Consider the following 253,190-nt stretch of genomic DNA (forward strand, 5'->3'; position numbering starts at 1 on the left):
CACCTCAACAAACATTCCCCTCTCTCTGGCAGGCAGCCCTGACATACAGACGCATGGAGTCCTCAGGGCCTGAAAGCCGCTGTGTCTCCAGTTGCCAGAGGGACTCCACATTGGCCTTCAGGGCTGCACCACACAGGAAACCTGAAGAGAGGGGCCAGGTCTGGGGCAGGAGGACAGTCTCCCGCCTACTCGCCTCCTAGAAGACCTCTCCCCCATCTTCCTTCCGCTGTCCTCCACCCCACCCCGTGGCAGTGCCTATCGCCCTCCTGTAGGCGAGGCCAGTCCTGCAGCCTGGCCACCAGGATCCCGGGCTGCCCTCCCCCTCCTGCACCCACATGTACCCTCCTTCCAGAGCCCTGGGCGCGGCTGTCCCACAGGTGTCATGTCTGCGCCACGGCCCATGCTCACTGCTCCCAACTGGCCTGCCTCCGACCTCGGCGCCCTCCTTTTATCTCTGAATATTTCCTAAAGTATTTTAAAATACCATATTCTGTGGATAAAAAAAATGCCTTTAACAAGATGCCTTTGTTAGGTATAAAACATAAAGTAGTTAACACCTCTAACCCTGCCGCCCAACGAGAGGGACGAAATGTCACTCAGTAACTTGTGTCGTCTTCTCCACCACTCCCTCCTGTCTGCCCCATCAAGAGGTAAGCCTGTCCTAAATTTCATGTTTTCCCTTGCTTTTACTGTTTCACTTCTTTTTATCCAAAGTTTTTATTGTGGTAAAATACGCACAACATGAAACTTGCCGCATTACCGACTCTAGGTGCCCGGCCCAGCGCCAGGCACGCTCAGCGCGGCGCAGCCAGCACCGCCGTCCAGCCGCCCATCCCCAGACTCTGCGCCTCTTGTGAGCCGAAACGCTGTGCCCACTCAAACACTCTTCTTAAAAGAGAAGCTCAGGTACAGTTACGTTTTTAAAGAGTTTCTCCGAGCAAAAATCGATTTAAATTGGGCAGCTTTCTAGCAAACAGGAAGGGGCGGTGAGGAGCTGTACAAAATGAGAGGCTTTTACAGGCAGAAGGGAGTGGGAATAGGAAGCTATAGTGGCAGAAAGGCTGGTTGTTGCGAAGTCCCTTAGAGGATGGCAGGGAACTCGCAGGCAGGTCACCTCACTAGTGCTAATCCAGGTGATTCCTGACGGACTGATTTAATATCCCATTTCTGGAACAGCCAAAACTATCATTAAGTCTCAGTATGGTGACTGACATGGAGTGTTGTTAGCAACAGGCCCATTTTGGGTCTGTTGTCTTATTTTTAACACTTTTCCTTCCCACCTTCCTTTAGCCCCTGGCAATCACCATTCTACTTTCCATCTCTATGAATCTGACTACACTAAGTATTTTTTTTAAAGATTTTATTTATCTATTTTTAGAGAGAGGGGAAGGGAGGGAGAGCGAGAGAAACACTGATGATCAATTGGTTGCATCTAATCCACGCCCAACTGGGGACCTGGCCTGAAGCCTAGGCATGTGCCCTGACAAGGAATTGAACCAGCGAACTTTAGGTTCACAGGTTGGCATTCAATCCACTGAGCAACATCAGCCAAGGCTAAGTATTTTAAATAAATGGAATCATACAGTGTTTGTCTTTTTGTGATTGCTTATTTCACTTAGCATAATGTCCTCAAGGTTTGCCTGCATTGTATATATGTCAGAATTTCCTTTCTTATTTGGGCTGAATAATACTCCATTATATATGCACTACATAAGTGCTTACCAATTCACCCATCAATGGATACCAGACTGATTCTGCATTTTAGCTACTATTAATAATGCTGCTATGAACATGGGTGTAAATATCTCTTTCAGACCCTGCTTTCAATTCTTTGAGGTATATACCCAAAAGTGAACCTGCTGGATCATACAGCAATTCAATTTTTAACTTTTGAGAAACCACCATACTGTTTTCTACAGCAGCTCTATAATTTTTTTATTCCCACTCCCAGTGTACAAAAGTTCTATTATTTCCATACCCTTATCAACATTGTTATTTTCTTGTTTTTTGATAATGGCCATCCTAATGGTTGTGACGTGTTATCTCATTGTGGTTCTGCTTTGTATTTCCCTACTGACTAATGATATCGAGCACTTTTTCACATTATTGGCCATTTGTCTCTCTACTTAGGAGAAATGTCTTTTGCGCATTTTTGAAACAGGTTGTTTTTTATTGTTGAATTTTAGGAGTTCTCTATATAGTCTAGTAATTTCTTTTCAATTATATGATTTGCAAATATTTCTCCTATTCTGGGGGTTGCCTTTTTACTGTGTCTTTTCATACACAAAATTTTTAAATTTTCATGAAGTCCAATTTGTCTATTTTTTCTTTTGTTACTGTGCCTTTGGTGACGTACGCAATAAATCATTGCCAAATCCAATGTCATGAAGCTTTTATCCTATGCTTTCTTCTAAGCATTTTATTGTTTTAGTTCTTACATTTAGACATTTAGGTCCTTGATCCATTTGAGCTAATTTTTGTTTTTTATTTCATTTACCTCTGCTCTAATCTTTATTATTTCTTTGCTTGTGTTAACTTTGGGTTCAGTTTGTTTGCATTTTTCTAGTTCCTTAAGGTGTAAAGTTAGGTTGTTGATCTAAAATCATTCTTATTTCTTATTTTTTCATTCTTATTTTTTAATGTAGATGTTTGCAGCTATACATTTCCCCATTAGCACCATACCTGCTGCATCCCATAAGTTTTGCATGTTGTGGTTTCACTTTTATTCATCTCTAAGTATTTTCTAATTTCCATTGTGATTTCTCGATCCACTGGTTTAATAGTATGTTGTTTAATTTCTACAATTTTGTAAAGTTTACAAGTTTTTCTTATGTTGTTGATTTCTAACTTCATCCCACTGTGACTGAAGAAAATACTTCGCATATATCTGCCTTGTAAATCTATGGAGACTGAGTCTGTGGCCTAACATACGGTCTCTCCTGGAAAATGTCCCATGTGTGCTTGAGAATAATGTGTATGCTGTTCGGTAGAGTGTTCTGTACACGTTAGATCTAGTTTTTCTATTGTGTTGTTCAAGTTTTCTATTCCTTAATTATTTTCTGTCTGGTTGTTCTATCCATTAATGAGAGTAGGGTATTGAAATCTCCATCTATTATTACAGAACTTTCTATTTCTCCCTTCAATTCTGACAGTTCTTGCTTCATATATTTTCTTGGTCTATCTTCTTGCTCTAGTAAACCTTTTATTAATATGTAATATCCTTCTTTGCTTCTTGTTACCTTTTTTGATTTAAAGTCTATTTTGTATGATATTAGTATAAGCACCCCTGATTACTATTTGCATGGAATATCTTTTTCCATCCTTTCACTTTCAATCTATTTGTGTCTTGGCTTTAAAATGAGTCTCTTCTAGACAACATATAGTTGAAACACAGGTTTTTATCCATTCTGCCAATCTCTGTCTTTAATTGAAGAGTCTAATCCATTTGCATTTCAAGTAATTTCTGATAAAAGGGGACTTCTGTCATTTGACTGGAGGCCTCAGTTTCTCACAACAAGGGCTGCCCAAGTATTCTCAAGACAGGGCAGCAGGCTTTCTTCCCCAGACTGAGAATCCGAATCTGAGCACGACCAAGGTGGAAGCCACACGACTGCTTTATGACCTTGTCTGCCTGCCTCTCTTCCTCTCCCTCCCTGGGCGTGCGCACACGCCCTGCCCCATCCCCCACCCGTCACTTCTCCTTTATCTTGCTTTTCAGAAGTGAGTCACTAAATTCCACCCACATTCACGGGAGTAGAATAAGACTCTACCTCTTGAACACAGGAGTATCAAAGAATTATGTGAACAAATTTTTAAAAATCACCGCAGGTCTTTCATAAGCCTCCTCTCCCACGAGCCTCCTCCCCCACCTCAACCCCTCCTCCCCAGGGCCCTGTGAGGTAGGCAGGTCAATTAATGAGACTCAGGGAGGCTGAATGGCCTGGCTGTACTCACATGTTGGGAACTCACATGCCGGGTATGAGGCTAGAACCCAGAACCTCATGAACCTTGTCCCCCACCCTACCCGCCAGACAGGAACACCCTCAACTCTGGCATGTCTCACTTTTTGTACCACTTTCTCTTCCACCTCTGGTCCTGTGATATCCCTGTGAAGAATATCAGAAGCCAAGTGAAATCTGGGATCTGGTCATAGCTTTGACACAGCTAAACTGTGTGATCTTGGGAAAGTTCCATCTCCTCTCTGGGCCTCCTTATCCTTCTCAGTAGGATGTTAAAGGATTAATACTGTGAAAATTAATAAGCAGAAAGTAAAAAAAGGAAGCCACAATGGGGAGCCTTCACACCCTATGTCAATCACAAAGCAAGCAGGGGGTTTCCCTTTGTTCGCAGCTCCTCTTAACTTCCTCTCCTCACCTCTGTAAAACAGCCTCCCTCCTTTGGTGGAGTTGCAAGGGCACACCGTGGCTGCCTGTTTCGGATGGCAATTTCTTCTTGTTCCCAAATAAATCCATTTTGCTGTACAATCAACAATATTCAAGAGGATACAATGACAACTCTTACACTGATAGAAGATGTACAGGAATAACAAAGAGTTTAAATCATCAATTAATGAGGAAGCCCTGAGATAACAACCAATTCTGAAGCAAACAAAGATCTACACATTTCATAGTCAGATAAGAAATGCTGAAGTAAATTTACAAATAGTTGCAAAGCTGGAGCTGCCAAAATTGGTCAATATCCATAGAAATCAATTGTATTCCAGTTGTGGAATAGTCACAATTAGTGTTTCTTAAAAAGGAATAAATTGCTTTACTATGTTTTTTACAAGTTAACTTCTATCTCTATGGAGTTGTAAAATAGCCTAATCAAAGACAAACAAGGCAGAGATAACCTGATGGACGAGCTATCCAGGTTAGGACACCCACTTAATTTCAAAGTCTTGCAATTTTTCCTTACAAGGATAAAAACGTGAGTGTTGATCTCTGATTCCTTCTAGCGCTGAAATTCTCTGGACCTAAGACTCAATTAGCAGAATAAAAAAACAAACTGAGGCTCAGCTTCCAAGTGGCAGTATGGGAGTCGCCTCCTCCCAGCTGCCTCCACCAGGGCCTGCCTCCTGCTTTTCCCCTTCCCTCCATTTAGCCGAGAGACAGGACAGGCACCCTCTGTCTTCTCTGGACACCAGCTATTCCTTTCTGAAAAGAACTGAGTTTTCTTCCTCCTTTTCCTGTCCTGGCCCAGAAGTAGAACCCTTATCACATTGACTTGGTAGGAATTCAGAGCAAGTCACTCCAAGATGTGCACCTCAATGGTGTGCAGATTATTGAGCTAAATGCAACCAGGACCCTGCAGGCTCGAGAAACTTCTGCTCCCCGCTTAACTACGTAGAAGAATTTAAGCTAGGAGCCTGGCCCAACATAAGAGTTGACCAGAAAGGACTTTTTACCTATGTATAGGAATACATGTAAAGGTAAACTACTAATTACTGAACATGTTATCTCCGCAGCTGCCTTCTGAAGCCCCCACGGTGCATTACTTCATCTCTAGCTCAGGATGTCTTTTATACCTCAATCCCCTTTTCTGTCTCTGAGCCTCTCGTGCCTGTGGGGTCTGATGCTTTTGTGTATGTGGGGATCCCATACATAGGCATGTAATTAAATTTGGTCATTTTCTCTTGTTAACCTGTTTCATCTCTGATTAGAGCCATGAGGGTAGAAAAAAGGCTACCCACCCCAACCTGAAGTATGTAATAAATAGGCTGGTAAGTCCAACCAGCCTAATTAAAGGCACTTGAGTGAATAAGCGCTTTCCAATCCATGCAGGGAGCTAAAACACTCAGAATAACAAAGGAAGAAGAACTATTACCTTGAAATGTCTGGGCTGCTATGTGGGCTTAGCTCTGTGAAGTCATTTTGGGTATTATGGGTTATAGAATCTATCATCCCAGCAACTCAACCAGCCCCAATTGTTTCAGTTAATCCATGGGCAGCCCATGGCCCCTCTGAAGCAGGGATGTTAAGGGTAATTTCCTGGATTGTTATTGTTCTTTCACTTTTAAGATTTAGTCTTAGCAACTTTCAAATATACAACATAGTATTATTAACCATAGTCGGTTTTTATTTTAAAAATTTATTTATTGATTTTAGAGAGGGAGGACGGGGGAGAGAGAAGCTTCGATTTTGCTATTCCACTTATTTTCACACCCATTAGTGGATTCTTGTATGTGCCCTGACCAGGGACTGACTGAACCCACACCCTCGGTGTATCAGGACAATGCTCTAACCAACTGAGCTATCAAGCCAGGGCCAGTAACTTTCTGTTTTCAGTTCCCTTCCATCCCACTCCTTGTGAGTGCCTCCCACCAAGCTCCTCTACTCCATCATCAGTTTTCACCCCAACAGATTTGGTATTTATTCTTTTGTGACTGGCAAATCCAAGAAGCCTCAAAGAGCTTTCCTAATTCTCCAGTCAACTCACTCTGAGCTGGCTTCTCCTTCCCAGAGGGAAAGCTGAAGATGCCTAGAGGGCATGAAATGGGGAGAAGAAGGGGTATGTGAGTTGGGAGGGCCAGAGAGGAAAAGTGACATGCCCAGGATGACACAGGTTGGCTGTGGCTGAGCTGAGGAGCAGAGGGTGGCGAGGAGATAAAGGCAGAGACGCTGGGAGCTCACTGAGAACCTCTGAGGCTCTGTCAGATGTCCTTCTAAAGGGAGCAGGTTGGTAGCTGGGGCAGGAGGTATATGGCTCCTTCAAGACTCCAGTTCCGTAAGACAAAGGGTACTTTCCCTTCACCTACCCAATATTCCAATTAAACTCTGTGGCAGACTGAAGATGACTACAAATTCTGTCTCTCCCCTCAGAGGCAGAACCCACTTCCCCTGTCTTTGAGTCTGGCCTGCTCTTGTGAATTGCAAAAGGGATATTGCATGAATCTGGAGCTTAGGTCTCAGGATGCTTGTGGCTTCTTTCTTGTAGAACGCAGCCTGCAGGCTGCCAAATAAAAAAGCAAGTCCAGCCTCCTGGAGGGCAAGGGGCGCTGGGACCCATTGGGACTGTCAGAGTTAGAAAAGTAAAAAAATTTGAGCTATGGACAACACATTAAAAAAATCTTATCTGAGATTCCCTTATCTGACTAAAGCAGTGACTCCTGCAAATGCCATTACGCCCGCCTTCTGGGGCGTTTCTTGTAAATTCATAAGCCATAGAGGAGGAATGCCCATGTTTCCGTTAGCACCCAGTAGAACCTTCCATACCCACCACAACCCTAATAATGACCCCCCCTTTCGTTAACTATGTATCTATATATCTATATCTGTATCTATAGTTTATTACCGGGAGCTCCTATGCACAAGTAAATAAACCTTGTCTATTCTCCTGTTAACCTGTATAGTGTTAGTTAATTTTTAGGCCCTCACTTACTAGACCCAAGCTGGAAGAGAAAGAGCTTTCCTCCTGACAGAGATTATAGGTTATGTGGAAGAGGACAGAGAAGCCCACCATACAACCAGCTTCAAAGCTCCAGACATGTGGACCTTCCAGCTCAGGTAAGACAGGCCCAGCCTAGCCAGAGGCTTGAATGTATCCACATGAGAGCCAGGCAGGACCAGCAGAACTGCCCAGGCAATACACAGAACTGTGCGAACTAAGAAGTGTTCCGAGTTTTAAGCCAGTAAGTGTTGCAGTGGTTTGTTACATAGCATTAGGTAACTAATAAACTCATAGTTTCCATTTCCTATACATGCTCTGTACGTTTTTCATTCTGTTTCCTGTTCCGAATGCCCCACCCCAGCCCTGTCTTTCTGACTAAGAGTCTTTCCTTGACTAAACTTTACTCAGGCTCCCGGACCTTCTCCTAGGCCCAACTGTGCATATCTTTGTAAAATCCAGTTTTAAAAAGAATCCTAAGTGAGTTTAGCAAGAAGCCCCCCACCACTGATATCTGTTCATCCTTCATATCTGATAGGGTCCCTTATCCTCCACCATCCCCCAGGTGATGTCTGATCACCCTGGCCTGTCTTCAACAAGAATCCTTTAAACCAGTTTAGACAGAAGCCCCCTTTCCCCTGATGTTTCCTCTTAGTGACTTTCCGCCACTGACGCTGACCCTGCTCCCTGGCTATAAATTCCCACCCACTTGCCCACGCTGTATTCAGAGTTGAGCCCAACTGCAAAACACACTGTAGTCGTCCCCATACTTATCATGATGGTCCTGAATGAAGTCTGCCTTACCATGCTTTTTTATTTTTAAGATTTTATTTATTTTTAGAGAGAGAAGAAGGGCGGAAGAGAGAGAACATCAATGTGTGGTTGCCTCTCGTGCGCCCCCACCTGGGATCTCAGCCTGCAACCCAGTCATGTGCCCAGACGGAATCGAATGTGTGACCCTTTGGTTCGCAGACCAGCACACTCAATCCACTGAGCCACACCAGCCAGGGCTGCCTTACCATGCTTTACCAAATGTCATTGAGTAAGTTTTTAACATTCCACATCTTCAACCATACTTATACCCCAAAGCCTAGACCAAAGAACCCCACCTCCAGGAGGCAATCCCCAACTCTCCAGTCAAAAGAGACATCGTGCCCTGGTTGGGTAGTCCAGGTGGTTAGAGTATTGTCCCAATACACCAAGGTTGAGGGTTCAATCCCCAGTAAGGGGCCATATAAGAAGCAACCAAGGAGTACATCAATAAATGAAAGAACAAATTGATTCTCTCTCTCTCTCTCTAAATAAGTAAATGTTTTTAAAAATTAAAAATAAGAGATATTTTCCTTCCTCTGCATTTTCACAGGCCCTCATCTTTATCACCCTTATCATGTCAATGCCTTTCTATCTTGTATTACAGGGACTACTGGTCATCTGATTTCCTCACTGGATGGTCCACTCCTTGAGGGTAGGGTCTCTGTTCATTCATGAGCACCAACAATGTGCCAGGCAGGGTTCTAGTCACTGCCTATACAGCAATAAACAATTCACCGGAGTCCCTGCCACCACACAGTGACATTTTCCTTTGGGAAAACAGATAATAGGTAAATGAACAAGAAAGACTCAAGTAAAATCAAATACTATGCCAAACCTTAGAATAGAGTGTTGTTATTTCAAGTGATTAGGTAGATTCTTAAACTGGATGCTCAGTGAAGACATCCCTGAGCAGGTGACCTTTAAGCTGAATTCAAAGTTGAAGAAATACCAGGATGCAAATTCAGAGAGAGAGCATTCCAGGCAAAGTGAACAGCTAGGAGAAAGGAGCAGAGAAAAGTAACGGGAATCTATCACAAACTTACACAAATTTAATGGTGTATGTCAAATATATTTCAATTAAAAAAGAAAAGGAGGAGAGTCTGGAAAAGAAGAGGGCTGACCCTGAAGCTAATGAAGTATAAGCTTCCAGAGATCCTCCTTGGAGATGCTTCTAAAACCTTGTACAGATTCGTCATTTTCTAATTTTTTTCTACTCCCCCATGGCCCACAACTTGTGTAAACTTCAGGTCCCCGCAAACTGGGTCTGCCTGTGGGAGCATAGGGGAGGACAGAGGTAGATAACGTGTTTAGAGACGAATGCAGGGATCAGGCCTGAGTACTTTGTGATGAAGGCTGAAGAGCTTGGATTTTATTCTAAGTATAATTTGAATCCACTAGAGAGTTTATAGCTGAAGTGAGATACAAACTGATTACAAATTTTCCAATTTGACTCTGGCTGCCCTGTGGAGAATGGATCATAGGGAGGCAAAAGTATAAGCAGGGAGACTTACACCTTAGGAGGTGACAGGACTAGGGGGAAGCCTTGAAAATACTGAAAAATGGTCAGACATGAATACAAAGGCTTTCACATGAATGGTTATAAGGACTTTATTTGTAATTGTCAAAACTGGAAACAACCAAATATCCCTCAGCTGGGAAATGGGTAAACAGGTGGTATATCCACACAATGAAATTCCACTATGCAATAAAAAGGAACGAATTATTAGCATTTGCAATAGCATGGATGAGTCCCAAATGCATTATCTAAGTAAAAGTAGCCAAACTCAAAAGGCTTTCTAGTTTATGATTCCATTTACATGACATCCTTGCAAAAGTAAAACTATATGGAAAGAAAGCAAGCAGCAGCTAAGAGAGCCGCCATATTAGAGAAAGTGGACCCAACCATTAGCTCCGAGGTCAGAATGGAGCAGCCTGGCACTTACAGGGAAAGGAACCCACAGAGAAAGCAAGGGAGTGGCCTAGGCTGATGAAAGGGTGGGAGGAGGGGTGGTCAGGATTCCCGAAGAGTCAGGATGAGAAACCATTTAGGTGTCCACTCAGCTAGACCCAGACTCAGGGAGTGGAAATGAGGGCGACGTGTCCAGCAAAGACATCACTCTCCCCATGTCCATCTTCAATCCAGGCAGGGAAGAGAACAGGGAGGTCTTAATGAAACCGACGCCCCATTCCTTTCACCTTTCATCTACGATTAGACTCATGGTATTGTACCAGGGTGGGCCGCGAGGGAAACGTCAGAGATCTGGGAAATAGGAGAAGAGGATGCGGGGACATGAGAGACTGGGGGAGCCGAGGCAACTGATTTGTTTAGAGGGCTTCCTACCAGGACCAGGACTACCGTGAGGGAAGGAGGCATGACACTGGCACCACCTCGAGATCATACAAATGCAGAGTCGGTCCCTGAGAGTGAGTGCCTCCCAGCCTGGTACCCGAGGTGCCGCACTTGCCACACTCTAGTCCCAACGAGGACCCCACACCAATTCCCCTTTAGCTCTAACCGCGCCCTAAAAATAAACAAGAAGAGAGAGGGAAGCCACAAGGTCTGGTCTCCCTTGCTGGGCTGCTGTTTGACTCGCACTGAGTTTCTGACACGGCTCTCTCTGATCTGTGCTCTCAAACCCTTCGTTGGGATCCCAGTACGAAACAAATCCCTCCCCACATTCTAAGCAGAAAGGTTCACTCACTTCTATCAACTCACCCTTCAGACTCATCCCACACTCGCCCCCTGCCAATCAGCACTGCAGCTCCTCAGACAAGCTTTATTACGCATGTCAACCAGCTCTATATTGACAGGATATGAGTTGAGCCTTCTCAAACCTCCAGTTATCCACTTTCCAGTGCAGGACTGAATGGTAATTTGAGCCCCACTCCCAGCTATATTCATATAGATTCCTCCATTCTCTCATGCCCTAATGTGATCTCAAAAGCCTGGAAGTGTCTTTAATGCTTAAAATCAAGGATTGGGGAATACATCCTGAAACGCCCTGATCTGGCTTCCCATGACTATATGAGTCCCTCATATAGCCAGTGTCACACTAGGGACAGGGTGCAGAAGTCCTAGACCTGAAATGAGGGCTCTTGCCACCCCTCCCCTCCTGTTCCTGTACCACACAGATCCCCAGCTTTGGCGTCGGGAGGGCCAGTTGGTGTCTTTCCTGGAACTCTCAGTTGGCTCCACATCTAACCTGTGCAAAAATATGATGAAACCTGAACCCACGACTGAATTAGACTAAAGCCACTGCTTTAGCCTGGTGACTATTTAAACTGAAATGCATTTTTAGCTCTAAATATTTCATGACAGGTGAGCTGAGTAGAACCAGCATGATTTATTAATGGCTGGTCACCTATCGTGGGTATTAATATATTTTTGCTGCACAGTTTCAGCAGAAGGATATTAGCTTCAAGGGACAAATCTAATGCGGGCCATGGGTATTATCCAAACTCACTTTAACTTTTGACAAAACTTCTTCGAGGAACTTATAAGGAGAGCCTTTCAGTCAGCATCCATGGGGGGTGGGGGGTGGGGGGTGGGGCATGAGGCACAGTCATGTGCCAAGCAAAAGCAGGCCGGGCTAAGATGTAGCTCTCTTTAGCAGAGACATTAATTTCTGACATCTGAATTGTAGCTCAACATGTGTTGTTATTCAACAAGGGATTGAAAAGAAGTAAATAGGCTTAGTTATATGCTTAGTTGTCATTAGGGGGGATTTAGGCTGCCATGAGAGAGGCTCACAGTAATCAACAGTTCTAGTTTCTCTCGGTGGATGCTGTTTTCATCCTGTGACTGCCTCTCTTACACTGCTCCTTTGGGCTACCCTGCCAAACCTATTCAATGGCTGGGGCTCAGAAGGAGGAACCAAAACCCCTCTAGGTGTCCTAAGGATTTTAACCAGAAAGGGATTTGCTATAGCACATTCAAAACTGTTGGAAGGGCTGGAACAGAGGGATAACTGGACTCCATAGATCTAATGACCTTTGAGGCTGTCAGCCCAACCTTGACCTTCCCGTAGTTTGTTGTCACGTACACGTTAACTGACTATTAAGGGAATTAAGAAACTATTAAACAATATTCTAAAAATATAAAACCTACTCTATCCTGCATTATATTTTTCATAAAATTCTGGCTTCTCCAGAATATTTTGTATTGGCCCTGGCTGGGGAGTTCCATTGGTTAGAGCATCGTCCTGATTCACCAAGGTTGCAGGTTCGATCTCCAGTCAGGGCACATACAAGCAGCAACTAAAGAATACATATAAATAAGTGTAACAACATGTCGATGTTTCTCTCTCCCCCACTTACTCTCATATTGATAAATTTTTTTAAAAAAGAATATTTTATATCAACTTGAGCTGCTGCAGCCCTAGATGAATGTGCGTTTTTCATCCAACCTTTATCAGAATTGGGTATTTTCATTAAACATTTTTCCTGACATTTTTATACTGAGACATTTTCATTATTAAAAATATTTTTAAATCTTCTTAGAAGATTTCCTACCATACAAGAACAGACACTTGTGTAGTAGGCTACTCTTCATTTTCTGTTTGTGAGTTGTCTCTTCACATTCATTGCCCATCTATTGAGGGCCTATTTTAAGCATAACTGTAAATGCAGTATTTCTGTGGTGTAGATTTTAACCCTTTTAGACTTGTTAATAATACAAGTATTACTTCATGTTTTCCAAACAGGTTCTTTCTTTTTATGTCATTCACTAGTATAGGACACCCACTAGTACCTATACATACATATAACTGCTATATAAATAACATGATATTAACAGTTATATTGTATTAAGCCCCTATTCTGTGCTAGACAGCAGGTTGTTGATATACAATCTCTCCTATAATTTTCCAAACAATTCATTTTACAAAAGAAGTCTGAAAAGCTAAGGAACTTGCACAAGAGGTTTTATGACATGGACATGATTTACATGCAGGTCTTTCTGACTCTCTATGTTCAATTCACTCATGCTTCAGTCTTTCTAACTGAATAATCCTTTAGTTACATTTTTTGATCAATATTTTTCTGCAGTTATTGAGCTGGGCATGTGATTTCTCTCCTATATCCTGTTGACTGGTAAACTACATTGATCTCTAAGATAATTTATCTTTATATTAATATTTTTAAATGTTTATAGTACATATGAATATAATAAAGAGAATGAAAACTACAAAATTAAATTAAAATACTCCATTATGACTTAATCAGCATAAATGGACTATGCTGCAGGAGAAAATATACAACAAAAGTTTAATGACTTATAAAACAAAGTTTAAGTTCTCTGATGTGGGTTAGTAGGGGCTCTTCTCCATCTAGTAATTCAAAGTGTTCTTTACCTCAGTATGTCGCTACCATACTTTTAATCTTTCTGTTTGTTCTTCCTTGTTGATGTTCTAAGATTTCTTATTAAATCGTTTTTTGTTTTCTTTTTTATTTAGAGTATTCCCTTTAGCCATCCTTCTGGGGTAGGGCTGCTGGACAAATACTTTTTAATTTTCCTCCTCTGAAAACATCTTGACTTCTCCTTCATTCCTGATGGATATTTTTGCTGCATATAGAATTCTGGGTTGACGATTCTTTTGTTTCAGCGCTTAAAATGTGTGCCACCTCCTTCTGGCCTCCATGGTTTTTGATGAGAAAACCTGCTGCCATTCAAATTGTTTATCCCCCTGTAGATAATGCATCTTTCATCTTTTGCTGATTTCAATATTTTTTCTTAGCTCTTAGTTTTCAGAAGTTTGACTATGTGTCTTGGCATGGATTTCTTTGGGTTTATGCTATTTGCGGTTTATTCATTTTCTTGAATCCGTAGGTTTATGTCTTTTGCCAAATGTAGTTTATCTTCGGCCATTTTTAAAAATACGTTTTCCTCTCTGCCTCTTTCTTATTCAAGACTATGGTGACACAACTGTTAGATCTTTTGTTAGCAGTTCCACAAGTCCCTGAGACCATGTTCATTTTGTTTCTGTCCATTTTCTCTCTGTTGTTCACACTGGTTTATTTCTTTTCTATCTTAAAGCTCATAGATTCTTTCTTCTGTTTTCAATTCTGTTGAGCCCATTCACTGAGTTTTAACTTAAAGATATAACTAGGTTATATCCTTTAAGTTCTAACATTTCCATTCAGCTCTTTCTTACCTTCTACTTCTTCACTGAGACTTTCTGTTTTCATTGGCTTCAAGTGTTTCATTGCTCACTGAAACATTACTATGTTGGCTGCGTTAGAACCCTTTGTCAGATAATATTAACATCTGTGTCACTTAAGTGCGGGATATCTAAATTAGTATCTTTTCTCATTCACGTTGAAAGGTTTTTCTGGTTTTTGATACGAGTGATTTTTAAATTTTTTTTTTTATTTTATTAATGTTTAGACAGGGGGAGAGAAATGTAAATGTGTGGGTGCCTCTTGAGCACCCCCTGCTGGGGACCTAGCCCACAACCCCGGCATGTGCCCTGACTGGGAATCAAACTGGCAACCCTTTGGTTCACAGGCCGGCACTCAATCCACTGAGCCACACCAGCCAGGGCTGATTTTTTTACTGACACAAGAACATTGGGGGTACAATGTTGTAAGACCTGGATTTTATCTAAATTTTCTGTTTTAGCAGGCCTTCTCTGACACAGCTATGCTGGGTGTCACCTTGTTACTCTTCACAGAGCAGGCTTTGCTTGGTGTCTGGGATTTCCAGTATGGTTTGCAATGCCCTTAGTGATTTTTCAAAGTATTACTGCGTGCAACAATAAAACCACTGGTGGAGAGGGTGGTGGGGAAGCCCAAGTAAATCAGTCCAGGTATGCCTACCTTGGTGACTCATTTAAGAGAGAATTAGTTGTTAGTAAGAACAGGCTCTGCTACGGTCTGAATGTTCATGAGCCCTTAACATTTTTATGTTGAAATGCTAACCCCAAAAGTGATGATATCAGAGGGTGGGCCTTTCAGAGGTGCTTAAGTCACCAGGGGGAATTTTCATGAATGGGATTAGTGCCTTATAATAAAAAAGTCTCCAGAGAGATCCCTAGGAAAGGTTCTTGAAATGAGTCTTGATAAATACATTATTAGATAAGCAAGCTGTTTGGCCAGATAACCAAACTGTTTACTCCCACCAGTTATTCTTCAGCCTGAACTGCAGGCTAGACCATCACATCTGGAATTAATATCATTTCAGAGCTGTACTGTTTGAGGTACTGTAATTGCATATCAAGATCCTAAGGTGATCGTTTTGACCTCTATACATGTCAGGTTTCTTTAAAAATTTATTAATTTATTTGCTAAAAAACTTAGCTCCCCTGTAACCAACAATCAGTATTGAGCGGATTATGGTAAGAGTTAACACTTTACTTGTAAGCCAGAAGTGAAATGTGTCCAAATTAAACCAAGAGAATAAATACCATCCCTAATCTGAAGAACCCACAGGGCCAGATATGGGAATATTAACTAATCCCATCATTTCTTTGTTTCCTGGATCTTTCCAGTAATATTAAGGATCCTAGAAAAATCTGTAGGGATGTTAAAATATTCTTCCCCCACAACAGCACATGTTCCAGCTCCAGAAGTCTACATCAAACCCGAAGCAACTTTGTTTCATGTCTTAATTTCATTAACCTATTGGATGAAATGTTGCATGGCTTTAGTGTCACTGTCTAGTTCTCCTGCTATTCTCTGCCATAAAATGTAGCATTCTCTGCACTTCTCAGGTCTTTTATAAACTATATTAGCCAAATCACAAGTAAAGTATACCCAGGAATTGGTTTCATACTAAGTGGTCAAAGATGCAAAAACTGGTATTAAGCATAGGAACATTACAAGTATAGTTAAGAGGCAATGAGTGTCTGTAAACAATCCAGAACCTTATCCTAGCAAAGAAAAATATAAAATAAAACTAGGAAAATAAAGAACAAAAGTGTAGATTAAAGCAGGACAGTCTGTGACTCTGCTCATCTACATCTTGCTGCATGAGTCCTGGGTGAAAACTATCTTCTACTAATGCTCTGCTTCAGGAGATTTTATAACCACTCTCAGTTTTAAATCTGATGACAGAAAAGTGATCCAACAGTTTAAGGGTGACACTTAAGGTCTTTCTGGAGAGGAGACACAAATCTAGGGATTTATACCCTGGAGCTATAATGCTCAAAGTACCTGCCTGACAGTGTCTTTTCCAATAAGAGTGTGAGATGTGTGCCATCTTTTCCAGAAGACAAAGCCTCCAAGTATCAGGTCATGTAGAGAATACCTGGGAAAATATGCAGGAAGGCAGTTTGTACCTGTTGGCCATAAAACAGTATATATCATGAGTCCTTTGCAACTCTCCACCATATGTACGTAGAGTAAGACAGAGCCCAAAACTGGAGAATAAATACAACCTCATAAAACAACTTGTGAAAAATTCACATGGTAATAGTTGAAGGGTACCAAAGATAGTGGAAATCATGGGTATGGGGCCCAGAGGTGACACACGTTGGCCAAACAAGTGCCATGTCAAATACAGTTAGACCATTTCAGTTTTAAACTTCCACTGGCTTGCTATGCTTTTCCTAAGGATTGAGGATCATGGGGACATGAAGTTTCTCAGCAAAAAGCAATTTCTTTAAATTGTGGTAAACACACATAACTTGAAATCTACCCAGTAAACAGAAAAACGAGCCTGCTGGGCACCAGCTTCAGTCTGTATGCCAGATGACAGCATGGCATAGTGAGGAGGTCACGGGCCTGACAGATGGGTTTACAAGCTGGTGGTGACATTCATCAACTGTTTGACTTTAAGCCAGTTACTTATCATCCTGAACCTGGTCTTGATCCATACAAAAGAAAGGAGAGTGGGGTTAATAACTCTTGTTTTGAAAAATTTGAAGAACAATTAGGAAAAACATCCCTGCGGTCTTCCTCTGCAGCAGGCATGCAGTGAATAGCTGTCGCTGCCGTGTGTCTGCTTTGTGGGCTGAGTGTGAGCACAGACCTATATGTGAGGGTCTGGAGCAGAACGCATGGCGTGCAGGAGGGTGAGTGTGTGGAGTGCGGCTGTGTGTCACTGGAGCTCTGAGCGTCTGTGAGGCCGTGGTCTCTCCGTGGGTTAAGTAGCTCGCATTCTCCATCCTCCTTGCAGAGGCCTGCAGGCAAGCATGGGAGGAGTCTCAGCGGGGATACCTCGAGAGTCGTCTGGGAATGTGGGGGTGCAGAGAAATTTTATCAGAGATGCCTTCACCTACCATCAACAGGGAACTTGACAAGATGGAGTTCATGCTCCTTACATAAAAAATTGTGCTCTGCACAGTAGCTACTGATGAGTCAATGAACTGACATCTTGGAAAATTCTTTGGCCTTTTCTTCATTATTGCAAGATGGCCGCTGCAGTTCTAAAAAATAAATCACATCTAGGTTCTAGGCAGGAAAAAGGATATCATGGACCACAAATCTCCCTTTCTGAGAAAAGCAAAAGCTTTCCCAAAGGTACCCAGCGGACTTCTGCTCACAAGTCACTGGCCATAACTGGGTCACAAGGCTACATCTACCTTCAAGGGAGGCTGGGCAGCCAAGTATTTTGCTCCTTTATACTCTCCAGTTGAGTGAGGCTGGGAAGAGGGGCTTGGGAATGGGAACTGGGTTAGCCAGTCTAAAGGGTCTGCCACTAATGTAATGCTTTGATTGGCCAGAACTGGTTCGAATCCACTTCTGAAGCTGGGGTGGACTTTTTTCCGCCAGGACCAATGAACTGAGCATGACAGAGGAAAAGTGGGAAATAGAAACATGAAACAAGGGATGAACACTAGTTGAGAACGAAAACTGTTCGTTATTATATATGTTCAAGGCAAGTTATGATCTGGCCTCCCCAGGACAGTATAGAATCTATAACTACATATAAGAAAGCAAAAGTTACATGTATTTACCTCAGCATTATCTTAGGTGATGTTTCAGGTCCCGCTGAACCGTAAGAGGTGAAGTAATAATAGCTACAACTACAGGAACACCTCCAATTTATTGGATGATAATCCACTTGAAAACTCCTCTCCTTCTTCCCTTCCTTACTCAAAAGCATCTGCTGGTGTGTTAAGGAATGTCTGTTTCTTTTTTAGGTGACTGTTTTCAGATTAGCAATATATACTGAGAATCATGTTAGGTGCTTCTGCATAGGTTATTCTATGAAGCCCTTACCATTGCAATCCATTTACTGAGGAGAAATTAAGATTAGGTGACTTGTTCAAGGTCACTTAACCAATATGTATGAAGCTACAAGTCTCCTTACTCAGGAAATAGTATTCTTTTCATTACCTCAACTGCAGTACAACTTCTCAGAACAGACTGGGCCCATTCCAATGAAATCAGGTCACTGGGGACAGTTTCTGAATATTCCAGAAACTTTCCTTTTCTCCTTACAAAAGTGAATGAAGTGCCAATCACTCCTAGGTTGACGGCTCTGAGTCTCTTCAAGGAGCAACCCTCTGCCTTACTAAGTGTGGTTATTTAGGACACTTTGCATGGGTTTTGTGACTTTTTCCATCTGGATTTTCCAAAGGGTTCCAACTAGCCTAGTACCCTGAAGCAAAGCAAGTGCCTGGTGGCCAGAGCACTGGCTCCCAGGAGTCTGACAATCCTCTGGGAGGTGGTGTCCTCTGTTATGTGCAGGGCAGAGGGAGCTGGCTTCCTGCCACCACAGCAGAGAGCAACTGAGCACAGTGTTCCTAGGAAGGAATTAGAAAAACTAATCTGTCAAGTTGGCTGAGCCTGGCTGCCAGGAGCCTCCTCAACTTCTTAAGTGTGGGGCTGTAGGATGGGGGTAGGAGCATAAATGCCTAGGGTCATTTGAGTGCATTTTTCCAACTCCTCCCATGGCAGAAATACAGGTCTCTAATTAGAGCTTCTCCTGCCATTGCTGTACACTCAATGTGAACTTCTTTTTAATGTGTGGTTGACCAGCAATGTGTTAACTCCTTTTTAAAAACCCAGGTTGTAAACCTATTGGTGAGTAGGTAACAATAATGCTCAATAAAATGTACAACAAGGTTCATCTATTTAGAGCAAATTTTCTTCACACTACATTGTATTGATCAGTTGTACAATAACCAGTGAATACGCAGACACTTTCAGAATTTATTGTTTGCTGGGGTAGGCTATGTCAAACTATTACATATATGAAAAAGAATCTGAACTCTTACCGTATTCTATTTGGTACCCATTTAAAAAGAAAAGTCCCCACTACATTTCTTTCAAGCTTTGGAATTAATTTAAGTGAATAATGACCTAAGTTACAATGTAACGTATTTAAAAATCTGCTACCATTTGTTGACTACTTATTTTGATCACTCCGCATTCATTTCAATACCATGCAAACAAAATAAAATGTAGAAGTAATTATGCAACATTCTAATTTTAAAATGTTCTTTTTATAGTAATAAAAACTTTGCTCTGATAAAGTTGCTGGCCTTAATATTAATAAGTTAATATTATAAATAATAACATAAAATGTTCATTCAAATTTTCCTGAAAAGAAAATATTTTACCAACAAATACTGAACTCTAGTTAATGATATGTATGCTAAAGTATTTACAGGGAAATGTATTAATGTTTGCAAGTTTCTCTGAAACTCATCAATAAAACAAGATGTTTTAATAAACAGATGAAAAGACAGACCTGACAAAGCTAGTAAAATGTTAATGGTAGAATCTAGGTGGAGAATATATAGGTGTTCAAAGTAAAATTCTTTCATCCTGGCCATTTAGCTCAGTTGGTTAGAGCATTGTCCTAATACACCAAGGTTGTGGGTTTGATCCCCAGTCAAGACACATGCAAGAATTAACTAATGAATGCAAAAATAAGTGGAACAAATCAGCATTTTCCTCTCTCTCTCTAAAATCAATAAATTAAAATAAAACTCTTTCAACTTTGCTGTATGTTAGGAATTTTTCATAATAATTTTAAAAATGCAAAAACTAATAGACAAGACAAACTTGGAAAAGTGTTAACACATATCTAATAAGGAACTTACATGCAAAATACATAAAGAACTATAAATCATGACCTTATTTATTTTAATGGGTAAAAGACACTTCACATAAGAATATATATAAATGTCAGGTAAGCACATGTTAAAAAAGATACTAAACATCAGTCATCAACCAAATGTAAATTAAAACACAATTAAAACACTTCCTACTTATCAGAGTGGCCCAAGTAAAACAGTCTAATGATATTAATGTTTGTAAGAATACAGAACTCTCATATTGTTGATAAAAGAACACAACCACTCTGGAGAACTTAGTAGTTTCTAATGAACTTAATCATACCTTTATGCTATGACCTAACAATTCCACTTTTAGGTACTTATCTACCAAAAGGAACTAAAAGCATGTATCTGCATGAAGATTGTCTCACAAATAGTCATACCTGTGTTAATTATAAAAACCCCAAATTGGAAGCAATCTAAAAGTCCAGAAGAATGGGTTTTAAAAATGTGGTATGAGCCATAAAGAAAATAACTGATAGGCTGAAATTCTTTAAAATTAAAAAAACCTGTGCTCTGCAAAAGGCAGTATAAAGAGAATTAGCCATAGATTAGGAGAAAATAATTGCAAAAGACGTATTTGACAAAGGACTGCTATCCAAAATGTACAAAGAAATATGAAGACTCAACAATAAGAAAACAATCTGATTAAAAAATGGGCCAAAGACCTGAACATTCATGTCACCCAGGAAGATACACAGGTGGGGGGAGATAGGAGAGGGTAAAGAGGAGATTAATGGTGATGGATGGAAATTTGATTTGGGGTGATAAACACACAACATATAGATAATGTATCACAGAATTGTACCTCTGAAACGTATATAATGTTATTAACCAACATCACCCCCATAAATGCAATAAAAATAAATAAGTAAAAAGAAGACATATAGATGGCAAATAGGCATATGAAAAAATGTTCCACATCATGTCATATGGTAAAATAGGGTTAAGAACACCTTCTTATTTCTTACCTAAGAGATGTTGACAAAATAATTAAATATGGGAATGCAGGTGAGGCACCTGAATCTGCCAGTGAAAATCCAACAGAAATTTATATTTCTTATTTTCTAGATAAAAGTATGTATTCAGTATAAGTAATAAATTTCCAATTTTGCATTTGCAAAATCCCCCCTCTTCTCTAATGGTGTTTCTCATCCATGTTCCTAATTTCTGAAATTAAAACTTTCTTGAAATCTTCCTGAGTTTGCAAATAACTCTAAGGCTATATTGAAGTTAGCCTATCTTGTACCATATCCAATTGTTCTCCATGTTTAAAACAGAAATGTGAAGGGGATTTGTAAGACAAAATGAAAAAAACACACTAGAGGGGACTGTATGCCCTTTGGTTTGCAGTAAAGATTTCGGTGTAGAAATTATTTTTTATCTTAGAGATTACAGTTTATACAGTGAGGCCCAGAGAGCTGTTTCAAACCATTTGTTAGCTGGGTGGTTTTAGGTAAGTCTTTCCAGCCTCTCTGGGTTTCAGCTTCCACACCTGTAAAATGTAGTGGGCTGGCTATGTAATTTCCAAGTTCCTGTCAACTCTTAAGCACCCTTTATTGACAGTTTATAAAAACACGGTAAGTAAACAGTCACAGAGCACTTTTTGAGTCTTACCAATCATTTTCTCTTTGGATTCTCACAACACCCTGGGCTTGTAGGTAGTACCACTTGGTAAGGAAACTGAGGCCTGGGAGAGTTTGATGACTTGAACAGAGTAACATAGCCAGTAGGTGATAGGACCTGGCCTTCCAACCCCAAAGCATATACTCTTCATAATAATAATATTCCCTGTCAGTGAGAGGATACAGCTTTTACGGGGCCTGAAGTATCCATATTTATGCTGGCAGTATTAGTTTGCCATCACTGTTCTTATTTCTGTCACTGTTCTTATAAACTACTACAACATAGGCCTCACCAGGTTAAAATCAAGGTGTCAAAAGGGCTGTGTTCCCTTCTGGAGGGTCTGGGTGAGAATCTGTTTCCTTGACTTTCACAGCTTCTAAAGGTCACTTGCACTCCTTGGCTGGTGTCCCCTTTCCTCCAACTTCAAAGCCAGCAACAGCACGTCAAATCCTTCTCACACTTCACTCTGACCTCTGCCTCTTCCACTTCTGAGGACCTTTTTAATTACATTGGGCCCAGACAATCCAAGATAATCTCCTTATTTTAAGGTCAATTGACTAGCAAATTTAATTCCACTTGCAACTTTAATTCCCCTTTGTCATGTAATATAATATATTCACAGGTTCAAAGGATTAAGGCATGAACATGAAATGGGGGCTTATTCTGACTACTATACCTCTAAGAAAAGTATGCAATATAATCCTGCTCAGTCCTGCAGCGCTCAGGAAGCGCCCACTGGCCAGGAGCCATGACTGGCCTCTTAGGGTGTTTAGGGCTGCTGTGGCTGTTGTGGGGTTTGTGGACCCTCGTCTCCAGTCTGCTAGTGCACCACAGCTCTGGCACCAGAGAGTGTCCTTGCTGAGCATTATCACGACCTTCAGAGGAAGCCCTTCTACCTAGCCCTAATCAGCTACATGAACCCTGGCCCCATGGTGGCCATGGTCTGGGAAGGCCCCAATGTGGTCTGCACCTCAAGGGCCATGATAGGACACACTGACTCAGCTGAGGCTGCCCCCGGCACCATTAGAGGAGACTTCAACTTCCGCATTAGCAGGAACGTCATCCATGCCAGCGACTCCATGGAAGAGGCCCAGAGGGAGATCCAGCTGTGGTTCCAGAGCAATGAGCTGGTGGACTGGGCAGATGAAGGCCACTGCAGCAGCCTCTATCTACCCAGCCTGAGCCTCAGGATGTCCTCAGCTGCGCCGTCCACTCAGGACCAACTACCACAAGGACTTAAGCACAGAGCCCAGCCCTGTGCTCTGCCCACCAGTCCCAGATCACTTCTCTATTCACCTTCTGCCCCAGCCCAGGTCAGCTGAGCCAACTTTATGTGCCTTTTGTATTCTAAGCCAGCAAGAGATTGGATCAAATCCTTTCCATGCCAAAATGCCAGACCACCTTTGGAGTGTCTCCAAAAATGGGTAGTGTAACCTACCCCTACAAAGGGGAGACATTAAAATCCACTGTGTTGTGCAAAAAAAAAAAAAAGAAAATACAAAGTTATAATTACAAAATTAGGTATGATCCTATGAACATATAAACTTCATTAAGTTCACAGAAAATGCATTTATCCATATTTATTTGGTTTATTTATTGAGCTAAATTCATATAACATATAGTTAACAATTTTAAAGTATACTTTTCAGTGACATTTAGTACATTCATACTGTTGGTATAGACTACTACCTATATCAAGTTCCAAATCATTTTCATTGCTCCAAAAGAAAACCCTACACCTATTAAGCAGTCTACTCCCTTCACCCTAGGTCACAAGCCCCTGGAAACTAGTAGTAATCTTCCTCTATGGAATTTACCAATTTGGGATATTTCATGAAATGAAGTCACATAATTTGTGGCATTTTGTGTCTAGCTACTTTCACTTAACAAAATATTTTCAACATATACTCATCCACGTATCTGTGTGCCATTCTTTTTATGGCTAAATAATATTCCATTGTATGGATATAACACATTTGTTTGTCCGTGTATCCAGTGATGAATACTGGAGTGTTTACAACTTTCGCTATTGTGAATACTACTATCAATATTCCTGTACAAGTATTTGTTTGAATGCCTGTTTTCAATTCTTTGGGTATACACTTAGCAGTAGAATTGCTGGGTAACATTGCAATTCTATATTTAACTTTTAGAGAAATGCCCAACTATTTTCCATAGTGGTTATACCATTTTTATAGCCTCACCAGCAATATACAAAGTTTCAAATTTCTCCACTTTCTTGCCAATAATTATTTTCATTTAAAAAAATATTATTATAGCCACCTTAGTGGGGGTGAAGGAGCATCCTGTGGGTTTTTTAAAAATTTTATTTATTTACTTTTAGAGCAAGGGGAAGGGAGGGAGAAAGATCAATGTATAAGAGAGACATCCATCAGTTGCCTCCTGCACACCCTCAACCCTGCAGGACCAGCTCCACACCCAGGCATGTGCCCTGAATGGAAACCGAACCAGCAACCTTTCTGTTTGCAGACCTGCCTTAAATCCACTGAGCCACACTAGCCAGGGCTCATCTTGTGGTTTTGATTTGCATTTCATTAGTAACTGATAATGTTGAGTATCTTGTCACATGCTTGTTGGCCATTTACATATTGTCTTTGAGAAATATTTATTCAACTCTTTTACTCATTTTTTAAATTGGGCTCTTTTTGTTGTGTTGTAAGAGTTCTTCATGTATTCCAAACATGACTTGCAAATATTTTATCCCATTTTATAGGTTGTCTTTTCACTTTCTCAATAATATCCTTTGATGCCCAAAAGCTTTTAATTTTAGTGGAATCCAATTTATTTACTTTTCATTTGTTGCTCCTCTGTTGGTATACTGTATCTAAGAATTTACTGCCAGATCCAAGGTCATTAAGATTTAGTCTTATGTTTTCTTCTAAGAATTTTATAGTTTAACTCATATTTAGATTGTTGGTTAATCCATTTTGAGTTAATTTTTGTATACAGTGTGAGGTCAGAGTGCAACTTCATTTTTTTGCATATGGATATCCAGTTGTCCCAGCACCATTTGTTGAAAACTTTTTCCATCGAATGGTCTTGGCACCCTTTTCAAAAAAATCAATGTGTCTTGGATTTATGAGTTTATTTCTGTATTCTCAAATCTATTCAATGTGTCTATATACCAGTAACATACTGTTTTGATCACTGTAGCTTTGTAAGTTTTGTAATAAGGAAGTATGAACCCTGGCTGATATGGCTCAGTGGATTGAGAGCTGGACTGCAAACCAAAAGGTCACCTGTTTGACTCCCAGTCAGAGCACATGCCTGTGCTGCAGGCCAGGTCCCCAGTTGGAGGCATGCAAGAGGCAACAGGTTGATGTATCTCTCGTACATCGATGTTTCTCTCCCTCTCTTCCTCCCTTCTCCTTTCTCTAAAAATAAATCAACTCTTTAAAGAAAAAAAAAAGAAAGTATGAGTTCTCCAACTTTGCTCTTTATCAATATTATTTTGATTATTTGGGGTCCCATGAAATTCCCTAAGAATTTGAAGGTCAGCTTTTCCACTTTTTTCAAAAAGGGTCATTGGAATTTAGATGAGTATTGCATTGAATCTGTAGATCATGAAGGGCAGTTCTGCCATCGTAACAATATTAAGTCTTCTAATCCATGAACATGGATGTTTGTTTAAGTCTTCTTAATTTCTTTCAGCAATGTTTCGTAGTTTTCATTGTAAAGTCTTTCACCTTTGTACAGTAAGGAATTTGGTCTCATCTAAAGTGAAATCTGACCTTAGTGCTCCCCACTCCCAACCCCTTCCCCGAAGGTAACCTCTAAACCCTTGTGATTTCCCAATAGAGTGTCTTTGTAATTCACAGTGGGTCCCTGAGACCAATCCTGATTTGTGGCTAATGTGGCATTTCATGGTGGGTCCTCTCATAGTCTATGCTAACAATATTGCACTGACTCAGGGTGGGGGCTGGCAATGCCAGAAAGACCAACGTGGTGATTGCACAATGAGGACTTTGGACACTTGGTAACAGCTCAACCTCCAGGTGGTGCTGAATATTTGAGTTCAGTCACATGGGTGATGATTCGTGCCAAGGAGTGAAGGCTCAAAAAATGCTGGACATCAGGGCTTAAGTGAGCTTCTGTGTTTGGCAATACTTTGAGCATTTGCTGGAAGGAGGTAATACGATCCAGGAATTCATGGAGAGAGGACAGCCAGAGCTTTACTTTTGGACTCCTCCAAGATTCTGCCCTATGTCTCTCTTCCCTTGGCTTATTTCAATGTAGCATTTTCATGTATGAAACGTGGCCATGAGTGTAATAGCTTTCGGTGAGTTCTGAGTCTTTCTAGCAAATTATTTAGCCTGATGGCGGCTGTGGGAAATCCCAAATTTGTGACCAACTGGTCTGAAGTGAAGGTAGCTCTGGGGATCCTCGAACTTGCAGCTGGTGTTTGTGGGCACTGCTTCTTCAGACTGCACAGTTGCCTAAACTCCTTGAGTCTCCTTGGTTAAATATATCCATAGGTATTTTATTTTCTTAGATGCTGTTGTAAATGGAATTATTCTCTTAATTCCCTGAAATACTGCTGTTCTAAGTCCTAGCCACTCCAATGATCTGAAGTACCTTCCCCTTGTCAGCATTTATCAAAGGTAAAAAGCAGTTATTGCTCATAAGCAGTATTTGGCTGTAGATTTGCACTGTCTTCTACTAGCAAGTTGAACTGTTACCGAAAACTGCTGTGACACAGAGGCAGACTGCGTGAAAGTACAGGGGAGCCCTGCGGCTCTGCTCCCCCACGCCCAACGCCTTCTCACTCTCAGGCTGTTCACTCACAAAACATTAAACTTTAAGGTCAACCTCACAGGGTTGTTGTGAGAATTAAAAGAGGGGGCGAAGCGGGAGCATGGCTGGGTCCTGACCTGCGGCAAATGCTCAACCAACGCTGGCTGATTTTCACCGCCAATCTCCCCCAAAGAACGTGTAGTTCTTCAAAGGCAGGGGCTTTGCCTTATACTTTTTCAAATTTCTTAAACATGAAGATCATTTCATCACTTTAACACGTACACTTTGGTATCTGGACTTGTTGAAGAACCTGCAATGGCTCTCATGACACAATCAGACCCTGGAGTCTGACTTCCAGTGTTGGCTACTGACAGCTCCGTGCCCTCTACAAAGTTGCTCAACCTGAGCCTCAGGTTCCTTGTTAAGAGAACCTACTTCACAGGATCAGGAGGATTCAGGTGAAGTGCTTAGCACACAATCGGTCCCCTCCCCTCCCCCAAAACCTACTAACTATAATTATATCCTGTCCAAAACATTCAATATTCAGAAAAATTTGGCCCCCTCTGTAGGCTCATTTCTCCGCGTGTCCGCTAGACACACCCTCGCCCTTCAGATCACTGTTGCCACCTTCTGACTTGCCCTTCCTTCCCGCCTAGTGTTTGATTCGCACCATTCATCAAAGACCACAGGCCAGCTCCCTCAAAGCGCCCCTGAGATCGGCTCTACTGCTGCTGCCGGCTTCGAGAACAGGAAACAGGCCCTGAGGGTTTCGGTGGCTTCCCCGGGGTCAGGGAGCTCCAGGGCCGACACCGCAGCCCGCGCTCTTAACCGCCGGCCCCTCCGCTGCTCCTCGAGGTGCACCCGGGTCCACGCTAACCCGGCCCGGTCCCTCCGCTTCCCGGCGCCCGCCCGCTCCTCCGCGTGCGCATCGCCCCCACACCTGCGTCAGACGCCCCCGGGCGCGCCGCGTCTGGCCTTGGCACCTTTTCCCTTTTCTCCGACAGACACTCGCGGCGAGGCCGACGTCGGGGTGCCGCACGCGGGTAGGGCGCCGCCAGGATGCAGCGCTGCACGTGGCTAGAACGGGAGTCGGCGTGCTCGGCCGCGTGGAGGCCAGACTCACGTGAGCTGTCGGCTGAGGAAAAGGGACGGCGGCCGCGAGAGCCGACTCCGCCCGCTGTGCGCATGCTCCGCCCCCAAGGGCCACAGGGCTGCGGCGCCGACCCCCCGGGAGAACGTCTGGAGAAAGCTCGCTCGCGGCGGGGTGCCGGCGGGAGTGCCGACGGGAGCTCCGCCGCGCGCCGCCGCGTCACGCACACGCTCGACGCCGGAGCCGTACGTAACAGTTAGTTGTGAAACGGAGGGGCGACGTCTTGGCTGCCTTGGTGGCCGGAGGCAGCCTCCCGGGAGCTGAGAGCTTGGTGACCCGAGGAAAGAAGCAGCCGGCTGTGGCCTCTTGGCCGCGGAGCAGGGACCGGCTGGTGAAGAAGGTGCGGGCAGGTGTCCCGGCCGTGGCTTGGGGAGAGGAACGAAGTCGTGCTGACCTCGCGTCGTTCCCACCGGGGATGCTTTCGTTCCGGAAGAAGAATGGCCTGGGCTGTAAAGTCAGGTAGGGTTGATGAACCTCAAGCCTCCTGCCTCCCTCGGCCAGGTAGTGGCTCGGCGCGAGGTGATTTGTGGCGGGGCTGTTTGGTTTCGCCGCGGTGGAGTGCCACCTGTGACCTTCTAGTCTTTAAACCGCATTTCTTCCCCTTGAACTCATCCGGACAGACTGAATTCTGCCCCATTCTCGATTCTCCATGACTTTGATCAGCCCATAGAAATTCATTCCCCTTTCTCCTTCTCAAATCTTACCCGACCTTGCTCTCCATTGAATTTTCCTATTATGTGAACCTTTACTGGAGTTGTATTGCTTTTGTTTTTCTCTTCTTTTACAGATGGTAAGTTTCCTTAACGTAGTGATTATTTTTTGTCGTTCTCATAACAGTTAAATGGAACAGTGTGTCTTGAGCAACTTGGGTAAATGGCCGTGACCCGTGGAGGACTCTTGTTGGGAAGCCAGTCACATCAGGTTGTTCGCACAGTTGAAAGAAAGGTTTGGATCCGACTGTAATGAGGAATTGAGCACCAGCTTTGGTTGATTTAACTAGAGGAGGTTCAGCAAGCTGTCCACCCGCCATGCGCCTCCTCGGGGCTGGGTCCTGAGCTGGGGGTCGGCACCTGCGTTGTTGGGGAGAGGGCTGGGGAGGAGGGAGCCCGGGGGCCTCCCCCATCTTCCCTGCACACACGGACACACGCGCACGCACGCGCTATGCACGCAAACTCCCCTCCCCTCCCTCCAGTTCTCTCTCACTTCCTAGTCTGATTCTCGCGCTGCGAGTAGTAGGCTGTACAAATGATGTCACCTAAGATTGTGCTTCCCAGAACGTATCCCAGTTGTTAAGAGACACCTGACTGTGGTACTTAAATTAGCCCCAAACTTTGTCTTCAGTGACTCATTCTTAGATGCAGGGCTTTGTCCTGCCGATTGTAGTGACCCTCTAGAGGTCAATGATTCTCAGATTGGGGATGCCAGCTCTTCACATTAGCAAAGCACATTGCCCTCCCTGTGCTGTGGGTCGCACCATGCTGATGTTTGTCGTTAGTCAGATAGAAAACAGGCGGGGGCATACACTATTTTTTTTTTTTAAGGAAAGTGAAATAAATTGTTGAAATTGTTACATGTACAATAAAGGAGGTGATTTTAATCTTAATGACAATATATTTTAAGATTTATATTGTCAGCATTTAAAAACTTTTAGGTTTAGCCCTGATCAGTGTGACTCAGTTGGTTGGCAAAGCCAAAGATCGCCAGTTTGATTCCTGGACAGGACACATGCATGGGTTGCAGGTTTTGTCCCCATTTGGCACGCGTAAAGGAGGCAACTCATAGATGTTTTTCTCCTTCCCTTCCTTCCTCCCTTCCCTTCTCTCTCAAAATAAAATAAAATAAAATAAATCTCAAAAAAAAGTATGTTTATCCTGTAAGTGTATCTTGTGGTAACAAAATTTCCTTTTTGATATTTCATTAGTGTTTTAAAATGTCCTCTAAAATAACATTGCAACTTAAATAATCATTTATGTGTGCTTAGTATAAATAATGCTTATGCCTACCAAATAATGCTCTATTGTTTTTTTTGTGGATTATCAAGTACTCTACAAAAACAAATAGCTTTATTCCTTTGAAGTAATGGGTTCAGATATAGTAGTAATGATGTTCAGACTCATTCACAGAATGTTATATGTACAAGAGAGAACTTGGAGACATTCAAACATCTCAAATTTGGGATGAAAACTTCCAGGATGATGAATAAATCTTTGAAATAAAAAATCTTTGAGATATTTTACATAAAATTTTATATAAAACTATTTTTATAACTTAATTACAGTGTTAAATATTTGTGAGTAGGTCATACTTTTGGAAAGGAAAAATAACTTTTCTCTGCTGGCTGCTTCCTTGTGACTGATTTTCCCAATTTGCCCTCAAAGATCTGTATGTGAAATGGATACCAGTGGTATATTAGCATTTCTACTCAAAGAGAGTAATGGAGGTGACTATAACCCTAACTCCATACTTGTTTGTTATTCTGAAGGGGGCAATACATTTCTGTTTCAAACTCTGGGACAAAAGTCAGTCATATACTAAAATAGCACATACAGGTTTTAATATAGAGAGTCTACTTTGCTGCAGAAAAGTGTTTATAGATGATACACTAGGTTATAATCTGAAATTCTACCAAGCAAACTCCCCTGTACAGTATAAAGGACAGAGTCTCTAACTTGTTTCTCTACTTGAGATTTTTATGTTCTTTTTAAAATGTGGGAAAAAAGGGTCTATATTTAGAAAGCATGCCAAAGTAAATTTCAAATAACGAAGAATTTGATAATTTGGCAGAATTGTCTTAAGTATATCCCTGGGTTTTGAATTTTTTTTAATCCATAATTTTTCTTTTGGGTGTTCATTTTATTCACTTTTTCTTTCTGAGCTTGTTTTAAGACAGTTTTAAATATAATTTTGACACTGTAAAATAACATTTTTAATACAAGACAATGTTACTATTAATACTGACTAACAAGCTCTTGATGACCAAAAAATTGTGACTTTTTAAAAACAAATTGTGAGGAATCATAACTGGCAACTAAGCTCAAAGTTTAATCACATCCAGCATGTATTGTACATGAAAATTTAAGGGTATCTATAAGATGAATAAATCTTGTTTTTTGACTTTTAATTCAGGAAAAAAAACTTGTAAAATCCATGCCCTGGTGCATTTCTATTTTATATTATTTTGTTAAATTACATGTTATTGGTTTTTTGTCTGACATCTCAGGTAACAGTAAGAGCAAGGGCTCCTCTAGTCTCACTATGCTGCCCAAGGACGACAAGAAGATAGATTCTGGAAAATCAGCCAAGAAAGACAAAGACCCAGTGAACAAATCTGGGGGCCAGGCCAAATGAAGAAGTGGTCCAAAGGCAAAGTTGGGGACAAACTCAATCACGTAGTCTTGTTTGACAAAGCAACATATGATAAACTCTGTAAGGAAGTTCCCAACGACAAGCTTACAACCCCAGCTGTTGTCTCTGAGCGACTGAAGGTTCGCGGTTCCTTGGCCAGGGCAGCCCTTCAGGAGTTCCTCAGTAAAGGACTTACTAAACTAGTTTCAAAGCACAGAGCTCAAGTAATTTCCACTGGAAACACCAAAGGTGGGGATGCCCCAGCTGTTGGTGAAGATGCATAATCAACAGGTCTCACCAGCTGTACATTTTGAAAAATAAAACTTTATTAAATCAAAAAATATGTATTTTATTGATTGTGCTATTACAATTGTTCTGATTTTTTTCCCCATTGCCTCCCTCTGCCCAGCGCCCCCCACTCCCTCAGGCAATCCTCCCACCATTGTTCATGTCCGTGGGTCATGCATGTAAGTTCTTTGGCTCCTCTATTTCCTATACTATATTTCACATGCCCATGGCTATTCTGTAACTGCCTGTTTGTAGTTCTTAATCCCTTTCCTTTCCCCGCTCCCATCTGGCAACCAACTTCTTTTCTCTTGCTGCTTTTAAGAGTCTCTATCTTTAACCTTTGGCATTTTAATAATGGTGTGTCTTGGAGTAGGCCTCTTTGCACCCATTATAACTGGGACTCTCCATTTCCTGGACTTGCGTGTCTATTCACCAAATTAGGGAAGTTTTCTTTCACTTTTTTTTTTTTAAGATAGATTTCCAATTTCTTGCTCTTCTGGCACCCCTATGATGAGAATGTTGGACCTCTTGAATTTGTCCTAGAGGCTGCTTATACTATCCTCATTTTTTTGGATTCTTTTTTCTTTTTCTGCACGGTGGTTTTTTGCTGCTTTATATTCCAAATCATTGATTTGATTCTCAGCTTCGTCCACTCTACTTTTATTTCCCTGTAAATTACTCTTTATTTCAATTAGTGTATCCTTTGTTACTGACTGGGTCTTTTTTATGCTGCTGAGGTTCTCACTAAATTCCTTGAGCATCCAACTCTGCATCTGATAGATTGGTTATCTCCATTGCATTGAGTGTTTTTCCTGGAGTTTTTATCCTGGAGTTTTTATCTGTTCTTTCATTTGCGCCATGTTTCTTTGTGTCCTTGTTTTGGCAGCCTCCCTGTGTTTGTTTCTATGTATTAGAGCTGCTTTGACTCTGTGTCTTGGTAGTGTGGCCTAATACAGTAGGTCTCCTGTAGCGTCCAGTGGCACAGCCTCCCCTAATGGGATACTTGGCGGTGCGCCTTTTGTGTGGGCTGAGTGCACCCTCCTCTTGTAGTTGAGCCTTGGTTACTGTTGGCAGGTTAATGGGAGGGGCTGCAAGGACTGGCTGTGACCACTGACCACCAACCTCCACCCCCCACGGAGGATCAGCTGTGCAGGGGCAGGGTGGTGGTGCTCCAGTGTGGTCTGTAGCTGTCCACTGGGTGTGTTGGCCCTGGGGTTTCCCAGGTGGTGCCGGCCAAGGTCAGCCCCTACCTGTGTTCTGCCCGGGACGCCCTACATGAGCTGTAAAGCAGTCTGAGATGGCTGCTACTTGTGCTGGGCTTAGAAATTCCCAGGTGAAGCCAAGCTGTGGCTCTAATCTAGCTGCTGCTAGTGCCAGGCTTGGGGCTCCCTGAAGCGTTGCTTGTTTGGTAGGATTTAGGAGCCAAGACCAGCCATTCATATGGAAAAGCAGCTTGGGTGGTCCCCTAAATTGAATGGGGCAGAGCCCCTGTGGATCTCCATGGCAGGTCAAACAGTGTTAGCCAGGTTAATGGCTCTGGGGGGATTTTAGAAAAGGGACAATGGCCACTGCTTGCCTTGATGCCAGACACTTCAGCCTCTTCCTGAATACCACTGGTTGCCTTTCAAGCTGCTACCCCAGTGATGGCGCTCAGAGGGAATGGGTTTTTTAAGAGGAACTACTAGAAGTTCCAGAAGTTTCTTCCATCCACTCAATCCTTGCTGGGTTTTGCCATCAGAAGTTGTGGGGACTTATCTTCTTGGCACTGAAATCCTGGGCTGGAGAGTCTGGTGTGGTTCTTAGATTCCTCACTCCTGATATACCTCCCAAATTTTTATGTGGGTGTGGGGCCAGCCCATTCCGCATCTGCACCCCTGCTACTGAAACCAGAAAAGCCGGTGTTCATGCTGCCTGTCACCTGCCAGACCCAATAAACAGACAGGGATTGATTCTTTATGGGCGCTTTATTCAGGTGGTCTGTGGTCTGAAGGCGGCTGGTTTGTACCCTAACAGACAATCTTAAATTCCATTTTAAACCAACTCTTTTTATAAGGAGAAGAAAAGTGTAGGTGAGGGGTTTGGAATTCAGGGGAAAAGTTAATCAGATAAAAGCTGCAGCATTCTTTCATCTGTGCCCTGGGTGGTGGGTGTCTCACCCTGGAGCACAGTGGCTCAGTTACCATTTTGATGGCTTGCAGTCCCCCTGGGGCACAAAGGTGGAACTGCTTATGGTCTCCTGGCGTCAAGGTGGGTCATACCTTCAGTTCCTGAAACAACAGCTTTTTACAGACATTGATTGCTAAGCTTATTAGCTATTACCTGAAACCAAAATTTTTCCAATATTTGAGTCACCCATCACTACCAATATGGATGGATGTGGTTTCTTCAATTCCATAGTTGTCAGACTTCCATTCAGCTCGATTTCTGACATTCTTGAGTGATGGCTGTTCTGTATTTTAGTTGTAATTTTGATGTGGTTGTGCGAAGAGGTGAGCCATGTCTGCCTAAGTTGCCATCTTCCCTGGAAGCTGTGCTCAAGAAAAAGCTTTTATTTGAAGTAATATATATTAAGGTTTACTTTATATCTGGTACAAATCATTTTCTAAGAGTAAAGTGTGATGAATTTGAACTAAGGTATTGAGTGAAGTAACTACCACCCCCATATAGAGTGTTGGGGACAGCCAAAACAGTCCCCTCCGGCTCCTTTGCAGTCACTCCCCTTCTCTTCAGTTCAGCCCCTGGCAGCCACTGGTCTGATTTCCACCTCCTATCATTTTGCTTTTTCCAGAATGGGATAAATGGAATCACAGAATGTGCAAATGTGGCATAATAAGAAATATAAGTATATATTTGGTCTTTGTCCTCTGTTCCTGGTACACAGTTCCTAAAACCCTTAGAATCTCTGAAATGTTAAAGAGTGTCTTTTGCATACTAATGAGAAGACTGGAGGCCCTAGGTAGCTCCCAGAAGACAGAGGCTTGTAGATGGCTCAAACTTTCTGCCCCACCCCTGACCTGGGTGCAGAGGTGGAGGCGGAGGAGGGGGTGGAAGTTTAGTCCAATCATTAATGGCCAGTGATTTAATCAATCACACCTGCGTAATGAAACCTCCATTAAAGACCCCTGGACTACAGGGAGCACCCTGGCTGGCAAATACACTGAGGTGCTGGGAGGGTGGTGTGCTCGGGAGGGCATGGGCGTTCCACGCCACTCCTTCCCATTGCGCTTTGCTCTGGGCATCCCACGCATGTCTTCCCACTAGCTGTTCCTGATACATATCCTTTGTAATAAGTCAGCAAACATAAGCAAACTGTTTCCCTGAGTTCTGTGATTCACTCTAGCAAATTACCAGACCTGAGGAAGGAGTCATGGGTACTCTGAATTTATAACTGATTGGTCAGGGGTATTGGGGCAGTCTTGGGACTCAGCCTTCAAGCCTGGTAACTCTGACCCTCACCCTGGGTACTTAATGCTAGAATGGAATTGAATTGTAGGACACCCAGTTGGTGCCTGGCGAGGTGGAGAAGTGGTTGTTGGTGTGGAAAAACCCCACATATTTGGTGTCAGAAGTGTTGTGTGTAAAAACAGTTGGGAGCAGCCTTCTATGTCTGCCTTCTTTCATAGGGCATAATGTGTTGACTCACCCACGTTGTTGCATTAATCAGTAGTTCATTTTTCTTTGTGTAGATGTGCCATGATCTGTATTTCCATCTACCAGTTGGACATTTGGGTTGTTTCCACTTTTTGACTATGAAGAACAAAGCTCCTATGAACATCCACGTAGACCTCTGCTTTCATTTCTCTTGGGTAAATGCCTGGGACTGGGATTGCTGGGTCATATGGCATGCTTAACTTTGGAAGAAGCTATCAAACTATTTTTTAAGTGGCTCTACCACTGTGTAATCAATCCCACTAGCAATGCAGGAGAATTGTAGTTGTTTTGCAGCCTTGTCAGTACAGGCAGTCCCAGACTAACTGTGGTTTGACATTACAACAGTGCAAATTTATACCTACTCAGCAGATCCCACGCTTTACATTTTGAATTTTGACCTTTCTTGTGATGCTGGGCAGCAGCAGCAAGATGATTTTGCCCAATCAGGCTACTATAAGTGTCCTAAGCACGTTTACGGTGGGCTCAGCTAAGCTCTCCTGTTCAGCAGGTTATGTGCATTAAATACGTCTTCAACTTGCATTGGGTTTAGCAGGACATAAGCCAATCAAAAGCTGAGGAGTATCTGTACTTGGCATTGTTTTAATCTTTTTAACTTTCCTTTTCTAGTAGTGTTGTGTGTGACATCTCCCTGAACACTAGTGACGTTGACCATTCTTTCATGTGTTTGTCACCTGTATATTTTTAGTGAAGCTGTATTTTTTAATCCTGACATTTAATCCTGAGATTCAATCTTAAAAATATTTAAGTGCCTTGAGGTTTTGTCTTCTAAACTCTTCAGTTGACTTTTCCTGGCATATCTGAGCGAAATGAATGATATATTTGAAACTCCTTCAATGTGTGGCCATGTGTTTAAGCAGGTGGTTATGAAGTCTCATGCATGGCAAGGTCCTCACATTAACGACACAATGTTAACAGAAAAAGGCTGAACACAGACTAGTTAGATTAGTATATATTACCCTCTGGGGAAAAAAAGGGAGAAAGAAATACACATAAAATTCCAACCATACCTGTGTTGGGATGGTGACTTTTTCCCTATACATTTTTATTCATTTTCCTTAATGTAAATGTGATTGTTACCTTTTCACCAATAACAAAGGAAAAATGAAAAGATTTGAAATATAAGAGTTGTGATGAGAGGAACTTGTCTTCTAAGAAAATAAAGCTGATGATGATTATAAGCAGATATTTATTTAGCTCCATAAGTGTTTATTTTTGTTCCTTCCAGAGTTGCATTCTGGTGGAAGGGAGGTGAGTGTGACCTGGAAGAGCAGAGCCCAGGTGGACTCAGTTGCGATTTTGCTGGTACTGGACGAAAGCTGTGGCGCAGAGAGAGGCCCATGGGCTGCCGGCCGCCCGGGCCTCCTTCCTGGAGCGAAGTGTCCCGCGTAGGGACAGCATTCCCCCGGGTTCCCTTCTGATCATCGTTCAGATGCAAATAAATGTTTAACTCAAGAAGCCAGAGTGTTCAGCAGTTACCCACATCCCACTGTTACATTCGTTCTCCACCACTATCTACTCAGGCAGCATCCAAAGAAAACACGATGATGTCACAAAAGGCAGGGTGGGGCTGGCCAAAGGAGGAAGTCTATCCTCCCGTCCACACATGCACTCAACATATTACTGACCCTTCCCTGTGCCAGTTCTAAGCACTGACGATTCACTAAGGAGCAGAACGCAGCTGTGTTTCCTGCATCCTATAATCTGGTTGGTAGGGGAAGGCAGCAGCCAGTTACAAGGAAAACAGGGGTTTTCAGGACAGAGCAATGGGTGTAAAACGAGCCGTCATTCATTCATTCATCTAAATAGTGTTTTGTTTTGTTTTGTTTTGTTTTGTTTTTAGCCGTTCCAATTTGCTGATTTGCTGGATAGAGGGGACGTAGCAGTGAACAAGCCTGCTTTCTGGCACAACAGCTTTGGGTCTAATGAAGAAGAAGATTCCAGTAAGTGTTGCAAGGGGCGGCACATAAAGAGGCTGCTAACTCAGCATCCGGGGCCTTACAAAGCTTTAAAGTCTATTCTTGAGCAAGTTAGTTGTTAACCTCTCTGAGTCTCATAAAAGCGTAATCAAATTGTTGTCAAGATTGAAAGTGAAGGTGCATAGCATATTGTTTTATTTTAATAACAAAGTTGTAATCTATCCCATTGCAGTGATGGAAGATACGTTTATCATTAACCAGAAAAACAATGAAAAAGGACTGCTGGTAATAAGTGGTGTCCAACCTTTCGGTGTCTCTGGGCCACACATTAAATACATCGCAACACATAATCACAAAAAAATCTCATAATGTTTTAAGTAAATTTACAATTTTGTGATGGGCCGCATTCACAGCCACCCTGAGCAGCACGTGGCCCATGAGCCGCAGGTTGGGCACCCCTGACACAGTTCACGGTCTAAAAGCCCTTTACATGCAGTTTATCACCCAACCCACGCAAAACCCCAGGGAGCTGTAAGTAAAAACAATGACCCCTTTAATGCCCCACCGTATCCAAGATTAGTCTTGGCATTAATTGAAAAATCAGTATGTGGATTAGTTGATAAATTGTCCAATGGTTACTTCTTAGTTTTGACAAACGCACTGTGATTATGAAAGAGATTAACTTCAGAGGAAGCTGGATGGTGAGGACCCCTCTATACTAACTTTTTTGTAAATCTAAATTTCCAAAACAAAAAGTAAACAAACAAACCACAACACTGACCCCTTAACTGGGCCTTCATCCTAGCAGGTCATTTATCAGAAGAGCACAAAACGAGCATCGTTGCTCAGCAGCTAACGCCGAAGGTGGGGCTGGATGGAGGCTCTGGAAACAGACCCAAGGATGGGAGAGGCCAAACCCTGAGTCACCCTGCATGAAAAAGAGTAAGATGATTCCTGGTCCCCACCGAATGCAGTCCTTGCCCCCAGCACTGGAATTCCTCATGTGATCTCTTCACTTGCAGATTTCCTTTCCTAATATACTTTTCTGTTTCCAGAATTAGAAGAACGCACATGCACCGAGCTCATGCTCTGGTCCCCAGAGGAGGTAGCCTGCTGCCACGGAGAAGGCAGGCTGGGAAGTGGTGGGTTTAAGTCACTGGGTGTGCTGCCCATCTGCATAGTTAAATTCAGCCTGGGGTTTTTGTTTGTTTGGTCTGGTTGCTGTGTTTTATTCTCAGTGCCTTTCCACTCCCACTTTTTTTTTTTTTTAAGAAAAAAAAGAAAAGGGTTTGCGTGCTTTTCTGACTCTAATTCTGAGCGCTTTTCACATTTGAGGCTATCAAGACATTCAGTAACAACTGTGGCCCCAGCATAAGCCCAGGCAAATTCTAAGCAGTATCTACTGTCTTTCTCTGATGTTAAGTAAGGGTAAGCACAGCCAGGGAAACACTGGGCCCGCAGGGCTTATGCTCTGAGCCAGAAGCCTCACATGCTCCTAAACTCTGAGCCCTTCACAGTCCTCATCATGACCTGAAGCTGTCGTGCCTCCCGCCTCCCCGGCACCCCCCTCCCCTGACCTGGCTCCCCAACGCAGCTGGGGTCCGGCTCTCACACCACCTCCTCAGAATTCCCCAAAGCCTTCCAAGGACCCCCCAGCCTTGGGTCTCACGCATCAATTCCAATCCGTGCTCGCCACTGCCACTGTCCAAGTACAGCCATTGAAGTTAAAATAGGACGGACATATAATGAGCATGTCACAGAGATGAATATAATCCATTAATGAAGAAATGAGCTGAAGGTAAATCTACTTCAAAGAAACTAAATATATTCAACAAAAAATAGATTGTAAACATGGTTAAAACAAAGCCAACATTCGCTCTTTCTGGACACCTGGGCTGTCTCAGCTGCCTCCCTGCCCCACACGTCCCATCTGGGCCAGCCCCCAGCCCAGCCCAGGGGACAGCTGCCAGGAGCCTGGGCTGCCTGTGCTTCAGGAAGGGGCAGACACCCTGGGAACCTCCTCAGGCCGTGCCCTGAATCAGCCCGCCCACTGCCCGAGAGCCCGCCGGGCCTCCTCCCACACCCAGCACACCCAGCACACGGGCCCCAGAGCGAGAGGGGGGGCGGGGGGCTCTGGCCTCAGAAAGGCCCGGCCTCACAGCCTGGCCCGACCACTCGCTCGTGGGCTCTGTGGCTCTGTGCCTCGCTTTGCTCGTCTGTAATGTAGGGAGAATCACAGTGGCACCGGCCAGAGCTCAGCGCAGGAAACAGTGATGTCATACAGAGGCTTAGGTGCTTGTGGGATGGTTGGAGTAACGGGACGGGGGAGGGGAGGCGGGGGAGGCCGAGTCTCTGTAAGACCTGCTCCCTCGGCCTGGGCAGGAAAGGAAGCTGCCCACCTGGAGGTCGCCACAGGCGCTGCTGGGCTCCGTGGTGCCAGCGCTGACAGGGCTGTGATGTGGGGAGCGGCCAGGGGCGGGGGTGCACGCTGGGCACGCTGCACACGCTGCAGGAAAAGACGCACGACGGTGTGACCCTGCTTGCCAGGAGGGAGCAGCCGAAGCAGGAGGAAGGGGCCACTGGCTCCTTCCACCTTCCAAATCCCACGGGAGGGTCTAAGCCTTGAGTCTCAGTGTGCACCCAGCCCCCTAGGAGTCCGTCTGGAAAATGCCGCCTTAGCTTCCTGCCTCCAAAGGACAGGACGTGGCTGGGAAAGGGCCCTGGGTGCCCCTCAGCCGCAGGAGGGTCCCTGGCGCTGCTGCCCGGAGGGCACTGCCACAGTCCCTGGCTCACAGCCCCTGCGCGGTGAGGGGGGGGGCTCCGCGAGCACTGCAGTGGTCAGGGCTCCGTGCCTGCCCCGTGCCAGCACCGGGCCGGCCCTGGACACGGAACAGCGAGCAAGGCAGGGCCGTCCCCTGGACAAGTGGGGAGACTCTGGGGAGCATCGCGTGGAATCACAGGGAAGCGGTCAGTGTGAAAGGGCGTCATACAAGCCCGGGCGCTCAGAGAGCTGGGAGGGCAGAGAGGGGCAGAGAAGAGGGGGGTTCGGGGGGGTGGCACACACCTGGTAGGGTGGGAACAACTGTTATCTCTGGGCACTCCATCCTGGGGTGGTACCCGCCCAGTCTCCCTGCCCCTCAACAGAGTTGAGCCCTTCCCTTCCAGCAACTGTATGGCCTGCATGTAATTCAATTCTTCAATATTTATAAGCATTTACAATGTACCAGAAGCCAGGGAGACATCTTCTGGTCGCAGCTGCTGGAGACATTTTCCTCTGGAGGAGAGCAGAAGCTCTGCAGCTGGGACAGAAGATGGGGTGTGGGGGAGGGGCAGATGGGAAAAGCTTCGGACAATCTGTCTGCATCCTGGCCGTCTCTCCTCCCCGGAGCAAGAGGGGCCAGCCCGCCACAGGCAAGACCCGTCACTCTCAGCTTAGGGAGAGACCCCCGAGGACCCTGACCCCGCACTCCCACCCTGGCCTCCGCTCCCCAAACACACAAGAACCACTCCAGGCAGGCAGCCCTGACATACAGACGCATGGAGTCCTCAGGGCCTGAATGCCGGCTGTGTCTCCAGTTGCCAGAGGGACTCCACACTGGCCTTCAGGGCTGCACCACACAGGAAACCTGGAGAGAGGGGCCAGTGTCTGCGGGCAGGGAGGGCACTCGCGTCCTTTCTCTTCCCCCAGAAGGCCCCTCCCGCGTCTCGCCTCCAATCCTGCCCGCACCCCACCCCCGCCTGGATGTGGCGGTGTGGCGCGCCCTCGTGTGGGCGCGGCCAGCACTACAGCCCCGCCGGAAGGCGGCCCCGGGGAAGCTCTCTACACCACCTTTCCTTTCTTCCCCCTGCCGCCTCCCCCATTGAAGCCACCCGTTTTGGAAAGTAGAAGAAAATAAAAGAAACAAACTCCGAAGCAAATCAAAGCGCTCTGACCGTCATCATTATTAAGAAAGCGTTAATTAACTGCTTACCCACAGAAAGGAAGTTAATGACCTACCATGGACATTTAAAAAAGACAAAAGGAAACAGGAGTTTAAATTTTCATTAGGGCCCCTGCATGTGGGAATGGGAATGAGCTGGTTTCTCTCAGATCTAATTGTTGGCCCTAAAGCGAGGGCCTCTGACCTCTGGCGGCCCCCTGCTCCCCATACCAGCCCCCTGGGAAGAGGAGCACAAAGGGGCAGACGCCCCCCTCCAAACACAGGACCCTGGCAGTGGCCCCTTGGGGAGCTGCTCCGGTGCAGACATCCTGAAACAGGACAGGGACCCCGGCCCCAAATTCATCTTTCTTGCCTGGTTCACTGATGCCTGAAATGTTACCACAGGGCTAGAAGTAGACACTGTGACGTGCTGCGGCCCAGACCCTCCCCAGCAGAGCAGGGCACACTGCCCCGCCCCTGGGATTGCTGCTGGCAGACGGCCTCGGCTACGCTGCTGCCGGCTACGGCCACCGGCCACCGGCCGGCCCCTTCCGGACTGCCGCGGGGGCCCGCCTCCCCGGGCCAGCCCGCACCCAGTGAGGCTCCGCTTCGTGTGTAAAGGCCTCTCACACCACTTTGGGTCAACTCGGAGGTCGTTCCAGGCTCTGCTCCCCGAGCGCTGGCCAGCCTGCTGTTCAGGCCATAGTGAAGCTCGCCTTCTCCCCTGGCCCATCCTGCTGCCACCTCGTTTTTCCACAGGTGACAGTTCCAAGAGGACTTCCTGGCACATGCCCGGCATGCCTATCTCCACTTCAGTTTGCCTTTGAGGCATCCCAATTCGTGGCAGAGATTTAAATTAAGCAGTGCTAAAAATACGCATTTTATAAAATTAAGAAATTAATGGACGCTCAGAAGGCCTCTAGACCAGCCTCCCTCCAACCCAGCAAAATGGTTAGCACCTGACCCAGGTAACGGGGCCCCAGCAGGGACACTGCCGGTGGCGGTGACGGGGCTCGTCATCTCACAGGGCGGGCCTCTGGGTGCCGGACAGCTTGGGCTGCTAACAGGCTCTCCTCATGCTAGTCGGCTCCTGCCGGGCAGAGTCGCCAGCGGTGGGTCTCAGTGGGTGCAAGTCCGGCGCCAGGCTGTGAGGACCGCAGGACGGGACAGACCCTGTCCCAGCCCCCGGGACAGACCAGGTCCAGAGCAACACTGTGGGCAGGGGCCTGGCTCTCAGCCCCCGCAGCTGAACTGAGGACCCACACTTGACCCACATCTGAAGTCCGGAACACAGACTCATAGCGGGACAGTCACTGGATGGTCCGGTCACTGGATGCTCATGCCGCACATTTTTAGGGGCTTTGATAAGCTCCCTTACAGCAGCATGGGTCTCCAAGCTGGAGACCAGTTCAGCTGAGGTGGTGTCACCCCCTGAATGGCAGGAAAGGCCACTGGTCTGCTAAACAATTAGCCAGTGTGCAAGGGCTCCCTTGGATTACGCCCCTTTGTCCAAACTGGCTCTAGGGCTCTGTTCTTGCTCTGACCCCAGGGGCAGCTAGATGGCGCTGTCTCCTCAAGTCCTCACCTGCAGGGGCCTGTCCAGCGGGCTCAGCGGGCACTGACCCACGTGACTGCACAGATGCACAGGGGACCACACTGGGTCCCTGGACCTCAGCGCTAGGCTTTACTAAGGCAACGCCCTCAGCCCATACGTGACACTGCGTTGGCACGGCAAAGCTGTGTGATTTCGGGGAAGTTCCGCCCCCTCTCTGGGACTCCATAACTTATCTTCTCCGTAGAATAGAAGTGTAGGCATCAGCATCTGGGGTCCCTTCCAGCTCTGACAGTCTCTGGTTCTAAGCCCCAAATACCATAAGGAAATCGAGGCTCAGCTTGTGTGCGGCACGAATAGCAGAAAACCCTCTTCCAGCTGCCCCCCGGGTCCTGCCTCCTGTCCCCGCTTTCCTCAGCTCAACCCAGGAGCACGGGAGGGAGGAACCCCTTGCCCTCCTTGCATCCCAGAGACTCGTTTAAAGAACGAAGAACCCAGGTTTGTGGCCCCTTTTCTCGTTTGGACCCAGAAGCAGGAAGCTTGTCAGTGTTTAATGAAACCAGAACCAACCTAATTATCAAAGGCACTTGTGTTAATAAGTGCCTTTCCATCCATGCAGGGAGCTAACGCGCTCAGAATGAAAAGGGAAAAGCCATTATCCTGGAATGTCTGGGCTCCTACCTGGGCTGAGCCCCGTGAAGTCATTATGGGTAATTAATTCCGAGCTGCCCCGCCGCACAGCACACAGTCCCAGTTAGGCCCAGGTGAGGAGGGGGCATGCGGCCCTCGCAACGCAGAGAGGCTGTGGCCGTCAGAAAGGGAAGCTTGCCCTTCTCCACTCCCCTCCTTCTGTCCCTTCGGAGTGTCCCCACCCCCACTCCTCAATTTCCTAGTTCTGGTTTCGTCCCCAACAGAGTTGTGATCCCAAGTTTCCTTTTGTTCGGGGAGAAAAGTTACTCTGTTCTGAGATTCTATATCTGAACATTGCAGAAGCCTTCCGTAAAGAGCTTTCCTCATTTCCCTCCCCGCTCACTGAGCTGATGATCGCCCAGGCTGGGGCGAAGCCGTGAAAATGTGAGAGGTGGTCAGGCTAGACTTGCTGATGGACTGGCTGGGAAAGGGGGAGGTGTGAGGGCCGAAGAGGAGCCTAAGACGCCTGGGGACTTGGGGCTTGCGCAGCTGGCTGGATGGCGGTAGCACTTGTTGAGGTGAAGAAGACAAAAAAAAAGTGTGGAAGAGGAGAAATAAACAATTATGCTTAGCCATGTTAAACAGAAGATGCCTATTACAGACCCAAATGTCTAACATTTCAAATATGGAGCACAGGGAGGGGTCAGGACTAGAGAGAAAGATTTGAGAGTCATGGGAATACATGGCACAGAAATCCATGAACTGGCTGAACCATGTAGGGGGAATGTGCCCACAGAGAAGGGAGGGGCACTGCAGCTGGACCCTGGCTCTGGAGCACTGATGTTCCAAGGTGAGCAGGGGTTTTCAGAGTTCTTGCCCCAGCATCACAAGGCAGTGTGGGGAAGGACAGGTTTGAAGCTGAGAGACAGCAGCTGCGTAACTGCTCGCCCAGTGCCCAAGGCCAGATGAGACACCGAGGGCTGTCTCCCACGCTTACCTCCTGGCCCGTGAGAGGCAGGAGTGGCTGAGACAGCCCCCACACCGTGGAAAGTCACTCAGTCTATTAGCAGGGAGAACGGAGCTGCTGGGGACTGAGTGACCCAAGCTGGTGGCAGGATGGGAGGAGGGGCAAGAGTGAGGGAGGTCAGCACTCCCTAGGAATAGGGAGGAGAAAGTAGTCTTTCCGGTGAGATTCAGGGATAGGACTCAGAGAACTGACCTCATCTCCGACAGCCTCCTCTGCCCCCATCCCCCTGCGGTCCCTTGGGTGGTCAGGCAGGGAGGAGACAGGAAACCTCAGGAGAACTGAGAAACCCTGCCCTTCCTGGCAGGTCCCTTTGGATTAGGTTCCTAATGGCCTCCACCTGGGGCGGAGCAGGATGGGACACTCTGAGAAGGGTGCGGGAACGCTGGTCATGTGGGAGCCTACGCCCTGCTCACGTGGGAGCATCTGGCGCGATCCATGCACCAACAATTCTTTACCTTTTAATTTAATGGCCTAAAGATGAACAAAAGGCACTGGAAGTATGGCTGCCCCACTAGGTCCACACTGACTCACTTCTGTCAGCTCACCTTTCAGATTCTTCTCACGCTCACCACCTGCCAATCAGGACCGCAGCGCCCGAGCGAACGTGATTCCCTCTCCACTGACAGGCTATCTGAGCTTGGCCTTCTTAAATCTCCAGCTGTCCTGAGTGTCGTCCTCCCACTCCCAGGGCATCCGGTCATACAGGTCCCCCACTCTCCCACAAAGCCTCAAGAGACTGGGTGCAGCTTAAATGCCTACCGTCCAGGACTGGGGAAGACATCCCATAATGCTCCGACCTGGCTTCCCATGGCCAGTTGAACCCTTTGGTGTAGCCACCGCCAGGCTAGAGACAGGAGTCCTGGACCCACGTGAGGACCCTGCTACTCCCCCACTGCACCTTCCTGCATCGCCTGGCTCCCCGCCTTCTGCACAGGGTCAGTTCTGGTGCCTTTCCCCAGAACTCTCCACCTGAACCCCACGTCTGGCCTGTGCAATAAAAGATGGTAGAACCTGAGCTCACCACTGATTTGGACAGAAGCCCTGATGACTACTCAAACAGAAACACATTAACAGCTCTGACTATGTCATGCCAGGTACATTAGAACAACCAGCATGGTTTACGGAAGGCTGATCACCCGTCATGGGCTTGACTTGTTTGCTTCAGCACCAGCCAAAAGGAAATTAGCTTCACAGAACAAGGCGGGCTTTTGGTGCTTTTGCCTTAGGGGGTAAATCTTGCACGGCTGGAAGGTGTGGCCTGGTGCTGTCATCCAACCTTACTCTGGCTTCTGTCAAGACTTCCGGAAGGCTTCTCAGGAGGGCCTTTAAACCACCGGCGAGTGGGCGTCCCACAGTCACATCCCAGACACAGCCAGAGACTGAGATGCCTCTCCCTCCAGCAGATGGTAACTCCCCAGTGTCCAGCCCTCCTGGGCTTCTACATCATAAAGGGAGGGAACAGGCTTCACCGATCAGAGAGGGATTTGACTGAGGGGAGACAGAGACTCAGCAACGCGCAGCTCCAGGCTCTCCTGCCCGACGGCGGTTTCCGCCACCTCGGTCTCTGACACCGCTCCCTTTGGCCTATGCTCTCAAACTCATTCGTCAACCAGGGTCTGCCCAAGAAACAAACGGCTCTAGCTATTGGATTTTAAGCTGCAAGAAATGTAATGTGAAGAATTAGGTGCTTGCAAAGTTGTTGGAAGGGTTGGAGGAGTGGGGCCCATGCTGGCCTCCAGGGGTAGCTCAGGAAACTCACCCAGCTGACCCACCAGAAGTGTGAGTCTGTCCTCGTCTTTTCCTGATTTTATGGTCATGCTGACGTTAATCTACTGTTACAAGATTTAAGAAACTACCAGGAAAACATATTTCGATGCAAAAGCAATGTAAAACACCTGTTGTATTTTAAATATTATATCATAAATACATGGCTCTTCAAGCCGATGGGTTGGGGGGAGTCAATTAGAAAAATTTTCCTTGGAGCACTGTATGGGCTTCTGAACCCACGGGACACTTTCACTTGCCCGTCCCATCCTGCCTGGTACCCTCCGTGCCTGGCCCCTCCGTCTGGCCCAGCCTGTTACCATCAACAAGGGTGGGGCCCTTGATCGAAAAGCAAGGGAAAAGGGCCATTAAAGGGGCTAAAAGATAAACCCTTTCCTTTCTTCTGCACCTCCCCTCTTGGCTTGTTATGGTGTTCCTTTGCTACTTAATGTCAGTCTAAGTTTTAAAAGTTAAAATTTGGAATTAACATAGATTTTACTGTTCATTTTTATTTCATACAACTCCAATTTTAAATGCAAATAAAAGGTCACTTAGCTCCTATGCAGAATCACCAAAAATACATAATTTATACTTCCTAGTTTGTACATCTATGTGCATTTTGTTCTTACCAGAATTGTGGGAATACACAAAACTAACCCAGCAGTTTCTACTTTACGTCCTGATACGTGCAACACTCTACTTACAGCCAGGGTTGTCCTTTCTTCCCTTCCCTTCTGCGTCCTCATTTTCAGTGCGAGTGGCTGACTGCTGCAAGAGGGTAACGGGTGAGAAAGGAAACAATCAGGTGCCTTGGTTGCTCATGTTTCTTAGGACTTTATTGCCTCCCTCTGGCCTGAAGAGAACGTATAGCCTCTACGGGTCCTCAGTGTCCTGCCACCCCTTCCTCAGGCTCCAGTGGGACATGCTTACTGTGCATACCTCCCGCACCTGTGGGCCAGTGCTCACTGGGCACCACGGGAGCCACATGCAAACGGGGCAGCAAGGAACCACAAACATGCAGGTTCCCGTATCTCTTCTGCTCCTGTACTTAATCCATTGTCCCACTGGATTTCACAAAAACAAGTTCCAAGGCAAAAGTGTTAAGAATTTCAAGCAGACAGCATTAAAACAAACACATTGGCAGGGTGTAGGGAAACCAGGAGAGAGAACACGCTATCTTGCCTGGAACCAGCAGCACACTTAGTTAGCCTCTTGGGAGTAGCACCCCAGAAGGAGAGGGTGAGGTTGAAAGGGCAGCCTTCAAAGAAGCCGAGACCTTGGGTTGAGGGGCAAGGCCAACTCCAGGCAACCCCATGGGGAAGGAACTCATGGAATAAGTCCCCCAGACTCCTTCCTCCCGTCCTCCCCGCTCCTCCGGGGCTCCCCTCTGCCAAACCCAATGGGGAGCCGGAGGGCAAGTGAACCCCTCCATGTAGGTCAGCCTCCTGGAGCAGAGAGTAGGGTACAAAGGGGCAGATCATGGATCTGGGGGGAAACAGAGCATATCCCTGGGCCAGGGGCAGAAACAAGCCCTCAGCTGGGCCATTTAGACTCTTTCCCCCCCGAACCTGAATTTTGAGCGAAGCAACACAAGGATGGAAGGTGATGGGAGTTGATTCACTTTAACTGCTGTGTTGTGACAAAAACCGTTAGTTCTCGCTCCCTAGATCCCTGCAGTTGCCTAAGCTCCTGTCCTTTCTGAGGCTTGCTTATTCAATTGTTGCTACTATGCTATCGGAGGCCCCACACTCCTGCAGTAAATTCTCCTCCCGCTTTAGTTAGCAAGAGTTCATTATCGTTGTTTGATATAAACACCTAGACATGGGAAGAAGCCCTCCCACTGGCAGCTGGGTGCATTTTGTGGATTTAACGGGGCAGAGCCGGGAAGCAGCAAGACCAACTAGGAGGCTACTGCAATAGTCCATGTGAGAAACAATAAGGGTTTGAACCAGGAACAAGAGTATCTAGCCAGTCTCCGCCTCACATTCCTCCTTGACATAACATCTTGTCAGACCATGTCCTAATTTGGGGTTTGGAAAATGTGGTCAACATATGTGTTGACTTCTGATCATGAGCCAGGCATGGGGAAATTTGGGGGAGCGACAAAGAGATGAGTAAAACGCCCCATGAACCTGAGCCCTTTGCCTTCCTTGGGCGATCCCAGCTTCACCCTCCGGTGCTCGTTGTCAAAGTGCTGCCTCCTCCAGCTTTGTCTTGTCCTGTCCTCTCAAGAGAAGGAGAGGTAAGACAGAAAAACACTTCCTTCAATCAATCAGTCCACCCCCCAATTTCCGTTCGTAAGGGGCAATTTTCCTTTGGGCCCCCCACATTTTCCCCAGGGCCGGCTCCTCCTGCGTATGTCTCTCTCTGTCTCTTGCACACACACACACACACGTACGTACGCACACACATACTCACACACACAGAGCCAGCTGGCTCCATAGGTCCCCGTTCCGCTCTTCTCTCTTCTCTACTTCCCCCCATGTACTCCACTCCTTTCTCCTAAATGCATTTGGGAATGTGGAGTAAGAATGAGAAAGCTAAAAATGGCAAAGACCCAAAGCTAATTTGTTTAAATATGCTAATGAGCATGCACGGAAATGTATTATTTTTGCATACATTACTTTGAAATGCAAATTGCAAGAACTGTCTGTAACTATCTCCCTAATCTCCTGGGGTTAAAGGACAGAGGGGAGAAAATTACTTGAAAATTCATTTGCCAACTCTTTTCTAGCAGAAAAACCTCTCCCATTCCCCAGGGCTGGCTCCTGTTCCCACCAAACAGTGAAGACCTGGAGTCCTCTTCACATGTAGGTGAATGTGGCACTTCCACAGGTAGTGGCCTTGCAGATTGCCACCAGCCTGGAGGACAAGCCTGATGTCATAATGGAAACACAGCTGCCTTGCTTTTGTTTTATTTTCCTCTGTATAACACCAACCGGGACACCAAATGAAAAAGAGACAGGGAAGAGTCAGAGAAACAAAGCCACCTGGAACGCCTAAGTTCGGAGCCCAGGCTAACTCATTCACAGCTCATAGCTTCTGTCCCTGCCCTGACCGTCATTGGTTTGGCCTTGTAGGTCACAGAAACATTGCTGGTCTGACATTCTTATATCATGTACTTTATGAGGAGTCTGACACGTGGTTGAGAACCTGCGAGATTTTTCAGGCTTGACCTCAGGCCAGTGATTTTCAACCGGTGTGCCACAAGAATTTTTAAAACATGCACTATCTGGCTATTTAGCCAAGGGCATTGACCTCTTTCCCCTTAGATTGTCAAATTAAAAACTGACAATAGCCCACACAACAACAGCTGCCCTGTATGAATGAATCAAAATTATATCTATGTTTTTTGTCAGATCAGCAAAAAATATAACATATCTTTTTGGTGTGCTGCAGAATTTTAGTAACCACTTTATGTGTGCCTTGAGATGAAAAAGGCTGAAAATGATGCCTTGGGCAATTACTGATTCAATCTTTTTACTAATAATTGATCTGTTCAGATGTTCAATTTCATAATGATTCAGCCTCAGTAGGTTGTATATCTCTAAGAATTTATCCATTGCTTCTAGATTGTCCAATTTGCTGGCACATAATTGTGCACAGTAGTCTTTTAAGATGCTTTAATCAGCTACTCAGACACCTGATAGCTCAGCTTGTTCCTATCTGTTCTCTCTCCTCTCTCCCTCTCTCTGACTTTTGACTCACATGAGCTCCTAACATCTTCTCTTGCAGTTTCCATAGTCCTTGGACTAGGAGATTCCTAAGATCGAAGGGACTTTTTCCTGATAAAAACAGGCAACATTTTTTTTAGCATTTCCTGTATGCCAAGCACAATGCTATATACTTACATGCATTATCTGGGCTAACACTCACGAGAATTTCCTTTGTTATTGATAATTACATGTCAGATACACTCATTCCCTTTCTTAAGATGGGAGAACTGTGGTTTAAAAGCATTAAATGACTTGCCCGAGGTCTCACAGGCAGGATGTAGCAAAGTAGGAGCCAAGCGGCAGATCTGAGCTATCTTTCTGACTGCGCTCCCAGGCACCTCTCCACCTGGCATTGTCTAAACTCCTGGTGTGCAGCCGGGGCTCCAGAAATGTTTCTTACGTGACTGATTCTCAAGTCTCGGTCTTCTGACTGAGTGATTAGTGATCGCCAATCACTAATGCAGGACATATCAGCTAGTTGCCCCACAGCTACTTCTATTCAACACGTCCAACACTGAATTTATCTTCCTAATCCACCTAAATGTCCCTTTTCTCAATGGTTCCATTTTTCCTCATAATTCCACCATTTTCCAGTCCCTGACCTAACAGTCTTACAGTCAGTTCATACATATCACGGCCCAACGCCCCAACCGCGTACCTATTCTGGCATCAAGCCTGACGGAGGGCCACATGAATTGCATTTTATGATGAAACAATATGTTCGTTTAGGCTTGAGTTCGATCGGAGGTAGGGTCCGTGTTTTGTTGGTATGGAGAAGAGACTCGTAGTTTTCTGTCATCGTAAATAAATTAAAAATCCATGCCCTCCAGACCTTGTCATGCTGCACACTGCCCCGCTGCCCCCCACATCACCGTGGTCAGCCTCTTACCTCTGACCTCCCACCACTTGCTCCAAGAATCCCGTTCCTACTGTTAAAAGGCCAGATAAACGAAGCAAATGAACCCTGCTGTTTCTGTATATTATACTTATTATATTTATTATAGTTGTTATTTATGGTAAGTTTTCTAGGCATAAGAAATTGCATAGAGCCCTTCCAACGATTTCCAAGGTGCGTGGAGACAAAGAAATATGGCCCAAATGAAAGAACAGATTAAAGCTCCAAAAATAGAACTAAGTGATGAACAGATAGCCAACCTATCAGATGCACAGTTCAATACACAGGTAATCTGGATGCTCACTGAATTGGTTGAGTTTGGTTGCAAAATGGAGAAAAAAAGTGAAGGCTATGCAAAGTGAAATAAAGAAAAATAAAGAGGGAACAAACAGTAAAGGGAAGGAAACCGAGACTCAAATCAATGATTGGGAGCAGAAGGAAGAGATAAACATTCAGCCAGAACAGAATGAAGAAACAAGAATTCAAAAAAAATGAGGAGAGGCTGAGGAACCTCTGGGACAACTTTAAATGATCCAACATCCAAATTATAGGGGTGCCAGAAAGGGAAGAGGAAGAGCAAGAAATTGAAAACTTATTTGAAAGAATAATGAAGGAGAACTTCCCCAATCTGGCGAAGGAAATAGATTTTCAGGAGATCCAGGAAGCTTAGAGAGTCCCCAAGAAGTTGGACCCAAGGAAGCACACACCAAGGCACATCATAATTAAGTTACCCAAGATTAAAGATAAGGAGAGAATCTTAAAAGCAGCAAGAGAAAAGGAGACAGTTACCTCCAAAGGAGTTCCCATAAGACCATCAGCTGATTTCTCAAAAGAAATCTTGCAGACAAGAAGGGGCTGGAAAGAAGTTTTCAAAGTCATGAAAGGCAAGGACCTACATCCAGCTATCCAGCAAAGCTGTCATTTAGAATGGAAGGTCAGATAAAGTGCTTCCCAGATAAGGTGAAGTTAAAGTTCATCATCACCAAGCCCTTATTATATGAAATGTTCAAGGAACATATCTAAGAAAAAGAAGATCAAAAACTATGAACAGTAAAACTGAGGGGAGGGGTGGGGGAAGAATGGGGGAAAAGGTACAGGGAATAAGCAGCATAAATAGTAGGTACAAAATAGGCAGGGGGAGGTTAAGAATAGTATAGGAAATGGAGAAGCCAAAGAACTTATATGTACAACCCATGGACATGAACTAAGGGGAGAGGGGAATGCTGGGGGGGTGGAGTGGCGTACAGTGGAGGGGAATAAAGGGGGGAGAAGAAAATGGGACAACTGTAATAGCATAATAAATAAAATAAAATGGCCAAAAAAAGGTAAAAATATGAATGAACTAAAAACACAAAAAGATGCTTAACCTCACTAATAATAAAATAACTAACTGCTAATTAAAACTACAATGTATGTAAAAAAAATTGCATAGAATAAATATTTCTCTGGCTTTAAAATATAAGCAGAAATAATTCTATTAGTAATTAAAAATTATAAACATACTGGTAAGAATCAAGTTTGCTGCTACAGAAACTAAATAACAAAGGTTTTGAAAGATAATACTTTTGGCTTATTGGATGAGGAATTACTGGACAATTAGACTTGGGGAAGTGGGGAGTAACCACCCCCTTGTCCCTAAGACATTGTTACCTACCAACCCAGGGGGTCTGTATCGGCTTTGGAGCCAAGCCGCAAGGAGAAGGTGAGGGAAGGTCTTTGAGTAGGGGCCAGAGAAGAAAGTAGGTCTGTGCATCTCTTAGGGCCCTGAAGCCACTGGTCCCCACTAGCCCTCAGTCCCTCATCTTCTGTCCCAACATCAGAGCACAGGCGTTTTAAAGACCCTATCTGTCAAGATATATGAAGCCTTGGCAGACCATTATGAAAGTTTACACAAATCTGATTATCTCCCCCAGTGAACCAAATTACAGTAAGTTCTTCCAACAAGATTAGCGTCAAATAGATTTGCTGAATTTACTGCCAGCAGCCTTGGCCATTAATAGGAAAAGAGCAGGATGAACAGAGACCTCTGTCTGTTTCTTGGCCCTTGCCCTCATTCCCCGTTCCCCTCGCCACTCTCCAAACTGTCTCTTCAAAGGTGAAAGCTTGTCAATCGCGCATGCCATTCATTCAACGACCTGCACCCGCAGACCTGCGCCCTGTTTCACCTGATCCGGACCACATCCTGCCCTGTGCTTCCCTCCGACCACGAAGTAAACAGCCCTCCATTATCTCCGCAGCTTGTCTCTCTTCCCTGCAGCTCCTGCTCACTGGGGAGTAATAATTGCACCAAGGTTGGAGCTGAGATGAAAGTGATTTTTCCTCCCAGAGGCCTGGGCGTGGGTCGAGGAGAACGGACCAGTAATCTGGCGCAGCCTGGGGAGGGCCTGCCTCCATCATCACCCAACTCAGGAATTCCATCAAGATCTAAGCCGAAAGCCATCCCCCCGGGAGTCACCTGCCCAGCATTTTCTTTGGCTTCGGATTTCTAAGCCTCCCTTGAATGTACCAGGAGGACGGGGCTCGTCACTGGTCATAACTGTCAACTGCCATCATCCTCCTCCACCTTGCCAGGCGGTGCCGCGTCCCTTCACCTCCTCCACCCTCACGACAGCCCAGCGTGGGGGTGGGGGGGCAGACTGCTGCCTCTTTCAGAGAAGGTGAGGATGAAGCTCAAATGACACTGAGCCCGGCTGGAGCCCCGCGCTGATGAGACCTCAGTCGGCCCGGCCCAGGCCCACGCGCCGCCGTGCCCTTGGCATTCACCTCCACACATCCAGGGCTGCCACTGAGGACATCTGTGTGCCTGGAAAACCTGGGCACCAGAGAGCTGAAGGCCCCGGGAGCAGTCCTCAGCAAATGACAACGGGGTAGGGTACAAGCACCGAGCTTCCTCGCCCTCAGCTGCGGTGGCCACACCCCACACACACCCCCTAAAGTCTGGCCCGCGGTGGTAACTGGCTTAGTGCGCGGCTAGCCTCATGGGAGGGCAGCGGAGAGAAGACAGCCCTGGGAGCCGGGGCGCCTGACGTGAGGCACTGGAAAATACTTAGAGAAAACCTCAGTTCATAGTGCATTTATTCAACCTTTTAAAAAGGCTTGCTTTTACATTTATTATCCCAGCTGAGTGACCTTGAGCAAACCACCTACCCACTCCAGGCATTGTTCACCCACCCAGTCATTTGTTAGGCATTTCTAAAGCCGTGTGCTAGGTACACAGGTACAGGGGTGGTCCTTCCCTCTGGGAGCTCCCAGCCTAGAGGGGCTCCCCATCCAGATCCCACCCCAGACCTGGGCTAGAAGAGAAGTCAACTCAAGATGCAGGGAGAGGAGTGCACGGAGACGTTGGACCCAGGCTGAGAAAGCCAAGGAGCCACCACCGGAGGGGAGTCCTGCAGCAGCAGTTAACACAGGGACAGCATCTGCAGTGGGGGACGGTGTGTGAAAAACATGGAGGGCAGCGACCCAGAGAGAGGTGGGGGGCCTGAGCCATTTCTCTGTGGTGTGTACCTGAGACAGTCACTTCACCGGGGTGGACCCTGGCTTCCCCATTGACCTGCTCTCTTCAACAACTGGTGTAAGATTAAATATGATAATGAATGTGAAAGTTTTTTTTCATTCTTTTTTAAAAAAGATTTTATTTATTTTTAGGAAGGGGGACGAAGGGGAAAAAGAGAGGGAGAGAAACATCAATGTGTGACAGAAACAGCAATTGGTCGCCTCTCGTTTCCCCTAACTGGGGACCTGGCCCTCAGCCTAGGTGTGTGTCCTGACCAGGAATCAAACCTGGCAACCCTTTGGTTTGCAGGACGATGCCCAATTAACTGAGCCACACCAGCGGGGGCTGAATGTGAAAGTTTACACTTCCATAGAAATCGGAAAGACTGAAGTGTGGGCCTCACAGGACACGTCCACACCGCTGATGGGAAGACAGCGGCGGGGGAGCAGCCCGGGCCTCCAGCTCCTTCCTCTCCCCCGCTCAGCCGTCAATCAGCCCGAGCCACAGTAAACACAATCCTGTGCGGGGTACTTGACAGCTGAGGAGACACTTTTACAACGATTTATCCCGTACATTTTATTGAGCTGCTGTGCCAGGGACTCCTCCAGGTGCAGAGAACACAATGATGAACAGGAGACACAGTGCTGCCCCACGGAGCGTGGAGTGGGAGGATCAGACAAGCAAACAGCCCATTTCCACAAGCACGCTTCAGCCTCACAGCAGCCATGTGAGGGAGACGGGGCTGAGGTTCTGCTTCCTGGTTTATCAATTAGGAAACTGAGGCCCGGAAAAGAGTGATGACTTGCCTGAAGTCACAGCTGGATCACGGTGGTGCCAGGGCCCACATGAAGGCCCCACCGGGACTGCAAGCTGTCGTCTTTCCACGGAGACCCGCCCCTGGGGCCAGAGTCGGAGCCCGCGGAGGCAGCTGGGTCTGAGAAGGTAGGAGGTAAATGCTGGCCCTGATCGCCTAGCAATAGCCCCGGAGCAGCAGAGATGGAGAGGACAGACAACTGAGGCTGGAGTGTTTAGTCCTCAATCCAGGAGGGCTTTCATTGTTCACGTTAAATCTTTCCCCTGCCTCCAGCCCCTCCCGCACAGCTTGGCTCAGACTTTCTCAGACGTTAATTAATTTGTTCTGAGAGGAAAGAATGAATTCTTGGACTCGATTTGTCATCCTGCCTCCCTCCATGGGTTCCCATCTGCTTCCTCCATGCCTGCAAGTAAGGAGACCGAGGGGTAAAAACAAGCCTGCAGACAGGTTGCTGCTGATCTGAATGCCCCATATTGAAATCCCCTCTCCATGGCTTTGGGGGCCGCGAAGAAAGGGCACCAAAGCTTCTGATAAAATACAAACTGCTGTGGGGGAGGCTTTAACTGCAAAGCTGAATGAGAGTCATTAGTAATCTGGCCCTTCATCAGGCACAGCCAGATGCTGGGGCTGGTGGGGGGTGCGGCCTGCTGGGGAGCAGGAATGACTCTTCCCAGGAGCGGCACACATTCCCAGGTGCAGCGGGGACACCCCAGGCCAGGGTCAGGGGAGCGACTTTGCGTACCCTCTGTCCAGACAGCCAAAGTCCTTGGCCAGAGAAGCTCAATACCCTGTTCCTTCTTTCATCCACTGGCCCAATGTTTACTGAGTACAGGAACCAGGCACTGTACTCTGTTCTAAGAAATAAGATCAATGAGACGCAGTCCTTGTAACCAAGGGCCTTTCGGTTCAGAAGGGGGACAGATGGGTTAACTAATGAATGAACAGAATGTTGTAAGTCTGGGCACAGTAGGGACACACAGAGACAACGGCCAATTCTACTGAGGATGTTCAAAAAGATTTTACGGTGGGAGAGTGAGTCTTGAAAGGTGAGTAGAGTTTGCTAGACAAAGAGGGAAGAAAGGCATCTCAACATTAATAACATTAATATCAACAACGTTTATTGGATATGGGAACATTCCACATGGGTTTCTAAGAGCTTTACATATATAATCTTCCATGTAATGCTCACAATGGCTCCATGCGCTGGTTTCGTTATCTCCATCTTGCAAACGAGGCCCACTGTGGTTAAAAAAACTTGTCCAGTGTCAGTTTGGGGATCTGAGGTGATTTAGTGGGATGGGACCCACTCAAGTTTGGAGGCGGGATGTGCCTTAAATGATGAGGCCAGAAAGGCAGGCCGGGCTCAGGCCACGAAAATCCCCAATGGCTATGCTGGGCAGAGTGGGTTTCATGCTGCTGGACAGACAGAAGCGTGACCTGGTTACCACTTTCCAAGGTCACTTTGGCAGAAGAATGGAAGCCGAACTGGAGGCAGCAGGGCAAGGAGGCCAATTAGGAGGATGTTTCAACGGTCCAGGTGAGACACAGTGAACTTATGACTAAGTGGCATTGGCAATGAAGACCTCAACACCAGAAGACAAAACGGGCAGGAATTTCTAGCCACCCAAAGGAGAAAAAAATATGCTTGTGGAGTCACACAGACCTGAATGTGAGTCCTAGTCATGCCACACAGCAGTTTGGGCAAGCTGCCTTCGCAGACTCTCTGCGTATAAAATGGACCCAGTAAAGGGAGTGATGAACCGCTGGATGCTAATGACTCCAGAGTCTACTCTTCCCTTGACTGCGAGCTCCTGGGGGCAGGCACCCAGCCAGGGTCTTCGCTGTATCGCCAGCACCTAGCACTGTGCCCGGGACACAGCAAATGCATTGGAGGCGGTCATTCCCAGAAGTGTGAACCAGAATCTAACTGTTTTGGGCTATGTGTAACCCTAGAGGTGGATCCTGAGGCTAGGATTCACTTTAAGTGGTTTATTTCAAAGGTGATCCCAGAAACTCCCAAGAGGGCATGGAAAAGTGAGACAGGCACACAGTGGGCAGAGCAGCTCCACCTCGCTGAAGACTGTGGGCGGTGTAGGACAAATGTCAGAGTCACCCCAACTGAGGCAGGAGGAGGCGGGGCCTTTGTCCACTGGTTGAGGGTCGCCTCTGTGGACACCGATTCTCCTACATTCCCGACCTGCCCAGAGCCCAGGTGAGTGCGCTTCGCAGTGAGACAAACAGTCCTTAGGCAGCCAGAGGCCAACGCTGGCAGGCAGAAACGCGTGCCCAGGGCAACAGGGAAGCACCAGTAGTGTCTCTACATTAACCATCACGGCAGATCTAAACACCAGTTTACAGCAAAGTGACACATTAACCACATCATGAAAGGAGCATCAGTCAAATCCAGGACGTGAGAAGACTGCGTTTCTTCTACAAGTTAATGGCTTGAGAGAAAAAAAAAAGGAAAGTGTGTGTGTGTGTGTGTGAGTGTGTGTGTGTGATGGATTAAAAGAGGCTTAAGAGATATGTCAACCAAGTGTAATACGTAAACTTTGGATCCTTATTTGCATAAAAGAACTGTAAAAAACATTTTTGATATAATCAGAACAAATTGAACATGGATGGGGTAGTAGATCATATGAAGAAATAACTGTAAATTTAGTTGAGTGTGATTATGCTATTGTGGCAATGTTATTTCTTAAAGTCCTTACGTATGAGAGATTTTACAAAACAGATGAAGCAAATATGGCTAAATATTAACAGCAATAAAATCTGGGTAATGAGTGTATGGGAATTCATCATACATTTCTGCCAGTTTGGAACTTTATAAGAGAGGAGGAGTGAGGGGGAGGGGAACCCAGACTACCTGGGTTGGAACCCTGGTTCTGCTGCTTTCTACCTGAGTAAACTTAAACTTGTTCCTTAAACTCCACCTGTCTCTTCATCTGCGAATTAGGCCAGTAACAGTGTTTAATTCCTAAGACTGGGCCAAGGATTAAGTGAGTTAACATCAGCAAAGCGCTCAGAACAGTGCTCAGTAAATGTTAGCTGTCATTAGCCTATCAGGAGTAAATGCCAGCATATGACATCTCCCCAAAGCATGCGGGTGGCAGTGGAAGGGACGCAGCGTCCTGGGGATGGTGATCCCCAGAGAAGGGCAGTCTAGTACGGGACAGACAAAACATTCAAAGGGAGGGTGGCACTTCCTAGCGCATTTCATGGCCAGGAAGGAGGAAGCCCTAAACTGAGGGAATGTGGTACCGGAGGGAGGGTGAGGCAGAGCTCCAAGGTTACAGCCGGTCCCTGGGACAACACGGGGAGTCGGGAGGGAGGGCGGGCGGCTGCGGGCGGGCCTCTGCCTCCAGCTGCCACAGGGGACCCGCCGGTCTGGAATGGGAAGCATCAGGTGCGTGTACCCACTAGCGGGGCCGGCGGGGGACTGACGAGGGCAGTAAGGGAGCCTCGACGTGCCTCTAATGACTCGCATTCTGCAAATTTCAAAGAGCTGTTTCAAGGGCCCAAATTACAGCTTTCGGCATCAACTCAAGTCTCTAAAACCCAAGGAAGCATTAAGCCCCACCCTGGAGAAGAGGGTTATGTTTTAGCTCCTTTCCCGTGGCCTTAGCCAGAGGGACAAGCGAACGCATTTGCAGAACGGCTTTAGAGAACCTGGGCTCCTCTCCCCGCCGCCGAGCTCCTGCCCATGGAAACCCCCGGGTCATCCCTCCTTACTCCTGGATGGGGTATTCGGTTGGCTCAGTTCTGGGGACAAAACTTGCCAACACACCCCAAACAGCCTTCTGGCTGCTGGGGAGAATCCTCAGGCAGAAGGAAGCAACTGCTGCTCTCTCCTGCCCGCCACTCAGACTGGCATCGTCCGCCTGTCCCAGGCTTGAGCGCCCTCCTGGCGAGCACACCTTCCCAGGGGCTTGGGGATGAGTGGAGAGAACAGTGCAGGACAATGTGAGACAGTGGCGAGGAGTCTGCACTCGCACTTGGGAGAACTGGGTTCAAGTCCCAGCTCTGCCTCTTACTTGTGTATTTATTTCCCTTGGGAAGTCAGTTAATCTCTCCAAGCTTCTGTTTCCTTATTTGTAAAATAGGAATAATAATAAAACCTTGGCCCGTGGCTTTTGGGAGATCAAGCAAGATAATGGGAAAGCAAAGAAACTCTTTTCAAAATTCAATTTCATGCAAAGCACCACCAATACCTAAAACAGACTAATGTTTATATACGTAGGTTCTCATTGATATAATTTATATAGTTATAATTGTATAAGAATAAATGTGTCTTATAAGTTAAGAATTATAATATTAATTTATTAAAGGCAATAACCATAACAATCAAGAGTCCACTTTGATGAATAGAAAAACTGAAATTGAAATATTGGATGATTGTTGCAGACTCATGTGTCCTGTTTCTTTCTCCACTTTACTTCAGTTGCACAGAACAAAAGTCCTGATTCACACAAATTAGTAGCTATAAATAGCAGCAGTGTTTTAAGCCTTGTGATCTTAGGATCCTCTCTAATGTTCTTAATTCCAGAAGCTTCACAAAAGAATAGTGGGGATTTTCCCTCAAACAGAGTCAATATGACAATTTCCAAGAGCAGCTCAAATTCCTTACTTTAATATTGAAGTTAAACAAGTTAACCCTCACTGACAATAAGTGCTCACTGTCCAGAAAGACAGTATCATCACAACGCACCAGGTGTTTGTTTATTATGGTACAGCAACAGCTATGAGCAAAAATGTGCTCTAAACAGAGGAGCCTCATCTCCCATTTCACTGCCCCCTCTCAATGATTTTAATTATTTTTAGAGAGAGGGGAACAGAGGGAGAGAAACATCAATGTGTGATTGCCTCTCGCGCACTCCCTGCTGGGGACCTGGCCCGCAACCCAGGCATGTGCCCTGACTGAGAATCGAACCGGCGACCCTTTGGTTCTCAGGCTGGCATTCAATCTACTGAGCCACACCAGCCAGGGCCCATTTAACTGTTTTCTGATTGTGCTATTGTTGTGTACTCACCAGGGCAACAGGTCCCCCAGTAAGGTCCTCTTGTTCAACATCCTTTTGTTACAGCACTGAAGAGATGCAGTAGGACCTTCACTCCTGCCTGTATCAATTAGCCTGTGGTAAGGTGGGTTTGGTTAGTTGTTTTGCTTGAAGTCACAAAACCTACTAAGTGAAGAGTTACTCTATAATCACAAGTAGACACAGGCAGGCCTGGATTTTTAAAATGACAGTTACCACCTTCCTAGTCAATCATGCTTCAAGTTCTGACTGAGTTTATAGCAATGGCAAGAAAAGCTTTATGGAGATCTTTCTCCCAAAGGGGAGTTGGGGAAATATTGCCCCCTGTCCCATGCCAGGAGGATGAAGGCAGTTATTCCCCTGCCCACGGGGCCACCCTGGAGCTCCCAGGGATGCGGCAGGAGGCCCACCCTCACCCTGCAGTGGTCTCTCTAATCCCTCCCTAGCAGTGACTTGTCAGCTGCTGCCAGCTGTGGACGGCAGGCAGTCCCTGTGGCCCACCAGGTTGAGGCCGCTGCTGCTCTGCCCTTGTAAGTGGGGCACCAGCACCTCAAGGGACGTCAGAGATGCCGGCAGCCTGAGCCCCAGCCACCTGACAGAACTGTTTACTTCAGAGGACAATGTTGGTTGCAGTCTGTTGGGGAATTTAACTGGAAAACACAAGTCACAGAACCACGAATAATCATCATAATTATCATGAATAATCACAGTTAAGACAAAGCGTTGTCTTTTGAGGGCATCTGTGATCCTTAGTTCAAGAGTTGCTGGCACTTCATTTACTTTTCCAGGGAGAAAAGGAGTTTCCAGTGACTTCTGCAGCGATCTGACTGCATGGGGACGACCCCAGGCTGTTTGTCTACTGTAGGCCCAGGGGACAGCTGCGGGGTGGAGACAGGAGCACCATGCTTGGAATGAAGAGACCCTTAGCTCGGAATTACTAGCTAAGGGACCTTTGGCCACCTAACCTCTTAGAGCCCAGTCTCTTCATCTGTAAATGGATGCAGTGCCTTACAAGGTTCCTGTGAGGATTCTACAAAACCACGTGTGTGAAGCACCCAGTGCTGGACCTCAAGAATGATTACTTAGGATGCAGATCCTCTAAAATATGCTAACAGATACCAGGAGTAGGGAAAGAAGGAAAGTGTGAGGAAGTATATAAGTAGACTAATGCCACTATCTAAGGAATAGTAGGTACCCATTCAATAGTAGCTTTATTTACAATAATTATCAAAGCCATGAAGAAAATATAAAGAGAGATCACTCTGAATTAGAAATTATTTTTATGTTCTTTGTAAATCTCAGTGTCTTTAAAATGCCTTTTAGTGAGCATGTATTTACATGGTAATCAAGAAGAAAAATGAAAATTCAAACAATTCAGTAACAGCAGACTGTGACCAACATGGAAGCGGCTTGATCCATCCTCAGGAGACAGACCCCGATGTATCCTTTTGATGTTCAATTTTCTTATCTATAAAGTGGAGATATTTTCTAAGTATTTACTTCCTATGGATCTTGTTAGAATTAAATAATATCTATAAATATACCTGGTGCCAAATAAAGATTCATTTTTTTGTGCTCCCTGTTAAGGTAGGAATTCAGACAGAAGTGGCTGGGGTTAGTGGATTCAGGGAAGATTGGGGAGCTGGGAGCCGAGGCGACCACCCTTAGGTCACACCCCATACCTCCAGTGCCTATTGCACCCCTTCTTGGTCTCTGCCACCCTCGTCCAGGGAGCAGCCCAGCCCACTGTCCCTCTCTTCTATCCCCTTCCTTCTGGCTCTCAAGAGGCTAATTATCATTCACAGGCATGTTCTGTATGGTTACATCTTCAATGTTAACAATGCGAATGGTAAGCGAGGTATCTAGTCGGAAGTTTCTCCTTTGAAGTCTTTTAACAAGTCACCAGGGACTGATGAAGGCATGGAAGCAACGTCTAGAATATAGAGTCAGGACCTGAGAGAGCTGTGGCTGCTGCCTGGGAAGGGGTGCCACGCCCCCACATTCTCAGACGACTCTCGAGGCATCCCCTCTGAGGCTCCTCCCACGCTTGTCTGCAGGCCTCTGCAAGGAGGATGGAGAATGCGAGCTACTTAACCCACGGAGAGACCACGGCCTCACAGACGCTCAGAGCTCCAGTGACACACAGCCGCGCTCCACACGCTCACCCTCCTGCACGCCATGCGTTCTGCTCCAGACCCTCACATACAGGTCTGTGCTCACACTCAGCCCACAAAGCAGACACACGGCAGCGACAGTTACTCACTGCGCTGCATAGGAAGAGGTTACACACATTGTTCTCAATCCATTACACAAATCTGTAAAGTAGGAGTTACTAACTACCTTTTCATGGACGAGAATACTGACTCCAAAATGGGAAGGCAGTTGCCGAGGGCCACAGAGCTGGCAAGTGGCAGAACCCAATTCGGATCCCCAATCAGCCTGCTCCGCCTGCTGTGCCAGCGGCCTTCCGGCCCCAGCCGGGCCCCACCGTGCGACTAGTGTAGAGAACACCCACCTGCTGGATCTCGAATGGGAGGAAGCGAGTTTTCCTCTGCCGGCGATTTGATTTTCTGCAGAAAGGAAACTTCGTACTTACAAGATCTTCATTAATGTTTTACTGCCTCTCCCTCTCCCTTTCCTATTTCTTAGATTTGAGTTTTGATCAAAAAGTACTTTAACCGTTCGCTTCATTAGTCACTGAAAGCTACTGCAGCCACATGGCAGAGAAAGGCGGAGCTGAGCCGCTTCTTTCGGCCCCTGGGCCGGCTCCTCCACGCTCCACGGCCCGCACCTCGGCACCACAGGGGCGGCGCAGCTCCCACCGGCCTGCCGGCAGCACTTACATTAGACTTGTCTGCGCAAAGGGAGTTTCACCCAAACTCCAAGCTTCGGAAAGCCACGTTGCAGAGGCGAAGGAGCAGACGTGATTCTTTGATTCATTTTGTAACAAAACGGAGTTTATAACCGGAAGCTGGAGAAAGGAGAAGCGCTTCCAACGTGATACTAACACCCGGCCTTCCTCAGCTGCTCTCCGTGAATCCTGCGACGGAAGAAATAGAAAGGCCCCTAGAAGGGTGGGCTGCGTTAGGGGAAGGTCTCCTGTGGCTCTGAACACCCGCCTCACCTGCACGCACGCACGCACGCACGCACGCAAGCACGCATGCGCACGCGCACCCTGGACGCTTTGAGGGCTGCTTCGGCCAGAGCTGGAGTCAACCTGGTCCCAAACCTCTGCTTCTCGTCTGACCTTGGACAAGTGCCCTAGCCTCTCTTTGCCGTAGCGTCCTCTCCTGGGCGGCGGGAACAGAAGTCCTGCTTCTCAGGCTTAGAGTTATGGTGGAGATTAAATAGTTACTACAAGTAAAGTGCCTAGAACAGTGCCTGACTAGTCACTCTGCAAGGGTCACCTTTGTTACTGTTGTCTGTCTTATCCTCCCAGACTGGGCCTGCTAGGGACCGCTCTTTCTGAGAATCAAAGAGTCCACTGGGAAGGATCAAGTAAGAGACAGGAGGGAGGTCGCTATGGCCAGAGTGCTCACCAAGCTCCACCCTCCCATCCCATCTGCCCTGAATCTATTTTTCCTTCTTTCTCCCTGCCCCGGTGTCCTGCCAATCCACTTCACTGTTCCTTCCCCTCCCTCCGAGTTAGGAATCAGGCCTGGGAAAGGGGCAGGAGGAGGTAGTGACAGAAGGAGAAAGAAAGGAGGAGAAATGAAGGTGTATTTTCCTTTTCTTTCCTCTCTAGGAAAAGAAAAGATGCATCAATCTTGATTTTTTGGGGGGTTTTTTGAGGGGTGGGGTGGGGGGAGGGAGTGGTCAGACTTCCAGAAAAGGGCCTAGATCCCAGCCCTGTGCTTTAGTACAAAAAAGTTCCTGCATTGTAATTATCAGGTATCAGGCAGGCTCCTTGTGCCCAAGGTCACACTGCCAGACGCCAGCCCAGGTCAGCCTCACTCTGAAGCCGACGCTCTCTCTACCTCCCTGCACCTGGGAGTGGCTGGGCATGTCCACCCCCACGGAGCTCCCTCACCAAGCAGGGAGCCCTCCCCACTCTCCCCCTACCCTCTGCCCCAGCAGCCTGACACCCCTGCCCCAGCTAAAGCGGTCTGGCTTGCTCCACTCCCCCACCCCCCTGTTTCTGTCAACTTCTCTGCATCCAATGTTTGACATTCTCTGATGTTTTCTGACCTTAAGATGAGAATTAAATTTTTAATCAGCAAATTACAATGTTCATTGAGTTCATGATTTCGGTAAATGTCACCAGTGGAGTGCACAGCCCCCAACCCCCACTTCCAGTCCGTACTCCGCACAAATGAAGCTGCATCACTGAGGAGCAGAAGGACTGGGTGGGGCTTCCCATTAGCTTGAGAGGTTGCCTGCTCCAAGTGCCTTCCTCAGAGCCCAGGGCGGGGTGCGGCTCGCAGGGAGCAGGGGCACTTGGGCCTCTGTGGGTCCCCTCTTACCTATAGTTACAGGCACAGAGACATTTCGGAGGCAGAGCCTGCCTGTGGGCCTGCTTCAGTTTTAATGGTTTCTACATCTCTCTACTGGGGCTCATGTGCTCTTCTCTACTCTCCTGCCAGGTCTGGATGCTATAATGTCTGTCTGTCTGTCTGTCTGTCTGTCACACACACACACACACACACACACACACGGCTCCTCAGACCCAGGGAGGACCAGCACACAGAAGCCCAGAACAGGGAGGAGAGTGGGAAAGCTGAGAAATAATGGAGAAGATTCCTACGTGACCACAAGCCACCCCTCTCGTGCTGTGAGAATGGCCTTGGCGAGGGAAGAAGAGGCTGTTCTTCCTCCCAGGGTCTCAGGGTCTAACAGGTGACAAATTCCCAGCTCCAAGTACACATCTAATGACCCAGAGGTCACACAGAACTCGTACAATAGATACTGGGCTACTGCATATTGGATGGTAGTGTCAACACAGGACATTGGCCTGGTGGTGGGGGTGGGGGAGTTGCTTCAGAGGAGACTCTTGGGGTAACACGGGGCCCAGGGAGGGACGAGGTGGCTTAAGATGGGATCAGCTGGCGACCCTGCAGCATCTGCATCTCCCATAATGAAATTTTAGCCAGAGACCAGTTTCTCCTTAAAGGAAGCTCACTCTTAGACCCTTTATCTCTGTATCAATTTCAGAGCAATTTAGTTTTCTCTGAACCAAGGACAGGAAGAAATACTGCAACACACAACCCAAAAGTGGTATTTCTTCTTTGCTGGGACAGTACGCTCCCTTCAGCCCACACCCCTGACCCTCCCCTCTCCCATCCTTCGAGATGAGAACAGCAAATGCTTATTGCATGCCAGTGCTCTACACAGACTTGTGACATCCCTGTGAACATACTATTATTAACTCTACTTTAACAATGAAGAGACTGGCCCTGGCTGGTATGGCTCAGTGGATTGAGTCCATACCTTGGCAGGTTGGGGCCAGCCTGCGAACCAAAAGGTCACTGGTTCAATTCCCAGTCAGGGCATATGCCTCGGTTGCAGGCTGATTCTCTGGCTGGGGACATGCGAGAGGCAACTGATCGATGTATCTTGAGCATCGATGTTTCTCTTCTTCTCTTTCTCCCTTCCTTCCACCTTCTCAAAAATAAATAAATTAAATCTTTAAAAAAAGTTTTTAAAAAAAATGAAGAGACTGAGACACAGTGAGGTTAAATAACTTGCATAAAGACACTCAACCAATAGGTGGTGGGACCTGGTTCAGAGCCCAGTGGCCTCCGAACCACTGTGCATCCCTGCCTCTGGGATGAGCTGCAAGTCTCCTTCCTCGACACGGAGAGGTCAAGCAAAGCCCTCCTCGGAAGCTGTGGCAGTTCCGGGAGCCCTTGTCAGGGGCTGAGGGAGGCCAGGACTTAGAAAGAAGTCAAATCATCTTTATTTATAGGTGGCATCATTGTCTATGTAGAAAATCCAAGGGAGTCTTTTTTTTAAAGATTTACTTTCTTTTTTAGAAAGAGGAAAAGTAGGGGAGGGGGAGAGAAACAGAGGGAGAGAAACATCCATCGACTGCATCTCACACATGTCGCGACAGGGGACGGAACGGAGCCCACAACCCAGGCATGGGCCTTGACCATGAATCGAACAGGAGACGGTTCGCTTTGCAAAATGATGTCCAACCAGCTGAGCCACACTGGTCAGGGAACATAGGGAACTTTGGGGCAGATGGAAATGTTCTGTATCTTGATCACGGTAGTGGTATACAAATGTGCCATATGTCACCAAAATGTCCTTACAAAACGGGTGCTCTTTATTGCATATAAACTATCCCTCACAAAAGGTGATTTTTAAAAAGGAGGCCCAACATTCAATAGGGCTTCCATTTGGACAGATATATATCTGCACTTTTTGCACATCCAAATCAGCACCCACAGGGCCCGGGCCTTCCTGCCTGCAGACCTTCCCTGGTGCCACGGGGCCGCCACGGAGAGGAGCCCGCGTTAACAGCGTCCGCAGCTCCGGGGACTCTGGAGCAGGCGGTGGCAGGAGCTTGGTCACGAAGGCAAGTCGGAGGAGGCGGAGGCGGCGAGGCCCTTCGCTGCCGCATCCTCGCAGGATGTGTCAGTGCAGGGCTGAGACCCACGCCGTCGCGACAGGGTGTTGCGCGTGCAGACGGCGGAGATCAAAGCCACTCAACTGAAGCGCGTCTTCGCCACCTGCTCCGGTGACTGCGCGCGGAGGCGGGGTGGGCCCAGAGGACTCCTATTCTGCGTCCACGCCACCGGGCCCGGCCCTTGTCTCTCCGAATCTCGGAATGGCAGCGTCGGGTCTCGAGCCTGGATTAACCGGACTTCGCGGGACTGTCGAGGGCGCGGCCCACGGAGGGCCTCCGGGCACTGGGGGCAGGCAGGGACTGGGCGGGCGAGAGAGCCGCCGCGGAGCGTGGGGTGCAGCCTCCCGGAACGCGTGTTAGAGAAGAGAAGCTTCAGCGGTGTCGGGGGCATCTGGTGGAAGCACCGCGCGAGCCCCGGGCGCCCCGTTCCGACCGTCAAGTGCTTCTAATCCGCGCGGGGACTCAGGCCGCCCTCAGCGATGCCGTAGCCTTTCCGCGCGCCGCCAACCTGGGACCCTCCCTTGCAACCCGACCTTCTGCCCGGAATCGCCACTAGCCCACCGCGCAACTTTGACCTGTCCCCGAGGCGCCTCCGGTGGACACCGGGCCCCCCACCCCCGGCGCAGGGAGCTCGCCGCCCTCAATCTCCCGCGGGCGCGAGGGCTCCGGGGGGGGCACGGCCTGACCCTCCCGGTCCTGGGGCCGCCGCCCGAACGGCCACCGCAGACGCGCCCCTCCCTCCTCAAATCATACACGCGTCCCCCAGCCCACGCGCACACACCGCGCACGGCCCCCACGCCGCCTCCCTCTCCCTCCCTCTCGTATTCTGACAGCCTACAATTGCAACCAGTTGTTCCTATGTAAACTTAATTAAAAGATTTCTCTGAAAAGATTGCTGATGTTCAAGAGGCTTGCTAAGCAGTTTAGTCTTTAAAAATCAGCAACGAAAGCAAACAACGTTTGCACGTCTCATTGACTGGTGGCCAGCTCGCTACCGGGCAGGCAGGCGACCCAGGTCCTCCAGCCTTGAGCTCTGCCCCAGGTACCGCTCCCGACGAGGGAAATTCAACGTTCCTGTCCCGTGGGCCAGTGATGCCCCTTGGCTCAGTCCTTAAAGAGGGAGCGCTTAGACACCGTGCAAGGTGGGATGGAGCAGCTCGTGCTGCTCCTGAAATTTGGGGGAGCTCTGAGGAGCCCAGGGCTGCCTCGACCAGGAGAAGCTTGGCCAGCTGCCAACAGCTTTTCAGCATCCACCTCCCAACCCTCGTGGAAAACCCATCCAAGGAGATGTTCCATTACAGGCCTCCTCTGCTGCCCCCCGGCTCTGGTCGGAAAACGTGAAGGTGGCTCTGGGAATCCAACCGCAGAAAGGGAAGCGAAAGAGAAACTTGACCTTCGCCAGAGTGAAAGGGAAGACCAGCGCCCCAAACCTGCTGGGAAACAAGGGCAGGGATTATTTAGGGCGGGACTCCCCGACTAATCCCAGCAGCCCTTCTCCTAGGCATGTGGCCTCCTCTCTCCCAGGAATTCCTGGGCATCTGGTCCCCTGGAATTGCCACGTTCAGTATCCAAACTCGTTTCCCAGGCTTTCCTTGAAATTAGCTAAGTTTTTGAATGGCGGCCCCTTACAACAGCATTAACCAAGAGCACCAGCAAGTGCTCAGGAAATGTTTGCTTTTGTGTGAGTATTGCCAACAAAGGGAACCCAGGGGAGAGAGTTAAGGACCCCGGAGAAGGTAGCACGTTTGGACGCTGGGCTTTTAGTGCCTTTGGAACAGCGCAGAGGCAGTCATCCCCGAGTGCATGGAGGGGTCAGCGCTGGCACGCAAACTTCTGTGATCGTGGGAGAGGAAAAAGTAGCATCTATGAGGGAATGGAGACATCTCAGAGCTTGAAAATACCATCTTCCTTCCTCTGCATTCTGCACCCTCAGGCAACCATTGCTTTTGGTTTAAGGTTTTATTATTTCTTACCTGGACCATTGCCAAAATTTCTAACTGGTTTTCCTGTCTGCAAATCCATCCTGTCACCTGGCCTTACAGCTGTCAACAAAAAGGTCGCTGCCACCAATCTAATGCCAACAGGGACCCCAGTCTGGGGTGTGGTAAAAGGAGACACTTTATTCAGGTAAACAATTTGCAAACTTTGGAAATGCAGGGTCCAGAGGACCCTGAAAGTGTACGTCCTCAGGTGAAGAGCAGGTCTGCTTATAGAGAGAAAGTGCCTGCTCTGGTCCCTGATTGGTCCCTTTCTATGCAAATAAGGAATACAAATATGCACTGTTTGGTCCAAATTGTACTATCCTGATTGGTTAGAATCACATGTTCTAATTGGTCACTAAATATGCAAATGAGAATATAGCTGTGCTGCTCTTATCAGATTTCTGCCCATTGGTGAAAATATGATTCCAGGAACTCCTTAATAAGGTTAGGTTCAGCAGGCAGGAGCACCGGGCAGGAGGAGGTTTGGCAGCTCTGCCTGTGGGTCGTCAACCCCTGCCCCCTCCCCCACTGAAATGCAGTTTATGTGAGTGAGAGGTCCCTGCGGCTGCCAGACTCTCCATTATTTGGGCCCAGTTAATCACAAGGAGTTCTTAGTAGGTATTTTGTTTCTTGGGGTCAACACCACCCTGTCTCTAATGCCACAACCAGCCCCGGTGGTTAGCCTCTGCAAGGTTCTCCTTTGTCTTGAGGTAGAACTCAAACCACATGGCGTCCAGCTTCTTTCTTAGCTCACCATTGACCAACTTTCAGCCTCATCTCTTACCATCTGTCCTTACCTCTTGTATTCCAGCCACAGCTAACTGCTTCCTTGAATTTATCACAAGCCTTCCCCCTTCGCAAATGTTTTTTTCCTACTCAGACTTTACTCTCAGTTTCTCCCAACACACACACACACACACACACGCACACTTTAAAAAAAAAGATTTCATTTGTTTATTTTTAGAGAGAGGGGAAGGGAGGGAGAAAGAGAAACATCAGTGTGTGGTTGCCTCTCATGTGCCCCCTGTCAGGGACCTGGCCTATAACCCAGGCATGTGCCCTGACTGGGAATCCAACCAGAGACCCTGTGGTTTGCAGGCCAGCACTCAATCCACTGAGCCACGCCAGCTGGGGCCCCACACACACTTTACCTGGCTGATTCCCACTCGATGCTAAAGACTTGGACTCAGGATGGTTTTCCCATGCTGGATTCCATTTCTTTTCTAAATAGGTTCTCCTGTAGCACAGAGGATGTACCTTTATCACTGCACTTATTACCAGGCCACCCTCTTGCCCATCCCAACTTCCCTAAGCACTAGTTATAAAGTATTTGGACTCTGGGAAGCTCAGTCCCGGAGGAGATGGCCAAGATACAGCCCCTGTGTGTGGTGAAGGGTATCAGCTTTTGAGCTGAGCAGGCCTGAATTCAAACTCCGGTTCATCTGCTTTTTTTGCTGTGTGATCTTTGGCAAATTACCTAACCTCTCTGAGTCTTTGATTCCTTGTCTGTAAAATCAGAAGAGTAATACTTACCTTATGGAATTGTTATGAAAAGGAAACATTTTACATTAAAAATGTCTGCTTCTTATTTCTTCCTTCCTATGTGCTTTCTCCTGGTCCTGAACCAGTGAGACAGCTTTTGAAGGCCCTGACTTTTTTTTTCCTTTCTGAGTATCTGCATAAACTGCTGTTAATAATACTTATCTCACTGGGTCTTGAGGAGAATAAATAATTCAAGATATGTGAAACCAACTTACTGAATTAAAATAAGATGGTAGACCTCATGCAGGAAACACTTGTATTCTTTATCATACCTTTCTTTACCTTGGACCTCAACATGTGGACAATTTTTTGTGGTTCAGGGTAAAAAATTTACAGCTTCTCCATATTTTTCTGATTGCTTTCAGATAATTAATAGTTCTGGTCACTTTCATGGTGGAAAAAGGGAAGAAAATAATTATTTAATATGTAAATTAATATATTCATATTAATATAAGGAAGAAATACTACAGTGTTCACTTCTATAACTGGTCAAGCTAGTATTTTCAACTTCCTTCTCTATTATTCATTCCATATTCCCTTTGTTTTCAGCAAATACCTCACCTAAGGCAGTCACTGAAAGATATCTATATTAACATATTTTACCAACACAGAATTAACCTAGGCAGATAAATTGTTTTCTGAAACAGAAGAGCCCGAAGTCATGGGTCTGGGAAGCAAGCATTCCCTTAGTGGGTCAGGAGGAGAAACAAGGAGCAGAGCCAGCCCCATTCCAACCCCCGATTTTCCTGCCCGTGAACCTGAGCTACGGGAGAAACAGCGCTATACATTGGTCACTGATTTGGAAGATGACCTGTTGCTGGGACTCTCCGACTTCAGAGGTCCCGTGATATGGGTGATCTCTCCTTCCACTGGCCCCTTATGATGGCCTCTTATCAGCAATGGCTTCCGGCAGGCTTTCCCCACCTGGGGTCACCCATCCAGGCAGCCCTCTTGGACAGTCCACATCTGGCCCTTGGAAAACGTACAAACATCCACATTCTGCTAAGCTCTGCAGCTGTAGCTTGCTCCCAAGAAGGTTCTCAAGACTCACTCTCCAGGCCTGCAAGCCAACCACAGCCACTTGCCTTCTGACCCTGCTTTACAATCAAGTCAAGCTGTTAGAGTTCTTCTCTGCAATTCCCCTCGTAAGTGGTTTAGAGTAAGAAAGAATCAACACCTACACCTTGACTTTGGCTGAGGGAGGAAAAAGAGGGGCCTTCAGACAGCTCTTCAATATCACCTGCTTTTCAGCCTGAATTCTCAGGCCTACCTTACACAGTCTAGAGGTGGGCATTGACTATTACCGACCATTCCTTTTTACAAATCTGTAGAAATAGTCTAGCATCTCAACTCAGTATACGGGAATAGTTGAGAATAGTTGATACCTATCTTTCTTCTCCTGACCTTTGGGGGCCTCTCTCCAAAGTTTGAGATGGGAAGACTCCCATTTAACCTACTGTCACCTGTATAGAGTCTAGTATGGTGCTTGACACATGGTAGACGTTCACTAATAGAAGTGATGGTACTATTGCCAATCACCTAGCATGTAGGTCAATACAGCCTTTGAAAATGGCCGGGCCCTCTTCCCCTAAGCTAGACGGAAGGGCAGTTTGTAACCTTATGCAAGGCTTGAGAGGATGTTGCCCCATGCTCCTTATGCCCAGTCTATGTGCCTTTTCCAAACACAAAGTTTGCAGCCATCTGAGTCCAGTAGCTTCTGTGCCCATGCACGTACCCAGGCCCACACTCAGTGACAACTCACAAGCCCAGGAAAGTCAGGAACAAGAAACTCCGAAGCACTCAGAGAAGGGGAAAATGGGTTTCCTTCGCCTGCCCTGGAGTGACTCTCAGCCACAGCGGGTGGGCAGGAACGTGCTGGGCTTTGTGCAGCCAGGGTGCCCTGGTCTGCGTACGGGCTGGCATCTGTCTTGATTAGTCAGTCACTGTACTGAACTAGTCATGTAGTTTTAACATCAGCCTTGCTTATGGGCGTGCAGATACTCGAACCCCCCCGATGCACAGAAATGCCAGCAGCATACGAGCGCCCATCAGTACCTCCCCACACGTGGGCGCACACGCAGGTACTTTAAGTTTAAAAGTCACAGTTATATGAACTTGGGAAATAAAACCTGGGCTGACCTGGGGTGTAACAACATATCAGGGAAGCACTCATCTGCGAGTCTTCCTCTTGGCCTCGCCTTGATCGTTATGTCTTCATTTCTTTGGTTGTGAGAGCTCACAAAGGGCACTGGAAGGGACTAAAGGGGACACAGGCAGAGCCTAAAAAACAAAACAAAACAAACAAACAAACAAAAAAAACCCCCAAACTGAGAAATAGAAGAGTCATCATTTTCCAGGCTATATGGATGTACTGAGAAAGATTCAATTAAAATGCCAGGGCAGAGGTTGGCCAAAGTTTTCTATAAATGGTCCAGTGATAAATATTTTAGGCCTTGTGGGCCACGGGGTCTCTTTGCAATGAGTCAGCTCTGCTCTTCTAACAGGAAAGTGGTCATAGAGAATAATAAACAGATGAGCACAGTAATGTTCCAATAAAACTTTATTTACAAAGCCATGTGTTGGATTTGGTCCATGGGTCTTAGTTTGCAGACCTCCACACTAGGGTCTAAAGAACCCAGAAGCCATTGAGGCTGGCTTCCCAGGTCTTCCAAAGGTTGGTAGGGGCTCTCTTCTGTCTCCTCCAAAAGGACAAAAATCGACCACTTTGGATGTGGCATCAATTTTGTCCTAATTATTTTGTGCTATGCTTTTGTGTTTGATGTTCTGAATGAGTGATCTCAATCTCTTCTTTTTGTCCCCACTGCCCTCTTTCTGTGTCTGTATCTGTAAATCCTTTCCATTCTTCTTGTTCTGTCCCCTTGCACTCAGAGTTGAGTAGTTTGGGAATGAGACTCTCACACCCATCCTTGCTGAAATCCTGGCTTCTTTCAGCCTCCTCATCGGCACTGGAGAGAGGAGGTAACGTGTGGTCGTACAAAGAGCACGTGTCTGGATCACTGGGCAGGAAATGCCACCAGCTTGCTGTGTGACTTTGAGCAGATCATCTAACCTCTCTGAGCCTCCCTCTCCTCGTCTGTCTAATGAGGGAGTTGGCTAACTGATCTCTAACATCCCCTCTATCTCTAAGCTTCTGATCTGAGGAAATTGCAGCCTCAACTTTAGGCAACTGCCTGGGCCATTAATTAGGATGTCACTCACAGACTAATGAGACTGCCAGGAGGTCACAGAAATTAGCCACATGATCGCCTATAGTTGGCAACCTTCCTAAGGAGCGGGTGGGGACACAAGCTAACTCTGGGGAACCTGAGATCCCATCCCACTAAGGGGAGAAGACAGAAGACTCCAGGACGCCTGTGCTCAGAAAATTAATTAGCATTCCTAAACCGCCATTGAAGTAGCTATAAAATGTGCACAAATATTGACTTAGTTGGAAACAGGACCGTAGGGAGCTACGGTTGGGAGATGGGGTGTTTTCCCTTCTCCACCAGACCCTGCTATGTGGGGCTCACTCTCCTGGCCACGTAAAGAACGCCCCTCAAAGCCCACCAGGGTAGGTCAGGAGGAAATGGAGGTTTTGAGAGGTTAAAAAATGAACTGGCAAATTTCAGCATTTGCCAAAGGAAAGTGGTCTCTGTAAGCAGGGATGAGAGAAGGGCAGAGGTGAGGGAGCTTGGACTTCGATCAGGCAGGGGCTGGCAGTGGTTGGCAGCGCAGGGGCGTGGAGCTGGTACAGCAGCATCCCCATCCTCAGGCTCTTCCCCCAGCTCAGAGCCCCGCAGCTGGTGGGCACAGTGGGCGGGCAGGGGGCTGGAGCCCTCTCTGTCCCTCCCAGCCCAGTCTCCAGGGGCAGGGAAGGGGAGAAGCCCGTATCCTGGCCTCCAGGAGGGCGGGCTCTTATTCTATGACTCTGCTAAAGCTGCCTCATTAGTAGCCTAAATAATTCACTCACCGATCTCTCAAGGAGCATTAGGAGAAAAACAAAACCTGACCCAGACCTCACACTCAGGTTCCCACTGCATGGGAGGCGGGCCAGGAGGCCGGGAAGCAGCCCTAAGCTGCTGACATGAGGGATGGCTGCCTTCAAAGGTTCACTGGGGTTGGCAACCTTCCCAAAGCAGCTTGGGGCCTGGTTGTGTATAGCCCTTGAGCTAAGAATAGCTTTTACATTTTTAAAAGTTTAAAAAAAAAAAAAACAACAACAACAACAACAGACAACACCAAAGGAAAATACACCAAAGAGACGGTATGTGTCCTGTGAAGCCTAAAATATTTACCATCTGGCCCTTTCTAGAAAGTATGCTAACCCCATAAACCACCCCCCAGCCTTGAGGGTGATGAGAACATTTGACCTGCTCCTTGACCATCCCACCCACTATGTTGATTCCCAGTTGTCAGAGGTCTGACAGCTACAGTCCAGTGAGAGGCCGGCGTCTTTGTTCATCTTATTATGCCAAACAAAACAAACCGAAAACTAGAAGAGAAGCCTTGGAGGGGGGTGAACAGTTTTGGTTCTACTGAACGGGGTGGGAGGGAGGGAGGGAAGTAGGCAGGGCCTGAGACTCAGCCCCCAGCCCTTAGACTGAGGGTTAGAATTCAGCGTTGTCCAGACTAAACTCACAGACACCCTTCCCGCAGGCCCCCCGCCCCCACTCTGCAGTCCTGGCCATCCCAGCTGATCCCAGCTGTCACTGAGGCTGCGGTTCTCTTACTGATGAGATACCCTGACTGGGCCACCCCTCAACCCCGGCCAGAGGTTCCACCCAGCCCAGCAGGACCTTTGAGGACCTCTGAAGGGCTGACCAGCCCGGACCCCACCCAGACCCTCTCTTAGCGCCAGGGTCTCTGAGAGTTACAGCCACAGGATTCTGCAAGGGATGGGTCAGGGCAGGCAATGGGGCTGCCAGCTCAGAGTGTCCCGGCTGTCACTGGGCTGGGTGGCCTCTGGGCTGCCATGGGGCCTGTCTGGAGTTTTTGGACCTGAGGGCAGAATGGAGATCCAGTGTCCCCACATCCTGGTGTGTAGGCATTCAGGATTACTTCAGATAGGAGAACGGGGACCTTGGGAAAAGGTTCGGGAAAAGTTCCTGCCACAGGATCTCCCGAGAAAAATGTTGCGGCTATCCAGCCCGTTATCTAGAGGTTCCTGTTCTTGAGATAAAAGCAACGTGGAAGACCCAGGTTGGGCTCCCACTTCCTGGCCAAACTGGAAGATCAGTAGTCTTAGAGAGATGGAGGCCCAAGCTGTGAAGCCTTGGGCAAGTCACCTCTTCTCTCTGGGACTTGTCCCCGTCTGTTCAAACAAGCAAACAAAAATTCAAGGTGCTTGGATGGCAGTGATTTTAAGGTCCTGTCCATCCTCTACCCAACAAACCACCCAAACCAGCAGACATCTCTGCAGAAGCTTCCCTGGCGAATTTGGCTCCCTCTCTGCCTTCTTTCCCCAAGTCCAGCCAAAGGATGTACAGCCTGTCTGGCATGGGGGTAAGTGTCTTCCTTCAACATACTGCGGCTTGCTGGGGATCTGGACTTACGTGAGGGAGGCAAGTGGTGGGGGTGAATGCGACCTCTTGTTTCTGTGCCCCGTGGCCAGGGGGTGGCTGAAAGAGCTGTGGGGGTTTCATCCCCAAACCTCCAACATGCCCACAGCCCATGGCCCAGAAGCCACAGTCTGGTACCACACACTTTAATCTAAATTATCTAAATTGCCTTTTGTCAGCTCTTCAGCTTGACGGGCCATTCCTTGAGGGCAGGTATTGTATCTTGACCTCCTTCCGTGTCCCCCGGAAGAGCCCAGCACAACACTAGGTATGTGGCTGGGGAGCCGTTCACATCCGTTCAGTAGCTCAACCGAAATGCCCCTGGAAAAAGTGACACTGCATGTGGCACGGGGCGTGTGTCCAGGTAAGTGAACCTCCAAATTTGCTGGCTGATAACTGGATACCGTGCTTCAGTCCACAGATCGGTCAAGCTGTCCTGCCCATGCCGTGACCCCAAGAGCTATCGTGTCACCTAGAGAACAAGCAGGGGCGGGTGGGGAGGAGGTTAAAGAAGGGAACGGATACCCCAAAGATGCGCAGGTCATGTAGAGGTCATTGCCACCATCCCTTCCCCCTGTAAAGTCCAGGCGGGGAACACATGGCCAGGTGGCCCGCGCAAACATAAATCAGGCACGTCTCGCCGCGACATGCTTCAGGTTAGCTACCAAAATTGCAAGCGCAGTGATCAGCAGCCTACAAACCCAAACCTATAAAATAGTGACAAATGTCACCATCTCTGTGTTGCTCTCTTCAGAACCCCGAAGGCGGCCTTTCTGTCTTTTTGTTTGTTTGTTTGCTCAGCTGCTGTGTGTGGCAGTGGCCAGGGAAGGCAGAAGCAGAGCTCTGGCTTGCCCCACGGTAACATCATTTGTACAAATGGCCATGACAGAGCTATGCAACTAATTATCCGTGACACACATGGACTTGCTGACAAATTTGATAAAATTTTAATTACCCCTTGTTCTGCGGGGCAGGCAGCAAACCATGAATTCTCCCGGGACAGGCAGTTTGGTTAGAGGAAGGCATGTGTGAGGTGCAGGGAGCTGGGAATCCTGGGAGTGTGGGGCGGGGTCTGTGGCAGGCGTGCGTAGGCAGAGTGGCTACTAGAGTCCCCTCTGAACTATCTAGATAATTGCCTCAATTCTCTACTTTGTTCTATTGGACATGATATTTTCCAGGAGGCAAACTCACTCCAGGCAGGGGAGGAAACTCAGGCATCTGAAGCATCAGGAAATTTGCCCGGAAGGACACACCGCATTTCAAATCCAGGGGCCCCAGCTCCAGTCCCCAGAGCCAAGACAGGCTTGGGGGCGCTGCCCAGAGATGTACCCACACGGTTCGCAGGTCTCCCCTCAGGACACTGACACCACCCAGGGCTCCTGAGCGCCCTTTTCTATCCCAGGTGAAGGGGGAGCAGGAGGGAGATGAAGTGTCCCCCCTCCGGGTACCTTGGTGGTTTTGACCCTGTGTCCACGGCTGCAGCTCCATCCCGACAGGTCCGGGAGCACCTTGCACTCCTCCCCGGGCAGGCAGGGCTCCATCTGGCACCACCACCTCTGCAGGACGATGGAGGCTGTGGGGGCAGATGGCAATGAGGGCGGCGCCAAGCTCTCTGGGAGCACAGCGAGCAGCCAAGGCACGGTCTGTGCCGAATTAAGTGCACGTTTCCACACATCCCTAGCGTCTCAAAGCCCTGCATTGCCCTGTCTTTCCCCTGCTCAGGCTGCCCCAAAAGGCCTGGGTACCCAGCCATATCCACCTCAATCCCACTGACCCCTGAGTCTCACCAACGACAGCATAGGGTGAAGGCCGGGGACAGCGTGTCTACAACAACCCTCGAGTTGAGTTGCCATGTCATTGGCAGAGAGGCACGGTCCCAACAGACCCTTGGGTGTATGTGAGCAAGTGTGCGAGCCACTTGGAGGGGGGTCCACAGAGCAGGAGCGCGCACGGACACAGGTCGCTTACAGCGCCGTCACATGAGCGTGAGAAAAGGAGTCGGGGTGCCGTGAGAAAGTGCGTGGAGGTGGAGTGAGGCACGGACCAGGGACTCACACGTGCCCTGTGACGGGGGGCAGAGGCCGGCCTGAGGACGAGAGGAGGGCTCGTGGAGGAGGCCTGGGAAGGAGGGTAAGAGCAGAAGGCCAGGTCTGCAGGAGCAACTGTGACAAGCGGTATGACAGGTTCTGTGTAAGGGACACCCCCGTGTGCCTGCCAGGCAGGGGGTGCTGCTAGAGGGCGGCCGAGTGCTTCCCTCCTCTATGAGATGCGGTGGTCACGCCTGCCCTCCCCCAGAGGTTGCCCCATTATTTGAGACCGGACACGGAGGCCCTGAGATGGTAGGAAATTGTATCCTCAGCAGATGGCAAGGCCGAGACAGACCTTCTTATCTCTCTGATCAGGCCCTCCCCGCCGGGTCCCGGCCTCCCACTCACCATCCACACAGGAGGGCTTTGCCCGGGTGGTGCCAGCCACCTGGCCGGAGGAGCAGGAGCACTTGACAGTCTGGGAGCGTTCCTCAACGCGGTTCCGGTTGCAGCAGCGATGGGAAGCTGTCACCTCGCAGGTGCCCTGCTTCACGGGGACTGCAGGGGCCAGCACAGAATCAGGCACCTGCTGGGGCCTGCGACCCTGCTCCCCCCCCCCCCACCTCCCGGCCCAGCTTTCCTCCAGCCCCTCCTCCCAGCTTAGGGGAGGAGAAAACAGGAAATCCTGCTGCTTCAGTGAAAGGCCACACTGTTCCCTAGCGAGGCCACACTCAGCGCCCTTTGGCAGAGCCTGGTCCTGGGGCAGGAGCAAGATGAAGTCCCACGCCAACCCACACCTCCCAGCCTCCTCCTCCAGGAGGGCAAGGGCCCTGGGGCTTACAGTGCGTGGGAAAGATCATCCGCTTACACAGGCTTCAGCCAACCCAGAAGGAAAACCGCAGAATTAGGCCGGGAGGCTAGACTTAAGCCTGCTGGGCGGGTGGTGGGGGGAGGAGGAACTCGCCCCTTGCAGAACACCTTCTAGGGCCAAAAGGGAAGGTGAGAAGGTGCCCACCCCTTCTCAGGGCTGGGAGGGCAGAGGGGGAAGAGTTTCCCAGGTGACGAAGAGAGGAGCAGCCAGAACCCCTGGGATCTAGGGGTCTGACTCCGCCTTGGGGATCTGCCTGCTGTGGAATGGGATGGGGGTGTCCAGCTCCCCAGGCCCCGCCACCTCCTGCAAACCTGTGGGGGTCGGAGGCTGCAAGGAAGCCGAGGCCAGGAGGGTCCACAGCCAGGCGAGGCAGAGCGCCAGCAGCCAGCCGCTCGTGCTCCAGTTCCACGCGGCGCTCTCACGCATCCTGCAGAGAGGCGCACCCCTTGCTCGAAGCCACACAGGAGCCCCCTCAGGGCCCAGCCCCAGTGCCTCTCTGCCATGTGCCTGCGAGGCACAGAGTGGGGAAGGGCACACACTTTGCCCCCAGGCAGCTCTCAGCCTGGCCCAAACTCACTGCAGAAAGTAGTGAGTGCTTTGCTAGCAGGAAAGAAAGCAGGAACGGAGACCTTCACACCGTAAGACTTTGTGGAGATGACACTTAGGAGGGGTCTTGAAGAAGGAACCAGGCACAGTCCCATGGATGGCTGTGACATAGGAGGGACAATAATGCTGACTCCCATTTTTGGAGCACTTGACTCAGGCAGTTTGCAAACAAGGCCTTGAATCCTTCATGGCTATCCTACAAAGTAGAATTATTTGTACCTATTGTACAGATGAGCAAAGTGATACTTAAGGAGCCCGGCCACAACCTAAGGAACCATTAATCAAGGACTTGCTAAATATATTGGGAGCATCCGTACAAATGTGATACCATCCAAACATCTGTAAGAAAGAATGAGGAGACACTTTACGTGCCAAGGCATGCAATGATCTCCGACAATGACCCATGATTACGTGGGTGGGGAGCAAAGTGCAGGATGATATTTAAAAAATGCATAGCCCTGGCCCTGGCCAGGTGGCTCAGTTGGTTGAAGCATCATCCTGTACACAAAAGGTTCTGGGTTCGGTCCTGGGTCAGGGCACATACCTATGTTGCAGGTTTGATCCTCAGTCGGGAGTGCATACAGGAGACAACTGATCCATGTTCCTCTCTCACATCAATGTTTCTTTCTCCCTGCCCCCTCCCTTCCTCTCTCTCTAAAATCAATTTCAAAATATATTCTTGGTGGTGGTTGCACAACTCTCTGAATATACAAAACATTTCGTTGTATACTTAAAATGAATCAACTGTAGAGTATGTAAATTGTATCTTCATAAAGCTGTTATTTTAAAAATAAAAAAAAATACCCTCGGGTGAGGGTCAAAGAAAAAAGATCATAAAATGTGTAAAAGGGAGGGATTATATGTGTTGTTCAAATATGTATAAGCTCGCTCTGGAAGGGTACAAAAATATCCTAATAACATAGGTTGCCACCAAGAAGGGGAAATGGTTGGCTGGGAGATAAAAAGGTAGAGAGAGAATTATTTTTGTCCCTGTTGCTCTTTTCCATTTTGGGTTTTGAGCCGTGGGAATGTCCTACCAATTCAATTTAAACAAATTTAAATTTAAAAGGGAAGAAATGAAACCGAGGCTAACAGAAGTCAAACGACCTGCCCAAGGCCAGGCAGCGTGTGGGTGGCAGAGTTCCAAAGTCGGCCCCATTCCCGATGCCCTCCCCCGCTTCTCCTGCTCCATCCTCAGTGGTTCGGCTCTCCCAGAGCTCTCCCAGAGAATGGGGTAGAGATGGAGGGACCCCTGGAGCAGAGGCACAGAGCAGCGGGGAGCTGCCCTGGGGCATCGCTGGGCTCCCCCAGGTGCCAGCACAGCGCTGGGCACCCCAGTGGCCAAGCCAAATGCCAGGACCTGGCTGTTCCCTTGGGTAGGTGCAGGGTCTCTGGCCACTCCCCTTCTCCCCATCTTCAACGGTCTCCTCACTCACCTCTTGGGGGATCTTTCAGCTTCTGTCTGTTCATCCACCGGCCTCAGACTCACTCTACCTAGACAAGTAGGAAAGATTCGTGGGGGGCTGCAAGGGACAGAGGGAGCAGGGCATACAGGGGGGTTAGGGTGAGGGCAAAGGGGTGGGCTGAGCGCTGACGCAGAGCCCAACTTGGAGGCTGTTCTCCAAGGTCCAGGGCGGGGGACAGTCTCTGCTCTGCCCTGGGAACTTGCAGGGGTCCTTGCAGGGGTCCCTGCAGACGCTGGGAACATGCAGGGCGGTGAGCCTGGAAGGAGCAGCTGAGGGAGTTTCTCTGTCCCTGATGGTAGGAGGCATCTAAGAACCAACACCGTCTGTCACCCATCTGGCCTTGGGAGGGAGCCGAAGGCCAGGGATCCTGAGCAGAGCCTGTCAGGATGGGCACCTGGGACAGACCCCTGAGGCCCGAATCCTCTTTGCCTCCACCCACCTGCTACGCGCTTAACACCTGCTTCCTGGACTTGCGTAAAGAAGGCTCAACTCGGCCATCCTCACCCCGATTCCACCCCGGGGGGGCTAGGACGGGGCGGGGGGGGGGCGGGTGCTCCAGCTCACTGAGCTCCATAGGTGCCAGGCCTAACAGCTTCTCCATTTCTTTCTAAGACCTCTCCTACCTCAGCCTCCCCAAGCAGGTAGACCAGAACGGGTAGGATGATGCGGCCCGAGAAGAGCCCAGACCTCGTGTCCTAGGTCCCTGGAGTAGGAAGCCAGAAAAAACCAAGGGGGCGGAGGGCGGAAGCGGGGCGCTGCCCCTGGAAGCGGTGGCTCTGTGGGCAGACAGCTCGCCACCCTTGCAGCCGGACCTCTCCTCTGCCTGGGCACCTCCTCTTCCCTCCGAGAACCTTCAGTTTCATCAGCATAAATGCAGCTTCGTCTCCCCCATCTCATTGCTCTCTGAGAGCCACGCCCTCCAACTCAACTTTCCCATGAACCCCAAGACCCAAAAGACCTGTGGGGGACATTTAGGCTGGGTTTTCTAGCATTCTGTTCCCTCCGTCAGAGAGAGCTGCGGAAAGAAGCTTTTGGGATTTGTTCTCCAGCTTCCACACTCCTGCCTCCGTTTCCCAACCTGTTTTCCCCCAACCAACCCAGGCTACAGTGAGGCTAAGTAGTAGTAGGAGCCTCTGGGGCTCAGAGAGCTGTAGGGCCCCCAATACGGGGCTGAGGATGTGAACCACAAGAACCTTTAACCTGTACCCTGCCTTCCCCCGCTTCCACTCCAAATTCTGAGCACGCCCCCGCTCCCCCCGCCCCGGGACCTACCTGTCCTACGGCGTTTCCACACGTCCCACCCGCCGGCCTGGGGTCGTCCTCGCCCCTGGGCCGGACCAAGGCTCCGACAGGCGACCTCTGGCGGGAGCGGCCAGCACAGGGGCAATCTAGTCCGCAGCTCTGTGCCCCTCACCAAGTTACTGCGTCCCCGAGGCGGCGGGGCTCTGGCCAAATTGGCATCGCGGTCATGTCGGGCCCCGCTCTGCGCAGCGGGGCAGCTCCGGGCCCGCCTGGCTAGCTCGGCAGAGCTCAGCCGGGGTCCCTCCGAGGCTCCCGCCCGCAGGCCCGGGAGCGCGCAGTCGCTGCCGCCGTCCGCCAGCCCCGCGCGAGCGCCACCGCCTCCTCCGGACAGCGCGGGACACCGTGCGCAGCGCTCGGTCCGGCGGGCGCAGCCGGACACAGCGGCCCCTGGCGGTCGAGGAGGGGCGAGGGACGGGAGGCTCTCTGGCGCCAGCGACGGGGTAAGGATGAACGTCTCACTGCGGGTCCGGGTCATTCAGCGAGGCGAGAGGTCCCTCAAAACTCAGCAGGTATTGGGGCTTCCGGGGGTGGGGACAGAGTGTGACAAGTGACTGCGCAGACCTTCAGGGGCTTTGAGTCTTGAAAATTCTAGAAGTGCACTGTCTAATATGGTAGTCACTAACCGTTATGTGGTTGTAAAATGTAAATAGACATAAAATAAAATGTGAAAGTTGAGGTTCTCCTTCGCACTCACCGCATTTCAAGGGCTCAGTAGCCACATGTAGCGAGAGACTCCTGTACTGGACACAAAAGACGGAGAATATTCCCACCATTGCATAAAACTCTTCTCCACAAACGCTCTTCCCTGTTGCTCTGTGAGCCCTCCACTGTCAAAATGTCACAACCCAGGAGGGAGCAGCAGATGATCTCCACCCTAGGAGTGGTGTCCTCAGGGGTGGGAAGGCCTAGGGGACCAATGGGGGCAGGCAGGAAGGCTGCAATAGGCTGGTCCCCATGGATGAGGGATGTGAACACCAGCTTGGGAACCAAACTCTGAGACAGGGTTCCTTCATCATAAAAATTGAAAAAACCTACTTGCAATTGTATAATTCTCTATAGGGTGAAATTTTGGATGTGCAAGCATTAGACATATGGGAGAAGGAGGTGGTCTGTGAATTTGTCTCTGAAGAGGGACAAATTAGGTTAAGAGGGCTGGGGGTGGGGTAGTGGGGAGGAGACTGGCAAGGGGAAGCAGCCCAGCTCTGAGGGCTGAGCCTGGATAAAGGGGCCCATCTTGAGGATGCCCCATCCTCTCCCTACCTGAGGCCCTGGCACCGAGTCTCCTTTCTCAGCAGAGGAGAATATCTCACAAGTCTGCTTCTTCCTACTGCCCCGCCCCCTTCACTTTTTCACTTCTCATTCTCTGCTGCCTCCCGGAGGAGCAGAGATGATGGTCTTCTCACCAGGTTCTGGGGCAGTTGGAGGGTGAGGTGAGGATGCCAAGAACAGAAGGTGAGAAATTCAGGGAGGAGAGAGCCAGCAGGCTGTTCTGGAGCCTGAGAGAGGTGTTGACATCCCCGCTGACCATCTGGTGCTGGAACTGGGTGTCCGGGCCCTGGCTCTGTGGCCCACTTGCAGCCACACCCTGCTGGGTGCTGCAAAGAGCAGGGATTAGGGAGCTGGGCGACACAGAGAAGTGGTAAGCAAACTGTCCCAGAAACACTGAATAATAAAAATAGCCAGGTTGTTATATATATATTTTTCTTAAGTCTTTGGCTTGCTGCTGCTGTTTATGCCATTAATCTGTGCGTTGGTTCTAGTTTTTCTCAAGCAGGAAGGAAATACCCATAACAGTAGCACGTTCTTTATTCGCCTGTCTCCCTGTGCCACTACGTGCCTTTGGAATGATTTCGTGTGTGTGTGCAACTTCTTTTCCTTTGGCTCTCTCTGCCCAGAGGGCAGGCATAATTACAAAAAGTGTAGAAAATGGAATGATCATTATGAGATTTTTATTTGGAAGCTTCCAGGAAATCCACCCTTCTGGGGGCACTGTTGTTTAGCCTCTGAACAGAGTTTTATTGTCAGGAACCACACTGCCCACAGAGTCTAGAGGTGGAGTCCCAGCCATGAACTGGGTGCTATCACTGACTTGCATTAGGAGCACTATGCCCTTGTCCGACTGTGGGAGGGGTAGTAAGTGTCTTTGGAGGCCCAGCGATTAACTTCCATACGACGGTCCCTTTCCCGGCAGGAAGCTTAACCTGGTCTCTGCCTCCCCCTGGCGGCGGACACAGAACTTGTTCAGCATCCCCAGACTGCAGCCTCTGCCTGAAGAGGCTTGAAGAGCGAGGGTAGGGGAGGAGGAACCCCCGCTCTTCTCTCTACCATCCACCACCTTCTTAACCCTTCCTCCCTGATCTCGACAAATCAGCTTGGTTCTCAAGACAGAGTTGGGTTTGGGCGTCCAAGGACTAACATGGGTGTGAATTTTAAATTGGCTGTGTGACCTCTTCGGGGAAGTCATATAAAATGAAAGGAGCGCCATCGGTAAAAAGAAATAAAGTAAAACCCACTTTGAAGGCTTGGTGTGTGGTATAAATAAATGGCCTAATCTTTGGAAAATACTTTGCAGAGGGCATACTAAGTAGTATAAGTCCTAAATATGGTATTGTTATCATTACTAACGAGTACTTCTGTGGTCAGGGAAGGTCTAAATGTGGGGGAAATAGGGTCCTGAGAAAGTAAGTGGGGCAGGAATGACAACCGCTCTTCCAGACCGAGGTGGTCTTCACGGGGCCCGGGAACTTGCAGCTCCCTAGCTCAGGGTGATCGGCTCCGGACAACATCACACCCAGCTCGCTCGCCCTCACTCTCACTCCAGCTGCCCCAGCCAGAGGTGTTGTCACACCAGGTGATTCACACCCGTGGTCCCGAAGCGGCTGGCTTCGCTCGAGGTCATCAGCCCCATCACTCTTCGGATAGGCAGGCCAACAGCGAACCGAGGGCAAGGAAACACCACCCTCCCGTCACAATGGGAAGGTTCTACCTGATGTCTAATCTAGAGAACAGCTGAAATAGGCTTTCCTCCCCTCCTTCCCCTTCTCACAACATCAGTTCGAGCGTTCCCGAAAGAAACGGAGGCGGGGCGAAGGCGGAACGGGGCGGGAAAAGGCTTTGAGCCGGGGAGGCGGTTCCGGGGTGGCCCACAGCAAGAGGAAGCTTAGCCGGGGACCCGCCCCGCCCGTCGGGAGCCAATGGCCGGAGAGAGCGGGCGGGAGCGAGCACCGCCCACTGCGAGCCCTAGGGGGCGGGGCCACGGCCGAGGGCGGGGCAGGGAGGCAGCATGCTAAACCGGGTGCGCTCAGCCGTGGCGCACCTGGTGAGCTCCGGGGGCGCCCCGCCCCCGCGCCCCAAGTCTCCCGACCAGCCCAACGCGACATCGGCGCTGCCCGCCGCCCCTCCAGAAGCGCCCATGAGCCCTACGGCGAAGGCTGGAAGCGGGAGCGCGGCGCCCGCAAAGACAGCAGAGGCTCGAGCGAGCTTCTCCCGACCGACCTTTCTGCAGCTGAGCCCGGGGGGGCTGCGTCGCGCCGATGACCACGCCGGCCGGGCTGTGCAAAGTCCCCCGGACACCGGCCGTCGCCTGCCCTGGAGCACGGGCTACGCCGAGTGAGCGTCCCTGGGGGCACCCTAATTAGGATGGGAGTCCCACCCCCACCCCCCTCCCCACCTAGGCATCCCGGGAGCTGAGGTGCGTCCCCCTCGCTGCGCTCGGTGCCAGGAGCTCTCTTTTCCCAGATCTCTCTCTACCCTCTGGGCTGCGGGCCGCACCTCCTCCCAGCCCTTTCTCAGGTCGGTGCAGCCTTCTTCAGGACCTCCCAGGTCGTTGACTACCCTCACCCGCGCCGCCTCAGGGACCTCGTTCCCTCCCAGAGCCCGGAGGGTGTAAGGCCCCCCATAGGATGAGTTGGCCCGTTCTCAGTCGCGGCCCGGCAGTTTAATGGCTAAGGTTGGAAGGGTTTCAAGGAGCGGGAGGTCTCTTTTAATAGAGGAGATGGCTGTTTGGAAGACTCGGTCCCGGACTTCCCGACCACCGCGCCCCAGTTCCCTGTCCCTCTTATCGTTCCCCTCCCCCTCCACACCCAGAAATAGCCCGCGACACCCGGCGGCCGCTGGCTTCCCCTGGGGCGGGGGCGGGGGCCGTCCCGGGAAGCAGAGGGTCCCCTTTGAACGCCCGTCCGTGGGTGGACTTGCGCTGGCCAGGCAAGGAAGTGGACCCCCGGTGGGAGCAGCCCGCTTGCTCTCTGGCGAAGTGTATTTTTAATACCTGTGCTGGGAAAACGGAGCACTGAGAGAGATGGGGGTGCTGATGTCGCCGAGGGTGGTGGCTGATGGACCCGTGGCCCCACCACCATCTCTTTAGCTTCCTGTTTTGGAAGAGTTGGTGGTTACAGGACTCCTGCGCAGTCCAGGTGGGCTCCACTCCTACCCTATTTCAATTCCTCTTTCCGGAACTGGGCTGGAGCACTTCCTCATTTCCAAAGCAGCAGAAACTTTCACTGGGTGGTTTTAGGATAAGGGTGGGTGTGCCTATGAGGGTGCTATGCTGTGGACTAGGCACTGGGAGAATTGATTGGGTTTCCGGGTGGGAGGTGGGGAGTGGGTAGCAAGGAAGTAGCACCTCATGCCGCCGGCAGGCCGCTTCCCCGCAACACCATTAGGGAGGCCCACTTAGCCAGGGATCGGACTGGCGGCAGGCAAGTGCTGTTGCCGGCCTTCCGATTCGGCGGTGGGGCCTGACACCCCGACAGAACTCCCTGTGCCTTGCCCTGTCTCCCTCCTCCTCCTCCCTCTGGCCTGGATCCCAGGTGGCTATGACCTTTCTCAGCTTGGCCAGCAGGCCAGAGAGAGTGTGTATGTCTAAGATGGGGGTTATTCCAGGGCCTGGTCTGGTGTCCAACCTGATGTGGTCACTCTGGCCTGGCAGGGTCATCAACGCTGGCAAGAGCCGGCACAATGAGGACCAGGCTTGCTGTGAAGTCGTGTATGTGGAAGGTCGGAGGAGCGTCGCAGGGGCACCCAGGGAGCCTAGCCCCGGCCAGGTAAGCCCCCAGTTCCCTTCCTGGCCTCCAGGGACAGGGTGATCCCCCTGCCCAGGGATTCTAGGCACCCAGTTTTAAATCTGAAACATGTGGAAGACCCATCTCCTCACTTGCCAGCTTCCTATTGCTGTCACAGAGTGCCTTTATCTGGCATTGATCCGTCAGACTCTACCACATCAGTGTGAATTTAGCTTCCACTTAAAATGTAGATGCTCGCATATATATGGATGCTTTAATTAATTGCCTGCACTGGCAATTAATTAAAGCATCTATAAATACGTGAGCATCCTCTGTGTTTGGCGTTTTTGATGCTTTACTTTCTGATACAAAGTAGGCCCTTGGTAAATCAGTGAATGAATCTAATTTGCCTTTATTATGAAGCTCTGACCTCTCTGATGTGTGCATGCGTGCTCAAAGGCTTGGTCTTCTCCCTGTATAACACACACACACACACACACACACACACACAATCACTCAGCTCTACTTCTCCTCCTCCAGGGACTCTGCTTCTACTACTGGGGCCTGTTTGATGGGCATGCAGGGGGTGGAGCTGCAGAGATGGCCTCCAGGCTCCTGCATCGCCACATTCGGGAGCAGCTAAAGGACCTAGTAGAGATACTCCAGGACCCCTCGCCACCCCCCCTCTGCCTCCCATCCACCCCAGGGACCCCAGGTTCCTCGGATCCCTCTCACTTGGTTGGTCCCCAGTCTTGCTCGTCTTCGCAGAAGGAAGTGACCCATGAGAGCCTGGTAGTAGGGGCCATTGAGAATGCCTTCCAGCTCATGGTGAGTGGGTGGCCCGGGCCCAGAGCCTGCTAGGTAGATAGATGCTCCGGTCACTTCTGTGTGGGAGTCAGGTGGCCTGAGGGGGTGACCCTGAGAATCTAAATCACCTTTGAGAGCCTGAGCTTGGTTCACAGGGGAAGAAGGAGGGGGGCATTACACCCATGTCTCCCCTCGTCCCTTCCTGCTTGGCTGGGCTGGTTTACTTCTGCAGATGAGGGGGTGGCTGTATGCCTGGAACCTCCTCCTCATCCACCCCCTTTGACCCTTCCTCACATGGCAGGATGAGCAAATGGCCCGGGAGCGGCGTGGCCACCAAGTGGAGGGGGGATGCTGTGCACTGGTTGTGGTCTACTTGCTAGGCAAGGTGTATGTGGCCAATGCAGGTGACAGCAGGTATGGCAGGGGGCAGGGGGAGCTTTGAAAATGACTAGAGGGGGTCACATTCTGTGGGACAGAGAAACAGAAGAGAGTGAGGCGGTGGATTTTAAAACCAAAGACAAGTGGGGCGGGAGGGATCACAGACATTAGGAAGGGTCTGGAATAGCCACCTGGGGAGGAAAGATGGCAGTCTGGGTATGGGATTCTAAGGGTCATTATGGGGAAGGCCTGGTCTTTCTAGAATTCTCCACAAGGGGGCCAAGGAGAGCTAAGCCCCAACCTCTTCTTTCTCTGGGCAGAGCCATCATTGTCCGGAATGGTGAAATCATTCCAATGTCTCGGGAATTCACCCCGGAGACCGAGCGCCAGCGTCTTCAACTGCTCGTAAGTAGGAACTAAACTCCTGATTCCTATTCTTTGTTGAGTCTTGTGCCTGTACCCTAGGTCCCGAGGACTCCCTCACCCGCACCGCACAGTCAGACAGACAGCTCCTTACTTCAAGGAGTGGGAGGAGTGCGGGGCTGAGCTGGTGGAAGACTCAGCAGGAAGAAGCGTGGGCTGCTCCTGGTCTCCCACCGTGGCCCCAGCTAAGAAAGGAAGCGGAGGCAGAGGTGGGGAGGGAACAGCAAACGGCCCCTGAGAGGCAGTGTGGTTTAGAGCTCTAAGCCCTGGCCCTGGATGGAGCTGGGCTGTCTCGGATTGAATCCTCGTTTGAATACTTTGCTAATTGTGTGACTTTGGACAGTTCCCCTAACTTGCATCAGTAGTTCTGGCCTTAGGGGTTGTTGTGAGCAGTAAATGAGTTAGTGTCTGTGAATGCTAGGCCGTGTGTGGCACCTAGTAAACTCCATTTACTAGAAAGGTCTGCCATAATTAAGATCATTTAGACGCCAGGCCGAGCTGTAAGCCTAATAACCCCTGGCCCTCTGCTCTGTCTGGCCACTCCCAACCCTAGGGCTTCCTGAAACCGGAGTTGCTGGGTGGTGAATTCACCCACCTCGAGTTCCCCCGCAGGGTTCAGCCCAAGGAGCTGGGCCAGAGGATGCTATACCGGGACCAGAACATGACCGGCTGGTAACACGTCCCTCAAAGCTGGGCCCATTCCCATGGCAACGCAACCAGTCCCTGGCCAGCAGCAAGGTGGAATCTGGAGGCTTGGCCAGGCTGGGAGCTGGGGGGATGTGGCCCTTCTTAGGGGTTTATGTGAGGGGCGTGGCTCTTAGGGGAGAGGGGCTTTGATGCCTCGGTGATGCCTCCTCTACTCCCCCTTCCCCAGGGCCTACAAAAAGATCGAGCTGGAGGATCTCAGGTTTCCTCTGGTCTGTGGGGAGGGCAAAAAGGTAAACTCCATGATAGAGGTGGGAGAGGGCAGGAGGGCCCTTCCCGAGTTGTCTAGGGAGGTGGAGGTTCCCCAGGGCAGGGTTGGGGGGCGTGGTTTCAGAGCCTGGGAGAGGGTTTTATTTAGCAGCACTGCGGCCTCCTTTTCTTTAGGCTCGCGTGATGGCCACCATTGGGGTGACCCGGGGCTTAGGAGACCACAACCTCAAGGTCTGCAGTTCCAGCCTGCCCATCAAGCCCTTCCTCTCCTGCTTCCCGGAGGTGAGCGACGGGGGCGCCTCCTTAGCCTCACCTTCCCTCCTCCGGGGCTCTGGCCAGCTCCAGCCCCAGGTCCCTTTATCTTCACGCTCCTATCCACCCCCTCTCCCTGCCAGGTGCGAGTGTACGACCTGACGCAGTATGAGCACTGCCCTGATGACGTGCTAGTCCTGGGAACAGATGGGCTGTGGGATGTCACCAGTGATTGTGAGGTAGCTGCTACTGTGGACAGGGTGCTGTCGACCTATGAGCCCAATGACCCCAGCAGGTAGGGGCTGTATGGCAGCAAAGGGGCGACAGTGGGGAAGGAAGGGGCAAAGGGAAGCAATGAGGGCCTGTGTATCTGTCTTCCCACGTACTTGTCGGTACATGAATGTGCACGTGTGCTCCTGGCAGGTACACAGCTCTGGCCCAAGCTCTGGTCCTGGGGGCCCGGGGCACCCCCCGGGACCGTGGCTGGCGTCTCCCCAACAACAAGCTGGGTTCCGGGGATGACATCTCAGTCTTCATCATCCCCCTGGGAGGGCCAGGCAGTTACTCCTGAGGGGCTCAGCCCCTGGCCTTCCCACGAGCCTCCTGACCTCTCCCTGCTTAACCTTTTCCCAGCCCAAATTCTGAAGTTGTCCCCCGACCTTCTTTAGTGACAATTTAGCTAAAGAAGGGGTGTCAGTCAGACCCAAAATGACAGCTACTGACAAATAAACCAGATGGATAAAAATGTGTCTCTTTTTACTTTGACTAGAAACCGAAAGGTAACGAGTTCTTTGGGGTGGTAGAAAGTACACCAGAACGGTCCTAAAACTGTAGCGTTCCCAGGTTCTCTGTTCTGCCCTCTGCCCTTTCCACTCCACATACTGTTGTCCATTCTGTGCCTTCATCCACCTGCTGGATTGTCCACATCAGTACTTCCAGCCCGGGCCTCTCTCGAGCTCTAGACCCACATGGCCATTGTGTCCGGGACATCAGGGCAGCCCTCGAGCACTTCTGCCCAACATACCTCAAACCGAAGTCGCCACTTTCCCGGCAAACCTCTGCCTCTGGTTTGTCATCTCAGTGGGCACCAGCCCAGCTACTTGCGTTGGAAGCTGGTCTCGAAATTGGCCACCTTTGGCTCTTCCGCATCAAGTTAATCACTAAGGATTTTTTAATAGATATTTTAAAAATATTTCATGTTTGTCCACTTATTTCCACCCCTACTGCCGTCACTGCGTTAGCTTCCTAACTCGTCTCCTCGCTCTGTCTCCAGACCACTCCCCTGCTTCCCCCAGCATACCGGAGACATCCCAGGCAGAGTGTCCCTTCTGCGGTGTGAATTGGAGCTGGCTATTCCCCTGCGAGAACATTTTAGTGGCTCCTTCCTGCCACTCAGAAGAACACTCTTGAATGTGGTGTGCAAGGACCTTCCTGTTCTGGCCACTGTTTCCTCCTGCAGCCTCGTCTCTCACCACCACCTTTCTCCTGGGGTTTCCTTTCCATAATCAGGCCTGTGGTAGCTCCAACCCATTTAAAATCTTCATATCACTCCCAACACTTCACCTGTCCTTTGGGGCTGGGTATCCCACAGCCCATGCATGTGCCCGGTACAGCAACTGCCTCCTATATTATTGCTGTCTGTAGTAGGGACTGGTATGGAGTAGCAGTTAAGAGCTGGGGTTCTAGAGTCCTGCTGTTTGGGTTCTGGTGCCAGACCCAACACTAGCCCTGTAACCTCTCTGAGCCTCAAGTGGCTTCTCACTAAAATGGAGAGAACAGTACATAAGGTTGTTGTAAGGACCGAAGTAGATCATGTATATAGAGCCAGGCCCATGCAGTAAGGGTTCAGTTAACTGTTAGTTATCTTTACGTTGTCTGAATTTAAACAGTAAGTTCTTTGAAGGCTCTCGGTTCACACTCAAGGTCTGGGGACCAAAGTGCTCTGGACCTTGGTCCTTGGTTTTCTGATTTATCAAGTGTGTGCGTTGCACTTCAGATCTTAAAAGTCTACAGGACTTCTAACATTCATTCATTCAGCAAATATTTGGTGACAACCTACAATGTGCCACACACGGCTAGACAGCGGGAAGGGACAGGTGGAGTAGCAGAGGGGGCAGCAGGGAGAGAGCACCAGCTTTAGGGCCAAACAAACCCTAATATCTGATATGATTTTATTATTTTTAGAGAGAGGGGAAGGGAGGGAGAAGGAGAAATATCAATGTGAGAGAGAAACATCAATTGGCTGCCTTCTGTACTGGTCCCAGCTGGGGACTGAACCCGAAACCCAGGCATGTGCCCTGACCGGGAATCGAACCAGCAACCTTTCACTTTGCAGGACAATGCCCAACCAACTGAGCCACACTGGTCAGGGCAATATCTGAATGCTTGTTGTATCACATAGAAATTGCGAAAACTGGGGCAAGCCACTTAACTTCTCTGAGCTTCAGTGTCTTGCAGGCAAAGTGGTATGGGTATACTTAACCCAAAGACCTGTAGTGTACCCAGCACAGGCTAATGAAAAGTTGGTAGACTTCCTCATCCTCCATCCACCTCCTCGGCCACCTTACAGGGAAGGTGATACACGTGTAGGTAAATACCCAAAGCGTTAATTCAGACCAGACGAAGTGTCCCTAGCGGCACAGAAATACTGTTTGCGAGGGAACTGAATTCCCAGCTGGGGATCTAGATTTCCAGGAGCGCCCTTTGAGGGGTAAGTAGGAATTGGACTCGGGGAAATTCCAGGTAGAGGGAAGGAAGGAAATTGTGAAGGGGAACGGTGGCCTGGGTCTCAAAGTTTCTGTAAAGGTCTCCCGGCTGGGGAATGATACTGGGCTGTACTTTCTCTGCAACGATTCCAGGAGCAGAGGGTGGGCCTCTCCGCAGGCCCCTCTTCGGGCGTTCGGAGGCCGCCCTTTGCCAGTCCTGCCTCCCGGGAGGTCCCGGGTGGTGGAGGCGAAGGTGGCTAGGCGGCCACGGGAGGGCAGCAGCGGCCCTTCCCAGACCCCACCCGGGCGCCTCTCAACTTTCCCGACGCCGGTCCGCCCCTAGGGCCTGGGAAGCGGCGCAGAGGGAGAGCCCTCGGGGGGGGGGGGCCGTCTAGCCCCGCAGCCCACTCCCCCCAGCTCCAAGCATCTCTCCCAACCCCGGGCCACCAGCGGGGTCGACCTTCGGTGGCCCCGTGCCTGGCTGTGGACGGGAGGAGCCCGGACTCGCCCCTCCTTTGCCGGGCCCGCCCCTCCCCTCCGCGGCGCTGGAAGAGGGCGGGGCGCGGCCCTCGGGTCAGTCTCTGCCTCCGGCACCGGCCGCGCAGCTGAAGGCGGCCGAGCGGAAGGTACCCTGGGCCCGGGGCTGCGGGAGCGGGGCGTCCCGGGAGCGCGTTCCCGGGAGGACACTTTCCCCCTCTCCGCTTGGCCGGAGGTCGGAGCGCCGCTGGGGAGGGGGCTGGGGCCCGAGTGTCGGCCGCCTCCCCGCCGCTAGGACGCGGCGTCTGGGCTGCGCGGGGGTCCGGCCGGCCCGGCCCTGCCTGGGCTGCAGCCAGGGTCCCCGGGAACTGCCCCACTCGGCCCGGCCCTCCCGGGGTCCGAGTCGGAGTCCTTCCCCTTCCCCTCCCGGCTTCCCGGAACCTGCTCCGCCGGGAAGGGGACAACTTGGGGCTCCGCGAGAGAGCCCCAGCCCAGGCTGGGCGGTTCCGGGATCGGGCGGCCGGAGGTGGACCTGGAGTGGGGTGCGGGTCCGGGCCGAGGCTGGGTGGACGTAGAATTTTCCCCAGGCGGGGCCGGGGGAATGGCGGGAATAGGGGCGGGGTGTGACCGGTGGGGGCTGCCACTGCTCGGCTGGGTCTGGACACCGCCCTAGACGGTTCCTGGAGCCAGCCTGGGGTGGGAGGTAGGGCAGAGTCGCCAGGATCCAGCTCCTTTGTGTGTTTGTGTGTAAGGTGTTAGGGCCTCCTTCCTTCCAGCCCCTCCCTCACACTCCCCAACCCAGGTTTGGCCTGGGAGCCCCGAGGCTGAGTTCTGGTTTTCAAGTTGAGGAGGAGGTACCTGGTCCGTCGAGGTGGTTTGCAGGGAACAGCAGGGCCCCGGGGTCATCTGGAAATGAAGAGAATACTCGAGGAGAGAGTGACGTCTGTCTCGTCTCAGGGAAGGCCCCAGGAGTCCCAGGCTCCATTCCAGGGGCAGGGTGGGGTTTGACTGCCCCTCTTAGGGTCTGCGCGGCCATTTCTCTGGGGCCGCCTCTCTCAGGGAGCTGTTGTCATTGCCGCCTTGGCTGTGGGCCTGAGAGCCCTGGCCTGGGCCGGCTGCTCTTCTGGCCCAACCGAGGGCCTGAAAGGAAAGGCTTCCGATTGAGCTGGGGCTCCAGGCCACCTCATCTATGCCCTGGTCCCGCTGCCTGCTGCCACCTGAACTGCCTTGCTAGGGGAGGGCAGTGGCACACGGAAGCCTAAGCAGCTGGTGATTGCGCCCCGTCTGCACTGAGCATCCCATGTTGGGGCTGTTCCCCCAGCCTGTCTGCACACAGCTGGACTGGACGAAGGAGTAGGGGGAGGGGGAGTTGTCAGCTGGGCTGAATTTCCAGGAACCCCCTTGTTCCTGGATGGTTTCCATTTTTGGAGGGGATCTGCCGGCATGGCGAATGCCTTCTTTGCCTGTCTTTTGAGGTATCAGGGAGAGCCCCTTTCCAGTTGGAGAGAATGTGGCTGTGTACTTTCAACTCCTATAAATTCTCTCTGACTCATATCTACTTCCCCTCATTCCAGTGTGTGTGTGTGGGGGTGGGGGGAGGCCACCCAGACCCCACTGTTGTTATAAGAGAACGGGCCTTGGGCTGGAAGATTGGCTTCCTACAGGGCAGACCAAGAGAGGGGTGTGAGGTTGTGGTGGTATGTGGGGAGAAAAGGAGTTCAGCCCAGTTTGACAGGATGTGGGACCAAGAGAAAAAGCCAGGTTTTGGGCAGAGATCAGATTACCATCCCCTTCTTTCTTAACTACTCCCTGCCTGTTCGGTCCTGGGGCTGGCTCTCATTTGTCTCCTTTTGGGGGGGCTCCTCCCAGCAGCCTTCCCAACAGTCTCAACTTCATCTGCCGCCCCCCACCCCCCACCAGCCTCCTCTCTCTTCCTCCAGGCCTGGAGTCTGGGCACTCCGGCCGGCTGGAGGTCGGCTCCGGTCCCCTGGGAGGGCGGAAGTGAGGCTTAGCTCAGGGGCAGGGAGGCTGGGCAGGTGTGATGAGCTGTGCAGACGCGAGCTGGTGGTGTTGGGGGGGGGGGCCGTAGAAACCCCGGGAAGCTGACTCCTTGCCCTGAGTCACAGGGAGGGGTGCGCAGGGCCCTGGGTGAGCTAGCTGGACCGAGGGGAGGAAGGGGCTGTTCCACAGAATGGGTGGAGGTGACTCCCTAGTGGGTTATTCGGTCGCTCTGCTCTGGTGGATGTGTGGCTCCCTACAGTGTGGTCATTGTCCCCTGCCTGAGGCTGAGTGACCCAGTGTTGCTGCCAGGCCCAGGAGGAAAGGGGCGGGGGGAGGCAGGCTGCCCGAATGTGGGCTGCGGGCAGTGCGGGGACTGAGCCTCCTTTGTGTGACTTGGGGCTTTGGGAGCCGGGCCGGGGTGGGCCAGGGAGGCCCGCTGGCTGCTGCCGCTGCCCTCTGTCTGGGCTTCCCTCCCTCTGCTCTTTCCCACCTCTGGGATGAGACGCAGAAAAGGCAACAGGCTCTAGAGGCACATAGCCCTGCTTTGAATGTGCTCCCGGCCATGACTGCCGAAAACGTGTGTGAGCCTCCCTTTCCTAATTTGTCCGAATAGGAAGCTCTCCATTTCCTTTCTAGGCCTCTGGGGACCGAGGGAGAGGATTTTTGTCAAGATGCCCAACAGTTTCTCTTACCCACCTACCACCTGGTAGCTCGTTCTTCTGGCCTGTGGCCTTGAAGAGGGACTTGTCATCTGTGACAGGGCAGGCATGACTTATGCTGAGTGAGGGACAGGACAGTGTGTTCTAAACTGGACCTTAACGATTATTAAATTTTAGAAGTATCAAAATCCTGGTGACAAATGAAGTCTGACTCAAAACCCTGATATGTAGAGCACATAAAGGCTGGCTCCTCTGGACATGTCCCCAAACACCCCTCCAGGTGTTCAGGGTCCCACGGTTGATGAGTGGATGAGGTCAGAACTCAGGTTGTCTGGCTCCCAAGTGGCTGGTTTTTCCACCTCCACTCCGTTATTCTAACCCATTGGGGGAGACCTGACCCAGAGATAAGGAATTTCAAGCTCAGTTGCCTGAACAATTGGTTCTTGGCAAGAACATGTCTCAACAAGCCCCTTTCCATCCCTTTGCTGGATGCCTCGGTTTCGAGGGAGGCCTTGGGGGGCCCAGAGAAGTGTTTTTGGACTTCCTAGTCTTCTCCCCAAATCCCCACTGCCTCTTCCCTGCCAGCCCCAGCCATGGCTGCGATCCGAAAGAAGCTGGTGATTGTGGGGGATGGGGCCTGCGGGAAGACCTGCCTCCTCATCGTCTTCAGCAAGGACCAGTTCCCAGAGGTCTACGTCCCTACTGTCTTTGAGAACTACATTGCAGACATAGAGGTGGACGGCAAGCAGGTGAAGGCATAGCCCCTTCCCCCGTCACCCGGAAACCCGCCCTGACACTGTGGACCCAGGACGCCCTCCTTCACTACCCATGTCCTTGCTCCGCTCTCCCTGCTGTTACCAGTGAAACTTAGGAAGTAAAACCCACCAGGAAATCTAGAGACTACACCTGGTTCTCGCCTCTGAGCTTAAGCTCCCCCAACTGCAAAGCGGGGGTAATGATAAGGCCCCCTTCAACGGGTTTCTATGAGGATTAAGTAAGGTAGCAGTGCTCACAATGGCAGTTCATAAACTTCCTGAAGATCAAGCACTGATGTCTCAGGATTTTAAAAAACTCCCGATTTGTGTTGGGCAACAGTGATTAGCACCACTCCTGGCACGCGGCAGGTGCTCTGTAGCTGTTCAGTGAGCCTCGAGGAGCAGCGGCCTCAGTGAGGACCTCTAGGTAGAAGGGCGGGGCGGGGGGGCGGGTTGCCTGGGCCCTCAGGCCAGCCACTCACTGGCCCTGCGTGTCAGGTGGAGCTGGCCCTGTGGGACACAGCAGGGCAGGAAGACTACGATCGCCTCCGGCCTCTCTCCTACCCGGACACTGACGTCATCCTCATGTGCTTCTCCATCGACAGCCCGGACAGCCTGGGTGAGGGCGCTGGAGGGAGGGGACCCGAACCCCTTGGCATCAACCAACCCGAGGTAGCTCTAGCCTTGGCTCATTTCAGCCTTCCTCGGAGGCCGAGGCTGTGGGGAGGGGCGCCGGGGCTCTTGGCTTCCGTCCCCATGGGTACTCTGGCCCCGGGCAGGGCTCAGGGGAGGGGTTCTGAGCTCTGTAGGGGACTGCCATGCTGCGTACCCTCTAAGACTGCAGTGGGGAGACCAGGGGCCTGGTAGCGGGTGCTCTCTGGCCTAAGTGGAGGCACCAGCACCTGTTGGGACTTGTCTGTGCAGAAAACATTCCTGAGAAGTGGACTCCGGAGGTGAAGCACTTCTGCCCCAACGTGCCCATCATCCTCGTGGGCAACAAGAAGGACCTGAGGCAAGACGAGCACACCCGGAGGGAGCTGGCCAAGATGAAGCAGGTGGGTGGGGCGGCGGGGCGGGCAGGGCAGGGCAGGGCCTCGCCTCTCCAGAGGCCGGCCTGCTGGAGGGGATGCTGTCGTCCACCGCCCACCCTGGTGAGGGAGAACCAGAGGGGCCCTTAGGGTCCATGTCGCCATCAGAGAATCAAGTGACTTGTCTGAGGTCATTTGGCATTTTAATTTATTCGTCTGTGTTTGGGGTTGAAGCTATTAAGATGAAGAAAAGCCCAGAGTGAGGGAGCTGGCTTAGCAGGGGACCTGGTAATTGGTTCTCTAGCCAGAGGATTAGTTTATTAGAGAAAGCTGCCAAAATAAGGAGTAGGAACTCTCCTGAGGATAATTAAGCCAAGGTTTTAAACTGGGGACAGATGTGGTCAAATCTGTGTTAGAAATATTATTCTGGCAGCCATCCAGCATGGCTGTAAGAGAGTGAGAATGGAGCCCTGGCCGAGTGGCTCAGCTGGTTCGAGCAGTGCCCCGTACACCAAAAGACTGCGGGTTCAATCCCTGGTCAGGACACGTGTGGGAGGCAACAGATTGATGTTTCTCTTTCTAAAATCAATAAACACATCCTTGGGTGAGGATAAAAAAGAGAGAATGGAGGCAGGGAGGTCAGTTAGGAAGTGCTAGGTACCTATTCAGGTGAGAAGGGTTAACCGTGGGTATGGGGCTCATGGAGAGAATTTTGATGTAAACATGAGTGTTGGGTCCCTGGCCCTCAAGCTGCCCTGGGGGGCTGAGGCTTGGGTGCTTGGTGGGGGTCAGGGCTGGAGAGATTTCTTCTGGTCACCGCCCTTCTGGGGGTGGCAGTGAGACGCCCCTCCCTGCAAGCCCCCTTTGTCCTCTCCACCCCTCTGCCCCCAACAGGAGCCCGTTCGGTCGGAGGAAGGCCGGGACATGGCAAACAGGATCAGTGCCTTTGGCTACCTCGAGTGCTCGGCCAAGACGAAGGAGGGGGTGCGGGAGGTCTTCGAGATGGCCACCCGGGCTGGCCTCCAGGTCCGCAAGAATAAGCGCCGGAGGGGATGCCCCATTCTCTGAGACCCCCAAGGCCTCCCCTCCTTCCCCACCTGAGTCCCTTCACGGGGGTGCAGTAACACCCCCGGCCCACCCTCTTAGGGGCCCCGTGCTGAAGGCCCCCTTTTCCAGTTCCCTCTAGCCCAGGACTGCAGCGGTTTCCGAGGCCCCGGCCTGCCCTGGTGGTGGGGGCTGGCGGTGGCGGGAGCCCCCTCCTACCCACCGGCTCTCTGGGAGCCTAGGGCTATGCTGGGCCCTCCCAGAGCAGAGTTCTGTGCTGCCTGGGTCCAGGGGTGGGGCTCTCGATCCCTTTGGCCTTTCCCAGAGGATCATAACACACCAGCACTTTAAGCGCTTCTGGCTCACAGGAGGAGGAGCGTGTCTGGGGTAGGGGACTTGGAGAGTGGAGCCCAGAGTCCTGGGTCCCTACTGTTTCTGCTCTGGGCAGGGGCCTTGTCTCTGGCTGTACCTGGTGGGGGGCATGAATAAAAAGGCCACAGGCTTCAACATGTGTATGGCAGCTTCCTTTCTCTCCTGGTCCGTCTTGGCCTGGAGCCTTACTCCCATCTCTCCTCTTTCCCAAGTCACTTAGCAGGCGGGCCCCCCATCCCACTTGCAAAGGAAGGACTCTGGGCAGGCAGGGTGGAGTCTGGCAGCAAAGCATGAGGTCATGCCTGGCTCTGGGCCTCGGAGGCGGGCGAGGGGAGTGGTCTGGAGCCGGGGCTAAACTTAGAAGCCTGTGGGTGGCTTCCCTGCCACCTCCCACTGGGTTTCCTCTCCTGGTTGTGGGGGCTGGGTTCCTCGCTAGGGGGAGGGGTATGGCTCTCAGTAGTGTCCCCTCTTCTTCTGTGGGGTTGGCTTGGGGGCTCTGGAAGCAGGTGCCAGGCCAAGAAGACATGGATGCTTTTATATAGAAAGACATTTTCAGTTTTTCCTCTCTGCCTCCAGTCGGTATCTTGATTTTTCATTTTCTCCTGGGGTGGGGTTCTGCTAAGCTGGGGTCTGAAGCAGGGCGGGGGCGGCGAGGAGGAGAGGTAACGCTGCATCTCTTCAGAGCTCGTTCCTCCACTGTGGCTCCACTTGCAGGGGCAGGTTGCCTTCACCCTCCAGGTCCTGGGAGAGGCAGTTGTGACTTTGGGGCCCTAGAGAGACAGGAAGGGAGCTGTCTTCCTTACCTGCACCCCCAGCACTGGCCCGACCCTGGCCCTCCCAGGCCGAGCCATACCTGAGGTAGAGGAGCTGAGCTTGCTCAGATCTTTCAGTAAGTTCTGTCCTTGCTCCATTTCCAGTGTGGCAGGGAAGGGGCACCCGGTATAGCCCCCCTTTTCTTTACAGAAGTCCAGGAATCTGCGGGGGACAGGGACACTCACAGTGTGCCCGGCCGAGGCACACCAGCGGAGGCTGGGGCCAAGTCTTGTTCTGGTCACATCGGCCGGTGCCTCTGGGCGAGTTGCTTAACCTCTGAGCGTCAGGTCATTTAAGTGGGGTACTGTGAAGACGGGCAGGTCTGAGGGTGACCCAAGCCCCGCGGAGGTGCCTACAAAGGTACAGCAGCGCTAGGCTGGGGGCTGTGGCCGCCAAGAGGGGTTGTGGGGTGGGAATGCTCACGCCTTCCAGTCGGGGTCGTGGCCCAGGAGGAGCGGGTTGCCCACCACGATGAGCAAAGCCTTGGCCCGGGTCACAGCCACGTTGAACCTCTGGAAGGGAGAAGCAGTGCCGTCACGGGAGAGAAGAGCCCTAGGGAAGGGGGGATTCCTTTCCTGGCCAGCACACAGACCTTGGGGTTCTTGAGGAAGCCCAGGCTGAAGTCCAGATCTAGCTGCACAAAGCTCTGGCTGCTCCGCACGGTGGAGATGATGATGACGCTGCGCTCTTGGCCTTGGAACTCTTCCACGGAGCCCACCTGCGGGGAGGGCAGTGCTGGGACCGCGGCCGGGGCCCAGAGGACAAGCCCTGCCTGGGGAGCTTTAGCACTAAGGCGGGAGTGGAGAAGTCCCTGGGCAGTTGTCGCAGGGGAGTGAGCGTGTCCTGAAGGGCAGGGGAAGGGCCAGGAGGGCAGCCTGGAAGCTGTTCCAGTGCAAGGGATTGGGCGGGGGCTGGCGAGTGTTCTAAGTAAAGAAAACACTCAGGAGTGTTTTTCAAACTTTCCTGAAGACGGTCACTAAGTACTTGTTAAAAATGTGCTGTACAGCCCAGACCACCTGAATCAGAATTCCCAGGGGAGAGGCCCCGCAACCGTAAAGCGCAGGTTTCCAGCCCCGGCTGCACATGAGGTCACCTGAGGAGCTGGCAGTGACCTGGGTGCCCTGGCTCTGCCCCCAGATTGCTGTATTAATGGGCTGGGTGGGGCCCTGGCACAGGCAGTACCAGAAGCTGTCCAAGTGATTCTTATCTGCAGCCAATGTTGAGAAACACCACCTGAGAGTGAAGCTACTGTCCCAGAGGGCAGGAGAGGGCAGGAGAGGGCAGCGGGGCGCTGTCACATGACGGGTCAGGCAGGCCAGGGAGTTTGGACTTTATCCTTAGGGCACAGGCCTCAAACCAGCCAGATCATAAGAACGGCGTGGGGCTGCTTGCTCAACACGCAGGCATCCTGGTCCCACCCTGAATGGCCAGTCAGGATCTTCAGACTGAGAGGCTTGGGGAGGATCCCAGCCAGGGTGGGGGGCAGGGCAGGGTGGCCTGGAACACCAGGGCTGGAGCCCGCGGAGGTCCCTGCAAGTGGGGAAGCATGGGGCACAGAAGGCAGGGAATGAATCTGCAACAGTGGTCGGTGTCACCTTCAAGTCCTTGATGTCATTCAGTCCCCGAAGCTTCTTGTCATGTTTGGTGATGCACTCCCGGATTTTTTCCACCTGGAAGATGGGGACAGGTACCTTTCTCTCATCCCATTACCCCAGTGCAGGAGGGAGCCAGGAAGGCAGAAGGCCAGGGAGCTGGGAGGCAAAGGGGGAGGGACAGCAGACCCCAGAGTGTCCCAGACTGAGAGCCAGCACAGGCCCGAGCTCCTGGAACCTGTGCCTAGTGATCTGGCTATGACTGTGGTACCCTCCAGGAGGCAGGGGGCGGGAAGGAGTCCACCCTCAATGTGAACTGAGGACCTAACCTGCTTCCTGTAGGGGGAGATGACGCCCACGTGTCGGGGGCTCAGGTGGCTTTTGCCTTTCTTGGATGGGGAGGTCAGGAGCTGCTCCAGGTAGTCAGTCACTGTGGCAGCCTCTTCAGGGTTGAAGAAGGATGGGCTGTTGCCCTCACGCTCATCCTTGCCCATTACGCCGTGAAAGATGATGGGAAAGCCCTGGACACAGGTAGGGGAAACCCTCAGCCAGACCTCCCTGCTGCCTTCCCTCTCACCCTCAAACTCTTCCAGGCAACATGGGCTCCCAGGCCAAGGCGATGAGGACACAGGCCCATGGCTTCCACTCAGAGCCTCCTCCTCCCTTGCACTGTCAACAGGAGGGAAGGCGAGGTGCAGGGGTGGGAGCCCCTCACCAGCTGAGGCAGACCGTCCCAGTCGCAGAAGCGCTCCCGCTGCATAACGTTGGCACAGGCCAGCAGCTCCCCTTCGTAATAGAGCCGGTTAGGAACGTCCAGGATGGTGGGGTGAGACCTGGGAGGCAGGAGGAGGAAGGGAGAGCAAGACCAGGGGCTGGACGACTTTGGCCTCGCCCTCAAGGACCCTGTGCTGCATGCTCTGGGCCCTTGCACATCATCCCCCTGTCCCCCAGATAGTGGGCTCATTCATCTACAGTGTCTGCTGCTCGAACTGGAAACCACAGCAAACAGCCACGTGTGGTTCTGGAGAGGATCCAGTCCATGGATTTCAGATCAGCCAAATTTAAAAGAAGAAAACAAGACATCAGAAACCCATTCTCAGGTTTCAATTTTGAGAAAAGAATAATACAAACACAGGGATCATCTACTATCACCAGTAATTTGATGGGCTAACGTGTAAAACCCAAAAACATAAAAGTACTAATACAACAGCTGACATTTACTGAACTCTTGGTGAACTTCCCCAAGGAATTAAGGACTTTGGAGCTCACCTGAGCACTCTAGATGCATGAACTTGCTGAAGAAAGTGAGGATAACTCTTTAAACAACAATGAGGCTAATGAAAAACTACATTGTCCCCATTTTTCTCACTTCTCCTTGGATTGCCCCAAAATTCATCAGGGACCCACACCAGACACATCCCAGTGTCTGGGCGTCAGTGACCAGGCCCTTATACACAAGCTAAGCAAACTGTTCTAAAGGAAAGCCACTTGCTAAGCCACAGCCACGGAGTAGCCGTCATGGGGCTGGAGAGGAGACCTCCGACCTGGCGACCTGCCTTACAGCCTTCCTGTGACGCATAGCCCCTGAGCCCCAGGACTGCAGGAGGGAGCCCCGCCCAGCGGGCCTGCACGGGGTGTGAAGGCACGGGGTTGCAGGAGGCGGGAGGGGGCGGGATACCTGTAGTTGCGCAGCAGCTTGATTATGAACTGGGGGTTATAGCCCTTGGTGCCCTTCTTGTACAAGGAGTTGTGGGTCAGCAGCCGCTCCAGCAGTGAGTGCCCCAGGCCATGCTTCTGGGCCAGTGGGGAACGCAGCACAGGCCCCAGCTGCCGCGGGTCTCCTGCCAGCACCAGCTGTCCTCCTGGATCGCCTGATTCCTTGACTTCCATCAGCCCTGGGAAGCAAGGGAGCGTGGGGAGAGCGGCAAGTGGTGGGGCCTCCCCAACCCCCGCAGGGTGGCGCACCCGCAGCCCACCCTGAGCCCTCACCTGCGATGGCCACCAGGCTCTCGGGCTCCATGCAGTGGCCAGCCTCATCGATGAAGATGTGTGTGAAGTGACCGATGGGAAACTGGGCCGAGACCAATCTGGGAGGTGTCAGGCCAGGCAGAGGTCAGACCTGGGCACCGGACCGCCAAACCCAAATGCTCACCCAGGCTGGCCCCTCACCCCCCTCCCCAGCCTGCGACTTCTTATACACGCACGCTTATGACACACACATGCACGCGCACACACCCCACCTGCTGGCAGTGATGAGGGTGGTAATTAGGACTCGATACTCCTGCAGCTTCTTCTTAGAGGGAAACACGTACTCCCCTTTACCTGCATCCCAATTGCAGCAGGGCTGTGCATGTGAAGGGAGAGGGGAGTCAGCTCGGCGCCCCCTCCCCTTGCTCTGGCTCTCGGTCCCCAGGCGATTTTACCCTCCTCTCACTTCACACACGGTGGGGGGTGGCACTGAAGGCCGAAGGGGGTCCTGACCCAGGCAAGGTCACCCAGTGGCTGCCAGAACCCAGGTGTCCGCGTTTCCCTGCCTCAGGTCCATCCCGGGGGGTACCTCCCGGCACCCTCTATCTCCCGGCCGCCTGCACTTCCCCACGCACCTTGATGTCTTCAGGCACCATGCGGATGTCCCTGCTCGGGGCCAGGAGGCGATAGATGGAGCTGGGCAGGTGGGTCTGGAGCCGCTGACAGAGGAGGTCAGCCCCTGAGTTGGATGGGGCGCAGGCCAGGATGTGGGCCTTGGGCAAGTGCTTCACCACCTGCCGGGGAGGGGATAAGCCGGTGTGGGAAGCGGCTTCCAGGCAGAGTGGGGAGACTCAGTGGTGATCATGCCTCAGGCCAGTGCAGTGTGACATTTGCCTCCCAAAGCTGAAGGAGGCAGTGAGGCAAAAGGCAAGTTCTGACCCCCGGGGCTCCTGCTAGTCCCGACCGCCCTTTATTGCTGGGCTGAAACGTGAATGGCGACTCCATGAGTTGCATAGTGTAGCACCGACGCCACAACGCTCAGCTGCCACGCTGACCCGTGATGCCAGCTTCGGGGCGTTCGGGCAGCTGGAAGGAGCCAGACTCTGGAGACAACTCCTTGGCCCTGGGGGAGTCCGCGTGTATGCAGGCCCCAGGTCTTTACTCGGGCCCCACCTGCTTGATGGCTTCCACTAAAGTGACAGTCTTGCCGGTGCCTGGAGGCCCAAAGATGATGTAGGGGGCCGGACGGGTGGTGCCCGCAACAATAGACTTCACGGCCTGGAGCTGCTCTGGGTTTGACTCCAGATTCCGATCATATAGCCTGCAGAAGGGCCGGGAACATGAAGTCACCAGTGTCCCAGAGGCCACCCAGACTCCAGTCCCGAGGCCCGCACTCCAAGTAGCCCAGAGCCCCCTGCCCACAGTCTCACGTGAGCTTCACATTTGAGGACAGCGGAACCCCACGGGAAGCCTTCGGAAAGAGCGTGGGCCACAGCGGATGGCTACTCGTCAGCTCCAAGGCACGATGTTGCGCCTGCAGGGGCTGGCGGTTGAAGGTGAAATTCACCTTGAAGGTCAGCCCATCCACAAAGCGGTCCAGGAGGCTGTGGGAAGGGAGAGAGACGGGGAAAGAGTTCCAGCTAGGAGGGGGGGCAATAAAAGGCCAGGACTCTCCATCTACCTCGACTGCACTCTCACTTTCCAAGACCTCCATGCAATCCATCGAGAAGAGGGAGCTGCTGAGGCATCTCAGGGTCCCCCTGAAGTCCCACTCATCTCAGGGAGCAGCACCCCTTCTTCCCTGGCCTCAAAGAGATGTCTGTAGACCCTTCCGGCAGCTCAGGTTTTCCCCACACCCACCTCGTGGGAAAGCTCAGCTTGACACGTTCCAGTTCCACCCGGTGCACAAAGCCCTTGTAGGTGACAGCATCATTCTGATGAGCCTCAGAGGACAAGAGGGCAAACAGGTGGTCTCCCCGGAGCACCGAAGGGCGGCTCTCGGCCACCCCAGGAACCTGTGGGGTTTGAACACAAGCCAGATTCTATCTCAGGGAGGCCCGCAGAGGGCCCCCTTCCATCCCAAGGCTCAGGCAGTTTTGCCTCTTTCCTCTCCAAACAAAAAGTGGAGTCAGGGGACAAGGGAAGGAACAAGTCTGTCTGTCCAAGCTCTTCAGAGACGCTAAGCACAGCGATCTTGGAAACCCTCCAAAGCATGATTCCAGCACTTGGGAGCAGCTTTCCAAACTGTCCGGTTGCCCTCTCGGGCCAGCTCAGTTTCTACTGTGCCTTTAAAATCTCATTAAAAACTCAGTCCCTGCTTCTCACCAGGTCCCTTCCTCAGGACTCGGGTGCAGGAATGCCCCGATCTCACGTAATTCTGGACTGCTATGGACACATTGAACACCTGAGAGTGGGAAAAGGCTCTGAGATCTAGTGCAGCTCTGCGCTTTCAGATAAGGGAATAAAGGCCCCGAGAGAGCAACGGACTCGCCCAAGGCCCCACAGCTGGTGGCAGCTAAGTCTGGACTGAAACCCGGGTCCTCCCTCTGCCCTCCTCTGACACTCTTTTTGGGCACAGGATGCCCACCCTGCCCCTTGCTGCACCCTCCGGGGCACAAACAGCTTCCCCCTTCCTCTCATCCTGCCCGCCGCCAGGAGCCGTGTGCTGCCTGTGGCCTGTGGGTTGAGCCCACATCCCAGCCCCCAATTCCAGCCCCAACCTCCAGCGTGAGCAGCTTGGGGCTCAGGGCGACGGGGTCCAAAGTCATGGGCACCGACTCCAGGTCATAGTGCCGGATGTCGTGCTCCATCTGCAGCTCCTCCAGGTGCAGTAGTAGCCGGAATTTCATCTCGTAGTTTGTGTGCTTCAGGGCTGTCTCTAGCTGGGCCCTAGCAGCGGCGGTGTGGGGGGAGGGGGGAGCGGCAGGAGGAGGGTGGGTCAGGCAGCCCCTATGCCCAGGGGTATCTGCCCTCTCCCGACTGCAGCGCCAGGACTATGAAAGCATCCGGAACCAGAAGAGACTAGGGAGCCTCAAAGAAGGGAGCCCTGACACTCCCTCCCTCCAACGCCCCTGCCCCCTACCTAAGACCCGAGTGGGCATCGGATCCTAGGGCGTGGCACATACGCCTCCCAAGGTCCCCCTACAGCCCCCACCTTCACCTCAGTCCCACGTCATCCCCTGCTCAAAGGTCACCCTCTCCAAGACGCCAGGACTTACTGCCCTCTGCAGAACAGCACAACCCACCCCTGACCCTGCATGAGTTTCAGCTGGGCTCTAGTTCAGTTCTTCACAGCACTCAGCACTCCGTTAAATTATCAGGTAAATGTTCTTTGTAAGAAATTTTAAGATAAACTGTTTTTGAGTAATTTCAAGGTGAGTCTCCATTTGTCTGCACTAGCAGGGGCCAGGCCCTCACAAGACTAATTCACCGGGAACAGTGCCCGGGCTCCCAAGTGTACGCGAAGATCATGAATGAATGGAGCGTGGGAGGCTGCGGACAGAGTTGTGAGGCGTGGGCAGGAGCCAGCGGGGCACCGACACAGAGCGCGGAGGGCACGAGGGGTGCAGGGGCTGGCACTCACTTGATTTCGGCAATCTTCTTTGGGGCAGTGAAGATATTTGTTCCTTGAAGTTGGGGGAGCAGCTGCCGGAGGTGGGAGGGTGGGTTGTACTTCTTCAGCGGCAAAGTTAGTTCCAGATCATAGCTCTTAGAGCTGCAGGAGTGGGGGAAGAAGAGCTGTCACTACACAAAGACCCCTCACTTCAGAGACTTGCGGAGGGCCCCCGCCCTGGGGAATGCGGGCACCCTGCCCAATGCTGGGGCTGAAGGCAGTCAGCGGCCTTCGACCAAGGAGGCAGAACTCACCGCCCCTCAGGCTGCTCACCCCAAGGGCGGACCGTTCACTTTCAGCTCTTGGAAAGGCACGATACTTGGAAGCGTTTAAAAATGTATATAATACACATATATGTATATAGCAATACATACTCATTAGAGAAAAAGCAGAAAATCGGTAATAAAACAATAAAACAACATTCTCACCATAACCCACATTCACTTTGGCATATGTAGCCATCTAGACTTTTCTCTTTGTTAATTTGTATTATACACATGTATTTGTACTAAAAAGAACACAGAGGTCTGCAGTTTGCTTTTACAGCTCGGCATTTTGTGAACACCCAGCCATGTCAAGAAGAGGTGTCTACACAAATTCCATTCAAACGAAATGTTCCGAAAAGGGAAACGTGCAGACGGAGAGCAGCGCAGTGGCTGCTCACGGCTGGGAGGGGTCGGGGAAGGCGGGGCGATGGGCGACGGGGGCGTGCTCCTTTTCGGGGTAATGAAACATCCTAAAACTGGGGGTTGCTGGGTCACACACCTGTGAGTACACTAAAAACCACTGACTCATGCACTTTAAAATGGGTGAACTGCGCACTTTAAAATGAGTGACATGTATGTATTATGAATAAAGCTGTTAAAAAAGAGAGAGAGATGCCTACATGGGGGCAGCCTGATGATCCACCATATGGTGGAAAAGCCTTGAATGTTCCCCCACTGTCCTCATATCTGCAACCTTCTCCCTGGACACAAACAGGAAAGCGGGCCTGGGCTTCCTCCAGCTTTGTGCTCTTCCCACGGGCCCACACTGCTGTGTCGCGGCCCCCCCCCCCGACCCCCCACCTGGACAGGGCTGGAGGGAGAAGTTACCGGTCAGGTCTCTCTCCCTCCTCGATCCGAGTGGTCATGACAGGGTTGCCAGTGATCCGGGTCTGCCTGTAGGGCGTCGTGGGCCTCAGCTGAGCGGCCAGGGGACTGTGGGCGACCGCAGCCAAGAAGCGAGCAATGTAGAAAGTGCCAGCTTTTTTGGAACCTGGCTCCTCGGGTCCCAGCAGCTCCCAGAGCACCGTGGCGGGGAAGTAGCCCACAAAGGTGGTGTGACAGTGGACGCGGAGCTCATAGCACTCACCTGGGGTGGGGGGGCTCAGTGAGTGGGAGTGTGGTGGGAGGGGGCCCCCCACCAGTACCCTTGTCCTGGACCCTCCCCCAGAGAGCCCCATCCTCAGCAGGGGCCCAGGGCACAGCAACAGCATGGTTCCCGACGCACCAGCCCTCCCTCCCTCGGGCGAGCGCCTGCCCACACAGGCTCCTTCCTCTGGAGACCCACTCACCGGGGCCCAGTGAGCAAGGCAGCGCCTGGTGTCCATAGTAGAAGGTAAACTGGGGGCTCCGGAAGAGCGGAAAGACGTGGGTGAGGGTGACAGGCTGGGTTCCTCCATTCTGAAGCCGCAAGGTCAGCACCACCTCGCGGTCCAAATCCAGGTAGATAAGGAGCTGCCCATCCCGGTCTTCATGGGGCCCCTGGATTTCCACATCTACACCGTGTTTCCCGTGGAGATACTCAGCCCTGCGGAGAGTGGGAGTCAAGGGGGCGCTGGAACAGGAGGGTCCTGGCGGGATGTTGCCCTCGGGCAAGTTTCAGGCTGCAGGCGCCCCCTCCCCCGGACCAAGGAGCTCCTTCCCTACCCTTGCCCCATTCCTTAAAGGAGGGAGCCTTACCCCAACACTTTCTCAACCAGGCAGCACCCCCCCGCCCCACACACACATACCTGTCATGAAAGATCTTGGCGAGCAGTGACTTGTGTTCCATGCTGATATCGGACACCTTGGCCCACCGGCCAAGTTTGAAGAACCTGACCCGAGTCTTGGTGACGTAGGCCAGATTGGCAGTCTTCATTCCATACAGCATGGAGGAGAAGCCAGGGGTGGATTTCCCGAAGCTGCCGGAAGCAGAGAAGACTGGGGAGTGAGGCGGGGCAGCGGGGCCAGGGGGACACAGGCAGCATGCGGGGGAGGTTGGAGGTGGCTCTGGGAGGACACACCGGGCCCTGCTGAGGAAGAGCCCCCGGGCCAGGGACAGAGACTCAGGCTGAGGATCTAAGGGATTTTTAATGTTTTAAGAAAAAGCAATGGGACTTCCCAAGGCCAAATTTGATTGTTTTAAACAGCAGGTTGTGGACATGCATTTCTGAGGAGAAAAGCCTAATTCGTGGGCTGTCGATGAAGAGGACTAAGAGGGAGAAAGAAATGAAGTTTTTGGGGAGAAACTACCGGGGACAGAAAAAGACAAAGACACCCCAGCAGGAAGAACTAAGGCTGAGGAGAGTGAATGAGGGTGGACCTGGGTCCAGGCTGATGGGCGGTGAGAGAGGTCAGAGCGAGAACAGGTGTCTGGGCATGTGGGCAAGGTGGCTGGCAGACAGCACTTTCCACCCTAAGCCAAAGCGTGCAGGTAGGACCCCAGCAGGAAGAGAAAGGATCCTTGTCCAGAGATCAAAGGCAGTTAGGCTTTACGCACCTAGAAAGGTAAAGACAGGGAAAACTGGTCAGAAGGACAAGAGCTCAATGTCCCGTGCCTGAAATTTGGTTTAGTTGACTCAACAAATGCTTATTACAGAGGCCTGTTATGTGCCAGACACTACATGCTGGGGATTCAGAGGGGCAAGAGCTGCAGCTCTGCCTCGGGATCAGGGGCTGAACACATCAGTCCCAGCCCCCACCGCATGGGGAGCAGCAAGGGGGGCTTCTGGGACCACACTGAGCCCGGGGGGGGGGGCGGCAGAAGCTAGTGTCAGGTGCAAGAGTGCGTGTAAAGTGTGGACCAGGTGGAGGGGTAGGCGAGAACAAGTGCTGAGGGGCTAGGGGACCATCGTTCGCCACCAGCTGGGTCACTTCAGGTTGTTTCGCCTCTCAGAGCCTCGCTTTCCCCGTCTATAAAACAGGGACAATGACACGTACCTGGCAGGGTTGTGAGGATTACCCGAGAGGACAGGGCTGTGACCCACACCACCCAGTGCTGGGCACATAAAGAGGCCTCCGTAAGGGGCGCTACGATTAGTAAGTATCGCACACAGTCTAGTTGTACTAGAGAGAAAAGCGCGAGGAAAGGAGGGGCAGGAGGCAGCAGAGGTGGGCAGGCACCAGGTCACGCATAGGTCTGCACGCCAGGCCGTCGAGCCTGGACTTGACCTTGAAGGCCAGCGGTCCTCCTCCTTTACTGGCACCCAGGAGCCAGAAGGCATCTCCACATGTGACATATTACATGGGCATATTCATGATCTGGACTGCTGACCACCCTCCTTCAATGCTTTCCAGGGAATAAAAGCAAATCCTAGTTCCTAAGAACCACGGTAATCACTACGGAACTATTAAGGCTAAATCAGCACGGTCACTCACGAGTGTACAGGAGGAGATATTTACAGTTACAGATATTTCCCTGGTGACCCCTGCCTGGAACTCTGACCCTTCCCTTCATCCCAAACAAATGAGAGCCACACTATGCAGAAAACTTTGTATCGGCTCTGATTTGTTTTAAAAAGGGTAAGGAATCATTTGAAAAGACAAAAGAAAAAAATGCTCAGTAAATGTTAGCTACTATTATGAGCATTCGTATTAGTAGTAATAGGAGTACTAATAGTAGCAGTAGTACTATGAGCAGCGACAACTTACTTTCAGCCCGAGCCAGAGGCTACACTGTGGTTACAGAACCACCCGGTTGGTGGGCTTTAAGCAGGGGTGTGGCAAGACCACATTTGCATTTCAGATCATTCTGGCGTCAGGACTGGAGGGTGGATGTGCTGGCGGCAAGACTGTAGGCAGGAGACCAGTTAGAAGAAGGCCATAGCAACTGTCCATCTGAACGATGGCAAGGGCCTGAACGAGGCAGTGGTAAGGACAGAAAAGGGGCCAGGGGTCATAATAAGTAGAATGTAAAATGAGCAGGATTTGGTGATTGTCAGGAGGGGGAGTGGAGAGGGGAAGAAGGAGGAATCTAGGACAACACCCAAATCAATGGCTTGGCTTTGAAGGCCATTCCTGAGATAGGAGGCAAGGACAGGAGGAGGAGGCTGGAGGGACTGACCACCCCATCTGGATTTGGACATGCTCAGTTGGAGACTACTGTGGTCCAGAGGCAGGTGGCTCTGTGAGTCAGAGGCTGAGAATTCGGGCCAGAGGCAAAGCCTAACATTAGGGAACCCTCAGGTAGCACTTAAAATCACAGCAAGTGTTTAGAATCTCCCCAGGTGGTGGGAGTACTCAGAGAGCGGAGGAGGCCGGAACAACCCAGGAACAAGAGGAAAAAGAGAAGAATCCCCCTCCCCCAGAGAGGGAGGAGGAAGCATCAGGAGGAAGTCTTAAAATCAGTTGTCAGCCTTGCTTGCTGCTGAGTCACAAAGGGACAAATCAGGAGAGTATCAGAAACTTGCATCTGGGCTCCTCGGTCAGTGAGTCATTCAATTTCACAGGTTGAGCAAACTCAAATGCAGACAGAAGCCAGGCTCCGGAAGTATTTCTGATACTTTCAGTGCTTTCAGGAACCTATTCTGCCTCGCTGTTGAGTCATTAGTGTAGGAAGGATGACACCCCGATTCCCTCATCTGGGGGACAGACGTTGGCTTGCGGACAATGTTGGCCCAAGATGTCCAGATCTGGCTTTTGAGAGAAGCCCAGATCAAAATATGAAGGTACAATCACCTATTTCTGAAAACTTCTGTGTAGGCACAGGGGCAAGAGGAACTGAACCTTTGCAAATTTTACAATTTCTACTGTGGGTGCTACCACCACAGTATTTCTCAAATCATTCCCCACATCTGATACTATACACCAGTTCACCTCTCCCTGCCTGGTCTAAGGTGAGAGCCGTAAAAAAACTTTTTTTAAGATCACAAACTTAGTACATACTGGTTAAAAAAAACAACACCACAACAAACACTCAATTCTTGTATTATACATGTAGTCACTTGGATTTCTAGGGGGAGAAAAGATGAATAATTCAATAGAAAAACTGAATATTCAACCTGAACAAATCCAGATGACCCCAAAAAAGTTTAAAAGATGCTTCAAAAGTAGAGACAGAAATTAAAGTAAAAGCAAGATACCATTTTTTTCCGTTAGACAGACAAAAATGGAAAACAGCCATAACATGTTTTGCTTAGTATATATAGAAAAGTGAAGTGGAAAGGGGAAGTACAACCCCTGAGAAAACAATGTGACAATATCTCATGACACTTGAAATACAGGTATTCTTTCACTTAGGAATCTCATGAAAAGAAAAATACAAGTGTATAACGACATATATGCAAGGATGCTTACTGCAGAGTCATCCACAGTGGCCAATAGCCAGAAACGGAACACATGCCCGTTAACAGGGAGACAGCCAAGTAAACTGTAAACACCCATTCCATGGAATACTATGCAGTCATGAAAAAGAATGTGCCACACACTCAAATGACTAAAACTTAAAAGGCTGACAATACTAAATATTGATAACAATATGGGAACACCAGAACACTCATGCATTGTAGGTCGGAGTATAAATGGTACAACCATGTTGGAAAAAGGTCTTAATAGTTTCTTATAAAACTAAACATACATCACAATGTTCTGATTTTTAATGAAAACCATACATTATTATATTATGTTGTACAATAAAAATTCATTTAAAAAATAATACAGTTGTAGCACTTAGCACTGATATTTATTCGACAAGTTCTTGCTGAAAGGATGAGTAAAAGGATTATCAAATTATTACAGACTTGTTCATAGATGAAACATGCGACAATGCACACATCAAGCGCACCGCTGGCTGGCACGCAGCACTGCTGTGCAATGGCCTGCGATGTTAGGTGCCAGGTATACAGATTGTCCATAAAGGAAGAAAGGTAATGAAAGGGAATTAAATATATGAAGACGTGGTCACACTGCTTTTATCTTTTTTTTAAATTTTAAATTATTTTTATTATTATTTTTTTAATGGTCACACTACTTTTAGATGGCTGTGTACATTTGGAGTCATTAATTGTAAGCAACAGGAAAAATGATGGCTGACTTAAGTGATAAAAGAGTTTTATTAAAATTGCTGGGAAGTTGGGTCCTGGCTAGCGTGGCTCAGTGGATGGAGCGCCAGCCTGTGAACCAAAAGGTCACTGGTTTGATTCCCTGTCAGGGCACGTGCCTGGGCTGCAGGCCAGGTTCCCAGTTGGGGGCATGAGAGAAGGAACTAGATGATGTTTCTCCTGCACACTGATGTTTCTCCCTTTCTTTCTCCCTTCCTTTCCCTCTTTCTGAAAGTAAATTTAAATAAATAAAATTTTAAAAAATTGTTGGGAAATTGGAAAAAGCAGGCTCAGGAAATGGGCAGGAACTAGCAAGGGAAGGCCGAGCAGCCTACCCCCACACAAGGTCAAAGAGCATGAATCTTCACCACTGTGGGAAGTTCTGCAAAACTGTCCTTTAAACAAGTGGTACAAACTTACATCTTCACTCACAAGAATTTGAGAATACCCTTTTCCCAGACCCCAGTGGAAATCTTCAATCCTTTAAATTTTTGACAACCGGATAGGCAACAATGGTATCCTGTTTCAATTTGCATTTCCCTGATCAATATATAGTTGGAGGATCTTGCTTTCTGCTTAATTAGTCATTTACATTTCTTTGTGAACTACCTGATCATAGGCTTTCCCAAGCTCTAGCTGCTGGCTCCTCCTTCACACTCTTCTCCTGGTCCATCATTAACTCAAATCAGACCCAGTCCCCCAGTTTGTGACTCCAGAGTCGACAGGAGTAAGTCTACAGCTTAACACGGTACGTTCACATCCTCCACAGTAATGATGATAATGCAATTAACATCAACACAGAAAACATTTATTGAGCACTCACTGTGTGGTGTTCTAAGAGCCTACACCCATTATTTCATTTAACCCTCACAACGACTGTGATCATTCCATTTTAGAGAAGAAACTAAGGCGCAGGTCCTCCCCCAACAAAGGCCTCTGGACAGTCCATTCTTAATGGCACCTCAGTCAGTCACTACTTGGACCGCGTTCAGAGCTCCCCTCCAGACCTTGTTATCGCTGTCAACATCCCTGGTCTGTAGTGCCCTGCCCCTGCCCTCTGTTGTTTGTTGGGTGACCGATAAGGAATTTTTTAGACCTGGTTCAGGAAAGAGCCACAGCTAGAGGAGCCGTATTTCAGAACATAGTATCAGAGTTGGAAGTGGTCTTAAAAGGACATCTAATTCCATGTTTTTCAAACTCTGGGTTGCAACTCTCACTAGTGGGTCAAGACCAGGATTTTTATAAAATTGAAATAGAACGGAATTTAAAATGTCTGAGGGCAGGGAGGAAGGCCACACATTGTTTTAAAGACACATGTATTGTTCTGTGGAAACAGTACATACCGGGCCCTGAAGTAAAAGGCGTGTTCTTCTGTGGACGGAGGTTCAACCACCAACCCACTTTCCCCGCCATAAGCCCCGCTCATCTTTCTGAAACCTGATCCTGTCGGTCTCCTCCTTTGACACTTTTTGTGCTTTGCTATTTCTGTTAAGATTAAAAAGAAAACAAACGCCGCAATGCCTCTCCACGGGCCCACAGGACCTGGGCCACCCAGCCTGCCTCCTCCCTCTGGCCTCTCATGTCACCGGGTTCTCCCAAGTTCACCCCAAGACTTTGAAGGTGCTACTCAGTCTGCAATGCTCTCCCCTGCCCCTTACATCTGCCACCTTCTGCTTATCTTTCACGATTCCATTCAAACAACACTTTTTCTCAGGAACTTCAAATTCCTAGACTAGGTCAGGTCTGCAAGGTATACACTCTCAACGCATACTAGACTTTTCCTCACAAGTGCTTGTCACAAGTCATTAAATAATTTTCTAAATTGCCACATCCTTCCTTAGACAGTTAGGTTCTTTCCGTGTATCTCTAGTGACTCATGCAAGCGGTACTTTGCTCTCAGGAGGTATCTGGCCAATATTTGTTGATAACAGACTGAGTCTGCTGCCCAAGGAAAGAAACTTCACAGCTCACCCCTCTCCATACAAGGGACTCCTAACCATCACTGTGCTGAAATGACAGCCACTAGTCCCAAAGCCGAGAAGTACGCCACACATGATAAAGGCCTTACTGTACATGATAGCTCATATTGGCCTCACCAACCCTGAGAGAAAGGCGTTATTTTACATCAGTTTAGGAAAACAGAGACATTAAGAAAAAGAAACAACAAACAACAGAGTCAAGGTGGAGTCCCCTGCCCTCAGGACTATAAAGTTAGACTTGATAGCAGTTTTGGTCTCTATGTGACTGCAAATCAGTCTGGCACTTCCTTATCAACACTGGTGAGGTAATGTGCCCTACAAGACCTCTGCTGCCAGCCCTTCCCACTCGCTGGCCCAAAGGTGTCCCAGCCAGAAACACCCTTTCTTTTCTTTTGTTACTCTTTCTTGCCTTGCCTTATTTTGGCCCTGGCCAGGTAGCTCAGTTGGTTAGAGCATCATCCTGATACACCAAGCTTAAGGGTTCAATTCCTGGTCAGGGCAGATACAAGAAGCATCAATGAAGACACAAATTAGTGGAACAACAAATCAATGTCTCCCTCTCTATGATCAATATATAAAATTTAAAAATCCTTCCATTTTGTACTTCTTGGAGGGTCTATGTTTTATTAGACAGGATGCTGCCTGATTCATGAATCCTTCAATAAAGCCAATTACATCTTTAAAATGTACTCGGTGGAATTCTTGTTCTTCAACAGCTAGTTATTCAAAATCTAATGCAACTAGTGAAGGGCAGAACCAGGATTTGAACTCCATCTATCTAAACACTAGTGCAGTACAGTACCTCTGTTGGTCTACACATCTTCCACTCCCTACCATACTCTGTAGAGGCAGGAACGAAGGCACAGGCACAGAGCAGAGTCTCCTTATGTAGGTTTTATTCATGAATGGAGATGGGATAGTGAAAAGAGCCGGGAGAAGAGCAGTTTGTAACATCTGAGGATAACCGGGTTGGAAAAGGCTTATCCCTTCCAGTGTAGGAATCTCCCTAGAATTCCTGGCAGTGCAGGCGGGCGGATGGGGGGTAGGGCTGGCCACACATCCCCTACAGCCTACTGTCTTGTAGATCAACTCTTCTTATTAATTCAGTTAGGTTCCACGAGCTTTGAATGAGCACCTACTATACACACAAGGCTCTCTGTGTCTTCCGAGGATCTGACAGTCTGGTGGCTTAAGACAGTCCCTACCAGCTCGAACACAGGCAGAGTGTAATCCAGCTATAAAACCAGGTGTGAAGAGGGAGCTGAGAGCCCAGGGGAAGAGGCAATGAATCCCCACTGGGAGGATGAGGGCTGATGTCACAGCATTCCAGCCTGGGTTTCAAACATGCGTAACAAAGTCCAATTAGACTAGAAATCTCCACCCGGAGTAGAGAGCGTCAGGTGGGTATGTTGAGTGAACCTAGATTCACCTTATGGAATGACACGGAAATATAATTCTCTCCATCATGACAGTCTCTCTCTCTCTCTCTCTCTCTCTTTTTTTTCCTTTCCTTTTTTAAATATCCAAAGTCAATTTTTCCTCTTTTCAAGGCAGGCATTTTTCGCTTTCTTTCAACCGAGTCTCACAGCTGACTATGAAGCAACTTAGAAGCCTTTCCTCCACCTCCTCCAAATACAAAAACTCTATCTATCCTTCAAAGCCAAGGTCAATGCCATCTTCTCCACTGAGTTGCCTTGTATACTACACGCATAGCATTGCTTCTATCGCTTCCCTGGGATGGTGTAATTTTCATCATATATTCCCACAGTGCCCAGCAGTGTGGGAGCACAAACAGGTCTCATCTTAGCTCCTTCTTCAGATGTTTGCTCAAGCCTCTAAATGTCCCTCTTAAAAATGTCCCACTCGTTATTGAAAACAATATTCCAGATGTAATCTGGTCAATATGGAGAGTCACGCCCTCTAATACACACTTCTGTTAACACGGTCCCACACTTCTTTCGCCCTTTCTACAGCCACGCTGGCCTTCAGTTTGCTAAAACCCAGTCTTTTTCAAGTCTCTTATTAAGCCTAACCCCGTATTTGTGTAAGTCTTTGCGTTTATCCCTGTTGTTTCTTGGTTTTCTGTAGCCTGTTGATAGAAGCGTTTTTGAAGCACAATTCTATGGTTGGACACAGAAAAGTCTCTGATTTTCACTTGGATGGTACCAGGCCAAGGGGACCAAACAGCCCTTCAGCCACAGGGTAGAAGGGACTCCCGGGAGAGTGGCCCTGGCCCTGGGTCTTTAGGGAGAAGCCACAGGTGCTAACGGGGGTTCGGCACGTATACAGATGGTGCCTTTTCTTCTTTCCAAGCTTCCTGAGACTCCCTCCCACTCTGGGACTCTCCAGCTTTTTGGGATAGTGGATCTCGGAAGAAACAGCCCCTCAGCGAGGGAGCGGGGGTGACAGTGAAGCCTGTGCCTCCGCTCGCCACCGCCAAGAAGCACCTTCCCCGCGCTTGCGCGACGCCGGGGTTCCCCACCCAACGCCCTCCTCCCCCGGCCCAGCGCGGTCCTCCTCGGCCCCCTAGACCGGCTGGTCGCCGCGGGACCCCGCCCGTGCCCGGGGCGCCGGGGAAGCGGGCTGCGCGGGAGGCTCTCCGTAGGGACTTGGGCGCAGGGACCCGGACCGGGTAGAGCTGGCGGGCTGGCTCGAGAGGAGCGGGAGGGGCGTGGGCACCAAGCGGGAGGGGACGTCCGCGCCGCCCCGGGACTGGCCAGAGCCACTGCAGGAGCTGCCGTTCCTGCGCGCTCGCGCGGGAAGGGTGGCCCCGCCGCGGGGGTCGTGGCCGCGCGCCGGGCCCGCGATTCTGGGCCGGGGAGGGGGTCGGCCCGTACCTGGTCTTGAAGTTTTGGTTATAGATGGTGCGCAGCTGCTCGCGATTTGTCTCCATGTCCAGTCCCTGAACGTGAAGGAAATTCTCGAAGCACTGGCCGATCTCACGGAGCTGCCGGAGACTGTACTTGTGGGGCATAGCGGCGGCAGTACGGCCCCAGCGAGAGGGTAGGTGGAAGTGAAACTGAAACTCGGCGCCGCGGCAGGAAGTTAGGATGAAGGTGCAGCTGCGGGGAGAACCCTAACTCTGACTCCTGACCCTGTAGGGTCACCTCTCCCCAAGCGACTTCCCTTCGCTGTGCTCTTCCTACCTGAGCCTTCCCTCCGGTCTCCGTCCTATCCCCTCCCCCTCGCCCCATTAACTCTTTCCTCAGGAGTCTGACCCCTCCCTCAGGGCCCTCCCCTTGCCCCAGTCTCCCTCCCCTGGATCCCAGCCAAGCGAGGAGCGCGGGTACCGCCTGGGGCCCGGGATCAGTTCGGGAGCAGCCCTGGCCCGGCTGCTCCCACGCCCACCCGCCAGAGCCCTGGGGTTCACAGCGAAGCCGGACAGCAAAGGACAGGGGCTGGGACCGGGGTCGGCGGCTGCAGGACTGGGGCAGCTCGGGCAGCACCTCCCCCAGACTGCCGGGGGCATAACCAGTGCGGAAGCGAGCGGCACGCCTCCCTCCCCCATTTTCCCTCCTCGGGCTTTCAGACAGGGAGGAAGGCAAAAGAGCCAGAGAAGTTTGAGGGAAAGAACCAAGTGTCTCCGAGAGAAAGGTGTGTACGTGTGGGAGGGAGGGACGAGGGGCTCCGCCAGCACAAATCATTATTTTCTCTGCTACAGAGGCTTCGTTATTTGGAAAGGCTGACTGACAATCCTACCCTTGAGCCATATCTTTGGACTTTTAATTGCACTCCAGTTTGCATTGCTTTGTTATTTTTATAGAAGGGTTGGCCCCATCATCAAAAAATACTAGCTTTTTGAGAGCAAGAGCCCAGGGCATCAGTACCCGGAAGAGAAGACCAGCGTGCTTCAAAAAACCCCAGACTATTAAGACAAATAAAGGGGGCGGGGCTACCACAGCAAACCGAAAACAACGAGCCTGGGCATCTCTGCATCTTCTGGCATAACAAAAACACATTAGAATGGGGCAAAGATAATAAAAGTTATACAAAAAGAATTTTAAAACAAATATAGCAGGGTTCCAAATACATCAAAAGTAGTGTTGCTCTCCAAAGTAATTCGCTGCAGGAGGTCACGCAGTCTGACCTCCTCCGGAGAGTCCAGACCCGAGGTCGTGCTCCAGCTGGGCTACCCTTGTACCTTTTCCCAGGCCAACAACCATCTAAAGCCAGGAACAACAGTCTTTAGCAACAGGAAATGCAAAGTCAGTGGGAACCAAAGCTACAGGGATGGGGAAAGCAGAGCTGAGGAGAATTTGTCTTAAAAATTGATTATGCAAAGTAGAGGAAAAACACTGGGAAAATAACCAGGGATTTTACCTTTTTCTCCCCCAAATACCTGGTGAGGCCTGAAACTGAAAAAGAGAGTGAACTCTGACATGTGCTGTTACCATTTCAAAAACCTACCACCTACTTTACCCAAATCGAATATCTGGTTCCATTTTGATCAGCAAATCAATGATGTCCCCATTATTCTTGGATGCATAACCTCGTCCACCTGTGGTAAGGCCTATTTCTTGAATGTTCTCAAAACATAAGCAACCATAGTACAGTCAAAATTAAGGTAAAAATATGATGTTATGTGTCTTTGCTTACCGTGAAACCTCTGTAAACCAGTTTCATCTAGAAAAAAATATACACTTCATATGCAGTTGTATCTATTTTCAAACATACTGGCTAGAATGGCCTTCCCTTCTGAGGCTGGAGACAGCATAGGAAGAACTCAGTCCAGCATCCTGGCTGCCAGGAAACGCCCTTTATCACTTGAGTTAGAATGAATAGTAAACCCAGGCAGGGAGGAGGAGGGAGACATGTCTCACTCACTCCGCAGGCCTGAGCCTGGAACGATAATATTGCCAGGTGTTCCAGTATCACCAGAGACACTATGTTAGCACAGGAGGAGGGAAGTCCTTGAAATTCTATGTGGCGTTTCTACTATCTGGGAAAGAAGGCCTTGAAACTGCTTTCATCCCAAGGCCTGAAATGCGGGAGAGGGTCCGCAGTGCCCAAAGGAGCAGCCCATAAATAACTTGGGGTAATTGCCCCAGCTTTAATTAACTGCCTCCTGTCACGTATCTGTTTCACGACAAGATGAACAAATGGAGTCTGGAGCAAGTTAGGGATTCGGGCTAACAGACCCCCACACATACTTAAGTTTGGGTAGTCACATCCTCCCCGCCCCCAAAGCTGGCACCACACTTACCCATTAATCAATATAACATTTTACTCGCGTCCCACCAACTATGTAAGTCCTCAGAACAAGGAACTTGCTGTCTTGGCACGCTGGGCAGTCTTGGCGCTCTGGCTGCCCGTCCTCAGGCCTCCTGGGGGCTTGCCACCCTGGCCTTCAGCTGTTCTTGCTTTTGCTGCCCCGCTTCGCCCTAAACCTCTGCCTTTCTGCCCCCGCCTCCCCCCTGCCCCCCCCCCGTCATCTCAGCTAGGCCCATTCTCTTCCATGGGAACGGACCACTAATAAACTCTGATTGTATGCTAATAGATTTGCTGATATATAATTCTTTACGTGAGTCAGCAAGAAGAACCAGGTCTCTCCCGTCAACACTTCCATCTTTAATATCCAGCTTAGGTTTCATTCTCTCTCTCTTTTTAAAGTTTTTATTTATTTTTAGAGAGATGGGGAGGGAGGGAGGGAGAGAAACATTGATCGCAGGCCCCCAGCTGGGGACCTGGCTCGCAACCCAGTCAAGTGCCTTGGCTGGGAATTGAAGCAGGCAACCTTTCCGTTTGCGGTTTGTGGGACACCACCCAATCCACTGAGCAACACCATCAGAGCTCATTCACTCTCTTGAAGTCATCCCCAATCCTCCTCCATTTACAAGCAGCTGATTTTAAAGCAGTAAGGTTGATTTTACTGTGGGTCCACATAACACTGAAGGCCATCTAAAACTGAGCTTTGGCCAGTGATGGTACTGAAATAAATTTATAGCTTCACAAGGTATCTACTTTGAAGATTAAAAGCTCTGTATTTTTTCAGTACTCCATAGTTAACTTGGGTTCAGCAATTCATCGACTGTTCTCTAACTTGGTGTGTTCCAACTGGACCATAATCCCAAAGGCAACTGGAAAGCAGCTCTTATATATTGAAATGCTGAAATTAGTCTAATATAGATCAAAGGAGAGGCTGTGGCCAGTATTATGAAATCTGTATTTACAAACACCTACTAAAACTTAATCTCAGAATCAGTACTTGCAGTACTTTTGCAGTCATTCATGGACCTATCCAGAGCAGGAAAAAAAAAAAAAAGTTGCCCAGTGTGTCTGTTCCCAGCTGACGAACAAAGGTGATGTTCTTTCTTGTTTCAGCTCATGTGATAAACAAATATCCTCTTTGTGATGTATTTTGTGGTCACATTTTTTGCATTTTTGTCCTTTTTTTGACTTCATTGCTTAAAATGGCCCCCAAGCCTACAGTGCTGAAGTGCTTGCCATTTCTAAGCATGAGAAGGCTGTGATGTTCCCTATAGAGAAAATTCCTTTAGATAAACCTCAGGCATGAGTTATAGTCTATGGTGCTGGCCATGAGTTTAACACCAGTGAATAAGCAATGGATGTTCGATAATTGTGCATTGGCCAGTTGATAAAAATGTGACCAGAACCTCACAGGAATCTCATCTTTTATTTCCCCTAGGAGCAATCTGCTAATTCATTGTTTGCTGGTAACCTTATAGAACATAACTACTGCGAATGAGAACTGTACATTCATATACATATCAGAATGCTTTTTGAGATACTGGATTTGAAGTAGTATGACATTGATTTCTGCCCTCAGGTGGCTTAGATCCTTTTTATGTAGATGTTGTCTGTTCGAGGGAGAATTTGTTAGCTTATCTTGATGAACCATCCATTTTTGTTCTGTATTTACCGATCTTCCTTTCTTTCTGACTTTTCATGTAGTAGGTGCTTGATAGTTCTATATAAAATGATAAAATCATAAATTGGCACTCGGGTATGTACCAGTCTTTAGTGGGTCTGGAGAGAATGTGCCCAGGTTTGCCACCTACCTCATGAACCTCTGTTAGTCTGGCATCGAAGTTCCAGTTTGTAAAAGAGAGAGCGGGCACTGGACTAGGCACTTACAGCACAGCCGCCCAGGCTCGAATGAGTCTTCAGCAGTGTAATTTCAAACCCAAATACAGGAGTGAGGCCTCACAGAAAAGCGCTTTTTCATCTGGGTTGATTTCAGTAGTGTATGATAAAATACACATAATTCAAGCACATACTCTAAAGAAGGAGGTTGAGGACTTGGCAAGGAGGGCTGACTTTCTCCCAATTACGTAACTGAGGGCTCTGATGGCCAAAAGAGTTAAATTCTTAGAAAAATCTGTAGGGGATAAGGGAATCCATGGAATCGCCTGGGGGCACCCTGACTAGTAAGTTAAAGGCAAAGGCCAGAATGTTTGCGTCTGCTCTAAGAGTACAGAGTGTAATGCAGTGAAACGTCCCTCAGAAAAGAGGGGAATCTGAACTGACCTTAGATGGAGTACTGAAACTCCTCTGGCTCTCTGTTGAAGACCAGGATAAAAGCCTTTCCCACATGTCTAGCTAAGTCAGACTTGTGTGGAAGGAAAGCAGTACTTAAAGTCAATGTGAAATAGTACCCAAGTTGGAGGCATGAGGGATTCTTCCATTTCTGTTTCCTGCTTAGTGACAACCACCACACTGGGGCCCTGCTTTTTTTTTTTTAACTTTATTTTTTTTTTTTAGAGAAAGCGGGAAACCTTGATTTTTTTGTTCCACTTATTTATACATTCATTGGTTGATTCTTGTATGTGCCTCCACTGGGGGGAATCAAACCCGCAACCTTTGGCACATCAAGACGACACTCTACCAACTGAACTACCTGGCCAGGGCTGAGTGAAGGAAGAGCAGTATGATCCATAGAAACCTATTCTTTGCAAGTCTTTGTATATTCACTATATCTAGAAGAGTGAAGGTAGGACTCAGTTTCAGAAACCCTCAACATTCTCTTCAAATAGAGTTCCACTTCTTAACTTGAGAACAAGGCTGAAGGGATGGATCAAAAAGAAGAGACTCAGACCATTTAAGAACAAAACAGGTATATTTCTATTGGACTATCTGATACAGAGGATAGTGTGGTATGGATGGATAGTATGAATGACAAATAATACAAATATATTTTATTTGAAATAAACAAAAATGCTTACACAGCTCAACAGGTCACTTGGAAACAAACTCTTCCTTGACTATATTACTGAGCAAAAACAAAGCTGAAGCACGAACACCCTTCTTCTTTGACATGTATATGGAGACAGGTAGGAAGACACTACTTGGTTTTTAAAAAACTGACCTTCCCTTAAGGCCTGGTCATAGAAGTGTAAACAATGTAAATGAATCCACCATTTCAGTTGTCATATCATATCTATGTCACCTGTGTATTCTGAGATCACACATACACCTGCCAATATACCTGGGAAGGAAGGGTGGCTACATCACAGTTAAGTTCTTGGCAGGCAGGACTGAGGAAAAGTAATTTGGAACAAGTTTTACATCCTATTGAGAACAAATCACTAGTATTCCCTTAAATAACAGGTTACAATAGAAAGATACTGCCTGGAAGTTATCCTTTTCACTTTGGTTCATTTTTAGGTTTTGTTTGTGATTTACATAGCTGTTTGATTCATTTGCTTATAGTACAATCCTGCCACAATGTATTAAAGCATAAGATACCTATTATTTCTTCATCTGCATTTTTCAAGTCCCTCATATGTCAGCAGTTCTTGAATATTAAAAAATAATAATAAATGGGTAAAACTCTGCTAAAAATGCAGATGTCTACAACTATAATGGTACTAGATGGGAAAGAGACAATGAGAGAAGGAAGAAAAAGCAAACACGTTTCATGTGCAGGGAATGTGGTTCAAGTCTTTGGATTTAAAAACAACTTCCCCAGAGAAGCTGGCTATAATGGAATTTCCAGAAAACTTCCTTTCTCCAACAAAAGGACCTGAAAAGCCCCAATCCAAACTTTTGAAAACTAGTTATGCAGTGCTATAAATGATGATCAAAGCAGTTGGAGGGAGAGGATGAATGTGCCTTCCATTTGGCTACAGCTGGTAGCACAGCCTCTTTAGCTGTTGGTGGATCAGTATAAACCATGGAAGTATCAGGAGTGTTTTGAAGGATGGAGTAGAAAAGCACTGAACTTATTACCTGTCTGTATCAGTAACAGGGCTTCACGGCTAGGAAAATTTTCTAAACAGTAAAATGACTCCAGGAGAGATCCCTTCCTCCATCATTAAAAGTGGCAGAATTAAAAAAAAAAAAAAAAAGATTTATAAGTAGATATAATGAAAACAGAAAATTACAAAGCAGAGAACACAAAAGTATCGAGACAATGCTATAGGTTCAACAGTATTCCATGAGGCTAGAAAACCTGTTAACTTTGAAAGCCCTAGCAAAATATCACTCTTGTTTATAAATCACTTATTTATCATATGACCATACACTGAAACCTTTCTTTCCACATACTGAAGAATCCTACATTCAGCCTTTAAGCATTCTGCATTTCTTTGCCAATCTTGTAGCTGAGGATCTTGTTCCAGTCGATTTTGGTGCGGGTAACTGGAAGCTGCCGGCGCAAGGCCTTGAATGTGGTGTCTGACATTGTCTGATAATTTTCACTAATTGCTGTCTGCAATAGATAATTAAGGATAAGTTACTTGAACAGAAATGGGATGACTGTGAATAAGAAAGTAACTGAGGTCAAAGGACATGCATGAGTCCCCTAAGAAGGACAGACAGGATATACTACTTCTACTAAGTTCCTCTCCAATCTCTGAGGTGGGTTAAGAAACCCACCTATATTTATAATTTCTTAAATTAGGGCTACAGTCCCTTTCAATGTCAAAACCTTGATTGTAAGCTCAATGCCAAACTGCAAGGTCTGCAAATTCTCCAAACTTAGTAACAATGAACACATATATTTATGTTAAAAGGACACAGAGGAGTCTAACAAAATATGTTAACAGCAAAATAATTAGGCAGTGGACCTAAAAAATTAGTTCCAAATCTTCTTACCTGATACTCATTTTCTGCATGCTCTATGATTTTAATAAACTCCTTGGCAGTTTGGACTTCATTCTAGTGGAGGGAAAAATATGAATTTTGAAAAATGTGGAGGCAGTGAATCAAAATAGTGAAAAGTCCACCTTAACTAACATTTGTATAATCTACAGTTTATTAAGTGTTCCGCGCGCATTATCTTCTTTCAGTCTCACAACCCTGGGAGGATCTGTTATCATTTCCATTCTGCAGAGAAGAAAACAGAATCCTCTCAAGTGACTTGAGAAAAATTATACAACTTCTGAATGATAAAGATGGGTTCTGAATCCAGGTTTTTGCCCCCAAATCCCACGCTTTTTTCAGTCTATCACAGCATGTCCAAAAGACATCATCATGATGCCTTGAGAGTATCTCTGGTTTAAGAGGATATAAAATATGCCTTTGGACATACCAGTCATGTATGTGTTAGGATGCACATACTCCTTCTGATGCGAAACCAACCACTCACATTTGCTTTACATGACACAGGTACAAAATGAACTGAATCTCTCTTTTCCTTTCACCACTAAGTACAACAGAATTAAAGGTAGGAGGGTAAGATTTAATAGATAAAGCAGCAGTCTCAAGATTCTTTCCAAGAGTCAAAACTACTTCCTATTTCTATAATCATAGAAGAGTTAACGACAGAGAGTGACTTGTCTTTTTCACTCTCACTCTTGTGTATACACAATGCGGGTTTGCAGAAGCTACAGGTGTGTGATGGCCCGATCTCTCCAAGGCCAACGCGATGTGTGGAGCACATGAGGGTGCAGTTATTTTATTGAGCCACAGTGTACAATTGGTGAAAATGCAAATCAATGCCATTCTTTTCATTATTTTTTTTTTGGTTTGAAAAATATAGTTGTTTCTCATGAAAACGTTATTTAGATTAATAACTAATGAGTTTATTACTGTTACTTTTAATATATTTTTAACTTTTCTCAGTATTAATTTCTTTTTTTGCGTTAAAATTTTTTTATTTTAAAAATATTTTCAATTACATTTGACATACAATATTGTATTAGTTTCAGGGGCACAACATAGGGATTGGTCACCTTACAAAGTGATCATCCTGATAAATCTAGCACCATACATAGTTTTTAATTTCTACTAAGGTAACTATTGACAGATATAAAACACAAACAAAAGCTGTATGAGAGTGCCTGCCCAGTAACTTTTAGAAATATAAAGTAGTACTGAGAATACAAGAAAATTATGTCCCTTCTTTCCAGGTATAGAACACAAATAACTCCTAAATGTTTTGACTGAATACTCCTAAAAGTGTTTCTCTAATGATATGAATGCAGTCCGACAGGATTTAGTTTGGCAATCTTTCCTTCCTCCTGGTCATTACTGACTGACAGTGTTGCTGTCCTTGAGCAAATCTCACAATTGAGAAACAGAAAGAAAAAAGTCTAAATTCTCTAAGGCCACTTACTTTGAGTCAAAGACTTTGAATTAATATAGCTGGTTGTTTATATATATACTCTTATAAGTTATCAAAATCAAAGCATTGAAGATGAACTGAACTTCTAATGGCAAAATCAGTCCTCAGGATCAAAACTAATTTTTTAAAGAGAAACAAGACACAAATGAGACAACATCAAATATTTAACACTCACCGAAACAGTTACTGAATCCTGTACATCTTTATGACTAACCAACTGAACATTGCCATCTTCATAATAGTGTACCTGTGTGAGACAATGTTGGAGCAAGTTTATGTGTAGTTCATACAGAAACCTATTGCTTAGGGCTCAAATCCATGCCTCAAGCCATTCCCAATCTTTACCAACTGAACAAGTAATTAATATGACCAGTGGTTATTTATAGTGGTAGTTAAAATGCACAGAACACTCAAAGTTAAGAATTCCCTCTTTACTTAGCAGGAAAACTGATTTTTTGAAAAATTTATTTTAGGGAGGAAGAGAAATGTTGATCTGTTGCTCCACTTGTTCATGTATTCATTGGTTGCTTCTTGTACGTGCCCTGACCGAGGACTGAACCCGCAACCTTGGTGTATTGGAATGACACTCTAACCAACTGAGCTACCCGGCCAGGGCCAGGGCCAGGGAAAACTGATTATTAAATTCAGCAAACATTTATTACATCTTATTGCATTTCAGGCACTGTACTGGGCACTGCGATGCAAAGATCTTAAGAGTGCACTTTTTAATCCTCACTTGAGGACATGCTTATTGATTTTAGAGAGAGGAGGAAGGAGGGGGAAAGAGAGAGAGGGAGAGAGATACACATGTGAGAGAGAAACATTGACCGGTTGCCTTTCATATGTGCCCTGACTGGGGGCCAAACCTGCAACCTAGGCATGTGCTTGGCCAGAAATTGAACACGTGACCTTTCGGTTTATGGGACAACACTCCAACCAACTGAGCCACACTGGCCAGGGCTATGATTCCACTCCTAACAGTATTAAGATAAAATCATTAGCTCTTGGCAGCTGTGAAGCTCGGGAGATCCTGGCTGGGCTGAGCAAATCAGATCTTGTCTTCCCGGCCCTTTGACCCTCAATAAACTGGCTTGACACCCACTCTCTGACCAATAAAAAAAATAGAATCACTAAACATTCATTTTACTCTATGAAACCCAAGGAATTTTAATGGATCCTAATCCCTTACACATCTTTCCATATACACTATCATCAATACTGGTAAGTAGATTTGACCAAGTACAGGAAAATCTTAATTGATGGGTAAAGACAGGATTGAAAAACAAATATTCTTTTGGTAATTAGGCTACCAAATAAGTAGAACAAAAGCAGTTCTGAGGATTTAAGGTAAAGTGAGGTGCTACAATTATGAAAACAATTAGCAAGAAGGGGGGTATATAAGAGAGACTAACCAATCAATGACATGTAAGGCTCAGGATGTTTTGGCAACTTACAAGATAGCTTCAGCCATTTTAAAATGGCTACAGACTGGCCATATAGAATAAGATGATAATATCCTTTTGTTAAATGCACTGTCACCTAAGTGGACAAGGGAGAGAAGGGTATCTAGCAAGGGGATAAAAAAGTGCAAGAGAATGGAGCACAACCGGTCTAGAAAAGGGAAGAACAAAGAACTGGCTGCAGATGAGGATGTGTGGAGAGGGGAGTGTGACAGGAGACATTGCTATGAGGTAGGCTGGGGACAGACTGTGAAGAGCAAAGCATCTTAGAAACCCTGTTAGAGAATTCAGACTTTATCCTCTTACAGGTGATGGGGACCCAGGGAAAGGGAATGTTTTAGAAAGAGCGTATGTGTGCTATGAGCGGAATAAAGCAGAGGGGACTGAAGCTGGAGGCGTAATGCCAGAACAGCAGTTCAGGTGATGCCTATTCCCTTCATCTAGTCTGCACTGCCAGGGGATATTTGGTGGTGGTGGTGGGGGAGGGGGCGGAATGTTTTCAGAGATAAAACAGAAAAGGAGAAGACAGGAACGGTAACTACAGTTATTATTCATTGAGTCATTACTACGCATTGGCCCTATGCAATACATTTTACTTATATTATCGCATGCAATCTTCACAGAAATTCTGAGATAGGGACCACTATGAGTCCTATTTTACTGATGAGGAAACTAAGGCTCGAAGCAGTCTAATAACTCACTCATGTTCACATAACCTAGTAGGAAGAGGAGCTAGAATCTGAATTAGGACAAATTCCAGAACTGAAACAATATCCAACATGCATAATACCTCCCAATGCTACGTTTTGTCAGAAGTTAGAAATTCCCCGATCCACGAAGAAGTAAAGCGTCTCATGAGGGACTTGCTTTTCTAAGGTATCATTAGAAGGGGATAAAAAGAGTCAAACCATGTCTAGGCAAAACCATGATCCTATTAGATATAAAAGGACTTCCCTGGGCAACATGAGCCCACTATATAGCATATTTAAGGGCCAAAAATAGATGCCTTCCTTAATGGGGACAAATAATGGACTCTGTCCAGAAGGGCAAGAGAAGCTTTCCAAACCCTATCAAACCCTTAAAATTTCATCTTTTGGCTTTCTAAAAGAGGTTAAAGAGGAAAAGACAATTTAAGAATACACTGGAAGAGCAGGGAGCTGATAAATGCCTGTAATAACTTACATGCAAAAATCAGCACACCCAAGGGTTGGGCAAGAAAGACTGGGCTAAATAATGATGGCATGTAAAGGCTAAAATGCCATTAGACAAGAACAAGGATATTAAAAACACAGGTGGGTCACACCCAAACACTAGTTTTGTCCGATTATGTTTGAGACATACATCAGAACCCATCTGAAGGAAGGAGGTATGGAGGAAACATTTTTTTATCCAAGAATAAAGATTATGCAGTTGGTCTGAACTTCGATCATGTTTCTAAAGAGCCAGGACATGGACAGGAATATAGGGAAAGGACAGTAAGTCCCCATTTATGAACTCAATTGAAAAATTCTAAAAATATTGATTTCATTACCTAATACACTAATGATAAATTTAACTTAAATTCTACCTGTTTCAAAACAAAAAGCTTTTTCTTTTTTATGAAGGGGATTGTCAAACCATTTTACTGAGGGGCTTGGGAGAGCTTCAGAGGGGCTGGGAAGGCATGAGACCGGCTCTCCACAGCTTGGCTGGGACCTCCCCGGCTGCAGTTGCCAAAATCGACAAAACCTTTTCTAGGTCTCATCTGTTAAATAAAAATTTCAGCTTGCCTATCATCAACATAATTCCTCAGAAATTGTGGTCTTCGTAGAACTACCCTTTTGCTTATGGAAAAACCAAAAGGCTAAACATCTTAATGACTTTTCCACACAATTCTCACATTGATTTTTTAAAAATATGTAAATGAAGTAAGCCTTTTCTGAAAGTATAATCAGAGAATCTGTGGTTAAAAGGCTTAAATGAGGTGTGGGTTCTGGGCCCTGTTATAAACGTCGTATCAGAAACTATCATCCTTTGCAATGTATGCCTCTAATTTATAGGTTTGCATTGGCAAAGCTGAAACACAAGTAACTATACCTTTCTAGAAGGAAGATAAATCTACTTACATAAATTCATAGTAAGCTGCCAGGTTAACGCTGATGCCATAGTTACAAGATGTCTAGAGCTATTAGGCTACTCATAGGTAATGGTTAACAGAAACAGAAGGCTATGTTGTCCTGGGTTGGACTCCCCCAGAAACAAACCCTGAGATAAAAATTTGACAGGAAGTAGTTTATTTGTGAGGTAACCTCAGGAAGCACTAGCAAGGACTGAGGAAGTGAGACGCAGAAGGGAAGAGAGTGTGTCAGGCGCAGTAACGCGCAGGTTACAACTGTGGCCACTTGACTCTGGAAGACTAAAGAGAATACGCTTCAGAGCTATTCCACCTGCGGGGTGAGGAAGCTGGCATATTTTTTTATCTACTCTCTCTTGTATGGCACTAAGGACTGCTCTGGAACTGTGAACGTAGCACCTCCAGCTTGCCTCATCAAAGACGGGCATGTTCCGGTGGGCAGAGGCTCCCTGGCAGAGAGTTGCAGCCACTTGTACAGCACAAAGCTATTGGTATGCATGGAAAGAGCACAGACGACATCTACTACATGATTTCATTAAATTATACCATTTAAAAAGATCGCTGTTCCTAACTGTTATTGAAGCAAGACAAAACAATACAGAAGAGATGTAATTGGGAACTGATCTTCTCAGTTATCAGTAACTATTTAATCTGATATTAAGATTTAGTTGGGCGTAAGCATTAAATCACCCTGAATTTTCAAAGTCAAACCTCTGCTAGGAAACCAGACATCAATCCAGATGGGCATCGAATAAGTGAAAAAGCTCCTCTTTCACCTGCCTGTCTGTCCTGACACCAGCATGAGACATCTTACTCTGCTTGGGTGCTTGCATTTCATAATGTGAGGACACTTGGCTGTTCTCTCTAGTCTGTTTTATTTACCTGATTTTAAAACTTTCTACTATTATAAAATAAACAAAACAAACTCATTCATGTAGCTTTCTTCAGACCCAGGAGTTGAGTTTTAAATATACGTATATGTATACAACTAATGAGATAATATACATGAAAGACTGTAAGTTACAGTAGCTGTCACATAGTTACTTCTTAATAATTATTTATTTCCTAGAACGGTTACTTGGTCATTCCCGGGAAGATCTTAGGTTATCTTTGAAAGAGGAAAACAGTAGCACAGTCCGCGTGACTGCCTTTATCAAGCCAGAAGGGCTCTGTTTACTTCCCCAGGAAGGAGGCTTCGATTTCTATTCACTACCACTGATCTCTCTTTGCATCTACATAGAGCCATTCCTTATGTCTATAACAGAACAAATTCCAACTTGCATGTTTCTTTGCAAGATGTGATGCTATAACATGGCCTATTAACATGTTGGAATCTTACCTGAATCTTAAGTACTCCAACCACCTGGGCTGTAGGTGGTGTGAGGGTGAATTTCCATTCGGATCTCCAGCGACCATTCCTAGTAAAAGACACACACACATGTCACTGTAGAATGGCAACAAGCACAAGGAAGAGGTGATTTCCTACTGAGCCAGGTAAGTTGGGAAAGAGAAACAAGTCATTTCAGTTTAACAAATCCAATGCTCTGTCCACTGAAATATAAGTTTGTATACAAGTGGCCTAATCATAAGCCTTTTCCAAGTTATTTTGACTTCCATTTTTTTATACTGGAATAGGAACTCATGCCTGTTCTGTTCATGGGAGGCTCTTCAATGGATAAGCTGCTGAGTTATGCAATTAACTAAAGTATTATAAACCAAATCGAAGTAAAACTCAGTTTCAACAGTGTACTTTATTAATCACTTATTCTCGCTCAATATAAGAGCACTTTTAAAAAAGATTATAAAATTTCAGTAGTGGAAGGAATCTAAATGATCACGTCTAAATCCTTCACTCTGGAGACAGGGAGCTGACTCCTCTAAGTCGAATCGCTTACCCCAGACCAGGTCGATTAAAAATCTCTCCTCTAGTGCTCGTTTGGTTCTTTCCCAACATAAACTACATACAAAGAGAAAGAGAACATCTACTTTCTTACCAGAAGTTTTTAGGCTGAAATTGGTGGCTTTCAATACACGCAATAATGGTCTGTTGTCCATCTATAGTTTTAGCATAAACCTATTATTAAAAAAAGAAAGTTAGACTCTGAAAACATATTTGATCTAAATAACAAATGTTTTATTAAAAACAGTGTGCTAAGTCACTAAATCTTTTGGGGAGACAAAGAACCAGATAGGATGAGCTGAAAACTCAAAGAATTCATGGGATATGAACACAAAGCAGAACATATTAAGTTCTAGAGGAGAGAGTGATACAACAAATACCAATGGAAATACTGCTCCTGGTTTAGGGTACATGGGAGGTGCTGGGCCTTGTAAGACAGGTGGGATTCTGACAAACACCGACTGGGAATGAAGATGAGTAAACAGCCCTGGTGGGGTAGCTCAAGTGGTTAGAGGGTCATCTCAGTACCCCATGGTTGTGGGTTCCATCCCCAGTAAGGATTCACACAAGAAGCAACCAATTAGTGCATAAATAAGTGAGGCAACAAATCGATGTTTCTCTCTCTCTCAAAATCAATCAATCAATAAACAAACAAAAAACAACACTTTACAGTTCACAAAGTATTTTTACATGTATTTTCCCTTGCTCTAATATATCTGATAGAATGCACTGTTATGGTCTACAGATGATAAAACTGAAGTTCATAGAGCTTCTTTTTGCCCAAGGTCATTCAGAAAGTAAGTAGTAAAGGTAGAGCCCAAACTCAATGCTTTCCTGACACCAAATTCTGTTCCTTTCCTTACATTAAGTAAACTGAGTTTTCAAGAGTGAGAAATACAGTGATGGGATGTATCTACAATTACAAAAATAGAAGAGAACAAGTAAGTAGGAACAGAGTAAGAATAATTAGAGGGTGCTGAGACAGCAGTCTAAGCAAAAGATAATTCCTAGAAATAGCTGGTTGGCCTTGGTGTGAAATGCCATACAGAAGTCAAGGACCATAAAAAGGGACACTGGATCCGGCAATTCAGGAACCATCTGTAACCTCAGAGAGCAGTTTCTGTAGAATAGAGACTAAAGCCAAAACCCCCAGGGTTAAGGAGGAGATAGGCAATGAGGAAATGATACTAGCAGAAGCAGAATGCTCCCTAGTTGGGTGGTATGCGTGTGAAGGGGGGCGGGCAAGGTAGAATGAAGTTACTTACAGGAGTTATTATGACTGAGGGGAAGTTTTTTTTTCCCTTTAAAGACAGGAGAAATAAAAATATTTCTAAGAGAAATACATTAGAAAAGAAAAAGTCACAAAAAGGCATCTTGAGGGAGACAGGATAGTATGAAATCAAGAATAAGAAAAACAAACAAAAGAAATCAAGAATAAGGATCCTTTTTCCTCAGATTCAATGGAAGAAAAGAAAAATTTGAGTGTAGGAAAAAGAGAAAAAGATTTCATGTCAACCCCATCCTATTTAAAATGTGGGAGATTCGATGCCTGTTTAAGGACAAGGGGAAAGATTTGAAACACATAAGAAATATCATAGAGAATACTGAGATGAAATTAGTAACTGCTAAATCCAACAGCTGAGGATGTAAGACATCTGGGTACAGCAGGCACCGCTGTAACAATTCAATGACTCTCTGCCGCTCACTTATTAGCTAAGAGGAGAAATGAGGGTTATTCGGTGTGAAAGCTCTCCAAGTTAAGAAGGGGTAATGACAAACTGAATAGGGAATAGGTTAGTAAGTGGTAAGTTAAAACAAAACAAATATATAATAATGATATCCGACATTTATGCAGAGCTTACTTGTGCCAGGCACTTTCCAAGTACTTTATATGCGTTACTAACTTATTCAATTCTCACAATTCTACAAGGTAAGAACTATTATCTCCATTTTACAGATTTCACAGATGAAGCAATTAAGGCACAGTGATGTTAAATAATTTGCACAAGGTCACACAACTGGTTAGGCGGCTGGGCTAGGATTCAAACTAGTTAGTATAGCTTCAAAGTCAGCCTTTGTAAACAGTATTCTTTTTTTTATAAAGTATTTGTTTCATTTTTTAAAAAAACAATATTCTATACTGCCACTGAACTCATTATCATTACATATTTAATATATTCTGACATTTTTCTTAATATGCCAAAATTTCACAAAGGAAATATGATATAGCCTTATTTATTTATATCTAAGAGGTAGTAAAGAAAGTCAAATTACTCTTGATTTTTCAGAAAAATGGTTTAGTTCAAGTAGTTTTGATTGCCCAATGAAGCATCTATGTACAAGTAGCTTTGTGTAAAGATACCTGTAACAAAAAGCGATAAATGTGGCCAACAGCTCTCCTGACATTCTTAATTTAATTTTTTCCACATCTAGGCTAAAATACCTTTAGTGGCTTTTTTTTTTAAATGGTAGTAAGGTAATTTCTGATGAAATGTGAAATAGGATAGGCTGAGATTTAAAGTTTTTATGCATTGGGATTTAACAAAAGAATTTGCCATATAAAATTTTCCATTTATACCCCTTTCAGAAATTATTCAGGGAATAAAATGCAGAGGAGACTGTAACTAAGAAGAAAGAAGTGATGTTTGGCTGGCCAAAGGATAGGAAAATGAGAGAAATAAAACGCGATACTTAACAGTACAGAAGCCGTTAGAGTAATGATCTTTCACATAGGCCCTCAAAGCGCTGTCGCAGGACTCTCTCCAGGACTTCAGACCCCCATCTACATCCTCCGGCTGTGGGTCGCTTGCTTCTTTCCGTAAGTGATCGAACTTAAAGGAAATTTTGTTTCTTGGATCTAAAAATCTGCTATTACCCAGGTCACCGTGTTCTGTAATTAAGACCTTCCAAAGAATAAATTACAAATATGAGTAACTCTAAAAAAGACATTTTTGACATGTTATAAAGCAAATAAAAATTGACAGTTAGCTTTTAATTAGATTTCTTTCATATCAATATTTCAATCAAATCATTTTTATTTTTATAAAAGTATTATGCTAATGGGCTAGTCACCTCTAAACTTCAGTATTTCCCCCACTGTAACAATACCCACCATTTCTTGGTGTCTAATATATTATCCATGTTTATATTTTATACATAGCTGTAATAACTTATGTGTACACTTTTGTATTCTATTGTAAGTATTTCACGGAACTTTTCTAGTAATTATACTTAGCATTTAAAATAGGTAATACATACACATAGATCAGAAATGAAAGCTATATATAAAGTGAAGACTTTTTTCTTCCATCCACCAAATTCTTAACAGATTTCCCCTTCCCCACAAGGTAACTGATTTTTATTTAGAGCAACAGTTGGCAAGCTATGATGAGGTGCCCACGTGCTTTTGTAAATAAAGTTTTTTGGAACATAGTCTAGCTTATTTTTGTACTGCCTATGGCCACTTTCCTGTTACAATGGCAGAGTCAAGTGGTTAAGACTAACTTCCGCAAGGTGAAAATATTTACTATCTGGCCGTTTACAGGAAAAAAAAGCAGAGGGGGGCAATTCCTGATTTAGAGCATTCTTCCAGCATTCTCTTCTATAAATACAAGCAAATACAAGTTGTACTCTAGTTCTCCACTCATTTGTTTTATACAAAAACTGGCACACTAGACTGTCCTGTGATTTTTCTTTTTTAACTTAATGTATCTAAATGATCTTTCTCTATTAGTATTTAGAGAACTTCCTTATTTGTTATTACAGCATTGTACACAACCACACTGTAGAGTACAAAAATTTATTCAACCAGTCCCTTATTAATGGATAGCCAGGTTGTTTCCAATCTTTTGCTGTTATGAACACCGCAATGGACGTCTTTCTATGTTCATTATGTACAAATTATGAATGTGTGCGAAGTACAACTGTGGGATAAATTCCCTGAAGCAGGACAACTGGGTCAAATGGTAAATGCCTTCATGATTTTGACAGAGGCTGACAAACTGTCCTCTATCAAACAGGGCACTACACCAAGTTACAGTCCATCATCAGTAGAAATTTTAATTGGCATTTCTTTTCACCTTTTACAGAGTCATCTATATTTCCTCTTCTGTGAAATGTCTGTTCAGATATTTTGCCCACTGAGTTTTCGGTCTTTTCCCTGTTTAACTTTTTATTAATTAGAGACTAACCCTTTGCATGTCTTTTGAGTTCCACAAATCAATACTTTTCCGTAACTTATTTGTCTTTTGAATAATCTACCATGAATAATTATATAAAATTTCACAATACTGACATACCACAGCATACATAATCATTTCTGAACGGAAGGAGATTTAAGCTATTCTCATTTTAATCAAGAAGTCACTATGTGAAATAAAAACTAAACAACAACAAGAAAGAGGTCACTATATATTCTACCATAAGTAAAGTTTTCTCCTAAAAAATTTTCTTTGAAAGACTTTGTAGTTTTGAGATTCCTGTTCTTATCAGCAGATTACACTTAAATAGCTTGGTTATGAGGACAGTAGGCATAATACATGTAACTATTCCCTAGTCTAACCGTACAGCTCTCTCTTAAGTTTGCCACTTTTGTAACTAAAAGGTAAATGTATATTAAAATTTTAACCTACACTTCTTTAATATACTATTACTAGACAATCTAAAACTTTTCCAAGTTTGCTTTGTATTTCCCCATTGCGTGCAAGTGGTTCATGTCTGCTGCTTATTTCTTCACTGACCTCTTGGAATCATCCTCGGGTATTTGAATAACCTTTTTATTTCTTATGTCTGCGGTGCATATTTTCTGCTTTTTAAATCTTAGTTGTAACACGTTTTATTACACAGAAGTCACTTTCTTCTTTGTCATTTCAAAAAAATTTTATTTTTATTTTACGGTTGTTCCAATTATTTCCCCCTTTGCCCACCTCCACCCAGCCTGCCACCCACTCCCATAATCAGTCCCCACAGTCCTGTCCATGCCCATGGACCCCTCGCGTATGTTCCTTCACTAGTCCCTTCTCCTTTCAGACACTCCCTCCAATCTTCCTCCCCTCTTGACACTGTCAGTCTAGTCCACGATTCCACGCCTCTGGTTCTATTTTGCTGATTAGTTTATCTTGTTCATTAGATTCCTCTTATAAGTGAGATCACATGGTATTTGTTTTTCACTGACTGGCTTATTTCACTTAGCATGAGAGTCTCCAGTTCCATCCATGCTGTCGCAAAAGGTAAGAGTTCCTTCTTTCTTTCTGCTGCATAGTATTCCACTGTGTAAATGTACTACTGTTTTTTAATCCACTCATCTACTGAGAAGTCATTTTCTTTTATAAATTTTCTAATGTTTCATTATTACTCAAGTTATGATTCACTTTCCATTTCTTATTTTTATTTTTTTGTTTTAAAAAAGTTAACCTTTAAACCCAACCTAGAAATAATCTAGATACGTAGTTGGCACTGAAAATCAAAGTTAGATTAATCTCATAAACTTTATCAGTTGTTCCCTTTCCCTTCTGTTTTATGACACTTAGGTTTAAGGGCTCTATGACCACTGCTCTGTCTTTACGTTTGCTAGCATTCGTCTTCCTTCACTGCTGTTCTTCAGCGGAATAATCCTGTATGGTTGGTTACAATTTCCATAGGAATTATATGAAATCTATTTGAAAAACAAAGGTTCCTATGTCATTTATTTCCTATTCAATAAGCTTTCTACATTATTTATATTTCTCATTCAGAAATGTGGCATTTAAATCTATTTAGTTTTCCGTTTCATTCTGATTAAAATGTACGTGTGAGTGTATATGAACTGTGTGGCAGTCTCTTGCTAGTTTCCTATCCAGTATCCACATTCTCCTCTTTACTTAACAGAATCTCAAAGGTTTTCAAGAAGGTAATGTGTTCAATACAAAAAAAAAAAAACACTTCCTAGCTAAGAATGGAATGCATTCTGGCAATCACTTTGCCATGAAAGGTGCTTCTGGAATGGCCAATAGTACCCTCCGCACCCACCTCCGTTTTTGTTCCTGGAACAAAGAGTCCAGAAACGGAGCAGCTGTCTTGAGAGCATAATGAAAACCATACCTAAGGATGGCAGAATAGAGCTAGAGACAATCTGAGTCTCGGATGACATCACAGAGCCGCTACATCAGCCCTAAATATTACCTTCGGACTCCTACATGACAAAAATAAGATCTCCATTTAGTTCCCCCACTGTGGTTGATTCTTTGTTATATGCAGTGATGACATCTAATAACTCATACATCTTTCTTTTAGTGTCCAATATCTTTTTTGTTGTTGCTGCCGTTATGGCTAAGAATCTGATCTCCTTTTTGACTACATTTTTAAGTTGGTTACTACTTATATGAAAATGTTGACAGTTATTTTTTATATCACGTATCTATCTGGACACAGACCTTATTATTCCAATAATTCCTCTGTATTTTAAAAATAGACAATATCACCTTTAAGCAATATTTGTCATTTATTTTTCAGTATTCTTTCATGCTTGTAATTAATCTAATTTCATTGAGAAAATTAAGCAAAAATATAAACCCAAACAAACAAAAACAAGTTCTAGTAATGCTGTGATCCCAACACATAGAGAGGTAACATTTTGGTGTATATTTTCCCACATTTCCTTTTCTGCGCCTATCCATGTACTTTATTTGCTTGATTCTTAAGATGCATACATTCCCCTCATAACCTAATATCTCATATCTCATAAAATGGGGTGCAGTTCATACTGGACAGCACTTAGGACTGTGTCATAGTTTAACTGGCAGTGTTTTTTCTTTCTCAGTAGTACATGAAATAATAGTGCCCCTTTCAAGAATTTAAGACACATTGATTCTAATACAGTATAATCTGTTCACTTAAATATCTATAAAAATAAACTAGCATAATTTTACATATGCTATTTTACATTTTAGATGAATATATCATGAAAATCTTCCCCAGATCAACATTTATATCAGTTTTCAATGATTACGGAGTATTTTGGTCTACAGTTAGTGAATATTGGACATTTAGACTGTTCCAATTTTTCCCTACTATAACTTTGCTTCAAATAATCCTTTCCAAGGATTTTTTCCTGTGGACTTGTGGGTTCAAAGGGGATTCAGACATTTAAAAGGCTTTTGGTGTTTAGTGCCATATTGCTTTTGAAGTGTATGTTAATAAATCTGCAAAGCTCTGTTGTGCAATGTTAATAACTGTGCTAACAGTGGGAATATTTACTTTGTTTCTATATTTTAATAGGAAAGCCTGTTTTCCCACTAAATTTAATGTCTCCTGTTATTCTTACCGAGAACTAGAGATGGGCAGAAAACCTGTGTAAAACAAACTCCCTCCTTTGGTTTCCTTGTTAGGGGCAGCTCTCTTTTCCTGTCAAAGAAACTGCTAGTATCATCAGAGAGAGGGAGAATTTCCTAATATGCACATATTTACAAAGCCATGAAAACTAAGACATGAATTCATTCAGCATCTTTTTAGACATCCGCTTTAGTTTATTGGACTTCTATTACCTTTCATGCACAGCCCATATAATAGGAACAATTACCTGATCTTCATATCCTTCTATCTTCACAGGTGTGAACTGATCCATGTTATACTGGGCAAATGCACTGTTTTTAAAAAGTTAAAAAAACAGGGTGGGGAGAGACAGGGAGATAAAGAATTATATATAAGTAAACATAAGAGGTGTTTCACGCGACAGTGAGGGAGAATGTGAAAACAGTCCCTGTCCCGTCCCGTCCCACCTGCTCCCCGCAGACAACCGGTGACCCCACAGTGCCAGCGGCTTTGTGCAGGAACCCTTCTCCTCTGCGCCTCAGGACGGCCCTGGGTTCTGAAACGTCCTTCTCCTCCCCACTCCTCAGGTCCCGCTTTGATCACTCCTAAGCTTTAAGCAACCTGATTATTGTGAATTACCAACAGTTTCAATCGTTTAGATAGAAACTTCTGGTAATTCAAAAAAAACTTCCATTTATGCACTATTCTGAGAATGTCATTGTCTTTCTTCAGGGCTCTGAGGCAGGACAGGGTCAGAGGGACCACCGTCAAATGTACCACTAGAAGGCACATCTGACACAGGGAGAGGTGAGGTCAGAGCTGAGCATAAGTCAAGTCTCAGGGGAGAACCCATCAGGGGAGAACCCAAAGCAGAATAGAGGGTATGGGAAAAAAACAAAAAAAAGAATATGAATAAATATTCAAAGTACATGCCTGATATTGTTTATTTTTTAGTGCTAGATTTAGAAAACTGCATTTTCAATGGCTTCCTAGTATATCTTACAAAGTAAGCTAAAGTAAAAGATTAGGCAAAACAAAGATGGAAATAAGCTTCAGTATAAGAAAGTACAATACACTTCTATTCTTATGAGGTGTCAGTCCTCTCACAGAATTCACTTGCCAAGGGTAGAGTGAAACATCTCTCAGCCTACTATGAACCTGCGTCAACACCTGCTAGACCACTGTTTTTTAAAAAAAGCATTGAACTTGCCCTCCTAGATCTGTCAAGAGAAACCAAAGTAACCAATATTTAAACTTCGAATATTTAAGGATAATCTTCAATCTTCTCATCTTAAGTTATTGTTATGCCTTTTTTGAATCATTTCGTTATAATACCACATCCCTACGTAACAAAATAAGTCCTACATACACTGGCTCTTTAGAAAGGATTACATTCGTGGAAAGTAGATCAAATATTTATTTATGTTTGTTTGTTTGTTTTAAAAGCTTAAGAAGTACGGAGTAAACAAGTACTTCATTCTAGGATATGTCCTAAGACTACAGATTACAAATACCAACACCAAAATTTGTTCACATGGGCTCATCCTCGATTCTTTCCTCTCTCACTCTCCACAGCCAATCCATCAGCAAATCCTGCAGGTTCTGCCTTGAGTACCTATTAGAGTCTGACTCCTTCCCCAAAATGCTACCACTACCACTCTAGATCACTCTAGCTATAATTTTGATTTAAAAAAATATATATATTACCTACCCTTTTTGCTTCAAAGTGACTTAAAAAAAAATCCTATACTTGTAATATAAGGATTTTTAGTACCAAGAATTAACCAATCAAATGTAACTTTATTATGTGATGTGACCAATAAGATGCAACTCTCTTATATGACCTATGTATTTATGGTTCAGGACAGGACGTTTATGCCATATGGCTATTGTGTTGTTTTTTAATTTGACAATCTAAGGCAGTGATTTTCAATCTTTTTCATTTCATGGCACACATAAACTAATTACTAAAATTCTGTGGCACACCAAAAAATATATTTTTTGCGGATCTAACAAAAAAAGGGGAACAATGTTCAATCATTCACACCACATAGCTTTTGCTGTGTTGGCTGCTGTCATTTTTAAAATTTGACAATCTAAGAGAAAAGAAGTCAGTGCCTCTGACTAAATAATCAGGTATTTCATGTTTTAATAATTCTTGCAGCACATGGGTTGAAAAGCACTTCTCTAGTCCAGACTACCACCATTTGTCTCTGAACCACTCTGTCTCCTAAGCTCTCACTTTACTTCAGTCTTTGCCCCTGCTGCACAGCAGCCAGTGATGATTCCGGTACGTGTATCTCTCCATGTTGTCCCCCTGCACAGCAGCCAGTGATGATTCTAAAATGTCTCATCGTGTCATTCTCTGCTCAAAATATTCTAATAATTTCCTCTCTCTCTCTGCACAAAACCCATTCTTTAACATCGTCTATAACACAGTGCAGAAGTGCTCAGAATGATCAGAGAATGGTTCTGGCGAGAACCCAGGAAAGAGGGTAAGTGCTAGTTTGTTCAGGTCTTCCTCATTTTACACATAAGGCAATAATGATGAGGGCGACGGTCACTCAAACAACCTCTCCTGAGTGCCAGCTATGAGGACTAGGGCCAGAAGGCCAGAGGACCTCATTATGGAAGTAAAACTGAACTCTTCATTTGTATGGAAAATCAATTATTTGGGCACAAGACAATTAATTGTCTTTTAGCAAGGGGTTCTCCAAGAATCTAGAGTCCACGAGAACCAGTTTATAAATACAAAGCTTTATTGTCAGTGTAATTAAAACAATTGAAGCATCTGAACTACACATCAAATTCTATTGTCACTCCTAACTGGAAATGGGACAAAAAGCTAAGGATTCACTCACCCTTGGGTCTTGACATTTATTCCCATCCCCTGCTTGGCAACACCTTATCAGGTATAGAGTAGATTTATTTTGGATAGCTCTCAAGGGAAAAACTAAGACCAATGTGGCTGGCAAATTGAAGAACTTGCCTTGTGAGATAGCCAATTCCTTATTATTAGATGCATTCAGATTGGATAATCATCTGTTGAGAAAATGTAGATGAGATTCTTTCAATGAAAGAGCAGAGGGTCAGCAGGGGCTGGACTAGCTAATCATTAATGTCTTTTTCTATGGCAGAGTCTATGCATATAAGAAGAATAAGAATTAAAATGTATTTTTAGTGTGTGTTTATATCAATGTATAATTAGGATATCTTTCATGATGTTAACGACAGTGAAGGAGTGTATACTTCAGGTGTATAATATCTGGCCCCAAAGTGAGTTCCAAAAAGCAGTATGGACAGGGCAGGAGAAGATGACTGTCTTCCAGACAGCAGCACTTAAAACTGTTTTCTACAGTTAACACCTAAACCAATTATATTTCACACCAAATGCATTCATAATTACTTGGGGCTCTGCATCAAAATCCTTATCCCATCTCTTCACCTTATCCTTTACCAGACATTATCCAATTCTGTTTTACAAAGGAACTCTGGGCCAGTTGGATACACAGTAACTGAAATAAAACTTTTTGTACTGAACAGTAAAGGACAGTAGTGATAAAGCCAGGTAACAGGGGGCCTTGAAAGCTAGACAGTGTTTAGACCTGAAAAAGCATAACAAAAACAAAACAAAACAAAACAAATAAAAAACCCCGACATCACTATAATTTTTTAAGGACAAAGACAAAATGAAAATGAAATTTTATAAAGCTTAATTAGCTTGACAGTGATAAGAAGTCAATGACTAGGTAAAATAATCATGCTGTTATTCTATAGTTAATCCTTATCATAAAGTCCCTTTGTGAATTATCTGCTTTTCTTTGGCAACTTGAGAAACATTTTCATTTCTCAATAGCAGCCTAATCGTTATATAACTAGCAGTTAAAAAAAAAATTCAACAGGAGCTAAAAGAACTATAAAGGAAAACCTAACAGCTAACATTCAACTCTGCTCTAACGGGGCTATTTGCACCAAAATAAAAAATAAATAAAATCATATAATAAGCTTTAAGGAAGTAAACATTTTGGAGGAACATATTTTCTATAAGAAAAAAAAAACAACTAAAACTGTTAAAACCAACTGCTTTAAAGTGTTTTTAAACTTAGTTTTCAGGATATGAGTTTGCTATCAACATAGTTTATCCAATATTAGAATAACCTTGTAAGTAGATTTTAAAAGATACTTACTGTGCTGCCCCTTCCCTGAGGAGATTGTCATTATTAAGTAGTAGCCGGACATCTGAGGAAGAAAAAAATGTGAAAAGATGTTAAAAGTTACAGCCTTGGCTGGTGTGGCTCAGTGGACTGAGCGGCGGCCTGCGAACCAAAAGGCTGCTGTTTCGAATCCTGGTTGGGGCACATGCCTGGGTTAGGGGCCAGGTCCTCAGTGAGGGGCATGCTTGGAGTCAACAGAGCAAGGTCTTTTGTGCACTGATGTTTCTTCCCTTCTCTTTCTCCCTCCCTTCTCTTCTCTTTAAAAATACATAAATAAGATCTTTTAAAAAAAGGTGTTAAAATTAGAATGTTCAATAGAGGACGAATGAGAGATTTTAGCAGATTTCTAAATTAGATTTTTAAAACTCAGACTTTGAAAGGTTAGTCTTTGGATGTATTGTATCTAAAAATACAAATGAATAGATGTTGATGTTCACAGATTTACATATAATTATTTATGGTGTAATAAGTAATCCAACAATAAATTCTCAAGGAATTTCATAGCAAATTAAAAACATGGTTTACAGAAGGTTAAAGTTAGGGGTGTTAATTTTATATTTAAAGAAGCCTTTAAAATGAGATTAAAAATTGCAGACTTATCTAACATTAGACCAAGAAAGCTCGACACAATTCAGTCAGTGGCAGTGAAATTGCTGAATGTATTCTTCTTTGAAAAATCTAACGTGGGGGCCTGCAATCTTTTTAAAAAGCTGTGTGTCAAGAGTCTACAGTCACTCTTTTTTCGGAAGAGTAGGGTCCTTGTTTCTAGAAACTACCAACAATTAACTATAAGAAGGAAGGCTAATTATAAACCAAAGGCCATTGACTCTTAGAGATTCTAAAAGAAGGTGTTGGCAGAGGCCAATGTATATAGCAAGCCAAGAAAAACCAGCCCTCACGCCACAAGTAGCTTGCCAATTCTTAATCTAATGATTCAGTATCAGTTATTTCCCTGATATTACTATACAGTACATTCAGCTGTCAAAAATAAAACAAGGAACTTCTAACTATGAAGACCATTAATATCATTAAGACTATCTGAGCTAATTAGCTGGATAAAGTTCAAATCAAAGAAGAATTTTCCAAAAGCTGAGATGTTGAAAATTTTGGTCAATGTGGAAGACAGACTAGGGAAAGCAAGGCTGCATTTGTTTTTCTTTGCTGTTAGCACTCCAAATCTACAAACAAGTCTGTAAAAAAGAATGTCTTCATTTTTTCTATTGCATTATTTACTCCTTATAGTAAATGTTTATATGTTTCCCATGTTACTCTTTTTTGGCATCATTAATTTTATCAATGGAGATTATTGATTCCTCTATGATGTGTAAGGCTCTTGGTCAGATACAGATAAATATCACACAGTCCCTCTCAGGTAGGTAACTGTCTCAGAGCCACACCAGCCAGGGCTATGATGATTACTTTTATCATGAAGTTCAAGATGCCTCATCTATGTTTTTCATCCTAGAAGCTGTGTTAAGAGAGTGAATAATATGGAAGGTTGTAAATGTCCCGGAATAGTGTTTCCCAAATTGGCTGTGACTCAGAATCACTGGCGAGAACCTGATGAAACAGACTCCACCCCAGGTTTAATGAATAAGAATCTTTAGAGAATGATAATGCTGAATTGGGTACATTTAACAAGCTTCCCAGACGTAGTCGGTTCAGCCCCAATGGCTCTCGAAAGTCTCCTACACTATGGCAACTTTCTGAGTGAAAGCACTAAGGAAATTTAAGCTATGATTTATAATAACATATATTAAACTACTTTAAATCTTTTTTTACATGAGACAGGTATCCTAATTTATGAGTTAAGACTATGCTTTTGACTGAGACCTGGGTTTGCTATGACTTAGTAGCTGGATGACACTGGATATGTTAAAACCTCTTGGAATATTGATTTCCTTAATTATAGCTATATGTTGTAAGGATTAAAAGAGCAAGTGCTAACTAAGTGCTTATATGTTATTTAGGAGGGCTTAAATAACTAAATACTAATCTTTACTCACCATTGAATACTTCATTAAATTCCCCTGGGGGTGCATGAGTGATGAATTTAGCAGCTATGCGTACCTAGAGAAATAAAATTTATAGTAAGAAAATTATGAAGAGTAACAGATAAAAGAGCAATTAGCAGATTATAAAATTTTCATTACACTCCTTGTTTAAACCTTTAGGTCCCAGTCAGCTTATACTCTCCGTTATTACAATATTCATCAATAACTACAAATAATAGCAACTTTTTTACTGACCAAAAAGGTTTTCCAAAATGTGTCTGTTCTACTTACTAAGAAATAACACATCTTTCAAAGTTAATGTAATGTTTTCAACTTAGTTATATTTAAAAAAAAATATAGTAGTAAATTGTGCTTTTGTAACTTTTTTAACTTTTTAAATTTTACATTATTCCAGAAGTATTCAAGGATAAATAGCTGCACTTCTCTCAGAAGGATATTCTTATCCTGGTTAGAAAGTAAGTTCTACTTGTACAGAATTCAATGGGAGTTTTTTCCTATTTGAAGATTTCAGGATGTTGTTATTATTATTATTTTGTATTTTAAGACTTTTTTTTTAAGAACAGTTTTAGGTTCACAGCAAAATTCATAGAAAGGTACAGAGATTTACCCTATACTTCCTGTTCCCTGCATGCATAGCTTCTGTTAAAAATAACACCCACACCAGAATGGTACACTTCTTATAATCTATGAACTTACATTTATACATCATTATCACCCAAATGTATTACATGCATTCACCATTATATTATCATATAGAGTATTTTCACTGCCCTAAAAAGCCTGTGTGTTCTGCCTATTCAACACTTTTTACCTCTAGGAATTGATTTTGGTAAGGTGAAAAAATGAATTTATTTTAAAACACACCCTGTTTAAGTGTTGTTCATTCTCATCTGATTCTAAGACTTTCAAACTATCAACAATAAACTGGTCAATAATTTAATAGGTGTGGCATGTATATATTTCAGTATCAAATGAGCTCTAAAATTCCAATTTCACTGCCCTTATCAAATAAACAAAACCTGTGTTCGCTGAGGGTTCTCAGAGGCAAGTAAACTTTTAATTAGGGGCTGTAAATTCTATAAGAAATATATTCTCAGTGATCTCTAGGACAGAATGGAATATTAGTTTCACTGAATAAAACTTACTGATAGCTATGTTTGTTTTTAAATTTCCATTAAAATAAATATTATTTTCCTAGGTTAACCCTGGAAACACCAACAAGACTCAGAATGCACTAAGAAATAAAATTCAGGTGTATGTAGTGCACTTTATATTGATTTATTATCAGTAAAGACTAAGGTTTAAAAAGCATAAAGATATCTTAAATTAGGATCAATGTTGTAAAAAATGGATGGTGACTTTCCAAATAATTTGCTTTATGTTTATTCTTTTAAAGGTCATTTTAAGTAGTTCTTTAGGAACTGTGTTCTCATTAGTAACCAATTATGTTTTGTCAGATACAGACAAACAGGGAAGGCAGGCAAGTTTGTTTTACGTAAAGCAATTTCATTTCTAAAAATTCTATCAACTCTAAGGAACAGCTGCTTTTCTGGGGTGTCTTAAACACCTGAAGATTTACTGAAGCCATTATGTAACACACATGGAATACCAAAGACTCTCTCCTCCACCAAGCTTTTAGTCAGGTTCCTCTGAACTTTCCTCCCAACTAGACCTTTTTTTTGGCCCCATCCTGCCTGCCTGCGAGTCTGTCTTGGCAAGAATCCTGCTCCCCGTTTAGCGGGAATTTCCCCACTCTTGGCATTTGATTACCCTTGACATCTGATCAAGTTCTTTATCTTTACCTTCGACGTAAAGGCAAGTCCTCCACCTGCCTTTAGCGAGAATTCCTCTGCCCTTAATGTGTCCTCTCAATAATTTCCATCCACTGACTCCCTCACTCTGTTTGTCAGCTATAAATCCCCAGTTGTCTTTGCTTTATTTGGAACTGAGCTGGATAGATCTTATTATTTTAACAAGTGCCAGAATAATTTTTTTTAACAGGGGTCATCACTATCTTATGCCACCTAGTGTAATAGTATAAAAATGACATACTTAAGCATAAAATTTACAACATACAAGAAAGGACAAGAACAAAAGAAGTCAACAAATTCTTTTTAGCCTTAAGCCAGTGGTTCTGTACCCTGGCTACACATTAGAACCACCTAAAATACTGATATTTAGAATCACTAAAAGTATTGATGTCTGAGTTCCACCCACAAAGAGTTTGATGTAATAGACCTGGGGTAGGGCTTGGACATCCCTGTTTTTAAAAGCGTCCTAGGTAATTCTAACGTGCTGCCAAGGTCAAGAACTGCTACCTTAAGGTACTAGGAAGTGTACATCTTCAGGATGGATACAAATAACATAAGCATACAGTCGGCACCTTAGCTTTTTAAGTCTTTGTATATTCTCCCACTGTTAGCAAAACAATCTAATACAAATTACTGTCTTTAGTAAATACCTGCCAATAATTTAAAAATAACTATAATTCAAAGGAGCAAAACTGCCAAATCAGAAATACAGGTAACACACAGCACAGGACTTCAGAGGAAGGAGATGGAAATGGGCTGCGTTGGTCCAAGGCAGCCCTATGGCAGAGGGAACTGAGATCGGAGCTGAGCTCTGCAGAGTGCTCCAGACAGCAGAGGGGAGGAGAGGGAGGGCCTAAGAAGGAGGGAGTAATAAGGACAAAAATGATGGGGGAAAAGCAGCTTGTTGTAAACAGACTAGTCTGGCAGGTACCGAGGATTTGAAGATAAAAGAGAAGGGGAGTGGAGGATGAGTCAGAGGGCATTAGTTATGCTAATATCAAGTCTGGTTTTATTCTGCAGGTAATGAAGAACTGCTTTCTGAGTGGGAAGCTCCCTCAGTAAAAATTAACCTAGTTGTAATATGGGAGTCCTGGAGTCATAAGTACAGCTTCACAAATCCCAGAAATCAGAAATCTCCCCTAAGAGCTAACTATGAAATCAGGACAGATGCAACTAAAACCACCTTCGTCACTCATTCAACAAGCAGCGGAAGGCCTGCTTGTTAGACACGGGTTTAGGCCGCGGTGGTTCAACTGCATATGGTCCTTATGGAGCTTACATTCTCGTGAGTAAAGAGACAATAACAGACAAAAATAAGTAACTAAATTACATGGTCTGCTAGCCAGTGAGGAACACTGAGGAGTAAAAAAATTAAAACAGGTTCAGAGGATACGAAATGTTAAGATTTGGAATTGGACAGGGTGACCAAAGAAGGCTTCATGGAGAAGATGACTTCTGATTACATATCTGGAGTACGTAAGGGATGCAGAACAGGGCAATTGCAAAGACCCTTTAGGCAAGAAAGTATGTCTGGGACAGAGGGCCAGGGGAGTACAGGGAAGAGATTAAGGCCATAGAGGTAAGTGGTAAAGAGGTAAAAGCCCAGATCATGTGGGGACTTGTAGTCAGAATGAGAGCTTTTATTCTGAGGAAGATAGGATTCAAAATCCACTGGAGGATTTTGCACACAAGAGTGACATGTTCTGACTTAAAATTTTTTTTAAAGATTTTATTCATTTTTAGACAGAGAGGATGGGAGGGAGAAAGAGAGGAGAGAAACATCAATGTGTGGTTTACTCTTGCACGTCCCCTACTGGGGACCTGGCCTGCAACCCAGGCACGTGCTCTGACTGGGAATCCAACCCTCGACCCCTTGTTTTGCAGGCCGGTGCTTGATCCACTGAGCCACACCAGCCAGGGCCTGACTTAAATTCTTAAACCAGATCTGGGGGCTGCTTTGAGGACAGACTGCTAGAGGTGTGGGGGAGGGCAGTAACAGCAAAGCAGGGAGACCAGAGAAGAGGCTGATGCAATGACGCAGGTGGGAAACCCCAGTGTGCCCCCATACCCCCCACCCCCAGAGTGTTTAGAATAAAGATGTGTGAAAATTAGTCAAAATCTGGATATTTGAAGGCAGGGTCTACAGGATTTGCTGATGGATTATATGTGGATTGTGAGAAAGATGAGTCAAAGATGACACTAAACTTTGAAGTGAGCAACTAACAAATGAAGGTGTCATTAACTAAGATGGGGAAAGGATGCAAAAGAAGCTGTGATACACACATTTTTGATACATCTGGGCTTCCATCTAGCCCAGTAAAATCTGGGAACAAAAATCTACAGAAACAAAGTCCTCTCCCAGAGGTGCCCAACATGTAGACTGTGGGCCGCATGCAGCCCAGGACGGCTGTGAATGCGGCCCAACACAAAATCGTAAATTCACTTAAAACATTATGAGATTTTTTTTGTGATTATCTGTCGCAATGTATTTAATGTGTGGTCCAAGACAACACTTATTCCAATGTGTCCCAAAGATGCCCAAAGGTTGAACACCCTTGAGGGTACCCTACCTAAAGACCTGACTTGGTTTTGGTGTTGGGTATATATCCTTATTATGGAAGAAAATGCCATTCAAATGTTAGGCTATACAGTTAACTTTCATGGTCCTGATACCATGCTGTAAAAAAAATATTCAATTTCATACTTACCTGGCTCACTTGAAAAAAGAATCTAGTCCTTCCGTATTTATTAAATTAGTTATTATTGTACTTTTATACATTAGTTTCAGCAACCTAGCTAATATGAGTTTGTCCCCGAGAGTTCTAGTCTTAGTATTCTGATGGAGGAAGCTTCTGGGCTTAACAGGCAGAGGACTAAGATTTGGAGAGTGGTTCTTGAGTTGCATGAGAATCGTTAGGAAGCTTATTAAAAAGAGATTCCTGAGCACTGGTCCCCCCAAATTTTGATCCAGTCGTGGTCTAAGGTACTATCATACCAGAAGGTTCTTAAGACAGTTCCATTGGCCTTGTCCAAAGGACTTTTATGTTCTTTAAATTCCTGAAGTCATGTTTCTCAACACTGAGTTTATAACACATTTTGAATACTAACATTTTTAGTGGCACTAAGGTAATTTAACAGTAACTATAATGCAGTCATGGCCAGAAAACGATAATGTGTCAGTGTCTATAGAAATATCCATATTACTACACCATTAAACTAGATTGCTGTCTAGGCCTATGTCAGTATTTCAGTATAACTGTTTGCTATCTTAACTCTTTACTTACTATCTTCTCAAAGCAATCAGAGCGGGTAAGAGCACAGGTCTAGAAACAGCTTGCCATGGTGTATCTGCTCTACTATTAGTAGTTCTGGACATTTGGTCATGTTTTTAATCTCAAATATGCCTGTTCACTCAACTGTAAAATGAGGATAACATAAGAGTCTACCCCATGGTGATGTTTTGAGATGAACACATGTGAATGCATAAAGTACTGGGTTGGCCAAAAAGTCCATTTAGTTTTTTCCATAAAATAAAAGACACATTTTTAATTTTCACCAATAACTTTATTGACTTGCCTATTTTGAGTATGTTGCTCTCTCTCGCTATTGGCTCCTAGTGGGCAGAGGCCAGGGGTGCTGCTAACATTTTCCAATGCCTAAGATCACCCCATAGCAACAAATTACTTGGTCAAATTGTCAATAGCACCAAGGAACTCAGCAAACCACTTTTGACACATTGGATCAGTTAGCACCTTCTCTATACACTGCACACGTTTTTTTGCATGTGTGTTTCAGTTGTGGTTTTATCTTTCTTGAAATAATAAAGCATAACTGGCTGACAATGCTGCATCTTTTTCCATCTTCAATATTAAAATGGCTGCACAAAAATTCACCAATTTTGATAAGTTTTAAAAAAATGCATGCTGATATGACAGCTGTCACAATACAATCTAATAAAACTGTTCTGAATAAAGTCAAAGACAAGAAAGCACTGCTAGAGCCATCTACAGAAAAAACTAAATGAACTTTTTGGCCAACCCAGTATCTAGCACATAGTGAAGCACTTAAATGTTATGTAGAGGCCAAGTAAGTCACAAGGAAGGTTCTCTCAAACTCTAACAAACCCATCACCTTTCTTTGGTGCAGTCTGGTATTATGCTGTCTTCTACGTTATACCATGAGTTACACTGTGTCATATGATCCACTCAGCCGAACATTCTATCTCATAGACACTGCCCTAACAACAAAATTTATGTGCAGTTATGGAAAAGATAAAATTTTACATACAGATCAAAATTTAGTAAAGAATTTCGGTAAATCACAAAAACATAGAAGGAATGGAGAGGCTGGAGGCAAAGAGAACAATTAAAAATGCTGTTAAAAATAAATAATTCAAGCTTAAGAAAATATCCTGAATGAAGACAATGGTAGAAGGAATGTGGACAGGTTAGACATGCTATTAAGAGGAAGTTAAGATACAAAAGAAACTAGTATACTGGCTGCCTCTCAGGGAAACTGCGTGGCTGGAAAACAGGTGGGAGGGGACTTTTTACTTATGCTTTTTCCTACCATTTTAATTTTAAACACATGATTATAGTTCCTATATAGCTAAAATATATATATATATTTGTTTTATTTATTTATTTATTTTAAATTTTATTTTAATTTATTTTTTCAAATACATTAGTCTCTGCCTCCCCCCATATATATATATTTGTTAATAGAGGAACAGAATCCATTAGGAAGGAAGAATGAACCTGACTGGAATACTAATTGAACATGAGAGGAGAGACTAAGGGCGAAAAATATAATGCCAACATTTTGAGTTTGTGTGACTAAAAGTGAATATTGGGGTGAACAGACATGCTGAGGCCAAATGGAGGCCCTGGTGAAGTGAGGAGGGAGAACAGTACGTGCGTGTTGTCGCCTCGCTCCCCCAAGCAGTCAGACTGTCTTCAGTGTCAGGACTAATTTCCCCTATCCAGGCTTTTTATTTTCAGAAGTTGATCCATGTAAGAACTTACTTATTTACTTACCTAGACTCTGAACCAAATATATGTATGTGGAAGAGAGAAGAGAGCAGATGATACCTGATCCTAGTGTGTTTTTCTGAGCTCAAACGACGTGACTTAGAGCAGATGAAGAAAAAACTTTTATTAAGGGTTTTGCAAGGCTGCTCATTTTGGCACACATTAAAGGCTTTGCAGCTTTATAGGATTTACTAGGAAAAATCCTCCCGGGGAGGGGTGGAGGCGGGCGTCAAATGTTTCCAGCAGTGACAAGGCAGGGTACCAGTAACGGCAGCAAGATGCTCAGGGACAAAAATGCCCAAAGAGGCACTCAGAGTGTGGACACATTCTCAAACACAAGAAATACCTAGAGATTAGCAGAAATAGTTGGGGTCGGGGAGGGAGATGAAGGAGCAAAAGCTAGGGAAATATCAGAAAGAGTGGAGATGCAACTGATTGGTCTCTCTCATACCAATCGGTTGTGCCTACATTATATACCTGGTCCTATGCTAGGCATTAGATAAAAAACATGGTTTCAGTTACCAAGGAATTTGTTTCATTATCACGGCAAATGTGCAAAAGCAGACAATGCCAGAAACTCCTTGAACATTTTAGTGTTTCAATATTTAAAATCAATTTTTTAAAATTAGTTTGAAAAATTCATTAAACTTTGTTCAGTTGGTTTTATCCAATTCCCCTTACCTCCCCATTTTAGAGGAACACAGGCCTATCAAGATAAGTGATTTTTTCCAAAATCTCACTGCTAGCCAAAAGCACAGCAGGGAGAAGCCAATCTCCTGACACTCAGAATCATTCTTTACTACTACATCATCACAAAACCTCATTTATAATTCATTAAATGGAGGCCTCTATTGTTTTCCCCCCCATTCATTGTTACATGGAAAAGTATAGTGAAAAAAACATGGTTTCTGAAACAGACAAACCTGGGGTCTGAATTTTCTGACAAATTACACTACTCTGCTTAGCAGTATGGCTGGTCCTAATAAAATAGCTAGATGGTCTAAAAGAAATGATAATAAATTTATACTCATAATCAAAGATCAGGTATGTGAGTTTGTACCTGCTTAGACTTTATGCTCCTGTCCAAGGATTTTATGACAGATTGTATGAATAGTACTAAGAAAAGCTAACTGAAAAGAAAGGGCGGGGGGGGGGGAGATAAAAGGTTGGCAGTATTAATACTAATTGATGACTTGTTAGAAAATACCATGGCACATAAGTTTTAGGTCTTACTTCATCCTGTAAGGGTAATAACTCATCTAGTAAGTTAAGGAGGAAATAAAAATCAAGGAAATCTAGTTTAAAAGTGTTAAGTGTTTTTCCATGAGCTCTAGCAGGGTCCTTTTGTATTCATACACAACACTGTCCACATCTCTCCTAAATAATTTTGATAAACCTGTTCCTCAAAAAGTGCCTTACAGATGGTACCATTGTCTAAACTTAAAGCATGCAGATCCATTTTTCCGTTATAGTATTTTTTGAGGTTGTACACAAAATTTTACCACTAGTTAACCCAAAGGGGAAAAAAATATGCGAATTGCATTTTTTTCAGCCTAAAAAATTCTCTCCGCATCTGTTTTAAAAATGATGAATCAGCTTTCCATGCAGACAGTGCTCTCGCCAACATGGTGAATGCTCTTAAAACCCTACCTACTTTCTGTAAGAAGTGTGGCTAGCATCAACCCAACCAAGTAACAGAGTACAAGGAGGGCAAGGATTCTCCGTATGTGCAGGGAAAGCACTGTTATGGCAGGAAGCAGAGCGGCTAAGGTAGCAGCCTAAGCCGATTTTCAGCAAAAAAGGCTAAAACTACAAAGAAAATTGTGTTGAGGCTTTGAATGTGTTGAGCCTAACTGCAGATCTAGGAGAATGCTGGCTACTAAGATATGCAAGCATTTTGAACTGGGAGGAGATAAGAAGAGAAAGGGCCAAGTGATCCAGTTCTAAGCTTCATGTTATTATGTGATGATAAAATCTTGAGCATAAAAAAATTGCTGCATCATGAAATAAAGGAAATAGACATGCAAAGAACCCAAACAAGTAGTTCATCGCGTATTTTGACCTTCCTAATTATGTTACCTTATTATTTTGGTCTTGTTAAGCATGTGGAACCAAGTAACTTGATGGGTTTTATTAACTAGAAGAGTAAGAGCTCATTCTCAGAAACTGACCTCGAGAATAAGAGTAAGGGCATTTACTTCTACAAGTTATTACACTTTCTACTTCCTGTTTTATTTAGTCGGCTCATCATGACCATTTCAGGTAACAATGCAAAAGTTAAAAAACCCAACTTCCTCTTTATAAAGTGATAAAAACTTCAGCAGTTAGTTATGCAAATGGTTGATCTTACTAGCTTTTATAGAAATACATCAAGGAAATCACCAAATTCACCTCTGGGTTCAGTGCTTTTGGAAAACATAACAAAGATAAAAAGTTGTATTAAAATATATTTGGCATCATGACATATATGCCTTAAAAAACCCCAAGTCAAATGCAGTTGAGGTCTTAGTTAAAAACAGAAAAAATGGAAACTTTAGAGTTCCTTCAAGGAAGAATCAATACAAATTAAGGCTAAAAATATCTTTTTAAAAATTTGTTTGCAATAGTGCCTTGGTTGTGAAAATTTTCTAGAATAAGAATCTCATTTAAGCATTACTTATTTCTGAACGCTAAAGTATTCATTTCAACAAGTCTTGTTAGAAGAATACTTTCTCAGTTCCTGAATTCAGTTAAAAGGAAGCAGAAGTCTGGAGAAAGAGGGGGCAAGTTAGGCATAAAGATAAAGAGAATTAAAGAAATCTTGTAAGTCAAAGCTCTTCCTTTTTACTTAGAGATCCACAACACAAAAGTATATATCAGTTTCATCTCTGTCTGTGAATGAGAATTTAATAAAATTTCAGAAACTTCAAGTCATATAGATTAATGAGACATTTATTGTATCAGCTATTTTTAATTATCCACACTAATGAAGACAGTGTGGTTAATCTAAAAACTGTTTACTGGCATGAAATTCATCAACATTTTTTGGCAGATTTACCATACTAATTTTGATTTGCTTAGTATGTCATTAAGTAACAAAAGAAATGTGCTGGGAAATAAGAACTTGGTCAATCTACTATTATAAAATCAATACTATTAATGTTATTAAACACTGTCATTCACAGGCATCTTAATTTGCACTTTGAGATATATATATATATAGAAATATATATATATGTATTTCCAAGTTTAATTAAAAAGGCATTCTAAATCAGTGTCAAAGACAAAAACCTGACCACACTGGTAAATGTAGTATTGTTTAGGCACAATAAACTTCAAAGTTTGCTGTTATTTAAATGCTTAGTGAAACTGTTATAACAATGTTAAAATAAGTGGACCATCAGTTCGGCTAACAAATGTTTTGTTATCCCATGATTTTCACTGTAATTTAATTTCATCTGAATAATAACTATTAGCCTTAGAAAAAGCATTTATTATAGCTTTCTCTCCAGCACAAATTCATATAAAATGCCTTTCCCTCATAAGCTTACACATTTATGAGGATTTTCAAGAAAGAGAAAATTTAACACTCAAGTGAATTTCAAAATTGCATGCCATATGTAGGTATATCAAATTATTCTATACAGAGGACACCTGGATCATGAACAGTCCCCTCCACCATCCCAATGTTTTATTGAAAAAAAGAAAGCTGAGATAGATTTACAAAACACTCAAGGGTGCACATTTTGTTAACAGCCACTATAGGAAACAAAAGACATAATTCTTGTCCTATAGGAAGTCGCCTAGTGAAATCATTCTAATTACTACAGGCCCTAAAACCACGTAGTTACTGAAAAGCCTGACAAACTGTTAAGAAAGGTGTGCAGATGTCAGAAAAACAAAAACAACCCCCCCCAACTACCTTACACAGAATATGCTCTTATACTTAAAACACTTTTGAAAAAATAAGGACACAAATTACACACTGACAAATCCAAGTATAATCAAAGACACCCCAGTGGAGCATCGAAGATAGCACAATGCTTTGTCCAGACTTGAACGTGTTAACATGAGGCTTATGTGCTTTATAAAACCATTTTGGAGTTAAAAAAGAATCCGCTGGCTAATCTCGATTGGTTAACAAGAAATTGAAAACCATTTTTAATTATTGTTAAGAGGATGTAAGGCGCAAGGGATGAAGTCAACGCTGGGCCCTCTGCACATACATACAATCAAGGGAGTGTCTACAGGGAAAAGAGTGGTGCTCAAATTCTGAATCAAATGTCCTGAGGCTTTCACATTTATTACTGCGAATTAGTTCAGTTTATAGTACGTGAGGAGAGACGGATAGGGACCTCTCTTTGTCGAGGAGTCGTGACAGCAAAATCACTTCCTGGGGAAGGAGGAGCAAAAGGGAAGTTAAGAGGCCACCCTGACCAGGAAGTGGCTCGCCCTAAACTAGCCTCAATCACATTTAAAAATGGGGGGATGGGGTAAGCCCTAGCAGCTCAAGGCAATGGGAAACAACTGCCTCTTAATACGCCGCGACATCACCATCGTCCCCTGTCTTAATCGAGTCCACAGCCACGATTCAGTAAGGGAACATCTCTTTTCTTGCAGGAAGGGCCCCTGGGCTGTGCAAGCCCAAAAGGAAAAGAGTCCAGAAATGGGGAACTGGGGCCACTGTGAGCCTGGGTAAACCCCTCAAGAGAAAAGCGTCCCAGCTGCGGAAGGCGTTAAGTCAGCACGGGCTAAGAAGCTTCTTTCTCCTGGGGTCCCTTCCAGGGTTCCCACTGCAGCGGGTCGAACTCCTGTTCCCTGTCGCGGGAGGAGGTGAGAGGGAGAGAGGTGTACCCCTTACCTTCTCCTCATCCGACACCCGATCCTCGAAGTCGGCCATCTTGGCTGCTCTGGCCCAGCCCGGCCCGGCGCGAGGCAGGCCGGGAAGGAAGCTGAGTGATGGAAGCACCGCGGGGGCCATCGCAGGGACCCGCCCGGAAACGCTGAGCCGGAGGGCGCCATGTCAGTTACGGGCGCTGGGGCTGGGGTGGCTCAGAGCGGCAGCGCCTCAGGAAGTCTTCCTTGCCTTAAACGATTTTTAAGTCTAATAACGTCCTCTCTGTGTTACATTCATTTCCTCATTCATCTATGAGGGTGCGTGTTTCGACTGTTCTTGGCGCCCGAGCTCCATGCAACCAAATAGCAATTGTTACTCCTATAGGTTTCCCCAATACCAGTGATTTCCATCGCAGACGAGTCCAAAAGAAGAGCGGCGCGGCCCTGCTCGCTCCGTAGCTTTTCCAAGCCCAGGAAAGGGGTGGGGGGGGGTGAAAGGTGACCCTTACTCGTATGGAAGCAACACTTCACATCTCAGTCTAGTTTCTGCAGGAGTAGGTGCCGCTATCCGCCCCTTCCCTCCCTCGGCAGGAATAGGTAGCCCCAGTCCTGGGACGCTCTTTCATCTTCCAAATCTCGGTCCCCGTTCCCTGGGACGCTCAGCCTTCACAGAGGCCGACTTCAAATCCGCCACTATCCCAGGATTCCCGACTCCGGGTTTCCTGCCCTTCTCCCCCTCCCAGCTCCCGGCGACTGAGGGAGCGGCAAGATGGCGGACGGTGGCGGGTTGGCTGAAGCCGCTACTGCTGCGGCTTCTCCTCCGGCACCTGCTCCCGGCCTGAGCCCGCCGCTGGGCTGGAGCGAGCGGCTACGGGCCAGGCTGGCGGGGACTGGGGTCTCGCTGTGGTTCGTGGTGGGGCTGGGGCTGGGGCTGCTTTACGCTCTGAGGGTCCCGCTGCGGCTGTGTGAGAATTTGGCAGCGGGTGAGAGGCCCAGACTTCCCCGGGGACGGGCAGGGGTCCAGGAGAGGTCCCGGGGGCAAGGGCTAAAGGGCACAGATTCAGTGGTCACTGGTTTCGGAGAAGTCGATGCGGTGCGACCGGGTAGGTTTTTTTTTCTCGGGCCGGAATTCCGCAGCTGACTGTCAAACCCCAGCTGTCGCCGCCTACTCCTCCCGGGAGCTAAGGTCCGCCCTCCCTCTGCTGTCCTTGTTTACCCGAGGAGACGCCACCCGACGAGCTGTAAGCTTCAGGCGGTAGGACAGAGGCGAGCACTTGCAGACTTGGAAGCAGAATTTATACACTCCCCTTCCTCTCCGCCATTGGCAGGATCCCTTGAAAACCAGCCCTTTGAGTCTCCCGCCCCCCATTTGCGGGTACCCCCAGCCCAGACGACAAAGATGAGCGCTTCTGCCCTCCGCTTTAGACAGCGAAGAGCTTAAAGAAAATGCCGTGATCTTAACCACCCATTCTCAAGTTCTAAAATAGTTTCGTCAAGCCATCGTTTTCCTGATATTTTTGGCTGTTCTTTGCTTTGGGCCTTACCTGGAGTAATACAATAGAAAAGTACAGGTAGTAAAGATAGAGAGAGCAACAGATAGCAGCGGGCACTTCCCTGGGTTCTTTGCCTCAACATTTGCAGGGAGCTTGCGGTGTAGTCTGGGCCGAGGGTGCAAAACGCGTGGGAAGTGACGATCCCCGGGGTGCTGCAAATACTCCTCTAACGGTAGCCAGGACACCGTGGATGGGGGCTGGGGCCGCGTCCGGAGTCCTTACAGTGTTTCCACCCCGGCCCCGAATAGCAACTTCAGCACAAGACGGACGCATTTCTGTTCTGAGATGACTGTGACTGTGACTACCGTGGTTTATTTTTCTGTGTCATGAAAAGGCAAAAATCCCCATTTCTGTTCCAACAGCTGCCACGAAAGACTGAGATAATGCTCGGAAAAGTCTGGACTTTTTAGAACAAAAGTACTATGTAAATTCAGATACAACTAGTATACTAAAGCAAGTCAAATAAATGGGTCTTCCTTCGCTGTTGGGAGTAGCGAATTTGGTGTCTCGGTAATAGGTTAATGGAGTGCTGACTGGTGGTTTTTAGCTCAGTGAAATATTATTTATTGAGTTTCATTTATTTTTCTACACGTTACATGGGCACACCATTTAAGATGAGACTAGGTTACTATGGTAAACTTTTATTTCTTTGTAAACCCCGAAGTACTTATGAGACAGTTATTTGAAATGAGGGATCTGGTCGAGACTTCAGTAAATCGGCCAAGGAGGGAGCTCTCAGGTTGCCGCTGCCCTCGGGCTGTGTTCTCTCTCCACCTGGGGTACCAGATGCGTGGGCTATTTTCTTCCAAATAACTTGAAACACTGGTTTCTATCTCACCAAAATAATTAGGGAGTATTTTAAACCTCTCCTGTAACAGGATGTCTGTTTTGCTATCCTTGTAGATTTATGAAAGTTCTTATCTAAATTATGATTTAGAAGTTATTAGTTTTAATCTCAAAAGGAAGCTAACTTTTCTTATTCTAATTTGTTTATTTAACAGATCAGCAGTGTAAAACCCTCCCCTTATATGTGTGAAGGCAAATTTTTTAAGGGTAGAATACGATGGGACCTTAAGTAGCTTTTTAAAAATTAGAACTTTCTCAAATTAATCTTGTACTAGGTATTAATCCACTTATGTTCCTCCACTCATAGAGACACCTGCATATTTGTAACGAGTAGTTTGAATTTGCATTTTTTTTAACTTTGGATTTTTTTTCCTCCCCTTTTGGCAGTGACAGTATTTTTAAATTCATTGACGCCCAAATTCTATGTGGCACTTACAGGAACATCTTCTTTGATATCAGGACTAATATTTGTAAGTAGTTTCCATTTCCTTCATGCTTTTGTATTTATCTAAAGATCAAATCTCTTTATATGGTTACAATAATTATACATATTTATAGGTCAGCATTCTCAAAATGTGTTCAGCACTTGAAAAAATGGTTGCCTCTCCTCTCCACTTTTAGAGGTTGACAGTACTCACTTGCATGTAGGGGGCTATTGTGTGCTATGGGGGACAGGGGTTGGGTTGCTAACTAAATGCCTGCAGGGCCTGGTTTGGTGCTCTGGCACAAAAATGAGTGAAATGGGCAGAGGTTAAAAGCTGAATTCCGTATTCACTTTGGGGACTGGGTAAACTGGACTGTGCATGCTCCTTCTAGAAGGGGCTAAAACTGATTGTTACCATGTAGAGTTGCAGGCCATTATTACCAGATCTTCCAGTTTTTCCGATGATTCCAAGAGAACCTGGATACACAAATTTTTGTATAAAATTTCATAATACTTTAATCTTGGCAACATTGGACAAACCAAAAACTTACCTCTGTCTTCAATTCAGCCTATAGGCTGCCAGTTATCTTCCCTGGAGTGTTTAAGAGCAGTGATTTGGAGTCAGGTTAACCATCACTTTCATGGTGTGACTTAGAACTAGTTAATTTTCTATGTCCCAATTTTCTTCAGTATAAACTGGGAGCCAGGGTATGAATAGTATTTACTTCATAGGATTATGAAGACCAAATGAGATAAGGTATGTAAAAGCTTTTAACAGCCTGGTAGCTAACACAGAGTGAGCACAATGAATTTTGGCTATTGTTATTCTGAGAAGTCCTGCAATAAAGAAGCCTATTTCACTTTAATTCAGGTTTACATTGTCTTGGTTGACCAAACGTTTGAATTTTTAATTCAAAAAAATATTTTAGAATTTTATAATCTTTATTAACATTCCTAGGAACTAGTGTTTCCTTGAATAAACTTTGGAAAATTCTGCTACCCATAAAAATCTTAGGAAGTATGGCGTGCCTGGCCAATAAATTTTTCTGTACTTTTTTCTCATCTCTAGGTGGTGCTCTCCAGCTATAGTAGAAATAAGAGCATTTGTGTTGGAGTGTGTTGGTTTTGTGTTTTTTTATAAGGACTTGACCATTTTGTTAAAGTGGAATGCCGAACAAGAAAGGGATTTTTCTCTTGCCTTAAAAAAAAAAATTATTGAGGAATTCAAGATGAAAAGTATGGGTTAATATAAGCCTCAAAATTTATTGCTTTATAAAGCCCACTCATAATTAAGCATACTTTAGCATATTTAGTCAATAGCATATGAATCTAAATAAAGAAAATAAACTATCTTTAAATAGCTGATGTAGTAGAAAATGCATTGGTCTTAGAACTAGAAGATGTGGTTTTAAGTCTTGACTCTGCCACTTACTGGCTGATACTTTGGGCAAGTCATATCTGTGTGTCTTAATTTCCTCATTTATAAGAGGGGGGAAATTTTATATATATAACATATTATCTTTTTAAACCAAAGTTTTAAAATTAGGAAATTGAAGTAACATTTTAGAGGGTAAATTATGTCATTACTCTTGTCATATTTATGGGTTTTCATTAGCAAAAGTTATTCTTAATTCCTTTTATCACCTGGACATACCAAACTTGTACATGTACACACATACACATTTACATATACACATACACCATGGTGTGCTTGGGAGGCAGTCTGTGTAGTGGTTAGAAGGTCTGAAGTCAGGCAAACCTGAGTAAGAATTCTAGCTCTGCCAAGTACTAGTGGTGTGAACCGTAGCTAGTTATCTAAAGCTGGAGTGGGTGTCCTCTCTGAAATCAGTTGTGAGGGTTAAATGATGTAATGTATGTAAAGGACTTGGCACAATGCCTGATAAGTATTAACAACTATTATCATTGCTCATTTGTGCTAAAAAGTTGACTCAAAAGGTGAAAAAGACTAAAATTAATAAAACCACCAACACTTAATACAGTGAAAGATAGTTTGTCAATGTTGCCTTTGTGATTACTGTCCCTGACTGTAATCCAATATAAATCTTGCCTTTTCTGTCACATGAATAATTTCTATTTTTGTGATTCGTTCTTGTTGTTTTAAAGAAGCTTCATCCCACTTCTTAGTAAAACATACGATAGAAGCCAAACAAGGGCCATATTTGGTGGTGATTAACTGCCTGCTGACTCAGTAAAAGTGAGCAGGAAAAGAAGCCATTCTAGACTGAGCATAAAATGTGAGTGGCAGGATATAAAAAAATTCTTCACTTTTATTTTCTAGCACTATCTTGTAAATTTTGTAGCATTTAGTCAATGGAGTAATTGGGCTGCAATATAGTGCAAAATGACTGCATAATTTTGGCATCTTTGTTTCCTGAAGCAAAAAATAACATTCCTGAAGATTTAAAAACTGATTTCTCTCTGTGTGTGTGATGACCTGTGTTCGTGATCATAGCAAAATAATTTTTAAAAAGATTATACTCTCTTAGGCAGTTGTGGATGTGTTTGCTTATTCTAAAAGTAATGCATTTGTCTACTACATTTGGCAGAATAGTCTATCAGTTAACTTTTTAAGGGAAATGGTCCACAAATGAGAGGAGAAGACATTAAAGTTATTTTGCAGTCAAAGCATAGAAAACTAGTTACTAATCATTTGAACAATTTGAATCTATAAAGTCCTTGATTGATTGATTGATTATTCATTTGGCAAATATTTATAGAGAGCCTTTTATCTCTTAGGCACTCTTTTGGATGTTGGGGATACCATGGTAAGCAGACAAACACAGATTCTGTTCTCATGAAATGTGGTTTGGAAGGTGACTATGGAAGTTGCTTTATTCATTTAACAATTTGTTACCTTCATTTGGCAGAATTCATTTGACAGTATTCACCTACTGGGTGTCACACTGTTTCTTAGCACTGGGCTAATAGGAATGAACAAAACAGAAGGAAGTCCCTGTCCTCGTGGAGCTTACATTATATTAGAGCAATATATAATAAAAGATTAAGTAAAACAAATAGGCTATTCTCACTATTAGTGTTAAGTGCTAAAGGGGACGGTGAAGCAGAAAAATGGCATGTGAAGTGTCAGAGGGAAAAGGTTGCAATTTGAGACAGGGGAGCTAGGGAAGGCTTCACTGAAATAGTGATTCTTTAGTAGAGGCCTGAAGGACATGAGGAACCTAGCTGTGTGGTTTGTGTTACTTCTTCCTAAAGGAAGCTTGAAGCTTCCGGAGCTCAGGAGCTTGAAGAATAGCAACGAAGTCAGTTGTTTAATTTTTACAGTGAAAAGATTACTCTGAAAGGAAAGCATAGATCCAATTTGAGTCCATCTTTCCTTCTGTGGAATCAGGAAAAGTTTCCCAAGGATGTGTCATTTAAACTGAAACCCAAAGGAGTCAGGCAGAGGGAGTTGAGAAGGTTGGAGTGTCCAAATATGAAACACCCGGCTAATTTCTCACAGAGAGCTGCTTTTTTGTACCAGTGATAAACTATGGAAACAGGAAGAAGTGAATATCCTAATTTTTAAATGGTTCAAAATTCGAATCAACCTGACTCTTAAACTACATTAATAATACTGCCAAATACTGGAATAGTACCTTCTTGCTTAAAAGACACCTATAATTCTTGTATAACCACATTTAGTAGATAGGACATTGAGACTTTGAGAGGTTAGAGTTTAAGTGACTTGCCCAAAGCACACAGCTAATAGATAGCTAAATCAGGAGTCAAATGTGGGCATTCTAACCCTAGTCTAGTCCACCATGCTAGTTGTTTCAAACTTGGTTGCCTTTTTTTTTTTTTTTAATAATGCTACAGATAGAATAAAATGACAATGTCATAGAACAGAGTTAGATTATCTATAGATTAAACCTTTTTATTGTTTTTAATGCTTTATTTATAGATGTATTACTTCTAGTTTCACCTAAGCTTGTCTAAATTTCATGACAAAGCTATGAAAAAGGTATTTCATTTTTGCCTGACCTGTGTTATTGGGGAATCTTGTGTTTCGTTTGTTTAATTATTTACTTATTTGGATGGAGAGCAAATTTAAAATGCTGAATTAAAAAGGAACATCTTGAAATAATGTTTTAATTTGAGCTCGTATATCTGCTGATCAGTTCTATATTAAGTGAAGGATGTTCTCTGTTTGTCATAGATATTTGAATGGTGGTACTTCCATAAACATGGCACATCTTTTATTGAGCAAGTGTCTGTAAACCATTTGCGACCATTGATGGGAGGAACAGAAAACAGCATTTCAGAGCCAGGTTCTCCTTCCAGCAACAGAGAAAGTGAAACCAGCAGACAGAATTTGTCAGGTGACTACTTATCTAATGTGTTTTAGAGCTGAATAGTTAAAATTGAGTTTGGCTGTGGGAGATAGAAAACTCACAACAGCAGAGAGAAGTTTGTCTTTCATGCAAATATAGGCAGTCCACAGCTTATGATGTAGAGCCTGATCCTCAGAGGCCCAGACTCCTATTTCATTAGCCTGCCATGTCCACATGCAGTTTTGCCTTGTGGTCCAAGACTCTGGCTCCAGCTCTCATATCCACATTCCAATCAGCAGGAAGGAGACTAGGCCAGGGGAAGTATACCCTTTCCACCTACCTCACCCCACAGCAGCCAAGGACACTTCCCAGAAGTGTTACATACTGTTTCAGCTTACTTCTGACTGGTTGGACCTTTGTCAAATGGTTACAGCTATAAAGGAAGCTAGAGATTGTAATTATTTCCTCAGTGTATATATGCCCAGCTAACATTGAATAATTAGGGGATCATATTAGATATAGGAGAGAACAGAGACAATTCACATCTCTTGCAAGAGAGCAAAGTTAGGAAAAATGCCTTTTATTTTCAATGTATCTACAAGAACATCAGAATAATAGTTATTTAGGTATGGGTATTCCATTGTGCTTTAATTATATATTTTTTCTCTATATGTATCTAGTAATACAAAAATAAATATGAATGGTATACAATTAGGACAGTAAAATTTTCAAAGCCAAATAGAAATATTTTTCAATTATTCATTTCATTTGGTATAGATAATAATCATACAGCAGTCATACAAATGAGTTAATTCCATAGATTGCCATAAGGTCTCATTTGTTTAACAAAACTAACCACTAGACTTATATTCATTTAGTAGAAGAATACTACCTGAGTGCAGTTGCTGGCACTTTTTAGATGTGGTCAGAGGAAGTCTCTGAAAAGTACCATCTAAGCTGAGCCCCGAAGCATGAGTGGATGTTGACCAGGATACTAGGGATGGGGTTGGCAGCCATTCGAGAGTGCAGGACGGAATAATGGTAATTTTCCTTCCCCTTCTCCTTTCTCCTCTTTCATAAAATAACTACAGAAATCCTAACAGTGAAACATATTATGATGAATATGATGCAGTTCTCAAGTAGCACAGAGTCCAGTATGTAAATAATTATATAACAATGATGCATTATATAACCTTATTCCCTATTGTAAGATTGAACGTACCATTTCGTAATGGGAGTGAGGATAACCTTAAGAACATTCCAGTTTAGTAGCGAATACAGACATATAAATAAGGAAGGCAAAAGATATAAAAGATACTTAAATAAAGTGCATAGAAGATACTGTGGTAACAGAAAAGAGGGAGTAGTTAGTTATTCTTGGAAGGAGGGCCGCAGAAATGTTACACAGAACTGCTTGAATTGACCTTAGAAGTGAGTCAGAGTTCTTCTTTGGTTCAACTTTCTCCCCCTGGGTTACTATATCTCATCCTGTAATATTATCTTCCACAGATACATATACTGAGAGAACCAATTTTGAATTTATACCTCCAAGTTCTAGACCCACATTTCTAACTCTTTGCTAGAAATCTCTACTTTTGATGGCTTTAAGCCCCTAAGCTTACTCTGTCCAAAATGAAACTATCTTCTTTCTATAGGTCTCTCTTTTTTTAAAAAAGATTTTATTTATTTATTTTCAGAGAGAGAGGGGAAAATATAGGAAGAGAGGGAGAGAAATATTAATGTATGGTCACCTCTTGCATGCCGCTAACTGGGGATCTGGCCACAACCTCCCTCAGACATGTGCCTTGGCTGGGAATGGAACTGGCAACCCTTTGGTTTGCAGGCTGCACTCATTCCACTGAGCCACACCAGCCAGGGCTTAATAGGTCTCTTAAAAATCCTAAAATCTGTTAATGGTACCCAATTCCCATACTAGAAGCCTTTGAGTTGTTTCAGATTATGTCTCTCTTATTTTTGCTTTCTTCTCCAAATAGTTGACCTCTGTCATATTCTATTTATTCCCATCAAAAATTATTTTGACTCCATCCTACCCTCTTTTATTCCAACATTTATTGCCCCATATCTAGGCTCTCAACATCTCTTTTCTAGACTATTTCTATAGTATCCTAACTGGTTTCTCTGCCTCTGAAAATTTCTTTTTGTACGTTCTTTCCTCTTATTATGTAGAAAAGTGGTTCTCAAACTTTTTGGATTCAGGAATACTTTATACTGTTAAAAATGATTGAGGACCTCAAAGAATTTTGTTTATATATATTTATTATATCCCTAATATTTATTGTATTAGAAATTAAAACAATTTAGAGGTTAAAAGGAGTAAACTGCAAGTGTTCTCAATGCTGCTGACTTTGCCTTCTTCTGAGGTTCCTGGAAATGACAAGCTCAAGTTTGGATAGCAGTGAAAAGGGTTTCTTCGAAGATAAATTAGATGAAGAAAGTGTGATTCTCACATTGGGTCCAGTTAATGAGGAACACAATGGAGAGCATCAAATGGAACCAAGCGTTTCTTCAACCTCAGGAGCCAACCTGAGGATGCCTAGGACAAACAATACAGTTTATTTTCCTCAAATGAATGAACAATTCAAAGATTACCCCAAACCAATTTTTCCCTTGCCAACCATTTTGCCTTCAATTAATAAAGTGCATCGTGATACTTTGCAGAACTGGTGCCAACAAATTAATTTGAGTACTGAAGGCAAGAAAATAGAGATTTATATGAGGCTGAAGGCACATGCTTACTCTGAAGAAAAACAGTATTGCTGAAACACCACAGGAGACCACACTGCAGTCCTTTTTGAGGAAATGCAAGATGGTGACCAAGAGAATAAGGAGTAATAAAACTTATAAGATGAGTAAGAGAGAGAAAGAGACCAATATAGTTGAAGTGGTAACTTCAGCTCAGGAGGCCATGTTGGCAGCATGGTCAAGAATTGCTGCAAGAGCAGTGCAACCTAAGGCTGGGAATTAATTCATGTTCCATTCCTGTTTCTACTGAGAACTTTCTACTGCAAACATCTGGTGTCAGGTGGTGGGTGGTCCATGGCAGACCTCTGCTGGCATACAAAGAGGGGTGGGTTCGTCTGCAGTTCCATGCTGGTCAGGCCTGGGTGCCTGACACTCCCAAGAAAATGATCTCTCTTCTGTTACTGGCCTGCACTTTCCCATCCTCAGACCTAGAAGATATATGTTATGCCCAGAATGTGTTAAGAGAAATAAAAGGATGATGGGAAGATTAATTAAAATGAAGAAGAAACCTCATTTGAACACATGCACATCATTGCTTTTGGATGGGTCATGTCTCAATAAAGAGTAAATGGTAGAGTGCTCACAGCTAAGTTGACCTGTAAAAAAAGCAATTAAAACAATTTAAAAATATTTATTAATTATTTTAAAGTAACGGTAAACCCATTGCATGTTAACATTTTTATCAAATGAATTGTGTCCCCCCCAAATTTGTATGTTGATGCTCTAACCTCTCTTGTAACTATCTTATGAGATGGGCCTTTTAGGGGGTAATTAAGGTTAAATGAGGTTTTTAGGGAGGGGTCCTACCTTGATAGGATTGGTAGCCTCATAAGAAGGGGAAGAGAGGCGAGTTTCTCCCTCCACGATGGGAGGAGACCTGTCAGGGCACAGAGGAGAAGACAGCCGGCTACAAATCACAGAGAGCTCTTGCCAACACCCCCTACCCCCGTCCGCTGGAACCCTGATTTCAGACGCAGAACTGCGAGAAAATAAATCTTTATTGTTTAAGCGCCTAGTCTGTGGTATTTTGTTAATGGCAGCCTGAGCTGACTATTATGATAAATGATTTTAGTCAGAAGACTACCTTCCTTTAACATTTATTTAAATCTTTTCAATGTCAGCTTCATAGAAGGCACCTTTTTCTCCTATCTGCTTCTACATTGTTGTGATCTGTTGTTTTAGTTGAAGTATATGAACAAAATCTGGTCTCACACAGATAAGTAGTTGGAAAAGGGTGGAATATTTTAATAAATTTTTAAGAAAATTGTGGATATTCTTATTTTAATACTATACCAAAACTTACCAAGAGGTACTTTCATAAAGTTTAGTTGGAGTGTGGAATCCAAAGCTATACCAATTAACTTTCCAGTCTGTCACATTGAAATCCACTGGTGTGGCTTGAACTTTGAGCAGGTCTTTTACTTATGCATACTTTCATAACATCATTCATTGGTCATTTAGAAAATACTTGTTTACTGAGTTATGCACATCTTCCAAATGATACATTTTATTATACAGTTAAAATATCACATTTGTTAATATAATCACTAATATCACAGAAAAGTCTAAGCATTGGGAAATTGCCAGGCTCACAATAGCAGATACAGGTTTTTAAAAATTCTAATATTTACTCAAAAGCTCAAATTTTTTTAAAAGATTTTATTTATTTATTTTTAGAGCAAAGGGAAGGGAGAGAGAAAGAGAGGGAGAGAAACATTGACTAGCTCCAACTGGGGTACCCCACAACCCCAGCTTGTGCCCTGATTGGGAATTAAACCTGCTACCGTTTGCTTTGTGGAACAACACCCAACCAACTGAGCTGCACCAGTCAGGGTCAGAAATCTCATTTAATCATTGACAGCAAATACTGTTTTTTCTTCCTTGAATTTGACACACCACTTTGTTCACCTTTGAGAAAATGTCTGCCAGGTGCCTGTCCATAACCATAAGTATTTCTCTTGGTAGCTCTTTGAAGAAAAAGTGATGTTGGAAGGTAATGAATCCAATAATGACTAGTGCAATTCGGTGTCACTGCCTTGACTCAGGCTTAATTACAGTTTCACCCACCATTGGTTTCCTACCATCAGCTCAACTTTGCAGGATGGGCAACTAGGGTGAAGCAAGTCAGGTGCCTGGGACAAAAAAAATTAAGGGAGCCCTCACTCTCAGGGTTGAGTGCAAGTCAACACAGTTAAAAAGACAAATGTCCTTAATGTCATAGTTTTTGTTATGAAAACAGTTGTTACTTTGCACTTCCATGAATCATACTTTAAGAACTGCTGATCTGAACAAAGATCTGATATCTGTTGTTATTTTGCTTATAAACCTTTGATGACTTCTGACTAAGCATAATACCTATATTCCTTTATATAATTGGTGAATCTCCTTCACCAATTTCCCCATTGTATTTTCTTACTTTATTTACAGCTCTCACCTCCCTGCCCTGTATTATAGCCTAACCATGCCGTGTGGTTTTATGATACTTCATTCATTTAGAGTATTATGGCACCCTTCTGCTTATCTATGGTGGTTGGTGACTCAGTGTCAGTTCAAACTGACCTTATCATCTTATTTCTAAAGCGTTCCATAATTTCCACAGAGCAAAATTAATCACTTTGTGTTTCTCTGTTGGAATAAACCGTATCTCTACTATAACACTTACACAATTTAGGTGATAATTTACAGGACTAACTCTCATGCTACACTTAATTCTTTTAAACAAGTTAAGTTCAAATGTTGTGCTAGGCTCCAGGGATATATACAAAAAATGAACAAAACTTTAAGAGCCCATATTTAAAAGGGAGAAACTTAAAACCAAACAGATAATCATATTATAATATGGTAAGTGCTATAATTGAATTTGAACCAAGTGCTATGAAGACAGAAATAAGGGAATGACTAGATGTAATTCCATGCTTTGTAAGGTGGGGTTGATCCATGCCTTATTTACCTCTGTGCTATCAGTGGCCAGCACTGTTCTTAGCATACAGTGACTATACAATAAATGTTGGTGAATTAAGATTTGACTGCATTTAATTAAACTGTTATTTCCTCCCTTTTCTCCTTTGTTTTTTAGAATGCAAAGTATGGAGAAACCCTCTAAACCTTTTCAGAGGAGCAGAATATAGGAGGTATTATATTTTGCTTTAAGTATAATTATGGCATTGGTTTTAAAGTATTATGGAAACACTTGTTTTTATCAATATATCACAGCTCTTCTAGTTGGAGATACTGATATTTAATAAGGTAAAATGATTAATCCAAGCTTAGTTGACAGTATCTTGACTGTTTTTACCTTTATGATCATGAGAAACATTGCTTCAAACCATATATTTGTAATACATAGTAAGTATACATTTGGCCCCTGGCTTATGGCAGAAGGCCTTTGCAAAGAATTTTTGAGATTAAGAAAAAAAATTTCAAATGTTAGTATATTCTTACACATATTTGCTCCATTTCAAAATTTGAGGATTCACTAGAAAATATCAATCTGAATGTGAATGTGAACTTCATTTGTGCAACAGTACAGGGCATAGTATTTTTATATTGTATTTTATACTGCCATTTTTGATCTGCTCTATTATGGCCATTTCTCTCCTGATTTTTACACTAAATGAGAAAACATCTTTTTAAACCTATGACCAAGGATACTTTATGTTTTACCTGGAAGTAGACTGGGCATATTATTTGATTCATTGAACGAGAAACATTATGTGCCTGCTATGGAGGGGCACCATGTGAAATGATGGGGATACCAAATGATAAGCAGTAATCCCTGTTCTTAAGGAGACTTGATAGTGTAGGACACAGTCAGTCCTGGGAAGTGAAAACCAGGCTTTTATGAGAGATGCCATTAGCTCATATTAAGGGATTCTGCAAGAAGAAGAGGTCCTGGAATTTCTCGCAGTGTTCTTTAAAAAGTTTTTAGGTTATTTCTTGTTATATTATACATGTCTACTTCATGAAGATTTTAAAGAGAAATTTCTTAGTATCAGGAGCACTTATGCTTCTTTTGAATGGTTTGTCTTAATGTAAAAGTCTAAATTGCAATGATAAGAATTGTGTGGTTCTAGAAAGCTTAAAGTCATATTGTAGCCATGTGTTAGCCGCATTCCAGACTCCACTTTATGGCCCGATCCTTGTTTGTACTTTACTCAGTCGTTTTTAATTCTAGTTTATATTATTGATACTGCATATTATATTTTAACTTTTAAGTCATTTGGGAAAAATGTAGATTGTTAATAAATAATTTTTATAGTTTCATAATGTGTAGCAAAACTGCTAGGTGAAGAAGGATTGCTGTTTTTTCTTTATGATAATTTCCCACAAAATGGCTAAAAACTTTAAACAGCAAGGCAACTCATACTATTAAGTAATTTAATATCTTTAATCACTTATATAAATAATACAATGTACTTTTAAAGTGCTTTTTTTCAGATTATACAATGTATGCATATTCATCATAGAAAATAAGAAAATAAAGAGATATATGAAAAAGAAAGTAAAAAAATCACCTCTTCTTACCACTAAGTAATAACTGCTATTAGTATTTCCATCCAATCTCTCGTCTATATGCATGTATAGAAACAAAACTTGAACATCAGAATGTGTGAATTTCTCACAGAATTTCTTTAAAACATAAATTTCTTCAAAAACATGATTTTTAGAGTTTGTATTTATGATCCTTACCTACTACTCCCCTGTCTTGATCACAGATTATATTTCACTGTTAATATTTACACTAGAGAGATATCTCTATATATAAATATTGAGCCACATACATGATTATTTCCTTAGGTTTGATTTGTTGCATTGGGATTACTCAATCAAGGGGTGTGAACAGTTTTTTCCATTCCCTGTACTCTTTTCTTTGATAATGGAAAATTTGAAAAATAATAATAGAGAGGATGGTATAATATAATACAATATAATACAATATAATATAATATACCCTTCCTCTAGCCAGGTGTGAATATTTTTAAGGCTCTTGATAGATATTATCTAATTGGTTTTTGGAACCAAAAGATGTACATGCTAACTTACATTTATACCAGCAGTATATGTCAGTCCATATTCCACCTGACAACATATGCATGTTTGCCAACTTGATAGAAAAATTAAAGTAAAAATTTATTTTAATTTGCTATTTGTTAATTACTAATGAGATTACACATTTAAAAATGTATTTATTAGCCAGTCTGTTAACTTGAAATTATTATTGTGGGTCTCAGGGGGAAATGAAAGCTTAAATTTCTAATTTGGTAACATCTGAAAAAAGTTTTTCTTTGTTTTTATGCTTTGAAAGCCCTTGACCATTTGACATCTAGTAAAAATTCACCGTGTTTTCTTCTTTCTTTGTAGTTTTACTTTTAATTCTTAATCCTAACTCACTGAGAATTTATTGAAGTATATATTTAATAAGATATATATCTAAGCCAAATTGTTTTATCCCTTCAAGTCCAATTTTGAAGAAGTGTTTGTTGAATAATCTAACATTTTCCCTTTTAGTTTTTGATGTTTGATTATACTCTAACTTGTTTGTATAGGTAATCTCTTTTATTTTACTGATTATAAGAAGCTTTAAAAAACATCCTGAAATAGAATTTTTAGCAGAATATTTTTGCATTTTAAATAGTGTCTGTTATAGCAAATTGATGCTCTCCCCTGTTCAATTTTCATGTTTTCTTGTGTTTTGGTAAAGATACACTTGGGTGACTGGTAAAGAGCCACTTACATACTATGACATGAATTTGTCAGCTCAGGACCATCAGACCTTTTTCACCTGTGACACAGACTTTTTACGTCCTTCAGACACAGGTATGTGTCATCTCTGTTCATGGGGTGAACATGAAGTTGTTTGCATTATTGATAAGAAACCCAGATTAAATTGAAAATAATTACTATTGTAAACTAGTCTGTTATACTACCTTTCCTTCTTAAAGTGTTTTATCAAAATATTGCTTTTATTATTATTTTTAAAAAATCTTTCAGATCAAATATAGCAACTGCTTATGCAGAGAAAAATGGACCCAGTCTTGATATGGGAAGTTAACACATGCAAAAGGAGGAGTAAGACAGAGTGTAAACATTGGGGCAAGGCATGTAGAGAAAAATAGGACATAATTTTATTCCAGTCATAAATTAGAGATGCACCTAAAATGGTGGAAGATCATAGAAACACCTGTTTAATTCTCCGTAAGCTCTTTTCTGTAGAAAGATTATTGAGACTCTTAAATATATGACTTAGAGACAGACATCTTTATCACAACTAGCCCTCTACTTTGAATGCCCTCTTCCTCCTTATCCTTCTGCTTCTGTCCTTCAGGATCCAAATCAAAAGTCACGTTCTCTAGGAAGCCTTTTTCTGCAGTTCTACAGTACTTAGTCCAAACCTCAATGAAACAGTTTTCAACCACAAGCATTTGTTAATGTTATCATGTTGCTTTAATGTTTGTCCTCCCTAACAGGGTGTGAAACTTTGGAAAGCAGGTACTATAGTCTCATCATCTTTGAATCCCTATCATCTAGCACAGAGCCTGCCTACTGTAATTATTAATATTTATTCTCTAATGAAAGTGTGAATGAGTAAGTTGTACGGGTGTCACAGGTGTCTTCGGCAATTTCACTAGTAAGAATTAACACTTGCAGAGCACTTATTATGTACCAAGCAATGTTCTAAGCAATTTACATATATGTACTAATTTTATCTTCCTAATCACTTTATGAGGTAGGTGCTATTATCAGCCTCATTTTAAAAATAAAGAAACAGAGGCAAAGGGGAATCAAGATGCCTAAGTCATCTAGCTATTAAATGATAACTCTGGCTTTCAAACTCAAGTCTGGCTCTTGTCCACCACATTATTGCCATGTTGCCACTAGTACTCACCACAGAAACAGGCAGAAGAAAATCACCATTAATGAGGTCTGAAAAATAGCCAGTTTTCCAGCATTCACGTGAGTTCATTGTGATATCTCTTTGCTGGATTAAATATACTAAGGGTGTGTGGTAGCAGGAAACCCAAGGATGTTTGGTATGATTACATTAAATGATTTAATTGTAAATAGGAGAAAATGGAATTGCTTTATGTTTATATGCTTAATGTTTACATTAATGATGAAAGTATAGGTGTTGGGGAAGTAGCAGTGGAAAGTCAGTTTTGTATCTTAACTTTAAGGACTGAAGTGACTCTGGAAATTGAGGCTTCACCATCTTCTCACAGGCAGAGTTGCAGATATTGGGGGCTTTTTAGATAGCACCCATGGCTATCCACTAAAGCCGTGGTCTTAAAACATTTGTGTTTACATACCTTTTAAGAGAATTTTGAAAAACTGTATCCCTTCATGTACGTTTAAGTTGATATCATAAGGTTAAATAATTGGTAAGAATGTGGTTTTTGACGTATTATAAATATAGATTTTAAAAAATAAGACTAGGCCCTGGCCTGTGTGGCTCAGTTGATCAGAGCATCATCATCCCTCAAACCAAAAGGCACATGCTTGGGTTGGGCTGTGAGTTTGGTCCCTGGTCGGGGCTTGTACAAGAGGCAACCGATTGGTGTTTCTCACATCAATGTTTCTCTCCCTCTCTCTTCCTTCCCCTCTAAATAAATAACTACATAAATAAAACTAGAATACACTATATTTAAATGTATCTCAAGGCATATAATGTCTTGATACATACCATTATTCGTTGAAAAATACATGAACAGATACTCTTTAACAGTAGTAAATTTTATATAAGTCCTTTTTGTTCTGGAATTTATATCCATTCCATATTTCACATGATTTTAATATAATTATTTTATGTTTGAGAGTCTTTTATCACATGTATGTGCTTTGCCACAATAAAATTTTTTTGTATAAATATTTAGAAATTTTAATTTCCTTTGACCATGACATTCTAAGTGGTATCGTGTACTTTAATTTTATTTTTGTCAAATCCTTGAAGCTACATTTTTAAATCTCTCAACTTTGGAAAATGTCCTCCATATAACCTACTTGACTGGGTGAGTTCTCATGGTCAATCCTATTAACCAAATCAGACTTACTTTCTGACAAAGTCTGATTTCATTTTTCAGTTCAAATAAACATATTAACATGTATCCCATGACAACTATCTCTTCTGAATTTAGATTATAAGATAGAAAGATAGCCTTGTAGATTCCACTGCCTCTATTATTTTTTAATAATGCCCCTTTTGCCTTCCTGTGAGGGGACATGCCTTTTGAGCAATGCACTCTTTGATAGTAAGGAGAGAGGGGGGCTGATAAATGGAAATGATAAAAATTATCACTCCTTCCCCACTCTACAGTATATCTGAATTAAGTGCATCCAAAGGCCAGAATATCCTAATTCTAATGCTGAGCTTCACCGTTAAAAGAAATAAGTGAAAGACAGAATCCCTATTACAGGTTCCTTGATTAAAAATGGCAGTTCCTAAACGAGAACTTTGAATTGCTCCTTTGGAACCTGGAGATTTTAAATTTTTACACTGTAGAGCAATGCACCTTAGAAAGATTCAGGGTGGGTGAGAAGTAAGCCTTCCTTTCATAAAGGAGAAAGGACTGTATCTTTTGGGGTGTGAGGAGCAGATGTTGGATAGGAATAGAAGACCTGCATGATTGCATAGACCAATCAGAGAAACATTCTTCTGGTCAATCAGTTATGGAAAAGAGTCATGTAAAGTTGAGGCTTTAGAAATTGATTCTTTTAAAACCACGCATCCCATTTTGGTCCTTGCAAAGGTTCATGTACACGTAATCCCCACTAAAGACTGAACTCAATGACAGACTATCTGTGAATGATAATGCAGAAATGGACTGTTGGTTCCATATTGATCTTTTTAGACACTCACATAAAGGTAATGATTTATATCTGTAGATTTAGATTCAGAAAAGACAAATGTGTATATCTGTGGTGTGAAAATTTCTTTTGACTATTGTCGTCAGGAATTACTACATGAGTAGATTTTGTTCTCATCCTGTTGATTTATCTAAAACAGAAACATATTCTCAGGGTCAGTCAGAAGTGTTTTTGGATAATTCATTTTCATGGTATTTTTTTCAATTTAAAAATTAGAAGACTTAACATTAAAATTCAGATTTACACTTTCAGAAATTTGGAAAATATGACAAACTTGGACCTGCATTTCCACTTGGCAATAATCAGTTAAACCTGAGCTGCGAATCTCTCGTTTAGGCAGTGCATGTGTTTTTAGTTCATTCATTCATGTCTTGTGCCTGGTCTTTGTAAGCATTTATATGTATGACTCCTGATCTTGGGATAAGTGTTAGAGTCTTGTTAGCATGTTAGAATACTATTTAACTTGAAAAATAAATAAATTTGATTGAATTGCTAACTGCTTGTGTTTTTTTTAAGTATATCAAGAGTCCTTAAAACAGACAGTTGAATACTAAACCAGCATTTTGCTTTAAATTATTCCTAAACCTTTTTTTAGAAGGAAATACATATTTTCTTCCTTTACTTAATTTCCTGTTTGACTTAGAACTGCATTGGTTGTGAGGAATAATGTTGAAAGGCCGGGTAGAACAGTTGAAAATAAAAGAATAAGAAAAAAATGCATAAAGGTGGATTCGATGACCTTACTAGAAATAAAAGAAATATAAATGCAAATGAGATAGTTTTCATGTGTTAACAAAGACTGATATTATTCAGTGTTGGTAAGGAAGTAGGGAAGCTGTCACTCTCCTACACTGCCTGAAATAAAGTAAATTAATGCAATTTTATTGAGAGGAGTTTTGGAGTACAAATTCAAAGTCTTTTAAAAAATGCATACATTTTAAACAACCATCCCTCTTCTTGGTCAGGTATACAAAGATAGATATTAAAAGGTGTTTATCACAATATTTCTATTTATGAAAAAATTGGGTGTAACTTAATTGTCAAAAGAGAATGGGTTAAATAAATTATAATACATATTTAATATACTAGAATACCAAACCATTTAAAATGTTGGTAAAGATTCAGTGTCAAAATATGATTTGTGACTATCATGTAACTTATAGAAGAGAGCCCATCACCAAAAATGGTGTCTAATATTATACTTAATTTTATCTTATATTTTGATGTTTCAGCAAAATGCTATTCTTTACCTGGTTTTTATCAAATGGGTGCTGATGTGTATCAGTTTGTCAAGTTCAGGAAGCATTAGCTGTCAGCTAACTGGTGACATGTTTGATATCAGAAATGTATTTTTGTTACACAATAAGAATATATTGTCTCATTTTCTAAGCCAAGACTAATATTTTGTTTCCAAAGGAAAACTCAAACATTTTCCACATTATTCTTTCTGGACAGTTGTAGGGTTTGTTCCAAAAGCAACATTTATAGATTCTCTATTTTTCTTATCAAACTTGACATAGGCCAGATATTTTCATGAATCTACATTATATAATTTTTAAGAAACTTTACTTAGTGTGAAATTTTGTTTGGTACTGTAAATGGTAGCAAAACTAATATTATTTTAGAGAGAGTATAGTTCAGGCTTTTGTTGAATCTTGGTAGAGACTGGCATTTTCCATAAATGTACTATATTCTAAATTAATCCCCCATCCCACCTTTAATACAAAATACAAATTCAAACATTCTTCTTGGATTGAATCACTGCTTAGACAAAGTCTTTGTTTATAAGTGTTTTGTATACTTCCAGAAGTTCCAGAGAACCTTTTCAAAATGATAAGGAAATAGACTATTTCATATTGATTATAATATCATGTCACTCAAACTCAATTTTAATATGCATTTAGATATATAAATGTTCATGTCTAATAATGATATAATTAATTTGATTAAGTACATCATGCATTGCTATTTAAATAGAACAGAAAAACAACATATTTATTTTTATTATATGCGAAGCTGCCAAATTTAATGTAAATTTCTCACAAGGTTAATGTGAGGTAGCACCCCAATTTCTTGTTTCTTACATTTACGTCCATGTTATTTAAGTCTTTGTTTGCTCTCCTAGCTCATTCTTCATATGTTTTGCATAAGATTATTTATGTTTACCATCTCATCTACTTTTTGAAATATTTTTTCTACAGTTATGCAGAAGGCATGGAGGGAAAGAAATCCTCCAGCTCGAATCAAAGCAGCCTATCAAGCTTTAGAATTAAACAATGAGTAAGTCTGAAATATATGGACAATAAGTTTGTTTTGAAGGAAACCCAGGCAAATGATTTAATGTTTCCTTTGTTCCTAAGAAGCTTGGAGTCATTAGCAGTCTCCTTTCTCTTTTTGCATACTAGAGACAAAATTTGCAGTATGCACTGACACATGTATTGGCTTCTGAAATTGTCAATTGATCTATGCTTTTGAATAGAAATTATGCTAGAAAAACTTTAAACTGGAGAGTGCCGATCTAATTGGTGATAATACTTGATAGTTAAAGAGTACTAAAATACTATGTCACTTGTTTTACTTTTGTTTTTCATTTAAATCATTCATTTAAAGCATTCATTCAGCCCTGAGAACTTCAGTTGTTAATGGGATTAGAGGCATGAGATGGGGATTCAAAATAATAAAATGTAGTCCTAACTCAATTTTTTCATGTTAACAGCATTTATTTTTTATAGCTCTTTGTATTAACTTTTATGTTTTGAAAAGACAAAATGTTAAATTATAAGTCAACTTAATATTTAAGTGGGACAGATCAGTAAGTATTAATCTAATACTAAGTAAATGCCAAGAATAAAAATATGGCCCTATTTGGAATTAATCAAGGTTTGCTTCCTGGGTGATGTGAACTTAGCATCGTCCCCTGTATCCCTTCTCCTTCTCTCTCCCCCCGCAGATGTATTATCTTTATTAAGAAGACCTTCCCAAGGTGGAACAAAAAATGGCAGTGTAGGGAGTTCCAAAAGCAGTAAATCGACTTTATTGAAACTCTGGAAACTAATCAAAAGCTTATAGCAACCTGAAATGTCTGGTGGCTCCCTGAAGGCCCCAAATAAACTTGTCTTTTTTTAGATTAAATCCTCACTCTGCCAGCAGTGACACAACACCACTGGGGGGCATTTGTTAAAACATGTAAAGGCAAATACATTAGTCCCTTCTGCCTGGGGCCAGAGATAAAAGTTGGGGCAAACAATAGACAAATCAGAAAGGTTTGGAGGAAAGGCTGGGCAATGAGATACTTTGGGAAATAACGGTTTTGAAAAGCTCCCACATGTTCCTGACAGTCTCAAAGTTCACATTCATGCCCAAGGTACATGCTTAAGGAGGCTGTAAGTTCTCATGTCTAAAATTTGAGGTTGTGTACAAATAGAAGCTGATGGCTAAGGCAAAATTATAAACTGTCTGACTGAATGTTGAAGGTGTGCCCCAACATACACACATACAGAACCCATCTGCAAAGACTTGCTCTGTTTTGTTTTTGGTTCCAGGTGTTTAAGACAATCTTTGTCAAATCACTGGCTGACCACTAAGCTAAAGGAACAGAGACATCACTGGTCACAGATTACAGAGAATACAAACTTTACAAAATTAGTCCAGAGAAGTCATTCAACAAACAAGTACCAACAGACAGCAGCAATAAGCCTTGGGGAAGAGAAGAAATCTGGTTTTTAGAATTTCTAGATTATAGTACTCAAATTTTCCAGTTTTCAAGAAAAAATTACAAGACACAAAGAAACAAAATATGCACCATACACAGAAAAGAAACTTTCCTTGAGGAAGCCCAGACTTTGGACTTTCCAGACAAAGTCTTTAAATTAACTATTTAAAAAATGCTTAGAGAGATAAAGGAAGCCATGTACAAAGAACGAAAGGAAACCAGGAGAATGATGTCTCATCATTAGAGAATATCAGTAAAGAGGCTGAAATAATAAAAAGGAACTAAAAAAACCCTCTAGAGTTGAAGAGTTTGAAATAAAAAATTTCCTATCGGGGTTCAGCAACAGATTTGAGCAGGCAGAAGGAAGAATCAGCAAACTGGATTAAGGTCAATCAAGATTACCTAGTCTGAGGAGCAATAAAAATAACAAAAAATGAACTGGGGCCTAAGAAACCTATGATACACTAGTAAGCGTACCAGCCTATGTATAATGGAGTCCTAAAAAGAGAGGAGAGAGAGAGAAAAGGACAGAAAGGATATTTGATGAAATAATGGCTGAAAAATATTCCTCAAAGGATGAAAGACATGGATCTACACATAGAAGAAGATTAATGAACCCCAAGTATTATATACTCAAAGATATACACAATAATACATTATAAACAAGCCCTGGCTGGTGTGGCTCAGTGGATTGAGCACTGGCCTGTGAACCAAAGGGTCTCTGGTTTGTCTCCCAGTGTAGGGCACATGCCTGGATTGTAGGCCAGGTCCTCATCAGGGCGCATGCAAAATGCAACCACATATTTGTGTTTCTTTCCCTCTCTTTCTCCCTCTCTTCCCCTCTCTAAAAATAAATAAAATCTTTAAGACATTATAAACAAGCTTTCAAAAGCCAAAGATAAGGAGATATTTCTGAAAGCAGCAAGAGAGAAGTGACTCATCATGTATAGAGATCCTCAAAAAAGATGAACAACTAACCATAGAAGCCAGAAGGCAGTGGGAAGACAAAGTTCTGAAAGAAAGGGGAAAAAAACCCTTGTCAACTAAGCATTCTATAATCCAGCAACCCTATCCTTCAGAAATGAAGGAGAAATTAAGACATTCCCAGATAAATAGAAACTGAGAGAATTCATTGCTAGTAGACCTGTCCTACATGAAATGCTTAAAAGGAGTCCTTCAGGCTAAAATAAAGAATACTAGACAGTCTTGGCTCCACACAAAACAATAAGGAACAGCAATAAAGGTTATCACATAGGCAAATATAAAAGTCAATATTAATGTACTTTTAGTTTGCAGTTCTTTTTTTCTATACAACTTAAAAAGACAGCTATGTAAACCATAATTTTAAATCTGTTGATGAACATAGAATTTATAAAGATGTAATTTCTGACCATAACAACATAAGGGGTGAGGGAAGAGTTGTATAGGAGAAGTTTTATATAATATTAAAACTGAGTTGGTATTAATTTAAACTAGATTTTTAAACTATTAACCACTATGAAATAACTAAAAATATATGATTAAAGAAATGAGAAGGGAATCAAAATGATATACTAGAAAATATCTAACACACAAAAAGCAGTAATACAGGAAATGAGGGCAAAAAAGAAAGGACATATAGAAAACAAATAAAATCGCAGAAACAAGTTCTTTCTTATTATTAATTACTTAAATGTAAGCATACCAAAACTTATGAGATACAGCCAAAGCAGTGCTCAGAAGAAAATTTATAGTTATAAACATCTACATTAATACAAATGAAGGATCTCAAATCAATAATTTAACTTTATACCTTAAGGAAATAGAAAATGAAGAGCCAACTAAACAAGCCAAAGGAAGGAAGTAATAAAAATTAGAGTGAGATAAACAAAATAGAGAATAGAAAAACAATAGAGAGGATCAGTGAAACCAAAGGTTGGTTTTTAGAAAATCAACAAAATTGACAAACTTTTAGCTAGACTGACCAATCAAAGAGAAAAGACAGAATACTAAAATCAAGAATGAAATTGTGGACATTACTACTGACCTTACAGAAATTTAAAAGATTATAAGAGAATGCTATGAGCAGTTGTATGCCAACAAATTAGGTAACTTGGATGAAATGAACAAATTCCTAGAAATGCACAAACTTCCAATACTGACTCAAGAAGGAATAGAAAATATGAATAGACCTATAATGAGCAAAGAGATTGAATGAGTAATTTTAAATCTTTCAAACAAAGAAAGCTCAGGACTAAATTACTTCACTAGTGAATTCTACCAAACCTTTAAAGAATTAATATCAGTCCTCTCAAACTCTTCAAAGAAATAGAAGAGGACATAAATCTCCCTAACTCATTCTCTTTTAAAAAATGTTTAAAAACATTTTAGTTGTAATGTTTAAAAACATTTTTTATTTTTAAATTAAAGTTGACATGCAGTATTAGTTTTAGGTGTACTACCCTGTGATTAGACATTTTTATAACCTACAAAATGATCACTCTGATAAATCTAGTACCCATCTGATACCATATATAATTATTACAATATTATTGACTATATTCCCTATGTTGTACTTTACATTCTCGTGACTATTCTGTAACTACCAATTTGTACGTCTTAATCCCTTCACCTTTTTCATGCATCCCCCCACCCCTATCCCATCTGGTATCTATCAAAATATTCTCTGTATCTATGAGTCTGTTACTGTTATGCTTGTATAACAGTAATCCTAACTGTTAGATTCCACATAGCAGTGTAATCCTAACTCATTCTGTGAGGCCAGTATTACCCTCATACCAAAACCAGACAAAGACATTACAAAGAACAAAAACTACAGACTAATAATTGTTATGAATATAGATGCAAAAATTCTCAACAAAATGCTAGCACATCAAATTCAGCAGCATATTAAAAAAGATTATGTACCATGATCAAGTGGGATTTATCTCAGGAACGTAAGGTAGTTTAATGTGAAAAATCAGTCAGTGTATGCCACCATATGAATAGGACAAAGGACAAAACCACACGATCATCTCTACTGATACAGAAAAGATTTTTGAAAAAATCCAACACCATTTTATGATAAAAACACTAAAAAACACAAGGAATGGAAGGAAATGTCTTGAAACTAATAGAAGACATATGTGAAAAACCCATAGCTAACTGCATTTTTAATGAGAAAAGACTGAAAGCTTGTCCATCTAAAATCAAGAATAAGGCAAAAATATTTGCTCTTGCTACTTCCTAACATTGCACTGCAGGGGCAAGCCAGTGCAATTAGGCAAGAAGAAGAGGCTGGAGGGGAATGGCTTCCAAATTGGAAAAGAAGTAAAACTCTCTGTTCACAGATGACATAATCTTAACATGCAGAATATCATAAAGAATGTACACACACACACAACTATTAGAGCTTATAAATGAGTTCAACAAAGTTGCAGGAGGCGAGATCAACATGTAAAAATAAGTTATATTTCTACTCACTAGCAATGAACTATCTGAAAAGGAAATTAAAACAATTCCATTTACAGGAGCATCAAAAATATTAAAATACATAAGAATAAATTTAACCAAGGGAGTTAAAGACTTGTACACTGAAAACTACAAAGTATTGTCGAAAGAAGTTAAAGAAGACCTAAATAAATAGAAAGACATTCCATGTTCATGGGTTGAAACTGTTGTTAAGATGGCAGTACTCCTCGAATTGATCTATAAATTCAATTCAACCCTTATCAAAATTTTAATAAGCTATTTTTGCTGAAAGGATAAGCTGATCCTAAAATTCATATGGAATTACAAGTGACCTCAAATAGCCAAAACAGTCTTGTAAAAGAAGAACAAAGTTAGAGGACTCACTTCCTGATTTCAAAATTTATTATGAAGCTATAGTAATTAAATCATAAGAATAGACAGCTAGATTAATTTAATATAATAAAGAAATTTCTATTAGTAAAATTATATACTTCAAATCAGGGTATTAGTTGAAGGGTGCTGAAATGTTATGATTTGCATTTTCTACATCTGAAAAACCTGTCTTGTTCCCCGTATTTTAATTGCTATCTTACCATCACTTTTGTTTTGTGGCCGCTTTGTTCTTTTACCAGTAATTTCTCCCCTGTTGTAATGCAAGCCATTTATGTAACTTTAAATTTTCTGGCAGCCACATTTAAAAAGTGAAAAGAAACTGGTGAAATTAATTTGATTAATATATTTTATTTAGCTCTATTCAAAACATTACAATGTTTTAACATATATTCAACATTAAAAGTAAACTGTTAATGAAGTATTTCACATTCTTCTAAGTCTTCAGAATTCAGTGTACATTTTACACTGACCATACTCTGACTAATGTGCATCTCATTTTGGACTAGACACATTCAAAGTGCTCAATAACTCCATGTGGCCAGTGACCACAGTACTGGACAATCCAGGCTTAGATCATCAGAACTAGGACATTGTCTCCAGAAGAGATAATGTGCTAGTTATTTCTGGGAATACAAAAGAAACTTTCTGTTTCTCTTTTCTTGCCCTCAAGTTAGTTTATCTTATTAGTCAGCTTTTGACTTAAAAGACATAAAGAGAAATCTGTCTTTTCCTAGGGTGAAGAAAAGGAAACTTGGAGTCAGTATGGGTGTGATGAGTGAGAGTAGGTGTGTAGGAGGGGGGACAAGACTGCAGACCAAGGGAAGTTTAGTTGCAGTACTATTGTGGTTAAGTCCAAGAGAGGATGGGGCAGCAAAAAGAAGGAATCCTCAGAGTAGGGGAAAAGGTCTAGTTCTGGAATATGTTTCTGAGTCAAATGGTAAATGTGCCTAGTTAGCCATACGACTTTCTTCTTAACCATCACCCTCTCCTATACCTCCATTATCCATTAGATGGGTATTAAATATATATATATATATATATATATATATATATATATAATGACTAAGAGCAGGCATGACCCGTAGAGTGCATAGTCCTTTTGAACTACTTTTCAGATGATTCTTTGTATGCATATATCTTCTTTTCTTTCCTCTTCCACAAAAGGAAAATATAGGACAAAAGATCAGAGAATGGATATAGAAAGTAAAGAGAGGAGAGTAAAGATAGGAAAGGACAAAAATTGTGGAAACGAGACATAAAGAAGATACCAGTATGCCCCAAATAAATTAAAATATTGAATGAAGTTGTTTTTATTCTTGAAGAGATGGAAAGTGAAGGGAAAGGTAGGGAAATGTGATGTAGAGCAAAGGGATATATCCAAGAGAAAATAATTGCCTTACAGCTTTACTTAAAATTGTCTTGCTTGTTTTCTTCGTAGCTGTGCCACTGCGTATGTTCTACTGGCTGAAGAAGAAGCAGCAACTATTGTAGATGCTGAAAGGCTATTTAGACAGGCACTCAAGGCAGGAGAGATTATTTACAGGCGGTCACAGCAGAGCCAGCACCAAAGTCCTCAGCATGAAGCCCAACTGAGTAAGCAAATTTGAACTAAGTTTTACCTGTCTTTTAGTCTCTGCATTTGGCTCTTTTATGTTTCAAACACAAAACAACAATAATAAAGTTAACACTTAAGGTTAGCTCCTTTTCCTGAGAGGTAATTAATCTATTCATAATATCTACAAACCAACAAGACAGAAGTATGTATTAGCTAGAGAATGCTCATGGAACAGGTCTGCTCTAGTTATTGAGAGATGTGTTGCTTTAAGACTTAACAGTAATTTATTTCATGTGAGAATTGGGCTGGCCATTGGAGAAACACAACTCAAAAAGAGCCAGGAGAGCCTCCCAGTAATGATAACTGGCTATTAACCCTTATCCTCACCCTAACCCCAGCCAATAGTAGAGGGACGTCATTTGGTTTGCTCTTCAGACTGTATGTCCTTGTAGTGCCAGGAGTGGCCCCTTTAGCACAAAAACCAACCTGATACTTGGCATGGATTCATTCTTTGGTTGATTTTTCTCTGGTGTGTTTGAGATCATATAGGTCATTGCAACTGAGGTCCTTTCTTTCCACTCATAGGGATATCCTCCCAGCAATGACTAGAGACACTTTTACCAAATATGTTAAAATCTGCAGTACTGCTGCTTCCTGCGATTTTTTGTGGCCAGAGAGTTTTAGTTTCATGATTTTGGCAGATAATGGGCAATAAATTGAAATATGTTTATGTAATGCATTATTTGCTAGCAGTTAAGTTCTTAATCTTTTATTTGTGGAAATTAAAATTTGGGTAGTTTCCTCTCTAAACTAAATATTGATGTATACAGTATGTTTCATCAATGCATGATGTTATAACACACAACTGTGGGAATATATGATTTTGTAGCATGGAACTAACAAAACTGCATCTGTAAAAAAGTTATGCCATTTGTCCTTGTATAATCTCAAATATGGTTATAAGATAGTTACCGAAATATTTGTTAGCTTTTTCTAGAATACTTTTATATTTATTAGTTCTAGCTATTGAGTAAAAGTTTGCACTAGCCATGGAAATTATGTTTTGGAAATCTTTTGTCAGTTAAAACAATAGAGGATATTAAAATAATAGATTATTTATGCAGAAACTTAAAATAATAGGTTAATGTTATTTCTTCCTATTAATGTATGTGTTTCTTTTATGTTAATATTAAAATGCATTTATCAAGTATACACTGATTACTTTATATATTTACTGTTCTCAGATTACTTATTAGAGGTAAAAGTAATTCTATATATATACTAAGCTTTTAATATAAAAAAACTTCAAACATATACACAAATAGAGCAGTATATGAGCATCCATTCAGTGTTCATCACCCAGATACAACAATCATTAATACTCTTATCATTCTGACACAATTTAATTTTAATTAAACTTCCAGAATAAGCAAATAAAATTAATGGATATGTTAATAGCAAATCATAATACAGAAATGATAGCTGTGTCATTTTTTTTAAATAGGGAGAGATACCAATGTACTGGTGTATATTAAAAGAAGATTGGCAATGTGTGCAAGAAAATTAGGAAGAATAAGAGAAGCAGTAAAAATAATGAGAGATGTAAGTGAATTTGATGACTGGACCTTTATATTTTTCAAAAAACTTAAAATGTGGTTTGAGTTGCCAATTATTTTAATATAAAGTCACTGTTTTTTAATTGGTGGTTTTTATGAAAAGATTTTTTTTTAACATGCATACATTTATTAAGGGTTGAGTCTGTACAGTTTTGTTAAGGAACAAAAGAATTTCTACTTTAATAAATTTGATTCAGATCTATTGAGTTTCTGTGTTATGATTTTAATCTCTTTTTCCTTTTAATATACAGTTGATGAAAGAATTTCCTCCTCTTACCATGTTGAACATCCATGAAAATCTCCTAGAATCACTTTTAGAATTACAGGCCTATGCAGATGTTCAGGCAGTCTTAGCAAAATATGATGGTGAGTGATATCAGTCTTAGTTGATAGTATGGTTAAAGTATTTTAAAAAATTAACATAATCATAAATGTGATTCTATTTTAGTGTTTCTGTGATTTTCTCTTACCATTCTTACCAGTCAATATATAGAATCCATGGGCACAAATTGCTATTAAGGACCTTCTAAGGAATGCAGATTAAAACCACGATGAGATACCACCTCAGATCTGTTAGAATGGCTATCATCAACAAATCAACAAACAAAAAATGTTAGTGAGGATGTGGAGAAACGGGAACCCTTGTGCAGTGTTGGTGGGAGTGCAGATTACTGCAGCCACTGCGGGAAACAGTATGGTGGTTCCTCAAAAAATTAAAAATGGATCTGCCTTATGAACCAGTGAATCTACTTTTGGGTATATATCCAAAGAAATCAAAATACTATTTTGAAAGAATATACGCACCCCTGTGTTCACTGCAGCATTATTTACAGTAGCCAAGATACGGAAGCAACCTAAGTGCTGGTCAACAGATGAGTGGATAAAAAAAGCTATGGTTTGTATGAGTATATTCAATGGACTATTACTCGGCCTTAAAAAAGAATGAAATCTTTCCATCTGTGACAGTATGGATGGACCTAGATAGTGTTATGTTAAGAGAAGCCAGTCAGAAAAGACAAATACCATATGATTTCACTTATATGTGGAATCTAAAGAACAAAATAAAGAAAAAAAAATGAAACAGATTTACACATGTACAAAACAGACTGATGGTTTGTCTGGGGGAAGAGGGTGGGGAACTGGGTAAAAAAGGTGAAGGGATTAAGTACAAATTGGGCCCTTGCTGGTGTGGCTCAGTGGATTGAGCGCCAGTGCCTGCGAACCAAAGAGTTGCCAGTTTGATTCCCAGTCAGGGCACATGCCTAGGTTGTGGCTAGGTCCCCGGTTGGCGGTGTGCAAGAGGCAGCCAATCAATGTTTTTCTCCCTCTCTTTCTCCCTCCCTTCTCCTCTCTCTAAAAATAAATAAAATCTTTAAAAAAAAAAGTACAAATTGGTACTACCCAAAATAGTCATGAGGATGCATAGGAAATATAGTCAGTTAAACTGTTAATAACTATGTATGGTGGCAAATGGGTATTGGAAATATTGGAAGGAACACTTTGTAAAGTATGTGATTGTCTAACCACGTTAGTTTTATGCTAAAACTAATACAAAACATTTTTAAAAAAAGAATCTTCTAAAGATCTTGAAAATATCTTGCTAAGTGAAATAAGATGGAAAAAATCAAAAACCATATGATTTTACTCATATGTGGGCCATAAAACTGAAAGTAAAAAATGGACAAACATACAAAAATATCATAGATACAGACTATAGTATAGTGGTTGCCAGGGAGAAAGGGGGTTGGAGGGAAGTAGTAAAGGGCACAGGGGGTCAAATATGTGGTGATGGAAGGAGATTCGACTTGTGGTAAACACACAATGCAAAATATATGATGAATCATAGAGCTGTACACTTTGAAACCTATATAATTTTATTAACCAATGTCATTTCAATAAATTTACTAAATAATTTTTTAAAAGAATCTTCATTATCAGGAATTTTGGGAGCAAAAGCCTGCAAGGAGTAACTTTTCTTCTGTCCAGGTTTGTTTATTGAGTGCCTGATACAAGTGAGGCACTTGGCATACGGTGGTAAACAAAAAGACATGGATTTAGCTCTCATAGGATTTGCAGTTTAGTGGAACAGACACACAAATGAATAGTAGTTATGTTGAAGCATGGCGTGTTAGGTGAGATAATTGGAAAAGTATGGTGTGCTGTGCACATAGGATGGTACCTCATTTGTTTTGGAGTATCAGGGAAGGCTAAAGAAGTTGCTTAGCAGATGTATAAGAGTAATTGAGAATAACATTTTACAATGCTTTTTAGTTACAATGTATAATTTATCTTATCTGATATTTATAATAATCTTGTGAGCTGTAGGACAATATTTTTACTATCTCCAGTTAGTAAATAAGGAAACTGGAGTTGAAGAAGGTTAAGTAATTGGGTAAGGTCTTCCAGCCAGTAAGTGGCAAGCCTGAACTTAAGTTCATGTATCCCATTTCTTCGTTCACTAGTCTTCCAATAGTAACAAGTTAATATATTGGCTATTTTTATTATTATACCGTAAGAGGACAAATTTAACATGAAGAGAATTGGGAGAATTTTTATAAGACATAGGCATTCTCCTCATTCTGAGTGACACACCAGCTTTTAAATCCAAGCTGAACACGTCCTTACTGGCCTAATGTTTCTGATCATATCTTTCACTATAAGAGAACATATCAGTCATTTACACTTGTCCATTTGTAAATTTCTACAAATTAGCTTGGGAATCCCCATGACTTGGAAGGTTTAAAATGTGTTACACTTGGAAAGAGAAGTTTATTTCTTTTAAACATCTGGAATTCTTAGGAAGTGCTTCAGAATAGTGTGGGCTCATGGAGAAATTTATGAAAAATCCTTACCATATGTAACTTATCAGATGCGAGGCCTGCTTATGATACTTATGATGAACAAGCTTAGGAACCAAATATAAAACATCAGGTAGGACCTGATTCATTAAAAATAAAATAAAACTAACAATTTTGATATGCTCCTATGTTTTCAGTTATTTTTATGGGTCCCCAGTTTTTGCCATTCTGGAATTCTGAAGCTAAAAGCAATTTACTTGTTTAGTTCTCTATTTGCCAGTGTAACTCTAGAATCTAAAGCTTCATGGGAATTCTGTGGCCTTACTCTCCTAATATTATTTTGGGCATTATTTTTTCACTTATTTTTAAAATTATAGTTGACATGCAATATTAAATTAGTTTCAGGTATATAATATATTAATTAGACATTTATGTACTTTATAAAGTAATCACCATGAAAAGGCTAGTGCCCACCTGACTATCTCCTATGCTGTACTTCACATCTCCATGACTAATTTTGTAACCAGCAGTTTGTACTTGTTAATCCCCTTTACCTTTTTGGCTCATTTGCCTCCCACCTGACAGTCATCAGTTTGTTCTCTGTATATGTTTGTTTCTGGTGCTTTGTTCATTTATTTTGTTTTTCATATAAGTGAAATCATACAGTATTTGTCTTTCTCTGCCTTATTTCACTTAGCATGATACCCTCTAAGTCCATCCATATTGTAGAAAATGGAAAGATTTCCTTCCTTTTTATGGCCTTGAAATATTTCATTAATGAAATATATATATATTTATATATATATAAATGAAATATATATATATAAATATATAAATGAAATATATATATGAAACATATATATATATATATATGAAACATATATATATATGTATGGCATCTTTATCCATTCGTCTATCAATGGACACTTAGGTTGCTTTCATATTTGGCTCTTGTAAATAATGCTGCTGCAAATGTAGGGGAGCATATCTTTTCGAATTTGTGTTTTCGATTTCTTCAAATAAATACCCAGAAGTGGGATTGCTGAGTCATGTGATACCCATTTTTATTTTTAGCCTTTTGAGGAACCTTCATACTGCTTTCCATTGTGGCTGCATCAGTTTACAATCCCACCAAGAGTGTACAAGGGTGCCTTTTTTCCACATTCTCTCCAACACATATACTTTGTTAACTTTTTGATAATAGCCATTCTGAGAGGTGTGAATTGATATCTCATTGTGATTTTGATTTGCATTTTGCTGATTATTAATGAGGTTGAGCATCTTTTTATGTGTTTGTTGGCCGTCTGTATGTCCTCTTTGGAGAAATGTCTTTTCCGGTCCTCTCCCCATTTTTTATTGGACATTTTTTATGCTGAGTTGTATGAGTTCTTTATATATTTTGGGTATTAACCCCTTATCAGAGATATCCTATGCAAATATCTTCTCCCATTCACTTGGTTGCCTTTTTGTTTTGTTAATGGTTTCCTTCCACTGGGAATCGAACTGGTGACCTTTCGGTTCACAGGCCAGCGCTCACTCCACTGAGCCACACCAGTCAGGGCTATTTTGGGCATCCTTTAGAAAAACATTTATATAATTAATTTTATTATATTTCCAGATTAATTTTTTAATTTTAAGCAAATTGTCATTTAAGAAAATGTAGAAAATACAAAATTATAGGAAGAAGAAAAAATTAAAATCACCCATGGTTGTATCACCTGGTCTTAATTACTGTTAAATATTCCTATTGATTTTTTGAATCTTAGTTTTTCTCTGCAAGTAGGTGGAGCTTTTACATAGTAGTTCTAACTATGCTATACCTTTTCCCCTGAACAGTACTATTGAGAGCAGATTATTATAACCACTTGTTGAGTACTTTTTGCCATTGTGCTGAGGGCTTTCACAGATATCATTTAATTTAACCTCTGCCAGAAAAGTGCTATTTTTCTATTTTGAGAAGAGAAAATTGAGGTTAAAGAAGTTGCTACTAGGAAAACGAAGCCCACTCCTGTTTCACTAACATTTTTCAACTTAACTACATGTATTAAACTCTCACACTGACTTCTGAATTAAAGTGAGACATTAACACTAAAAAAAAAAATGTTGCTACTGGCACAAGGATGCATAGCTAGTAAGTAAGTAGTAGAATCAAGATTCAAACTCAGGTCCTACAACTACATGTCTGTGTGCTTTTAGTACTATATTATATCTGTTGAATTTGTCCTATGAAATTACTTTTATTAGAAATTGTCTTTATATATTTTTTGTGATTCTTACCTAAACTGAAAATTATTATTGCAGATATAAGCCTTCCCAAGTCAGCAACAATCTGTTATACAGCAGCACTGTTGAAGACAAGGACTGTTTCAGATAAGTAAGTAGTTGTGGGAACTACAAGAATTTAGAAATACTGCTAAACTCAGTATTATGTTTTCCATCTGCTGACTTTAAACAATGCTTGTGTTCCTTCCTACTTCCTTCTCAATAAAACTTGATCTTATGGGGTTCTGTGGTTTCTACTATGTGCAGTGGAAAGAACAAGGTTTTTAGAGTTAATGTAAACCTGGGCTCAAATTCAAGTGTACTGCATACCAGGTGTGGATCTTTGGGCAAGTTAATCAGTTTGAGTCTCTTCCTCATCTGTAAAATAAGAATAAGAATCCTGTAGGGTGGTTCTATGAGGATTATGCCTGCTAAATGCCTAAAACAATGCAAGAAAGAAAGTACATATAGTACATAGTAGCTATGATGGTAAATGATAAAATGTGTGGTAGAGGAAAAAGTTACATGTTATCTGTTCTGAGATTATAATTCTGAATTACTCTGTATTCCTTGTATTTGTGGCTGCCTTTAACAAATTTCACTTCATTCCACAGATAACATATTCAGAAATCAACTAAAAGGCGACCTTTTTCTTTTACCTTGGATTTCTCTTCCTTGATAGGAATTAGAATGGAGTATTCACAGTCTGTTTCCTTTTCATAAAAATTTGATTAAGATTGTGTTTCTATTTCGTGAGATTCTCTGGAAATCCTATGTAGCTTTTCATGTTTTATTATCTTTAAAGTGTGCGTTCAATGGACTTCTCCTGAAGTCTTTCATTACCTAAATTTGAAGATTTCCATTCCTTATGCTACCTTCTTTATATGTTGGACCAAAGGCTGCAATTTGATGTGTAGTAGTTATTGGGCTTCACCAGAAAATTCTGATTAGATTATAATCTAAAGCCATATATTTTTATATTCATTTCTTCATTTTTATGGTTTTCTTACAGATTTTCTCCAGAAACAGCCTCAAGAAGAGGTTTAAGCACAGCAGAAATGAATGCTGTGGAAGCAATTCATAGAGCTGTGGAATTTAATCCTCATGTTCCAAAAGTGAGAAATTTTATGATAAAAATACTACTTTTACTTAAGTTTATCAAATTGATGACAGTATCCAGACCAAGGTTTGGGTCTCTATAATTTGAGTCAGAATTGTTTTAACCACTGTATTTTGAAGTTTATTATTCACCTTAAAGGAGATGTTAAAAGGCATTTGGAAAGGAGCAGTAGGAGCAGTAGTAGTTCACTATAGGTTTTGTAATTGTGTCAATATAGAATTAGAAATGTGTTCACTTAGCTGTTCCTTCTACTGTAGTTATAGAGAATAAATGAAATGACTTGGTATTAAGAAAAGATCATTCATATTTCAGATTATTAAATTGAATTTCTTGTTATAGTGAAAGCTTTTTACTTCTAAACAGATGCCTGGATTTTGAACTAGGGCTGAGTAGACAAAGATTGAAAGCAAATAGATTAAAATAATCAATGATAGGAAACAGATGTGGAAGTTCCCAGAAAAACTGCTGAGTTGATAATTTTTTGGTCCCAGATGAAACTGTACCCATATCATTTGTCTTTATATTATGCACCTTGCAGACATACAGATTATTGGTTAATCTTTGTGTGTTATCACCCAAGATTAAATTTTGTATTATAAAAATGATGTCTCATGTTAGGAAATGATGTCCCATGTTAGGAAGTATTCAAGAATAGATGTCTTTATGAGAAAATGTAATTATAACAATTGATTCCAGTTTTAATGTATATTAATGGAATTTGGAAACTAGCAAACATTAAAGAGATTAACCTCTAAAAGATAATCTCCAAGATATGGAAGTTGTAAACCTGTTGGAGTAAGTAAAGACAGAGCCTAGAAAACCACTGAAATCTAAGAACGAGAGTCAACGAATATTTATACCATCCTCTTATTCATTAATATCAGTTCCATGAATTTAAATATTGACAAAATTTTTATTATGAGTTTAATTATTATACAGCAAAGTGTAAAAAACAGAAATTTGCATCTTAATGATTTATTATAAAGCAAATATGTGGAAACTACCACTGAGGTCAAGAAACAGCACTGCCAGCCTCCCAAGGCCCGCCTCACTGCCCTTCCCCAATTATAGCTTCTTCCCTCTTGCCCAGAGGTGCCTATTATTCTGACATTAATTGTGTTCTCTTCTCTGTTTTCTTACATTTTTGGTCTATATTTTTCCTTTGTTGTTGGCTTTATAAAACAAGTAGTGAGCCCTCTTTTATTTTATTCTCTGGAACAACTTGTGTAAGATTAAAATTATTTCTGCCTTAAACAACTGGTAGAATTTGCTGACAAAGCCATCTGATTGAGAATTTTTGTTAAAATTTTATTAGTTTTATAGTTCAATTACAAATTCAATTTCTTTAACCATTCCATAACTATTTAAATTTCTTATTTCTATCTGTGTTGGTTTGCTGAATTATATTCTTCTAGAAATTTATCTCATAAAAATTTTCAAATTTATTGGTGGAAAGATTTCATAAGACCCTTTTATTACTTTGTTAATATTTGTGGGATTAGTTATAATATCCACTTTTTACTTTCTAACACTGGCTACCTATTATTTTCCTCAATCAGATTCCCCAGGGATCTACCCATTTTATTACTTGCAAAGAACTGAGCTCTGGCTTTGTTGTTCCTCTCTATTTGTTTTCTGCTCTTTATCACCTTCCTTCAAGTTTCTTTGGCCCTATTACTTTTTATTTCCTATATCATCTTACATAGATATTTAACTCATTAATATTCAGCCTTTCTTCTTACTAATATATCTATTGAAGTCTATAAACCTCTGAGCACAATTTAACTGCATACTGTAGCAATATTTCTATATAATTTAGTTCAAAGTATTTTCTTTTTAAACATTTTATCATTTTATTAGGAATAATTACAAATGGGTTATAAAGAAAACTTACTCATTTGAGTTTGATGAGTTTTTCAAAAACTCTTATTTAAATGAAGATATGTTCACCAATAAACAATAAAACATCAGCAGCAAAGAGTCAGGCTAATACCAAAAGCAACCTGCAACCTGAAAGAGATATAATATAAAGGAAAACAATTTGCTGGGCATTAAAAATCATCTCAATATCAACTCTTTGTTACCAGCACAGAGCTAATTAGCTATCGAATCCAAACCATACCAAGGTAAACGTGGCTGATGGAAGCCAGGAGTGAATAATGGGGGCACGGCGGGGAGTTCCTCTGTGCAAGAGATCCCAATAGTGTTTTGGAGCATTTCCCTGGCTGGTACAAGCAGTGTTAGAAGATCTTTTTAGCAATACAGAAAAATAAATACAAATGGAATGCTACATTTATTTTTTAAAATCAGCGGAGTGTCCCAGGAATGATAAAGGTATTGGTAAAGTAAAAAGGGAATAACTTTTTTGAAAGATTTTTAAAATTTATTTTCAGAGAGGGGAAGGAAGGGAGAAAGAGAGGGAGAAAGACATTGATGTGCGAGAGATATATCAGTTGTCTCTTGCAGGTCCCCAACTGGAGACCTGGCCTGCAACCCAGGTGTGTGCCCTGATGGGGAATTGAATCGGTGACCTTTCACTTCACAGGCTGGTGCTCAGTCCACTGAACCACGCCAGCCAGGACAGCAAGGGGATAACTTTAAAACATTATTCGTTATGGGCTCAAAAAACACTCAAAACAAACCTATTTAAAGGTGTCACAATAGCTAAGTCCAGGCATTCAGGCTTAAGGGAAGTAAAATTAAAAGAGGACCCTATTTTCCTCCAAGTTAAGGAGAATTCTTTAAAACCAAACATACTGCTGAAGTGCAGCATTTGGTAAACAATAATTGGCAACAAAGTAAGTTTAAATGCTATAATCTTCTGCCTAAACCAGTTCCAGATACTGTTTAATAACCAAGATGCAAACCAATTTTGTTGTAATAAGCCTAGACCACTTCTATCAAACATATCCTTGGTTAGATATCCAGTTTCATTTAGCATTTTGAAAGCTCATTTGACAGCCAGTTTGGTCCCTCATGCAGTCCAGTTCCTTGTGTAGCACAAGTGGCTTAAACATACCCTGTTCTGTTGTGAAGAGACTGAAGACCCGATTTATCTGCCATTTGACTAATGGCATTGGCATTTGGTAAATCCTGTTTGTTTGCAAAAAGCAGCAACACTACATCTCATAACTCACCTTCTTAAAGCTTTTTTCCCCCTTTGTATGTATGTATGTATGTATGTATGTATTTTTTGCAGCTCTTAGGCTCCTTCCTGAATTCTTTCATGCTCATTGCTGTCTACCACAAAAATAAGACCCTTGGTATTCTTGGAGTAATGGAAGTTTTGGTTTATTTCTGGTTTATCCGTATTCCTTCGAGGCAGCTTTTGAGGATTTGAAACCAATCCTGAGGGTTTTACTGGGACTCTCACTCTTGACAGGCTTTGAACTCTTTCTTTTGTTCCCTTAGTCTTATGAAACTGGCAAAAACCCTGACCAGCCTCTTAGCCATCTTATCTGGAATTGGCAAATGTTGCTACAATAAAAGAAGCTCCAAATGTGCCTTACTACTCTGATTTCTGCCTTCCTTGGATTGTGGCTTTGTAATTCCTTACCTTTAACTAACTGTAATGTATTTGACTAGATTTTAAAAATATTTTGTTCAGCCTTTTCAGTTGTCTGGGATGGTTGATCTGAATTACCCAGTCTTTTATTACTGGAAGCAGAGTTCTGAAAATACTTTTATGTGAAATGCTCTGCTCTTTCAGTCTTCAGAGTGGTTAAGAGAATGGGTTCCACAAACTAGACTGCCTAGATTTATATTCTGGCTCCACTGCTTAACGAGCTATATGACCTTGGACAAGTTATTTCTCTGGACTTGAGTTTCTCCTTGTGTAAAATAGGGATAATATTCCCTATCTCTTAGAGTTGTCATTAAGATTAATGACTTCATTTCTTTAAAGTGCTTATAAGGGTGCCTAACAGTAAGCATTAAAGAAGTGATTGTTACTGTTATTGTCCAGGATGGGATGGGAACCTGTTCCTTGTGTGAGAAGATGAGCAGCAGTTCTTAATCAGAACTACTCAAATTAAATATACCACTGAGATGTCTAAAACCTTTATTTAGTTCACATGGAAAATAAAATGTGGACTGTTTCCTCTGGCTGTGGGCTTCTTTCCTGCCTCAGAAACTTTCTTCTGCAAAATGTATTCTCAGTAGTAATAATTTTGATGAGATGAATTGTGTGTTTTAAAACTACTGCTGGAGTCACTTCGATAAGGGAGGGCAGTGGAAATTCTAGGTGTTGCCCTAATTACAAAATTAAATTTTTGATAGAAAATATATCTTAATTTACACACACACACACACACACACACACACATTGAAATACTACTAAACAATCCCAAGAGAAATGAGAGAAGACCTAAATAAATGGAAGATATATACCATACTTATGAATTGGGAGACTTAATATTGTTTAGATCACAGTTCTCCTCTAATTGATCTATAGATTCAATGCAACTCCTGTTAAAATCCTAACAGGCTTATTTGTAGACATTGACCAGCTTATCCTAAAATTTATATGGAAATACAAAGGACCTAGAATAGCCAAAACAATTTTCAGAAAGAAGAACAAAGTTAGGATAGGCTTTACACTGTCCAATATGAAGACATTTTAGAGCTTTTTAAAAAATACATTTTAACAGTAATTAAGGTAGTATAATATTGACGTAAAGACTGAAGTATAGATTAGTGAAAGACAATAGAGAGTCCTGAAACAAACATCATTATGGTCAGCTGATTTTCAACAAGTGTTCCAAGGCAATTTAGTGTTTAGTGAGGAAAGGACAGTTTTATCAACTAATGTTGCTTGAACAATTAGGTGTTTATATATTTAAAAAAAAACAGCAACAAACACCCAGCCGTAGCCAAGTGGCTCAGTTGGTTGGCATGTTACCCAGTGCAGCAAAAGGTTGCTGGTTTGATCCCAAGTCAGGGAGCCATACCTAGGTTGCAGGTTCGATCCCTGGTCAGGGTGCATACACGATAGATGGTTCTCACATCCATGTTTTCCTCTCCCCTCCCCACCCTTCCCTCCCTCCCCTCCCCTTCGCTCCCCTACTCTTCCCCCTCACCTCCCTTCCCTTCCCCCTCTCCCCTCCCCTCCCCTTCTCCCCTCCTCTCCTCTCCTCTCCTCTCCCTGTAAAATCAATAAAAACATATCCTTGGGTCCGAATCAAAAAACAAAAACTCAGACCCCTTCCCTCATACCATACACAAAAATGAACTCAAAATAGATCATAAATCTAAATGTAAGAGGTAAAATTATAAAACTTCTAGAAGGAAACTGAAGAAAATCTTTGTGCTTTGGGCTAGGCAAAAATATTTCCAAAAACACAATCCATAACATAAAATCGATAAATTTGACTTCTTAAAACATTTGTTTTTCAAAAGATATCATTAATAAAAAGGGAAGATAAGCCAAAGATTGGGAGAAAATATTTGCAAGTCATACATTTGTTAAAGGACTTGTATTCAGAACACATAAAGAACTATTACAACTCAATAATAAGAGGACAGATGACTCAATTAAAAAATGGGCAAAGGATGGAAACAGTCACTCTACCAAAGAAAATACATGAATAACTAATAGGCACATTAAAAGATACTCTGCATTAGTAATCATTGAGAAATACAAATTAAAACCACAATATGATATATTTTATACCCACTAGAATGCCCATACTATGAAGACTGACAATACGAGGTGTTGGCAGGAATATGGAGAAACTTCATACATTGTTGTTGGGCATGTAAATACATCTACTTTGGAAAACAGTTCTGCAGTTAAACATACATACTTACTATATGACCCATCAATTCCATTACTAGGTATCTATGCAACAGCAATGAAAACATATTTTCATACAAAGACTTGTATGCAGTTGTTCATAGCATTGGTTGCAAGAATAATCCAAAAGCAAGTGAATGAATAAATGAATTGTGGTATATCCATAAAATAGAACACTTCTTAGCATTAAAAAGGAATTATAAATACATGGAACAAAATAGGTGAACATCAAATACTCTTTGTCAAGTGAAAGAAACCAGACACAAAAGACAACATATTGTATGATTCCATTTATATGCAATTTCTAGAACAGGTGAAATCATAGACACAAAAAGCAGATCAGCGGTTCCTTGGGGCTGGCAGTGGGGATTGACTGCAAACAGGAGCAAGGGAACTTTCTGTGGTGATGGTTGCACAACTGTATAAATTTACTAAAAATCATTGAATTCTATACTTACCAGGGTGAATTCTGTGATATGTAAACTAAACCTCAATAAATCTGTTTAATATATATACTTAAATTGTATATTTTAAAAGTGTATAATGTGTATATACTTTAACATTTTAAAATAATTTTTATTTATAAGTAGAAATTTGCCTATTTCCCCCAATTTATATGTCACAACCAGTTGACAATTCAGCTCTTTTAAAATATTCGGCTAAGTAGAATGGTGCTATAATTTTACATTATTGTTTAAGCTGGGTGTTATCAAACAGGATAATGATTAAGGTTTGGATAATATCCCACTTAAATAACATTAGTGTTATATGAACTGCAAGAGCTCTGGAATTTGCGGCTGTCTGTGTTTGTTAGGGCTTTACAAGTGATGAAGTATGTAAAGGTGTCTCTCTCTCTCTCTCTCTCTCCCCCTCTGCTGTTATTATGGTCTCTATTCCTGACTCCCAGCTACAGCCAAGCAAACATAAAGGGCTTTTGGGGTTTTCTTCCTCAAACTTCACCTGTGGGTCTTAACTTATTTAACTTAATGAACAGTGACATTTTAATATATATTAAACATTCTTTTAATCTTACAAATTTATTATGCAAATTTGTCAAATGTTATATGAATCTTACCAGTAAAATGACAAAGGATAAAGCTGTTTTCACAGGAAACATATTTTGGCAACTTTCCATATAACTACAACAGAAATGGCTCTAGGTCTAGAGTTATGCAATTTGTTAAAGCTGGAAACTATTAGAAGTGCAATAGAGAAAGATCACATAAATCTCTTCAGGCTATGAATTTGCTTTAGATATTTCATTAATATTGATTGTACAGATTTTTTTTAATCTACTGAATGAATTTCAGTGTACAGTAACTATAATAGTAATAGTTAAAAATTAGAACAGCATGTTTTCATGGTTTTTGACTTATTCTTCATTACCTAACTATGACTTTGGTTCAACAAACATTTTTTTTTTTAGTCACCAAACAAGAAAAAGATTGTGCATATTTCAGCTACTATAGAAATTGTTAGATTTTAAAATTTTATAGTAGAAAATGTTTTATACCTTTTAATTATTCCACAGCATCCTGTTTCAGTCATTCTAATGTCTCACATTCTTTATTATTCAACCATCAAGGAGTTTATAGAAGGTATGTTTTCTTTTTGGAGATGATTCACATATCACAAAATTTACCCATTTAAAGTACATATTCCAGTGATGTTTAGTGTATTCACAAGGTTATACAGTCATCACCACTACCTAATTCTAGAACATTTTTATTATGCCAAAAAGAAACGCTGTGCCTATTATCAGTCACTCCCCACTTCTTCCTCCCCCAATCCTTGGCAACCACTAATCTACTTTTTATCTCTATGGCTTTGGAATCACACAATATGTGGCTTTTGTATTTGACTTCTTCCACTTAGCATAATGTAGCATGTATCAATACTTCATTTCTTTTTATGTCTGAATAATATTCCATTGTATGAATATTCCACATTTTGTTTTTCCATTCATCAATTGATGGACATTTGGGTTGGATTCACTATTTGGCTATTGTGAATAATGCTGCTGTGAATATTGATGTCCAAGTTTTTATGTGAACACATGGTTTCACTTTTCTTGAGTATATACCTAGGAGCGGAACTGACAGATCATATGGTAATTATATGTTAAACTTTTTGAGAGAATGCCAAGCTGTTTTCCAAAGTGGCTATGCTATTTTACATTCCCATCAGCAATGTGTGAGGAAGGGCTCCAATTTCTGTACATTTGTGCCAACACTTGTTATTGTCTGCCTTTTGATTATAGTTATCCTAGCAGGTGTGAAGTTTGTGGTTTTGGTTTGCATTTCCTTAATGACTAATGATGCTGAACATCTTTTAATGTGCTTACTGTCCATTTGTGTATCTTCTTTGGATAAATGTCTATTCAGGTTCTTTGCACATTTTTAAAATGTCTTCTATTATAGAAGGTATTCTTTAACATTTTTATTACAGTAGGCCATTGAGATTCTCAATTAATATGATTCAAAACCATTGGGAATCTCCATAGTTAAAAATACCACTGTAATATGTAATTTTACCCATGAAATATAAATAGGAGAGTCATGAGCCTTGCTGAGATATGGATGCTGAAGACTAAGGCAGGGTTATTCATTAGGTAAGTTACCCACATGTGTACACCAGCCCCAGAGCACATGATTCGAATTTGTGCCCTAGCAAAATGATGGCTTTTACAAATCAAGGATGTTTAGAGATACCACAGATGATTGAAACTGAAAATATTAACTCCATGAATGTTAGTGATCTACTATAGATGTAATTGTTCTTAGTATGACACTCTGCAAGTCAGGTTGATCAGAAATTGAAGCCAGTAGGATGATGCTTGTCCCATTCGCCACAGAAGATACTAGTTCTTTAGCAGCAGGCTTACATTTCATTGGCCAGACTCCCTATATTAGAGATTTCCCTATATTTAAAAGATAAGAGGGAATCAGGCAGTCTGTTGAGATGCTGAGTGGCATAGCAGTAGTAAAAGGAGAAACAGGAAGTGGCACTGCACGTAGAGCACGGTGAGGCTGTGCTGTGGGCTAGGTGGAAGAGCTGAGAAGTGAAATGCTTACCTTGACGTGCTGCTCTGTAGGATGGTGTGGGAAGGAGTTTTCCTGTGGCAGATGTCCTCTTTAGCCTCCCTTCCCTCTCTTTTCAATGTAAGATCACTTTCCCTGTGCCCCTGAGGCTGTTAGGTAATACTATGTTTTCTTTCAGTTTATTCATATTGTATTTGTTTTCTTTCTTGGTGGGAACCATCTTTAGTCTCCTCCCTAATACAGTCCCCCATGTGGATGTTTTGCATTCGGCCTGCCTGTCCAATCTCATAGAATGTGCACTGAGAAAACTAATTGCAGAGATAAATTGGTTCTTGGTGTGCATGACTGATCAAGAGCAAAGTACCTTAATTTCAGATGCCTTCAGAGAGGTTTTTCTTTAACCTCTGCTTTTAAGAGGAAGATTATAAAGCATTATCATTACTTCAGGTCAGAATTATATTGCTTTTGGTCAAAAGCAGTTGCAAGATTTACAAAGTAGTAGAAACAAAGTAATCTAAAGATAAATTATAAAGATCAAAGCAATCCAAAATTAAAGTGAATTTGAGTATAAGCATAGGTATGGTTTTAGAGTTATAAAAGAAACCATCAGACCATATATCATCATGTCTTTTTAACTGTAGCTTCCAAAGTAGCTTTAATTTTTATATTTTTAGTGAAAAGCAAGAGGCATGAATTAATTGAGTATATTGTTCATAGTTTAATTGTCCCAAGCAATTTCTGATTTATTGCAGATATAACACTAAGATGATTTGGAAGTAATATGGAAGGTCCTGTAGCATGTCCTAAGTACCAACCTGGGTTTATATCTTCAACTATGTTTGGTTTATTGATAATTTCCAAATATGTATCTTTTAACTCTGGCTACCTCATCTGTAGACTTCATTGCTATCTAATTATGGAAATTTTAATTGGATATCTAATAGGTACTTCAGGGACTTTAATGTGTCTCAAACTGAATTTTTAAAAATTTAATTCTCTTCTTCAACTTTCCTGTCCTTCCTTAGTTAGATATTCTGATTTATGTCTTCATTATCCTCTTCTTATTAAACTTTACTTCTGCCCTTTCCAAGTTAGCAACTTGTATTATGGCCTTTGAAATGTCTTTCTGAGCTAGCCATCTACTCCACCCTACCATCACTATCGTGCGCCCTCAGTACCTATTCTTTAAAAAATTATTATTGTTATTATACAAGTAATGAGTATTTTTTACAAAAAATTCAGACCCCTCAGAAGTTTCCATAGTAAAATTTCTTGGGTTCTTTCACTCTCGATTCTACTTCTCTAAAGTAACCACGGTTTCTATTTGGGTTTTTTTTTTTTTGCCATTTCCTTCCTTCCTTCCTTCCTTCCTTCCTTCCTTCCTTCCTTCCTTCCTTCCTTCCTTCCTTCCTTCCTTCCTTTTCTTATTTATCTTTCTTTTTTTTTTTTTAGGGAGAGAGGGGAAGGGAGGGAGAAATAGAGGGAGAGAAACATCTATTGGTTGCCTCGTGTATGACCCGGGACCGAACCCGCAAGCTAGGCATATGCCCTGACCTGAACAGAACCAGTGACCTTTCCCTTTGTGGGACAACACCCAACCAACTAAGCCACACCAGTCAGGGCTATTGCCAGACGTTTTCTATGCATTTCTAAACATATAGATATGTTTACCATCTCTTGCTTGGATGAGTAAAACAGATTCCTCACTGGTCTCCCTGCCATCAAACCCTCTCCACTCTGGTTATTGCCAAAGTTATCTACCTAAACAGCAAATCCTACTCTGCTAAAAGAGCTCTGCTTGTTCTCTATGGGCTATGAGATAAGGGCCCATCCCTTAGTATTGCATACATAGAAACCCTTCACTGTCTGGGCCCAGCGTATGTCTCTGGCCTTGCTCCTTGTCACATCTGCCTTGTTCCTTCTCTCCAGCACCACTATTTCCTGGATAGGTCATGGCTCATCATATCTCCCTACCATTTTACAGATGCCCAGTCTCTTCTTTACGCATCACGTCGCTGCTCATTCTTCAAGACCCTGATCATCTGTTGTCTCTTTTAAAAGTGTGTTTCCACTTTTCCCTAGCAGAGATAATGGCTCTCTCCCCTCTGTTCCTTCAGAACGTTAATCATAATGTTTTTTTCTTCTCTATGTCCTTCCCTTAGTTCCCTGTAAGCTTTTTAAAAAGCACTATTGGATTGCTTCTCATTTTATGTCTGATACTCTGCCTAGTGTATAACAGGCATTTAATGAATGTTTGGTAAATAGACATGTCTTTGGTTTTAATTTGTATTACAATAAAGACCTAAGTTAGAGAAAAATTTTGGACCCCATTATTTTGGGGAATTTTTAAGCCATTTTACGAGTTTTGACTATTTTTACTATTTTACTGTAACTATTATAAATTTTACATATAAAATTTTGCATGTCCTATATATTTTACTGTTTTTACGAGTTTTGTTTAATTATATCATCTTTGACCTTTTAAGGATGGTAGTACAATTCCAGCAAGACCTTATTTCTCAACTTAAAAAATAACTTTTAACGGAATACTATGCAACAACTAAAAATTCTGTTAGACTTAAATAGACAGGAAGAAATGTACTCCTAAAATGTATTATGAAGTAAAAGTGAGTTACATAACAGTTTGATCCTATTTTTAAGAAAAGAATGTGATACTTAAGGAAATACCAACAAACATAAATCAGATTATCTTTATTTTCTTTATTCTTTTATTCTCCAGTCTTGTAATATATTATTTTTCTACTATGTAACTCTACAATGTTTGCATTTCTTGTAAGCAGGAAAAAACCAAGACAAAAACAAAACCAACAACCTCTCAGTTTTTAATCTTTCATATTCTTCTTAGAAAAGTGAAGTCTGGGTAGCAGATTTTTTTTTTTAGCTTGCACAGAAATTTAGAATTATCATTAAGTAGAAACTGAAATATAAGTATTAGTTTGAAGACAGTTTAGCTATATATATAAGATCAAGTCAGGTTTAAGTATTTTAGTGCCTTCTTTGGGTAATATAATGTGCTAGTGCTGCAATAGAATATGAAGGATATTGTTTCTATTGTGTGGTAACTTACAGTTTATGCTGGATAGTAGAAATTCTTGAGTAGCAGTTTGTGATGATGATAAAATAAGTCACAGTTTTCCTATAATTACCTTATTTAAACACATTTTCCTCAAACTGAAAATTTTCCCTATATTTTGAGGGTGAAGTTTTATTTTAGTGTCTTATTAGAAACTGAAAAATAAGATTTGCTTTGTTTTAAAGTCAAATTGGAAAGGACATTTGGTAGTTTTGATAATAAAAAATTAAGGTAGCCTAAGGAAGATTTTTTTAATGGTTAAATAAAAAAGATTTTTACATATAAACTCCTGAAGTATCATTTCCCAATAAGTGTGCCATGTGTGTTTGATTACTATCTGAATTGTCACAGATTATTAAACTGAAAATACAGATGTATAGTTGCTGTTCCAAAAAGTATCTTCTTGACATATTAAGTTGACATTTTCTATAAGTTCTATTGAATGATTGTTAACTGAGTATCTTTGCTTCCCATTTGCTAAGTGACTACAAAGATAGGGTTAGTTTAAAGCTTCCTGGTTCTAAAACTCATTGAAAATAATTCAGTATATTTTGTCTTCCCTATCTGTAAAATGAGGCAGAATGTTAATAGAAATGAGTTGGTTTAAGTATTAAACAGTTTTCTTCTGAACCTGAGGTACTCCTTTTTATGATGGAGATTTCACTGTGATTGCTGCATTTTCTTTGCTTCCTACTGAAGAAGCTCTTCATGCACTTGCAAGGAACATAAGGAGTCATGTCAGAGGTCAGCTATTTGAGTCCATTTTCCCACAGCTGCCTGGTGCGAGTGATCTTTTACTGTGTTTTAAAAAAATGGGCAAGGATTAAAGAGGATTAGGAAGAATATTACCCTCCTGAATATAGGCCCAAGGCACTAAGAGGAGAAAACCCAACCAGGCAGCAAACGGGCTTTGCTTGACCAGGACACAACCTCTGCTGCATTCCTTTAAGAAACTGAATGGGAAATGTTAAGTCCCCAAACTGGATTAGTAAATAATCTCATAGCTTGTGACATCTGCTAAAATAAATTGATGAGCAGATTGCATTCTTACACTTTGAGGAGAGAGCCAGATAAATCAAGACTAACAGTAATTCTTTTTTTCTTAAATTTCAGCTTTATTGAGTTATAGGAGTAAGAGTCTTTAAAGATGGGCATTAAGCTCAGTAAGTGTTGGAAAGACACGTTTCATAAAAATTATTTTACATATAATAATATAATGTATACATATATAGATTAATAACCTAAGGCTTAAGTATGAAACCACTACACTTATTTTGTTTTTAAGATTCTGCTTGCTTGTAGCAGTTTTACAAACTTTTTCACAAGTTCAACTATTTAATTTATGTTGTTTATCTCATTAGTTTGTGTAACAATCTGAGGAATTTAGAATTTGAAATGTGAGAATATATCTTTTGAGACACCTCTGGAATGTTTCTCTTTTTATATTTTATAACAAGTTAATGTGTTTTGGATCTTATGACACAAAACGTGGTATCACATTATTTAGAACCAAAGAGGTCATTTTAAACCTATTTTAGTAGGGGAAGTGTTTGCAAGGAAGTATTTAGCTAACTGAAATTTTTAAAAGATTTTTTTTTGAGTTGAGCACTTTAATAGTAAAGATGATGTACAAGTGATTAATTTTGCATCTTCATATAATTAGTACATTTGACTAGTGTAATAACTGTGATTATATTGGTTTTGTTATAATATTAAGGCAAGTATTTTCTTGAAGAATTTAAGATAGAATTTAATTTCACCTATGAATAAGAATCGATAGGCTATAGTTTCTTTAACAAGCACACCCACTAATCCCTTAAATGCATCTTGTTCTCTTGGCTCAGTGCCTTTGTTCAAGTTGTCCCTGTACTTTGAATATGTCCTCTTGTTCTTTTCTCCACCCACCCCCAATCCGCTCATCCACATTCCATCCATCTTTATATATCAGCTCAAATCCCAAATTCCATCGAGAGGTTTATTTTCAGCCCCTTAAGCAGAATTAATACCTCCTAAACGTAGAGTTACCATATGACCTAGCAATTCCACTCCTAGGTATATACCCAAGAGAGATAAAAACAGATGTTCACATAAAATTGGTACACAGATGTTTTACAGCATTATTCAAATAGCCCTAAGGTGAAAAGTGCCGAATAGCCATCAAACGATGACTGGATAAACTAATGTATTATACCCATACAATGGAATATTATTCAGTCACAAAAAGGAACAAGGTACTGATACATGCTGTAACATGGATATACTTTGAAAACATTTTGCTAAGTGAATGAAACCAGTTACAAAAAACCATGTATTATGCGATTCTCTTTGTATGAAATATCCAGAATAGGCAAATCTATGGAGACAGAAAATAGATGAGTGGTTGCCTAGGGCTTATGGGGAATGGTGGAATAGAGGGTGATAACTAAAGAGCACAAAGGTTTCCTTTTGAGGTGGTGAAAATGTTCTAAAATGGCTATCCTGATGGTTGCACATATCTGTGAATGTACTAAAGACCATTAAATTGTGTATTTTAACTGGGTGAATAGTAAAGTATGTAAATTATCTCAATAAAGCTACTATACAACACTAAATTAAAAAATTAGTACCTCCTATCCATATTCCTATATGCGTTGTTATACCTCTAATAAAACACAGCACAGTCGCACAGTCTGTTTATAATTATTAATTTAAGAACTCCATCTTTCTCATTGCATTATGAAGCTCCAAAAAAAAACAGTAGCGTTTTTTGGTATTCTCTAATAAGCAAGTGCTTTTCTCTCCATATTCAATTAATTTACTTGAACTTCTTCACAATTAAGTTCTGTCCCCTGTAAAATGGGAATGAGAAAAAAAAATTCAATGTTGCCACAAAGGGTTGTTACAAAATGGTATTCTATAATGTTTACACTTAATTAGTTTTTGGAAAAATAAATGCTTGTTCTCATATTACCTCAGCTTGAGTTTCCATTTTGTATTTAGCAAGGTCACATATAAGCCATTTATCACCTATTGTTACTGATAGAAATATTCTGGTCCTTAAAATTTGCATAGAAAGCATTTTATATACATTTATCTGTAGGAGCTTAAATGTCATTCCAACTAGCTTAATGTTTGTGACTTTGTAAAATTTAAATCTACATTTTTGTCAGTTTGAATTTACCACAATTTTTCTTTTTTTTCCTGTGATGTGTCTATGTGTGTGTTATTTTTTTTAGTATTTACTAGAGATGAAAAGCCTAATTTTACCTCCAGAACACATTCTGAAACGGGGTGATAGTGAAGCAATTGCCTATGCCTTCTTTCACCTTCAGCACTGGAAGCGAATAGAAGGTGCTCTTAATCTGTTACAGTGTACGTGGGAAGGCAGTAAGTATTCTTTTCCAAATGTAACCCTGATCTCTCTGACTATTCATTGCACTCACAGGCAGTCTTTTTAAATGAGATTGTCTGAGTTTCTGTAAGGATTTGCTGTTCAGATTAGTTTCATTGTGAACTCAGTGGTGTTAGGTTTGGTTTATTGGTAGAAGAGATATTTAATGAACTTATATTGATGCTACAGTTAGGAAAAGCAGAATGAGAAACTGTTATGGTATTTTGCCATATGTTCATTTGAATTACATATTTGTAGGGAAAGAAAATAACTCATAATCCTTGGTTTATAAGCTTTTTCATATGGTTGAACAATTCTAATATATTTTAAGTTGGCCTTTTGTTTTATTTTCAGATGTGTATAACATGAAACTGTTTTTGTCACAACTAATATCAACTCTATTCTTAAAATTTTTTATTTGTGGTATAATACATATGACATAAAAGTTGTCATTTTAACCATTTTAAAATATACAGTTCAGTGACATTAAGTACATTCACATTGTCATACAACTATCACCATTGTCCATCCCCAGAACTTTTTCATTATCCCAAACTGAAATTATACACCCATTAAACAGTAACTCCTCATTCTTCCCATTTTCCCTAGACGCTGGGAATCCTTCTACTTTCTGTCTCTATGAGTTTAACTCTAGGTCCCTCATACAGTGGAAACATATGATATTTGTCCTTTTATATCTGGCATATTTCACTTAACATAATGTTATAGCATGTGTCAAAACTTCATTCCTTTTTAAGAATTAATAATATTGCATTATATGTGTATATACAACAGTTTTTTAATGCATTTATCTGTCAATGGATATTTGTTTCTACCTTCTGACTATTGTGACTAATGCTGCTATGAGCATGGGTGTACAAATACCTGTTCAGGTTCCTGCTTTCAATCCTCTTGGGTATATACCCAAAAATGGAATTTCTGGATCATGTTAAATGCTGTTTAATTTTTGAGGAACCGCCATGCTGTTTTCTATAGCAGTTGCACCATTTTATATTTCACTAGAAATAAGCAAGCATTTAACTTTCTCTATGTCCTCATCAGACTTGTTATTTTCTGTTTTGGTTTTGTTTTGTTTTTCAGTAATAGTTATTCCAGTTGGTGTGCAATGGTATCTAATGGTGCTTTTGATTTGCATGTCCCTAATATTAGTGATGTTGAACACTTGTTATTGTGCTTATTGGCCATTTGTGTATATTCTTTGGAGAATTGGCTTTTCTTCAGCTAACTACCAGATCTCTCATTTATAACTTTTTAAAATCACTAAGGAAATGAAGAAGCTTAATCAAAGTATTTTATCAGTTGACTCTTATAATAATTCTCTTGGAAAGTACACCTCTGCTATCAATAAAAATTCAAAAATAAATTTCAGCACTCATTCACTAAAATTGGTCAACCTGCTTAGTTCCCAGACTTGGCATTAAGGTGCTATGGGAGCATTGCAGCATATTCACGGAGTGGCATGGGGTATTTTAAATGCTCAATGGGAACACAGCAATATCAACATCTGTCGGACACCATTCAAACTATTACTCTAGATGGTTCATAGTTTCACAGTTAGATGGCTCTCCAGTCTCTTTTTCTTCCTATAGCTTTGCAAAGCTGGGATTTTGTTAATTTTTGTGGTTGAAAGAAGTACCACACAAAAATCAGTGTGAAACAGGAAATGAAGCTAGCACTATCCAATCTCATTCCAAGGTTTGAGAGGTTGTACAGTTCTCAACAGACTCATATACCTCTAAGAAATGATGGTTATTTAATATGAAATGATAATTTTTTCTTTTAATTTATGAGCATTTTTTCAAATCACTGCTAACTTGTTAGAACATAAACTTTTAAAGTTTTTTGGACCCACTACCTAATAAGTGGAATTGTTAGATATTTCTCTTTCAGCCTACAGGCATCATAAAAAATTACTGAGACAGAAAGGACACCATGTGTCCTTGAACCAAGAAAATTTAAGAAACTGACTTAAGGGTCAAACACTGTGCTTGACACTGATAGTGTACAGATTGATGAAACTGGGACAACTAAAACTGAGGGACTGAATATCTGGGTTATTAGACTTTATTTTGATTTTTTCCCCAGTAGTCTGTAAGCTTTTCAAAACCAGGTACTGTATCTCATTCACCTATGAATAAACAGTATGTGTCTAGCATTGAAGATTTTCAATAAGAATATAACTTACATTGTATTTCCTGTATAATCATGTTAATGCATGATTTCCTAGTGTTATCACTGATTTCCTCTGGACCTTGGACAAATCACTACTTTTTATTGTGGTCGAATAAAATCCATATTTTGATAGAAGTTTAGAGAGAGGTACTAAAGCAAAAGCAAAAACCTATCACAATTTTGATGAGTACTTAGCTAGTTTTGTAGATCAGTAAGAATTCCTGCTATAAGAAGTCTACATGCCCTCACTGGGTAGCTCAGTTGGTTAAAGCGCCACCCCAATATGCCAAGGTTGTGGGTTTGATCCTTAGTAAGGGCACATGCAAGAAACAACTAATGAGTGCAACAGATTTCTCTGTCTCTCTCTCTTTCTTTCTCTATCCTTCCCTCTGTCTCTGCCTCTCTCTAAAAAATCAGCAAACAAAAATTTTAAAAAAAGTCTAAAGAGTTGGTGACAGTCTAGATCAAGGATGGGTAAACTTTTTCACTGGCGGGCCAGATGGTAAACATCTTGTCTTTGCAGGCCATAGTCTCCATCACAACCACCCAGCTCTTGCAGCATGAAAGCAGCTTTTTACAGAATATATAAATGAACAAACATGGCTGCATTGTAATAAAAATTTTATTTACAAAAACAGAGAGTGGGCCAGGTCTGGCCAAAGGGTTATACTTTGGTGACTCTGATCTAAATTAAGCTCTGCTCATAGAAAACTTTGTTGACATCTCACATGTGAAGTTAGAAACCACTGAGAACTCTCTTAAGTTGCCAACAATATGGCCACAACAGTTATACATGTTGCAATTTTATGAAAATTACTGTAGGAAGTGTAATTCATACCCAGAGAGTAAAGTCTATTGTGTTTGTAATGAGGAGACTGAGGCAAGAAAGACCCAGCCAGTTTTATTTAGTAAGCCCTTTACTTTTATTCCAGCCTGACCATTCACTATTTTCTAAATAAACCTTATTTTTCCTTTTATTCATTCTTCTGCTTACTTTGTTTCTTTCATTAAAATGTGTCTCTAAAGAAGAACATAAGATGTTATATGAACGTTCTATAAAAATGTTTTAAAAATAGCTTTGATATATGGTATAAGATGAAAACAAGTGTGAAGTGAACATCAACATGTATTTTTTTCCTCAGCTTTTAGAATGATTCCATACCCGTTAGAGAAAGGCCATCTATTTTACCCTTATCCCAGCTGCACAGAGACTGCTGATAGAGAGCTGTTACCTAGTAAGTAAATATTCTAGCTTTCCTAAACTTAAAAGTCATGGTGAGATTGTTTTTCATAGTGTTCTCCCATTTTCAAAGTACCTTTGGTTGAAATTCAGGATAATCTTTAAATACTATTTTAGCCATTCCTTGGATGTACTTACATAATATAATTAATTTCCAAGTGTTTTTGGAGTGAAACCCTGTGCTAGATGCAATAAAGGACACAAAGATTAAAGATATTAAAAAGGGCAGGCATCTTACAAACATTTAAGAAAGAAATATTATCAATACTTTACAAACTCTTTTCAGAAAATAAAAGACGAAAGAATACTTCCCAACTCATTCTGTGATATCAATATTACCCTGATACCAAATCCACATGAAGACATTACAAGAAAAGAACACTGTAGAACAATATCCCTTATGAATATAGACATAAACGTCTTGAACCAAATATTAGCAAACTTAATTTAGGAACATGTAAAAAGGATTATACTCCATGACCAAGTGGGATTTACCTCACAATGCAAGGTTGATTTAACATCTGAAAATAAGATGTACCATATTTATAGAATAAAGGACAACAGATGAAAAAAAATTTGACACAAATTCAACACCCACTCATAATAAAAATTCTGAACTAGAGAAAAAAAGGAACTTTCTCACCCCAATAAAGATAATCTATGAAAAACCCACAGCTAACGCCATATTCAGTGGTGAAAGACTGGGTGCTTTCTCCCTAAGATCAGGAATAAGGCAAGCATGCCTGCTTTCATCAGCTGTACTTGGCATTATGCTGGAGAGTCTAGTCAGTGCGACCAAGCAACAAGCAAGAGAGAGAAATAAAAGGCATTCATATTGGAGAGGAAGGAGCGAAACTGTTTTTATTCACAGGTGATAATTTTCTATGTAGGAAAGTCTAAGAAATCCATAAAAGTACTATTAGAACTTTATAACAAGCAAGTTCAGCAAGGTTGCACAATGTAATACCAACATACAAAAAATTGCATATTTACATACTAGCAATGGACAATCCAAAAATGAAATATTGAATACAGTTCTAGTTACAGAACAGTTTAGGAATAAAATTTAACAAAAGAAGTGCAAGATTTGTACACTAAAAACTACAAGATATTGACAGGAAAATTTAAAGATAATATGAATAAGTGGAAAGATATTCCATGTTTATGGAGTGGAAGACGCAACATTATTTATATAGCAGTCCTCTCCAAATTAACCTATAGGTTCAATAAAATCCCTATCAAAAATTCCAGCAGGAATTTTGCAGAAATTCACAAGCTCATCCCAACATTTATAGCAAGAGGTAAAGGACCCAAGGAGGCCAAATGATCTTTACAAAGAAGAATGAAGTTGGACAAACTGTACTTCCCAATTTTAAACAGAGTCGTCAAAAAGTGAGGAGAACCAGAAACACGTAAGGGTGTGGTTGCTGAGACTGTGTGCGTACCCTTCCTGCTCTCAGGAAGCCTCCTCAGAGGGACAGTCTGCGTCTGTCTTTGTCTCCGCCCGCTGTCGTCCACTCACTCTTTCTCTGTGAACTGGTCAACATCTGTTTAACTTTTGTTTTTATGATTTAACCAATAAACCTGAAGGTTATGAACACTAGTCCCATGTTTCCTTATATGATATAAACCTGTGCCACAGTTTTTACAGTTCTGGGGCCATTAGAATTGAAGTCTAAGAAGGAAAGTTGTATTTTTACAAGCATCAAACTTAATGAGCTGAAAAGTTCAGACAGACAGATGAAAATGTAGGAGAGATTGTAGAAGTTGAGTATGCTGATATTTTTCTCCCAGAGTCTTTTAAATTGTCTTCCATCCTCTGAGATAAGTTATCTCTTCTTTCTTTGAACTATCAAAGTGTTTTGTGTACTTCCTAATCTTCCCCTTCTAGATTTTAAACTTGAAGGCCAGGATTCTCTTTATTGTTCCTCTATGTATATCTAGAATGTTTACCATAAAAATTTATTTTCAAGAAATATTATTTGAATTAATCATGTTTATTAATTTATTCTTATAAACATGCCAGGTACATTGTAAGTTCTCAGTAGAAATGTTAACTATTAGTACCTTTTCCTCCTTAGCCTACTCTGAACTCCTAAGCTGCTCACAGCTTAATAGAAAGATTGATAAACAATGTGTTAAGTGCTATATGTATGAAATAGATTATGAAGCTGGAATGGGGAGTGCCTAGTTTTCTAAGGTCAGGGATGATTCCTAAATCTGACTTGGGTGACTTGAAGAATGGTAAATCCATCATACAGCAGGAGGAGCAGGTTTGGGAACAGGAGTGGGGGAAGTGAGTGAGTTCAGGCTTTGAGTATGTTTCATGTGTTACTTCTCACCCATGTATACACATATACATATTCATTTAAAATGAAATATCTTATTACCTAGTCATAATTTTCTAGGCATGAATGATATCACTAAGGGAAATGGTATAGTGTGAGAAGTAAACTAAGGGTAGAACCATGGGGCACAAAAATGTCTGAGGAATGGGTGACTGATAAGGAGTCTGGAAGGTTCAGTGAAGGAGTGGTCAGAGAGACAGGACAAGAACCAGGACTAGATATCCTAGAAACTAAGAGGAGGAAAGCATTTTCAAATGAGGAGGAGTATCTGAGATACTAAGTAAGGTATGTAATTACTGAGAAGACTCTATTGACTTTGGCAATTAGAAGGTCATTGGTGAGGGAAGTTTTATTTTCTTTTCTAGGATGGTGGTGGTAGTAATTGTTCTTGTTGTTTTTCCATTTTAATAGGAACAAGGATTTTTTTTTCTTTAACAAGGCTATATAAGGCAAAGGAACAAATCTCTAATTATGGAATATCAGTATTCAAGAGGGTATTATATTAAGCTAATACATTTAGCCTAAAATAATACCCCCCAAATTATTACAAAGGCTGCCTGTTATAAGGCCAACTTTGCATAGTAATATTAATAAAGACAGGGTTATTATCATGTATTGTCAGAGCTACAGGCTGTAAGAACAGACAGTTTGCTTCTTGGCAGGCCTTTATTATTTCCAGGGTGCTACTCATTTGCAAATTCCAGGAGATTGGGGAGGAAGGATATGCTAGAGGAGGGGGGGGTTGTTTGATTATATTGTGTTCTTAGAGTATTTTTTTCTGTCTCTGACTGGTAGAATGAACACATTTTTAATAATGTGGAGTTCTAATACTCAGGAGTACTTAATGTTTTTTGTTTTCAATTCTCCTTCAACCTTGATATGACTTACAGCGTTCTGGAATTTGCTTATGAACCTCATAAGTTCAGACTTGAACTATTCCCTTAGTTCACATAGCTATGTAGTTGTCTTTAATGCCTCCTGATAAATTTTTCTCTACAAGCCAGTGATGAAATTTACTTCCAAGGGAGTGTTTCTGTGCTAGTCATCCATTATATTGATATATTAGCTAAACATTGACTGACAAATGAATCTACAGAAAGTAACCCCAAAATAAATAATTAAGTCTCATATTTTAGGAAATTATGTTATACAGCTACACAGTTTTCTGCCTTATAAAGTGGGAAAAATATTTTCTATCTCTTAGAGTTATTAACAAAGTTTTAAAGTAATATATAAATTAAAAAACACTTTGTAAACCATAAAATGCTGTACAGTTTAATCAATATTAATTTGCTGTCTCTCACATGATAGCAATTCTAGTAACCATTGATATACATAAGTATTTGTTCCCTGTCTGAAAATACCATGATTTGCATCTAGGTTTGCTGGAAGAAGCTGGCCTCTGCTGACTGAGGGATGGGGCAAAAAGGAACGCTCTTTTTTGGGTGCTGACAGCACAGTGTTGTCCACAGCTCTAATGTTTCTAATTTTTTTTTAAATTAGATTTGTTGTGTTTTCACTTTAAACATGAGTCAAGGACCTGGAAATTTTTAGCATTTTTAATGAGTTTGGTTTTGGGTTATACTTTCTGAGTATAGTATAAGACATAAAAATATCATGTCTACTGAAGGAAACTTAGGTGTAATATTCTCTGTGAATCATTATGTTTAAAAAGTGAGATTTATAGCTGACCTTGATTCAGCACTGGATTAGTCACCCCTTACTTATGTAGGATATTACATCAGGAATTCCTGGGTTTGCGTCCAGCTCTGAGCAGTCAGCTTCCCGGACTAATGAAGACCCAGAATAGCTTTCAGTTCAACAGACATTTATTGTGCACCTACTGTGTGCCAAGCAGAAGCATCGTCATAGGCTCATCTCAACGGTGTTATTCAAGTATGCTCAAATTTTGAATAAAATACACGTACTTGAATACTTTTGGTAATGGAATACCCAATTATTAGAAAAATATCTGAGTAAATGTTTGAATGTGGTAAAATAAGACAAGGGACTTCACTTATATTCAGAATCTTAGTGCTTTAGTATTCTTAGTTCGATTTTTATACTGCTCAATGAAATGCCATATATAGAATAACTAGGTAAAATGAGTAACTGATGGTTTTGGGAAATCTCCAACCATATGTCTGTCTCTTGATCTCTATACTCATCTCTGAGCTCCCAAAGAGCAAGAATTGTAATCACTGACATTTTTTAAGGGCTTACAGAGTTCATCATAACAACTCCATAGCAACTAATAGAGGGTTTAGCAACTTATTCAAGATCACACAGCTAATAAGTGACAAAGCTTTTTTTCAAACCCACCTCAGCATGACTTTACAATTAATATTCTTTCCCACGATGCCATCTGAGTCGCAGTCCCCAGCACAGTATCTGGCTATGTAAATATGCTGTGGATACTGGAATAAATAATGGATAACTTTCTTCTTCCTTGCTTGGCCAGAGACTTGTTCTTTTTATTATTATTAATTTCCATCTTAGTTTTTAAAAATAGATTTTGTAGGAAAATATTAAAACCAACATACTGTATTCTGAAATAAAAACCCACTTCTACCTTTTCTCCCTTGCAGCCTTTCATCATGTTTCTGTTTATCCAAAGAAGGAGCTTCCTTTTTTCATCCATTTCACAGCAGGACTGTGTTCTTCTACAGCAATGATAGCTCTTCTCACACACCAGTTTCCTGAAATCATGGGTGTTTTTGCTAAAGCTGTAAGTATGATCTCAAGGACTTGTGTAGAGTATCTGTAAAACACACAAGAAACTCTCTCTGAGGTGTTTGTGCTAAACCAGCTGAGCAGTGGGTGATACTTGTTATAATAAATTACAGGAATTGATTTGTAAAGTCGCTGGCATCAATATATCAAACATAAGTTTTTGGTGATTTGAGCTATATTTTTGTCGCTTAAAATTTGAATACAATGGTCTTTGTAGACAATTTTTGGTGGTATAGATAGCACTTGTTACTAGCTAAAGAATAATCCAGTTCTTGTAAATGCATTTTCTTTGGCATTTAAAAATATCCCTATTTTGTAAACAAGCCCTTTGATTTTTTTAAAATTTAAATGAAATCATTAGTTCTAAGTATTTACTGAACTTTAAGAGTGTGACTAAGATGGAGAATAAGTAGGTCAGGTGGGACAGCTAGGACATTTGCCCTGGGTACCAAATGTGCCTCCTCGCTCAAATGTTTTCCCTGTTATTGTATTTGCATGTTCTTATTGACCTTCTGCAATCTTGAATGTAGAACCATGTATATAGACCTTTATTTTCAGTTTTACCATTTACTTTTAAATTACTTCCCCATTTCCTGATCCAGGTCTAGAAAGAACTTGAGGACTGATATTAGAAAGGGTATCTCATGATTATTTACTCTTTGATGTAAACTTACAAATTAACATCACTGGCTTAAAGTAAAATTACCAAAAATAAGTCCCTTTAAGTCTCTAAGCCTTTTAAAAATGTGTCTTTCTTGTACATGTTTGCATTTTACCAGGTAATAAGAGTTCAGACCCAAAAAGAAAATCATGATTCATTTATTCCCAAATAGAAAAGCACTGAGAAACATAGAAACACTAGCCCTTACTTGGTAATGTAATTTCTACATTTTTCTCTAAATACCTCCATTCTAAATCCCTGTCTCCTCACAGTTTCTTTTCCTGCCTTAAGAATAGTTTATTTTGTGCCTTAAAGATTAGTTGGTTTTCTTCTGGCACCAGTAGCAAGAGCACTGGTTTCCTTTTTTCCCTGAAGGTCAACTGTATAATGTGTTAAGTTGCCACTGGCTGTAGGCCTAGGAGTCTGAGACCACACTTGATTTTGGGTCTAGCTTCAGGAAGAATGACTTTCCGCTGTTGTTCAGGGATTATAGATATTTGGGTTGGAAACTGACTATCTTATTTTCTTTTAGTGTAAAAGGGAAGCTTAGTGATCATACCATAACTCTGTTGTTTGCAGTTGTGCTGATTGGGGAGTAAGTGCATCTAAAACTGAAATGATCTTACTGTGTAATCTGGCATGGGAAAAAAGTGGACTAGAAAGGGAACCCCATCCATTTAACAACTGGGGAAAAAATGTACAGCTGTGTATTGGAGATCACTGGCAAGCAATGGGAGAGCCACTTCAATACTGAGTTTCTCTCAGGCCAGTGGGGAGGAGGTAAAATAGAGTTAGGAGGGAGATATAGAATCTGGAATAGAGATGTGGCAGCTTGTTAGTAGTGTACTTCCATGGGGTACTGGCTAAAATTAGTGTGGGGTGTGCTCACTGTCTGCTCTGTCCATTGCTCTTGGTGTATAGTGTCTGCCTTTACCTAAGAGACCACTGATGTGCCCGAAGAGCCTTTAAGATTGCAGAGCACAAGATCCTTAGCACTCCCTCTAGCAGGGTCTGAGAATAATCATAATGTTAAAGTGGAAGCTTTTTTTTAGACCAAAAGTTATTAATTTACTGTGATTCTAGTTCATGAATAGTGAACAGGCATTTATTTACCATCTGTTGGTATTTATGTTATATATAGTGTTATATATATAGTGTTAAAAACGTGCCTGACAGCAAACTTTTGCAGCCAATCCCTGTGGCCTTCACATGTGCATTTTAAGTTCCTAAAAGCTAAGTATTTACTGAAATATTCTGCAAACCAATATTTGGTGTGCAGAAGGTCCAGGGCAGGTTTCATTTAAGAATTAACAGAAAATGGTCCTGGTCGGCCAGCTCATTTGGTTAGAGTGTCATCCTGATGTGCCAGTGTTGCTGGTTCAGGGCACATAGGAGAATTTAGGCATCGTGAATGCACAAATAAGTGGAACAACAAAATTGATGTTTCTCTCTCTCTGTAAAAATCAATCAATAAAAAAAAGAACTTAGTTATTATTTTTTTTAAAAAAGAATTAATGGAAAATAATTATGATCTGGGCAGTCTCCAGCTTATAGGCATAATGTTTTGACTCAGTAGCCAACTAGCCAGCCAGCCAGCAAGGGAACAAGAGGCTCACTTAGCTATAAGTATGATCTCAAGGACTTGTGTAGAGTATCTGTAAAACACACAAGAAACTCTCTCTGAGGTGTTTGTGCTAAACCAGCTGAGCAGTGGGTGATACTTGTTATAATAAATCCTACCTCTTCCCCACTTAGTAAAGTATATCTATGCACTGGGAGCATCGCCATCAATAACTGGGAGCGTTAGAACTGCAGAACCTCAGGCACTGCTCCAGACCTCCTGAATTTGTACTTTAACAAGATCCATAGGTGATCCTATATGCACATTAAAATGAGAAGCGCTGCTTTATTCTACCCGCAAAAGATGAATTTAGAACACCTGGATAATACCACCGTACCAAGGTAGAGAAGGCCGCATTGCTGAGTGGTTGTGAGTGTAGGCTCTGGAGCTAGATTGCTTTTCTTTGAATTCCAGCCCTGACACTGGCTGTGCAGCGTCGGATGCGTTACTTAACCTTTTCTCCCCTCACTGTGAAATAAGAATAGTACTTACCTCACAGGCTTTGTGTGTGTGTGTGAGGGTTAAGATGAGTTTAAAATACGCCAAGTGTTTAGAACTGTGTCTGCCCGTAGTAAAAACTGGGTGAGCATTAGCTGTGGTCGCCATTGTCATTGTCATCATCACCAAAGTGCAGCTTAGCAGGAAACCCTACCCCCGTTTCATGTTTGGAGGAGCTATGTCCTAATAGTAAACTCAAAATGCACATCCCATACAAATTGTAGCAGAAATTGTGGTATAAACATTTAAGCAATATTATTAGTACTATACTTCTAGTACCTTATGTATATGTGGGCCATAGAAAGTGGAGAAATGTTTCAAATTCTAGCCGTGGCAAACTGTCTTGCAGAATAGAACCTATTGGTAAATTTTCAAACTGTGTTAGGATTTTCAGTTAAGTCAGATAGTTGATGGCCAAATACAGTAGAAATCAATGAAGAGTTTTCTTTGAAACGTACTGTTCTGTTTTGTAAGGTAAAGAAACTTAAGTAAATTTCCTAAATTTTTTTCTGTTGTTACCATTGTCTCTTCCTCATCTAATATCTTTTTGTATTAGTTTACACGCTAGAGTAAATTCAATTTGAATTTGTTAAAATATATTTGTTCACAAAAATTGCTTTTTTGTGAAGCAAGGCAGTAGGGATGAATGATTTTTAATAATCCTCACTGTGTATCAGATTTTGATAAATGGAAGGGAACAAACTAGAATGGTTTGTGATTTTCATTCCTTTTTTCCTTTTGTATGGTATAAAGTGATGTGGAATATGACTTCATTTTCAGTGAGTTAGGACTTTTTTTTCTGATTTCTTCCCTGGCTGAGATAAAACTTAGCCTGATATTGGACATAGAGCAATGAAAAAAATTGCGTAAATCCCTGGAGAAATGGAATGTGCTGATATTATAGCAGATACTCTCCAAGGTCAGAATTCCTGAAAAAGGAAAAGTTGCTTTTAAGTGGTAGGTCATTTTCTCACCTGCTTTGAAGCCTGCTGAGTTAAATATGAGAGTTCAAAGTAAGGGTAGCCAGCAAAATGAACTGGAATCTGATTCTGCTTATCTGAAAGGAGCTTCTCTATGTAAGAGCAGCACTGCCCTCTCCTTAGAGAACCAGTCTTCATCAACTCTGGCCCCTCTCACTTCTCTATTGCAAGCAAAGCTTTCTTCTTAGTAAGCCTTGGGAGGGTGTTATCACAACAGTGAAAAGATAGTGTTGGTCTTTGGGGACTTCAGTCACTTACTGATGAATTCAGGCTTGTGGCATGTGCCTTTAGTGCTCTGAATTCAGGAGGGTGTTTGAAAATAAAAATCCTTAGTTTGGTTTTAACAATTTAGTTGCAATGTTGGCAAAAAAAAACCAACCCCAAAACGGTATACATAAAGAAAACAATAAAAAATATTCCCAAATAAATTGTTTGTTTCACTAAGGCAAAACTTTGTTGACATTTGCTTCAGTGAACACGTATTGTAGCTGTGCTGGGGTGGGAATGGGCCTTGTTTCCACATATTTCCACTAATCTTGATGTGGGAAAATGTGGTTGGACATGCCAGTGATGAATTTCTGAGCAACTCGTAATTGGCTGGCTGCACTGTAACCAGGGCCTAACAATCTGCTTGATTAATTCTTTAAGGACTACATTAGCCAAGTTGCATGATTTCCAAAGATATAGAAGGTCAGATGTTATACTAACGAAAGACCTCTCTACAGAATGTCTCACTGGGATTTCTTTAGCCCCTGCCCAAAAATAATTAACATTTTTCTCCCCATATTACATTTAAAAAAATAGTAAGCAGTTATAAATGCCAAAATGTCTTTTACCGAATAGTGACCAAAATTTTTGAGGCTTGTCAACTATTCTCATCATTTTTCTAGGGCAAACATTGTCCTCATAACTAGGGAAGTTGATAGAAAATTATAAATATATGTTGATATATACTAGTAGAAAAAAATAAATATTTTTAAAGGTTATTTTCCATTGTCATAAAAGGTGACATATGAAATCTGTTCATAGGTGAAAGTTTTTTTAGTATTCTACATTTAACTTCATTTACTAATAATAAAAACCTATGATAGTTGTATTTTTCTTCATTAAATACATAGGGTCACATGCATAAATTAAACTGACAGTTAAGTTTTTTCACTTTGTTTGAAAATTGATTATTTTTCAAAGCTATAATACTTTATTTCATAAGAACTGATATAATTTTTAAAATGTCTTGACTTGTTACTAAGCTTATAGTCCTATAAAATATTGTTCCGTAACTTATGTTATTTCCACAGCAATATATGTGAGATATTTTCCCAAAGACAATCCTGCTAATAAAATGAGCCTATTGTGTAGCAGGTCAGAATTTCAAATGTTTACATTTTTGTTCCATTGTTAGTGCCACTGAAGTCTGTATTTGGGCTGTCTGGCACATTCCTCTTTTGATTTTATTTATTAATGGACATATTTGTAGCAAGAGGAAAGATGTTCTCTGTTTTTTCTAAGGGCATTATTTCTCATACTTCCTTCTCATTGTTCTCCTTCAAAAAGAACCAGGGTGAGAAATTTGTGAAATCACTAATGTTATTCTTTATCCAGATTTTCTAAGTATGAGCTCTTCAAAGGAAAAAAAAAGAATAAAAGATAGGACAATGTACTTTTAATGCATGTCTGTATCCCTTCCCTAGGGTTTAATTTAGTTTTGAAGTTTGTGGAAAGCACCTTCTTTCCCTATTAACATGTGTCTGTCAAGTATGAAGTGCACCAGAGCTTCCCTTCAATTTATTTGGCAGTAATTTAATCATTTATTCCCCTCAAAGTAAAAATCTCAGTGCCAAAGTTTAGGACATCCTGTCAGTCACTGCTACTAATCTGTTTATCACCCAGTTGTCAGCACTTGGGGCAAGGGGACTGCACAGCAGCCTTTAGAAGGGCAGGGCTTAGTCGTTGATGTAAGTCGCTTCTGTTAAGCCCACGACACTAGTGATGTTGGAATTCACATTAGGAAACCTGCTTATTTTTGTTTCAGAAAACATCTTTGTTTTTTGGAGATTCATCATAGTCCTTCCTATAAATGGAGAGAATAAGGCAATACAGAAGAAAATTATTATTTTTAATTGTTCTATTACAGTTGTCCCAATTTCTTTTTTAGTGTTGCAGAAGAAAATTATAATCTTGAATAGTTTTAAACTTCTTTTCTTGGGTGGAACGTAACTCCTTCCCCTACCCATCAAATTTGTAATGCTCAAAAGAACTAAATTAGTATGACTACTTAATGTATTATAATTCTAAACCAAGAATAATTTGGACTTCAGTTAGTTATTACTTTTTTTTAAAAGAGGTTATACTTATACTCTCATTTATTCTGATCAGAGTCATTGGAGACACATTGTGATCTTCCAATGTTATGGGGAAGTCTGATTCATTAAAGTGAAGTGATTTGCTTGAAATCACACAATAGATGGCCCATTAGTCATAGTATATATATATTTGGTTTTAATAATATGTCACTTCACAACTTAATTCCAAAACAAGTACAAAAGAATAAATTTTTAACCAAATACAGTAATGCTGAGGGGATACAGAGTGATGGAGTGGCAATAGTAAAATGGTTTTGCTAGAGAAGTCTTCCTATCTGAGATTAATGTGGAGAAGAGTTTTAAGTGAAGAGGCTGATCTGGGTCGTCAGAAAATAGGGCACTTAGGGTACAGAAATGCTCACTGCAAAGGCAGGGACATAAGTAGACACGTAAGCTGCCTAGAGAACTCTTCACAGTATAAGCCTATTTGATGAACTTGGATGCTTTAAAGGATGCACATTTGCTTTTCTGCCTTTCAAACTGATTTCCTCTACTTTCATTCTTGTTCTCGCCAGTAAGCCACTTACAGAACACTCTTTGGTCATTTACGTCACATACACAAAGAACTTCAGCCTCTCTGTCTAAAATGTGCAGTAATTCTAAAGAAACAGTAGGCATTGGTTTGTAATGATTCAGAAGGAATTTGACTCTGAAATGGTAAAAAAAAAAGTTTTAATGTAAAGTAAAACAATATATACTTATGTTTCAACATCACTCTTCTTTCAAAATTAAAGGGTTGGTTTGTGAAGGATCATGGCCAGGGCTGTTAACTGAGCAGAGTAAACTTTTGGTCTAAAATATCATCATTTGGGCTGTTTTTGCTAAATTGGGAATTTTCGGTAGCAGGTACACTTCTAGTAGTTGTACCAGTAGAATGTGTTCTTTAATGCTGATGAGGCCTCAGTAAAAGATTGGGTGTCAATGGTATCCTATCTGAATTTGAAGAAAAAATTAAATTATCTCTCTTAGTTCTATAATAACATTAAGATTGCTTTAGCTCCATGTTGACAGCCAGCTTCAAAAAAAGAAACTATTTGGGCTTCAGAAGATGCTCAACAAAATTAAGAGAACTGATATTCAGGGAAATTCAGACCACATAACCACCCTCTGACCTCATCCTGTAATTTCCAGCCTTCTGGAAATGAAATGTGTGTCTACTACTCGAAGTGTAGCAAAGGGCTGTGTTCCCATTAAGCACTCTTGCATATTACTAATATGATATACAGAGAAAGAAGGAGTTTGGGGAAGAATTTAAGAAGGGAGCATATTCTCACACTCTTTGTTAGTAGCATTCCACCTCTTGTTTTCATCTATTCAATATGCTGGAGCCCCAATTTATTTCTGAAGCCAGAGTTCAAGCTTTTACTCCAAGGTAGCAGCAACTTTACAATTAAATTTTAATCCCTCAGTGTTGTTAGACTCCTATCTAGAGTATAGCTGCAACTATTCTTGGCAGGCAAACACACTGCTGCTTTTTCCTTCAGTCACAGTGAGATAGAAGAATGTTTTCTGGCTGGGGTGTGGATGTAGGCACTTTACTAATCTTATACATAATTCATCCTGGGTTGCTGGGGTACTCAAAGTTGAAACTTGGCCTTCTGATAAAATTCAGCTGGATTTTTTATTTACTTGACTCTGATCCCTTTGGGAATTAGCTCTTATTGGGAACCCAGAGACTCTAATTCAACTAAACCTGAACTTTGCAGACTTCTCTTATTAATTTGCTGTTGGTATATTTTAGCTATTATAATAACGTCTTTTAAAAAATGCCCTAGAACATGCAGTTCAGTTCTGGATATCCTGAAAAGATTCTTCTTTCAGTATAGGCTTACCGAATGAAGGGACTCCAAGAGGGCTTATCTGAATTTGTTTTCAAAATTTAGTTTTTAAAGAGACTCAGCATTGAACAATGTATTAACTATTGTTCTAGGACATGCTATAATATGGTAATAGTTATTCTGTAACATACTGTAAGTCTTTAATACTTGAATTTATTATATTTAGATGTCAATACTAATCCAATCATTCATTCACTCATTCTTCAGTGAATTATTGGGCACCTTTTAGAAGTACAAAATACAACCCCGGTTCACAAGTAACTCATGCTGTAGTGGTGGGGGTTTGAGGCACGGGAGATGCATTAGAATAAGACAGAGGCTACTGCCACAACAGTAGGTTAGTTCATCCTTGCATATTTACTCATTTGAGAAGATGTGACCGATGAGTTATGTCCACATGCCTCATATAAGATTTAATGACCCAAAAAGTCAATCTAGACTCACAGAGACTTTTCCTTTTAGATGAATTTATTTGGTTAGAATTCCTTTTAGTCAAACAAGAGGTATCTTTATTTTTATTTTTTAAATATGAGACATGGATGACTTTCATCTTTACAACTAACTGGCAAAGCTTGTGTTTTTTGTAAATGGTGGTATCCATTATATTTATCTGAAGTTTAGAACTTATCAAAAAATGAAGCACTTAAAATTTAAATAAGGAATGTCTCACCTCAGATTTACATAGTAGCTGCCATAAGGCAAAAAACCTCCATACTCTTACATTTTCAACCTTCTCTTTTCTCTCTTCTCATCCTTCATAATGACAGATTAGTAAAGGGCTAAGGCTCTCTCCTGGCTTAGAAAATGAAACAGTGTGACGTCACAGTGAAGCAGGACAGGCTAGCGAGGGCTCAGACCAAAACTCACTTTGTGGAGAGAGACTGGGAAAGAGTCACTCAGAATTTCCCAGAGACCCCTGTTAATTTCAAAGCTTCATCCTGCAGTCACCAATTCTGCTAATAGGCACAACTCATGTTAATTTTAAAAAATAATAAAAGGATATTGGATTAAGGCACTAAAATAAGGCTCCATTTCCTTTTCTTCCAAGCTGAATTTTGCTGATCAGTTCTGCATCCTGGACAATTCTACCTTTTTATAGGGGAAATGTCATAAAGGCACATTTATATTTCTGTTTGTAAGGAGAATCCCACTCTCATCCATTCATCTGTGTTCTCATTCATACTGGATTGTGTCGGCTAATATTAGGTCTCTAGAGAAAGACTTAGTAAACTCTGGGCCACTGAGTTCCTGTGAAGCTACCAACTACTCCCATAGGACTTGGACAAAGACAAAGAATATAGTTACTTAATTTTTATCTTTTAGATGACATTGAAAGTAACCATATCTCTTGTTTAGCCACAAGCTCCTTATTGAATTTTTTTAAAAATTGCTTTTGAGCAATAACTTTTCCCCGGTTGCTTACTTAACCAGTCATACAAGTTGAGACTTCTGTCTCTATGCCTATTTTATAATAGCTGCTCTGGGAGAACAGATGAAAAATAATAAGTCAGTTAGATATTTTATGAGTATTGAAATCCCTTCCATTCAGAAATGTAAATAAAATAACCAGCATGAGCAATCAGCTTATGTCAGATTCCATGGGTTTATGTTACATGGGGAAATTATAGTGCAACCTGAAACATGCTTCTTAATGAATTCATAGTCGTGTCACAGTTGAATGTAAACCCTTGAGCTTTTTTCTATTGTGAAGGGTTTCAGAAATCACCTTTTATAAACTGCCTAGGGAAGGAGGAAAAAACTAAAATGATACCAATAAATGCTATCGCTGTTAAGTGGCTGCCTCCCTTCCAGTACCAAATTGTGCCAGTTAAGTAAAGCAGAAACTTAGGATATTACTCACTTTTCGGCTTATTTAATATTCATAAATATGAGATATATGTGTTCCAACACTCTGTTTCTGAAGGTGGTACCAGGAAAGTGCTGTGGAAGCCCAGAGTTGCCCTTGTGGTTTTTGTCCTTAGAGGTTAGGAAAGTTCAGTTAGGAAGTATGACAGCAGCCTGATAAATAGCTCTGTTTTACCTTCAACAAATGCAAGAAGCCAGCGACCTAATTGAAAATCATGAAATTGGAATTCATCTCTTGTCTTTGGCTGCTGCTCTAGTGCCTGTAATGCACAAGAACTGGCTTCCCACTTATTAGTGAGCTGGTTTTGCAGTTCCCAAAGCTTTTTCCTAGTCCTTCTCCTGTTCACCATGACCCCAGGTATGATGAGTTTGCCAGCTACAGAAGGCCAACATGCCAAATGGGATACGGGAGACCTGTCAAGTTTTAAGTTTGGGAGTAAGGGAAAGAAGCATGTATTTTCTATTTGAAATTATTCCTTTTTTACATTCTAATTTCTTAAGAGTTTGGCTTGATTTATGCCATGTTCTGGGCCTGTAAACTTGTAAACATCATGGTTCTGGATAGGATATTTGATATCTCTTATTTAGCCCAGAATCTCAAATGATAGGGAGCTATAGTTCACATTTTGTTAGGCTTTATAGGGTCGCTCTTTTTCAGTCCCTATATGTGTAACAAATGGACTCATTTGTGCTTTCCCCTGGGTGCCCTGGTGTTTACTGACATAGATCAAGATGCTGTGTATCTCTACAGGGGACTCTGGCCCTTTTGATAGTCTAGGCACACACAGTCACCTCGCATTATTTAAGTTCTGATCTCAGCATTCTAATTTCTCTGCATTCCCCAGTGTATATAATATGTACTTGCTTGAAATTCCTTATATATTGCTTGCACATTCTTGCTTCTAAGTTTCAGCATAAACCAGTTTCTATTTAGAATGTGTTCCTCTGACTGCCCTCAACCTGTCCGTACCTTATCTTTTCCAACTCCAAAGCTAACCCTTGTCGAAGGCCTGATAAATCTCATTCGCCTGATTGCTGTATTCTGAGACTCCTCAGTCCGTTAAAATGTTTCTTTGTAATTATTGCTTCTATACACAGTCCCCGACAGCATAATGGTTCTAGAAATGATGCTCCTCCTCCATCCCTTTGTCTTTGTTTGTTATACACACACATTTTGAAGTCCCACTGACAACCTTTATCATTTCCCCTGAGTTCCAGTCCACTGTCCCCACCCCTTCCCTTTGCCCCATAGTTGCATTCCTGGAGAAACAAGGCGTGTGCGCAGGGCTCGGGCCCCCTGCTCAGCGTGTGTGTGGCAGGCAGCCTGCTGAATAGGGCCCTACGATCGGGAAGGATTTTATCCTTTGGTTTGACATTCTCTGCATCCTACTCAGACACCTTCAACAAGTATATGTGAAACCAGGAGTAGGTCTGGAGATGGGAGTAAGGGAAATTTCCACTGAAAGCCAAGTTAGCTTTTTCCTTCCTTTTTACACAAGACCTATGAGCTGCTGTCGTCAACAGCTCACCCGACACTCGCCTGCTCTGCCTCTTTTCCAGGAGTCAGGGTTAGTTTAAGAAAAAGCCTCTTGCTAGAAGCCATGACCTCGTACTTTTATCCCCTCCATCTGGTGTGCGGCCTCATGGGGCTGTGCTGTTATGCAGGAGGTGAGCAATGGAATTCTTTAGATGATGACTTCTGAGCCCACATGCGGAGGCAGTGGGGGTGGGAAGCAGGGAGAGCAGTGAGAGCCAAGATCGATGGACCAAGAAGTAAGGTTTGCTTTGGGACGAACCCTGCCTATAGGTGGACTGTTTTCATGAGGTGTCCTTCCTCCAGCTCTGGTTTGGGCCCCGGGCAGGGGGACGTAGCATCCCAGGTCTGTGACTGATGAACACTGCGCCCCTGCAGCTTTCCCTCCTGCCTTCACAGTTGGGGTGCAGGCATGGGATAGGTGGGGTGTGTGAGGGCTTGTGCTGTCTCTAACAAAATGCATTCCAGAGTTGCACAGGGAAGGGTTCCCCTTCCACGCATCATCTTGGAGCTGCTTTGTCTCACTGTCTTGGATCTAAACAGAAGCCCAGGTTTTGAATGAGGGTGGGAGGAAGGGTTGAGAGCAGCAAAAGTTTTTGATCAAGTGAGGATCTGTTGTCTGCCTCATCTTGCAGGGGTTTCTCTGCAGGGTAGGTGTTCCTTGCCGTGGTGTAGATAAATTACCTGTCTCAGCTAGAGGTCCCAGGACCTTTACTAGGCTGTGAGCAGGCACCCGCCTGGGATGGGACGGCTTTTTAGCACTGTCATTCCCTGTTATTCTTCCCTAGCCCAGGGGTTGACAGCATTTTTAAAGAGTGACATCCCAAAGGAAATTCTGGTACATACTTTAAAAGCCCAAAGCCTTATCTTCCTCACATGGCTTCTCATGACTATTTCTGTTGTCTTCGCATTTAGCATCACTTTAAAAGAACTATATAAACTAAAACAAATTTTTAAGTATTAACCTAAAGGAGAAAAAAAGGAATAGAAAGAACAGCGAGAGTTGATTACACGTGGACTACTTAGTATAGTGATCATGTGGTGACAGTGGTAATTGTGGCAGAAGTGGCAAAAAAAGGGATTCATTGATGAAACTAGAGAAGGCCTAGGCCATTCCTTTTGTAAATTCTGCTCAGGTGTACCCTCCCCAAATATTTTGTATCAGTTTATTCTGAAGGCACAGGGACCCTGGTGCCTCCAGCTCTAGGCATCCTCAGTCTGTGAGGAGCACCCAGGATTCGAAGCCAAAAGCCCTAGGTTTAGGTTCTGGCTGAGCCACTCAATATCTATATGACCTTGGGCAAATCACTGAGCCTCTCTGAACAGCACCTGTACAGTGAGTGTAATTCCCACCTCACAGGTTTGGTGTGAGAATCATGTATCTGCTAAAGCATCTTGTTCGTAAAAAAGCTTTTTTATGAATAGCCCACATTTATTCTTGGGGAAGCCCTAACTCAAAAGTTGTCAATTACGACAGCTGTGGATTAAACTGGATTCCTTTTTTCTTCACTCATCTTAGTCTTTCTGTTTAGTCAGGCCCGCTTATAGGGGTTAGTGATGTTGAAATAAAATCACCAGATTTTGGTACCCTTTGGTCAAAGAAAGGGAAGTCCCGTGTCCAGCTGCTCCATCCATAGACTCATAGGCAGAATGGAAGTAAGCAAAGGCAAATTTTAAGCCAAGATAGTTCAGAGTTCAGGGGCCAAGGGGAGAATGCTCACCTTGCTTTCTCAACTCCAGGATGACTAAAACATCTTACGTAAATGAGGAATGGCCAAAAAAAATGCTTAGAGATCATTTAGGTCATGAAAGGGAAGTGGGAAAATGTGCTTACAGACACTTCCTCTCTCCTATCCCTTTGGGGTCAAGGACAGGCTATTAGTGACTCCCTACTAGCTATTGCCTGAAACCTGCCAATCACCCAAAGAGAATAACATCTTCTGGGAAATTTCAGTTCAGTGCAGTAACTGTGACATACATGCCCTATGAAGCTACTGCTTGCTCCTCTCCAATACCTCTCTTGGGGAGATCATCTCTGGAAACCCAAAGCTATCCTGCTTTCTAACCTAACGAGTTAAACACAATAACAGGTCCTGAGCAGTAGGAGACTGCCCCGTCATCCATAGCACATAGGGCACAAGTCCCACTATCTCCAGACTGAACCAGCCCTGAGAAGTCTCAGACCCTTTGCTTGGGTGCTAATTGTCCATTGTTGATCCCTTTCTGCCTCCTTCTCCTGCCACCCCCAGTGGATAGGCGGTCCCTAAACCAAACAGCTGCCTGCATGTTGATAATGTAACTTTTTAATATTCCTTGGTTATCACTGGATGACTAGAACAAGGGAAACTATGTGTGTGTCCACATGTTTGTGTCTGTCCGTATATGTGCACCTCGTGTGTGTGTATCCTCACAGTTGTGTACAGACTGATAGGAAGGACAAAGTGCAAAAAGGAAGCATCTCTTGTTTTCTAACATTGCTTTGAAGATGCCCAACCCCCATAGTAGCAGGCAATTCCTAAGTGGAGGGTGGGGGCAGAGGCCTCCACCAAGACCATCAATAACCAGGTGTGAGCTATAGGTCTCTGTGTAATGTGAAGCTCTCCCGTATTTCATTTCTGCACCCAGGGGGCGGCTCTGCAGAATTGCTTACGGAGAGCTCTGTGTCTGGCACCTCTCTCCACAAGGTCCAGGCGCCTAGGGTCCCACCAACCTGCCTAGGAATGCATCACATTGTTCTCTGGTGCTGTAACTTGGCTGCAGGAGGGAGGCCGATGGCCTCCTGGGGATGAGAAACATATTCTCCCTGGCGTCCTCCTTTGGGCTTCTGCCCTGTGACCACTGAGGGCACTTAAATAAAACCTCAGAAAGGCAGAGGGGAAAAAATCCTAATTATCTCTCTCATATTAAGCCAATGTTCTGAGTGGGTCTGAGAATTTGGCAAGGACTTAGCGGTTGGCGTTCTTGCTGAGGGAGGTGAGAGAAAGGGGAAGAAATTACTCTCTGCAACAGGGAGGAAGAGAAATGAAGCAGTGAGTGGTCATGAGTCAGACCTAAGGCGTTTTGCAAACAGACCCTCAGGGCCAGGCCATGTTTGATTCTTTTAAATAATCTGAAGTCCCTGATTGCATTTTTCCAGCATCACTCTAAGGGAGAGTATGGATTAGTGCTGTTATTCGAGGTTGGCAGTAATACAGGTTGGCTCTTATCTGGAGGGCACGGTTAAGGCTGGCATCTTTACTTTCACACAAGAGAAACTGGCCTCAGGTTGTGCAGCCAAGCTTCAGTCAAATGCCTTCTCTAAATCATTCTAACATCCTTAAAGGATAGAGATAATGTCTGTTCAGTTAACTTTGTATCCAAATAGCACTTTCTACCTGCATTATACCTAAACATTAAAAGTTAAAAGAAATAAGGACCAATAGGAAGGACCAGAAGAGAGGAGAGGGGCAAAGAGACCGCTGGTCTGAGGGACAGACCTCTGTTGATAGGGGAGGGCTCTCAAGAAGGGACGATTAGAGACAATGAGTGAGCAGCAGCAGAACTAAATGGAGCCCTGACTACACCAAATAAAGTTCTCATTTTGCTGCTTGTTCCAAATTAGTTTCTGTTTGTGTAGCACAGAATGGACGCCAGTTGTCTAAAGCCAATCGGAATGCAGAGGCAACCTAAGGAGTAAGAGGAAAAGTTAATTGCTTGGCCATCATTCCTTCTTGGAGCCACATAACCTCCATGGTGAGGCTTACGTGGACCTCTTTTCTCTCCCTCTCCACCTCACTTTTCAACCACTTACTCTCTGGACAGTTCACTCATCTCTTTAACTAGTTATAGGAAAACACAAAACTTGGGTCTTTATGAATTAGAATTTGGAGCCCAGAGAAAAGCACAGAGCAGTATTAGATGCCAGAAGAGGCCCACTTCCTTCCCCGAGGTAAGAACCAAAAAAAGATAGATACTAGAGCACAGGTAGATTGGGCTCAGGCTGATTTCCCATGAAGACCTATGCTGCCATTCCTGCGATAGCCTGGAGGTTCTTGTGAGGGCAAGGGTTGGCTGGGGCCTGATGCTCTTCCCAGCAGCCCTGCACACGAGAGGCGCCCTTTTGTAAATTCATTCAGCTCCATTCTTGAGTTCAGACAGACTCTAACCCTCTTACCTTCCTACTACTCTAGGGCTTTCCTCCCCTTAATCCCAGCTCAAGATGTCAGAAGCTCTTCTCTTCCCCTCCCATTTCCCCCTCCCTAATCCCACCATTGGCTCATCAGTTATCCAGTTGACTCCACTCTGCAAGGAAGACATTCCCCTGGCCTGACTCACTCAGTCCTATTTCTCCACAGGAATCCCCTCACCGCAGACCACAAGGGCCCTGACTAGCTCATGTTTTGTGTTAATGGATGTGAAATCGGAGCAAACCCCCTCGCCAAAGGAAAAACCACCCCAAACTCTCCCACACAGGTCTCAGCAGGTTACACAAATATTAGTCCTATCATCCAAATAAATCTGCCCCCATGGCCCAGAGCTATGGCTCCCTTCTGCTGCCTGTGCAGAGTGAAGCTGTTCCACAAACATGTTAGGACCCCAAGGGATGCTGGAGAGGAACTTGGGAAGGGGGGCGGGCACAGCTACGTTCAGAATTCCTTGTGTAGGCTCCTTAATCCACAGCCCGCTGTCAATACTTTATCGCTCTAAGTTGAAGGTTCTGAAGTAAGTCAGGATGAGCTAGACCAGTGAGGGGCGTTGGTAAGAGTGTCTGTTGGCTGGAGTTTGAGGCATAATTAAAACTCAGTATCAGATAGCTTCATACCCTCATTTTGCAGATGGGAAGATAGTGGCTCAGAGAATTTGAGTATATTGCTTAAAAATACCCAAAAAAGCTGTGATTTCAACCCATGTCTGTCAAAGCGGCAAATTTCTACACTACTCTGCTCCTTTAAAGTATCAACAGACAAGAGATAACCACTGTTCAAATCACATAAAAATGGGACATCCTAGTTTTGGGGATTCTGTGTCATACCCTCTAGCTGTCTGCTATCTCTGGAGACTCAGCCACTGCAAGCTTAGTTGGACAGCGGGTAGTAGCATAGAAGGAACTCCCTATTGAAGCCAAACATGGAATGAACGAGTCACCAGGGCTTGGAGAGTCACTAAATAAAGGTTTGTTGAATAAATGGGGAAAGGCTGCTTTCTAAGCAGTTTACCACCTTGGCCAGAAGGCCCAACTCTCCTTCCTTCTGTAGTCACTGGATCCCACTCCCAGCCTCAAAGTTTGTGGGGATCTTCTCCCCGAAACTATCAAAGCCAGAGATCTCTACATGCCCCCTGTATACTGGTTCTTAGGGGGCCCCTTGAGATCAGGACATCTCCCCTCTCCCGCCTCCACGAGTCGTGTTCTCAGTCTTTCCTCAACTTGCTGACACCAGAATGGTGCACAGAGAGTTTAAAAAAATAAAATCCCAGGGCCCAGACAGACTCCCTAAATTCCCCTTCCTCAGGATGTTTCCAGGTATTCTAATGACCTGGTGGCATGGGTACCACTGCATGCCCTCAATTTGAATAGGCAGCAAGTGAGCAAAAGGGCCAGTGCTGTCTGATACAGACAGACAATGAGAGAGAGACTGGAAGAGAATGTATGTTTGTATAGTTATATAATTTTTCCCTTACAAAAACACAGCAGTTGATAAACATATGAGCATATGAACGGAACCATGTCCACTGTGGCTAACTTTCATCTAACTCTCAATAATGGGAGGATGTTGTAGCCTAAGAGTTTCTTTTGGGGTACCAGGCAGTCTGCGCAAACTGACCCAGGGAAGAGATATGTGGTTTCATCTCTGTCCGTCCACCCTCAGCCAGGTAGGAGCGAAAGGAAACTCTCTCCAGGTACCTTTCCTCGTGCGCACACGGAAGTGTCAGGAAGCCAGTGCAGGGGAAAGGGAACATGAGCCTTGATTGCGAGCTTTAGTGCAACGCACTTGCTCTGAAGACTCTTCTGACCTCCACAGTAGGCAGTCATGGAGCTGCTCAGTTTCTCACATTCCCTGTCAACTCCCCCTCCTCCCCAGGGCTAAGGAACCAGCCAGGACACCAGAGTCCCCCTGGATTATGCTCCAAGTCCTTAAATAGAAGCTGTGGCAGCCCAGGGTTGAGGGTGGAAGAAGGTGTGCATGCAAAGATCTTGTGCTTTTGAGTCAGGAGGTTTGAAGTGGAGGGATGAGTGAGGTATTTATATGTTCAGGTCTGGTCCAGCCATTCTGCCTTCTTGGGGGCCTTGCAGGTATGGACGTCCACAGTGTTTCTGCACTCCTTGCACCGCACGGCACAGCACCAGTGGAATTTGCACTCACACTGGGTGACACGGGTGACTCGAGTTGTGTCATAGCCTCGGCCACAGCACATGATTTCACAGCCGTCTGTCCCTTTCGATGTCTTGCTGCAGACACGGCCTGCAGTGCCCAGGGAACCTGGGTTGGGTTGGGGGGAGAACCAAGTTACCACTTACTCTCCTCAGATGCCCTGGGTTCCCTTACCCACACCCTCATGAGGAAACTCTAAGGAATCTCTTCTCCTGAAGACATCCCACTGGCCAGCATGGCCCTCTCCACCCGGCCCCTGTACCAGGCTCGTGCCCCCTGCCGCTGAGGCTGCCCAGAGACTGCTGGCATTGCCAGCAGTGCCCCCTCTGCCAATCCACATTTCCAGAGCCCCTTCAAAACCTGGGCTTGAATGTGTGTGACTGTCAAAGCTGGGGGAAGACTCGCTATTTTGTTTGAATTTTTCCATAATAAGACGTTTTAAAAAATAGCCTATAATTTATCTTTTCCAGGAAGTCTTGCCACAACTCTGATCCAGCTACCATTAGCATTTTGGTCCTTAGTTTGTATCTTATGAAGTTGTACTATGCAGGGAAGAAGTATAGTATGGATGTGAAATGCAGGGGCCTGACATCAGAGTGTCTAGGTTTAAGTCCCGTGTCTGCCACTTGTTAGCTATGTGACTTACAAGTCAGTTAATCTCTCTGGGCTTTAGTTTTCTCATATGAAAATAGGCATGATAATAGCATCTAACTCAGTGAATTGTTATGTTATCTCTATAGTCTCTGTTCAACCAACGAGGTGAACTGAGTAGCATGACTAGGGGGAGGCATACCCCTAAGGAATTTCTGAAGAATATCCCTTGCCTTATCCCTTACAGTGGGAACTCTTGAAGGGCAGGGATGATGTCTTCCCCATGCACAGAGAATGCTCAGGACCTCCTTCACACTGACTTTGGCAAAGGAGATCCTGCCAACAATCATAGAATGATAGAATTTTGGATGGGATGTATCCTAGACAGTATCTTCTCCAACCCTTTCCCAGAGATGGGAAGGTGACTAGCCTAGGAGTTCAAGAAGGGGGAAAAAATTAACTGATTTCTGTAGCAGCAGTCTGCACATTCCACTGGGATATGGGAGGAAAATGCTAGAACTTCTGTATTTGTTTTTTATTCCATCAATTTAAAAACATCTATTCTGTATTGTGTTTTATAATGTACATATTAGTACAGTGGAACCTAGATATAATTTATAAGTAAATATACATATATGAGAGGTGCATGCTCAGATTTTTTAATGATAGGCATATATAATCCAAAATGTCAGGAGAGCACTGCTCCAAAGTGACTGACTAAGTCTTCTATGTAAGCTGTTCACCTAACTGCAGGAGCTGGGTCTGAAGTCCTTCATGTGCATGAGAAGCCTCTTCTCCCCTCTGGAGCTGAATTATCCAGTGTAGTAGCCACAGGCCAAATGTGGTCATTTAGATTTAAAATAATTAAAATTAAATAAATTTTAAAACTTAGTCCCTTGGTCACACTAGCTGTATTTCAAATACTCAATAATCACATGTAGCTAAGTAGCTGCTTTAGAGAGCACAGACATAGAACATTTCTATCATCACCGAAGGTTCAGTTGGACACTACAGCTTTGGAGGGAATTCCTGGCTCCATATTCCCTTTGGGAAGACTTGAGCCCTTTGAATTCCAGACCCCACTTTGGATTTTATGAGACTTAATTTTATGCCTCTGAGAAAAAGTAACACACATATGACTCACCTCCCTCCTAATTCCAAAGACCCTTCCCCCCAAAAGGTGCGTGTTAGGTGTGGTAGCTGGCTAAGCATGTGATGGAATGATCGGATGTGAGGGCATGATTTCCAGGTATTTGGAAAGCAGTCCTCTCAGTGTCACCGCAGGAAATCACTGCGAGAGTCAGACGGGCTCCATTGACCCTTTCGTCTTGGCACCCTTCAAAGTGCACAGGCTGTTTTCTCTGTTGCATGGGTAAAGCCCCACCCCGTTTCTGTGCCCAGTTTTACTCCAAACCACGTGACTCCCCCGGAATGACAGTGATGGCTGAAAAAACAGTACTAGAGCCCTGACCAGTGTGGCTCAGTTGGTTGGGTGTCGTCCTGCAAAGCAGAAAGTCACTGGTTCAATTCCCTGTCATAGTACGTGCCCGGGTTGTGGGTTTGGTCCCCCATCGGGGCATATATAAGAAGCAACTGATCAATGTTTCTCTCCCTCTCTCTCCCTCCCTTCACCTCTCTCTACAAGTAAATAAGTAAAATCTTAAAAAAAAAAAAAAAAAAAAAAAGGAAAAGAAAAAGAAAACAGTACGAAAGACAGCTGAGGTATTTTTACTTCACTTCACCCAAGTCCTGACTGCTGAATCTTTAGAGAAGAGTCCATGGCAGTCGCCAGGGGAAGAGCCATTTTGGTGCATTGCATGTTGTTCCTAGTTTACCCTATCTGAACCTGAAATCTGAACCAAGAAGGTACCCTCCATACTTTCAGGGTAATACCCTATCACCTTCCAGTATCCCCAAGAATTCCACCACAAATACCCGTCACAGATATTTGCTGCTTCCTGCCAGTGGCCAGCCTTGGTAGGTAGCTCCTCTCTCCTTGCTTCCCCATTTTAGAGTGTTCAATGGCAGCTCACTGGAAAAAGCCTTCCAAGGCCATTCATGGTCTGATCCCAATTTATCCTTCTACTTCTAATCTCCCTTATCGGAAATCTTCACTTAGTCAGATTAATCTACTCCCTGTTCCTGGAACAGATCATGTACCACCTACCATTCTGCTTCTGCACAGACAATATCTGCCTGTTCTCTTGGACTATCCAGATAATCCCCACACTTCGAAAAACAGCTTACATTCCACATTTTCAAATCAGCTTCTTGATTTCTCCAGTCATCTCTTTTGCAGTTGCATCTGTCTACCTGTTACATGTCATTTCTTACCTGGGTTGCAAAAAGCCAAAGCCTTAAGGCTGTATTTTAGGCTTCTGTGTAGCCCACACATAACTCGGTACTGAGAACAGAAGAGAACAGGATACTCGTTTAACAGTCACTGAGAAATATCTATCACTTTGTAAGTCATACAGACCTCAGGCCTGAAGGACCTGAGTGGCTTCTCTTCTCTGCTTGGGCAGCCCTGGGCCTGGCACCGAGTCATAAATCATCAGTCTTTGTCCAAGGTTTTCGAGTCAGGAGAAGACTGACTCTTCCTACAGCATCCCCTCCCTAACTCCTGAGGATGAGCAAATCGTGACTACTCAGCGGTGCCAGTACTAGGTCTCCATGTCCCCACCTGCTTTCTCTACTCACCTGCAGCCTTGTCCAAGACACAGTAGTCTGGGGAGTTGTCAAAGTAGACAAGGTCAGTCCTGGTGGCACGGCGATAGCCTTGGCGGGCTGCTGTGAAGTTGGCGCCATCCTGGGTAGCTGTCACCTGCACAGCCCCATCATAGCGCCGCCGCAGGTAATCACCTGTGCGGCGGAAGTCTGAGAGTGCGCGCCAGCAGGTGCGTAGAGTACAGGAGCCACTCACACCATGGCACTTACACTCCAGCTTCAGAAACCGCCGCACAGCCTGGGAGGGGTGCACGTAAAGGAGAGGCAGCCAGTCAGGGAACTTTAGTCATCCCTAGGACTAAAAACACGAGTGCTCTCAGGTCTGTAGGACCTGTCTTGGCCGGCCATTCATTGTTCTTTCCCCCATCAAATCCCACCCATTCTTCCTAATCAAAGTCAAGAACCTCTTCTTCCAGGAAGCCTTCCTGGATCAACAATGCTCTCCTTTTCATGACAGGCTGTTTGAACTTTAGGGCCATAGAAATCTATTCATGATTACAGTATGCTGGCACATAGCGTATTTTGGAGTTGAAGGTACCATGCCTTCTGCTTCTGTAGCAAGTCTTTTTCCAGTACAGGACTAGGCACACAGGAGGTGCTCAGATACCAGTGAACTGACTGGAACAAGCTCTTATCCTTCTCAGCCTTTATGGAGGCAGGCTTTTTCCTTCTTAAAGAGTTAACTTCCTTTCCTTTCTCCACCTTCCCCTACTTTCCACCTCTTTGAAGACTATACATCTGGCTGAACCTAGGCATTCCCAAGTTCCCTTGCATTTACTGCTCTTGTCCCAGAGGACTGGGGCATTTGGAAGGACCCAGAGGCCTTCAGCACTTCCACCTTCACATTTAGGCCATGATCACACATATGGTTACCCCAGCAAATAGGAATGCACATGCACAGCCATGAATACTGACCGTGCGACCACAGCGGTTGTTATGTAAGTTCATGAGGGCCCGGGCATCCTTGAGCCTCTTCTCCTTGGCATCCACGAAGGCCTTGGCAAAGCGAACACCATAGTGGATGTTGTCACTGCAGCCACCCCAGTCAAAGTCCCCACGTTGGTCATGGTGTCTGCCACGGGTGTAGGGGTCACAGCTGCACACGCTCAGTTCACCCTGGCTACAGGCACGGGTGATAGCGTGGACCACGCCGGCTGATGAGATGGCATATACAAATGCTGCCTCCCGGCTACCTAGAGAGAGGAAGGGAGAAGTGTGTCTCTGGAAGGTCCCCTTCTTCAGCCCACAGAACCTCTGACTATGAAATTTCTCTTCCTTTTTCTTTCCTATAGCAGCCCTAGCACCCTCTTTATTCATATTGCCCTTCCCTTCCAAGAGCATCCTCCAGACTATGACCCCTTGCCATAGCCCTCACTGCTATCTATCCCCTTCTTTGTACGTCTGACCTCCTGGGCCGACCTGTACTCTTGCTTCCTTCCAAACTCCCTGGATCCGTCCATGAAAAAGTGTCAGGGTGCACCATCGCCTCCTGCGGAGTGCCAGCCCCGGCCCAGCTAGGCCTGCCTTAGTCCACAGTCCACGCCTTTTCAGGCCCACTCTGCTGGACAGTTCCCCAACAACAGAGACCCCAGCCCAGGGGTCAGCCTGTTTGGAAAGACAGGCTACTTTCCCCTGCCTGCTTCCTTCCTTCCCTCTCTCAGGGATTGATGAATCGTCACTGCTGTCCCTCTGACACCTCTGGATTCCTGTCTCATTCCCTTTCTCCTAGTTTACCTTCATCTAGCTCTGCTTAGCTTTTTTTGCTGAGCTGGGGCCAAGCCACGGACTCTCCAAATATTTACATATCCCCTTTCTGTTTATCCCTTGCTCCCATCACTGTAGTGCTGGGAGCACTGGAGTGAGGGCAGTGATGGTGGTGATGAGAACCTGGTCCTCAGCCTGACAGAGCCTGGAAGCCCACAGGCTGGGGGGTGGGGAGGGAGGAGAAAGGGAAGGGGGTGGGGTACGCAGGAACGTTGCTTCTTTGTCCCATCATCCCAGAACACTGGGACTTAGGGGAGCCCCTGGCTACATATCTAAAGTACTAAGGGTCTGTTCCCAACTGTATCCTGGGCTCTGCCCACAACTGTTTTCTCTGACTATGAAGTAGTGTATAGGGCAGGGGAGAGGGGATCACGCCTCCCCATCCACTCAACACCGCAAGCATAGAAAGCGCAGGAGGAGCTGGGTAGGGTGGAGGAGGCCCCTACTTCTGAGCATGACACGGCCAAAGACAGTGTGATCCCGGTCGAGGGTGGTGCAGTTCCAGCGGTGGTGGCGGAACTGGTGCTGGCACTCTCGGATCCATTCTCGGGCACCCTCGCCCACCGAGCGCATGATGTCTGGGTAACGCTGGCACAGCTGCCGCTGCCGGCTCACCAAACCAGGAATGTTGTCGCAGATCACTCGGGTCCCCAATGCCCCGATGTACCTGCAAGGTAGAGATGGACTTGTCGGAACATCTGGGCCCTTTTTCTGCAGCTGGAGAGGATTAAGGAGGGGAAAGGTTTGGCATGCAGACCTTGGAGTGGTTCCTTCCCTTTCCCAACCCACATTCCCTGAAGCTGATGGTAGAACCAGTCCCCACAAGCTCTGGAGAAATAGTTATATAGTTGCCGAGAGAGTAATTGAGTGGTCTCCCAGCATCACCAGTTCTCCAGCCAAGGGCCAAAGTGACACACACTCCCAGCATGCAGGCTACGCATGTGTCACATACACAAAAAGCTGTGGGCATATCACATAAACCCATTGCCTGTTTATTTAATAAACATTAAGAGTCTCATGGAAAAATAAACTAACAAGACGAGAGTTTGAGATAACACTTTTACACCCACATGTAAGAGGCATGTCCTATGTGGCTGGTCCATGAAGACGTGGTTTGGAGGAAGAAGGATTGAGACAGGGAGTGGCCACAGGAAGAGACCTAGAGGGCCACTCTGAGTAAGGTTTATAGCCCTAGTCAGACCCATGTAGCTAAAATCCTCATTTCCAACGCTGAGGTCTGGGTAGGAAGACCCCATTCCCAGCTCTCCTCCGCATACCCTTTATTTCCGGGCCATGGTCTCTTGTAACTCATGAGCCTCCTCCCCAGCCTATAGGGCAGCATGTCCTGCGTGGGCAGAGGGCTGTTGCTGTGGGAAACCAAAGGCCGAGGTAAAGCAAGACAGTGACACTCCTCATATTGCAGCCCCCAATTTGCCCAATATGAACTATTTTAAGATCATTTGGAGTGGCTACTAAAAGATGGGTGGGTTGCTAGAGTCCTTCTCAAATTTCTCCAGGCAATATTTTCTCTTCAAACACTCTTAGCCCTGGACTCCGCCATCAACCTTGGGAAGACCATTTCACACAGGAGACAGGACTATATCATCACCTTTTCTCCCCACAAGGCCACCAAATGAGATCTGACCCATTCATCCACTTCTCACGCCCTTTTTGTCTCTCCAACACCAAGCACCTTCCTTGATTTGCTGGGAATTCTCCATTCTTCTGTCCTAACACATCAAGGGACACCTTCTTTTCCCTTTTCTGAACAGGTGGGGGCCAAGGAGGGCAGCTGCTGCCATAGACAGAAAAGATTTTGGTTTGGGCTGTGAATGGGTCTGTGGTTTGGGAAAGGGACCAAAATGGGCCTAGAGGCGGGTGAGGAGAAGGGAGGGTGGCCAGTGGGTAATGGGGAAAAGCCGGACTGCCCTGGGCTCTATGGACCCCCTTGCCCCAACTCATACACCCCACCCTCGCCCACAGACTGGATCACCACTGGTGATACCAACTCAAACAAACACAAGGAGGGCTGAAGCTCGCCTCCTCTGGAACTCAGCAGAGCTGATGGGGCCCATCTGTCTCGGGGGAGGGGTGAGGGGGCTGAGCCGACACTGAGAAATCCCATGGAATCAGCGTCCCCAGCACTGTCCATCAGGGCAACAGCTTCCAGGAACAAACAAAATAAACACCCCAGGCTGGGCCAGGCCGGAAAGGGCCGCCTGACGCACAGCCTGGAGTTACACCCACTGCCGCGGTGCTTTGTTTGGAGATTCAAGACCGTTGGAGTTGGAGCTTGTCCCTGTCTCACCACCATTCTGTTTCCCCAGTTCAGCCTGAGTACTGCCCTAAGCAATGGGTGTTTGTGTGTGTGTGTGTGTGTGTGTGTGTTTTTTTTTTATTGGGGCTTGGGAAGAGAGGGTGGGAATGGGAGACCAGTAATCCAGCCCTCATGAGACAGTCTGGAGCGAGGCAGGCCAAACTCTGGCAAAAAGTCCTTCTTGTGGTCTGATTTAAATCCATTCTGCTGTAGCCCACATTGGTCCTCCTTGTTTCATCCCCACTGAGCGTGGGAACATCTGTTCAGTATCTAAGATGGGAAGACAATTAAGTTTCTTCTACTATGACCCCACTAAATAGCTGCTTCAAGATTCTGCAGAGCAGGGTGCTTGCCTGCTGACCAGTGAGAATGAGAATGAGCCCGAGCCCAGGCCCCAGCCCATCCCCTTCTCAGCTCAACACATGCCTGCTAATGCCTACCATGTGCCAGGCACTTAGCCCCGCTGTTAAGGGCACAAAGATGTTTAAGGCATTCCCCAGCTCATGGGCTGGGAGTGGAGTGGTAAGATATCCCTGACTCTAGCTTTGTTCACCCATCCAGAAGTTCTCACTTCCTTCCTAGCTTCCAGCCCCAGAATGTTTTCTTCACCTGCTTTGACTATCCCTTCCTTTGACGAAGTGATTCATATGCTACTCTACCAGTCTAGCCCCTTGCTGCTCCAAGTGTGGTCCCCAGAACAGGAGTATTTGCACTCCGGGGATCTCTTAGAAGTGCAGAGCCTCAGGCCCCATCCCAGGCCTACCGAATCAGGGTCTGCTGATCCGGACACACTGCTCCTGAAGGCAGGGATTTTTGTCTGTTTTGTTCACTTCAGTATCCCCAGTACCTAGAACAGTGTGTGGTACATAGTAGGTACTTAATAACTGTTTGTTGATTAAAACCTAACTGCTCTGATTTACCCTTCTCTTCTCCCCCTTAGCCAGTCATAAGCTTCCTTTCAATTACAGCCCTACTCCTTGTGGACATTGCCAGCCTAGCTGCAGATGGTTTATGTTTGTGTCTTGTTAATGAGGCCAGGGAGCCTCTTTTTATTCCCCCCTTTTATAGTTCCTAGTGTACACAGTTCAGCCCAGCCTAAACAGGGCTTTGAACACAGGGATAAAACTATTACCCTCCCCGAATCTCCTAATACAACATCATTTATGTGGTACCTTACAGTTTATAGAACATTTTTCTACACAAACATCCTGTGTGTGTGTGTGTGTGTGTGTGTGTGAGAGAGAGAGAGAGAGAGAGAGAGAGAGAGAGAGATCTCCATGTTACAGGTGAAGAAACTGAGGTTCAGGGAGACTAAGTGATGAAACCCAGCTCTGCTCATCAGAGCCAGTCAGAGGAGAACCAGGTGAACTGAGGACATCTGACTCCGAAGTCCTTTTCATTTTCATTCCAAGGACAGGAGAGGCTTAGCTAGGAGTAGGCCAATCTGACTTCAGAGCTGCTTGAACTTGAGTTCCTTGCCACTCCCTGCCTATCCCTCACTTTCTTCATGTGTGAAATGGGAATAATAGTAGTATCCACCACACTGGATTATTTGGGGGAAGAAGAAGGTGATGCTCATAGGTGTTTAGCTTTAGTGTCTGGAGCTTAGTGATGGCTCATTGCATGGCAGCTACTGTTGGTAACAATAATGTTAATGTTACACCACTCTGTTCTCTCCCTTTGTGAACCCATGACATGGTCCGGCTCTCAGGATTCCCTACACCCAACCCCCTGCAAAATGCAAAATGGAACAGGGAAGCACATGCCAGGAGCCCCCTGTTTCTTGTTCTGTTTGCTGTAGATTATGGAGAGACCATCATTTCGTCCTCCAGTTGAAGGTGGGAGAGGGAAGGCGTGGCTGAAGGGAGGGGAAGGGCTGGAGGAAGAGCGGGCTGTCGGCTGGTGAGAGCTGCGACCTGTGGAGGGGGGGGGGGCGGGGCACCGGCGTTCAGCGTGTCCACAGCGTCTCCCCCAGGGGTTTTTTCCTAAGGGGAAGAGACGATGCCCTTGGGGGCCCGGCCTGCCTGTAGAAAGCAGCTTTCCACTGTACCCCAGGAGGGACGGCCAGAGGCAGGCACCCGGGCCGCAGCTCTGGCGGGGGCGGTGGAGGCCGGGAGATGGAAATAGCCGCGCACTCGCTGCCTGTCCTGACCCCGCTGCCGCCTCCCCCGATTCACAGGGACCACTGAATCCCTCCGTTTCACCCGCCTGCCTCACTAGCTCACTCTCTCACCCAGGGTGTTTTTTTCCCAAAATCTTTAATATGAACCACGTGGGGGTGGGGAGTAGTAGAGAGAGAGGGTAAAAGGGACGGAATAGCCAAGGGGACAAAATGGGGACTGGGAAGCCCTCCAGACGGTCTTTGGGAACCACCCCAGCCTGCTCCAACTCCCAGACTGACTGACACTTCCTCACCTGAATACGACAGGGTCCCCAAGCAGCCCCCAAACTGGAAAGAAGGAATCAAGAGTCCCTAAGAGCAAACTGCCATCTGGGATGGATAAAGATGTTCATTCACCTTTTCTCTGCCGGGCCACTGAAGAGGCAGGTCCCCAGCCAGGCTGGGCCCTCGGAGGTGGAGGGTGGCCTGGAGCACGCTTTGGGCTCTGAGCTTTGAGGCTTCCGCCTCATCCCCCTCCTTCCCTTTCCCTTTCTGCAGGAATGTTTCAAGCCAGATGGAAGATACGGGCCTCCCTGCTCCCCCGTCCAGAACCCCCTCCTTGCCTTCCCCAACACTGCAGAGATAAAAAAGATCCAAAAGAGAGATTTTTCTGAAACAGGAAAACGGGGTGGGGGGTGGGGGGGGGGGGGGGGAGGGCGAGAGAGACGCATCTTGAAATGATAGGAATCCTCGGCCGCGCTCGAGGCCCCACAGCCCGCCACCCCTCATCCTTTCAGCCAGGATTCCGAGTCCGGGGCAGAGAAGCCACGGGGCGCGAGGGGGGCGGAGGAGGCGGCACTTTGAGGTGGTGATGGGGTGGGGGAAGGGCAGGGTGAAGCGAGGAAGGGGGCGCTGCGCGGCAAAGTGGAGCCATGGCGCAGGAGACCCCTTCAACGGGGGATTGGCGAGGAAAGGTGAGGCGACTGGGCCTTTCTCAGTCCAACTCCCCCTGCCCTGCTCCTGAGGAGAAAGATGAGCACCACCCAGGGACTGGGAGCAGGGCGTCAGGAAAGAACGGACACCTAGTCGGTTTGTGATGCCTTTGGCTCATCTGCCCTCTTGTGAAGTGTCTGGGGTCCAGGGCCTGCAAGAAATGTGAGGGTAGGGTCTCAGTGTGTTGGGACGCCAGACGCCCCTAGTTCTTGGAGGGGCGGGAGAGGCCATCGGGGAAGAAAAAGCGGAAGCCGGGAGGGAGATGGCAAGGTTCACAGTGACATCCTTAAAACAGAGGCTGAAGGCAAATGCATAAATTATGCAAACCCAAGCGTTTCGTTTTAATTGTGGGAGTTAATGGGGGTAGTTTTTGCCACGACGCCGTTTCTGAACCTTGCCCTGAGCGCCGCGGCCACACCGGGGCCGTGCTGCCTTGCTGGGCTGGCGGGCTAGCAAGGCTCTGCCGCCCTCCGCCGCCTCCGCCGCCTCCAGTCGCCTCCGCCGCCCAGGGCAGCGACCTTGGGTGATGAGGGGTTTTTGCTGGACGGCCCCAGAAGGCCCCAGAGAGGTGACTGCTGTCTTGAACCCACCCTGAGAGAAACTCGGAAGGTTGCTTTTGCCCTAAAAGGACTGAGCTGAAGTACGGGCACGGGCACAGCATCTGGGGGCTTGGAAATCCTCCGCCACCGGGTGTCCTTGCCTCAAATACCCAGTGCCTTCCTCCTGGGGAGAAGGCGCGGCGCCCCCCTGCCGCCTCCACCTCTGTCCCCGTCGCTCCGCAACTTCGGCGTCAGCCCTTCCCGGAAGGTCTCCAGCTCCGTCGAGGCGCTGCCCCAGTCTCCTGAGCTGCCCCAGTCTCCTGAGCTGCGGGTGCCGGGAGTGGGGTCTTCCCTCCGGGCGCCTCCGGCCTCTTTGACCCGGAGCCTCACCCTCCCAACCCTGAGAGTCACACTCACCACCAGGATGTGTCCACGCGGGCTGGCAGCGTCAACAGCAGCAAGAGCAGCAGCAGCAGCAAGCAGGCAAGACTTAGGCGGGCTGAAGCCCGAGAGCCGTCGGGGGCCGCGGGTCTGGGCGCGGGCGCGGGGACCGGGGCCCGGGCGCGCCGAGGGGGGAGCTGCGCGGCGTCCTCCGCACCACCCGGCTTCAGCATAGCTCCCCAGACTCCCGCGGCGCGGCCCGGAGGGGCGAGGACGCGGCACCGGCTGCGGGTACTCGGGCTGCTCCTACTCACCCCCCTGGGGGGCCATAGACTCGCAGTCGGCGGGGGACGTAGGGGCACCTAGACTCCAGGAGTCGGGAGCCGGGTCCCGGAGAGGGGCGCAGCGTGCTGTGTCCGGAAGCCGACGACAGCGCGCTGAGCTCGGGGACTGGGACGCGCCGCCCGGGCCCGGGGTGCGGTGTCAGGGGGTCGGTGGCGCGGAGTAGGGCTGCGGGTAGAGTGTGCGGACAGCCCCTCCAGCCGCGGGCTCTCATTGGACGGCGCGGGGCGGGGCCGAGGCTGGGGACACGCGCGGCCCTCAGGGCGGCTCCGCCCGCGCGGCCCCCCGGCCCTCCGCTGCACCCTAGGTGTGGCGGCAGCCTCCGCCCCCCGGCGGGCGCCGCGGCCCTGCACCGCTCCGCTCCCCAACCTGCTCCGGCGGGGTGCAGGGGTCGCGGCGGCGCCCCACTGCGCCCAGGGCGCCCAGTCCCTGCCGACACCGCGCCACCGGGTCCTAGCGCCCTTCATTCGGCAACCCTAAACGTGGGCGGCGGCCGCGAGCACGGAGCAAGGGCCTGCAGGCACTTCGCCCTGTCCGCTAGCCTACAGTGGCCCTGGGCTGAGCACCGGGGGCGCACACATTTCCTCGGGTCCTCTCTCGGTTCCTGCGCTCCTGTGAAATGGGCAGAATCGGGAAGTTGCGGGAGAATCTTTACTCCCTTTTCAACGGTGCCGGCAGGGCGCTCTGGGCAGCCGGTTCAGGTAGGGGCTTCTCTCCTCCAGGGCTCGTTGCCCCTTTCCCCCGACCCACTGTCCGCCGCACCTCACCAGCCAACTTTTAGACTTGGCTTCGCCCGCCCGCCCGGCCCCGCGGCTTCCCTGCGGCCTGGGGACCGGCAGTCGGCGGCCAAAGCAGAGGGGGCACACCTGCGGCCCGGACGCGGACTCCGCGTTACAGCCCGGGCCCCGCGGAGCGTCGTCACCGCCGGCTTCCCCGGTACCTCGGTCCCCCACCCCCTGGGGCGGGGCTGTGAGAAGGAAAGAATCAGAAACAGCTGGGCGGCTTTCCCTAACGGAGGCCGGGGCGGGGGTCCTGCCGAGAGAATGGAAGCCCCGGAGCCATTTCTCCCCTCCGCCGCTCCCTGCCCTCCTCCCACCCCCCCGCACACCGCCTGGGGGCCTGGTAAATCGGGAAGGGGTGGGAGGTGTTGACTGCCGAAGCGACTCCCCTCATCTCCCCACCAACACACACACCGCTCCCCGCCCCGCCCCTGCCCCGGCCCGCCCTTCCCTGGCGGGCAGGTGGACCCTCTGGGGCAGAATGGCTCTTCCAGACAAGTAAAAATTCTTCCTAAAGCCCTGGGTCTCCAACTTTGGGAGTTTGTCTGGGATCTGGCCCCGACCCCTTCTCTAGCCTCAGTTTCTCCCGCCTAGCCCATCATCCCCAGGTGTCCTCCATGTCTCTCCCCTTGATTTATCTAAACTATTAAGCCCTGGTGTAAACAACGCTGTGAAATTGCCCACCCCCCCACCCCCAAACTTAGTGTCAGTTTTTGGTTGGGGGTGTGGGAGACGCGGGAGTGTGAGCGGACAGGGCGCAGCTGGCAGCGGAGACACTGCAGACATCCCGGAGGCAGCCCCCGGGAGAAGGGCTCACAGGGACCTTGATCCCTCCTACCCACCTCTTACTGCTTTACCCTCACTTTCTGTGTCGGGGGGAAGGGGGGGCCGAGCGCATTCATCAATTCCACAAATATTTATTTCTTCCCTACCGTGTGCCAAACTGCGCTCAGCACTAAGGGACACATCAGTGAACAAAGCAAAAACAAACAAAAACCCCCCCAAAACAGTTTCTGCTCTCATGGAGTTTGCCATTTATTGGGAGAAGATAGACAATAAACAATAAACATCATAAGTAAAACATAGTATTAAGAAAGCCATAAGTGGGAAAAAATAGAGTTGTAACTAGGATGATCCAGCAAAGGCTTGAAGGAGGCAGGGATCAATCCAGGCAGATAGTGGGTGAAGAGCAACCCAAACTGAGGGAAGAGCCAGCCGGCTGGAGCCGAGAGGAAGGCGTGTGGAGGAGCAGAGTTCAGGTGGGTAGCAGGGCTGGGCCAGGCTGCGCAGGGGAGGAGGTGCCCACCCTGGGGGAAAGGTGGAAAGTAGAGCTGGACTGGAGTTGGATGGGAGAGGGAGAGGGCTGAATCCAGAGACCAACCCCTGACCGTTCCCCTGCCCTTCTGTCCTTTTTCTCAGTCTGAGGGGCTACAGTTGACCCTTTACATTTCTTGAAAAAGCAGCAGACATTATGCTGAGCTCTTGTGACAGGGGCAGGTGAGAGACGAGAGGGCCCAGGCTCATTCCTGGCCTGGTCCCTTCCCTTGGACCACTCTTTCACCTCCTCCCAGCCAGTCCCACCCTGATGCTGGGCAGCAGTCTGCAGGCTTTAGCAGCCTCTCCCAGACTCCCCTGTGTGCTTAGGCCTGGGTGTGACTCTGGCCCCGTGTTCATTTCTACATATGGGCCGGAGGTTGCAGGGTGGGGAGCTGGAGATGATCACATCAGCCCTAATCTTGGGTGGACTCACCCACATGAGCCCCAGACTCACTTATGAGGCCCCTTCTTTGGCTTCAGCTGTCTTTATAGTCAAGTGGGACCGTGTCTTGGCACAACACATAGATGCTCAACTATTAAAGCATGTTGCTGAGCTAGGGTGGAGGAGGTGTTCAGAAACATCAGTAGCTTCAAAAGGGAAGTGGGTGAGGAGACAAGACTTTCCCCAACGCTCACAGGCTACCCCTGGCCTAGAGTGGACAACCCAGGAGCGGGCTTCACTCCTTCCTCTTCTCCTTACCCTCCCTTCTGAGCTCCCCTCCTCGCCCTCCCCAGGAGTAACCCCAGGCTGCAGGAGCCAGCTGACTGCAGAGCTGCACTCAACCACTTAACCAGAGAACAAATACAGAGCCAGAGAAGAGGTTTTCTGGGATCTGCCACTTTGGAGCTTCAAATCTCAAAATAAACTTCCAGTCTCAAGGTCCTAGCCACTACTGGAGAGCTCGGCTCCTCACGCAAGAGTTTGCTGTGGGACTTCCAGGCAGAGGGTCAAGGCCAGGGGCTCGGCTAGTGCTTGACCTGCTCCTCGCTCCCATCCCTATCCACTCCACCACAATGGGAGCCAGGGGAAAGTCTCTGATTAGGGAGTCAAATTCTGCTCTGGAGGGGCCTGCGTGGAGTCCTGGAGGCACTTACGGAGCACCTGCTGTGTGCCCAACACTGGCCAGGGCATCCTGAATGACATTGAAGGAGCAAAAGGGCATTTTCTTGCAAATAAAATAAAGCCATCTGAGGGTGGCACACCAGGCTTGGCTGTTGGAGGCTTAGGCCGCAGATGTCAGCAGAGACCCCAAGGAGAATCCCAGGCGCCCTCTCGCCCAAGGCTTCTGATGCCCTGGGCCTCCTGCAGGGCTGGCCCTTCCTTCTCCCTCAAGGTGGCATCACAGTCTCCCGCCCTCTCACCCCGGGGGTCTCCCCTCATACTCTGCTCCCCCGTTGAGCCACTTAGACTAAAGATTCATCTTCCTTCACTCTATTCTCAGCTGTGTGCGACTGAGCAATTATGAATTTCTACTGGCCCTTGGAGGGGAGTGGAGATGAGCTCTGAGAGCTTGGGTACAGATAAACAGCTTTTATTCCACTGGGCCTGCCTACCCCAGAGGTGCCCCCCCAGCCCCCGGCCCCGGGCCCCTTTGGCGATGACCTTCTCTCTTTCCTGGTGGGTGGGAGGTGGTGTGGATGGTAATGAGCAGAGAGAAAGGCCGAGAAGGGGCTGGGGGGAGGGTTGGATGGGAATCAAGGAATTCCTGCTCCTGCTGCTTGCACAAGGGCCCTGAGCCGCCTTTCCTGAGATTTCTTTGCAAACCGAGGCAAGTCTCATTTGAAATGGGGCCAGGTTCACAAAGGGATCCCCTGCACCCCACCGTGCCCAGCCCCGACCCTGTCTCTCCCTCCTCAGCATCCCCATGCAGGTATCTACGGAAGAGAAGGGAGCTTGGGAAGAACCCAGGGGCTTTTAAGGGGGGTAGGGTGGGGATCTATGTTTTCTACATAGCCTGACCGGCCTCTCCTTGGTATTTATGAGCTCCCAGGCGAGGCATGGAACATGTCTCAAAGAGGCCAGGCCAAGAGGGCGTTGGAAGGAAGGAGCATCCAGCCCCAAGCCAGTGAAGGGGGCTTGGTAGGGCAGGGACCTCCCCTTCCTCCCAGCCAGTGACCAAATGGGTATAGACTGCTCCCCCAAGGGGCCCTGGAAAAGGAAGAGAGGGAGCTAAGGAAGAAGGGCTCCCTAGCCCTTCCAGAGAGGGGAAGGAGGAGGGGAAGCTTGGGAGGTGGGACCAAGGGGGCGGGGCATGGGGGTCTGGAGCCTTTTAGCACTTTGGCTGTAATCAAACTGCAGCCAGGCCATGGGCGGGCTGCCCGCCATCCTGGGCGGGTGGCCCAGGTTCTGTGTGAGGCCAGTGGGTGTGCTGTAGGGATCCTGGGTGGTCACTGACCAGCCTAACCCCAACGGATGGTGGTTCCCACTTTGCTTCCAGCTCCCCCTATCCCAGTCTGCATGTATCAAGTAGGCTAAGCACTGAGCTTTCCTTCTCTCCCCACCACCTGTTCTGGGCCCCAGAGTGACCTGTGGGATTTGCTTCCAGTAGACCCAAAGCTACAGAGCCCACCATCTGCTTCCCCCTACTCTGTCTTCCTCAGTTCACCCTGTCTCCTGCTCTCCCCGCGTCCCCTCTCTGTGTCTCTCTGGGTCATATTTCTGCAATTCTGTGTCTACTCCTATCTCTCCATGTTTGCCTGTCTTCATTTGTCTCTGTGTCTATGCGTGCCCTTCCTCCTGTCTGAATCTCCTTATCAATCTCTGTCACTGCCTGTCTCTTGGTGTGTACCTGTGTCTCTCCCTCCACCTGGCCCTTTGTAGGAATCTGTGTGACTGTCCCTCCCACTCTTCTTTCATTCTCCCCTTCTAGCTCTTCACCTCTTTTCCGACTGTGGTTTTCTCAGTCGGTGTGTGTGTGTCTGTGTTCCTCTCTGTATTTTCCTTGGTGTGCATCTCGGCTTCTTTTTCTCTGTCTCTCTCGCCCTCTGCCTTACACCTTCCCCTGCAGCCCCAGCAACACAGTGCAAAGTGCACTAGATTGGAAAAAAAAAATCAGAAAACTTGTGTTCCCCTCTCCCCAACTCAGCCATGCCCGATTTGCATGACTCTGTAGGTCACCTGCCAACTCCTGGTCTTAGTTTCCTCACCGTTGAAACAAGTAGGGAGGAGCTGTAGCTTGCACCGTGGGGGTCTCTCTCTCTCTCTCTTTCTCTCTCTCTCTCTCTTTCTTTCTTTCTTTCTCTCTCTCTCTCTCTCTCTCTCTCCACCTCCCTCCTGTTTCTTGTAGCACCATCCATCCACCCAACTTCTCTGCTTCCTGAGTTTGACCCTGAAGTCAGAGCCTTGGCTCCCGTGGGTTCCCCGTGGGGAGGAGTCTCTGACACAGCCCGCAGGCCCCCAAAGGAGGACTCCTCACTCCTTTACCCCCTTAGACATCAGCGTAGACAAGGTCCCTTTCTGGGGCCATGTCTGGGACACAAACCAGATTAGCTCATCTCTCTAATCCTCTTTGCTCTGGGGTCTCTGCCAGGCAGGGACACCCACGGCGCAGAGCGAAAGTGTGTGAGCGAGCGTGTGCAGCTTCTTGGACAAGACAGCACCAAGGTTCTCTGTTACACCCTCCTGCCTGAAAAGCCCAAGTCTGCAGCCCTCACGTATGGGGAACCTCATCAGGTTTGAGCCAGATCAGGGTTTTCTAATCCCCGTCTCCCCGCGCCCCCCCTTTTCTACAGCCTCTCGAGGGCTGGAGAAATCATTCCAGCCACCCCTCTGCTCCTGAACAGCCCAGAACCCACCCCTTCTGCACATATAACACGTGGCATATGTGCGCATATTCTCCAGTCCTGAGAGGAGAGGGGTCCTTCCATCCCTTCTTGAAAAGCCTGGAGTGTCAGGCCGGGAAAAGGGGACGAGGGCGGGGGCTTCACACGCCATGTCGGAGACCTCTAGCCCCTCTCAAAAGTTTCAGTTGGAGAGGTCTTTCTTGGCTGATAAGATCAAAGTATTCCCTCTGCCAAATCATTACCTTATTTTGAGGCAATTACAGAACTTATTGTATCAATTAGCCGGGTCTCCAGATGTAGCCATTTATCTCTGTCGGTCGTGCGATTGCGTAAGAAAGGGTCTGCTGGGCCCAGCCGGCCGGGCCAGCAACGGGAGGGTGGGGAGCAGGGAGCTGTCCGGCTGCGGGGACAGGCAGGTGGAGGTCATGGGGCGCCCTTCCGGAGACCGGGGAGAGGCCGCCGCCTCTTCGCACGCCCGCCACCGCGGCTGGAGCGTTCTTGTCCGCGGGCGCCACACCCGCACGCCTGACGGGGCCCAGGAGGGCGAGCCCGCGGAGCCTGGAGGACGAGACGGCTCAGGTCGGGCCAGGACCCGGGCTCCGCGGAGGACAGCGTTGCGCCGCAGCCAAGCGCCGGCAGCTCTGCCTCGCGGGTGGGTGGCTCCCTCTGTGGGCTTCTCACTCCGAGGGCCGTGCGCCGCGCAGCGGCGGTTGCTGGAAAGGCAGGGCAGGGCGAGCTGCGTCCTCGCGGAGGACTCCCGCGTTTCAGGCTCGAGAAACCTTAGGGGCGCAGGCCCTGTGGACGCCCAAGTGTGGCCTTGTATGCCTTTGCCCTGCCTGCAGCCGCTTCCTGCAGAGAAACAACACCACACCTGGTTTGGGGGTCAGGTGGGGTTCTCAAACTTTTTGGTCTCAGGACCCCTTTAGACTCTTAAAAATTATCAAGAACCCCGAAGAGCTTTTGTTTTGTTTTGTTTTGTTTTAAGTTGTATCTATCTGTATGAGAAATTAAAACTAACACGGGAGTCAACTGAAAGCACCCACAATGGTCAACGCTGGACAATATGAGCAACAGAAAAGTTTTAACTTATTACCCAAAGTATAAAATAAGTATGTATGAATCCATACTGTTATAAATAAATGATTAAGTAAATATATGGGGAGAAGACACAAATCTCCCGTGCAGAAGAATTCCAAATGATTTACGCAACTACTTGTCCCTTAATGAGGCAGAGTACAACTCCCTCTCCTCAACTATGGGCTACAGGTTGTGACTTCCTCCCAAAGAGGACAGAACATAAAGTGGTGTCGTGGTGGGGGCGTGTGAGGGGGCTCCACAGCGAAGAAACCCGGCAACCTCCGTCAGGTGATCCAGGTCAGCATCGACAGTGATAAGTCCCTTTGGTGGCAAGTAGCCTTG

The 253,190-nt window shown here is 44.3% G+C and overlaps 8 protein-coding genes and 3 pseudogenes across 11 annotated transcripts; 7 read left to right on the top strand and 4 right to left on the bottom strand.

Moving 5' to 3' along the window:
- The first annotated feature begins 21,212 nt into the window (after window positions 1-21,212).
- LOC129063725 (nucleoside diphosphate kinase, mitochondrial-like) lies at window positions 21,213-23,155 on the top strand. Its single transcript, XM_054564788.1, has 2 exons — window positions 21,213-21,218; window positions 22,658-23,155. Exons 1-2 carry the CDS (start codon window positions 21,213-21,215, stop codon window positions 23,153-23,155), a joined length of 504 nt encoding a protein of 167 aa, XP_054420763.1.
- A 7,838-nt stretch (window positions 23,156-30,993) lies between these two features.
- Window positions 30,994-31,367, top strand: LOC129063720 (40S ribosomal protein S25-like; annotated as a pseudogene).
- Window positions 31,368-72,456: 41,089 nt separating this feature from the next.
- TAFA3 (TAFA chemokine like family member 3) lies at window positions 72,457-82,023 on the bottom strand. Of its 2 annotated transcripts, none has more exons than XM_054565046.1 (6): window positions 81,705-82,023; window positions 80,403-80,456; window positions 78,672-78,787; window positions 77,898-78,047; window positions 76,911-77,035; window positions 72,457-75,934 (listed from the first exon to the last, which is right to left on the bottom strand). In XM_054565046.1, exons 3-6 carry the CDS (start codon window positions 78,784-78,786, stop codon window positions 75,923-75,925), a joined length of 402 nt encoding a protein of 133 aa, XP_054421021.1. In that variant the 5' UTR covers window position 78,787; window positions 80,403-80,456; window positions 81,705-82,023; the 3' UTR covers window positions 72,457-75,922. The 2 variants fall into 2 exon arrangements, with proteins under 2 accessions (XP_054421021.1, XP_054421020.1); XM_054565045.1 differs by having other exon boundaries at window positions 81,701-82,023.
- Window positions 82,024-85,007: 2,984 nt separating this feature from the next.
- Window positions 85,008-90,239, top strand: PPM1J (protein phosphatase, Mg2+/Mn2+ dependent 1J). Its single transcript, XM_054565059.1, has 10 exons — window positions 85,008-85,343; window positions 86,662-86,776; window positions 87,275-87,562; window positions 87,843-87,955; window positions 88,240-88,324; window positions 88,896-89,014; window positions 89,217-89,280; window positions 89,432-89,539; window positions 89,653-89,804; window positions 89,933-90,239. The coding sequence occupies exons 1-10, from the start codon at window positions 85,018-85,020 to the stop codon at window positions 90,078-90,080; spliced, it is 1,518 nt and encodes a 505-aa protein (XP_054421034.1). The 5' UTR covers window positions 85,008-85,017; the 3' UTR covers window positions 90,081-90,239.
- A 2,522-nt stretch (window positions 90,240-92,761) lies between these two features.
- On the top strand, window positions 92,762-98,659 carry RHOC (ras homolog family member C). Its single transcript, XM_054565062.1, has 5 exons — window positions 92,762-92,840; window positions 95,937-96,100; window positions 96,605-96,725; window positions 97,031-97,161; window positions 98,029-98,659. Exons 2-5 carry the CDS (start codon window positions 95,945-95,947, stop codon window positions 98,200-98,202), a joined length of 582 nt encoding a protein of 193 aa, XP_054421037.1. The 5' UTR covers window positions 92,762-92,840; window positions 95,937-95,944; the 3' UTR covers window positions 98,203-98,659.
- Window positions 98,660-98,692: 33 nt separating this feature from the next.
- Window positions 98,693-117,897, bottom strand: MOV10 (Mov10 RNA helicase). The gene is made up of 20 exons (XM_054565061.1): window positions 117,633-117,897; window positions 108,530-108,700; window positions 108,092-108,327; window positions 107,631-107,889; window positions 106,507-106,638; window positions 105,644-105,812; window positions 104,784-104,938; window positions 104,354-104,527; window positions 104,097-104,244; window positions 103,559-103,717; window positions 103,196-103,299; window positions 102,945-103,042; window positions 102,634-102,850; window positions 101,671-101,788; window positions 101,285-101,476; window positions 100,959-101,033; window positions 99,956-100,081; window positions 99,787-99,875; window positions 99,404-99,525; window positions 98,693-99,320 (listed from the first exon to the last, which is right to left on the bottom strand). Exons 1-20 carry the CDS (start codon window positions 117,767-117,769, stop codon window positions 99,229-99,231), a joined length of 2,973 nt encoding a protein of 990 aa, XP_054421036.1. The 5' UTR covers window positions 117,770-117,897; the 3' UTR covers window positions 98,693-99,228.
- Window positions 117,898-122,874: 4,977 nt separating this feature from the next.
- On the bottom strand, window positions 122,875-157,091 carry CAPZA1 (capping actin protein of muscle Z-line subunit alpha 1). Its single transcript, XM_054565005.1, has 10 exons — window positions 156,993-157,091; window positions 145,303-145,366; window positions 143,270-143,321; window positions 139,351-139,414; window positions 134,492-134,698; window positions 131,890-131,969; window positions 131,235-131,313; window positions 126,498-126,569; window positions 124,852-124,914; window positions 122,875-124,465 (listed from the first exon to the last, which is right to left on the bottom strand). The coding sequence occupies exons 1-10, from the start codon at window positions 157,029-157,031 to the stop codon at window positions 124,325-124,327; spliced, it is 861 nt and encodes a 286-aa protein (XP_054420980.1). The 5' UTR covers window positions 157,032-157,091; the 3' UTR covers window positions 122,875-124,324.
- LOC129063902 (60S ribosomal protein L36a-like) lies at window positions 153,778-154,099 on the top strand (annotated as a pseudogene).
- Window positions 157,092-157,736: 645 nt separating the features above from the next.
- Window positions 157,737-217,122, top strand: ST7L (suppression of tumorigenicity 7 like). Of its 3 annotated transcripts, none has more exons than XM_054564936.1 (14): window positions 157,737-157,950; window positions 159,754-159,836; window positions 163,968-164,130; window positions 169,922-169,976; window positions 172,547-172,662; window positions 177,909-177,987; window positions 184,701-184,855; window positions 186,322-186,419; window positions 186,685-186,799; window positions 191,533-191,605; window positions 192,506-192,608; window positions 207,758-207,908; window positions 211,248-211,340; window positions 216,282-217,122. In XM_054564936.1, the coding sequence occupies exons 1-14, from the start codon at window positions 157,737-157,739 to the stop codon at window positions 216,458-216,460; spliced, it is 1,677 nt and encodes a 558-aa protein (XP_054420911.1). In that variant the 3' UTR covers window positions 216,461-217,122. The 3 variants fall into 3 exon arrangements, with proteins under 3 accessions (XP_054420911.1, XP_054420912.1, XP_054420913.1); XM_054564937.1 differs by lacking the exon at window positions 216,282-217,122 and adding an exon at window positions 212,597-212,717; XM_054564938.1 differs by lacking the exon at window positions 216,282-217,122 and adding an exon at window positions 212,600-212,717.
- LOC129063848 (developmental pluripotency-associated protein 2-like) lies at window positions 165,001-167,878 on the top strand (annotated as a pseudogene).
- A 16,660-nt stretch (window positions 217,123-233,782) lies between the features above and the next one.
- Window positions 233,783-245,783, bottom strand: WNT2B (Wnt family member 2B). Its single transcript, XM_054565044.1, has 5 exons — window positions 245,587-245,783; window positions 239,666-239,886; window positions 238,371-238,648; window positions 237,429-237,693; window positions 233,783-234,245 (listed from the first exon to the last, which is right to left on the bottom strand). The coding sequence occupies exons 1-5, from the start codon at window positions 245,781-245,783 to the stop codon at window positions 234,016-234,018; spliced, it is 1,191 nt and encodes a 396-aa protein (XP_054421019.1). The 3' UTR covers window positions 233,783-234,015.
- Window positions 245,784-253,190: the final 7,407 nt, after the last annotated feature.

This window comes from Pteronotus mesoamericanus, unplaced genomic scaffold (genome assembly GCF_021234165.1).
Source record: "Pteronotus mesoamericanus isolate MK-2021 breed Mesoamerican mustached bat unplaced genomic scaffold, CSHL_Meso_final scaffold_99, whole genome shotgun sequence".
Classification (NCBI taxonomy): domain Eukaryota; kingdom Metazoa; phylum Chordata; class Mammalia; order Chiroptera; family Mormoopidae; genus Pteronotus; species Pteronotus mesoamericanus.

Excerpts from the sequence above, each read along its gene's own strand:
- TAFA3 (XM_054565046.1), bottom strand. The coding sequence starts at position 78,786 with ATGCGTGAGAGCGCCGCGTGGAACTGGAGCACGAGCGGCTGGCTGCTG. Across the intron at positions 78,048-78,671 it reads GCAGCCTCCGACCCCCACAG|TCCCCGTGAAGCAGGGCACC; the intron begins GTTTGCAGGAGG and ends TGGCCCCTGCAG. Across the intron at positions 77,036-77,897 it reads AAAGCCCTCCTGTGTGGATG|CCTCCATCGTCCTGCAGAGG; the intron begins GTGAGTGGGAGG and ends CTGCCCCCACAG.
- PPM1J (XM_054565059.1), top strand. The coding sequence starts at position 85,018 with ATGCTAAACCGGGTGCGCTCAGCCGTGGCGCACCTGGTGAGCTCCGGG. Across the intron at positions 89,281-89,431 it reads TCTGTGGGGAGGGCAAAAAG|GCTCGCGTGATGGCCACCAT; the intron begins GTAAACTCCATG and ends CCTTTTCTTTAG. Across the intron at positions 89,540-89,652 it reads TCCTCTCCTGCTTCCCGGAG|GTGCGAGTGTACGACCTGAC; the intron begins GTGAGCGACGGG and ends TCTCCCTGCCAG.
- RHOC (XM_054565062.1), top strand. The coding sequence starts at position 95,945 with ATGGCTGCGATCCGAAAGAAGCTGGTGATTGTGGGGGATGGGGCCTGC. Across the intron at positions 96,726-97,030 it reads CGACAGCCCGGACAGCCTGG|AAAACATTCCTGAGAAGTGG; the intron begins GTGAGGGCGCTG and ends TTGTCTGTGCAG. Across the intron at positions 97,162-98,028 it reads AGCTGGCCAAGATGAAGCAG|GAGCCCGTTCGGTCGGAGGA; the intron begins GTGGGTGGGGCG and ends TGCCCCCAACAG.
- MOV10 (XM_054565061.1), bottom strand. The coding sequence starts at position 117,769 with ATGCCCCACAAGTACAGTCTCCGGCAGCTCCGTGAGATCGGCCAGTGC. Across the intron at positions 104,528-104,783 it reads AAGCTGAGCTTTCCCACGAG|CCTCCTGGACCGCTTTGTGG; the intron begins GTGGGTGTGGGG and ends CCCTTCCCACAG. Across the intron at positions 103,718-104,096 it reads TAGTGGAAGCCATCAAGCAG|GTGGTGAAGCACTTGCCCAA; the intron begins GTGGGGCCCGAG and ends CCTCCCCGGCAG.
- CAPZA1 (XM_054565005.1), bottom strand. The coding sequence starts at position 157,031 with ATGGCCGACTTCGAGGATCGGGTGTCGGATGAGGAGAAG. Across the intron at positions 145,367-156,992 it reads GGGTGTCGGATGAGGAGAAG|GTACGCATAGCTGCTAAATT; the intron begins GTAAGGGGTACA and ends TTATTTCTCTAG. Across the intron at positions 131,314-131,889 it reads TTTCAGCCTAAAAACTTCTG|GAATGGTCGCTGGAGATCCG; the intron begins GTAAGAAAGTAG and ends GTCTTTTACTAG.
- ST7L (XM_054564936.1), top strand. The coding sequence starts at position 157,737 with ATGGCGGACGGTGGCGGGTTGGCTGAAGCCGCTACTGCTGCGGCTTCT. Across the intron at positions 169,977-172,546 it reads AGAGGAGCAGAATATAGGAG|ATACACTTGGGTGACTGGTA; the intron begins GTATTATATTTT and ends GTTTTGGTAAAG. Across the intron at positions 191,606-192,505 it reads ACAAGGACTGTTTCAGATAA|ATTTTCTCCAGAAACAGCCT; the intron begins GTAAGTAGTTGT and ends GTTTTCTTACAG.
- WNT2B (XM_054565044.1), bottom strand. The coding sequence starts at position 245,783 with ATGCTGAAGCCGGGTGGTGCGGAGGACGCCGCGCAGCTCCCCCCTCGG. Across the intron at positions 239,887-245,586 it reads CGCGTGGACACATCCTGGTG|GTACATCGGGGCATTGGGGA; the intron begins GTGAGTGTGACT and ends TCTACCTTGCAG. Across the intron at positions 238,649-239,665 it reads TGGCCGTGTCATGCTCAGAA|GTAGCCGGGAGGCAGCATTT; the intron begins GTAGGGGCCTCC and ends TCCTCTCTCTAG.